The sequence below is a fragment of the Bubalus kerabau genome, chromosome 19 (assembly GCF_029407905.1).
Source record: "Bubalus kerabau isolate K-KA32 ecotype Philippines breed swamp buffalo chromosome 19, PCC_UOA_SB_1v2, whole genome shotgun sequence".
Taxonomy (NCBI): domain Eukaryota; kingdom Metazoa; phylum Chordata; class Mammalia; order Artiodactyla; family Bovidae; genus Bubalus; species Bubalus kerabau.
Genome location: NC_073642.1, coordinates 27,585,706 through 27,868,315, shown reverse-complemented (window position 1 = coordinate 27,868,315; position 282,610 = coordinate 27,585,706). Strand labels below are relative to the sequence as shown.

Genomic DNA, 282,610 nt, shown 5'->3' with positions numbered 1-282,610 from the left:
TGGGTTGAGGATTTTTTTCCAAATCATGTTTGGATAACCATCTGAAGACGTGAATACATCTCTTTGAGATTTTGTTAAAGAAGCAGAAGTTAGGAAAAAAGCTTCCTGAGATTGGATGCTCTCCAAGTACAAGAAGTTGTTTAGTCGCTAAGTCGTATCCAACTTTTTGCGACCCCATGGGCTGTAGCCTGCTAAGCTCCAATGTCCATGGGATTTCCCAAGCAAGAATACTGCACTTGCTACTTCCATCTTCCTGAAGATCCCCTGGAGAAGGAAATGGCAACCCACTCCAGTATTCTTCTCTGGAAATTCCCATAGACAGAGGAGCACGGTGGACTTACAGCCCATAGAATGGCAAAATAGTTGGATACAACTTAGTGACCAAATAACAATGACAACATATGGAATATTACAGGAGCAGAGAGATGAGCACATTTCCTATTTTTGTGGGTGGCGGGGGGAGGTGTGTGTGTGTGAAGCATTAGTGAAGATGATACATGTCACCTGTCCCTGAAGAGGAAGCCTGCTTCTCTAGCAGATTTGTTAAAGCGCCACATGGCCCTGGCCCCTGGATTGGGGCTCCGATCCCAGACCCTGGCGTCTTTTTCCTTCCTAAATGTGAGCCTCAGTTAGGTTGGGGAGTAAAGATTATATTTCACTCTTGGCTCCAAAATCAGAGAAACAGGTTTTTAAAAGGCTTCTGAGGAATTCAGCACTACAGTGGACTGTGTCTGATGCCGGGGTGAGAATCTTAACTCAGTGCAAAAGTTAAAAAAAAAAGTGTGGGCAGACTTTTTTCCTCTGGGAGAAAAAAAAATCCCCCAAAACGTTAAGTCTCCTTCAAATTACTGGGAATCAGGCCCTTGAAGTTCAAAAGACATGATTTATTTTTCCCTTCATTGTTCTGTACATTTAAAGTGATGCCTTTCTTCTCCTCTGGCATTTGGGGAATAGTCTCAGGAAGGCAAATTAGCAGATAAAAGGATTCTCTCAGCCTCTTTCCCTTTAGTCTCAGAGCTGAATTTGCCTGAACTGGATATCAAGTGATATGATTTCACTCCCATCACTTGCAGAATATTAAGCAACTAACTGAAAACATTTAAAGAATGTAAAGCAAGTCATCATTGGAGAACACAAAAATAAATATTAATACCATGAATCAAAACACAAACCAAAGGAAACCATGAAACATATAAGTCATGTGAAGTCATATAAAAGGAAATACAACAGTTATCAGCATATGAACACATTGAAATATAATGATACATGTTATATTTGCCTATGTATAAACAGAAAACTGACTATAATCTAAAGTGTCAACAGTGCCTATATCTGTGGAATAGAAACAGAAACAAAAATGGAAGAGCATTCATTTCTAACTGTATCTAGTATCATATTATCTAGATAGAGCATATTATCTCTGTGGTGACCTAAATGGAGGGAAATCCAAAAATGAGAGGCTATATGTGTACCTATAGCTGATTCATTTTGTTGTACAGCAGAAACTAGCACAACATTGTACAGAAACTATACTCTAATAAAAATTAATTTTAAACACACACAAACAAAATAAGAAGGGAGATTGAGCGAGTGACTGGAAATCATTTTAGAGAGAACAGTCAGGCGTGATCTCTCCAGTGAGGTGACGTATGAACTGAGACATGAGACGGAGCCAGGAGGCAAGCCAGAGATGGAACCTTCCAGGAAGGTCTCCCCTTGCACGCTGGGGTCTGGCTGTGGTGAGTGTCTTGGTGTTACAGAATTCAACCATGAATGTAGGATCAAAGGTACTGATGTTGCCGGGCGGTGGAGGGGAATGTTGACTGTGCCCATTAGTCCCTAGCATGTGACTTCCTTACAGAAGGCTAGATGTGCAGTATAGCAGGGGTGGGCTGCAGGTGGGGATGACTCTTTGGTTTCTTTGGGTAAAACCTGTGTTTGCAAGATCAGCTAATTACAGGGACTTCCCTGGTGATCCAGTGGCTAGAACTCCAAGCTCCCAATGCAGGGGGCCTGGGTTCAATCCTTGGTCAGGGAACTAAATCTTGCATGCCACAACTAAAAAAAAATCCCACATATCACAGTGAAAATCAAAGACCTCATGTGTGGCAACTAAGGCCCGGCATACTCAGTCGATTTGGTTGTGTCTGACTTTTTGCGACCCCTTTGACCACAGCCTGCCAGGCTCCTCTGTCCCTGGGATTCTCCAGGAAAGAATATTGGAGGGGGCTGCCATGCCCTCAATACTGGAGTGGGTTGCCATGTCCTCAATACTGGAGTGGGTTGCCATGTCCTCCTCCAGGGGATCTTCCCAACTAGGGAGTGAACCCATGTCTCCACACTGCAGGCAGATTCTTTACCTTCTGAGCTACCAGGGAAGACCCAAGACCCAGCACAGCCAAATAAATAAAATAAAATATTTAAAATATCAGCTGATAACAGACAGAGGAACGTAAGGTGGGAAGCAACTATTGCTCAGAACTGCAAGTTCTCCTGCCAGCTCAGCCAGGCTTTTTCCTTCGTGGATTTAGGAGACAGTGTGTGCAGGTCTCTGAATGTAGGTTGATGCAAACAAATTCACCCTGTGAATCGTCCACCAGACTTGTCACCACCTTCAGTTTTCAAACTGGTCTTTTGCCATCACGTGATGAACTCCATAGCAGGACTCATTATCTCAAAAGAGAAGAAATCACAGGAAGTCTAAATTCGTGTAGGCTTTTATGTTCCTGCTTTTCTAGCAGATGTTTTTGTACATCTGACACTTTGCAACAAGAATGTTCATAAGTCAGCTCTGCAGTGACAGATCTCTGAGCACTTTCCCAAATGTGATTCAAAGAGAGTTGAGAGAATCTACCTCTAGAGGTTAGGATTAGGGTTTTTTGTTTGTTTGTTTTTGTAACACATCAATCTTTATTGAAATGGCAGTATTATTGGCTTCCCTGGTAGTTCACTGGTAATGAATCCACCAGCCAAGGCAGGAGACATGCACTCAATCCCTGGGTCAGGAAGATCCCCCGGAGGAGGAAATGGCAACCCTCTCCAGTATTCTTGCCTGGGAAATCCCATGGACAGGGGAGCCTAGAGAGCTACAGTCCGCAGGGTCTCAAAGAGTCTACATGACTGAGCGACTGAGCATGCACGCAGAAAATATTAGCATATACATTTCTTGTTGCAATAAACATGCTTTTAAGAATTTCAAATCTGAGTTCATCTACTTGTCAGATGGCATAAAATATTAAAATGGTATGAATTTACACATAATGGAATTGGCTCAGAATGGATGTTCCATCGCTTTGTACTGACTGACACCTTAAGTTTAATGCAGAGTTAAGGCAGGCCTTTAACACTGAAGACAATGCTGACATAAGTATTAAGATAATAGGCTTAAAAATAAAAAAAGTTATTCTAACCCTGTAAGAAGACAAAGCCTGCATCTTTTTTGTTTTTTTTTTTTTTTTTGCATCAGAGATTTCCACCATCACGAATCTACAACAACAGGCATAAGCAAAGAGCCTCTGTGCCTCCTTACATAGGAGGGTGTCACAGATGGTGATAACAAAAGCTCTTTGGAAATATAATTTTTGTTTTCTAGAGTCGGACACGACTGAAGCGACTTAGCAGCATCAGCAGCTCTCTGGTGCCCTCTGGAGGTCTGATGTTACATTCACATCCAATCATTTATTTCAGTGAAACAGGTCCAGATGTGTGTCAAACAGCAGCGGTCCCCAACATTTTTGGCACCAGGAACCAGTTTTGTGGAAGATAATTTTTCCATAGACCCAGGTAACGGGGGTGGTTTGGGATGATTCAAGCGAATTAGATTTATTGTGGACTTTTTTCCTAATATTATTACATCAGCTTCACCTCAGATTCGGAGAAGGCAATGGCAACCCACTCCAGTACTCTTGCTTGGAAAATCCCATGGACGGAGGAGCCTGTTAGGCTGCAATCCATGGGGTCGCTAAGAGTTGGACACGACTGAGCGACTTCACTTTCACTTTTCACTTTCATGCATTGGAGAAGGAAATGGCAACCCACTCCAGTGTTCTTGCCTGGAGAATCCCAGGGACGGGGGAGCCTGGTGGGCTGCCGTCTATGGGGTCGCACAGAGTCGGACACGACTGAAGTGACTTAGCATAGCATAGCATCACCTCAGATTATCAGGCATTAGATCGTGGAGGATGGGGACCCCTGACAAAGAGGAATGAGTATGTAATTCATCAATTAAGACTCTTTGTTGAATCCTTAGAGGTGAAGTGAAGCACTGGACTGAGGAGATTATTTACACACTTTTGACAATATGTCCTTCCAGACATCCTGGAATGTGAAGTCAAGTGGGCCTTAGGAAGCATCACTATGAACAAAGCTAGTGGAGTTGATGGAATTCCAATTGAGCTATTTCAAATCTTAAAAGATGATTAATATTCTCGCTTGGAGAATCTCATGGACAGAGAAGCCTGGCAGGCTATAGTCCATGGGGTTGCAAGAGTCAGACACGATTTAGCGACTAAATCACCACCACCAAAAGATGATGCTGTGAAAATGCTGCACTCAATATGTCAGCAAATGTGGAAAATTTAGCAGTGGCCACAGGACTGAAAAAGGTCAGCTTTCATTCCAATCCCAAAGAAAAGTGATGCCAAAGAAGGCTCAAACTACCACACAACTGCACTCATCTCACACGCTAGTAAAATAATGCTCATAATTCTCCAAGCCAGGCTTCGACAGTACATGAACCGTGAACTTCCAGATGTTCAAGCTGGATTTAGAAAAGGCAGAGGAATCAGAGATCAAATTGCCAACATCCGTTGGATCATTGAAAAAGCAAGAGAGTTCCAGAAAAACATCTATTTCTGCTTTATTGACTATGCCAAAGCCTTTGACTGTGTGGATCACAACAAACTGTGGGAAATTCTTAAAAAGATGGGAATACCAGACCATCTGACCTGCCTCTTGAGAAATCTGTATGCAGGTCAGGAAGCAACAGTGGACATGGAACAACAGACTGGTTCCAAATAGGGAAAGGAGTATGTTAAGGCTATATATTGTCACCCTGCTTATTTAACTTATATGCAGAGTACATCATGAGAAATCCTGGGCTGGATGAAGTACAAGCTGGAAACAAGATTGCCGGGAAAAATATCAATAACCTCAGATATGCATATGACACCACCCTTTTGGCAGAAAGTGAAGAAGAACAAAAGAGCCTCTTGATGAAAGTAAAAGAGGAGAGTGAAAAAGTTGGCTTCAAACTCAACATTCAGAAAACTAAGAACATGGCATCTGGTCCCATTATTTCATAGCAAATAGATGGGGAAACAATGGAAACAGCAAAAGACTTCATTTTTTTTTTTTTTTTTGGCTCCAAAATCACTGCAGATGGTGACTGCAGCCGTGAAATTAAAAGACACTTACCCCTTGGAAGAAAAGTTATGACTAACCTAGACAGCATATTAAAAAGCAGAGACATTACTTTGCCAACAAAGGTCCATCTACTCAAAGCTATGGTTTTTCCAGTGGTCATGTATGGATGTGAGAATTGGACTATAAAGAAAGCCAGGTGCCGAAGAATTGTTGTTTTTGAACTGTGGTGTTGGAGAAGACTCTTGAGAGTCCGTTGGACTACAAGGAGATCAAACCAGTCCATCCTAAAGGAAATCAGTACTGAATATTCATTGCAAGGACTGATGTTGAAGCTGAAACTCCAATACTTTGGCCACTTGATGTGAAGAACTGACTCATTGGAAAAGACCCTGATGCTGGGAAAGATTGAGGGCAGGAGGAGAAGGGGACGACAGAGAATGATATGGTTAGATGGCATCACTGACTCAAAGGACATGAGTTTTGAATAAACTCCAGGAGTTGGTGATAGACAGGGAGGCCTGGTGTGCTGCAGTCCAGGGAGTCGCAAAGAGTGGGACACGGCTGAGTGACTGAACTGAACTAAATGTAAAATCCAATAGCACAGCTTATCGTCTGTTCAAGGAGTGAGAAAGAAAGAGGTATACAGATGGACTGCCTACCCTGAAAGGACTTGCTAGACAATGATTTAGTGCTCAAGTAGACTCAGGCTGAAACTACACTAGCCCAAGTTCAAGTGTTAGGAGAACAACAGGAAAACAGAAAAAGCATTTTTATTTCATAGTGTGAGTTCTGAAGACAGTTTGTATTGGTTCAAATACCACTGCCAGCATTTACAAACTGTGGTAGTAAATGAGCTATATAAATTATCTTTTTTGGACTTCCATGGTGGTCCAGTGGTTAAGAATCCACCTGCCAATGCAGGGGACACAGGTTCAATCCCTGGTCCGGGAAGATCCCACATGCCATGGAGCAACTAAATTCTTGTGCCACAACTACTGAACCCCTCATGTTCTAGAGCCCATGTTTTGCAAGAAGAGAAGCCACGGCAATGAGAAGCCCATGTACCGCAACTACAGAGCAGCCCCCCTGCTCACTGCAACTAGAGGGAAAGTCCACAAGCAGCAACGAAGACTTAGTGCAGCCAAAAATAAATAAAACAAGTAAATAAAATTTTCTAAAAACAGCAATTATTTTTTTCTCTCCAAAAGGAGCTACATAGTCTGTACCCTATAGGGTCTTTGTGAAAATTAAATGACATAAAGTGTGGAAAGTGCTTCCCACGGGCCCTAGAGTGCAGAGCTCAACAAATACCAGGACATACTTGGGTGGCATGAGACCCTTCTGAGCCCTCCACCCAATGGCCCTTAAATAATGAAGCCTTTTAGTCCAGCTGGTGGGAGCAGGTTCTATGCCTGTGAAGACAGCGAGGTCTGGGGAGTGAGCACTTCCTGAAAGAGTTGTGTTCAGCATCAAGGCATGAGGTCAAGTTGAATGTAAGCAGACAACTTTGCTTTGAAAACAAACCCCTGGAATTCCCTCTTGCTATTGGAAATGACACCCATTGCAGTTCTAGTGAAGTCAACCCAGGGGACTTAATGTGATGGATGCTGGGTGGGGAACAAGATCTGATCCTGCCCGAGGAGAAGTATCTTCATGCTTCACAATCCAGCTGGGGCCATTGTACCAACAGGCAGGATTCAGGATTAGTATGGAGAACTCTATCACAGGTGCACAAGAAAGAATGTCTAGACACACACAGAAGGAAGCCGAAATCCCCAGATATGGATGAAATGGAAAGTATGGCCTCCAACAGACTGCTCGTTGAAGAGGCAACAAGATAGGGTGTGAGTAAAAAACATGCTGCACAGAACGTTTGCTTCCTTTTTCTTAAATTCACATTAACATAGCACACAAGTTAACTTCTGAAACAAGACAGCATTCTTATTATAGTAGTGACTGTACTCAGTCATGTCTGACTCTTTGCAACCTCATGGACTGCCCGCCAAGCTCTTCTGTCCATGGAATTCTTCAGGCAAGAATACTGGAGTGGGTTGCCTTTCCCTTCTCCAGGGGATCTTCCCGACCCAGGAATCCAACCCTTGTCTCTTGCGTCTCCTGCATTGGCAGGCAGATTTTTTTACTATTATCGCCACGTAAGAAGCCCACATTAGTGATTGTTAGTCTTATAATGGTCTTCCCCATTAGATGGTAAAGAATCTGCCTGCAACACAGGAGACCTGCAACACAGGTTTGATGCTGGGAAAAACTGAAGGCAGAGAAAGACGGCTGGGAAAGATTGACGGCAGGAGAAGGGGGTGGCAGAGGATGAGATGGTTGGATGGCAGCACCGACTCAATGGACATGAATCTGAGCAAACTAGAGGAGACAGTGAAGGATGGTGGAGCCTGGACAGCTAAGCATTAACAGTTATATTTTGCCAAAGACGTCAACCAAGTAAGAATCAATTTGAAAAATAATTCACTGGTGGTCCAGTAGCTAAGACTCAGCTCCTAATGCATGGGGGCCTGGGTTTGATCCCTGGTCAAGGAACTAGATCCCACATGCCACAACGAAGACCCAGTGTAGTCAAATAAATAAATATAAATATTAAAAAAATAAAAAATATATTAAAAATTGCCCCAATAATAAAACGACATACAAAATGAAGAAATGTAATTGGCTAATGAATATTTAAGAGATTATATGTTTCATTTACCTATTAATAAACAAATACAAACTTAAACCACACCACAATTGCATTTTCACATAACAAATGGTCCAAGATTAAAATAGCTGCCTGATATTTGGGAAATAAATGTTCACTCTTGTAACATGCTTACTGAGAAGTAAATTGGTGCAGACTTTCTAGAGAACAATTTGTAATTCAATACCAAATCTCTTTAAAATATGTGTTCTGAAAAAAATATATATTTAAATAAAAGCTAAAAAAAATAAGTATTCTGTTGAATTAGCTACCCCACCTTTAGGAATTTATCTTTAGGAAATAATCATGAACATGTTTAACGTTTAACTTTAGCCATAAGAATGTACTCAGTAGAATGTTTATAACAGCAAAAAAAAAATAAAAAACATTAAATGGTAGGAGTAATATATGGGTGAAATAACTTATGCTCCATCCATACTGTATATTATTTAACTCCTTTTTGCCAAATTCCAGAAAAGCATCCTTTACCTCACTGTCCTTTCACAAGTCTGTTTTCTATTAGTCTTAATATCTTAGTTCTCCCACTTCCATCTTCCAGGCAATCATCTAGCCACAATTTAATAAAATTTAAAACTTTTATCTCCTAAGAAAGGCAAAAACCAACTGGTTCAGCCCTATTACCAGGCCCGTTACATGTTAACACTTTCTTGAGATTCTTTTTCTTGTCTTCTGTCACCAGCTTCAATGATGGGCTTTCTTTCTAAAACTGTGTATCACAGAGAATAGTAATTTATCCCTTCATGAGAACTGCGCTCCTCACAGCTGAAAGTAAACAGCGCTCTTCCTGAAACAGATGCTGGGACTCCGGCGGCCCCACTGGAGAGGCGTGAAGATTGGTTTCCTGCGTTAATCATGCACACTTCAGAGTTGTAACGTGCCCTTCTCCCTCTCACGGAATGTTTTCTGGTCTTGGAACTGCAACTCCTGTTTGGTTTTGCTTAAATTTGCCTTGTATACCTTTGCCCATCTTTTTCGCTAATTTTATAATGTACTTATTTTATTGTTTATTTATTTTTGGTTGCATTGGATCTTCATTGCCACGCAGAGGCTTTCTCCACTTTTGGCAACTGGGACTACTCTCTACTTGCGGTTTACTGGTTTCTGGTTGAGGTGGTTTCTCTCTTTGGGACGCACAGGCTTAGTAGTTGTGTAACTTTTCCTGAAATTCTGATACCATCATGATATTTTGGAATCTTTAAAGAGTTACAGGGCTTCCCTGGTTGTCCAGTGGTTAAGACACCGAGCTTCCACTGCAGGGGGCGAGCGTTTGATCCCTGGTCAGGGAGCTAGGATCCCACATGCTGCACGGCTCAGTTAAAAAATAAAAGAGCTACGGTTTTCAACCACGGAGCTGAGTTCACATCTCCCAGAGGTAGAGTGGTCATAGTGGTGCAGGCACACCGCTGAGTGAGCTTCTTCACACACAGTGTCAGTCGCTCAGTCATGTCTGACTCTTTGGGACCCCATGGACTGTAGCCCAGCAGTCTCCTCTGTCATGGGATTTCCCAGGCAAGAATACTGGAGTGGGTTGCCACTTCCTCTTCCAGGGGATCTCCCTGACTCCAGGATTGAACCCATATCTCCTGCATTGCAGACAGATTCTTTACTGCTGAGCCATTGGAGAAGTCTTGATTATGCTAGGTCCTACAGCAAAGAAGATGACAACATGATATTACATGAAACTCCATCTTATTAGACAGAAAGGAGGGGTCGCCTCGCAACATTGACCCAGAAGAAATAAGCAGCTCTGATGTGAACAACTTACAGACAGGGCTACAAACCTGGGGACCAGAGGAGTGCAGGGCTTCTTTCCTACAACAGCAGGGAACTAAATTCTACCAACAACCACATGAGCTTTGAAAAGGACCCCAAATGCCAATGAGACCACAACACCAACTGACACTTGATTCCAGTCTTGTGACGCCCTGAACAAGAAACTCAGTTGAACTCAGAATGCCCAGACTTCTGACCTATGGAAATTATGAGATTAAAAAAAAAAAAAAGGTGTTGTTTTAATCCAGTAGATTTGTAGTAGTTTATTACACAGAACAGAAAACTAATGCAACTTTGATACACAGTTTAGCAGCTCAGATGCTGCCACCCCGCACAAGAACCACCCAGCCATCATCCTGACCTTTGAGTTTCTCAAACCATTTCAATTCCCATCACTTTTAAAGTTGTTATCCCACCTCGGCTACCACTATTGTAAGAGCACCGAGGACCTGGTCAGGGCCTAGATCTAATCCGCTTCTGTATCCTTCTCTCCATCCTTCCAGCTGCTCTCTCAGTTGGACCACTGTTAGCTCTTGAGCTTCCCTTGCTCTCCTGATCCATTTCCTAAGACACCAGGTGTTCTTTCTAAATGCATACGATTTAAATGTCGACCCTCAGGAAAAAACCTAAGCTCCTGGTAGTCATTTACATTGTGGCAGAAGATTTTGTTCCTTTTTAAAATTCTACCCAGGGATTTCCCTGAAGGTCCAGTGGTTAAAATTCTGCACTTCTGCCTCAGGGTTTCATCCCCAGTTAGGGAACTAAGATCCTGCATGCAGTAAGGTGTGGCATAAAATAAAATAAAAAGAAATTAAATAAAGTAAATGAAATGAAATAGAATAGAATAAATGAAATAGAATAGAATAAATGAAATAAAGAAATAAAAAATAAATGAAATAGAGAAATAAATAAAATAGAATAAAATAAATGAAATAAAATAAGAAAATAGAATAAAATAAATGAAATAGAATAAATAAAAATAAAATGTGTTAAATAAAATCAATGAAATAAATTAAATTAAATCCTACCCGCTCTTACCTCATGTGTAATGACCGACCACTCTCTCCTGCATCCCAGTGCATTTTCCTGGTTAGCTCCTACACCTCCCTGAGGGGTCAGCTCAGGTTTCTCCTGTTCTAGAATACCCACTGGTGTCCCCAGGTACCCCAGAATCTCCCCAGCACACCCTACCCCCATAGCGTCAAATCCCCTAGACTTTCCTGCCTGTGCGCCTGCCCCACTAGACTGTGATATCGTTGGGGGCAGGGGCTGTGCCGTGTTCACCAGTGTATCTTCACTTCCCCGCATATAGTAGGCCCTCTCGTGAGTAAAAGAATGAACAGTTGCCTTTGCACAGTTTACTGTACAAGTTGAATCCTGTCCCAAATGGCTGAATGAAGCTTTTCCTGTTGGATCGGAGCTGACACACCTTATTTATGTTTCTCATGGAAGGCGTTGACCACCTAGCTGCTCCTCTAAGTTTGCAAGATGTTCAGTACTGAGGGTGATTGCAGAGCTGAATTTAGCCACAAGATGGAGACTCTATCCTAGTCCTGGAATGCATCCCAGCCCCTGGAATTTCTGTACTTACTATTTCAGAATGAAATACCTTAATTAATTTCTAGTCCAGTCTCTGGTCCCATCTATAAAATGGAGAGGTCATGGAGAAGTCACGAGTCAGTTTTCAGCAGACAGGAATGAGAGATTTTCTCGCTGATATCATCTGGCTCAAAGCCTTAATCCACTTAATCACAGTTGGTCTTTCTTCCAGGACCAGCCCCCTTCCTAAGTTGTCTCTTTAGCATGCATGCATGCGTGCGTGCTCAGTTGTTCAGTTGTGTCTGACTCTTTGCGACCCCATGGACTGTAGCCTGCCAGGCTCCTCTGTCCATGGAATTTCCCAGGCAAGAATACCGGAGTGGTTTGCCATTCCCTCCTCCAGGGAATCTTCCCAACCCAGGGATCGAACCTGTGTCTCCTGCTTTAGCAGGCGGACACGGAGATGAGGGAGGTTATAGTAGAAGGTTGGCTGTGGCCTGAAGAGGCAACAGATTATTCATTCACCAGGAAGTCAGAATTCTAATGCAAATTTATAGGTCTATTCCCAAAGGAGCTTTGTTTGTGTTGATCACTTATGTTCATTTGAAATGGTTTTCCCATGAGGTCTCCAGGAGCCAATGATATCTTTGGAACAGGCAGCTCTGAGATTGATAACCAACTTCTTTCTGTTCTGAGTAGCAGACCCTGAGAACTGCCTTGGGAAGACACTTGGCTAGACTTCCTCCTATTTATCTGCATCAGGTCTGGCGGACACTGTAATTGCATTTGCTTCATTTCCTATACAATTTATAGGAAGATTATCAAGCAACAGAAAAGAACAGAGGTCAGAATAAGTGAGAAGGACACTGAAAGGTTTAGGCTGGCTGTTGGGATTAGAAAGAACCAGAAGGGTCCGCTTCAAGGACTTACACAAAGATATGAAACAAGGCTATAGTTCTCTCAGTGATTGTCTTTCCTTGAGCCAATATTCTTCAAGAGATTTTTTATTACAAAACAGATCATCCATCATATCAATAAAGACTACATTGTGATTACATAGTAGATATTATACCTTATCTCGGCTCTGTGAGAGTCATCATTAAGGAGGCTGTGTTCAACACAATCAAAACTAGTATCTGGGGCAATTCCCTTGTGGTCCAGTGGCTAATATTCCAAGCTCCCAATGCAGGGGGCCTGGGTTCAATCCCTAGTCAGGAAACTAGATTCCACATATCACAGCGAAGATCAAAGATCCTGCATGCCGCAACTAAGACCCAGCTTTGTTGTTGCTGTTCAGCTGCTCAGTTGTGTCCAACTCTTTGCGACCCCATGGACTGTAGCCTACCAGGCTCTTCTGTCCATGGCATTTCCCTGGCAAGGAGCAGGTTGCCATTTCCTTCTCCAGGGAATCTTCCTGACCCAGGGATCGAACCCATGTCTTCTGCATTGGCAGGAAGATTCGTTATCTCTGAGCCACTTGGGAAGCCCACATGACCTGGACTAATCACAAAAGTTCTGGGAAATATAGTCTTTCTGTGTGTCCCTGAAGGACAGAAAAACAGATATGGGTGAGTCCTGGTTGACCCTTACTTACTGCCTCATAACTGTCCTTATTATCAGAGTTACATGAGAGATGCTATTATAGTTAATAGATGTGTGTGTAAATAGTACACAGGAGGTACTTAGAGAAAGTTAACTTTATCATTATTTATTATTCCATGTTAGTGAACACGTGGTCTGCACATAAGAAATATCATAAAAATAAAAGGAAGAAATGACATTTGAAAAGGCTGCTTAAGAACTTCCCTGGCTGTCCAGTAGTTAAGAAACTGTGCTTCCACTGCAGAGGACAATTGCTTTACAATACTGGTTTCATTTCTGCCATCCATCAACATGAATCAGCCACAGTTATACACATGTCTTCCTCTCTCTTCAACCTCCCTCCCACCTCCCACCCCATCCCACCCCTCTAGGTTGTCACAGAGTACTGGGTTTGAGCTCCCTGCATCATGCAGCAAATTCCGCTGGCTCATTCCATGAAGCATCAAGTTGCTTTAAGGAGAGACTGGTGTCTTGTTTTCCATTTTGTCCCTAAGGAAGTGTGGAAGAAGCACAAAGCAGGCACAAAGCAGACATTCAGCAAATGCCTGAGGAGCAAACACAAGAACCAAGGGGCTGGTTTACAGCTGACATCCTGGCTCGTCTGCTCCCTGCCCCAGCCGGGTCAGCTCGTCCCAGAACAGGCCAAATTTGAGAATTCTACCTTGGCCTTCACATGAGGTTGGAGTGGAGGGGACAGAACAGAAAAGCTGTGGACAGTTGCAGAGGAACAAAAAAAAAATTTTTTTTAAATGATGATGCCAAGAATTTCTGCCCAAAGGGAAAAAGAATAGAAAAGGATCAACTGAGTTTTCAGAATAAACAAATCTGGATTTAACAAGAAAAACCTTTTTTTTCCCCTCCCTCCTGCATGTCTGTGGACTGCCTTCTCTATTTGATGGCCATTTGGAGATCATTTCAAGTCTATTCCATAATTGTTTTCTTGCTAAGCTTCCTTTATGCAGAAAAATGATAATACAGTTAGGATGCTTTCAAAAGTCCCCAGGGAAATTAATTTGTTTACAGGATCATGTATCATGTGGTTAAACCAACAGGGAGGAACAGAAAGCTCTCTTTCTCAGCTGAGCTAAAACCACTGTCCTGTGAGCTCACAGGTAGGCGATGCTCTCAGGGCCCCAGTGGGCTGTGCTCTCTGTTTTGTTGTTTGTTTGTTTTTATTTTTGTTTTCTTCACACTTTTAAAAATTAAATTTTATTGGAGCACAGTTGCTTTACAATGTTGTGCTAGTTTCTGCTGTATAGCAAAATCAATCCCTTACACCTATACATATGTGAAAGTGAAAGAGTTAGTGGTTCATTCATGTCTGACTCTGCGACCCCATGGACATCAGTCTCCTTCATCCATGGGATTCTCCAGGCAAGAATACTGGAGTGGGTAGCCATCCCCTTCTCCTGGGGATCTTCCCGACAGAGGGACTGAACCTGGGTCTCCTGCATCACAGGCCAACTCTTTACCATCTGAGCTCTTTACCAGGGGAGCCCATGAGGTACCTAGCATTGTGGTCAAATGCACTGAGACAGAAAGCAGAATGATGGCTGCCAGGGGCTGAGGAGAAGAGCGGGTGGGGGCAGTGATTGCTTAATGGGTACAGAGTTTTCGTTTTGCACCCTGAAGAGAATTCTGGAAATGGATGGGAATGATGGTTGCACAGCAGTGTGAATGTGCTTAATACCACTGGACTGCACACTTGAACTGGTAACAGTGACAAATACTATGAATATTCATAATTACATTATAGAGACAGAGGTGATCCAAACAAGAGTGGCCATTCCGAATAGGAAGTCTCCAGCGTCGGTATTTTCCACAAATTAGAACTCTCTCCACAGTGATGAGATCTTCCTGCTGTGGAAAATTTCCTAACAGAGAAGGAAAGGAGACAGACAAAGCCACATAGGTATCTGAGGAAGAGGCCATATGAACAAAGAACGGAAGGAGAGAACTACCCACGGGAGCAAGAAGGGAGGCGTTAACAGAACAAATCCCCAGTTCTTCTTTCCAGGATACTGTCGACTAAAAAAATGCACAATGTGAGAGTTGCAAGTTAAGTTTTATTTTGGGGCAAAATGAGGACTGCAGCCTGGGAGACAGCACCTCAGATAGCTCTGAGAAACTGCTCCAAAGAGGCAGGGGGGAAAGGACAGTAGAGATGTGATTTCGGTGAAGGGGGAATACGCACAAGCAAGCATATATTTTTTTGGTAGAAAGTTTCTGCTGGTCTCGTGAAGCTTCTGCTAATCACTAGAGAAAATCATCACCATGAAAAATTTTAGTGCTTTTTTAGATATGAGGAGATACAAGAATTGGGCTCATAAAATCAGCTCCTGAGAATATCTAACTATCTGAAGACCTGTTCAACCAGTTTTTCCAGACCACAGAGTGCCTCATTTCTGCTCACCATCCTGAACTCCTTTCAGAGGGTGTGGTAAGGTCAGCAGCTGCAGCAGTACCTGATTTAATCCTTGTGAAAGTAGACGGCAAGTGCCCATGGCAAGTGCCAATTTGTGGCTGACAATGCTCCCAGTTTCCCTCCCCGTCCACTGCCTCTTACAAATAGCTGTGAAAAGAAGAGAAGTGAAAAGCAAAGGAGAAAAGAAAAGATATGTCCACTTGAATGCAGAGTTTCAAAGAATAGCAAGGAGAGATAAGAAAGCCTTCCTTACTGATCAGTGCAAAGAAATAGAGGAAAACAATAGAATGGGAAAGATTAGAGATCTCTTCAAGAAAATTAGAGATACCAAGGGAACATTTCATGCAAAGATGGGCTCAATAAAGGACAGAAATGGTATGAACCTAAAAGAAGCAGAAGATAAGAAGAGATGGCAAGAATACACAGAAGGTGAAGGTGAAGTCGCTCAATCGTGTCCGACTCTTTGCGACCCCGTGGACTGTAGCCTACCAGGCTTCTCCATCCATGGGATTTTCCAGGCAAGAATACTGGAGTGGGTTACCATTTCCTTCTCCAGGGGATCTTCCCGACCCAGGGATCAAACCCGGGTCTCCTGCATTGGAGGCAGACACTTTAACCTCTGAGCCACCAGGGAAGCCCAGAATACACAGAAGAACTACACAAAAAAGATCTTTACGACCCAGTTAATCACGATGGTGTGATCACTCACCTAGAGCCAGATATCCTGGAATGCAAAGTCAAGTGGGCCTTAGGAAGCATCACTATGAACAAAGCTAGTGGAGGTGATGGAATTCCAGTTGAGCTATTTCAAATCCTAAAAGATGATGCTGTGAAAGTGCTGCACTCAATATGCCAGCAAATTTGGAAAATTTAGCAGTGGCCACAGGACTGGAAAAGGTCAGTTTTCACTCCAATCTCAAGGAAAGGTGATGCCAAACTACCACACAATTGCACTCATCTCACACACTAGTAGAGTAATGCTCAAAATTCTCCAAGCCCCAGGTTTCAACAGTATGTGAACCGTGAACTTCCAGATGGTCAAACTGGTTTTAGAAAGGCAGAGGAATCAGATATCAAATTGCCAACATCCGTTGGATTATAGAAAAAGTGAGAGAGTTCCAGAAAAACATCTATTTCTGCTGTATTGACTATGCTAAAAACCTTTGACTGTGTGGACACAACACACTGTGGAAAATTCTGAAAGAGATGGAAATACCAGACAACCTGACCTGCCTCCTGAGAAATCTGTATGCAGGTCAGGAAGCAACAGTTAGAACTGGACATGGAACAATAGACTGGTTCCAAATAGGAAAAGGAGTATGTCAAGGCTGTATATTGTCACCCTGCTTATTTAACTTATATGCAAAGTACATCAGGAAAAATGCTGGGCTGGATGAAGTACAAGCTGGAATCAAGATTGCTGGGAGAAATATCGATAACCTCAGATATGCAGATTGGCACAAATTGGCACCCTTATGGCAGAAAGAGAAGAAGAACTAAAGAGCCTCTTGATGAAAGTGAAAGAGGAGAGTGAAAAAGTTGGCTTCAAACTCAACATTAAGAAAACTAAGACCATGGCATTTGGTCCCATCATTTCATGACAAATAGATGGGGAAACAGTGAGAGATTTTTTTTTTGTTAACTCCAAAATCATTGCAGATGGTGACTGCAGCCATGAAATTAAAAGACACTCCTTGGAAGAAAAGTTATGACCAACCTAGACAGCATATTAAAAAGCAGAGACATTACTTTGCCAACAAAAGTCCATCTAGTCAAGGCTATGGTTTTTCCAGTAGTCATGTATGGATGTGAGAGTTGGACTATAAGAAAAGCTGAGTGTTAAAGACTTGATGCTTTTGAACTGTGGTGTTGGAGAAGACTCTTGAGAGTCCCTTGGACTGCAGGGAGATCCAACCAGTCCATCCTAAAGGAATTCAGTCCTGAATATCCATTGGAAGGACTGATGTTGAAGCTGAAACTCCAACATTTTGGCCACCTGATGCAAAGAACTGAATCATTTGAAAAGACCCTGATGCTGGGAAAGATTGAAGGTGGGAGGAAAAGGGGATGACAGAAGATGAGATGGTTAGATGGCATAACTAACTCAATGGCCATGAGTTGGTAAACTCTGAGAGTTGGTGATGGACAGGGAGGCCTGGTGTGCTGCAGTTCATGGGGTTACAAAGAGCTGGGCATGACAGAATGTCCGAACTGAACCGAACTGAACTTGCCTCGCCCCACAAAGTCATTACCCAGCAGTCTCCCCCAGTGACAGGCTGAGAGACTGCATCTAACAGCATCCGTGAAGCAGTGTATAAAATTAAAGAACATTATTGGGGAACAAATACCAAACAACAAGAACACTGGGTATTCAAGGAGCAAGGACAGAGAAAGAATTAACTAAAAATCCCATAACATTAAAAAAGGAAATGAACATGAAGCACGCAAGAGGTAGAGAAAAAGCATAATTCAAGAGATTTACTACAGAAAACAAAATGTAATTCTTAGCCCATACTGACTTTTCTCAATGAAATAAAATCAAAGGGTTCTTTCTGAAACAATAGATGCAAAATTGAGGTAATAAGAAAAGATAGTGAGTTATAAAGGAAGGCTGGAAGGGTTAAAAAAAAAATGTGAGTGGAAATTGACATGGCAAAAATGAAAACCAGATTTGCAGAATGTCAAGCAATAGGATGAGGGTAATCCAAGCCCTTCGGTAGCCTTGAGTGAAAGGTTAAGGTCAAGGATTGTCAAAATAAGAGAAAGCTTTAAACATGGTAGAAGCGAGTATCAGTCACATAACCCATATTTCAATGAGCTTTTTAAGGATATATCATAGATAAACTACTAACCCATAGTGGGTCATCAATAATCTGGGTACAATTTTCACTTGGCTTTTATTTCTTTAATTTAATTTTATTGTTTTTTTAAAATATTTATTTATTTAGGCTGTGCTGGGTCTTGTTTCAGGCTTCTCTAGTTGTGATGCACGAACTTCTCTAGCTGTGACATGCCTACTTATTTGCCCCATGGCACTTGAGATCTTAGTTCGAAGACCAAGGATCGGACCTGCATCCCTGCATTGGGAAGCAGACTCTTTACCACTGAACCACCAGGAAAGTCCCCTTAGGACAGTTTATGTGTTTAGATATAATCATCTATGAAAAAGAATTTCTTTTTTTTGAGGAAGCACAACTGCAGAGCAGGACAGGAGATCTCTATTTTCGTATCCCAGTTGCAACCCCTCCAACAGTCATTGCCTTCTTCCACAGGATTCTGTTGGGGTGGTGACAATCTGTCTTCACTTACCGCAGGGGCAAGTGTAGCAGAGGACAACCCCACCCTCCTGCCCTGTGGTCAGCCTCTCATAACTAAATGAGTAACAAAGTATCGCAATCTCCCTCTTGGAAATCTCAGTTTCATATCTGCTCAGTTTCAACTTCAATCTGCAGGAGATGATTTCAGGAGGAATTCAACAAAGGTAATTTGCTCTCATGTCTCAACAAATTCCCTTGTTAATTAGAAAACTGGAAACAATTCTTGAATGTCTCCCCTAAATAACATTTTCTGGGCCCAAATTGTAATTCTAAACTTCAAACAAAAGCTTTTAGTGTCTCTCAGACAATATAACACGCACGTAAATATATCTCAGAAATGGAAACGTCTCTCTTGTAAAATGCAGGGCTAAACACTTGATAACTTAGAAAAGGGAGCTTGGCATTGCTGATGGGACTCAGATGGTACCTTAGGGGTATTAGCATTCACTTAGCAGCAAGTGGGGAGTGGCGGGGTGGGGAATGCCTTTTGTAGATGATGAAGGGAATGAAGGTTGTTTTGCCTGTAAGCTAAACCGCCTCATGATTTCTGTTAAAACCTCCTGGGATTTATAACAAATTTTTATTTTTTTTTCCAACTGAAAAGGATTTGTATGTTATACAAATAGACCTCCACATGATTTTTCTCTCCTTTTCAATATTGTTTATCTTCCTCCTCACACCACCCAGAACTTGTAAGCAGTCGATCTAGAAAATAATGGTTTTAGTGCATCTTGACATTGGATCCTTTCTGATTTTTTAAAGTGTTTCCACTATTAGCATTGGAGGGATTTTTAGTCATTTATCTACATACACATGCTGGCTTAACTTAAAACCATCCAGCACATCTAAAGCCGCTAATCAGATTGTCAGAGGAAGTCAGATGCAAACCCAGTCATTTATTCCCAGCACTCAGAAATTAACATCTCCTGCCTGCACTTCCTCTTTCTAACCAGCCCTGGTGAGCCCAGAGGAGCTGAGGCCCAGAGAGGAACTAGGCAGGACGAGAGCAGAGTGTGTGTGAATCTGAGTCCCTTGTGCTGGGGCTAAGGAGTGGCAACAACCCCCTCACCTTGTGCTCATTGCCACAATGACTGTCCGGTGGACTCAAAAAGAATTTTAAAAATCAGGAGAAGGAAACCATAAAAAGACCACACACACATCGGAGCACATTAAAGCTCATTCTACCAATATTCAAAAAACACATCATAATTTGTTTTAATAAATCCCTGTAGAATCCTTTAAAATTTGCTATCGTTACCTTTTCCTATCTCTCTAAATGACAGAGGAAGCTGGCGGAATACAATCCACGGGGTCGCAGAGTTGGACACGATTGAGTGACTAACACTTTCAATTTCACCCCTCTAAAAACACAAATATATATATATACATGTATATATATATAGTCGCTAAGTCGTGTTCAACTCTTTGTGACCCCATGGACTGTAGCCAGTGAGGTTCCTCTGTCCATGGATTTCCCAGGCAAGAATAGTGGAATGGATTGCCATTTCCTAAAAACACACACACACACATACCCCCAAACCAACCAATAGAAGCAATTCTATTATATATGCCATTTTGTCCATTTGATAAACACAGATTTTATCTAGTATTACTAGATGGACTATCAGGTCAAATGACCTCAGGGAGATTGACAGACAGGTGACCAGATGTCACAAGGCCCCAAGTCCATCTTGAGTGAGGGCCAGCTCTGGTGCCCAGGCCTCTGTTTCATTCCCAGACCCTGAGCCTGGGGATCTAAACACCTGTCTGGCAGCCCCTGAACCCCAAGATGCCAGGCTAGGGTTCTGGCTTTGCTTGTCAGACCCATGCATGACAGACAGAAAGAGGAATCTAATGACTTGCTAATAAATGAATAAAAGAATGCATGATTGCAGTCCCCCTCCTAAGCCCCAAGCCTGGAGTTGCTAACAGATTTCCTTTCTGCCCGGTTGTCTAGTGCTTGGCCCATTCCATGACTCACCTCTTTGTGGTGTCTCTAGTGTACTGACAAGGCAGAGCCTTCAACAGAAAGGGCCTTTTCTAGTTCAGTTCAACCAACCTTACTGCAAGCAAATAATTTCTTGTGTCAATTTTTTTTTTTTAATGGAGGTTTATGTGGTGAAACTATTGGAAAGTCCTGGACTTATAGATGAATTCAAAAGTTAAAGAATTCATCTTGTTTGAAAGAAACAAATCTAATATGGAGTTAGATTTATTCTTCCCTATTACACGAACAGGGACAAGTTTCTTACCCTCTCTAAGTTAACTTTCTTGATGTGCATTTGTGCTAAGTCACTTCAGTCATGTCTGACTCTGTGCGACAGTATGGACTGTAGCCCACCAGGCCGCTCTGTCCATGGGATTCTCCAGGCAAGAATACTGGAGTGGGTTGCTATTTCCTTCTTCAGGGGATTTTCCCGACCCAAGGATGGAACCTGCATCTCTCATGTCTCCTGCAGTGGTAGGCAGGGTCTCTACCACTAGCACCACCTGGGAAGCCCACTTTTTGGATAGTTTTTTTTGACTGCACCGCATGGCATGTGGGATCTAATTCCCCGACCTGGGATCAAACCTGCATTCCCTGCATTGGAACCATGGAGTCTTAACCACTGGACCACCAGGGAAGTCCCCTCTAGTTACTTTTAAAAGGTGTAGGGGGGAAATGTATAGATAAAAATCAAGCAAATGTGACAAAATGTTAGCAATTGGTGGGTCTAGGTTATGAGTATACAGTACTTGTATGCTTTGTATTGTTCTATCAACATTTCTGTAGGTTTGATTCTTTTCAAAACAGAAAAATTAAGCTGAGAATAGTGGTAGTGGTAAAGAGTGGTAAAATAGAGCTAGTGGTAAAGAAACCGCCTGTCAATGCAGGAGACATAAGAGGCACTTCTCTTATGAGAAGTGTTCTCTGGGGGTTCAATCTCTGGGGGCAAGATCCCCTGGAGGAGGGCATGGCAACCCATTCCAGTATTCTTTCTGGAGAATCCCATAGACAGAGAAGCCTGGCAGGCTACCATCCAAGGGGTCACAAAGACTCGCAGGTGCCTGAAGCGACACTGCACACAAGGGAGGAGGCGTGGTTGATTATTGCAAAGTCTTGGTGTAGGAGTCCTTTGTTCCCAGATAGATCAAGTATTCTATAGATCTCCAACAGGAGAAACTGTTCTCTGTTCTGCAACTTTTCGTCTCTATAGGAATGGAAAAGTGTTACACCCTTAAAGGTCAGAGCCTTGAGAAAGGGCTCTCCTGTGTATTTCAAGCTATAGGCGACATTCTTAACACAATAGAATACAAAGGTTAAAATAAAAGAAATGATGTAATACGGAGTCAGATTTATTCTTCCCTATTACATGGACACAACAAGATTCTTACTGTCTCTAAACTTTTTTCTTGATAATTAAAAAACTAAACAAACAAGCTATGCCTTGCATCCTCCCTAAATATTTTCTGAACACCAGTCATGGTAACAGATATAAAGTGCTTTGCAAACAGCAGAGCCCTTCCTGGCACAAGGGGTCACCCACGTGATTGTTTGGGCAGCACCAAGTGGTCCTAGATCACCTGGTCAAGCCTCTTGCCTTTGGCTGTCTTAACTCCAGCCAATCTCTGCTGCTACAGCCACCTTAACATGCATATGCATGAGTGGCTTCCTGGCTTCTCTGCTCGTAGCATCACTGCAGACGCACAGTCCTGCTCCTGAGAACTGGAGGGCAGAGCAACTCGCACAGCAGACTCCTGCTTGCCTGCTTCTCAGCGCCCTGCCCACCTCTCCTGATCCCTGGCAGCGAGCTGGCTCCCATGAAACCACCGAAGGCATCCCAGCGTTTTAGAAGCATCCGGAGAAACGCCAACCAGCACTACTTCTATCAGGAGTCCCTGCTGCTCAGGTGAGCCGTCCCGCCCATCCACTGTGCAGTGAAGGCAGGTGTGAGGAGGAAAAGCCTGGGTCCCCCTTGCTTGCATCTCTCCAGAGGACCAAGTGCCCATCTTCCTGGGTTCTCCTTCAGAATAAGCTCAGAAACTCCTTTATCCAGGTCTTTATCCGTCAAGGAAGACAGCCTCAACCATGTGCACAGAGGGTAGTGTCTACCTGCTTCTGATCAGCATCAAAAATCTTACACCCCAACCTGCCTTTATTGCTGGCCAAACCCACAGTCGTGCTTTATCTGTTTTCTCTTCTCTTTTATCAAGAGAGAGCTTGATGTATTGAGAGTAACAGACAATACATCTGTCATAATAAATGAGGTTTCTGTTGGAATATAGACTAGTTAGAAGTGGGGGAGTGTTACTTGAATTTGTTAAACATTTACAAAGGTATATTAAAACCTCCATAAATTCAGAGAAGCTGGAGAAAATTCTCCTTGGAGTAAGTAAAAACAATCTGAATTAGAAAAAACAAAGGAATTATTTCCCCTTACCTTTAAGAGCTTCCTTAAAGAAATAACCATAGCACAATACTCTTTATCCCCTCCTGAAAAGTTGCTTTAGGGTACATGTGTCCCTTTGGATTAAGCACAGGAAGCTCAGCTCAGGTGCTCTGTGATGATCTACAAGGATGGGCGGGCTGGGGTGGGGGGCACGGGGCACGGTCCAAGGGGGAGAGGATATATGTTATACTTTAAGCTGATTCACTTCATTGTTGAGCAGAAACTGTTACGGAGTCCAAGCTGACTCTGCTTGCCAAACGCCAGCCCAGTGAATCTGAGAGAGGAGGGGTTGAGGCAAGGAACAGATTTTAACTGAGGAGCCGGCTGTAGGAGAAGATGGCAGGCTAGTGCTTCAAAATAACCATCTAGTTACGACTTGGTTGCCAGGTCCTTTCCTTGATCAGAGATGGGGGGAAGTGAGGAAACAAAAGTAAAAAGACTTCAATCCTTACAAATATCCTCTAGAATGGCAAGCCTCAGGCAGGGGGATGTGTTAGTTTTACTTCCTTGCAGTCTTTCACAGGTGGGCGGCTCAGGCAGGCCATTATGTATGTTTAATAACAAAAAAAGGGTTAAAGTCACAGAAGCAGTTCCAACATAAATTCAAAATTAACCTTTCCCAGTTACAAAACTAACACAACATTGTAAAGCAATTATATTCCAAAAGATAAAAAATATGTAACATTACAGAAAAAAATTTGCATTAGAATTAGTGTATTCGTTTTCACTGGGAATAAATGTTGCTACACTTTGGAAAGTTGTTCTCCTTAGAGAGTAACTAATATCCTGAAATATTTGCCTGTGTAAATTTGTTTAGCTAATTTGTTCGTAGAAACGGCTGCCTGTTTCCCATCCTTATCTCAGATTTCAAATGAATCCAAGCAGGAGTGAGGCCTGGGGGGGCTCTCTAGATGAGATAGTTTGGTTTTTATTTATTTTACATCCAGAATTAGGGGGCAGGAGGAGTCCTTTCTTTAAAATTAAGCTGATTATTTCAGTTAGCCTGTAAAAGAAATTGCTTTGCCACCAAAGATGCTGCTCTTCAGGAATCCTACATAAGTACTTTCTTGGTTCCTTTTACAACAGCTTCTGATAGCATCTTTTGTCCTTCGAAGCTTTTGTTTTTCACTGACCCATCAAAGTCATAGAACCCAGTGAATGTGTTCCAGTGGCTGCTAACACTACTGGATTCTCTCTCCAACACCCCAGATCCCTCTCCTCTTCTTCCACACACACCAGCTTCATACAGATGACCCCCAGAGAGCAAGAGGCTGAACTTACCCAGGGCAAAATCTTGGCGGGAAGTAATTCTACTAATCCGATTTCCTCCTTAATGCCCTGATCCTTTCAGCAACTTGGAGGACAGCTTTACTGCAGATGAAACCGGGGACAGCCACGATCCAGAACAAATCTTTCAGAACATACAGTTCCAGAAAGATCTCATGGCAAACATTCGCTGTCGACCCTGGACCATGGGGCAGAAGTTGAGGGCGCTGAGGTAAGGGCCCCGACAGCACCAGGTGGTTATTGCAAGTGCGTGTGTGCTAATCTGCTTCAGCCCTGTTTGACTCTTTGTGACCTCAAGGACTGTAGCCTGCTAGGCTCCTCTGTCCATGGGATTCTCCAGGCAAGAATACTGGAGAGGGTTGCCAAGGCCTTCTCCAGAAATCAACTCTATTTCAAAAAAACACAGAGTCATGTAGGGACTTGACTGGTGGTCCAGTGGTTGGGACTTAGCCTTCTAATGCAGAGGCTGTGGGTTCCTTCCCTGGTCAAGGAGTGAAGATCCCACTGCCTCGGGGCCAACAAAAACCCCCCAAACAGAAGCAATATTGCAACATATTAATAAAGTTTTTAAAAAATGGTCCACGTCAAAAAAAAAAAAAAATCTTAAGCCATGTATTCTATCAGAATTTTGAAAAGCATACAGAAACTCTGATGATTAATGATTATCTGAACTGTAAGAGGGTAAATCTTTTTTAACCTGCAGGGAGAGCAAAGCAAATGATAACTTTTCGGTCAGGATTCAAGGAATGAACCAGGCCTTCCTCCGTAAGTGTAGCCAGGGCTCTGTTACGCCGATACCAGGGAGGCCCAGGCCAGCCATCAATCTCTCGGAGAACAGCTTGCCCTTCAAGACCTGCATTTGTCATCCCCTGTCACCTGTCTCCTCCTTGTCATCTGTCTCCTCCCAGTCACCTTGAGAAACTACTGGAGCATTGCTCCAGTAATTGGACCTGCGGAGACTCACCAGGTCTGTGGAAGGCAGAGAAAGCAGTAGACCCTGACTGCTCCAGGCTCAAGGGAGTGTTGCTGAGGCAGAGAAAGCAGGGAACTTCAGCCTTGGTTCTGGACCTACAGCCACCTATCTGGGAGGACAGAGCATGTATTTGTTACCTGTAGAGAGGCTGGTCTGTGACAGGGCCTGGGTTAGGAACTGTCCCCACTGCTGTTACTGACCAGGGTTCTTGGCATCCTTCAGTTCAGTTCAGTTGCTCAGTTGTGTCCAACTCTTTGTAACTCCATGGACCATAGCACGCCAGGCCTCCCTGTCCATCACCAACTCCCAGAGTTTACCCAAACTCATGTCCATTGAGTTGGTGATGCCATCCACCAACTCATCCTATGTCATCCCCTTCTCCTCCTGCTTTCAGTATATCCCAGCATCAGGGTCTTTTCAAATGAGTCAGCTCTTCACATCAGGTGGCCAAAATATTGGAGTTTCAGTTTCAACATCAGTCCTTCCAATGAACACTCAGAACTGATCTCCTTTAGGATGGACTGGTTGGATCTCCTTGTAGTCCAAGGGACTCTAAGAGTCTTTTCCAACACCACAGTTCAAAAAGCATCGATTCTTTGGCACTCAGATTTCTTTATAGTCCAACTCTCACATCTATACATGACTACTGGAAAAACCATAGCCTTGACTAGATGGACCTTTGTTGGCAAAGTAATGTCTCTGCTTTTTAATATGCTGTCTAGGTTGGTCATAACTTTCCTTCCAAGGAGCAAGTGTCTTTTAATTTCATGGCTGCAGTCACCATCTGCAGTGATTTTGGAGCCCCCAAAACTAAGTCTGCCACTGTTTCCACTCTTTCCCCATCTATTTACCATGAAGTCATGGGACCGGATGCCATGATCTTAGTTTTCTGAATGTTGAGTTTGAAGCCAACTTTTTCACTCTCCTCTTTCACTTTCATCAAGAGGCTCTTTAGTTCTTCTCTTTCTGCCATCAGGGTGGTGTCATCTGCATATCTGAGGTTATTGATGTTTCTCCTGGCAATCTTGATTCCAACTTGTGCTTCATCCAGCTCAGTGTTTCTCATGATGTACTCTGCATATAAGTTAAATAAGCAGGGTGACAATATACAGCCTTGATGTACTCCTTTTCCTATTTGGAACTAGTCTGTTGTTCCATGTCCAGTTCTAACTGTTGCTTCCTGATCTGCATACAGATATCTCAAGAGGCAGGTCAGGTGGTCTGGTATTCCCATCTCTTTCAGCATTTTCCACAGTTTATTGTGATCCACACTGTCAAAAGCTTTGGCATAGTCAATAAAGCAGAAATTGATGTTTTTCTGGAACTCTCTTGCTTTTTCAATGATCCAGCGGATGTTGGCAATTTGATCTCTGGTTCCTCTGCCTTTTCTAAAACCAGCTTAACATCAGGAAGTTCACGGTTCATGGATTGCTGAAGCCTGGCTTGGAGAATTTTGAGCATTACTTTACTAGCGTGTGAGATGAGTGCAATTGTGGGATAGTTTGAACATTCTTTGGCATTGCCTTTCTTTGGGATTGGAAAGAAAACTGACCTTTTCCAGTCCTGTGGCCACTGCTGAGTTTTCCAAATTTGCTGGCATATTGAGTGCAGCACTTTCACAGCATCATCTTTTAGGATTTGAAATAGCTCAACTGGAATTCCATCACCTCCACTAGCTTTGTTCATAGTGATGCTTTCTAAGGCCCACTTGACTTCACATTCCAGGATGTCTGGCTCTAGGTGAGTGATCATACCATCATGATTATCTGGGTCGTGAAGATCTTTTTTTGTACAGTTGTTCTGTGTATTCTTGCCACCTCTTCTTAATATCTTCTGCTTCTATTAGATCCATACCATTTCTGTCCTTTATTGTGCCTGTCTTTGCATGACATGTTCCCTTGGTATCTCTAATTTTCTTGAAGAGATCTCTAGTCTTTCCCGTTCTATCGTTTCCCTCTATTTCTTTGCACTGATCACTGAGGAAGACTTTATTATCTCTCCTTGCTATTCTTTGGAACTCTGCATTCAGATGCATATATCTTTCCTTTTCTCCTTTGCTTTTCACTTCTCTTCTTTTCAGAGCTATTTGTAAGGCCTCCTCAGACAGCCATTTGCTTTTCTGCATTTCTTTTTCTTGGGGATGGTCTTGATCCCTGTGTCCGGTACAATGTCATGAATGTTCTTCCATAGTTCATCAGACACTCTATCAAATCGAATCCCTTAAATCTATTTCTTACTTCCACTGCCTAATCGCGAAGGATTTGATTTAGGTCATATCTGAATGGTCTAGTGGTTTTCCCTACTTTCTTCAATTTAAGCCTGAATTTGGTAATAAAGAGTTCATGATCTGAGGCACAGTCAGCTCCCGGTCTTGTTTTTGCTGACTGTATAGAGCTTGTTCATGTTTGGCTGCAAAAAATATAATCAATCTGAATTTGGTGTTGGCCATCTGGTGATGTCCATGTGTAGAGTCTTCTCTTGTGTTGTTAGAAGAGGGTGTTTGCTATGACCAGTGTGTTCTCTTGGCAAAACTCTATTAACCTTTGCCCTGCTTCATTCTGTACTCCAAGGCCAAATTTACCTGTTACTCCAGGTGTTTCTTGACTTCCTACATTTGCATTCCAGTCCCCTATAATGAAAAGGACATCTTTTTTTGAGTGTTAGTTCTAAAAGGTCTTATAGGTCTTCATAGAACTGTTCAACTTCAGCTTCTTCAGCATTACTGGTCAGGGCATAGACGTGGATTAACGTGATACTGAATGGTTTGCCTTAGAAACAAACAGAGATCATTCTGTCAGTCTTGAGATTGCATCCAAGTACTGCATTTTGGAGCCTTTTGTTGACTATGATGGCTACTGCATTTCTTCTAATGGATTCTTGCCCACAGTAGTAGATATAATGGTCATCTGAACTAAATTCATCCATTCCAGTCCATTTTAGTTCACTGATTCCTAAAATGTTGACGTTCATTCTTGCCATCTCCTGTTTGATCACTTCCAATTTGCTTCATTCATGGACCTAAGATTCCAGGTTCCTATGTAATACTGCTCTTTACAGCATTGGACCTTGCTTCCATCACCAGTCACATCCACAACTGGCTGTTGGCCTCCTTAATCAATAGAAATTAACCAGAGGCCAGACAAGAAATTCAGACGAGGCTTTATTGGGGTCCCTGCTGCAGCAGGTGGGAACAAGAACAGATAACAAGTTCCCTTTTTTGCCAGCTCAGTGAAGCGGGGGGGGGGGGGGGGGGCGGGTACAAGTTTGTTCCTTACATGCAGTGAAGGTAGGGTGTGTTCAGGGGTTAGGCCGGAGGGGTGGTTTAGGTGGCCTGCCCACCCTGAGGTGTGCAGGGGGCATGCACAGTACCCTGCTTTTGTTCTTGACTCTTCAGAAGTGACAGTTTGGGTTTTGGTCTCTTTGTATCTTATTGTCCATAATTTGCCCCAACTGTGCATGCAGGCAGTTATTTTTAGTGCTTTTTAGTTTCTTTGTATTTTGTTGCCTGGGAGGTGTGTCCAGGTGCACACACTACAGGAAAGGGTCCCAGGTCCCAGCCTGGCTCACTGCTGTTTTGGCCCCCTACTCAGTCCTTACACACCCACCCTCTCCCATGATTGCTTCAGTTCTCTGTCATCCTTATTAGCTAGTGGGCTACTCCCGGGGAACAGCTGTATTTTATGCACCTCTGTGTTCCACTGTACTTGACCCAAACAGGTGTGCAGAAAGTCGCTTGCATGGAAAATGTAATGAATGAATTGGGAAAATAGCATTGACATATATACACTACCCGGAGGAGGCAATGGCACCCCACTTCAGTGTTCTTGCCTGGAGAATCCCAGGGACGGGGGAGTATGGTGGGCTTCTGTCTATGGGGTCGCACAGAGTCGGACACGACTGTAGTGACTTAGCAGCAGCAGCATATACACTAGCATGTGTAAAAAGATATCTAGTGGGAAGCTCCACTGTTGTAACACAGAGCTCAGCTGGGTGCTCTGTGATGACCTAGAGGGGTCGAATGGGGTGGGGAGGGAGGTATAAGAGGGAAGAGATATATGTATGCATACAGCTGATTCACGTCATTGAACAGCAGAAACTAACACAACATCATAAAGCACCTATATCCCAATCAGAAAAGAAAAAAATTGACCTAAAATTTTATGATTAATGAATGAAATGAAATGAATTATTATTTTCACTGATATAGGCCCCGTCTGTTGTTGGTGTTCAGTCGCTAAGTCACGTTTGACGTGACTCATGGACTGCAGCACACCAGGCTCTTCTGTCCTCCACTATCTCCCAGAGTTTGCTCAGATTTATGTCCATTGAATTGGCGATGCCTTCTAACCATCTTATCCTCTGCCACCCTCTTCTCCTTTTGCCTTCCGTCTTCCCCAGCAACAGGGTCTTTTCCAGTGAGTCAGCTCTTCTCACCAGGTGGCCAAAGTATTGGAGCTTCAGCTTCAGCTTCAGTCCTTCCAATGAATATTCAGGTTTATTTCTTTTAGGATTGACTGGTTTGATCTAGGATTAACTGGAAAGATTGAGGGCAGGAGGGAAAGGGGGTGGCAGAGGATGAGATGGTTGGATGGCATCACCGACTCAATGGACCTGAATTTGAGCGAACTCTTGGAGAAGGCAATGGCACCCCACTCCAGTACTCTTGCCTGGAAAATCCCATGGACGGAGGAGCCTGGTAGGCTGCAGTCCGTGGGGTCGCTAGAGTCGGACACGACTGAGCGACTTCACTTTCACTTTTCACTTTCATGCATTGGAGAAGGAAATGGCAACCCACTCCAGTGTTCTTGCCTGGAGAATCCCAGGGACAGGGAAGCCTGGTGGGCTGCCGTCTCTGGGGTCGCACAGAGTCGGACACGACTGAAGTGACTTAGCAGCGGCAGCAGCAGCAGCCGGGAGATAGTGGAGTACAGGGGAGCCTGGCATGCTGCAGGGGTCTGAAGAGTCAGACACGACTTGGAGACTGAACAACAACTGGTTATCAAAAGTTAGAAAATGTAAGATTTGCATAAGCGCATCTCTTCTCCACTGTTTGGCTATCTATTCCTACTGCACATTCACATGTGTTGCCGAGATTACCAGGCAACTTGGGCTCACCACTGTGTTTTTTTTTCCTTTCTCAGGCGAGCAAAGGATATTGTGCTGAAGTTTGAAGGGCGGTTGACCAGGACTCGAGGCTACCAAGCGGCCGGTGCAGAGGTAAAGAGCATACACACTCAGGTGCCCACTCTTCCTCTGGTCCTCTAGCCCAGGCAGTTGTAATTAACCTTGCACTTGCTGTACTACATGGGTTATAAACGTCCCTCATTAATAGTTGTTGAACAATATGGTGAGCTCGAAGGTCCGAGTTTCCCAAAACTTGCATTTGAAGTCCCAATGACGTCACTTAACAAATTATGCTTCCCGGAGGAAGCCCAACTCATCAGAAAAAGGAAATCTTCCCTTGAGAGAATGATCATTCTTTACCATCTGAGCCACCAGGGAAGCCCCAGAGTAATTATAGTATACAAATATTTTTGTCTTGCTTTCTTTTTTTCACTTAACACCGTAACAAGGATTTTTCTCCATGTTGCTATTTTATTTTTTCACCATGTTTTTATGCTTATTGTTTTCTATGACTCTGTAATTCCATCAGGAAGATGTATGTTAATTTAATTAGTTACTTGCCTGCTGGTGATATTTAAATAGCTTCTAATTCTTCATTAGTGTTAACAGACCTGCAAAGATTGTCTTTGTACAGATGGCTTTTCCAGTCTTTTAAAAGTCTTTTTTCTAGGCTACATGTCAAAACTATGACCTCTGTAGAAAAAAGGATGATCCATGTTTTTTAGTTCCTGATATATATTAATCAATTGTTTTCCAAAAGCATTTACCATCCACTATGAAGACAGCAGATTTTTTCATTCTGACACTTTGGTTCTTCCCCTCCTCATTCATAACATCATTTCTCTACCCCCTTTTTTTTCAGGGTTGACTTTATTCATTCTTATATCTCATATGATAGTGATCAATGATTGTGTCTTTTTTATTGGAATATAATTGCTTTACAATGTTGTGTTAATTTCTGCTGTACAACAAAGTGAATCAACTATATATGTATACATATATCCCCTCCCACCCACCCTCATCCCTCCTCTCGGGTCATCACAGAGCACCAGGTTGAACCCCCTGTGCTATACAACGTCTTCTCACTAGCTACCTAGTTTATGCATGGTAATATATATATATATCAATCCCAGTCTCCCAGTTTGTCCCACCCATCTCCCCCTGCCATGTCCACATGTCCCTTCTCTACAAGTATGTCTATATTTCTGCCTGGGAAATAGGTTCATCTGTACCATTTTTCTAGATTCCATACATATGCATTAGTATATGATATTTGCTTTTCTCTTTCTGACTTCAGTTCAGTTGCTTAGTTGTGTCTGACTCTTTGCAACCCCATGGACTGCAGCGCGCCAGGCTTCCCTGTTCATCACCAACTCCCAGAGCTTGCTCAAACTCATGTCCATTAAGTCAGTGATGCCATCCAACCATTTCATCCTCTGTCCTCCCCTTCTCCTCCTGCCTTCAATCTTTCCCAGCATCAGGGTCTTTTCCAATGAATCAGTTCTTCACATCAGGTGACCAAAGTATTGGAGTTTCAGCTTCAACATCAGTCCTTCCAATGAATATTCAGAACTGATTTCCTTTAGGATTGACTGGTTGGATCTCCTTGCAGTCCAAGGGACTCTCAAGAGTCTTCTCCAACACCGCAGTTCAAAAGCATCAATTCTTTGGTACTCAGCTTTCTTTATACTACAACTCTCACATCCATACATGACCACTGGAAAAACCATAGCCTTGAGTAGACAGACATTTGTTGGCAAAGTAACGTCTTTGCTTTTTAATATGCTGTCTAGGTTGGTCATAGCTTTTCTTCCAAGGAGTAAGCGTCTTTTAATTTCATGGCTTTGGTCACCATCTGCAGTGATTTTGGAGCCCCCAAAATAAAGTCTGACACCGTTTCCACTGTTTCCCCATCTATTTGCCATGAAATGATGGGACCAGATGCCATGATCTTCGTTTTCTGAATGTTGAGTTTGAAGCCAACTTTTTCACTCTCCTCTTTCACTTTCATCAAGAGGCTCTTCAGTTCTTTGCTTTCTTCCATAAGGCTGGTGTCATCTGCATAGAGGTTATTGATATTTCTCCCAGTAATCTTGATTGCAGCTTGTGCTTCTTCCAGCCCAGCATTTCTCTTGATGTACTCTGCATATAAGTTAAATAAGCAGGGTGACAAAATACAGCCTTGATGTACTTTCTTCCTGACTTACTTCACTCTATATGACAGACTTTAGGTCCATCCACATCTCTCCAAATGACCCAATTTTGTTCCTTTTAATGGCTGAGTGATATTCCATCTTACATACATTAATGTACATTGTATATACATTGCATTCAGAATTAAATCCAGACTCCTTCTTCTGACCCACCAGATCAGCCATTTCCTACCTTTTTGACCTCATCTCATTCCTTTCTTCTTATTCTTTCCTGTAAAATGCCCAGCTCATGCTAACCCACAGGCTTCTCCTGGCTATTCTCCCTTTCTAGGTAGCTCCTCTAAGGACTAATTATTTTTTGAACTATTGATTAATTTTCATTCACATCTCAGCTCATGTATGACCTCCCCAGATAGACCTTCCTTGACCCTTTGTTTCAGAAAGCTATCCCCCAGTTCTAATAAGTTGAATTCTTTGTTGTTTCCTCCCTTCTACCTGGATGCAAACTCCACACCAGCTGATAACTCACATGTCTTGCTCATGATTTGTATCCGAGGTACTGGAAACACAATGTAGGTGGTCAGTACACACTCTGGATGGACAGATTGTTCATAAGCTATAATACATGTTGTTAGTACACATCTGTTCCTAATGATCTTAGAAGCCTTACCAAATCTCAATAACCCAGGCCTGAAATTAGGACCCATTTCTTCCTTGGTTTTGCTTAATTTTGTGTTCACTTTGCTCTTAAAAGGCTTCCCTGGTGGCTCAGATGGTACAGAGTCTGCCTGCAATGAAAGAGACCTGGGTTTGATTCCTGGGCCGGGATGATCCCCTGGAAAAGGGAATGGCAACCCACTCCAGTATTCTTGCCTAGAGAATCCCTGGTTTGGTTGTCCCAAACCAGGACAGAGGATCCTGGTGGCTACAGATCACCGGCTTGAAAAGTCGGACACGGCTGAGTGACCGAGCATGCCCGCTGGGAGCCTCAGCCCCGTGTAGGACCTGGGCTCCACACAATCACTGCCACCCTCATGAATGTCAAGTCCTCTAATCCTGCTCCCTTCTCTCTAGCTGTGGCGGAAGTTTGCTCGTCTGGCTTGTAACTTCGTGGTCATCTTCATCCCCTGGGAAATGAGGATAAAGAAAATCGAAAGTAAGTGCTGGCTCTTGGAGGAGTGGAGTGGGAGGTGGTGCTGGTGGGCAGCCAGCAGTGAGGTCTGAGATGGGTCTGGGGCGAACTGGTTCCTACACTGGGCAGTCAGGGCCCTTGTACACACAGTGCTGACTGAGGCTGCCCAGGGGTCTATGGAGGTGGGAGACATAGTGTTTGTCTCTGCCACCTCCCAGGATAAAAACAGCCCCACATTCCGCTGGGGCTCTGTCAGTTCTCTGTCAGTTCATGCCTTAGACACAATATAAACCCAGAAACAATAGAGGGGGGAAACTGTGAGATGAATAAAAGGATAACATGGGTGATACATTTTGATACAAAACAAAATGCAAAGATTAGCATTTTGAGAGAGGTGACTGTGCTGCTGCTGCTGCTGCTAAGTCGCTTCAGTCGTGTCCGACTCTAGCGACCCCATGGACTGCAGCCCACCAGGCTCCCCCGTCCATGGGATTTTCCAGGCAAAAGTACTGGAGTGGGGTGCCATTGCCTTCTCCAGAGGTGACCGTACTCATTTAGAAAAATATACCCCCCCAATTAAATCAATCATAGTAACATTTGAAAACACACACACAGGGGGACTTCCCTGGTGGTTCTGTGGTTAAGAATTTAACACTCCCAACACAGGGGTCATGGGTTTGATCCCTGCTTGGGGAACTAAGAACCCAAATGCTACACAGCACAGATGAAATAAATAAATGTTTAAAAGAGTGAAAACACACACAGTACAGACACACAAATGCAACACACAGGAATAAATATAACCTGAAGTCTGAAATAAAGAAACTAAAATTTAATCATGAGATATTTAAAGCGTTTTGTGAAGAGACATATAGTGATTTAATATTTGGGAGGCGTTGATTTTCTCAATATCAATTCATAAGTTTTAATGCAGTTTCAATAAAATTATAATACAGTGTGTTTTTGTGTATTACTCATATGGAAAAAACAACTAATTGAAAACTTTTTTAAAAGGAAAAACTCAAATGAACTTGTATAACCAAAAAGTTAAATAAAATACATTATAAAAACTACAGGAATTGAAACATGTAGCATAGAGCCATATGGATGCTGGAACAGTTGATTCAGCTGTTTTAAAGAATAACCTAGATCTTTTACTTTAAAGCTCAATTAGGTCAGTTCAGATGCTCAGTAGTGTTTGACTCTTTGCCACCCCATGGACTTCAGCATGCCAGGCTTCCCTGTCCATCACCAACTCCTAGAGCTTACTCAAACTCATGTCCATCAAGTTGGTGATGCCATCCAAACATCTCATCCTATGTCATCCCCTTCTCCTCCTGCCTTCAATCTTTCCCAGCATCAGGGTCTTTTCCAATGAGTCAGTTTTTCACATCAGGTGGCCAAAATATTGGAGTTTCAGCATCAGTCCTTCCAATGAACACTCAGGACTGATCTCCTTTAGGATGGACTGGTTGGATCTCCTTGTAGTCCAAGGGACTCTCAAGAGTCTTCTCCAACACCACAGTTCAAAAGCATCAATTCTTTGGCACCTCGCTTTCTTTATAGTCCAACTCTCACATCCATACATGGCCACTGGAAAAACCATAGTTTTGACTAGATGGACCTTTGTCAGTAAAGTAATATTTCTACTTTTTAATATGCTATCTAGGTTGGTCATAGCTTTTCTTCCAAGGAGCAAGTATCTTTTAATTTCATGGCTGCAATCACCATCTGCAGTGATTTTGGAGCCCAGGAAAATAAAATCTCTCACTGTTTATTGTTTCCCCATCTATTTGCCATGAAGTGATGGGACCGATGCCATCATCTTAGTTTTCTGAATGTTGAGTTTGAAGCCAACTTTTTCACTCTCCTCTTTCACTTTCATCAGGAGGCTCTTTAGTTCTTCTCTTTCTGTCATAAGGGTGGTGTCATCTGCATATCTAAGGTTATTGATATTTCTCCTGGTAATCTTGATTGCAGCTTGTGCTTCATCCAGCCCAGCATTTCTCATGATGTACTCATGATGTACATAGCATATAAGTTAAATAAGCAGGGTGACAATATGCAGGCTTGACTTACTCCTTTCCCTATTTGGAACTAGTCTGTTTTTCCATGTCCAGTTCTAACTGTTTCTTCTTGACCTGCATACAGATTTCTCAGGAGTCAGGTCAGGTGATCTGGTATTCCCATCTCTTGAAGAATTTTCCACAGTTTATTGTGATCCACACAGTCAAAGGCTTTGGCATAATCAGTAAAGCAGAAGTAGGTGATTTTCTAGAACTCTCTTGCCTTTTTGCTGATGCAATGAATGTTGGCAATTTGATTTCTGGTTCCTCTACCTTTTCTAAATCCAGCTTGAACATCTGGAAGTTCATGGTTCATGTACTGTTGAAGGGTTGGAGAATTTTGAGCATTACTTTGCTAGCATGTGAGATGAGTGCAGTTCTTCAGTAGTCTGAACATTCTTTGGCATTGCTTTTCCTTGGGATTGGAATGAAAACTGACGTTTTCCAGTCCTGTGGCCACTGCTGAGTTTTCCAAATTTGCTGGCATATTGAGTGCAGCACTTTCACAGCATCATCTTTCAGGATTTGAAATAGCTCAACTGCAATTCCATCACCTCCACTAGCTTTGTTCATAGTAATGTTTCCTAAGGCCCACTTGACTTTGCATTCCAGGATGTCTGGCTCTAGGTGAGTGATCACACCATCATGCTTATCTGGGTCATGAAGATATTTTTTTGTACAGTTCTTCTGTGTATTCTTGCCACCTCTTCTTCCTAATATCTTCTGCTTCTGTTAGGTCCTTACCATTTCTGTCCTTTATTGTGCCTATCTTTGCATGAAATGTTCCCTTGGTATCTCTAATTTTCTTGAAGAGATCTCCAGTCTTTCCCATTCTATTGTTTTCCTCTATTTCTTTGCATTGATCACTGAGGAAGACTTTCTTATATCTTCTTGCTATTCTTTGGAACTCTGCATTCAAATGCATATATTTTTCCTTTTCTCCTTTGCCTTTCACTTCTCTTCTTTTCACAGCTATTTGTAAGGCCTCCTCAGACAATCATTTTGCCTTTTTGCATTTCTTTTTCTTGGGTATGGTCTTCATTACTGCCTCCTGTACAGTGTCACAAACCTCCATCCATAGTTCTTCAGGCACTTTGTCTATCAGATCTAATCCCTTGGATCTATTTGTCACTTCCACTGTATAATCATAAGGGATTTGATTTAAATAGGAAACCATGAGGGAATAAAAAGAAATACAAGTACTGTGATGTGAGAATGGGAGCCTGTCAAATTCTGAAAGTAAAGAAGGAATCACCCAGGAACGTACTGTTATATTTAACTACACATAAAAAATTTTATGTACATAAAAAATAGAGGTAAAAGTTAGATGACAAATTGAGGAGGGGAAAAGCATTTTTAACATTTAAGTGATATTAATCCCTTTCATACCAGTGGTAGAAATGTCAATTGGGATGCTATTTCTAGGGGAAAGTGGTAATTTGAACCAAACATCTTCAAAATGTTTATACTGTTTGATAGAACCCTTCTATTCCCTAACAACCAGAGAAAACAGCAGCCACAACAAAATCAAACACACTTGATTCCCTTCCCAGATCCCTTTACTTGTCTGGTCCACCCTTTTTCAGCTATTCTGAGCACTGGCTGCTATGACTTCTGGCTGCTCCCTTCTCTCGAGGATTAGTCTTGGCCCACATTGTTCCAGATGTTGGGCAGACATCACCTGCTCCCCCAGCCCCACTGGAGAGCCTACAGGTGATGACTAAGGGGTATTCAAGTCTAGCTTCTTGTTCAAAGTGGCACCAACACTATGATGCAACTTGCCCTCCAGAGCTCCCCATGGGATTAGGCTAAGCCAGGTTCAAGTTGAGACCACATTTTTGCTCAGCTCTTTCCCCTGACCTCCTCTGACCCACTTTCTCTTGAGATTGCTTCCTCAATATATTGTGTTCAGTTCAGTTCAGTCGATAGTCATGTCCGACTCTTTGCCACCCCATGGACTGCAGCATGCCATGCTTCCCTGTCCATCACCAACTCCTAGAGCTTGCTCAAACTCAAGTCCATCAAGTCAGTGATGCCATCCCACTATCTCGTCCTCTGTCGTCCCCTTCTCCTTCTGCCTTCAATCTTTCCCAGCATCAGGGTCTTTTCCAGTGAGTCAGTTCTTCCCATCAGGTGGCCAAAGTATTGGAGTTTCAGCTTTAGCATCAGTCTTTACAATGAATATTCAGGACTGCTTTCCTTTAGGATGGACTGGTTGGATCTCTTTGCAGTCTGAGGGACTCTCAAGAGCCTTCTCCAATACCACAGTTCAAAACATCAACACTTCAGCGCTCAGCTTTCTTTATAGTTCAACTCTCACATCCCATACATGACTACTGGAAAAACCATAGCTTTGACTAGATGGACCTTTTTTGGTAAAGTAATATCTCTGCTTTTTAATATGCTGTCTAGGTTGGTCATAGCTTTTCTTCCAAGGAGCAAGCGTCTTTTAATTTAATGGCAGCAGTCACTGCAGTGATTTTGGAGTCAAAAAAAAAAAAAAAAACTCTCACTGCTTCCCCATCTATTTGCCATGAAGTGATGGAACCAGATGCCATATCTTAGTTTTCTGAATGTTGAGGTTTTTTTTTTTTTTTGAATGTTGAGTTTTAAGCTAACTTTTAACCCTCTTTCACTTTCATCAAGAGTCTCTTTAGTTCTTCTCTTTCTGCCATAAAGGTGGTGTCATCTGCATATCTGAGGTTATTGATATTTTTCCGGTTATCTTGACTCCAGCTTGTGCTTCATCCAGTCCAGCACTTCACATGATATACTCTGCATCTAAGTTAAATAAGCAGGGTGAAAATATACAGCCTTGACGTACTCCTTCCCCGATTTGGAGCCAATCTGTTGTTTTATGTCCAATTTTAACTGTTGCTTCCTGACCTGCATACAGGTTTCTCAGGAGTCAGGTCAGGTGGTCTGGTATTTCCTTCTCTTTAAGAATTTTCCACAGTTTGTTGTAATCCACACAGTCAAAGGCTTTGGTATAGTCAATAAAGCAGAAGTAGATGTTTTTCTGGAACTCTCTTGCTTTTTCGATTTTCCAACAGATGTTGGCAATTTGATCTTTGGTTCCTCCGCCTTTTCTAAATCCAGCTTGAACATCTGGAAGTTCACGGTTCATGTACTGTTGAAGCCTGGCTTGGAGAATTTTGAGCATTACTTTGCTAGCATGTGAGATGAGTGAAATTGTGTGTTAGTTTGAACATTCTTTGGCATTCCCTTTCTTTGGGATATAAATCATGTTCAGTTCAGTTCAGTTCAGTCGCTCAGTCATTTCTGACTCTTTGCGACCCCATGAATTGCAGCACGCCAGGCCTCCCTGTCCATCACCAACTCCTGGAGTTCACTCAAACTCACATCCATCGAGTTGGTGATGCCATCCAACCATCTCATCCTCTGTCGTCCTCTTCTCCTCCTGCCCCCAATCCCTCCCAACATCAGAGTCTTTTCCAATGAGTCAGCTCTTTGCATGAGGTGGCCAAAGTACTGGAGTTTCAGCTTTAACATAATTCCTTCCAAATAACACCCAGGACTTCTCAGGCTCTGATTCTAGGAAATCTGACCTTAGAAACTGTCTGCAGAATCATTTATGCTAGCAAATACTCTACCTAGTGAAAAATTAGAAACTTCCAAAGAGTCAGGAAGTGGAGTTTAAGTTAAATAAATTATGGAACAATAAAATTCATTTTATAGGGAAATATTTTGTATGAGAAAATGTTCATAATAGATTGTTAACCCTGGATTTTATACAAAAAATACACATATAGGATGACAATGGATGGTTCCACTAAAAATTTACTAGAAAGTAATTCTAGTAGTGATTTTAATTTAGTAGCCTTGGAGTAGGTGACTTTTTTTGGGCTTTCTTTGTGCTTTACTACTTATTATGAAACATAAGCTATATTTGAAATAAAATTTCAAGGTGCTACTTTTCCAAAGTATGATACAAGTCCACCTGCTCCAGAAAGTCATCAGAAGTGTCACCTATATCCCCATCCAACTTCCTCTAAGGCCCTTTGTTTTCTCAGTAGAAATTTGTTTTTAGTCATTTTTCGGCCACACTGTGGGGCATGCGGGAACCTCAGTTCCAGGACCAGGGAGTGGTCCACCTGCCACCTGCCACCTTCCACTGGTACACCTGCAGTGGAAGCAGGGAGTCTTAACCACTAGACCATCAGGGAAGTCCCAGAAATTTGTTTTTAAATGTCCTTTTTATTTTAGAATAAGTTTAGATGTATGGAAAAGTGGCAAGGAGAATTCTTATAACCCCTTTCACCACTTTCCCCTAATGTTAACATCTAACACACTGTTATTTCTTTTGAAATTAAAACAAAAGAATCCCTACAATATCCTTGGAATTTTCCAAACTATGCAAAATGAAAAAGAAATCTTTTAAATCCTCAAAAGAGGCTGATATTTCTGAACGTAGGTGAAATGTAAATCTGATAAAAAGCATTTTAGATCCATATGACATGAAGGAAAGTGTGACATTAGGGATTAAGGATGTATGTGTGTAACTGGTAGATATAAAGGAATGTGTTAATCCTTCTAAATGATCATCATGGGTCAACACCCTGATAGGGACATTATTGCATTCTTAGTCAATGTCCTGCTGATGTAAGAAAAAAAAATAAGTGTTGCTTTACAGAGAACTTCTGACACTGGGAGGATTTTCTTTAAACTGTGCTCCTTACCTTGTCTTTCTTTAGGTCATTTTGGATCTGGTGTTGCCTCTTATTTCATATTCCTGAGATGGTTATTTGGGATCAATATTGTGCTCACGATTATGACAGGTGCTTTTATTGTTCTTCCAGAGGTAAGAACTGTATCAGGAGAGTTTAAAGTGCTGTTTGTTATAAAGAAGAGATGTTTAGAGCTGTTGCATAAGACAGGCACACTCATTATCCTCGTGGGAAGGATAATCTGTGTGTTCAAAAAGGGCTTGGTGACCTTTTTTCAGTAAAGGGCCAGATAGTAAATATTTCAGTCTTTGTGGGCTTCTTAAATCTGCTACATCATACAAACGTGACTGATAAGCCCTAGGTCACTAGTAACTGTGGCTGCGTTCTGATAAAATTTAATTTATGAGTGCTGAGTCACTCAGTCATGTCTGACTCTTTGCGACCCCATGGACTGTAGCCCCCAGACTCCTCTGTCCATGGGATTCTCCAGGTAAGAATACTGGAGTGGGTAGCCATTCCCTTCTCCAGGAGATCTTACCGACCCAGGGATTGAACCCAGGTCTCCTGCATAGCAGACAGATTCTTTACCATCTGAGCCACCTGGGAAGCAATTTTGGATTCTTTCCAACCATTTAAAAATGTGCAATGGTCTCCCCAGGTGGTTCAGTGGTAAAGAATCCAACTGTCAAGCAGTAGATGTGGGGTTGATCTCTGGGTTGGGAAGATCCTCCAGAGAAGAAAATGGCAACCTACTCCAGCATTCTTGCCTGGGAAATCCCACAGGCAGAGGAGCTTGGGGGGGGGGTCTATAGTCCACGGGGGGTCACAAAGAATTGGATATGACTTAGCCACTAAACCGCCACCACTCAAGCCTTCCTTAGCTCTTGGGCCACACAAAAGGAAGTGTTAGGCTGGATTTGGCTTATGGGCCAGTGTGCAGACATTGTGTTAAAGTAAAATCTATTTCTCAACTAAAATTTATCTTTGCAAAGCAAATGAGACCATTTCCTATGCCATTATAGAAACCCAGTGGCTTCAAATATCCTCCCTTAGAAGCCATGTCCAGACTAGAGAGTACATTCAGACTGGCCCCAATCAGGCAAATGAAAGTCTGGCCACTTGTGATGAATCCACTTCCTAAGAGTCTTGTAGGTGCAGCATCTTCACAGGTGCATGGAGATCAGTGGCCCCTTTTCTTCCAGAGGACTGTGTGATCGCCTTTCCTCTGTCACCAGCTCATTGCAGGCCAACCGTTTGGAAGCACAGCCAGCAAGACCATCCCCAAGGAGCATATTGCATCTGCCCAAGATCTGGACACCGTTTGGTCTCTGGGGGTGAGGATCAGGCCCAGCCACGTCCTTGTCTCAAGGTGGGAGGGAGTTGTGAATGTTCTGGAACCTGGGAGTCAGAAATGACACCGAGTGCTCTCTCTGCAGGGTTACCTCCAGTACTCGGTCCTCTTCTATGGCTACTACGGCAGGGAGAGACGGATCGGGAGAGCTGGCTACCGGCTGCCCTTGGCCTATTTCCTGGTGGGGATGGCAGTGTTTGCTTACAGCTTCATCATCCTCTTAAAAAAGTATGTCCGTTCAGTTCCTCAAAATCCATGCCAAAATGCTGTGGATGATCTCATTTCCTCTTATCACTAACCCTGCAAAGTCAGGGCATACATCTGCCCACATTACAGATTAGGCCTGGCGTCCTTGCTCAGTCCTATCTGACTCTGCAACAACTGTATGACTTGTAGCCCATCAGGTTACTCTGTCCCTGTAATTTTCCAGGCATGAATGGAGGGGATTGCCATTCCCTCCTGCAGGGGATCTTTCAGTCCAAGGATTAAACCTGTGCCTCCTGCATTGGCATGCGGATTCTTTACCACTAGTGCCACCAGGGAAGCTCCGATCTTGTGTACACACCAGCTTGTCTTCATCACACTGCCCCGTGTGTCATCATAGCAAAGTTCAGGTAGAAGGGATTAGGATAAAAAAAGATAAAACAGTCATCATCATCATTATCATCAAGCAGACAAAATCTAGGGAGATGCAGTGACTTGAGAACCTTAAGAGTTCACACAAAAATGGGGACATGAATATGTATGATTGAGTCCCTTCACTCTGCACCTGAAACTATCACAGCATTGTTAATCTGCTATCAGTTCAGTTAATGTCCAACTCTTTTCAACTCCAAGGACTGCACCACACCAGGCTTCCCCGTCCATCACCAACTCCCGGAGCTTGCTCAAACTCATATCCATCGAGTCAGTGATGCCATCCAACCATCTCATCCTCTGTCGTCCCCTTCTCCTCCTGCCCTCAATCTTTCCCAGCATCAGGGTCTTTTCCGATGAGTCAGTTCTTTGCATCAGGTGGCCAAAGTATTGGAGTTTTAGCTTTAGCATCAGTCCTTCCAGTGAATATTCAGGACCAATTTCCTTTAGGATTGACTGGTTTGATCTCCATGCAGTCCAAAACCCCAATAAGAAATAAAAAGTTAAAGAAAAACAGGAACATGATGAAAATCAGCCAATAAGAATATTGTTGAAATATGTTTATTGATGAATATTGTTGAAATATGTTTATTGATATGTAAGGTTATGTTTATAATTATAGTTATAATTAAATTCTTATAAAACAGAAAAAACAGCAGGTGGTGCTAGTGGTAAAGAATCTGCCTGCCAGTGCAAAAGAAGTAGGAGACGTGTGTTCCATCTCTGGGTTGGGAAGATCCGCTGGAGAAGGAAATGGAAGCCCAGTCCAATATTCTTGCCTGGATAAATTCCATGGACAGAGGAACCTAGTGGGCTATAGTCCGTGGGGCTGCAGAGAGTCAGACACAACTGAGTGACTGAGCATGCATACTCACATACAGGGAGATGCAGAGTGACTTGAGGGCCGAAAGTTCACAGGAAGCTTTCCAGCTTAGCCTCTGGGAGGCCTCAAGACCCCACCTACAACATGAACCCTTTTCTGGATGTTAGAGTTTAAGAGACAAATTGTTGTCAACTCTGGAGCAGGAAACATGGATAGACAGAAAGGGAAAAGCTTCTAAGAGGAGAGAAGCTCTAAAGCAGCGGGCTCTTTTGGCCCTGGGGACCATTTTCACAGAAGACCATTTTTCCATGGACAGGGTAGGGGGTGGTTTGGGGATAATTCAAGTGCATTACTTTTATTGTGCATTTTATTTCTATTATTATTACATTGTGATATGAAATAATTATATACCTGGCCATAATGCACACTCTAGGAGCCCTGAGCTTGTTTTCCTGTAACTAGAGGGTCCCATCTGGGGCTAATGAGAGAGAGATGGGGAGCTGCTGAAGTACAGATGAAGTTTCATTTGCTGCCCTGTGCGGCCCGGTTCCTAACAGCCCACGGACCAGTACTGGCGCATGGCCCAGGAGTTGGGGATCGGTGGCCTGAAGAACAGGAGGACATTCTCCTGAGGACAGAATCGCAACTCCTGCCTTATATCTAATGCAAAGTCCTGTATAAGAGGTATCTGACAGGCTCCCACTTGGTGGGGTAGTTGCTTCATCGGGCAGGGGCTCCAAGGAGAACTGATTTAGTTCAAAGTAAAGAATTTTGTTTCACAGTCACAGCTGCACACGTGCAGTGAGTGCACACACTTACAGGGACCTCCTGACCACCAGTGATGAGAGAGCTTATGCAATGGACTCATCCAAGAATGCGCTGTTTTCACACTGTTCAAAGCAGGTGGTTGAGGACACAAGCCACAAGCCGGGCTGAACCCAGCCAGGGCTCTGCCTGTCCAGACATAGATGGGGCTCCTTGCTCTGCATGGACTCGCAGCAGCCCCCAGTGGCTGAGCCTGCTCCCAGCACTATTCTTGCATGACCCTCTCTGGTCTTTTTGTTAAAATTTTAATTAATTAAAATTTTAATTAGTGTTTAGTTGACTTTTCAATATTGTGTAAGTTTAAGGTGTACAGCAAAGTGAATCAGTTACACCTATATATGTGTGCTAATGTGCTCAGTCGCTCAGTCCTGTCCGACTCTCTGTGACCCTATAGACTGTACCCCACCCGGCTCCTCTGTCCATGGAATTCTCCAGGTAAGAATACTGGAGTGGGTTGCCACTTCCTACTCCAAGGGATCTTTCTGACCCAGAGATTGAACCCACATCTCTTGCATTTCCCGCACTGGCAAGTGGATTCTTTACCACTAGCGCCACCTGGGGGAAGCTTACATATACATATGTTCACTCTTAGAACATAGGCCATTACAGAGTATTGAGTAGCATTCCCTGTGGTATGCAGCAGATCTTTTTTAATTATCTGTTTTATATATAGCAATATGCATGTGTCAATCCCAATGTTCCAGTTTATCCCACCACACCCTTATCCCACCTCCAGTAACCATAAGTTTATGTTATACATCTTAACTCTGCTTTGGTTTTGTAGGTAAGTTCATTTGTAGACTTTTGTTTTTTAAGATTCCATACATGAGTGATATCACATGTTATTTGTCTTTATCTGACCTACTTCACTTAGTATGAGGATCTCTAGTTGCATCCATGTTACTGCAAATGGCATTATTATTCTTTTTATAGTTGACTAATACTACATTTTTATACACACCACATATTCATCTATTCCTCTGTTGGTGGACATTTAGGTTGCTTCCATGTGCTGGCTATTGTGAATGGTGCTGCAGTGAACATTTGGGTGCATGTGTCTTTTTTGAATTATGGTTTTCTCTGGTCCTCTTGTACAGGATGGCTAAGAACTCCCGCATGAGCCTCGCCAGCGCTTCCAATGAAAACTACACATTCTGCTGGCGGGTGTTCTGCGCTTGGGATTACCTCATTGGAAACCCAGAGGCAGCCGAGAGCAAAACCGCAGCCATCGTGAACAGCATCAGGGTGAGTTAGGAAGCCAGTCCAGGCTGCCAGGAGTCAGGGCTCTGCAGACCGCAGCCTTTACAGCAAGAGCCGCTGGCCTTCTGCTGGGGGTCAGCATGGTCCTGTTCCCACGGTGCTCAGACCAAGGCAGCCACAGTCTCCAACGTCACGTGACATGATGTGTTTCCACCCCCCACAACATGTCCCAGACAATCCGATGGTGTACAGGAGGAAAACACTGGAACTTTTTTTAAAAATTTCATCCTTCTAAAATTTCCATGTGTGTATCTGTGTTAATTTGCATAATGGATTACTACCATGTTGCATGTATTTAACTTGTAAATGAATAAATACATCTATGTGGGAGATACAAGCTCTTAGTGTTGACTTAGAAGATAACACAGTAAAAAGCATTCAGAGACAGAGCTCCTGAACAACTACATTACAGCTAAATGGTGCCCGCTTCTGAGAAAAAAATGATTTAGATCATTTTGATGATCTCAATAATTTACTTCTCCATTTCTTATTTCCATTCTCCAGTTGCCTTTTTAAATCTATTATTATACAAAGTGCTGATATCAATAGAGTCTTATAGAATGAAGTCTAGGCATTGAATTTATGATTAAAAATACTGGATAAGTCATTTCTCTCATAAACTATTTGTAAAAATTTATGATTAATGATAATACTAAGCTTTCAATACTGTATGTGTCTTTCTTTAAAGGAGGCTATACTGGAAGAACAGGAAAAGAAGAAAAGCAAAAACCTGTATGTATGACAAACTCCCCATACTAGAGTCATTGATAAGCTGTTTTAATTTGGTGCCCAAATCACCAGAGTCTATCTCATTTTCATACAACATCAGGCAGTTCTTTTTTCTTAAAAGCTATCCATCTCATAATGTGGTAGGTGGGAAGCCTATAATTTTTCTCTCTTTAAGAATATTTACTATTTATTTGTTTGGCTGTGACAGGTCTTAGTTGCGGCATGCGGGATGTAGTTCCCTGTTGAGTGTCTAGTTGCTCAGTCATGTCTGACTCTTTGCGACCCAATGGTCTGTAGCACACCAGGCTCCCCTGTCCTTCACTATCTTCTGGAGTTTGTTCAAATTCATGTCCATTGAGTTGGTGATCCCATCTAACCATCTTATCCTCTGTTGTCCTCTTCTCCTTCTGCCCTTGATCTTTCCCAGCATCAGCGTCTCTGCAATGATTTGGCTCTTTGAACCAGGTGTAGAAAGTATTGGAGCTTTAGCTTCAGCATCAGTCCTTCCAATGAATATTCAGGGCTGATTTCCTTTAGGATTGACTGGTATACAGAGCAGTGTTTGTATGTTGATCCCAACCTCCCAATTCATCCTACCCGCTTGGGGTCTATGCATTTGTTCTCTACATCAGTCTCTCTTTCTGCTTTGCAAATAAGTCATCTCTACCATTTTTCTAAATTGCACATATAAGTGCTAATTGTGCTGTGTTTGTTTTTCTCTGACTTACTTCACTTTGAATGGCAGTCTCTAGGTCCATCTTCACTGGTGGTTTAAGCTCATGGTTAGTTCCTGCAATGCAGAAAGCCTGTCCAGGGGATGCTGGAGACCTGGGGAGTTGAGGAAACACCAGCCCCTGAGAGGAAGCAGTTGTTATGGGAGGATGGACTCTCGATAGGGTGTTGGAAAATGGATTCTGGCTCTCTCTCTGTCATTAATTTCTATGACCCTGAAATGCCCTTGACTCTTTGGGGCTGCTGCTTCCTCAGCTATGAAATGAAAGGATGGGACTCCATCTGTGTTCTCAGGGGGCAGAGCGCACCACCCACATGAGGATTACCTGCAAGGTGCTGCAAATGCAGATCCCTCCAATGCCCACCTTGACTGACAGAATTAACATCTCTGAGAGTGAGACCCAAGACTCCACATTCTTAGCATGTCTCGAAGAGTAAACCTCACAGGTGATTTTGATGTTCCCTCAAATGTGAAAGCTGCAGCCATCCTGAACACATTCCCGTTCAAAAATGGCTCATTCAGTGATTCATTATTACAAGCAAACAAATCAGCAGAAAGTCCAGTTCTCATTTCTCTCCCACACACAAATCCTGAATCCTCCTGATTCTGTCAAAATGTGAGGAAGACATGCATCTGGGCGCCCTGTGCGGAGCCCAGCATACTGTCCCCATATCTGCCTCTCCCTGCAGGGCAGTGACTATCTGTCTGCGGGTCGTCGCCAACATCCTGGTGCTTGTCTCACTCGCTGGGAGCATCTATCTCATCTACTTCGTGGTGGACCGGTCCCAGAAGTTGGCACAGTCCAAGAAGGAGCTGACACTCTGGGAAAAGAATGAGGTACCCACACACAGTGGCAGATCCTCCTCTGTTTCCTGGGTGTTGCTTATTTTTTATTTTTAATGAATTAATTAATTTGCACCAGGTCTTAGTTGCGGTATGCAGCATCTTTAGTTGCAGCATGTGGGATCTAGTTCCCCAACCAGGGATGAAACCCACGGCCTCTGTACTGGGAGTGCAGAGTCTTAGCCACTGGACCACAAGGGAAGTCCCCCCTGTGGTGTTTCTTAAGTGGATTCACTGGAAGTATCTCCATGGAAAAACTGTAGTCCTCTTATTCTAGAGCATGGATCACAAGGGCTTGGAACCAGAGTGGCAACACTCAGGCTTGGCTGAATGATATCCCTGGCCTTAATGAGGAAGGTTTTGATTCAAAACCACCCTCAAGATCTGTACATTCTTTCCCTTGGAGTTGCACTGCTGACTGTGCTTTGCTTTCTTGGCTTTGTGTTTCTTTATATGTGTGTTTCCAGAAACCGACTTCACCAGTATTTGCATTAGCAATTGCATTGTCTTCAATTGCATGTGTTGAAGTTGACCACGTGGGGATTGTTGAACATTTAGGCGGTTTCCATATATTTTGCCTGTGCTGGGTCTTTGCTGCAGTGTGCAGGCTTCTCTTGTTGCAGCATGTAGGTTTAATTGCCCCGAGGCATGTGGGATTTTAGTTCCCCGACCAGGGATCGAACCTGCATCCCCTGCATTGGAAGATGGATTCTTAACTATTGGACCATCAGGGAAGTCCCTCTATATTTCTAAGTCACAATAATGCTTCCCAAAATAGCCTCACACCAATGGCTCATTTTTGTAAAAGTCCTTTCCCCTCCATTTATGTGATTATTCCCACAAATAGAATATTACCAAGAGGAAGGTTATAAACAGTTTTATAATTCTTACTAATTATTGTAAGACTCTGGTCCTGAAAGTCTGGTTTGATTTACCTGTAAATATTTGAATGGCAGAAGTAGCACAAATGCCACCTCTCAGACCACTTCTATGAAAATAATTAAAAACAAAGTGTGCAGGCAATACATTCATCCTCAATGTACAATAATTTTTCAGAATCTGAGACTGCATTACAGAGTCTCTTCTCATACCTCTGTATTTTATGTCAATTAAGTGGGTTATAGAAATATGTGCTTGTGTGTGGATAGGTAGATAAATTTTTGAAAGATAAATTCAGAAATTATTTCTTCTTTAGCTCACACCTCTCATGTACCAGCTAAGCCTCTGCTTTCACTTGTCATAAATACAGAGAAACAAGAGTCATTCAAAAGTAATGCTCTAAATCTTGCATGTGCAGAAAGAATATTTATTACCTCTCAGACTTTCCTTGTCTGTTCTTAATGGCTACACTTATTTTCTTCTTCCATCCAAGGTAAAGAAAGTATAAATAGAATAAGATGGTAATTGAAGAAGGTGACCAAAACACCAGTGAATCCCAAATGGCATGTATGAGTGTCTTCAGTTTAAGGAAAGTTCCTAGAAAGAATAGCACTTCCCTGGGGGCTCAGTTGGTAAAGAATCTGTCTGCAATGCAGGAGACGTGGATTGGATCCCTGGCTTAGGAAGATCCCCTGGAGAAGGAAATGGCAACCCACTCCAGTATTCTTGCCTGGAGAATGCCATGGACAGAGGAGCCTGGTGGGCGAGAGTCCCTGGGGTTGCAAAGAGTCGAACATGACTTAGCAACTAAACTACCACTGCCACCGCTGGAAAGAATAAACCCATGGCAAAGTGGCCTTGTCAAGCAGCTAATTAGCTAAGATTTGGGGGAGGTTTTCCATGAAAGAACTGCATGATCCTCTGAATACCCCTCTCCCCTACCAAACATTAGGCAATGAGATCAACTGTCAGGTGATGAAGGCTGAGATTCGGGGGTGGGGGGCCTTCAGAGGAGCTCGGTGGGGCATGCATTCTCTTGGTAGGTGAGTGTGGTGGTCTCCCTTGTCACCATGCTGGCACCATCGGCCTTCGACCTTATTGCCGCCTTGGAGATGTACCACCCACGAACCACACTGCGCTTCCAGCTGGCAAGGTACGGCCACTGTGCTGGGAGGTTTCCTTATGGGTTCACTGTCTGGCCACCCACCGTGGGAACTCAGTCTCTCAGGAGCCAGGGCTTGCTTTGCCCCACGCCGCAAGCCTTAGCACAGGACTAGCCCTATGGAGCATCTTAGGCACAGGGGTTGAAGGATCGGAAGGACGGGGAAGAGGACGTAGGGAGAGAGGAGGGGGCTGGAGAGGAAGACTGGATGGAAGAGACGGATGAAAGGGTGGTGATAAGAACAAGAGGAAAAGAGGAGGAGGGAGGGAGGGATGGAGAGGATGAGAAAAGGGGAAAACAGGCAGAAAAAGCAGATGTGAGAGAAAGAGGACCAGAAGATGAAGGAAAGGCTGCACTGTTTTGCTCACATTTTGAGTCCCTCGGTGGATTGACCACAAGAGGTGAGAGACTCTTGCTGTCTTTCCAGATGTGAGATGAACATGCTTTACTCGTAATTCCCCAAAGCACAGACCCATAGAGGCTATGTCAGGATGGTCAGTGGGTGTTCAGCAGGTGGTAGATGCAGATGTGAGCCACAGCAGACTGGGGACAGGGGAGGTCAGAGGGGCCAGCCTCATGAAACCACATTTCATTGCTAGCATTGGCTTCATCACTGTCTTACTGAAAAATTTCCATCTCCTGCCCAGAGCAGCCTCTTTGTCAGTAGACGTGCAGCTTTAGGGGAGGTTCTGTTAGGGTGATGGTCGCAGAGGGCAGGGATATTAGAACCTGGCTTACTTGTCTCCCATCCCTCTGGGCCCTCCAGTGCTTTGATTGTATTTCCTCTTGTAACACTGGATCATGTTCTACAGAACAAATTTCCCCCAGATCACTTTGGGAAGAATGACTCTCTTTCAGGAGTCAGCAAATATTTTCTGTAAAGGACCAAGTACATCTTTTTGATCATGCTGGTCTATGAAGTCTCTGAAGAGAGACTATGAAGGTCTATGAAGGCTCAATTCTGAGGTCATAGTAGGGAAGTGACCATGGACCGTACAGCATCTAAGGGGCGTGGCCGTGTTTCTTGCAGCTTTATTTCTAGAAATAGAAGAGGGTAGGATTTGGCTAAAAGGCTGTTGTTTGACAGCCTTGAAGTCCAACAGAAGTCCAATTGTCGTTTCAAAGATAGAAACACTTGAAAGATCAGGGGATGGCATGTGGAAACCCCTCATCCAGGGTGGCTCTGTGGGGAGGGGTGTTCCCAGCGCCCGGGCTCAAACCCTTGCCTCTGTGCTGCGCTCAGCACCTCCTCTGTCAACCCAGGAGAGAGAAGAGCATTCCTCAGCAGCTCCCTTACAGGTACACACCAGGGAGAAGCAATACTATGATTGCATTCCTAGTACACAGATTGGCCTCATTGTTCTGTTCAAAACTAGAAAAACAGAGGCATAATAGACTTGCCCCTCATGAGTTCAGGCTACCATTTTTTTTTTTTTTTTACACAATCTGATTCTGAAGGAAACCAAGGGTGAAAACCAACCACTGTCTTAGCCTAAGCACGGTAGTCACTCCAGAATCATGGCAGAAGCATGGATCAGACAGAAGCATGGATTTTGTGTGGTGGTCTGCTCATTCAAGGTGGGTTTGTGGCTTTCAGGGTCCTTGTACTCTATCTGGGGAACCTCTACAGTCTGATCATCGCCCTCCTGGACAAAGTTAACAGCATGAGCATTGAGGTGAGTGCTCTGCCCTGGGAACTTGCCCAGCTGCCCACTGCCTCCCCCATACCACACACAGGCACATGCTCACATATACATATACACACACACAAACATTTACACACATATACGCACATGCACACACACATGCATACACTTACGCATACACACATATGTGCGCGCGCACATATACACACGTGCATACATATATACACATACACATGTGTGCACACACATGCATATATATGCATACACACACACACACACACATTGGGCTTCCTAGGTGGCGCTAGTGGTAAAGAACCTGCCTGCCAATGCAAGAGACGGAAGAGGTGCGGGTGAATCCCTGGGTTGTGAAGATCCCCTGGAGGAGGAAATGGCCACCCACTCCAGTATTCTTGCCTGGAGAATTCCGTGGACAGAGGATCCTGGTCGGCTACAGTCCATGGGGTTGCAAAAGAGTTGTACATGACTGAAGTGACTTAGCATGAAGCATGTATACAAATATACACACATATGCATACATACATGAAAACACATGTACACACATATATATATACAAGTACACACAGAGACATACATATACACATGCACACATATACACATAAACATACATATATATACACACACACACACGCACACTATCACACATATACACACACACTACAGGGCCATCATCAGTATTGTCAGCATTACTGCTTGTACTTGCACTCCATTCTTCATGTTGGAAATTCAGTTCAGTTGTGGTCTTCTCAACATAAAGATGGGAAAATTAGTCCCATTTCCAAGATAGATAAACTGAGGCCAGAATTGATGGCTAGTCACTGATAAGTGCTAGAATGAGAATCTGGGTTTCCTGGCTCTCTTTCCTGGAATTCCACCAGGAAAGGCCATCAACAGCTCTGGTAAATGATCCTGGGAGAACTGCAGGCCATGTGACCCACTCAGAAAATCAGGAGAATATAAACATCTTATGGAGAACAGTTCAGAGCAGCCCCCCTCCCAATACCCACCAGGGTATCCACTCCCAGCCTAGGGTAGGTTTGGAGTTCATGTTAAACCTGATCCACCTATGAGAATATCCCAAAGGGCAGGGGGAGGCAAGGCAGGGAAGAGAAGGTTTCTTAAGGTTGTTTATATAAGCCATACCTGACTAACATCAAATCCTGTGGCTTGTAAGACAGCGGAGGCCATGGGGAGTAATGGTTCTGCATTAGGGCTTTGGTGTTGCAAAGACTGGGTCCCTGCCTGCCACCTACTAGCATCTTACTTCATCTAGCTGAGCTCATCTCATCTATCACAACCATTCCTAGTACGAAGCACTCACCTCATCTATCACATATATCCTATCTATCACATGGAATAATCATTCTTACCTGACCCTCTTGTGAGAATGAGAAATAGAACAGACTAGAACCTAGGACAGCCTCTGACACTTACTAGTGACCAATAAATACTATTCAATTACAATGTCCATTCCTGGACACTTTATAGTCAAGTGGTTATCAACCAAGCTAGAGAGAGTGGGAGAGTGAGAGAGACAGAGAGATGGAGACAGAAACAGAGATACAGAAAGAGATTATTCCCAAGCATTGCAATGATACCCTTGGTGTTCATGATAGATTGTTACTTACAAATACAGTAAGTCCCCTACATATGAACCTTCAAGTTGCATACTTTCAAAGATGTGAACATGCTATTGTGTGCTAGCTAAATTGTAACTGTACTACTGTACTTTTCAAGGTCTTGTACTGTAAGAATAAAAATGTTTTATTTATTTTTGGGGTCTGTTTTTTATGTATTATTTGTGTGAAAAGTATTATAAACCTATGACTGTACAGTACTATACAGCAGATTGTGTTTGTTGGGTACCCAGGCTGACTTTGTTGGACTTATGAACACAATCTCAGAACTGAACTCGTTCACATGTTGGGAACTAACTGTAACTGAGCAACTTCTTTTCTTCCTTCCCTCTGTCTGCAGGAAGCTGCTCCCCAAAATAGCACAAGTCACTGGATAGATTCTACCATCTTCTTTGCCACCAGGGCAGCCCCCGGAGAAGAGAGATGGTCCACACTTGGGCCTGGAATAGGGCTCAGGAGAAACAGCACGTGGGCCTCGGAAGAGGCCAACATTCCAACTTACATCTCACCTCTCTCAGGAGCCAACAAGACCACGGTCTCCACCCGGAGTCCACAAGACCAATGCTGGGAGACCTATGTTGGACAGGTAGGTTGCTGTCCTTTACAAAACCCTTTTGAATCAATTTCATCACTTGACTCTAGCAACTCTCTGACTGCCATTATGCCTCTTTTATAGAAAAGAAACATAAGTTCATTGGGGGTTTAAGATTGCCCAGGTCTCAAAACAAATAATAATAATCAGTGTAAAGACTCTTGCAGTATTAACCATGTGCTTGGCCCTGTTGTAAGTGCTTAGTCTAGAATTTTATTGTTATCATCCTTAGAACCAGAGATGAGGAAATTGAAGCACAGAGGTTAAGTAACTTACCCACATGACAGATAGTTAAGGGGCTTCCTTGATGGCTTAGCGGTCAAGAATCCTCCTGCAATGCAGGAGACTCAGGAGACGTGGGTTTGATCCCTGGATCAGGAAGATCCCCTGTAGGAGGAAATGGCGACTCACTCCAGTATTCTTGCCTGGAAAATCCCATGGACAGAGGAAGGTGATGGGCTATAGCCCATGGGGTCATAAAGAGTCGAACACGACTGAGCATGCACACACATAAAAGCAGAGTGATGCCCCAAATGCAGGCATCTGCTCCAAACTCTGTGCTCTGAACCCATCTGCCTTTCACATTTGTTCTATTGTCTTGTATAGAGACTCTCACTCCCTAGGTATTATCCCATAATCATGCCTCAAGTGGTCTCCTACTAAATGGCTCCGAATCATAGATTTTTTTTTTTCCTGGTTTGGTGTAATGCTGGCCTCAAATATAAAAATTCAAATGAACAAATTTTTTTTAAACATTTTTTTGATGTGGACCATTTTTCAGTCGTCCCACTTTTGGGCTTCCCAGGTGGCCCAGTGGTAAAGAATCAGCCTGTCAAGGCAGGGAAACACAGGTTCCATCCCTGGGTTGAGAAAATCCCCTGGAGAAGGAGATGGCAACCCACTCCAGTATTCCTGCCTGGAAAATTCATGGACAGAGGAGCCTGGCAGGCTACAGTTCATGGAGTCATAAAGAGTCAGACATGACTGAACACACACATGCACAATTATTTAGTCTTTATTGAATTTGTTTTATGTTTTACAATATTGGTTCTGATCTACGTTTTGGTTTTTTGGCCCCGAGGCATGTGGCATCTTAGCTCCCCAACCAAGGATCTAACCTGGCCTCCCTGCATTGGAAGGTGAAGTCTATACCACTGACCACCAGGGAAGTCCCCAAATGAACAAATATGTATTGAGCGCCGATTGTGTGCCAAAAATGAAGTCACCCTGGTCCAGTGGCTCATGTCACGGAAATGAACAGAGACGGGAGGATCCTGACGAGAAAGTGGCCATGGGCAGGGCTGGGCATGGTGGCATGCAAGGATGCCTTGTGTTTCAGGAGATGCTGAAGCTGTCCATCATTGACATGCTCTTCACCGTGGCCAGCATTCTGCTCATAGACTTCTTTCGAGGACTTTTCGTTCGGTACTTAAGTGACTACTGGTGCTGGGACCTGGAGAGCAAGTTTGTAAGTAAGATGCTGCTGGATACACCCTTTCCTGATGGCTGGGCTGGGAAACTGACATGGCCGAGAGAAAACATGTGAGGGACGAGAGAAAGGATGTACAAAACTAAGTTTCCATCTCTTTTTTTTTCCCATTCACTATTTTCTGGGATGGCCACACAGATGGTGGGAGCAAAGAATTCTATACATGTTATTATAATAAACCGGTTTATGCAAAGAACTTTGGAATGTTTTTTAATGCAGAAGTTCTTTTTCCCTTGTAGCCTGAATACGGGGAATTCAAAATTGCAGAGAACGTGTTACATTTAGTCTACAACCAAGGAATGATCTGGTATGTATCAAAGCTTCTTCCTGCCTGTGCTCACATCTAAATGTGGGCTGAGATTTTAATTTACTTCGACTGAATGGGGCGTGACCATAGTAAACATAGTCATAAGAATTAGGAAAGGACATAAACAGTTTATAACTGAAGGATTTCATATGAATAGTCATTTCAGTAATGGTTTTTGAAGCATTTTGTGGAAAGGAATGATGAAGGAAATAGTCCATTTTTAGACCACTATCAGTTCAGTTCAGTCGCTCAGTCATGTCTGACTCTTTGCGACCCCATGAATCGCAGCACGCCAGGCCTCCCTGTCCATCACCAACTCCCGGAGTTCACTCAAACTCACATCCATTGAGTTGGTGATGCCATCCAGCCATCTCATCCTCTGTCGTCCCCTTCTCCTCCTGCCCCCAATTCCTCCCAGCATCAGAGTCTTTTCCAATGAGTCAACCCTTCGCATGAGGTGGCCAAATACTGGAGTTTCAGCTTTAGCATCATTCTTTCCAAAGAACACCCAGGACTGATCTCCTTTAGAATGGACTGGTTGGATCTCCTTGCAGTCCAAGGGACTCTCAGAGTCTTCTCCAACACCACAGTTCAAAAGCACCAATTCTTCGGTGCTCATCTTTCTTCACAGTCCAACTCTCACATCCATACATGACTACTGGAAGAACAATAGCCTTGACTAGACGGACCTTTGTTGGCAAAGTAATGTCTCTGCTTTTCAATATGCTATCTAGGTTGGTCATAACTTTCCTTCCAAGGAGTAAGCGTCTTTTAATTTCATGGCTGCAATCACCATCTGCAGTGATTTTGGAGCCCAAAAAGATAAAGTCTGACACTGTTTCCACTGTTTCTCCATCTATTTGCCATGAAGTGATGGGACCAGATGCTATGATCTTCATTTTCTGAATGTTGAGCTTTAAGCCAACTTTTTCACTCTCCTCTTTCACTTTCATCAAGAGGCTTTTTAGTTCCTCTTCACTTTCTGCCATAAGGGTGGCGTCATCTGCATATCTGAGGTTATTGATATTTCTCCCGGAAATCTTGATTCCAGCTTGTGCTTCTTCCAGCCCAGCGTTTCTCATGATGTACTCTGCATACAAGTTAAATAAGCAGGGTGACAATATACAGCCTTGACGCACTCCTTTTCCCATTTGGAACCAGTTTGTTGTTCCATGTGCAGTTCGACCACTATCAGTCCCTACAAAACAAATAAGCAAACAAAACTGCACAAGAACCAAGAACCAGTAGAATAAACTTTGGGGGAAGGCGGGGCTGGTGGCGGGGGGAGGCTAGGAGGAGAGGCTGCTGAGCCCTCAGGAGGACCTCCTTCAGTAGCTGTGTCACAGAGGGGAGTTTGCCCTCAGCTCCCCACTCTCCTTTCATATTTTTTTGGAGAATATTTATTCATTTATTTATTTATTGGCTGTCCTGGGTCTTAGTTGCTTTGTGCAGCCTTTCTATAGTTGCAGTGAGTGGGGCTACTCTTTATTGAGGTACATGAGCTTCTCATTGTGGTGGCTTCTCTTGTTGTGGAGCATGGGTTTTATAGCACAGAGTCAGTTGCAGTGCATGGGCTTAGTTGTTCCAAAGCTTGTGGGATCTTCCCAGACCAAACAGGGACACAGGATCTTCCCGGACTGAACCTGTGTCCCCTGCATTGACAGGTGGATTCTTACCCACTGTGCCACCAGGGAAGTCCTCTCGTTTCATCTTTTCACTAGGCCCAGGTGCACAACCATCCATCCGCTGGATAGACAGACCCATCCTAGGGGAAAGCTGCTCACCCAGGGCAACTCCCAGCCATGGCAATCATGTTCATAAAGATGCTAAAAGGCTGGAAGGGATCATTTGATCCGCATGGATGGGTGTGTCCCTGGGGGCATGGTGGAGAGCTCCCTAATCATTCCTTCACCTCTGGCTTTCCCTCCTGGACCCCCTAAAGTGCTCTCTGTTAAAATACAAGCAAACAAAGAAAAGGAAGAAGTGCCTGAATGTCCCACACATTCACAAGACACAATCTCTTCTCATCATACAGTAAAATGCAGGAGAAATAGAGAATCAAGTAATACTCCTTTATTCAAATTCTGTGTTCTTGGGACTTCCCCAATGGTCTGGCGGCTATGACTCCAAGCTCCCAATGCAGGGGGCCCCGACTCAATCCCTGGTCAGAGAACTAGATCCCGAGTGTCACAACTAAGACCCAGTGCAGCCAAATAAATATTTTTTTTAAAAGATATCATTGCAAGAAAAAAAATTAATTCTGTGTTCTTATAGTCCACTTATTTTGAAAAATATTTTCATAAATATAGTATTAAAATAATACATAACATTTATTTAACATTTGCAAGATACCGGGAACTTTTTTTTAACCTGTAATAATTGGTTAAATCCTTATAGAGACCCTATGAGGTAATTAGTATTTTCTTCTCCATTTTAATATGAGGAAACTAAAGAAAAGAGAAGCCAAGTGTCTTGCCTCACATCAGATAGACAGTGATCTTTTTGCCTGATGTGAGAAACCAAAAGTTTTTTCTTAGAGTTTTACTTATCAAATGTATCCTTGTATCTATATTTATCTTTCTGCTGCTAAATCCAAATTTGACAAGTATTGTATTGAATGAGCATCTAGTATAAGCAGATTAGCCTTAAGTCAGAAGATCTGGGTTTCATTCCCTATTTGGCACTTATTTGCAGGGTAATTGTATCTCTGTTTCGGGTATTTTATTCCAGGCCTGTCATTCCCAAAAGCACTCAATTTGGTTGATATAGGTCACCCTCTTATTATTAGTCTTTGAGCAAATTACCTAATTTTCCCAGACCCAACTTTGGATACTAACCCCTCCTTTTATTTTATTTTTATTTTAATATGCTTATTTATTTTTATTTTTGACTGTGTTGGGTCTTCATTGCTATGTGTGGTCTTCTCTCTAATTGCAGCATGAGGGCTTAGTTGTTGCTTAGCATGTGGGATCTTAGTTTCCCAACCAGGGATTGAACTCATGTCCCCTACAGTGGAAGGCAGATTCTTAACCACTGGACCACCAGAGAAGTTCCTACTCCCCCTCTATGATGGCAGAAGGTTAAATGGGCCAAAATGTGTGAGGATGCACAGCCCAAGTGCAACAAAAGTAGCTGTGCTGCACATATGTTGATGGAAACTGAAAGTCAATAACTGATTAATGTAGCCCTCACCATGCATGCTTAGATGCTTAGTCGCTTCAGTTGTGTCCAACTCTGCGACTCCATGTAGCCCAACCAGGCTCCTCTGTCCATGGGATTCTCCAGGCAAGAATACTGGAGTGGGTGGCCACGTCCTCCCCCAGGGGATCTTCCTGACCCAGGGATTGAACCCACATATCCTGCATCTCCTGCATTGCAGGCAGGAGACACCAGGGAAGCCCTAGCCCTCACCATAGATAGGCAAAATCTAGAGCCTACTCAGAATCATAGTTATCCACTCTTTGTATCTTGACCAGAAGAGGGTCTTTCCCTTGCTAACTGTGAAAAGACACTTAGCATTCCTGTGTCAAGAGAATTTCTTTTAGGCCATGCTGTGCAGCATGTGAATGGCACCCCACTCCAGTACTCTTGCTTGGAAAATCCCATGGACGGAGGAGCCTGGTAGGCTGTCTATGGGGTCACTAGAGTCGGACACGACTGAGCAACTTCACTTTCACTTTTCACTTTCTTTCATTGGAGAAGGAAATGGCAACCCACTCCAGTGTTCTTGCCTGGAGAATCCCAGGGACGGGGAGCCTGGTGGGCTGCCGTCTATGGGGTCACACAGAGTTGGACACGACTGAAGCGACAGCAGCAGCCACAGCAGTGCAGCATGTGGGATCTTAGTTCCCCAACCAGGGATGGAACCTGTGCCCTCTACATTGGGAGCTTGCAGCCTTAACCACTGGACCACCAGAGAAGTCCTTTCTGGTTTTTTCTTAAGAGGCTATTTTAAAATAGGCTCTCAGCTCATCCACAGAAGTGACTAGTCTTACTCCCAGAAGGTGGAGGTTTTGGATCTCAGATTTCCAGGGGCTTCCTCAGTTATTTAAGCACAGAGTACCCATCTTGAATGTGGAGAACAGAAGCTAACTGGCCTCCCCTTGTGGTTTCAGGATGGGAGCCTTCTTCTCCCCATGTCTCCCTGCCTTCAACGTCCTCAAACTCATTGGGCTCATGTACCTGCGCAGCTGGGCCGTGCTGACCTGCAACGCGCCGCACCAGCAAGTCTTCCGGGCCTCCAGGTCAGTGAGTGGAGAGAACTCACATCAACCACACTTGCCTTATCCAGGGGGGGTCTCCTCAGCTCTCTGCCTGTCGAAATCTTGTTCACCCTCCGTTTGCATTTCCTCCCTGAAGCCATTGCCAGTGCCCACTGCTCCCCTCCACCCCGACCTTGGAAGGAATCATGACTCTTCTTTAAGCTCATGACACTTCCTTTACAACTTTTTCCTGAAGTTTAATCATCATCAGTGTCACTCACTCAGTCAACTCCTCATGGACTATAGCCCGCCAGGCTCCTCTGTCCATGGAATTCTCCAGGCAAGAATACTGGAGCGGGTTGCCATTCCCTTCTCCAGGGCATCTTCCCAACTCAGATTGAACCCAGGTTTTCTGCATTGAAGACAGATTCTTTACCGTCTGAACTTTCTCAGCTCCTATATATATATATATATATGTATATTTATACATACATATTTATATGTGTATATACATTTTATATAAAATGTGTGGGCTTCCTGCATGGCACTAGTGGTAAAGAACCTGCCAGCCAATGCAGGAAACATAAGAGACACAGGTTTGATCCCTGGGTTGGGAAGATTTCCTGGAGTAGGGCACTGTAACCCCACTCCAGTATTCTTGCCTGGGAAATCCCATAGACAGAGGAGCCTGGTGGGCTATGGTCCATAGGGTTTCACAGAGTCTGACACAATTGAAGTGACTTCGCATGCATGTGTAAAGAATGTGTATGCATAAATAGAGAAAGGCTTCACAGATTAATACTCACCTACTTACTACATTCTAAGTGGCTCGATATTTTCTTTATTCTTCTAGTCAGTCTATTTCATTAGAGAGAGCGTGCTGTCTGAGAATCTGTAGGTGGACAGATCATTCATTCTCTTCAGGACTGTTTACAGTCCTGAAAACACCAAACAGACCTGCACTGTCCTCAGGGGAAGCCTGAGTGGCCAAGCTTTCAGATAATAACTTAGGACCCAGGGCCCAGGGCTTAATCAGGCAGGAACTATTTTTCACCCTGAGAAGCTAGGAGCAGAGCAGATGAAAGGCTGAGAGACACATCCAAGTGAGAGAGTTAAGAACCACAATGAAGGAGTCACACCATCCTCAGACATAGGGGACAAGCTCAAGGCTGGGGACTGGAGAGGAAATCACTACTTAAGGACTCAGGTGGGTGGGACAAAGGTTCTAAGATTTTTTCCATGAATTAGGTTTACTGTGTGATGGCCATGGGGTCACCCCTCTCTTGGTTTGAGATGGACAGGTGCTCAGCAAGTGATTAGTAGATGAGCAGGTTGGGCTGGGTGATTACTAATTTTCTTGGAGTATCCATTTCTAGTTTACTAAATTGCCTGTGACCCTGTGACAGACCCTTTCCTTAGCAGTAATGGGAGGAGGATATTTTTCTGTTTCCAGAGAGTTAGGGCTACAGTTTCTGTGTTGATGTTTTGGGGGGCAGGAGAGGTGGGGTGATACATACGCATCAGTGGCAGCTGGCCAGGGAATGAACTCAACACCTGGCACTTGTTTTCTTTGCAGATCCAACAATTTCTACTTGGCAATGCTCCTGTTTATGCTCTTCCTATGCATGCTGCCAACCATTTTTGCTATAGTCCGGTACAAACCATCTTTAAATTGTGGACCATTCAGGTAAGTCAGGGCTTCCCAGGTGGCGCTAGTGGTAAAGAACCTGCCTGCCAATGCAGGATACGTAAGAGACTCGGGTCAGATCCCTGAGTAGGGAAGACTCTCTGGCATAGGAAATGGCATCCGACTACAGTATTCTTGCCATTAATAGAGGAGCATCCCATGGGCAGAGGAGCCTGGAGGGCTACAGTCCCTGGGGTCTCAGAAGAGTTGGACATGACTGAGCATGCACGCACAGGTAAGTTATTTTAGTTTATTCGGCTCTGCCTGGAGCTACTGACAGCAGAAGGGAAAGGACTCTTGTATTGAACTGAATTCTCCTGGCTCACAAAGCAGGTCAACAGCAGAGAGAAACTGCAAATTCATGTCTTTTGAATCCATGACCAGTGTTCTTCACTTGCTAAGCCAGCTGCCCTCAAATATGATCATCTTTGTGCTCATCTTTAAAAGATACAGCCCACTTAAAATCAAAATGGGGAAAGGCATTGCTCCAGTGCTGGAGAGAAATTCTACCTGGTCAGTCTTACCCTTCTAGAACTCAGAAAGCTTTTACTTAAAGATTGTCCATGTCACTTTTAAAAAAAAAGATATTTTTGATGTGGACCATTTTTGAAGTCTTTATTGAATTTGTTACAACATTACTTCTGTTTTTTATGCTTTGGTTTTTTGGCCATGAGGCATGTGGGATCCTAGCTCCTTGACCAGGGATCAAACCTACACTCTCTGCATTTGAAGCATGGAGTCTTAACCACTGGGGGGCCAGGGAAGTCCCTAGTGTCACTTTTGATTCTACACTTATCTAGCTGCATCAAGACAGAAGTCCCTAGAGGTATCTCCACCTAGGATTTGCTTTCAGTTAAGGTTTTTTGATTTTTTTAAATTTTATTTTTTGGCTGTGCAGCTTATGGGATTTTAGTTCCCCTACCAGGGATCAAACCCACGCCCCCTGCATTGGAAACATGGAGTCAACCACTGGACCACTGAGGAAATCCCATTTAAGTCAGTTTTGATACATTTATGTAACATTTAGAGTCTGTCTTTGTAAACCTTATACACACATCAGTTCAGTTCAGTTCAGTCCCTCAGTCGTGTCTGACTCTTTGCGACCCCATGAATTGCAGCACGCCAGGCCTCCTGTCCATCACCATCTCCTGGAGTTCACTCAGACTCACGTCCATCGAGTCGGTGATGCCATCCAGCCATCTCATCCTCTGTCGTCCCCTTCTCCTCCTGCCCCCAATCCCTCCCAGCATCAGAGTCTTTTCCAATGAGTCAACTCTTGGCACGAGGTGGCCAAAGTACTGGAGTTTCAGCTTTAGCATCATTCCTTCCAAGGAACACCCAGGACTGATCTCCTTTAGAATGGACTGGTTGGATGTCCTTGCAGTCCAAGGGACTCTCAACAGTCTTCTCCAACACCACAGTTCAAAAGCATCAATTCTTAGGCGCTCAGCTTTCTTCACAGTCCAACTTTCACATCCATACATGACTACTGGAAAAACCATAGACTTGACTAGACGGACCTTTGTTGGCAAAGTAATGTCTCTGCTTTTGAATATGCTGTCTAGGTTGGTCATAACTTTCCTTCCAAGGAGTAAGTGTCTTTTAATTTCATGGCTGCAATCACCATCTGCAGTGATTTTGGAGCCCAAAAAGATAAAGTCTGATACTGTTTCCACTGTTTCCCCATCTATTTGTCATGAAGTGATGGGACCAGAGGCCATGATCTTCATTTTCTGAATGTTGAGCTTTAAGCCAACTTTTTCACTCTCCACTTTCACTTTCTTCAAGAGGCTTTTTAGTTCCTCTTCACTTTCTGCCATAAGGGTGGTGTCATCTGCATATCTGAGGTTATTGATATTTCTCCCGGCAATCTTGATTCATACCCCCATGTAATTATTGACCTCATCTTCAAGTCTACATGTTAATCAAATGAATACTTCAGATGGTATCATCTTAGGAACCTTACATATCATCCACATTCATCAGATACTTACTTAAGCTGTGAAACTGACTTGGGGATTGGACTCTAGCCAACTAGTTTCCCCGCCTCCTTTTTTTTAATGGCTCACAGGATCCTTCTGCCAAAAGCAATATAATCTGGAATTATGGTTTTCTTTCTCACAGTGGACAAGAGAAAATTTATGACATCGTGTCAGAAACCATTGAGAAGGACTTTCCCACGTGGTTTAGGTCTGTGATTGGGTACATCAGTAGCCCTGTGGTCATCCTGCCAGCCGTACTGCTACTTTTGTGAGTACTTTCCTGCCAGTTTTGGGGGGACTTCTATGTGTTTGGCCAACAAGAAAATCACTGTTTCCCAGTAAGAGTATAAATTCAGTGAGTTCATTCAAAAGTCACTTATGGAGCCTGATGATCTGAGCTGGAACACTGAATCCCATGGGGACCAGGGAGGCAGAGCCTGATGGATTCATCACCAGGATTTGGGCCATCGCTGTGGCCATTATCATGGGGTTTAGTGTCATTATCATTATTTTACTTTCCAGAGGTTTACTCTCAACATGGAATTTTATAGAGCAGCTCAGTAGTGTCTGTTTTGACTTAAAGGGAAAAGAACATCAAATAGTGGATCCAAGATTCCTGGCATGCTGCACTGTGAATGCCTCACCCATCTTCACTCCTTCCTTACTGTTGTCACCTGTGAAGAATTTCAGGTCCACGGAGGCGGCTTTGAAAATCAGGAGAGAGAAAAGGAATGCCGCCCCTTCCTGGTGCTCACCAGTCTGAGAACTCGCTGATACCTTTTGTCCTCAGAGGGTGGGCTGGGGTGGGAGTGGGGGTTGGCTGGTTGCCCACATCTGGCGGGGAACATGGCCAGAAAAGCTGAGAAAGGAGATGAAGTACACTCACCACCCTGTGCTCTTCCACTCTAGCATGCTCATCTATTACCTGCAGAGCATTGCAAGATCCTTAAAACTCAGCAACCACCAGCTCAGAATGCAGATCCAAAATGCAAGTATTGTGTAACCTTTGCTGTTCTGAATGTGTGTCAGCCATCTGACTGATGTCCCTGGCCAGGAAATACAAATGAGGTCATGCTTGGACTCTTGGCCCTCCCTCCCCCGGTCAGGACCTCCCAGGGCTATATCGTTACCAGAATACCCAGGCCCTCTGTTGTCAGAATGAGCCTCCTGTCCCAGAGGCTTTGCTGAAGCCCTCAGCAAAGGGGCTGAGCATCAGCATCCTCTCCTATGGCCACACGGAGCTTACAATGGACTAGGCTCTTCTCCTGGCTCTGCTGACTGGGAGGGGAGAAAGGATTCCTCCCCAGTCCCATGTCAAGTTGGAATCTGAATCCAAAGACACTGTTTAGACTCAAAGACCTACCTTTTCCCTATCTTTTAATTTCTGGTGGTCATTACGGTAAGTCCCCTACATAACGAACAAGTTCTGTTCAGAGAGTGTATTTGTAAGTCCAATTTGTTTGTAAGTCCAAAAAAGTTAGCATAGGTACCCAGCTAGCATAATTGGCTATATATCACTGTTCTGTCATCGGAGAAGGCAATGGCACCCCACTCCAGCACTCTTGCCTGGAAAATGCCATGGACGGAGGAGCCTGGTGGGCTGCAGTCCATGGGGTGGGGTCGCGAAGAGTCAGACACGACTAAGAGACTTCCCTTTCACTTTTCACTTTCCTGCATTGGAGAAGGAAATGGCAACCCACTCCAGTGTTCTTGCCTGGAGAATCGAATCCTAGGGATGGTGGAGCCTGGTGGGCTGCTGTCTATGGGGTCGCACAGAGTCGGACACGACTGAAGCGACTTAGCAGCAGCAGCAGCACTGTTCTGTCATAGGTTTATCATGCTTTTCACATAAAAAGTACATAACAAACAGACATACAAAATAAATAAAACATTTCTAATCCTACAGTACAGTACCCTGAAAAGTACAGTAGCACAGTACAATAGCTGGCACACAGGGGCTCTCATTGAGTGAACAGGCAAGAAGAGTTATTGACTGGAGGAGGGAGTGGAGATGGGAGATGGTGGAGCTGAAGGGTCATCAACAATAGGAGATGGAGGGTGAGCTGAGGTGTCACTCAGGCCAGATGTTGATGGGATGCATGTTCACATCTTTGAAAATATGTAACTTGAAGTTTTGTGTGGAGGGGACTTACTGTACCTTCTCTCCTGTCTGGGGCTCAAACCATAGATCTCAGAACAGTCAGAGAATGACCAATACTCACCAATCTTTCCACAATTTCTCCTCCTCTGCACGCATCCCAGGTGTTACCCTAGGCCTGGGACTAGGAGGAGACAAGCGAGGCACCAGAGTGCCCAATTTAGAGGCACAGACTCAGAGGGTCACATCGACCCTGTGCTCTCCCAGCCCCAAGTGTGAGCTCCTCCTTAAATTTGGCCCCTGGAGATCTCACTTGCTTCACCCCAGCCCCAGAACCCCATGTTGAAAACTCCCACATTTCTTTTTTTTAAACTCTCATAAATATCAATTAATGGGAAGAAACACTAACTCGTTTGGCAGTCACGTGGTTAAGACTGGGTTTCCATTGCAGGGGGTACGGGTTCAATCCCTGATGTGGGAACTAAGATCCTACAGGCGGCATGGCTTGGCCACTAAAAAAAAAAAAAGAAAGAGAGAAAGAAAGAAAGGGAAGAGAGAGAGAGAGAGAGATGCAGCCAGAGTTGCAAAGTACATTTTTATGAAAACACATCTCCCATGTGGTGGATGCGTATTTCTCTTTTGTGTCTCAGGCAAACCATTCTTAGCAGAATCTCAACAAAATCTATCAAACAGCTGCCCCTAAAAATGAAACTTGCCAGGGATTAAAGTTCAGCTTTCAGGTGTCAGCATGTATTCATTCAAGTCACAGGCTTAGGGGCAGCAGATGCTGTCCTCAGGTGATGGTAGTAGCTTGGCCATGGCCCAACTATGAGCAATGATGGCCCAACTACAAGCACCTTCCCCAGTCCCCATAAGAATAGTATTTGTTACTCCTTCCTGCTAAATCCAGAACAAATGTATGATTATCATTTATATTTTAGGCAAGATCTGAAGATAGGAAAAAAGTTGCCCAAATGGTAGAAGGTAAGTACAAACAAGAGTTCCTGATGTCTCAGTTGGTGGGCATTTTAAAAAAAACAGCAGTTTAAGGTTCAACACTAACAACAACAATAACAACAACAAAACTTCCTACTCTAGTTCAGTTTTCACAATTAATTAGACCCAATAAAAATCTAGGGATAGGCAAATACCTGGTGGTCCGGTGGTTAAGATTCTGTGCTCCCAATGCAGGCAGTGTAGGTTCGATCCCTGGTTGGGGAACTAATCCCACATACCTCAAGGTGTGATCAAAAATAAATAAAATAAAAATGAAACAAAAACTATAACCTAAAGCCTTCTTTAAAAAATAATCTTAGGATATAAATGTTGGTCTGTATCTATAATTTTTACATCAGACCTAGGCCTGTGAATAATCCCAAAACGTGTCTGAAATCAGAAGGAAATATTGAAATAGGCAAGAAAAAGCAGCACAAAATTCTGGAGGAAGCCCATAAGAATGTCTTGGCCTTGTTCACATCTGTGTACTTCCTCTCAGTGGCTCATTTCTTCCTTGCAAGATGCCCTCCCCTGTCTCTGCCCCTTGGGTCATTTCCCCCATGACCCTGTGGGGGCCTCTGTGTCTTCCACCTGCAGAACAACATCAGGTGGGCAGGTCCAGCCATGAAAACAGATTTCCCAGTAAGGAATCCAAGCCCAATGGGCTCACCTCTTCCTGTCTTGCCCAGCAGTTCTTGGACACACTTGCTCCCATCTAGGCTTTTCCAGGGAGAAGGAAAGAACATCCCTGTAGAAAGAATGAAAATATAAGGAGGATCGTGGGCTGAAGGGAGGGGAAAGTGGACAGGTACAACTCAAAGGAAACACATCTGCCACTTGGAGCCACTGACAAGTCATGGTATGAGCCAGAAGGATCACCAGACAATGGCAAAATTGCGTGGCTCATGTTCTCCAGCAGAAAATGAATGAGAAAATGACCCCAAAGGCTCTGTTGGCTGGTTCTTATGTCTGCTTTTCCTTTTTTTTTTTTTTTTTAAACTCTATGATTCTTTGATATTTATTTGTTTCTTTATTTGGCTGCCCCAGGTCTTAGTTCTGGCACATGGGATTTTTAGTTGTGGGATGCAATCTCTTAGTTCCCTGAACAGGGATGGAACCTGGGCCCCCTGCACTGAGAACTCAGAGTCTTAGCCACTGGACCACCAGGGAAGTCCCGTTTCATCTGCTTTAATCCAGAACTAATTGGGAGGGATGTGTTTCCTTCCAGGAAAATGCCTAAGAGCCTTGAGGCCTCAGGGTTGTGTTTGCTCCAACCACTTTCTCAGAGAGCAAGCCTACACATAAAAACTGCTGTGGGAAAAGACTGTAGCTTATGTTACAAAATTCCACTGTTTCATTGTTGTTCAGTCACTAAGACGTGTTCCACTCTGCAACCCCCTGGACTGCAGCCCACCAGGCTCCCCTGTTCTTGACTGTTGTCTGGAGCTTGCTTAGATTCATATCCATTGAGTCGGTGATGCTATGTAACCATCTAATCCTCTGCCACCTCCTTCTCCTCTTGCCCTCAATCTTTCCCAACATCAAGATCTTTTCTAATGAGTTGGCTCTTAGCATCAGGTGGCCAAATTCCACTGTCATTGTCAAGTATTATTTGCCAATGGAGCATAATTCAGCTTAGCTCCAGTTGCCTTCAAAAATTAGGATTTCTATAAATTTTCTCGGGATAGCAATATCATCCTCTAATGTTCATTTTCCAGCCCAAGACCACATTTGTTTTTCACAATGTTCGCTGAATTGTTTCTAAAACATCGTAATTATCATCCAAGCTCCACTATATCCATTACATAGATAAACAACCAGAGCCCCAGAGCTAATGGGGCCATTAGATGGTGCAGCTAAAAAGGCTTGGAGTTCGTTTGATTCCTTCTACACTCCTTTCTGGCTTCCTAGGTGGCTCAGTGGTAAAGAATCCGCCTGCCAATGCAGGAGACATGGTTCAGTCTTTGGGTCGGGAAGATCCCCCGGAGGAGGAAATGGCAACACACTCCTGTATTCTTGCCTGGGAAATCCCATGAACAGAGGAGCCTGGCAGGCTACAGTCCACGGGGTCGCAAAGAGTCAGACATGACTGAGCAACTAAATAACAACACTTCCTTCCAACTCCATCTCTCAGTGAAGAAATGATTTGAATGATAAAGTGTCACTCATCTGGCTAGGGGTATCTGCAAGTGCACACAACTCTAGATCCACCTGCAGGAAGTCAGGATACTGGCAGTGACACCAACCTGAGTGTGTCTTCCCCTTGCCCTCCCTCTTCCTGCAGCCCGCATCCAAACCCAGGACGAAACCACCAAGAGGTTTCCCAAGGACAGTGATCTCGGCAGCCAGTTGTCCTCGGCTTACTCGGTGACACCCCAGAACAACGGCACTGTGGTCAATTTTGACTCATCGAGCAGCAGGAGTAGTAGGGTGGAGACTGTTGCCCAGCCCACGACCCCGAGCCCCCAGCCAGGGCCCGGCAGCCCCAGCTCCCCTCTTCCTGGCTTCTCCAGGTCTAGGCACTATTCTACCAGGTAAGTCATCTGCAATTCGGCAGAGAATCTGCCTCCTTGGTGATACCCTCCAGTGATGGCCCAGGACCATAAAAAGCAGCATAAAAAGCCATTAACGCTTCAAAGGCCCTAACAGTTTCCAAGGAAGTGAAAGCCATTACATTCCATTTCTGCTGCATGTCACAAGGCCACTTCTTCCTGTGACAGCTGCTATTGAGAAGAAATGAGAGGACAAAGGTTATCAAGCAGGATGAATTCTTCCTTCTCAGCCTTCTGCCATGTAACCTATAAGCAAACCTTCCTGCCAGCCTAGGGTATTTATTTCTATAGCCTATGAAAAGAAAATGCCTTAAAAAAATTTTTTTTTCCATTGGGGACTTTAATGAAGACCGGGATTTATTTTATTTTATCCTTTAAATCAATATTTTTCTAAGACTTTTTAAAATATGAACCATATTTAAAGTCTTTTATTGAATTTGTTACCATATTGCTTCTGTTTCATGTTTTGGTTCTTTGGCCAGGAGGTATGTGGGATCTTAGTTCCCCAACCAGGGATTGAACCTGTACCCCCTGCATTGAGAGGTGAAATCTTAACCACTGGACCACCGGGGAAATCCCAGAGGGATTAATTTTTAATTAGTGTGTCAATTGTTTGCTTATCAATGGCAGCAACACTCTAACTCATGAATTCCCAAAACAAATTTATTGTAAAGAATTCTCTAGTGTCTAATTCAACAAGCTTTTATTGAGAATCAACTCTAGTCTCTGTGGTTACTGTAGCTGCAGAGATGATCAGACACAGTCTCTGCCTCAAGGAGTTGACAGTATAGTGGGAGAGTGATACAGGTAAATTTTATATAATGTGATAAATGCTATACGTCTGTGATAAACATATACTTTCAGAGGACGGGGTAAGTCTACATGGAGAATGCATAAATATTTAATAGAAACGGACTTTGGCCTTAAAGACTAAGTAAGAGCTCACTAATGGAGAAAAGCCAAGAATGTACCATAGTATTGAGTAATAAACTGTGTGTGTTTTTTAAACTTTTATTTATTTATTTGGGTGCACCAGGTCTTAGTTGCAGCATGTGGGATCTATTTCCCTGAACATGGATCAAACCCATGCCCCCTGCATCGGGAACCAGAGTCTTAACCACTGGAACACAAGGAAAATCCCATAAACTAGTATTGAGGAAAAGCCACTTCTTAAATTGACTTAAAAAGAACAATTCTTGTATTTCTGGGATAAACCGCACCTGGTGACAAAGTACAATTCTTTTTATTTATTAAGAAACAAACTATGTTCCTGAGCATTCTTGGTTATAGACAGTATTGCCTAAGACCTATACCAGTTTAAAAAAAAAAAGTTTGCAGTTCTTAGTCAATTAAATCCCTCCATTAAAAGGAGACAGTGGTATTGAAAAGAATGAAATAATGCTATTTCCAGCAACGTGGATGGACCAAGAGATTGACATACTGAGCAAAGTAAGTTAGAGGGAGAAATACTGTATGACATACTCTATATGTGGAATCTAAAAAGAAATGATACAAATGGACTTACAAACCAGAAAGAAACTCATAGACTTAGAGAACAAACTTATGGTTGCCAGGGGGTTGAGGGGAAAGAATGAGGGCAAGGGATAGTTAGGAACTTTGGGATGGACATGTACACACTGCTATATTTAAAATGGATAACCAACAAGGACCTACTACTGTAGAGCACAGGGAAATCTGCTCAGTTATATGGCAACCTGGATGAGACAGGAGTTTGGGGAAGAATGGATACATGTATATGTAAGAGCTAAAGGTAAAAAAAAAAAAGGAGACACTGCAGTAGCTTAAAAAAAAAAGAAGACAATGGTATTTGCGTAAAAAAAGTGGTTACTGTGTGAGGTGATGAATGTGTTCATTAGCTTGAGTGTGGTAATTATTTCACAATATATACATATATTAAATCAAGTTGTGTACTTGAAGCATATATAATTTTTATATGTCAATTATACCTCAATAAAGATGAGGTATATATTACTATACTAGTAATTGAAAAGGTCCATTACTATTCCACTATACAGACACACTATGATTTATTTAACCCATCTCCATTTATTATATTTTTGGTTTGGGGATATAGAGAGAATGTTATAAAGAAAAAACAAAAAAATTAAAAATAAAAAACAAAAAAATTAAAAAATGTACCATAGCAGAGAATAAACATGAACAAAGGTATGATGTTATAAGGAAGTGAAGCATCCTTGGAAAATGACCATAGAAAAGGGAGCCTGGAAGGGCTTCCCTGGTGGCTCAGGAGTAAAGAATCCACCAGCGATGCAGAAGACGTGGGTTTGATCCCTGGGTGGGGAAGATCCCCTGGAGACAGAAATGGCAACCCACTCCAGTATTCTTGCCTGGAGAATCCCATGGACAGAGTGCACCTGAGAGAGGAGTCTATGGGGTCACAAAGAGTCAGACACGACTAAGCAACTGAACACAAACACGCAGAGAGCCTGGGAGGGAGGCAGGAGATGAGGCTGGAAAGAAGTGCGATGCTGAACCACTAAGGCCTTTGAGTCTCTTTGGAATTAGAACATTGTCTCTTTATTATTATTATAATAAGTATAGTTGATTTACAAAGTCACATTAGTAAGTGATTAGTTATATAAACATAGATATATACATATAACTTCCCTGGTGACTCTGAGGGTAGAGAATCTGCCTGCAATTTGGGAGACTCGGGTTCAGTACTTGGGTCAGGAAGATCCCCTGGAGAAGAGAATGGTTAACCAGTCCAGTATTCTTGCCTAGAAAATCCCATGGACAGAGGAGTCTGGTGAGCTACAGTCCGTGGGGTCACAAAGAGTCAGACAAGTGACTTTCACTTTCTTTTCACCTCATTCTTTTGCAGATTCTTTTTCATGATAGGTCATTACAAGATACTGACTATTGTACTATACAGTAGGTCTTTGTTGTTTAAATTTTTTATCTTTTTTTGTTTGTTTTCACTCCAGACTGACTATATTATGGGCAAGATCTTTTATATTTTAGTTCTAGGCTGGCTAAGTTATTGGCAAGACCATTTCTGCATTATGTGGGTCAATTATTTCAATTGTACCTACACATAAGAAAGCAGAACCCTGCAGTCTTTTCATGGAGACTGGATATCGAAAAGGACGCACTGGCCATAACTTATATGGAGAATTATATTTGATCAGAATGTAACACAGTGAAAACAATATAGATAAAATATAGGAGGGTTATTTGGCAGGGCGGATTGTCTTGTTTTAAAGACAGTAAGTTAACAGGAATTGTCTTTGTGTATATATTGGGTTCTGGCAAGGAGGAGGGATTCCAATAGTCCTCGAGAGGTGTCAGTTGAAGAAAAAAAAAAACAAAACGCACAACCTAAAGTTTGAGAATTATGTTTTATTCAGCAGACTTACTGAGGACTGGGCTTCCCTGGTAGCTCAGATGGTAAAGAATCCACTTGCAATGCAGGAGGCCCAGGCTCAATCCCTGGGTCAGGAAAATCCCCTGGAGAAGGGAATGGCAACCCACTCCAGTATTCTTGCCTGGAGAATCCCATGGGCAGAGGAGCCTGGCGGGCTACAGTCCATGGGGTCTCAGAGTCAGACATGACTGAGTCACACACACACACACACAGTGAGGACTATGGCCTAGGACATGGCATCTCAGATAGTTCTGAGGGACTGTTCCAAAGAGGTAAGGGAAAAGTCAGAATACATAGGAAGTTTTGCTGGAAAATAACCATGCAGTGGCCCACTCCAGTATTCTTGCCTGGAGAATTCCAGGGACAGGGAAGCCTGGTGGGCTGCCGTCTATGGGGTCGCACAGAGTCGGACACGACTGAAGCGACTTAGCAGCAGCAGCAGCAGCAACCATGCAGTGGAACATCAAAGGATAACTGCTAGTAGCAAAATACAGACAACCAACTTAATGATTTTAGTGCTTTAAAAAAAAATTTTATTGGGGTATAATTGCTTTTCAATATTGTGTTTATTTCTGCTGCACAACATGAGTCAGCCATATGTACTCATATATCCCCTCCCTTTTGAGCCTCCCTCCATACCCTCATCTCACTTTTCTAGGTCATCACAGAGCACCGAGCTGAGCTCCCTATTCTTCTATGGAAAGATGCAAGAGTCTGGGCTCATTGAAATCATTCATTTGATTTGAATCTCAGGTACCTAGGGCCAGTATCTTGTTTTTCTCCATTCTGAAATTCCCTCAGGCTGCACTGTTTTGGGTAGCTGCTGTGCCTGATGGCTTTACATTTTTGGTTTAAAGAAATGGCAGGTGACATTCTTTTTTTTTTTTTAGTGTAACAGAAATGTATTGTCTCTTGGTTATGTAGACTGGAAGTCTGAGCCTAAGTTGTTTGCAGGGCCCTGTTCCCACTGAAGGCTCTAGAGAAGGATCTGTTCCAAGCCTGTCCTGGCTTCTGGTAGTTCCTTGACTTGTGGTAGCATAACTGAAGGTGACAATCTTTGTCCATACATTATGGGGAGGAACTGTCCAAGAATCTGGACAGCTACATGGCAGAGATGATCAGGGGCAATGTTCACAGAACGCACTCCACAATTCCTAGACACACTGGTTTAGTCCTGGTTTAGTCACTCAGTCATGTCTGACTCTTTGTGATCCCATGGACTGTAGTGCACCAGGCTCCTCTGTCCCTGGGATTTCCCAGGCAGGAAAACTCTAGTGGGTTTCCATTTCCTCCTCCAGGGAAGCTTCCCAACCCAAGGATCCAACCTGCATCTCGTGTGTCTCCTGCATTGCAGGTGAATTCTTTACCTCCGAGTCACTGGGGAAGCCCCTAGGCCTAAAGAATTCTGGAGATGTTGAATGGGGTGAGTGTATTCTTCACATGAGAAGGACATGAATTTGGGGGGCCAAAAGCCAGAATGTTATGGACAAAACTGTATCCCCTCAAAATTTATATACTGAAGCTCTAACCACCTGTATTTGGAGACAGGGTCTATAAGGAGGTTAGAGGTTAAATGGGGCCAAACCGGGGGTGGGGGGGAGGGGTGGCTTAATCCAATAGGAATCATCCTTATAAGAAGTGGAAGAGACACCCAGAACTCTCTCTCCTTCTGTGAGGATGGAGACAGAGGAGCCTGGCAGGCTCAGTCCGGTCCATGGGGTTGCAAAAGAGTAGGATACGACTTAGCAACTAAACAAGAACTACAATGTTAGAAGAGGACTGTCAACAAGCCAGTAAAAGAAGTCTGACCAAAACTAACCCTAAGAACACCTTGATTTTGGACTTCTAGCCGCTAGAGCTGTGAAAAAATAAATTTCTGCTGTTTAAGGCATCCAGTGTGTGCTTTTCTTTTATGGTGCCCTGCAGACTATTGGGGATCCCCAGGTGGCAAAATTGATAAAGACCTGCCTGCCAATGCAGGAGACATAAGAGACGCAAGAGACACAGGTTCGATCCCTGGGTTGGTAAGATCCCTTGGCAGAGGGCATTTCAACCAGCTCCAGTATTCTTGCCTGGAGAATCCTGTGGACAGTGGAGCACAGCCCATGGGATCGCAAGAGTCAGACACTGCTGAATGACTAACACTACACAGGCTATTACTAATACAGGGTCCTACACAGTTCTTACACATTTTTCCTAGATGTTTTTTTTATTATAATGTTATTCACGGTGGCATTTGGAGTAGGGGTTCTAAGACTTTTGTGTACCCGTTAATAGTGGTCCTTGGTTCCTTTTCTTGAAGCCTGCTCTTATTGCTATTGCCTCACATCAGTCTATCTTGTAGCTTCTGTTACTGAGCTGCTGCATTCAAAGGGACCTGACCCTGATTTACCTTCATATTGGAGGACAAAGACACTGCGATTTCCAAATGCTATCCTTGAGGTTACGACTGGGAAGTTGAGGATAGGATAGTAAGTCCCCTGAACCAGCCCGTGTGTGGTGTGGTCAGCTTCCTGTGCAGATGAGTTTCCTGAATGTCTTGCAGGAGTTGGGCGCTCTCCTCCTCTCCCCTATGGGGGAGGGGGGGGCCCTGATGTGTCAGGTTTGATTTGTTACAATATTGCTTCTGTTTTACCTTTTGGTGTTTTGGCCTCATGGCATGTGGGATCTTCGCTCTTCAACCAGTGATGGAACCTGCACCCCCTGCAGTGGAAACGTGGAGTCTTAACCACTGGACCACCAGGGAGGTCCCCACTGGACACTCACTGATACTTCAGAGCAGGTTTTGGTGAAAATGTAGAGGCAGCCGTCACCTGTCCTGCAATGCTTGGATGGCTTGGGGCTCTGAGAACACCAAAGCCACAGGTGTCTAACTGCCTCTGTCTTTCAGGTATCCATGTGGCCCACGTATGAGCACAAGTGACCTTCACAGGAGCAGATCCTGCACACCTGGGATGTTTACAAAGCACATTGAAGACGTTCACTCAGAACCTCTTTTCCGAAAAGATCTTCAGCCAATCAACCATGGGTCAGGGGTCTCAGCTTTGGTGCCACATAGTCCTCGGTCCCACACCCCCAGATACTATCTCATTAATGAACGTGACTCTCAGCAAAAGAAACATTCAACTTTCTGGCCAGAAAGACATTTCAAGGTAGACACCTCCGGGGACACTGCGGATATGTACCCCAGGAACATGAGACCGTGTGCACCCCTGGCCTCTCCACAGCTCAGTGAAGAAGAGGAGGAGGTTCCAAGGAGACAGGTGAGCAGACGGGCCTTCCACCCATGCTCCTTGACTGACCTCCATGGGGTGCATCATTTTTATGTTGGCGAAAGTTCAGAAAGTCAGGCCCTGACTCCTGAGCTCCAGAGACCAACACATTACACATCTTGGAATGATGGCTTTGGGGGTCAACTTGACAGGCCTATGTACATGCACAAAAAAGCACGCTCCCAGAATTTCCAATACCCCCAGCACCCTCTGAAGCCCAGGGTTAAGGCCAAGTTTGAGCCATCTGTCACAGAATCTGACTTCATGTCAGCAGCATCCAGCAGGGACCAGAAGAACAGTGGCACCAACCAGTACTTCCAGGCCACCCACAGCCAGCCCAAGTTCCCGAGGTCTGCGGGCCAGTTTGGCCGAAGGAAGGCCATATCGAGGCAGGAGTTGACTGCAGGTCTGAATGACCTGATTTGTTCAAACGTCTAGGGCTTTCTTTTGGCATCCTGTTCCTAGAAATCACTCCTACTGGTGGAATGTGGTGTGGTTGACAATGCACGGTCCCTCCCCTTCTGGGAAGACAGACAAACACACCCAGTGGATGTGATCAGTGGGGCATATCCAGACACGTCATCTGCTGGTTGTGGCCCAGAGACCCATTCAGTGTGACTCCAAATCATAAGCAAGCCAGGCAGCTCGTCTAATTGCAAAACCCTCACCTGACATGCCTACTCTTGTCCTGAATCCTAGGAGTGACCTGTTTGTGTTATAATGTTCTCTTGCAGCACACAGTTCCCAAAATGAGTTGGCTGCCCTTAAAGATTTCACAGTGCTTAATTACTTCATATTAATAATCAGTTTGATAGTGACCAGAGTAAAATTTATTAAGAATTTTAGATGTTGAGGCTGAAACTCTAATACTTTGGCCACCTGATGTGAAGAGCTGACTCATTTGAAAAGACCCTGATGCTGGGAAAGATTGAAGGCGGGAGGAGAAGGGGACGACAGAGGATGAGATGGTTGGATGGCATCACTGACTCAATGGACATGAGTTTGAGTCAACTGTGGGAGTTGGTGATGGACAGGGAGGCCTGGCGTGCTGCAGTCCATGGGGTCGCAAAGAGTCGGACATGACTGAGCGACTGAACTGAACTGAACTGAAGAATGTACCATACTGTTTACCCAACTATGTATCTGTATTAGGGCTTCCCCCATGGCTCAGTGGGTAAAGAATTGGCCTGCAATGCTGGAGACAAGGAGACACAGGTTTGATCCCTGGGTCCGGCAAGATCCCCTGGAGGAGGAAATGGCAACCCTCTCCAGTATTCTTGCCCGAAAAATCCCATAGACAAAGGAGCCTGGTGGGCTACAGTCCTTGGGGTCACAAAAAGTCAGACATAACTGAGCAACTAAGCACACACATATATCTGTATTAATTAGTCAGGACACTTGGGTTGGAGGTAACAAAATCTCCCCAAGGTTTATTGGTTCCTTTAACTGGGAGGGATGAGAATCAAGCTAGCTTCAGGCTCAGGTGGACCTGGCTATCAAACATCTTCTGGATTTTGTCTTCTCAACTCTACTTCTGTTTGTTGACCTTGTTTTCTCTTAACTGCCAACAGGCTTTCTCCATGTAGTAGGTGGAGGAGGAATGCACAGACACAGAAAATCCCAGGTTGATGGCACCCAGCCAATGAGCCCCAAGGAAAGAACAGAGCTATACTCACTTGCACTCCTCTCCTATTTCTATGATAACTCTTTCACTTTAAATTTATCTTTTAAGATTTCTGTCTCCTCCATTGGACTGTTGAGTTCCTCTGGAAGAGGGATGGTGTTTATTCATTTCTGCAGCCCTGGTAACTGATATATAACAGATTTTGTACTTGTTTTCTCCTTCTCACTACATAACAAACTTAGTAACTTAAAACAGCACTCATTTATCATCTCAGTTTCCATGGTTTACCTGGATGCTCAGCTAGGGTCTCAAGCAAGGTGTCATCCAAGAGCCAGCATCTCATCTGGGGCTAGGGGGTCACCTTCCAATGTTGTGTGACTGAGGTGTTCTGCTCCCAGAGGCGGCCTGCATTTCCTTACCACATGATCCTATCCATAGTGTGGCTGTTTGTATCTTCAAGGCTGGCAAGAGAAGGCCTTCCCACATTTGAATCTCTCTCTTGGCAAGACGTGGACTATCTTTTAAAGGACTCACCTGATTAGGTCAGGCCCATTCAGGATAATGTCCTTTTGATTCATTCAAAGTTAATTAGTCAGAGACCTTAATTATATCTAAATAAATTCACCTTTACCATATAATAGAACCTCATCATGAGTGTGAAATCTTATCAGATTCACAGGTGCCAACATACTCAATAAATTTTCAGGAAATGTACAACAGGGGCAGGAGTCCTGGGGGCATCTCAGAAGGCTGCCTATCCTAGGTATTTCATGAAACATCTGTTGAGTGTAAATGGATGGATGAATAAATGACTGGACTGGAGTAATGAATGAATCATAAATTACATGGTAACAAGATTATCTTCCACGATCTACAGCTAATTCTAACCTCAGAGAAAAATCTAATGTAAATAATGCCGTTTTAAAAGTAGACAGAGGCCTTCCCCGGTGACTCAGTGGTAAAGGACCCACCTGCCAATGCAGGAACCACAGCAGGAAGAGAAGCCACTGCAGTGAGAAGCCTGAGTACTGCAACTAGCGAGTGCCACAACTAGAGAAACGCCTGTGCAGCAGTGAAGACTGAGCACAGCCAAAAATAATTAAATAAAACTTTTAAAAACAAAAAGTAGACCCAGGTTAACACTCCTCCCAAAAACCATGAAACAAATGTGCAGTATTTTCACATTTCTTGACAGTGCTTAATTACTTCATATCATGCCCTCCAATACTTTGGCTACCTGTTGTGAAAAGCCAACTCGTTGGAAAAGACCCTGATGGTGGAAAAGACTGAGGGCAGGAAGAGAAGGGGAGGACAGAGGATAAGATGGTTGGATGGCATCACCAACTCAATGAACATGAGTTTGAGCAAGCTCCGGGAGATGGTGAAGGACATGGAAGCCTGATGTGCAGCAGTCCATGGGGTTGCAAAGAGGCAGACACTACCGAATGACTCAACAACAACAAAATGCCCTCCCGACCATGACAGACCCAGGAGCTTGTGGCGTGTTCCAGATGAAAAGCTTACCCTGCCATGGGAACATCCCTTTGTGATACAGGTGCCTGCAGGAATTCGTCCATGCAGGTATTCTAGTTCACATGCTTGGTCTTGGGGCTGTAGCCTAGAGTTCCCTGGGACATTGAAAAAGCCTAGCTCTGCCCCAGGCAGCAGTACCTGTGTCTCTGTGCAGGTAGGGGAGCATTCCATCCGCAGGCCTTGCAGCATTCCTAAGAAAACACGAGTTTAGCCAGTATTTATCCAGGGTTGCAGATGTGTTCATCAGCTTTCAGTGAGCAACACAGCTCACATGCACTCCAGCACTTAGTATCAGGTATGACTTTAATTTAGAGCAATTTAAAAGATGCAGAATAGTACAGAAACTAGTGTGACAAGCACTCATACTTCTATTATGTCAACAGCTGTTGACATTGTATTTCCATCTAGTCATTTTGTTATTAAAATATTACAGATACCAAAATTTACTCTAATCCCCACACTTGGTTGCATTCCCCCCATGCTACTAAGAGTTCAGCGTGTGTCCATTCACCACGTGTTTACAGTTATATATGTTGTATGCATGTAAATATATATGTATAAACATCCACAAACAACATGTAAGTATGTCTTAAGTAAGTACTATAATACTGCATGTATTATACATACTTGCCTTTTTAATGTCCGTTGAAGAAATAAACAGATCAAGCTCACTAACTGTAACTGCTATGTAGTGTTTCATCATGAATAAACTACACAATATTTATCCATTTCTTACTGATGGACATTGAAATCATTCCCACTTCTTTGCGGCTAAAAATAATGTTACACTATTTTATACAGTGTCTACTGCACATGTGCCCATGTTAGAATTGAGTTAGAATTGGATACTGGTACTTTTAAAAAATTGTTTTTAAAAAGATTTTTATTGAAATATAGTTTATTTACAATGTATTAGTTTCAGGCATACAGCAAAGTGATTCAGTTACATACACAAATATATACATATATACACAAATATATATTATATAATAATAATTACATATGTAAATGCATATTCTCTTTTAGATTCTTTTTCATTAGAGGTTACTACAAGATACTAAGTATAGTTTTTGCGCTATACTACAAGATACTGAGTACAGTTCCTGTTTCAGTAAATCCTTTTTGATTATCTATTTTACATGTAGCAGTGTAAGCAGCAGCAGCAGCATTTTGGAGCTTCCCAGCTGGCTTAGTGGGTAAAGAATCCACCTGCAATGCAGGAGATGCAAACAGATGGGAGTGCCATCCCTGGGTCAGGAAGATCCCCTGGAGGAAGGCATGGCAACCCACTGCAGTATTGCCTGGAGAATCCCATGGACAGAGGAGCCCAGTGGGTTACAGTCCATGGGGTCGCAAAGAGTCGGACATAACTGAGAGATTAAGCGCACACACATTACTATATATAAAATAGATAAACAACAAGGACCTACTGTATAGCACAGGAACTACAGTCAATATCTTGTAATAACCTATAATGGAAAAGAATCTGAATCACTTTGCTGTAAAAATGTTAGCGACATAAGGATGATTCTCTTGGTCACTCCCCCGCCCCACCTTTTTTTTTCCTGCAACATTGTGAGGCATGCGGGATCTTAGTTCCCTAACAATGGGTCGAACCCATGCCCCATGATTTGGGAACACAGAATATTAACCATTGGGCCACCAAAGGAAGTCCATCTTGGTTACTTCTTACATTTCTGGATTCATGAATGTCATGAAATTCAAGGAAAAGTTTTCTACACACCTCTAAAAGACTAACTTCGCTAATCTGTGGTGAAGTGAAAGTGAAGTCGCTCAGTCGTGTCTGACTCTTTGCGACCCCAGGCTCCTCTGTCCATGGGATTTTCCAGGCAAGAGTACTAGAGTGGGTTGCCATTTCCTTCTCCAGGAGATCTTCCAGACCCAGGGATTGAACCCTGGGTTCACTGTAGGCAGACGCTTTACCATCTGAGCCACCAGGGAAGCCCATATTTCTTTGAGCCCCTTTTTTGGGGCAGGGCAGGAATACTGGAGTGGGTTGCCGTTTCCTTCTCCAGGAGATCTTCCTGACCCAGGGATTGAACCCGGGTCTCCCACATTGTAGGCAGATGCTTTACCGTCTGAGCCACCAGGGTTTTCCTGATACTCTGTAGTTGTGTGTTTTTCCTCCTTTTAAGGGTTCATATGTTATTGTACGTATGTTTTAACCTTTGCCCATTCCATAGTAAACACTGTATATCCTCAAGGGAAATGGAAATCAGTAAAGCATGAGTCAACATGTGACCTTCAGAAATATAAACAGGTGTGGTGTGTACCATAGTTCTGCCACTTATTAGCTGTGTTGCCTTGGTCACCCTCACCTGTGTGATACTCTGTTTTTAAAATAATTTTTTTATTTATATTTTTGGCTGTGCTGGGTCTTCATTGCTGCACGGGCCACTCTCTAGCTGTCATGCGTGGGCTTCTTATTTCAGTGGTTTCTCTTGGTGTGGAGCGTGGGCTCAGTAGTTGCGGCTCCTGGACTCTAGAGCACAGGCTAAATAGTTGTGGTGCACAGGCTTAGTTGCTCAGCAGCATGTGGGATCTTCCCTGATAAGGGATCAAACCCATGTTCCCTGCATCGGCAGGTGATTTCTTAACCACTGAATCACAGGGAAATACCCATCCTCAGTTTCTTAACCCAGGTTGTTCAGTCACTCAGTCATGTCCGACTTTTTTCGACCCCATGGACTGTGAGGGTTAAATGGCACAACACAGGTAAGGTGGTTGGGACAGTGGGTTGCCAGTGAATAAAGAAGTACCTGTATGTCGACAGAGTAGATCACCTAGAATCTGCCTGACTAAGTAAACATGCATACAATTCTTCATCAGTGTCTACGTAGAAAGCAAATACTCCATTCAGGAGCTTTTAGGATCAGAGCACTTGGACACTTGGCCCATTCCCTTGGTGGTCTGGTGGTGGTTTGAGTTAGGAATCTCTGGACCCCCTGCCCCATAGGCACTTAGTTAAAATTCATCTTGGACTTGGGTGAAGTGTGCCCTGGACAAGTGAGTGACTTGGAGGCCTGACAACCTCCCGGGTGGGGTCTGATCAATGGGATCGACAGATGTCTGTCATTCCTTCTGCCCTGTTGGCTCTGAACAAGCCTCTAGCAGACTGCCAAACAGGCCAGCCGAGCAGCTCTGGTGGGCGGGTGGCGCTCACCCTCTGGCTCTTGCCAGCTGCTCATCCTGCCCTGTCCTGGCCTCTGGAGACAAAACAGACGAGAGCCTGCCCTCAGCTGGCCCTACTTCACCTGGCCCCTGCTGCCAGTGTGTGAAGACCTCAGGGATGAACAATTTGCCTCTCTGAATATTTCACATAAACCCAGGACTGGCATTTTCTGGCAGCAAAGATTAAAGTGTCCTACAGTGCTAGAAAAAATTTAAAGCCATGCTCCATTTTCTAAGTATAAAAATCTCTTAAATGTTCGATGTCTAAAAGTCACTTTCTAGAGCAAAACTTATTTTCCCTCAGCTTCGTTTTCACAGTGTTTTATCCCCAAAGATATGAGAGTTCAAAGCTGCAACTTTAAGAATTATTCTACATTGAATTTTTTAATGATGCTTTTTAAATTTAAGAAAACCTACATGTCAGTAATTAATATACTAAGCAGTAGATGATGCTATAAAGTGAAAAAATGTCTTTTGGCATTACCACCTCCTGTTAACAGTTTATTCTATGCCTTTTTAGAAGTGAATATTCCAAACTAAAGTACATATATCAACATATATAACATATATGTAAACATAGAAATATAAGTATATACAAACACAACTTGAGTTATTTATCTTTCTCACTCAAGATATATATACATGATCTATGATATATATATTACATACATTTACTTACTGTATGCCATGCACCATTCTCATTGCTTTTCATTTATTAAATTTTTTAACCCATACGTCAACGCAATGAGTTAGCATTACTATTGTTTTCGTTTTCCAAATGAGGATGAAAAATTCTGGAATGGTCCAAATTATGTACCAAAGTCACAGTTAATAAATGGGGACACTGGGATTTGAAACAGAGGACTCTGATTTGAGCCCTGACTCTTATCTGTGGTGCTGTTGTCCATATATATATATATATATATATATACATATATATATATATGCTCCTGCTGCTGCTAACTCGCTTCAGTCGTGTCTGACTCTGTGCGACCCCAGAGACGGCAGCCCACCAGCTTCCCCATCCCTGGGATTCTCCAGGCAAGAGCACTGGAGTGGGTTGCCATTTCCTTCTCCAATGCATGAAAGTGAAAAGTGAAAGTGAAGTCGCTCAGTCATGTCCAACTCTAGTGACCCCATGGACTGCAGACCACCAGGCTCCTCTGTCCATGGGATTTTCCAGGCAAAAGTACTGGAGTGGGGTGCCATTGCCTCCTCCGATGTCATATATATATATATATATATATATATATATATATATATGACATTTTTCCTGTTCAGTTCAGTTCAGTTCAGTCACTCAGTCGTGTCCGACTCTTTGCGATCCCATGAATTACAACACACCAGGCCTCCCTGTCTATCACCATCTCCCGGAGTTCATTCAAACTCACATCCATCGAGTCGGTGATGCCATCCAGCCATCTCATCCTCTGTCGTCCCCTTTTCCTCCTGCCCCCAATCCCTCCCAGCATCAGAGTCTTTTCCAATGAGTCAACTCTTGGCATGAGGTGGCCAAAGTACTGGAGTTTCAGCTTTAGCATCATTCCTTCCAAGGAACACCCAGGACTGATCTCCTTTAGAATGGACTGGTTGGATCTCCTTGCAGTCCAAGGGACTCTCAACAGTCTTCTCCAACACCACAGTTCAAAAGCATAAATTCTTCGGCGCTCAGCCTTCTTCACAGTCCAACTCTCACATCCATACATGACTACTGGAAAAACCATAGCCTGGACTAGATGGACCTTTGTTGGCAAAGTAATGTCTCTGCTTTTCAATATGCTATCTAGGTTGGTCATAACTTTCCTTCCAAGGAGTAAGCGTCTTTTAATTTCATGGCTGCAGTCACCATCTGCAGTGATTTTGGAGCCCAGAAAAATAAAGTCTGACACTGTTTCCACTGTTTCCCCATCTATTTCCCATGAAGTGATGGGACCGGATGCCATGATCTTCGTTTTCTGAATGTTGAGCTTTAAGCCAACTTTTTCACTCTCCACTTTCACCTTCATCAAGAGGCTTTTTAGTTCCTCTTCACTTTCTGCCATAAGGGTGGTGTCATCTGCATATCTGAGGTTATTGATATTTCTCCCGGCAATCTTGATTCCAGCTTGTGTTTCTTCCAGCCCAGCATTTCTCATGATGTACTCTGCATATAAGTTAAATAAACAGAGTGACAATATACAGCCTTGACGAACTCCTTTTCCTATTTGGAACCAGTCTATTGTTCCATGTCCAGTTCTAACTGTTGCTTCCTGACCTGCATACAAATTTCTCAAGAGGCAGGTCAGGTGGTCTGGTATTCCCATCTCTTTCAGAATTTTCCACAGTTTATTGTGATCCACACAGTCAAAGGCTTTGGCATAGTCAATAAAGCAGAAATAGATGCTTTTCTGGAACTCTCTTGCTTTTTCCATGATCCAGCGGATGTTGGCAATTTGATCTCCGGTTCCTCTGCCTTTTCTAAAACCAGCTTGAACATCAGGAAGTTCACGGTTCATATATTGCTGAAGCCTGGCTTGGAGAATTTTAAGCATTACTTTACTAGCGTGTGAGATGAGTGCAATTGTGTGGTAGTTTGAGCATTCTTTGGCATATATATATGGATGTATGTATTTGATGTGGACCATTTTAAAAAGTCTTCATTGAATGTTACAATATTGTTTCTGCTTTATGTTTTGGGGTTTTTTGACCCAAGACGTGGGATTTTAACTCCCTGAACAGGGATCAAACTGGCACCCTCTGCATTGGAAGGCGAAGTCCTAATCACTGGACTGCCAAGGAAGTCTTTTTTTTTTTTTTTAATGGCTTCAAGGAACATTCACATGCATTACTTCACCCGCCCATCACACTGGCATGGGACGACATCTATCATGGTCTCACTTCACCTATAAGAAAACAGGCTAAGTGACTTGCTCAAAAGCACACAGTGAATTGTGCATGAAGCCAGGTTTGCTGCTGCTGCTGCTAGGTCGCTTCAGTCGTGTCCGACTCTGTGCGACCCCAGAGATGGCAGCCCACCAGGCTTCCCCGTCCCTGGGATTCTCCAGGCAAGAACACTGGAGTGGGTTGCCATTTCCTTCTCCAATGCATGAAAATGAAAAGTGAAAGTGAAGTTGCTCAGTCGTGTCCGACTCTAGTGACCCCATAGACAGCCTACCAGGCTCCTCCGTCCATGGGATTTTCCAAGCAAGAGTACTGGAGTGGGGTGCCATTGCCTTCTCTGGAAGCCAGGTTTAGAACTCTCTAATTCTGCATCCAGCCTGTCAACACCTGGCAGTCCATCACATCTTCCATGAAATGGTTTCAAGTAGGCATTTTCTTTGGAGAAAGCAATGGCACCCCACTCCAGTACTCTTGCCTGGAAAATCCCATGGACGGAGGAGCCTGGTGGGCTGCCGGGTCACACAGAGTCAGACACGACTGAAGCGACTTCACTTTCACTTTTCATTTTCATGCATTGGAGAAGGAAATGGCAACCCACTCCAGTGTTCTTGCCTGGAGAATCCCAGGGACAGGGGAGCCTAGTGGGCTGCCGTCTATGGGGTCGCACAGAGTAGGACACAACTGAAGCTACTTAGCAGCAGCAGCAGTCATTTTCTTACACCATTTTTTAAAAAACTTGAGATGAAACAATATGCACCCAAAACAGAAAATAAAAACTGATCTCAGTGTTGATCTTTTCAAATATTTAGTTGGTTATAGCTCTGAAAAGGGGGTCCCGGGGGTGGCTCAGTGGCTTCCCTCATAGCTCAGTCAGTAAAGAGTCTGCCTGCAATGCAGGAGACCCAGGTTCCATTCCTGGGTCAGGAAGATCCCCTTGAGAAGGAAATGGCAACCCACTCCAGTATTCTTGCCTGGAGAATCCCATAGACAGAGGGGCCTGGCAGGCAGTCTACGGGATTTGATAGTCTATGGGGTTGCAAGAATCGGACATAACTAAGCACATGCAGCAGCAGCAGCTGCACTTGGGTTCCATCCCTGGGTGGGGAAGATTCCCTGGAGAAGGGGACGGCAACCTACTCCAGTGTTCTTGCCTGGGAAATCCGATGGACAGAGGAGCCTGGCAGGCCACAGTCCATAGGGTTGCAGAAGAGTTGGACATGACTTAGAGATTAAATGACAACAACCCCGCTGTGAAGGAGGAACGGAGCTGAGGGGATGTGATCCCACTCACTCCTTCAAGGTGGAGGCCACCAGAGCCACAGAACTCTGCGATCTCTTAGCTGGGCCCAGCTCTGTCCCAGATGCCAGCGCATCCCAGTGTCTCCCAGACATCCCTCAGAGGTCTTTCAGGCACCTCCTACTGAATAAGACCAGAACTGAACGCACCATGTCTCCCCTCAACCCTGTCTCTGGTCTCCCTCTCAGGTAAACTACCAGCAGCTCAAGCCAGGAGGTGGGAGTCATGCGCTTCCTACTCCTCCAGTCTCCACTATCTGTCACAGAGATCTGTATGTTCTAGCTTTCTAAACACTTTCCGAGGGTCCTCTTCTCTCCACCTGCACCACCACCTCCTGCTCCAGGCTACCACCATCTCTCCCAGGACCGCCGCAGCTTCCTAACTGCCCCCACCCCCACCCCGTCTCTGCGCACACTGCCTCTCCCACCCCTACAACAGCCGCCCTAGAAAGGAATACCTGATGGAAATTTCACCATCATCCACCCTGGCAGAAAGCCTCTGGCGCACTCAAGACTAAAGTCCACTATGCTTACACAAGCCTACGACGTCATCCAAGACCTGTTCCCGCCCTCTTGGCTCTCCACCACTGGCCCTCCCAAGTTCCGGCGCCCCCAAGCCCCTCCCTGAGCTGGGACGGGCGAAAGGCGGATCCCGGGGGACCTTGCGACGGGTGCCCTGGACCAGCCCAGGCTGAGCGCGTAGTGTGCGCTGCCGGACCAGTCTATCTCCGGCCCTGCTAATCTCAGAGTAGGGCGGGACCTATCAGACTGTCTAAACCAATCCTAGATTGGGGGCGGGGCTGGGGCGGGACTCTGGGCTCCAAGCCATGCCCTGGTTTTCCGGCTTCCCAAACCCAACTGCGGGGCCGCAACCGCACACTTTGCCTGCGACCCCTAGGCCTCGCGCATCTTTCGGCGCAATGGACCTGGCGACGGCCGCGCAGGTGAGCGAGGCGGTGGCGGAGAAGATGCTCCAGTACCGGCGAGACAAGTCAGGCTGGAAGATTTGCCGGGAAGGCGTGAGTGAGGAACGGGGGCAGAAAGGGGTCGTGGGGTCTTTGCTCCCTGGGGCTGGGGTCTCAGAAGCCCCTAGGCTCCTCCTCTCCCGTGAGTTTTTCTGCATTTTATCCCCTGGAGCTAGATTGAAGAGGAGATTCCACTGGGGGTTGTTTCCTTAAAAAAAAATATAGGGCCAGTTGTGCACACAATGACCCCTAGGAGATGAGTATGTGTCCCTTTCACTAAATGACTTAGTCAAGGTCACCTGCTGGCAAATGGTTAGGGTGGAGCGGGAAGCACCAAACAGATCTAAATTGTCCGAGGAAACAAGATGCATGGTGGTTTTTAAAGAGATTTGAAAATCTCCAGTGCTCTAAAGCTCTTCGAGTAGCCACACGAGATCCCTTTGTCCATCGCATCATCCTGGAGGCAGCTTTGTTCAGGACTAGTCCCCACTCTGTCACAAATCAGTTGGGTCTCACCTTGGACACTTGCATCTCTTGAGGCTCTTGACTTTTCTTCCATAAAATAGGGGATCGGGCTCTATCTCCCAAGAGCCCTTTTAGTTCTAAAATTGTGCGATTCTGTGCCTTTTGACAGAACGGAGTTTCAGTTTCCTGGAGGCCATCTGTGGAGTTTCCAGGGAACCTGTAAGTGCATGCCTTGCTCAGAGCTCCTCAGGGTGTCACACCTCTCCTGATGTTTCTGTGGGTTTGCTTCCTTTGAGACGGCAGTCCATCCTAGCACCTGGAATCAACTTGCCAGTCATCCTCCGGAAAAGCTTCTGCATCTAACTAAATCATTTCCTCAAACTGTATTCTTATGAAAGCTTAGCGTCTGTCCGTTTCTGCAGGCCCATGGGGAGGTGGGCCGGTAGATGTCAGCCCCTTCTCTGCAAGGCTGTCTTAAAGAAGAGTGGCACACATGGCTTCTAGTCCTTCTGTGTAATCCCAGAATAAACAAGTTTGGTTGGTGCCTTGGGGTCACATTGCTCTTTGTGCTACAGGTACAAAGGAGAAGGCATTGTGAACGGGACACCACAGCAGGTGTGGGACTGCGTGAAGCCACTTGCTGGGACTTTACGAGCTCAGTGGGATGAGAATGTGAACAGTTTTGAAATTATTGAAAGCCTCACTGATGTAAGTCTTTCCAAGCACTGTTATCCAGAGACAGTAAGCTGACTCTGTCCCCTCTGTGAAGGGTCAGTGACACCTTTAGGCAAGGAGTTGTTGTTGTTTTGTTGCTAAGTTGTGACTGACTCTTTGCAACTGTAGCCAGCCAGGCTCCTCAGTCCATTGGATTTCCCAGGCAAGAATACTGGTGTGGGTTGCCATTTCCTTCTCAAGAAATTTTTCCCGACTCAGGGATCAAACCTGCCTCTCTTGCGTCTCCTGCATTGGTAGGTGGATGCTTTACCACTGTGGCACCTGGAAAGCCCTTAGGCAAGGGGAGTGCCCAGCAAATAGGTTGCGCACTGCTCAACACTTAAACCCAGCCTCAGCTCAGTATAGGTATGTACCAGTGAGACCCAGAGAGGTAGAGCTGCCCTAAACAGAGCTGAGAGAACCCTGCAGTGGCTAATGAAGGCAGGAGTTCAAAGTGAATGTGAGCTCTGAGAATGGTGAAGCAGCCTGGATTGGACGCATCAGCTCTAGTTGGAAATATTGCCCCTTGATGGGACCATGATAATGAGTCCTGGCCACAGACTCAGGATCCTCCGCCAGCTGTGAGACTGTGCTGGGGGCAAACTCTGGATGCCACTTTCTCTGCCGATAAAACATGTGGTATCTAGCCTAGTGCTGCCCAGTAGAACTTTCTGCTGTGATGAAAATATTCGACAACAGCGCTGTTCAATACAGGAGCCACTGGCCCCAAGTGGCCACAGACATTTGAAAGGTGTCTAGTTTGAAGAGATTGTTAATTTTATATAATTTTCATGATTCAGTGTAAATTTAAATAGCCATGTGGAACTTGTGGCTGCCATATTGGACAGCAGAGATCTAGTTGGTCCTGCCCTGGGATCCTCTGTAGTGTTAAGCATGTGTGTGTATGCTAAGTTGCTTTGGTTGTATCTCTTTATGACCCCATGAACTGTAGCCGCCAGGCTCCTCTGTCCATGAAATTTCCTAGGCAAGAATACTGGAGTGGGTTTCTATTTCCTCTTCCAGGGGATCTTCCCAACCCAGGAATCTAACTGGGTCTCTTGCGTTGGCAGGCAGATTCTTTACCACTGAGCCACTTGGAAAGCCCCGTAGTATTAAGAATCCACCTCATTTTGATTATATAAGTTAAGGAGGAAAAAAAAAAGACATAGCCAAAAGAAATGAAAAAGTTGCCTTGAGGAAATGTTGCTAGTTTTTTTTTTTTTTGAATGGTGCCTTGATTTTGACATCTGTGGACCTAGTACCCTCTTGGGTGCTTCTATAGCAGGTGTTATGAAACCTGAAGCCGTAATTCTTTACTATTTGATCAGCAGAAACCAAGTATTCTTAACCTTCACCAGGAATTCACATTTCAATTCATTATCACAGGAGTTTACGTCAGTGTTTCGTGAAGGGTGGGGCACAAGGTGATAGGTCTTTAACAGTCGAAGCTGAACTTCAATCACCCCAGTGAAGTCACTCCATTTCAAGCCTTCAATCTCTCTGATAACTTGAAGCAGAAAGTCTCAGGGGCTGATGTGCCTTTGACACCTTGCTAATCTCCATTATGACAGACAGCTGGCCTCAGGCTCAGAATCAGAACGCAAGAATTCCGTGTGTGTGTGTGTGTGTGTGTGTGTGTAGCAGTTGTCTTTTATTTATGCCAAATGATACCTTCTTTTTCATTTCCAGCAGTTAAATAGCTTCCTTTTAAAATAAGTTTAAGTTTTAAAAAATGAGCACATTTAGATAACAAATATTAAGTGAATGGGCTTCCCTGATGACTTAGATGGAAAAGAATCTGTCTACAATATAGGAGACCTGGCTTCAATCCCTGGGTTGGGAAAATCCTCTGGAGAAGGGAGTGGCTACGCACTCCAGTATTCTGGAGAATCCCATGGACAGAGGAGCCTGGCAGGCTACAGTCCATGGGGTAACAAAGAGTCAGACACAACTGAGTGATTAACACGTTAAGTGAATAATGGGATAGGCTGTCCCTGGGACTGTCCCATCCTGGGGCCTGATCATGTGACCCTGAAAGGGCCAAGGTCCTGCTGGAGTAGGGAAACCATGGGATAAAGCATGGGCTTGAGGGGTCCTTGACTTGTAAAGTGGGGGAATGAACTTGGTGGAATATTCTGAGACTGGGTGAAGTTCTAGGGGTACTCCCTCCCAGGGCTGGGACTGGGGGAAACCAGAAAGCTGTGTAGGACACATATTTAAGGAGGCACTGTTCTCAAGGTTGAGCAAGAAGAGCAGAGTCAGCTTAAGAAAGGAATGGCCTCTCTTGCCTCAGGCTAGACCCGGCCCCGTTCAAGTCTCTCTTCACCCTGAGCTTTGTGGTCAATTCCTTCATCTCTGCAAGCCTCAGTTTTCTTATTTGGCCAAATGGGTAAATGAAACCAGTTTCTCAGTTGTGAGGGACCACTGAGAGCATTGTACATAAACTCAGTGGACATGAGTTTGAACAAACTCCAGGAGATAGTGAAGGACAGGGAGGCCTGGCATGTGGCAGTCCATGGGGTTGCAGAGAGTCGGACAAGACTTAGTGACTGAACAACAAAGAACTTTGTCCAGACAGACTCTTGTTATGTGCTCCACCAGTGACAACTCTCATGGTCCTTTTAAAAATTATTTTTAAAAATATTTATTTGTTTTTATTTTTGCCTGAGTCAAGTCTTAGTTGCCGCAGGCCAGTTCTTTGTTGCATCGTTTGTGCTGCCCTTGTTGCCGAGGTCACAACCCAAGATTTTGCAAACTGGGTATATTCTCGTGACCCCGGCACCACCTCCTGGGGAAGTTCATTCCAGACCCTCTAGGTCACAATGCCACCTTGCTGTCAGTGCTGTTCCCATCTTCCAGAGCCTGGCTTATTGGGACCGGATGTGGGGGTGGGTGAGCTCCGAGTGGAGTCAGGGCAGGGAGCAGATGCCAGGCCATCGGATGCAGCTGGACCCCTCTTTCCTCTGACAGACCCTGCTCTTCAGCAGAACCACTACCCCCTCGGCCGTCATGAAGCTTATTTCCCCCAGAGACTTCGTGGACCTGGTGCTGGTCAGGACGTACGAGGACGGCACCATCAGTTCCAATGGTGAGCGATGGTGGCCCTGCTTTGAGGTGTTAGTGGGATGCTGGTCTCTGTCTCCCCCACACCCACCCAGTTCCCCAAAGAAAGCCCACCAGCTAGAAATCCCTGAGGCATGCACAGCCTGGGCCTGTTTTTCTTTGTTCCCTTCCCCTTGTCAGGTTTGGGGGGATTCTGTGCCAGGGAGGTCTGAGATGAGAGCATCCATACATGTCATTTTACTTTGAAGACACAGATTCCATCAGCACCCTGTTTTCATTCCTGCTGAGGTGAATAGTTTGTACCCCAGACACACGGGCTGTGATTTAGCTCGAGGGAACCCCAGGGTGTGGTGATCCCCTGCACCCATGGTGTACCTTCCCAAGAGGGCTGTGGCGCTGTCGGCTCCCCGACTTCCAGCCAGGAGCAGAGTTCCTGCCTCTGCACTTTTTACAGTCCCTCCTGCAGAAAGCGCCAGCCTGGCTGCTTTCCTGAATATCCCATGTGGGGACAGGTGGTGGCACGTCCACACCTCTGTCAGCCGGGAATTGAGAAGGAGACCTTCTTCCTTCTACACTCGAGCCTGACATCTGAAATGTTCTTTAAAAAAAAAAAAAAATTGTATTTATTTGGCTGTGCTAGGTCTTAGTTACAGCATTTGGAATCTAGTTCCCTGCATGCATGTATGCTCAGTAATGTCCAACTCTTTGTGACCCCCTGGACTGTAGCCCTCCAGGATCCTCTGTCCATGGGATTCTCCAGGCAAGAACACGGGAGAGGGTTGCCATGCCCTCCTCCATGGGATCTTCCTGACCCAGGGATTGAACCCACCTCTCCTGCATTGGCAGGTGGGCTCTTTACCACTGGGCCACCAGGGAAGACCCTGAATTATTCTTTCCTCTAATACTCTGGCAGGTTGGAGAGGGTGTGTGTGTATATGTGAGTGCAGAAGTGTGTGAGCACACATAGGGTGAACGCATGTGTGTGAGGGACAGTGGGGTGGCAGTAGGGAGAGCTCAGGCTCCAGGTGACTGGTCTGCATACACTCTGGGTGCCTGGTAAGGCCCTTCAGCCACTGTGGCCCGATTGCCGGAAGTTGTAGCTCCCTTACCCTTTACTCTCTCTTCCAGCTGCCAATGTGGAGCATCCATCTTGTCCCCCAAAGCCGGGTTACGTGAGAGGATTTAACCATCCCTGTGGTTGTTTCTGTGAACCTCTGCCAGGGTAAGGACAACCTCCTAGAATGAATGACGTGCCCAGACCTCACTGGCTTCACTGAAGATGTCCTGTTGTTGTTGCTGAGTCGATCAGTCATGTCCGACTCTTTGCAACCCTGGGGACTGCAGCATGCCAGGGCACTCTGTGCCTCACCATCTCCCAGAGTTTGTTCAAACTCATGTCCATTGAATCGGTGATACCATCCAACCATCTCATCCTCTGCCTTCCCCTTCTCCTTTTGCCTTCAGTTTCAGCATCAGATCTTTTCTAGTAAGTCAGCTCTTTGCATCAGATGGCCAAAGTATTGGAGCCTCATCTTCAGCATCAGTCCTTCCAGTGAATATTCAGGGTTGATTTCCTTTAGAATTGACTGGTTTGATCTCCTTTCTATCCAAGGCAGAGGATGTTCTACTCAATGGCAACATTAACAATGATTCCCAATAATTAAAATGCCTTACACCTCTCCTAGGCCTTGCTGTTACAGAGCCCCACATACACATATCAGTGATGTAATACGCCAAAGTTCTATTGGTGTGTGAGAAAGAATTGTGGTGGTATTGTTCAGTCACTCGGTCGTGTCCAACTCTTTGAAACCCCATGGACTGCAGCACACCAGGCTTCCATATCCTTCACCACCTTCCAGAGTTTGCTCAAACTCACGTGCACTGAGTTGGTCATGCTATCTAACCATCTCATCCTCTGCTGCCCCCTTCTTCTCCTGCCTTCAAAATTGTGGGGAAGTGTCCTTATTTCTGATGTGGGGAACCCTCCCTCTAGTCCTAGGCAAGCTGGGCAAATGTCTTGGTCCCATTTAGCAAATGAAGAAACTGAGGCTCAGGGAGGCTGGGGAGTCTGTGCAGGGTCACAGGCTGGCCATGTAGGGTCTAGGCACCCAGTCTTCTTAGAGTTCCCTCAACAAGGAATGAGGTTGAGATGCTCTGGCCTTACGGGTAATTCTGAGAGCACAGCATGAGTCAGCCCCAGAACTGAGCTCAGAAATGGCTCTGTCCCCGTGTTCTCACAGGTCATGGCCAGGTTTTTGGTTTTGTTTTGTTTTGTTTTGCCATACTGAGCAGCATGCAGGATCTTAGTTCTCATATTTTTGGTCTAAGTCTCCATTGTTGCTGTTCAGCCACTCAGTTGTGTCCAGCTCTTTTGTGATCCCATGGACTGTAGCCTGCCATGCTTCTCTGTCCATGGGATTTCCCAGGCAAGAATACTGGAGTGGGTTGCCAGTTCCTTCTCCAGGACATCTTCCCGACCCAGGGATCAAACCCACATCTCCTGAATTGGCAGGTGGATTCTTTACCGCTAACTACCAGGGAAGCCCTCATTTACACTCTTCAGTATTATTCAGGGCATCAAAGTGTTTTGTTCATGTGGATTATATCCATCAATATTTACTATATTTGACATTAAACCTGGGACATTTTAAAATAATGATACATTCATTAGAAGTGACTCATTGGAAAAGACGCTGATGCTGGGAAAGATGGAAAGCAAAAGGAGAAGGGGACGGTGGAGGATGAAATGGTTAGATAGCATCACCAACTCAACACGAATTTGAGCAAACTCCAGGAGACAGTGAAGGACAGGGAAGCCTGGCATGCTGCAGTCCAAGGGGTTGCAAAAAGTCAGACATGATTTATCGACTGAACAACAACAACAGCAATTACATGATAACATAAATATTGTGAAAAATAACTATTTTTCAAAAGAGAAAATAGTAGAGAGTGGTCTTGCTTTACATTTGAGGAAATATTAATATCAGGCTTAATAGAAGCTCACATCTGCTTCTACATTCAGTCTGTTGTGATACACACATCAAAGAGCCTTTGGAAACTGGGCCCCCCACCACAGCAGCAAAGCTGTTAACAACTCCATTCAAATAAAATGCTCAGGGACCTCCCTGGTGGTCCAGTGGCTAAGACTCCATACTTCCAATACAGGGGATGCAGGTTTGATCCCAGGCTGGGAAAGTAAGATCCCACATGCTGTGAGTCATGGCCTCCAAAAATTAAAAATAAATAAATAAACAAAACTGCTTGGTCTCCACAAAGCCCATGCCTTTGTTGTGCTGCCCATGGGAAAAATTTGTGAGAATAAAATACAGGCTGAGAGAATGGGAGAGAAAAGGCAAATCACATCTTAGTGCTGTGAGGAAAATAGCCTTGACCTTAAAAAGCCCTTGAAAGGGTGTCAGGAACCCCCAGGAGTTGCCAGACCTCTCGCAGAATCACTGCCCTCAATGGTCGGAGGGCAGCATCATGTCTCTTTCTCCCAGGACCTGGCACCAGAGTAAGTTCTCTGGAAGACTTTCCTGAGTGAATCAGGCACAGGGAATGAATGACCTTGCTGTGATGGAAATGGGGGCACGTCCTCACTTGCCATCGATGTGGGGCCAGGGAAGCATGCTTGAGAGAACACACTTCCATCCTGAAAAGAAGCAGGTCCAGAGGGGACCCCTGGGCAGTAAACCCAGCGAAATCCCTGGGTTTGGACCACTTCCTTGGGTGGGCCCTCAGTTCTGGATACCTAACAGCCCTGTTTTTGTTTTCACAGGGAGCCAAACAAAACCAGCCTGGTCACGTTCTTCCAGACTGACCTCAGTGGTTACCTCCCACAGAGCGTCGTGGACTCCTTCTTCCCCCGCAGCATGGCTGGGTTCTATGCCAACCTTGGGAAAGCAGTGAAGAAATTCTTTGGTTGACAGCCTGGCTGGTTGGCCAAGAACTGCAGTGGCTCGTGCAGAAGGGCAGTTGTTGAGACACCCCTGGAGAGCCTGGGAGCCCATGGGCTCCTTTGGAAGACACCAATGGAAAGTGCGTCTCCAGGGGCAGCCCTGGGTCCCCTGCTCCTCCATCTACTCGGGTGGGGCTGTTGTCATCCAAGCACACCTTCTCTGGCAGGTGCATAAGAGCCCCCGACCACCAGATGGGGACTCTGCCTGGGCACCATGCGACACACTAGGGTCCAAAGCCTTCCTCTGCCAGTCACTCTCAGAGATCCCCCAAAACCCAGCTCAGCCCCTTTGTTGCATCCGAGCTCTCCGTCCTGTACCACAGACCCCCGGATGTATGGTGCTGTGCCAGCCTTCCCCTTAAAGACATCAACTTGATGTTTAAAAAATGAGATGAGCCTTCAGGAAAAACACTTTCAGTATTCCTTTTGTTGTCTCTTTTATTGAAATCAGTTTTCTTTCTTTTTCCCCTGCATGAATTAAATTTCATGTGCCCCAGGGAAACCAGGCAGTTTGAATATGGCCCTGGAAGCACTCTGGAATTGATTCTGGATGGAGCAAGCCTACAAATGGGATTTGAGGAGAACCTTCCCTCCCTTGGGCATTTGCCTTTTCTTGTCCTTGGTTATGGAAGGTGGAGCAGGAGTCTTCTGGCCTCCAAGCCCTGGTAGGGCCATAGTGCTGTTACCAAATCCATGGGATTTCCCAGGCAAGAATACTGGAGTGGGTTGCCATTTCCTTCTCCAGGGGAGCTTCCCGACCCAGAGATCAAACCCATGTCTCTTGCATTGGCAGGCAGATTCATTACTGCTGAGCCACCAGAGAAGCCCCAGTCAGGGGATACTGCTGCTGCTGCTAAGTCACGTCAGTCGTGTCCGACTCTGTGTGACCCCATAGATGGCAGCCCACCAGGCTCCCCCGTCCCTGGATTCTCCAGGCAAGAACACTGGAGTGGGTTGCCATTTCCTTCTCCAATGCATTAAAGTGAAAAGTAAAAGGGAAGTCGTTCAGTCGTGTCCGACTCTTCGCGACCCCATGGACTGCAGCCCACCAGGCTCCTCCATCCATGGGATTCTCCAGGCAAGAATACTGGAGTGCGGTGCCAGTGCCTTCTCCAAGGGGATACTAGGTGTTGCTAATCAATTTCCGTGCCCCAAGCTTAACAATCAGGCACTAAGTAATGACCAAACCAAATATCCCTTTGATCAGGCACACAGGTAGTTTCCCTACAATGTTCTGTCTGCATTTAAAAACATCTTGGCCTGTTGTGCATGTGCTTGGTTGCTCAGTTGTGCCCGACTCTTTGTGAACCTATGGACTGTGGCCCGCCAGGCTCCTCTGTCCATGGCATTCCCCAGGCAAGAATAGTAGAGTGGGTTGCCATGCCCTCCTGCAGGGAATCGAACTAGGAATCGAACCCAAGTCTCTTATGTCTCCTGTATTGCAGGCAGATTCTTTACCTGCTGAACCATCGGGGAAGCCCCATCTTGGCCTATTGGTCTCTACCAAATCACAGAAGAAAGGACTCACTCTTTGTATCATTTACCAGCTGGACAAGTTTCTTACTGTCTTTGGGTCTCAGTGTTCTCATCTATATAACAGGATAATGTCACGCTCTGTAGACACTACTGTGATTACTGAAGACAGTGTCCACTTAACACCAACATGGTGCTTGGCACATGGGAGGTAAATGGCAGCCATGTATATTTCACCCTCTCAAACTCTGGCCGGTCTATTCTGTTGGCACAGCTGAGCACACATGGAGTTGCACGTGTCTGTTTATTGCTCTGTCACTGGGTACCACCCCGGCTAGGAGCACTTCTCCAACCCCAACCAAAAAGTTTTGCAAATGCGCTATGTGATAGACCATATTTTCCAAAAATAGCCCAAGCTGCCTTTTCCCTCCCCTTAAACCTGAGCAGATCTGGGCCAGCTCTGACTGATGGAGCACAAGAGAAGTGATGCTCTTCAACTTTGGAGATGAGGTCATATCAAGGATGCAGCTCCTACCTGGCTCTCACACTCTCGGAGGACATCCAGTCATGTATTTGAGGAAGCCCTGGCCATAGGGAGAGGCCACCTGCAAGTGTCCAGGTCAATGGCTCCAGCTGAGTTTCTAGCCAGCAGCCAACCTCAGGGACCCGTGTGTGAGTGAGTGACCCTTCCAGTGGTTCTAGCCTCCAGCCTTTGAGTTGGTGCCAGCTGATGTCAAGTGGAGCAGGATGAAGGGAACTTCCTCCAAGCAGGCCAGCATTGCAGACTGATGAGAAAAACAAGGTTGGGGTGGATCGTCACCCAGAGACAGGCCTTAGAAAACCTGCAGAGCAAGCCACGGATTTCATATCCAATCATATATCCATTTTATTTACAGCACCACAGTATTATCACTAAGCTCTCTAGATGCAGTCTGTCGTTTGTATCAGCCACCCCACTGTGACTGTGCCCTAACTTCTGGGACCACCCTCTTACTGGGTGGGGTCCCAGAAGGTCCAGACCTGGGCAAGCAGCCACCGGGAAGCACACCTGTGCATTCCGCCATTGGGTGGGGTTAGCCGTGACCCTGAGAATTAGCAGTTTGGGGACCTGCATGTGGTAGGCTCTGGCGTCCACACTGGTGCTGGGCCTAAGGATCTCCAGCAGGTGGGGTCCCCTTGGACTGCAGGCTTTTCCTCCTGAGGACGATCGTCACAGGTCCATCAGGCAACGCCTTGATGATGTTCCAGGCTTCAAACCGCGTGAGGCCCTGCATGGCGGTGCCGGCCAGGTGTAAGATTTCATCTCCCGGCTGGACTGTGTCACTCTGTTCTGAGGCCACCCCTGGGATGAGAGAGGAGAGAGTGGGTGCCTTGGGTGTCAAGGGAACAAGTAGTCACCACCTACCCTTGGTCTCTGAGGAGCCAGGACAGCTCAGAAGGGAACTGGAGCCCATCCCTCTGGAGCTCAGTGGTCGATCTAAAGTGAGGCATCCCAGGACTTCCCTGGTGGTCCAGTGGTTAAGACGTCACCTTCCAGTGCAGGGGGCACAGGTTCAGTCCTTGGTCAGGGAACTAAGATCTTTGTTGTGCAGTGTGGCCAATAAATAAAAAAAACAGACCAAGCATCTAAACAGACATTTCTCAAAAAAAAAAAAAAAGCTAAAATATACTGGGCAGTTATATATCACAGGCTTTGTGTTAACACTCAGCGTTTATGGCAAGAGTCCTAGGACTCTAGTAGCTCTGTTACTGTTCCCTTTTCATGTGGGAGGAAACCAAGGACTCAGGTAACTCACCTGAGCTTCGAAGCTGCTGTGTGGTGGGTCTAGGTTTGAACCAGACTTTGTGGCTCTAGAGTCCACGTCCCTTGGCCGCACATCACCCTGCAGCTGGCAGACTCATCCCCGTGTAAGCAAATGGGACCAAGATGGTGTCGTGACTCGCCTAAGGTCGTGCTCCTATTGGTGGCAGAACTAACACTAGAATCCAGGTCCAGTGACTTGGAGACCTATGCTCATCTCAAATTGACTTTCAAAAGTTAGAAATCTTGGGAATTCCCTGGTGGTCCAGCGGTTAAGACTTCAAGCTTCCACTGCAAGGGGTGTGGGTTCAATCCCTGATTGGTAATTAAGATTCTGCAAGGAAATAGCAACCCACTCCAGTGTTCTTACCTGGGAAATCCCATAGACAGAGGAACCTGGCAGGCTACAGTCCATGGGGTCGCCAAGAGTCAGACATGACTGAGCACACACACACACAGGCTGTGCAGTGTGGTCAAAAATTAAAATAAAAAGTTAAAAATATCTTTCTCAGAATTGAGGACTTCTTGCGTGGTCCAGAGATTAAGAATTCACCTTGCAATGCAGGGAATGAGGTTGGGGACCTAAGATCCCCACAGGCCTTGGGGCAACTAAGCCTGTATGACAACTAAGCCCTGCATGACACAACTAGAGAGAAGCCCATGTGCCATAACTAAGACCTGATGCAGCCATAAATAAATAAGGTGAAGTTTTGGTTAAGGATAAAAAAAAAGCAATTCTATTTATATATATATTATGTATATATAGCTTTTCCAGAGTTGGAGTAAACACAGAATCCTTCAGAAGCTCCCATGTGAGCCTCAGTCCTTCCCCCTGGTTCAGCAGTTGTAGCAGACCTCCCAGAAACAAAACCAGTCTGCAGTGGGGGTTCCCTGGGGCACAGGGAGCAGAGCTAGGAGGGCCTTTGAGTCTCAACACTAAGAGCCCAAAGACATACACCCACAGCTCTTCTTATAGATCAGGAGCCTCAGGTCCAGAAGACAATAGTCACTTGGCAGTTAGAAGCAGAGCTGGAGGGCTTCCCTGGTGGCTCAGTGGTAAAGAATCTGCCTATCAATGCAGGAGATATGGGTTTGATCCCTGATCCAGGAAGATCCCACATACTGTGGAGCAACTAAGCCCACACACCACAACTTCTGAGCCTGTGCTTTAGAGCTTGGGAGCCTCACGTGCTGCTACTATTGAAGCCTTCGTGTTCTGGAGCTTGTGCTCTGCAACGAGACACCACTGTAATGAGAAGCCTATGCACTTGCAACTAGAGAAAAGTGTGCATATAGCAAAACAGCAATGAAGACCCAGCATAGCCAAAAATTTTAAAAAAGAAGCCGAACTGGACCAGATCCAGACCACGTGACCCCTTGTCTACAACTCCTGGCTCTGGGACTCAGGGGGTCCAGCTTGAGAAGCAGTGAAGAATCAGGGGTGATTGTATATGACAGCTGCAGGCCATTCGTTATCTTCCCAGGAAAACCCAAGTAACCTCCAACTAGGGTTGGCTTGCTCCCCATCCATGATGAACAAAATATCAACATTTTGAATAACAGTAGGAGCTGACGGGTCCAGGATTAGAATGAGGTGAGTGAGGCTGGCAAGTCGGACTCTGTGTTTTGTTCATTGTGGGCTTTTTAAATTAATTTCGATTTAAAAAAATATTGCATTGAAATAGTCTGTATCTTGATTACTGAATATTTCAGCACCCCCTTCAATATTGCACCCAGGACTTCCGTGGTGGACCAGTGGATAAGAATCTGCCTGCTAACGCAGGAGACGTGGGTTCGATCTCTGGTCCAGGAAGATTCCATATGCCAAGGGGCAATTAAGCCTGTGCACCACAACTACTAAGCCCGGCTGCTCTAGGGCCCCAGCTCTGCAATGAGAGAAGCCACCACAATGAGATGCCTGGCCATCGCAACTAGAGAGTAGCCCCCTCTCTCTGCAACTAGAGAAAGCCCACGAGGAGCAATAAACACTCAGCATAGCCAACATAAATAAATAAATAATAAATAATTTTTAAAAATTAAAAAAATGGCACTCAGGGCCTCACGTACTTCACCTTGGTCCCATCCCTGCCAGGCTGAAGCCAGAGCAGGCTGAGTCATTTACAAGGACCCAGCAAAATAGAAGGATTATGGGGATGTCTGAGCCAAGGAGAACAGGGAGAAAAAGCAAAGTCAAGTTCGTAAGAGGTCTGCCTGCCTCTCAAGAGGGCCTGGGGTTGTGGGAAACCGGTAAGTCCTGTAGGGCCCTCAGAAGCCTGGAGCTGAAGCCAAAAGGGGTCCCACATCACACCTTTGAAGATCCTGTTAACTGTCAGAGGCTTGTCCCCATGTAGGGAGCCCTTCCCTCCTTCCAGGCTGAAGCCCAGTCCCGCAGAGGTCTTTTCCAGGGTCACCGTGCAGACTGTGGCCTCTGCTGCTGAGAAAACACAGAAGTTTGTTAGGGATGCTCTCCTTCTGGGTATCAGGTGAGCCTGGCTGATGCTGCCAGGGAACTTGTGCACATGTGCAAATTCACCCATGTGTGCATCGCCCGGCTGGCTAAGTGTTCTGAGGACCAGGAATGACTTAATGGCCCTGCCAGCACTGGCCTCATGCATCCAAAAGTGATGTGGCCCACAAGGCTTCTACCAGGCAAGCAGAACTTACCGGATTCCATGGAGACGTCACTGGTCACAGAGGCTGAACCTGAGGAATCAGTGGAGGAGTTGAGGTCGGTCGTGGCCTCCAGAGTCGGCCTCCTGGTGACAATCACAGCTTGCCTGGGCTCCCGAGCTTGGCGGAGGATAGCCAGGGCATCATTGTGCGTGGCTCCTTTGAGAGATTTGCCGTTGATGGAGAGAACCTCATTGCCCTTCTGAATGGTCCCTTCCTGGGAGGCCAGCCCATTAGGGAACACCCTGTGAACCTGAGCAAACCAGAGGAGGTCAGGACCCAGGACTTACCATATTGGATCTGGATTCTTGCTGGAGGAGGATCACGACCAGTTAAACCTAGGTTCTTGTTGTTTAGTTGCTAAGCGACCACCTCTTTTGTGACCCCATGAACTGTAGCCTGTCAGGCTCCTATGTCCATGGGATTTTCCAGGCAAGAATACTAGAATGGGTTGCCACTTCCTTCTCCTGTGCATCTTCCCCACCCGGGAATCGAACCTATGTATCCTGCATTGGCAGGCAGGTTCTTTACCACTGAGCCACCAGGAAGCCCAGAAGATTCTTTCAAAGAAAATAAAATGAAAGGTGTCCTAGTTCAGGGCTGCTAGCCAGCTTCACTCCCTTCTCTACCCAGAGCAGAGATCATTAGCCAAAATGGCCAGACTGGCCCTCAAAATTCTTCCCAACACAACATCCTAGACTGTATTGCTACAATCCTAGTTAACATTTGGTTGCACTCTTTTGCCCTTTGTGCTCTGCATCAGCATTCTCCCAGGGAAACTTTCTTCAAGCACTGATTTTGTGACATATTAATAGATACTGTGTTAGAAAAGTTTCCAAGGTCTAAGAAAATTAAAAACGTTGGATAAAATACAAGCTCTGAAAACGTCTACTGTTTAAAAAAATATTAGAGACTCTACAGTGCAGGCTGGCATGATAATTCTCTAAGAACAGGCCATATAATATAGTGATCCCCAAAAGATTCAGCAAAGCATTCTTTTTTTCATAGAGAAATTCTCAGGCCACATATTTCACAGAATGCAGAATTCCTATCCTAGGAAGTCTGAATATTTTTAAAGCTCTTCCCCTAGAAATTCTGATCCTTAATTCCAGTTAAAAGAGACCATCCCCACCTAGGTTCCTTTTCTGAAAAAGTGTAGGATTAAAAAAAAAAAAATCTCATGTCTTTGCCGCAGTCATCTTCTTTTTTTTTCCTGTAATACATTTTTTTTTACGTGTATAGGGCTTTTTATTTTTTGGCCCCACGGTATGTGGGATCTTAGTTCCCTGACTCAGGATCAAACCCACCCCCTCTGCAATGGAGGCACAGAGTCTTAACCACTGGACTCCCAGGCAAGACCTGCCTCAACCTTTTTAATGATGTAAATTCTAACGTGCTTAATTAGGAGGACTGAATGACAGCATGAGTGGCCAATCGCTGAACTGTGCTATGTGTTGTTTTGCTGTTATCCTCTGATCAAGGTTCTTTGTTTCTCTAAACAGTTTCAGTGTTGGAAAAATTCTGTTATGGGGTCAGACGTGGTCAAGATCCTCTGATTACAAGACCCGAGTAGGAGGAGAATCTGTTCTGCATCTCCATCCATCCTCCACAAATGAAGCATACATGCCAACGATCCCCCGTCCTGAGGCATGGGGAAGAAAACCTGCACATGTCAGTGGGAGCCCAGCTTGTTCTTGATAATGGACGGTACTCAACGTTAGTTCTCTTTGAATGAATCTGGAAAGGAACAGAAACGCTCAAACATGGAAGGAGAAAGGGGAAGCTTGGTGCATAGGATCAGCCGATGTGTACCGCTCCTGGCTTTTGAGGCAGTGTCAGCGGTGGCGGCCGACATGGGTGCAGAAAACTGCCCCCTCCAGGGCAGACCCGCAGATCCAAAGTGTTGTTCCCACAGGCAAGCTATCTTTTCTGCTCTTCAATTAGGAAGCAGCCTGTGCCGTCCGGAACGTCTTTATGGTGATCTGCCAGTGCTCAGTGTCAGAAATAGGTCCTCATTGGTTTTATGCGCTTTTTTGTGGTGGAGAGCTTGCTTGCAAAGAAGGAAGTTGCTGCTCACGCATAACTGAAAGCAGTGTGCCAAGTTACTCTGGGTACCAGCTGGTCCTGAGAGAACAGGGGGCTGGACCTCGAGATCTGAAGCCTCGGGCACATCCTGAGCTGTGCTCTGTGAATAGCAACAGAAACAGCTTCCTGACCTTTCCAGCTGGGCCCCACCGCCCGCTGCCGATCGTCAGATCTGCTTCACCACCGTCCGTGTTAACACACCTATCTCCCAGTGGGCAAACCCAGGAAAACAGCCTCCTGTACCACACCTGCCTGCCCAAGGCCTCTTTCTGTCCAGGTGGGACCTCTTTCCATCTAGATGTGCTGTGCTATGTATCACAGCCAGACCTTGAATCCTTCCTGTAAAGCCTTCGGCAAAGGCTCCTGTGGTCATAAATCATTCTTGTCTAAACGTTGGTGGCATATGTATGTCAAGCACAGGGAGCTCAGGTCAGTGCTCTGTGATGACCTAGATGGGTGGGATGGGGTGGGGAGTTGGGAGGGAAATCCAAGAAGGATGTTTATATATATACATGTACATACATATATGTATATGCATATATATGTATATATACATATATGTATACCTAGAGCTGATTCACTTTGTTGTACAGCAGAAACTAACACAACATCATAAAGCAACTGTACTCCAATAATAAGATAAAATATTGGTTGCTCAGTCATATCTGATTCTTTGTGACCCTATGGACTGTAGATTTCCAGGCTTCTCTGCCTATGGGATTCTCCAGGCAAGAATGCTGGAGTGGGTTGCCATTTCCTACTCCAGGGGATCTTCCTGACCCAGGGATCAAAGCTGGGCAGGTCTCCTGCATTGCAGGCATATTCTTTACTGTCTGAGCCACCAGGGAAGCCCAGTGGCTTATAAAGTTAAAAACATTTTTAAATGTTGGTGGCTAACTGGTTACTTATCTCTATTTCCAAAAGAGACATGACGCTGAAAAAAATTTGTTTTGAATTTTCTTCCTGTTTTATTGTTGTTGAGATGAAATTCCCATAACATTCATTTAACCTGATAGCTCAGTTGGTCAAGAATCCACCTGCAATGTAGGAGACCCCGGTTCAATTCCTGGGTTGGGAAGATCCTCTGGAGAAGGGAAAGGCTACCCACTCTGGTATTTTGGCCTAGAGAATTCCATGGACTGTGTAGTCCATAGGGTTGCAAAGAGTTGGACATGATTGATCAACTTTCACTTCACTTCACTTCAACACAGTGACAGTCACTGTGTTGGAATTTTTTAAACGTCTCTCCAGGATCTTCAAAAATGGAGGCATTAAGGCTTTGACTTCAAGAAATTCTGATAAAATAGCTCTGGGGTGAGGCTGAGATGCCTGTAATATTTTTTAAAGTTCCATAAGTGATTCAGATTTCTTTGGGTAAATTAAAGTTGTTTTGTGTACACAGAGACCTTTTTAAAGTTAAGGATCATGGGACTTCCCTCATGGTCCAGTGGTTAAGTATCTATGCTTCTCAAGTATCTTAAACTCCTGCAGTAACCTCCTGCCCAGGGCCTGGGGTTATGCATTCCTCTGATTCCCCCCCTGATAAGTGCTCCCCCCTCCAAGGGTCATTGCCTCTGGCTCTGATGAACCCCATGACTGGGCCACTCACCGTGATCACCTTGTTTTCTAGATCTGCTCCTCCTGCCAAGCTGAACCCAAGGCCAGCCCCTTCCTCCTTGTGCAAGATGGTGACATGGATGCTGTCTAATTGCTGTAGAAGGAAAATATATGTATTAAAAAACATTGTATTGCAACAGCATGAACAATTTAGCAAGTATTCTTCTTCCCCTCTGTTCAAGTTTTATAAAACTACAGAAGATCAAGATTTAACAAGTGTTCTAACATCAGGCTGTGTGTGTGCTTAATCATGTCTGACTCTTTGCAACCTCATGGACTGTAGCCCACCAGGCTCCTCTGTCCATGGGATTCTCCAGGCAAGAATACTGAAGTGGGTAGCCACTTCTTACTCCAGGGAATCTTCCTGACCCAGAGTTCGAACCCACGTCTCTTGTATCTCTGGCATTGGCAAGCCGATGCTTTACCACTAGCGCCACCTGGGAAGCATAACATCAGGCTGATTTGCTCTCAAATCACAGCTTGTCCATGTACCCAGTTATGTCAAACCCATCTCATTATTTAGAAAAAGAAAACTTTCTGGGAAGTCATGGGAAGCGCAAAAGAAAAAAGAAAATGCATATAAGGCAACCTGTAGAGTTCTTTGCCTCTCCTGTGTACCCATCCACACCCACATCTGTACAGATGGGGCTGGGTGCTACTGAGTCAGCTGGAAATCGAAGCTGGGACAACACAGCTCTGCCATCTGGTGTGGAATGGGGTCAGCCTGGAGAACTCTGGGTCAGCAAAGCTGGAGTGGTGCAGTTTTGCAAGAGTTGGCTGCTCTGTTTTTACACCTGCTGCTCCGTGGGGCACAGCAACAGCATTAAGGAACCAGCTGGCTTCTCACCCTAGAACACACATGCGTACACACACACACACACACACAGTACTTCCCAGCCTGGACCTGGGCTCACCTGAAGTCAGAACAATCCCTCTGCAGTGTCTAAAGTCAGAGACCCTCGTCTGGTCTCAAGGGTGGTGGGGGGTCTCAAACTCAAGTGCATCCAGGGCTCAGGCAGACCAGTTAAAAGAGCAAAAGGGGCAGATGTGAGAGAGAGAGAGGGGGGAACTACAGAGAACTAAGAGCACATTGGCTCAAGAGGACCCTCTGCTCCTAGGAATGCAGACTAGTGCTCCAGGACCATTCGTGCTCTTTATAAAAAAGAGAAGCCAGGGGACTTCCCTAATGGTTCAGTGGTTAAGGATCTGTCTTGCAATGCAGGGAACGTGGGTTCCATCCCTGGTCAGGGAACTAAGATCCCACAGGGCAACTAAGTTAGCCACAGGGCAACTAAGCCTGCAAGTTACAACTAGAGAGTCTGTGAGCCACAGCTAAGACCTGACACAGCCAAAAAAATAAATATTTTAAAAGAGAGAGAGAGAGAGAGAGGGAAGCCAGAATCCAGGTTTTGATTCGGGTTTGATGATATTTAAAATATTAATATAATACTGGGCTTCCCTGGTGACTCAGAAGATAAAGAATCTGCCTGCAATGTAGGAGACTTGGGTTGGATCCCTGGGTCAGGAAGATCCCCTGGAGAAGGGAATGGCTGCCCACTCCAGTATTCTTGCCTGGAGAATTCCATGGACAGAGGAGCCTGGCAGGCTACAGACCATGGGGTTGCAAAGAGTCAGACATGACTTAGCAACTACACATACACACACAATATAATACTTTTTAGACAATCATCAAGCAGACCAAATACAATACACCTGCAGGTTCTCAGGCCACCAGTTTGTGCCCTGGCATAAAGAAATACCTTACATCAAAAATTCACTTGCTCTGACACCACCAGAGCTTCTGTCGCGCCTCTAGCTTCACAAGCCTTTGATCTGGAGTCCCCAAGACCCGGGGTGGGGTGGGGATGAAGGGATGAATGGACTTCACTGTCCCCACCTCTACTGCAGGACTGGCCCAAATCTCCCAAGTAAGCTGATGCCTGATCCCCAGGCATCAGCTTACTTGCCTTAGAAGAGCCCTTTGTCAAGTTTAAAAGCAAATACTCTCCCAGGGAGGCCCCAGGCAGGACAGCTATGTATTTTACACAGCACTTTGTTGCTGTTGTTCAGTTGCCAAGTCATGTCGACTCTTTGCGACCCCACGGACTGCAGCACGCCAGGCTTCCCTGACCTTCACTATCTCCCGGAATTTGTTCAAAATAATATTCACTGAATCCTTGATGCTATCCAACCATCTCATCCGCTGTCGCCTCCTGCCCTCAATCTTTCCCAGTATCAGGGTCTTTTCCAGTGAGTTGGCTCTTCACATCAGGTGGCCAAAGTATTGGAACTTCAGTTTCAGCATTAGTTTCAGACTTGCCAGTGAATATTCAAGGATTGATTTCCTTTAGGGTTGACTGGTTTGATCTCCTTGCAGTCCAAGGGACTCTCAAGAGTCTTCTCCAGCACCACAATTCGAAAGCATCAATTCTTCAGTGCTCAGCCTTCTTTATGGTTCAACTCTCACATCTGTACATGACTACTGGAAAAACCATAGTTTAGCCTCTGTTATTTTGTTGAAATCAGGCTCTGGGTAAGATGGTGCCAGTGCACAGGTGATGAGCAAGAGCCCCAGAGCCCCAGGACATCTTCTCAGGCTCACCCATGGCCTTGATCTAGGGCAGCAGTCCCCAACCTTTTTGGCACCAGGAACCAGTTTCATAAAAGACAATTTCCCCATAGACTGGGGGAGGGTGATGGTTTCAGGGTGATCCAAGTGCACTACATTTACTGTGTACTTTATTTCTATTACCATTGCATCAGCTCCACCTCCGATCATCAGGCATTAGAACCTGGAGGCTGGGGACCCCTGCTGTGATGCCCCCTTACCCTCTCCTCCCAGTCTGGATAATTCCAGTGTAAACAGCCTTCGTGGACTGGGGCCTCCCAGGTGGATGCAAGGCCCGTGAGGCTGTGCTCATCTGAGCTGAATGAGCCTCAGCTCTGCCTGACCACTTCCTCTCTACACACTTTTGGGTCATGCTCAGAAGGCATAGGGGAAGTGGGACTTTCAGAATGACTTGACTGAGTGTGGGAGCCTTTGCAAGTCCTGGGGTCAGCCACCTCTTGGTGAGCAGGGCAAATCTTCAGGCAAGAACTCAGAATTTATGATGGACAGCTCACTCGCAAGCAGCATCACCCTGGAGATGCAGGCCAGGCAGGCAGTCAGGGAAACGTGGAGATAGAAACCTTGACTCCGCAAACTTGAACCTCACCTTTCTCCTTTATTAAATGATCAAAAAGATACAACTCTGATTGAAATCACTTCATGAGCTACAAAGCTCCCTACACTGAAAGGTCTGATTTTGGTCCAGTGCTACAGCGCCCCTCTGCCCTGGGAAGGGCACAATCTGACTCTGGTATCTGCCCCTGGGAACAACTCTCTCGACTTCAGGGATCCCAGGGCTACATGGGTTGCTTTTCCTCCTACCTAACTGAGGTGACCACACTGCTCTGAGCAAGGCCTTCATCCCTGTAAGTGCTAAGTCACTCAGTCATGTCCAACTCTGAGACCAATGGACCGTAGCCCACCAGGCTCCTCTGTCCATAGGGTTCTGCAGGTAAGAGTACTGGAGTGGGTTCCCATTCCCTTTTCCAGGGGCTCTCCCCAACCGAGGGATCAAACCCGTGTCTCTTAATGTCTCCTGCATTGGCAGGTGGGTTCTTTACCACTCGTGCCACCTGGGAAGCCCTTCATCTCTGTAAATGCCCATAAAAAAGAAACCTACCTTTAATGTAGCTTCATCCAGAACCTTCACTTCCTCTATGAGCTTCTTTAGTTCCTCTGTGCTCAGCAAGGAGATAACCGATTGACCAGGCTGAGAGGTGCAGTGCTCACAGTCGTTGGCTTCTGTGGACTCACTGAGACCTTCCGTGTATTCTCTCAGCTCTGAGAGGCTTGGCAGGGAGGAGAAGCACACAGTATGAGTTGTGATGTTAACAAGAGCTAACAGTCTTTGCATACCTACTGTATTCCCGGAAGGTGCTAATGTTCATTCCACAAGTACATGCAACAAGTCTATGAATAGAAACTAGCATCCCTTCACCATAGAGATACAGACATTGAGGTTCAGGGAGGTGGGGAAACTTGTCTATGGTCACATGGTTATGAAATGCCAAGATCTGGAATTTGAAATCACAGATTGTGGTGTGTCTGACTCTGAAGTCTGTGTTCAAAACTTCACCCTGAAGTATAACTGATGCTTTGGGCAAATCTGTGTCTATATGACCACCAAGAGTGATGTCCCCTCTCTCACACACACCCACATAATCACCCACACACTCACCCACACACTCACAAGACCCATACACTCTCACACCCACACACCCTCTCTCTCTCACACACACATGTATGCTCATAAGAACAGGTGGCGACTTGCTTGGTGGTCCAGTGGTTAAGAATCCACCTTGCATTGCTAGGCACATGGACTCAATCCCTGGTCTGGGAAGATCCCACATGCCACAGAGCAACTAAGTCTGTTTGCCACAACTGCTGAGCCTATGCTCTAGAGCCTTCGAGCCACAACTACTGAAGCTCATGTGCCTAGAGCCCATGCTCTGCAACAAGAGAAGTCACTACATTGAGAAGGCCGCGCACCACAACTAGAGAAAAGCCTTTGAAAGCGATGAAGACCCAGTGCAGTCAAAAAATAAAATAAACATTTTAAAAAGAGAGAGAAAGAACAGGTGGAACAATCCTTTAGCAAACCTGAGAAACTTTTTAAAGACACAGGATTGTAAGAGGATGAAAGATGAGAGAGGTGAACACTGGATGGAGACACTCACTTGAGAGAGAAGCTGGTGTCCGAGGCAGAAGCTTCGGCAGAACTATTCGCTGGGTCTTCACTGAATGCTGTGGGAGGCAACACCCCTTCTTTGGGGCTGCAGGGGGTCTGGCCAAAAGAGAGGGAAGACGGGAGGCACAGCAGGGACTTCATGACGGCCGAGGACACTTGGCTGCTGATGGAGTAGAGTTTACTGGTCTTTTCATCCAGTGGCTTCATCTCGCAGGACTGGGTCCGGCTCAGGGGGAAGCTCCGAGCCCGCTGACTTGGCATCTTGACCACTGGGCCTCGGGGTCCCTCCATCTGTGTTGCCAGCAGCCTTGAGAGAGGGTCCGGGTCGGAGGAGAGGGTTTTCTGACCGGGCTGCTGTTCCAGGGGAGGGCGCCCTGACACGCCGGGGTCGCTGGCCTCTGACGTGGCCGGGGAGGTGGGGGGCAGCTGCTCTGGCTCTGGCCGCTGCTGTTCCATGGTCGGGGGAGCCCCTTGCCCCAAGGGACCAGAAGCCCGCTCTCCCTCTTGCTTCCCGGGAAGTTCTGCTGCTTCGCCCGAGGAGCTGGAGGCCTGGAGGCTCAGTCTCTGGGCTCCTCTGTCAGGCGGGTGAGCGGAGCTGAACGTTTCGAAGGAGCTGATCCTCTGCTTGATGGAGGACGAAGCCCGCAGGGGTGGCCCAGGGCGCTCCCTGGAGGTGGGGGTCGGCTGGCAGGAGGCGGCCATCTCTCGCCTGGAGTCCGGAACACGATTCCTCAAACCTTTCAAGCTTTGGCGAAACCAGGCTGGCTTGGGGGCTACTGGAGGACCCTTCTTCACGGTGCTGCCGCCCACCTGCTTGTAAGCTTTGGGACCGCCGTCGGTGGTGTCCAGCTTCGCGGCAGCCCCATCTGGGTGGCCCCGCATCCCTTCTTCCTCACCCAGCGGGGCGTCGGGCTGCAGCGGCACGTGGTTGTGGTTCTCACTCATGATGGGGCTAAAGAGATTTTTGATGCAGTCAGAAATTCTAACCCAAGGGTCTTCGGCTGTGGTCTCAAGGCTATAGTCCATCCGAGCCTGTCTCCTAAGCAATGGGTGTTTTACTGGGGACGTTTGCGTCCCTAGGGGGCAGAAAGAAGGCCAGAGCTGTGTGTTACACCTCGTTGTAGGTTTTCCTCCTAAATTCTACTTTCAAAGATGAACAGCAAGGATTCTAGGGGAGGAGATGAGCAGAGTGGGGGATCCCTCGCTGGGTAAGCTGCTACCCCAGGTGCTATCACCTGGCTGAAGTGCACACAGAACCAGGGGACCAGAGGCATGAGTTAACGCCACAGCATCCTAGCGTTTTACAGCTGGAAGGGTTCCCACAGAATACCTAGTCTGATCTCTGACACTGTGTAACTGAGGAATCCAACATTCACAAGGATAAGGGGTCACTTGTTGGCAGAGCCAAGACCCCCATCTCCTGACTCCCCACTTTTGTGTCCTTTTGTAAGTCCCCTCCATACGAACCTTCAAGTTGTGAACTTTCAGAGATACAAACGTGTGTTCTCATGTCCGATCACGTGAGTTAGTTCATATGTCTGGTGTACATTGTCACATGTGTGCATCCTCTACAAGTGTTTGTGCTTGTGTGCACTTTACTGTATAGGACTGTATAGAGGACGGTAGTGCAGTGTCTTTATTTCAAGCCCAGAATGTCTGGAAGCACGTGTAAAAGCAGTGGTGATGTAGCTGGCACTACTGTACTTTTCAAGGTACTCTACTGCCAGATTTAAAATGTTTTATTTTTTGTGTTTATTTTTTATGCATTATTTTTGTGAAAAATATTATAAATCCATTACAGTACAGTACTATGTAGCAGATTGTGTTAGCTAGGTACCTAGGCTAACTTTGTTGGACTTAGGAACAAATTGGATTCACGAACGTGCTCTCAGAACGGAACTCATTCGTATGTGGCAGACTTACTGTAATAAGTAGCCTCTTGGATAACTCATTAAAACTTTAAAGGTCAAAGCAACACTCAATTCTCTTACCATTTAAACTTTTAAGCCATGGGTCACACATTGACAGCCTTAATTGGTTTGGTCCACCCACATCATTGAAAAGCAATGCAGGCATGAAAGACTTCAGACAGGTTGCACCCCAGCTCAATGGGGTTACAGCCTCTCTCTCACCCAGTCAGCGTTTCACACATTAAAGTATCACCTGGTCCCTGAAGTCACGTCGGTTTGCTACTCTCCCTACTTGAAGACTTAACCAGCTTGCTCAGCAAAGGCGCGTTCCCAGCCCAGAGAGTCAATGAAAGATGAGAAGGCTCCAGGGAGAAAGAAGCTCTGTACCAGTGACTTCCCAAACTGGGCTGCACACTGGAAACTGGAGGATCTAAAATATACTGAGTCTGATTTAATACACCTGGGTTGGCACTGGGGCAGCCCCACAGGTCCTTCCAGCCTGCTCTATCAGGCATGCCCGGTCAAGTTCAGCCCCTCACCACTGGGGTCAGAAGAAGGGGAGCATTTGTTGGTCTTTCTTGGAAGCCATCTTGAACAAGCCAGACCAGGGGAAGCTCTACCACCCGCCACTCTTTCCCAGGGACAAAGGGAGGCTGACCCCCAAGTCCTGCACAGCTGAGAAGCCAAGTGCATGTGTGGCCCTTCGGTCACCCCAGGTCTCATTGTTCTGGTATCATGCTCTGGGAGGTGCCTGGTATCAGAATTCAGCCCATTGTAAGGAAGACATTGATTCCTCCTGCCTCTTGTTCCAATGCCAGCCTTCAAGCCACACAACCATGCAGGGCATTAAGCCTGGAAGATCCCACGGAGACCTTCTGCACTATCCCAGAGGCCAGGGTGGTTAGTACTGACTCTGGGACTTTACCAAGTGTGTCTGGACTTCTCAGCCTGGTCCTGCATTTATCCATTGCTCTGCTATAAGGCCTGTTGTAAGACTCAGCTGTCAGACACTCTACGTGAGAGCCCTATACAAACTGGGGCGAGGAGCTCTTGCTGGTAGACGTTCCCTGGTGTGTTCCTCAGTTGGGGTGACTAAGGGGTGAAGAGGAGCCTCCAGTAGTAGGGCCCCTGCTCCGGGTGAGGTGTGCCAGGTATTTCCATTCACAGCATTCCTGGACCTCCAAGAGCCTTCTGTGTGCTTTGCACGTGGTTATTGTTATTTAGTTGCTGAGTCGCACTGGACTCTTTTGCAAACGCCATGGACTGTAGCCCTCCAAGCTCCTATGTCCATGGAGTTCCCCAGTCAAGAATACTGGAGTGGGTGGCCATTTGCATGTAGTGCTACTCAAACAGGTTGAGCAATAAATATGTAAGTGTGTAGCCAGTTCTGCCACTACCACTATTGGGAGCTCCTTGATGGACTGGTCTGTCTTCTTTCTCTCATTCTCCTTCACATTCATTCTCATCTCTCTCTCTTTCTCTGTGTGTGTCTCTCTCCCAGTGTCTGTCTCTTCCCCTGCCTCGCTTCTTCCCCAGAAGCCAGTACAGGGACTCTTGAAGGCAGCATTCAATACTCGCTTACTGAATTGAATCACCCTTTGGGGTTCTATGTGATTTCCCACTTGCTGATGAGAGAACTGAGGCTCACACACAAAAAAGTTGAGTTGCCCCAAATCACACTGGTGAAGGACAGAGCCAGGTTTTCCACCCTGGTCTCCCTGGCCCAAAATCCCATCTTCTCTGTCATCAAAGCTTTAATATTCAGCTCACATCTCAGCACTTTCAGGGGCACCATGGGGGCGCACCCCAGCCATCCCCCGCATGGGGGCAGTGACCACCAGCAACCTGCTATTCACTCATGCCTCTCTGACCCGCATCCCCAGACTTGGAAATGCTGGAAGAAGGCTGTCACCCCGGAGGCAGTGGCCGCTCGCTGTGGTTGGGTAGGTGTGTCTGGGACCTTTCCCAAGGGCTCCCTTCTCCAGCTGACTTTCTGGATTGGCCCGCATTCCTCCCATCACCACTGTGCATCCCCCCCACCCCCCACATCACAGCATCACTATTCCAGCCAAGAGGTTCCCACCCTGACTGCTTACCAGCCCAGGTCCAGCTGTCCAGCCATGCAGGATGCTCTAACGCTCCAGTCTTCCCCTAGTGTTGGACCTTGACCCAGAAGGTCCCTCCTCCTGGCAGATGAAGACCTACCTGGGCTGGCTGCCCTCCTCCCTGGCTGGCCCTCTGAGAGGGATGTCGTGTGTGGCCTGACTACAGGTCCTGGGTGGCCAGCAGCGGTGTGAGGGGTTCTCCCCGCTGTGTCTTCCTGTGGAGGCGGCGGTGGCAGCAGGTCTCTGGCTTCCTGTGGTGTAAACAGGAAGTGAGACTGTGTCAAAACGGTAGCCTCCAGCTGTGAGAAAGCAAGGAGCCCTCTGATTGGGACTGGGGGGCAGACATCAAGCGGCTTTAATGAGAAGTCCAATAGCAGCCCTTGTGGTCAAGAGGGTCCTTTCCTCCATGGCGCTGTCTGCATGGGTGACCAGGGAGCTGGCACCTCCTGGAGGCCCAGAGCATCCCTCTGCTTCCTGGACACATGAGCTGGCATCCAGGACAAGGGCTCATCCACTTGACACATGTGAAGATCCTGGGGCCCCTGTGACAGGGAGAAGAGGTCTGGGGGTGGGAAATAGGGCTGGCACTGCTTCGTGTACCACTACATCTGGCCAAACTCCTCCTCCTCCCAGGGGGGAAGACAATGAGGCAAAGATCTGCCTCCTGAGTCTTCACTAAGTTAAAGTTAGACCTCTTAAAGGAAAACTTGGATCTGTTGCTTTCTACATTGTGATTCATTATTCAGTTACTTATGGTCTTCCTTTGATGGCAAGTGGTAAAAAAAAAAAAAAAAAAAAAAAATCCATCTTCCAATGCAGGAGACCTGGGTTTGATCCCTGGGTCAGGAATATCCTCTGGAGAAGGAAATGGCTACCCACTCTAGTACTCTTGCCTGGAGAATCCCATGGACAGAGGAGCCTAGCAGGATACAGTCCATGAGGTCACAGAGACCTGGACATGACTGAGTGACTAGACAACAGCATTCAGCTATTTAGAAAGGATATTGTGAAGGACGACGGAAACTCTGGAACTGTGCCATTGCTCCCCTCTGCTGCCCCCAGGGTGACCTGATCAGTCTAGGGCAGGATGGTTTTCCCATTAAGCATGGATGTGGCCTCAGGCTGCTTCACAAACCAGTTCAGGGAAGAGCTGGACCAAGCACCAAGTCACTCTCTAATGCTTGAGTAGAGTTTGGGTTTTCATACAGCATGAAAGATATGTTGCCAGGGCCCAGAGTCAGGGACCAGCACCAGTTCTGTCCCAGAGTAGGGCAGAAAGCTTCCCAGGAGAAGTGCTTCTTGTCTGGCTCTTGAACAAAGGGTAAGAACTTTCCAGGCAGAGAAGCCAAGGAAAAGTGTTCCAGAGAGATAAACATCCATGGTAGAAGGAAAAAGCAGACCAGCAACCCAGAAAGAAAAGAAGGCCAATATAAAAATGATGCTGTATAGGGCTTCTCTGGTGGTCCAGTGGTTAAGAATCCACCTGCCAATGCAGGGGACATGAGTTTGATCCCTGGTCTGAAAAAATCCCCTATGCCTCAGGGCAACTAAGCCCATGTGCCCCAACTACTGAAGCCAGAGTGCCCTAGAGCCCATGCTCTGCAACAAGAGAAGCCGCTGCAATGAGAAGCCCACTCGCTGCAACTAGATAGACCCAAAACAGCCACAAAATAAAATAAATATATAATTTAAAGAAAGATGCTGCCAAAATTTTTCTGCAGGGGAAATACTCTGCCATACTGCAGTTGATGATATGTCTTTTCTGCTATTTCCAGGGTCAGGTGGAATAATGGGCTGGCTATTAGACAAGGCTGTGAGCTCCCTTCCAAAGGGAAGGAAAGAAGGAGGAATAAATGCACCATGTGGGACTAAAAGAGAAACTGAAAACATTTGTGGCCTGAGATTTATATCTACTTTGTCAATAAACATTCTTTAGGAAGTATAATTCTATACAAGTTAGAAATGTGTTCACCAAGCATTGTCCCAGCCCAGAGTTCCCTATTTAGAACCAAGTTCTATGGTAGCACTTTGGAAACACCGAGAGACCAACAAACCCAAAGGAATCATTGTGTCTCTTGAACTAGTCCTTCATGAAAGCAAGGCTTGGTTATGAAATTAGAAGCTTAAAATATCAGACTGATGGTATCTAAGCCACTCATCAGCAGGGAAAAAAAAATGACGTGTCTGAAATTTAACTGCACCCAGGGAACTCGGCACCCTGTCTATATCCGTGAATGGTTGACACTTTCATAGGCTGATGCTCTGGGTACCAACCACAGTGGTGAAAGCAACTTTGCATGTTGGAACAGACTCAGATGTGTTTTGTCTTTTCATCAACACACCTGATACTGCACCCTCTTCATGGGAGATTTTTTTTTTTCAATTAGCTCCAGAAGTAAGATTGATTTCATTTGACTTTTGCTGTAAATAGTTTTTCCTGGCATAGTGCTTGGTAGTGAATGATGGAGAGAGAAGGGAAAGAAGACAGGAGGAGATGACTTAGGGGAGAAAGTGATTTTTAACCAAAAGTGATCATTGAAGCTGATTTTCTAGAAGGGAGAGAACTGGTCCTCTGTTGAAAGAAATATCCTGAAGGTCATTTTGGTTGTGGAAGTCCCCTTGAGTTACAGTAGGTGAAAAAGACTTTGGGGTTATCATAAAAGCTTGAGAAAGGTCATGGGACCCTGGAGAGGAAAGACTGGAGGAGGTGGAGGGTGGAGGACAGAGAGACAGACAGAGAAAAAGGAGAAGGAGGAGGGGCTGGATGGAGGAAGGGAGGAAAGAATGGAGAGATATTACACACTGGGGCCAAAGAGAAAAACACCCAGTGAGAAATCCCCAGACATGGTGGAGGATATTTTAATAAGAATGACATGCAGCAAACAGCTCCTGTTTTTATGGTGCTGTCGTCCCTTCTCTGCACCCCCAACACCCAGGAAAATTATATGGTCCTGGCTGTGCTTCTGTAAAAGGCTGTGGAAGGGTCTGTGGGCCACGTGGGACAAAGCAGAAGGACAGAGAATTGCAGCTGTGGAAGCGGGGAGGGTGCAGGCAGGAGCGACAAATGCTGAAGAGCAGCCAGGGTGGCAAAGACAGGGGACTTCTGCCTGCAGCAGAGTCCCTGTCTGCCTTCTTCTCCTGCAGCAGCCTCACTTGGGGAGACTCCCTCCCCATATCTGGTCCAACCTGGCCAGAGGGCACAAGAGCATCACCAGGACAGCCCCTGTGACCCCCACAGACCCCCTCTGGGTCTCCAGGAACAAAGTAGATAGCCTGGCTTCCCAGCTTCTCTGTTCCTAATTTGCCCTCTGGGACTCACAGGTCTTAGGCTCAAAGGAAAATGAAATGTTTGCTTAAAATGGGGGTGCACAAGGTAAGGGTGTCTGTTCTGAACCCTTAACTGGACAGAGACTAGGTATCTTCAAGATTCATAAGCTGTCTAGCTGTAAGTTCATTTCAGTAGCAGACCTCACAAGTATTTGAGGTCAAAACCCTATCATGTGTTTAAAATTCTTTTATACCATGTTAATAAAATATTCATTTGTTTGGAAAGAAAAAAAATAGGAGCAGGGGAACAGAGCCCCCTCGGCAACTCCACCACGAATTGCTAATGAGCCCACATCCTGCCAGCTCTCTGCAAGATGGTACTTCCTCTTCAGTAACCTGGCTTCCTCTCCCTCCTCTGCTCTCTCACTCCTCCTACTCAACACCTTCCTCTCTGGGGTTTCTTGCTCCTCCTGAAGCTTCCCAACCCTTATCGCGGACTATTCAAGGGGATTACCAGAGGCCCCAGTTCTACCTACCCTGTGAACTCTGCTGAAGAAGAAGTGAAAGACAGCGAAGCCTAATGTTATCATTATAGTGACCCACAGGCGATGTGAACTTGAGCAAGTCCCTCGGCTTTCTCTTTGCATGAAAGGGACGCTTATCCCCAGATGGTTGTCTGGCTTAACTGAGACAGAGCACAGCACCTGGGCCTAAAAATGGCTCAAGATACAGCAACTGCCTGGCCATGAGCCTGCCGTCCTGTGAGGGAGGGGGATGGAGCTGCAGAGAAAGGAAACGGAGGTCTGCAGGGGTGTGAGGGACAAACTGCTGTAGCATGAACACCATACGCCTGAGAGCCTGTTAGGCATCCGCTCGGCGGGTTCCTTTGAATCCTCACCTTAGCCCATGGAGGGAGCCTCTAGATTCAGCCCCAGGGACTTCCCTGGCAGTGCAATGGTTAGGACTTTGCCTTCCAATGCAGGGTGTATGGGTTCGATTCCTGGTCAGGGGGCTAAGATCCCGCATGCCTTATGGCTTAAAAAGCAATATTGTAACAAATTCAATAAAGACTTTTTTAATGGTCCACATAAATAAATAATGCTGGGGTTTCCCCGGTGGCTCAGTGGTAAAGAATCCGCCTGCTAATGCAGGAGATTTGGGTTCGATCCTTGATCTGGGAAGATTTCACATGCCGCAGAGCAACTAAGCCCACATACCACAATTCCTGACCCTGTGCTCTAGAGCCCAGGAGGCTCAACTGCTGAGCCCACACGCCCTAGAGCCCATGCCGCTATTGCAATGAGAAGCTCACGCACCACAATTAGAGAGTAGCCCCTGCTCACTCGCAACTAGAAAAAAGCCTGTGCAGCAATGAAGACCTAGTGCTACCACAAATAAATAAATAACTTTAAAAAATCCTAATGCTTGTAAAGATAAAATAAAATAAAATTTAAAATAAACTTAGACCCAATTAACAGATAAGGAAACTGAGGCTTAGAGACCTGTGAGAGCAGCCTTGCATTCCAGTGTGTCATGGATGGCAACGCAGAAGTCATTCAGCGAGATTGGGGCTTCAACTGAGGTCTGCCAAGCTGCAAAGCTCTCTCTCTGAAGTTAGCCTTAAGCTTGAGCCCAGCCCCTTCTCTCTGATGGAGGAGAAACCCTTCCTTGCCCTCGGCTAACACTCTACTAATGCCCCAGTTCAACACTGCTTGGCACAAGAGAATGCTCAACCCTCTCTTACCTGGCCACAGGTGGGCAAGGTGTGTCCAGAAGGGCACAGGGAGTCCTTTGTCTCTTCCATACTCTTCTGAGGGTCACTGTCACTTTTAAAGTATTTTCTGGGTGGAGGCTTGGGCTTGGAGGATGTAGGCTTTCTCACCAAAATCTCAAAGGATTTCTTGAGTCTCAGTGGTGGGTGGCTGCCCTGGCTTGCAGGGAGGGGCAGGTTCTCCTGGGGGTGCCTGGATGAGGCCCCAGGAGGCACCCCTGGTTCCCGCCCCAGGGGCAGGCTGGGGTTGTGCACACTGACTTCCAGATCAGAGGGTGGCTGCTCTCCACTGCTGCTGGGACTGCCCCCGGGAGATCCTGACATGTAGCTGCTGTCGCTGCTGGAACGGATCATGACCTTCTGCGCCCGGCGATGCGGGGGTGCAGAGTTCTTGTCCCGCTCCTTTTCCAAGGTGGGCCGCCCGTGCCAGCTGCTCTCCAGCCTTTTGACACCTGCATTGGAAGCACAAATGAAACTCCATCCCTGGTCTGGCTCAGGACTACTGCCAGGGGTACACTGCTTGCCCAGGCTGTCTGCTTCTCCCCAGAAGTCACTTTGGAGTGAAGCTCAGAAATCTTGGGTCTGGTGTCCAGCACCAGTGACATCAGGCTGGGAAAATCATTCAAATTTTCTGAGTCTCTAGGGGTCTAGGCGTAGAGACGGAGATGCATCCCCAAGGTTGCCCTTCAAGGAAGGGCTTGATGTCCTGGCTTCAGGGACCACCTCGCCCGAAAGGCAGCCCACCTCCAATGCCTGATGGAGACGGGGCTAGAAAGACCCAGCCAATTCTGCACACAGGACACCTCCAGTGGGCCATGTGAGCTCCATGGCTGGGTGGAAGTGGTCTGGTAGGGGCAGTCCGGTATCATCTCTGCTCAACTGGCCCCTCTGCTCAGCCCTGAGAACCCCCCCTTGCTCCTATAGGTGTGGAGCCTCCAGATGCTTCTGAATCAACATTCTTACCATGCCCCATTTCAAAGCCTGCTGGCCTTTGGGGGAACCCAAACTTCCACCCTCTGTTTCCTATCTGTAAAACGGAGATACTCATTTCAGGGTCATGGGACATTTTGGGGTTCAAAATCAAAGAGAGAAAATGTCTGTGAAGGCGCTTTGAGAATTGTACCAAGAGGTCAGGGCTTTCATAGTGGCTCAGTGGTAAAAAACCCGCCTGCCAATGCAGGAGACTCAGGTTCAACCCCTGGTTTGGGAAGATTCCCCTGGAGGAGGAAATGGCAATACACTCCACTATTCCTGCCTGGGAAATCCCATGGGCAGAGGAGCTTCGTGGGTTATAGTCCTTGGGGTGGCAAAGAGTTGGACATGACTTAGTGACTGAACAACAATAACCAAGAGGTTACCTTTCTTTCCAAAAATGAGGATGAAGCAAGGCCAGAAAACCACTGTGCCTTAACCAGACTCTCCTCTTCCTTTTCTCTTCCTATGCAGCCCTTCCTCCTGGTTCTGAGCTCCCTTCCAAAACCCCGTCATGTTCTGAGCATAGGGCCAACCACACACCCTCCACTGACCCTTCTTTGTCTCTAGTAGTAGAAGATGCCCCTTCCCTAGCACCACAGATCAGAAGAGTGGGAGCAGACCGAGGCCCAGGCTCTCGCTCAAATGTGAGCACATTCTGCAAGTCCAGGAGCAACAGGCGAGCCCCACAGGTGAGCATCCCAGACTTCAGTACAGAATCAAGGCCAATCAAGCTCATAATTCAAATCATCTTTAGAGAAAAAGCTTTTCTTTAGCTTTTTACTGATTTTAAAATAAAAATGCATCTTTGTTTAAAGTCAGCTGCAAAAAGGGAGAAATGAAAGCAAAAATTCACCCTCAGCCTATCAGAGATAACCGCTGTCAAACTTTTTTTCTCTGTCCTCCTCCCTTGAACATAGATGAATGTTGAGTGGGTGGAAATGGAAGAACACCACTGAAATAAAATTCTGGGTCCTGTTCTTTTGTCTGGACACTTTCCAGACTGTGTAACATCCTTGTGAATATCAGTACTAAAGCCTGCACATTATTCTATAATATGGACATTCCACAAAGACTTGGCCAATGCCCACCAGCTGTACGTTGGAGTTGGCCAGCCTGGTTCCCATCCCAGATCATCTGTGTACTCCATGGCTGATCTGGGGTAAGGGAGCCTCTCAGGACCCCACATTTTCCCAAAAATATGCATAAAAATTATATGGGAAGATTCAGGGAAATAGTGTATTAAATAGCATGTCTAACACGATTAGAACTCAATACATGTCAGAAACTTTATTAATAGATATTATTCTTTATAAGGAACCTATTATCATGGACTAGAGGGACAGAGGTGAGACAGGCAACCTGGTAAAATAAGGTAACAGGGAATGGTGAGAACTGTAAAGAACTAGAGAAAGTTTGTGGATTTAAAACAATTCAAATTCAGACGATTTTAAACTCTCGTGCCTCTGAAACAAAGCAAAATGTGACCCCAATTTAGCTGGTGGACTGCTAGCTTTCAATCCTTGTCTATGAACCAGGCTCATCTGGGATGACTACTATGTTCCTGGGGTAGAGAGTGAGGTGGTGGCTAGACTCAAAGCTTTCTAAGAAGACAAAGATGCTGCAAATGCAAGTTCACTGTCTCCTTACCTTCTAGACTCCACTGGTGCCGCTCCTTTCCAAACTTGACGTTCTCCACAGCCTGGGCCACAGCTTCTTTGAGCTGCTGTTCAGAGACCTGGAAAATTTACATCACCTCCTCAAGCAAATAGTGGGAACTTCTGCATCAGGTTCTGAGTCCTGTACCAGTTCCCTAGCTGGGCCCCTGGATTTTGCTGTCTTTCATTCACACCCACTCTACAAACAGTTGACATTCCTAGAAACACCCTGGGCATCACTGGTTCCCTAGTATCTTATGGACAAAGTCCAAACTCTATCAATAAAGGGATTCTCAAGGTGGCCCCTCTGAACTCCCTAACCTTCTCCACTACTTGCTGCCAAACTGGGCAGAGTTACCATTTTAGAGTTTACCTCTGGGCAGTTCTTCCACACTTAACACTGCCATGACATCATCATTGCCTTTATTACCAACAACAATGATGTCATAACTGGAACCCTAGCCATCTTATTGCCACAGGTAATTAATCACATTTGAGTAATAGTTAAAAATATGAGTTCTGGAGCAAACAGACTCATGTGCATGTCCCAGTCCCCTCATTTTCTAACCACACACTCACACAAGGAACTTAAGCTTCTAACCCTCAATTTTTTTTTCCTGCAAAACAGTGACAACAAGAACCTACTTCACAGTAAAATCAGAGGGTTTTTAAAAAGAACTTCTTGGACACCAAAAGCACAAGCAACAAAAGGAGATAAATTGGACAATCTCAAAATGAAAATATTCTGCATATCAAAGAACTATGAAATATATGGGACAGAAAATATAGATACAAGCGGATGACGAAAAAGAAAAAAGATAAGAAGAAAAAGAGACAAATCAGATAACATCAAAATGAAAATATTCCCTGTATCAATCAACAAAGGGCAAAATCAGTAGAGTGAAATGGGACTCACAGAATGGGAGAAGACTTAGGCAAATCAGATCCCTACAACTCAACAGCAAGAACAATCAAAGCATCCAAGTAAAAATGGGCATAGGATTTGAATAGATGTTTTCCAAAAAAGACAGACAAATGGCCATGAAGCATGTGAAAAGATGTTCAACGTTAGTAATCTTTAAGGAAATGCAGATCAAAACCAAGAGATAACTTCCCTGGTGGTCCAGTGGTTAGGACTTAAAAGCAGGGGTAGAGGTGCTATCCCTGGTCCGGGAGCTAAGATCCCACATGCCTCGAGGCCAAAAACCAAAACAAAAAATGGAAGCAGTAGTGTAACAAATTCAATAAAGATTTAAAAAATGGTCCATATTAAAAAAAATCTTAAAAAAAAAACCCCCAAAACACAATGAGATATCACTTCACACCCATGACGATGGGTAGGTGGTCCAGTGGTTAGGAATCAGCCTGCCAATTCAGGGGACACAGGTTCACTCCCTGGTCTGGGATGGTCCCAACTGCCTCAGGGCAACTAAGCCCATGGGCCACAACTGCTGAAGCCCGCACACCTTAGAGCCCATCCTCTGCAATAAGAGAAGCCTGTGCACTACAACTAGAGAGTAGCTGTTGAACAGCAACAAAGACCCAGTGCAGCCAAAACTAAAAATTAGGTCATTAAAATAAATAAATAAACAGAAAAGTGCTGCTGCTGCTAAGTTGCTTCAGTCGTGTCTGACTCTGTGCGAGCCCACCAGGCTCCCCCATCCCGAAAAGTGACAAGTGTTAATAAGGATATGGAGAAATTGAAACACTTGTGCATTGCTGGTGTGAATGTAAAATGAGACAGCCAAGATGGAAAACAGTATAGCGGTTCCTCAAAAAATTAAAAATAGAATTACCATATGGTCCAGCAATTCTACTCCTGTATATTACCCACATAGAATGGAAAGCAGGGACTCAAACAGATATTTGCACACCCAGGTTCATAGCAACAGGATTCACAATAGCCAAAAGGTGGAAGCCACTCAAGTGTCCATCAACAAATGAAGGGGCATGCAAAATATGGCCTCTACATAAACAATGGAATCTTATTCAGCCTTCAAAAGGAAGGAAATGCTGACATAGTCCATAGCACAGGTGAGCCTAATGGACACCATGCTCAGTGAAAGAGCCCAGTCACATATGACACCACTTAGATGAGGTATGCAGAGCTGTCAAAATCAGAGAGCAAACAGTGGGAACTCTGGGACACAGTGGGAGACAGAAAGTAAGTAGAAGAGTCATCTCCAGAGGGGAGAATGAGGGCTGTTTAAGAGGTAGAGAGTGTCACTTTGGCAAGATGAAGAGTCCTGGGAATGGCTGATGGTCATGGCTGCAAAACAATGTGAATATCCATCACGCCACTGAACTCCATGCTTCAAAATGGCTAAGACTGGGGACTTCCCTGATGGTCCAGGGGCTAAGACTCTGTGTTCCCACTGCAAGGTTCCATCCCTCATTGGAGAACTAGATTCCACTCACAACTAAGAGTCTGCCTGCCGAAACAAAGATAGAAGATCCTGCGTGCAGCAATTAAGACCGGGTGCAGCCATGGGGTTGCTAAGGGTTGGAGACGACTGAGCGACTTCACTTTCAGTTTTCACTTTCATGCATTGGAGAAGGAAACAGCAACCCACTCCAGTATTCTTGCCTGGAGAATCACAGGGACGGGGGAGCCTGGTGGACTACCGTCCATGGGGTTGCACAGAGTAGGACATGACTGAAGCGACTTAGCAGCAGCAGCAGCCAAATAATACATAAATATTTCCTCCAGAATGCTTACTGTCAGTGCTCACTAACTAAGCAGGGCTGTGTTTGAACCCTGCCACACAGGCCTGTGTGGATCTTACCCACCATCCCCTTCTCTATCCTATTTCTGCTGGGAGTCAGTCATGTCATCCTCTGTCATCCCCTTCTCCTCCTGCCTTCAATCGTTTCCAGCATAGGGGTCTTTTCCAGTGAGTCAGTTCTTTCCATCATATGGACAAAGTATTGGAGCTTCAGCTTCAACATCAGTCCTTCTAATGAATATTCAGGACTGATTTCCTTTAGGATTGACTGGTTTTATCTCTTTGCAGTCCAAGGGACTCTCAAGAGTCTTCTCCAGCACCACAATTCAAAAGCATGAATTCTTCAGCACTCAGCTTTCTTTATAGTCCAACTCTCACATCCATACATGACCACTGGAAAAACCATAGCCTTGACTAGATAGAACTTTGTTGGCAAAGTAATGTCTCTGCTTTTTAACATGCTATTTAGGTTGGTCATAGCTTTTCTTCCAAGGAGCAAGCATCTTTTAATTTCATGGCTGGAGTCACCAACTGCAGTGATTTTGGAGCCCAAGAAAATAAAGTTTCTCACTGTTTCCACTGTCTCTCCATCTATTTGCCATGAAGTGATGAGACTGGATGCCATGATCTTCGTTTTTTGAATGTTGAGTTTTAAGCCAACTTTTTCACTCTCCCCTTTCACTTTCATCAAGAATCTCTTTAGTTCCTCTTTGCTTTCTGCGAAAAGGGCAGTGTGATCTGCATATCTGAGGTTATTGATATTTCTCCCAGCAATCTTGATTCTAGCTTGTGCTTCATCCAGCCCAGCATTTCAAATGATATACTCTGCATAGAAGTTAAGTAGGCAGGGTGACAATACTGCTTGACATACTCCTTCCCAATTTGGAACCAGTGCATTGCTCCATATCTGGTTCTAACTGTTGCGTCTTGACCTGCATACAGATTTCTCAGGAGGCGGGTAAGGTGGTCTGGTATTCCCACCTCTTTAAGAATTTTCCACAGTGTGCTGTTATCCACACAGTTAAAGACTTTGTCATAGTCAATAAAGCAGAAGTAGAAGTTCTTCTGGAATTATCTTGCTTTTTTGATGATCCAATGGATGTTGGCAATTTGATCTCTAGATCCTCTGCCTTCTAAAGCCAGCCATTATCAGCCTTAAAGGTAACTGCCTGCTGGCCTGTCTAACTAAACACCCGCCAGTGCCTCCATCTCACCAGTCCCCAACTGAGATCATTCTTGTTGAGTTCTGCCCCAAGGTCACAGGTGTTAGGCCTCCTCAGAAGTGGAGCCCAGAACCAAGGTCACCTCTGAAGCTGACTGAGCCCCTTTGGCTTTGCCAAGAGCCTCCTGATCATCACTAACAAGCTTCCTGACTCCCAATTAGGCAAAGATGCCAACTCCAGTAAATATCCAATAGCACCCCAACCAATCACCTAATACCAACCATCCAGTGGGAATTTTCTTTGTCTTGAGGCTGTAAAAATTAGCTATTAACCCATGGAAACTGTAGGCTCTCCCTGGTCTGCCAGGTCTGCCTGGAGGTTGGCCTGCTGTGCTCGAATTGCCCACATTATCTCTGCTCTTTGTTCTTAATAAACTCACTCCCTTCTGAAATGCTCTGTGTCTGGAAATTGTTTTACAACTCGAGCTTGGACTGCCTCAACGATTCTCCTTCCTCCCAAGTCCACTCCCTTCTCCAGTTTTCTGTTCTGGCTGTGGTGTTCCCTTCGCTCCATCTTCCAATCTAAAAATACTCCAGTCCTCCTAGGCTCCCCTTTCTTTTATCCCAAACCTAATCAGCCAATACATCTCTCTCTCTCTCTTTTTTTATTTTCTAACATCTTAGAATTGAAGACGATTTTTAAAATCCTTGTTGCTTGTCTATTTCATTTATTTGTTTATTTTTTGGCCATGCCGTAAGGCATGTGGGATCTTAGTTCCCCTACCAGGGATTGAAACTGCACCCCCTGCATTGAAAGTGTGGTCTTAACCATTGGACTGCCAGGGAAGTCCCCAACCAACAGATTTTGTTGATTCTTCCCAAGTTGCCTCCTGCTGCCCCTTCTGCTCTATTCTTCTCCCACAACTGCTGTTTAATTCAGGCCTCATCATCTGTTTCCTTCCTACAAAAAACTCCAACTCCACCTACTCCATCCTGTCCTCTGCAGAGCAATCAAAGGGTAAAAAGAAAATTCTAAACATGTTACAGCTAGAGCTTCAGACTCCCCTAGCTCGTCACCACCCACAGAATGCAAACACTTAGCATCCTGTGGAAAGCCCTTGGCATGTGACCCCAGTGCCTCACCAAACTCCATTCTCAACCCTCTGCTCTCATCTCTGCACCCCAGTCCCGAGAACCTACCCCTCCCTCCTTCCACGGCAGGTGCCTTCATGACTCTGCAACCTAACTCTGTGTCCCTGCTGCCTGGAATGACCTTCCACAAAGTCTTTGCCTGGAGAAAACTAACTTGCTTTTATCTAACCTTCCCTTCTGTATGCCTGTGTTCTCATAGTACCGACTATGCTGTATTGCAATGATTTCTCTGCCAGTCTCGTGGGAATGTAAGGATCTGGGGGGCAGGACTGCGTGCTATGAGCTCACTCACTTCTCCCTGTGTGCCCAGTGTCCAGCTCCAGAGAGTCACATAGTGGGGACCCGCTGGATGCATGGATGAGTGAATCTCTTCTATCTGTTAACAGAAACTCTGGGTCTATGTTTTCCTGCCCTAGGGCCTGTAACTCAGCGATGAGAACCTCCTGAGCTAATGCCAAGTGCCTCAGTGTCTAGGAGCTTGTCATAGGACTTCTGCTGCAGAAACCTGTTACTACAGACACTTGGTTCGAACTCAGTTAACAACGTCTACATGTTCAGTCACTTCTTGTTCCCATGGGAGTCCTGCGAGAGTGGGCCTGGGAGGGAGAGGATGTCCAGGGGGAGTCACCTGTGGGTCTGGATGGCGGCTAACCATGATGGGGATGGGACCTGGGTTACAGTGACTCAGGATGGTGTAGACTTCGTTGAGCGTCATGCAGTGAACGGGGGAGTCGTTGATCTCCACCAGCTCATCGCCACATCTGCAAGAGGCAGCAACAGGGAGCCGTCAGGCAGCTCACTCACAGGGCGTGTGCACGGCTGAGTCCCCAAGGTCCCACTTCTGCCTAGGCTGCATAATGAGACCCCAAATTCACCATGCTGACCAAAGCAGCTCATCACACACCCACTTCATGCATGACCACAAAATGGGAGACAGTGCATCCCAAAGTGGGGCAACATTCACCACAGTTTGTAACTTTTTTCTGCCCTTCTCTATCTAACTTAAGCTCAAATGAGATGGAGGGTGTAGTTTAACCAGTGTAGTGGATTAACCAATTAACCACAGGTAAACTGATCACGTCCTCTCTTGGGGCTTCTGTGTTCTCATATGCAGAATGTTTAAGGGAATGAACGAATGGGATGTGCTAAAAGATAGAGAAGAAATCACTGGTTGAGGTACCTGCATGGCATTCATTCTTATAAGGCAGGAAATGGGCGGGAGACGAGGTAGAAAAAATAAGGCTGCTTCGATAAACGGGATTTGTAAAAGCCAATTCCCTTGCTTCACACATGGGGAAAATCAGACAGAGTGAAATTATCTCAATAAGATCTCACTTAAGGACTAAAAACTTTTTCTGTTAAGTGCCACATAGTAAATATTTACCCCACTCCAGTACTCTTGCATGGAAAATCCCATGGACAGAGGAGCCTGGTAGGCTGCAGTCCATGGGGTCGCTAAGAGTGGGACACGACTGAGCAACTTCACTTTCACTTTTCACTTTCATGCACTGGAGAAGGAAATGGCAACCCACTCCAGTGTTCTTGCCTGGAGAATCCCAGGGACGGGGGAGCCTGGTGGGCTGCCGTCTACGGGGTCGCACAGAGTTGGACACGACTGAAGCGACTTAGCAGTAGTAGCAGTAAATATTTTAGGCTTTGCAGACCATACCATCTTTATGGCAACTCTGCAACTCTGATGTCATAGCATAAAAATAACAGCCTTAGAGAATATGTAAATGAGTGAGTACGGCTTCGTTCCAATAAAACGCTATTGAAAAAAAAAAAACAAAACAGATGGTGAGCCCTCATTTGCCATCCTCTGCCCTAGCTGGTTATCAGCAGAGCTGGGACTGAAATTTAGGTCTCCTGACACTGATTTCATGGTTCCTGCTGCTGTGGTTGGCTGCTTCTTTCTTCTACATTGCTATTGCAGAGTTGGTTCCCCTTTCTCCTTCTCCTTGCTAAGAAAGCACACATATTCATTGCTGTAAAAGAAGACCGTCGCCAGACAGCACCTGATGCCAAGGAAAGTGAAAGTTTCCAAAACAATCCCTACTCAGCTCAAGTCTAAGAGGGAAGACGATCTCAAAAGATTTGGACTAAAGCCATCACTCTGAGCCACTCCGTCCTAGGTGGCAGCACAGCAGCTCAGCCAATCAGCTGTCACCCTCCTGCCTAGGATAGCAGCAAACCCCTCAGTAATTCAAGCTTGTACATACTACAGTGATAGGAAAACCTTTAAAATATGGCCAAACCCTGCTAATGTAGCAAAACCCAAACTCAGTAGAGAAGGTATACATGAAGATATATTATCTGGGATACATATAAATATATAGCATATGTTGCTGTAAACAGTAGCTAAGTCATGTCCAACTCTTTGCGACCCCATGGACTATAGCCCACCAGGCTCCTCTGTCCATGGGATTCCCCAGGTAAGAATACTGGAGTGGATTGCCATTTCCTTGCCCCGAGGATCTTCCTGACCCAGGAACTGAACTTGACCCAGGAATCTCCTGCTTGGCAGGCAGATTCTTTACTGCTGAGCTACCAGCATATATCATATGCTCGATGACAGAAGATAAACCATATATGAATGTGGAACTGAGTATTCTAACAAGCTAAACTGGAATAAAATATTATTACTAGACTCAGATAACTTGTTAAAAATAAAATTTAGATTTTTACTTCTCTTAGAAGTTATTTGTAAAAAGACATACGTGAAATGCCGAAAAATCTTTTGTTTGTGCTACCAAGAAACGGAGTTAATACTATTGATTTGCTTAGTAAGCTTTTTTTTCCATATAGACTACACAGGCAAACCTCCTTGAACCTCCTGTTTATGTCACTATACAATTTACATCAGTTACATCTGAATTAAAGTGTGTTCACTTCATGTTTTCTGTTTCTGGCCATTATTCTCCGAGACAATATCTCTTACATGATGACGTGCATACAAATTCCCCGGGATCTCCTTAAAATGCTGGTTCCGATTCAGTGAGTCGGGGGAGGGCCCTGGAATTCTGCATGTCCAAGGGATTCCCAAGGGATGTCAATGCCGCTGGTCCAGGAACCACACTTTGAGGAGCAATTCTAAAGATCTCATCTTCCGATCAATCTCCTGACACACTAAGGAATTCCTGCCTTAAGATCTTTTCCAAAACATAATCGGGACATACCGCAGTCGACCGTCCAGATGTGCCACGGATCCTGGAGACAGCGTGTGCACGAAGATGCCAGAAATGCACTGGAAATAGGGAACGCTGCACAGTCCGATGCCCAGCCCGACACCAGCCTCTGGAAGGCAGAACAGAGTGGAGGCTGGGGCTTGTGACTGCACTAGACCAGGTGTGCGCTGGTCTGTCAGGGGCCCAAACTTGTCCTGGGTTAGTTGGCGTCTCCTATTGATCAATGCAGTCACTCCATGCATAGTCGCAGAGCATCACTGTGAACAGGCACTGCTCGAGGGTCAGAAACTAGTGACCAAGGCAGATGAAGATGCTGAGATCGAGCAGGGAAAGAGAAAGAAGGAAGACAGGGGGGGAGAAAGAAAAAAGGGAAAAGGAAAGGAGGAAGGGACGGAAGGAGGGAGGAAAGAGAGAAGATGCGAGGGAAGGAAGAAGGAAGGAGAGCAGGCCAGGTTGCAGAGCCAACAAGGAGGCCAGCCAGGATGGCTGGAACATAGCTTGTCATGGAGAGAGTGCTCAGAAGTCCCTCAAGGATTTCCAACTGCAATTAGCAGAGCATCAGCCAAAGAGATCAAACCAGTCAATTCTAAAGGAAATCAATCCTGAATATTCAGTGAAGGACTGATGCTGAAGCTCCAAATATTCTGGCCACCTGATGCAAAGAGCCAACTCACTGGAAAAGACCCTGATGCTGGGAAACACTGAGGACAGGAGGGGAAGAGAGTGACAGAGGATGAGATGGTTGGATGGCATCACCGACTCAATGGACATGAATTTGAGCAAACTCCAGGAGATAGTGAAGGACAGGAAAACCTGGTGTGCTGCAGTTCACGGGGTCACAAAGAGTCAGACATGACTGAGCAACTGAACAACAACAACAAAACTACAAAGGCCTGCAGGTTCTTTCTCTCTGTCCCCATGAAGAGCTCCAAAACCACTTCTCACCCTGCCCACCTTGCTGAAGCCACACTGGCCTTCCCTCTCTCCCAACAATCTGAGCCGGCTGCCTCCTCTTCACCCTCCAGGTCTCAGCCTGGCTGCACTCTGGCGGGGAGGGCCTGATGAGCCCATCGCTGTCAGCATCCACCCCGAGTGGTGAAGGGACTGGATGTTGATCTTCAAATGTCTGCATGTGAGAGCATCTCAATTCTCTGCCGCAAGTAAGAAAAAGATCCCAGAGAGGGCAAGTGACCTATCCAAGGTCCCAGCAGATTTGCCGTAGAGCTGCAACTCCTGGTTGTGTGTGTGTGTGTGTGTGTGTGTGTGTGTGTGTGTGTGTATGCATGAGAGAGAGAGACCTGTGTTTGCTTCATTCTGTTTTATTTTAACCACTGCACCAGAGCACACTGACTGAATTGACTGAATTTGGATGCTGTGTCCTGGGTTTCTGTTAACAAACAGAGCTCTAGACCCTGGGGCTAAACAATAATCATAAAACATTGTAAAATCATAAACAGAGACACAGACATAGAGAACAATCATATGGGTACCAAGGGGGAAAGGGAGGTGGGATGAACTGGGAGACTGGGACTGCCATATATACACTACTATGTATAAAATATAACTAATTTAAATATAAAATAGCTAACTGATGAGAACCTAACGTACAGCACAGAAACTCTACTCATTGCTCTCTGGTGATTTAAATGGGAAGGAAATCCAAACAAGAGGGCATATATGTATATGTATAGCTTCCCTTGTGGCTCAGAGGTTAAAGCGCCTGCCTGCAATGCGGGAGACCTGGGTTTGATCCCTGGGTCGGGAAGATACCCTGGAGAAGGAAATGGCAACCCACTCCAGTACTCTTGCCTGGAAAATCCCATGGACAGAGAAGCCTTGTAGGCTACAGTCCATGGGGTCGCAAAGAGTCAGACACGACTGAGTGACTTCACTTCACTATAGTGATTCACTTTCCTGTGCAGCAGAAACTAACACAGTGCTGTAAAGCAACCATATGAGTGCTCGGTCACTTGGTCATGTCCGACTCTTTGCAACCCCATGGACTGTAGATAGGATTTCCCAGGCAAGAATACTGAAGTGGGTTGATATTGCTTTTTCCAGGGGATCTTCCTGACCCAGGGACCAAATCCATGTCTACTGCATTGGCAAGTGGATTCTTTACCATCTGAGCCACCTGGGAAGCCATAAGGCAACTATACTCCAACAACAAAAATCTGCTTAAGGACAACAGCCTGGCCTGATTACCCCTAGAAAAGTCTGGGAGACAGCTCAGAAGTGGGGGGTCCAGTCAGAGGGTGGAGGAGGACAGTGAGGCCCCTGGGAGGCAACGCCTGCCTACCTTTCTTCAGGGACACCTCCACCAGGATCCTGTCGTTGGGCTTGGTGCTGCTGGCGGGCGCCTCGGGGCTGTCCAGGACGAAGGAGCCGCAGTCCTTGGTGACACAGGTGCTAGAGCTCAGGGAACGGCACAGTGGGGGGGACAGGTGGCTGCCCAGGGAGTGGGGGGCCGTCAGGCGGGTCCTGACTGTGAGGGTGAGCAGCCCCTTTTTGGCTTGCTGAAATAGAGAGGGTCACAGCTTCCAGCAGCAGCTCAGGGCAAGGCCGACCTTTTATTTATTACTATTTTTTTGTGAATAACAGTAGCGGAAGAACATGTTTTTGAAGAACATGTAGCAGGATGTGTGTGTGTGTGTGTGTGTGTGTGTTTGAGATATGGAAACCTGTATATACATATGCTGTTGATTAGTTGTTCAGACACGTCTGACTCCTGTTGTTCAGTCACATCTGACTCTTTGGGGCCCCATGGACTTTAGCCCGTCAGGCTCCTCTATCCATGGGATTCTCCAGGCAAGAATACTGGAGTGTTGCCATTCCCTTCTCTAGGGTATCTTCCTGACTCAGGGATCAAACCTGTTTTTCCTGCATTGACAGGTGGATTCTTTTTTTTTTTTTTTTACCATTGAACCACCAGGGAAGCCCATGTATACATTTACATGATATATATTTATATGTCTGAATATGAATACAACATCTTATATACCACATATATTCCCAGGTGAAAGTGAAAGTTGCTTAGTATTGTCTGACTCTCTGCGACCCCATGGACTATACAGGCCATGGAATTCTTCAGGCTGGAATACTGGAGTGGGTAGCCGTTCCTTTCTCCAGTGGATCTTCCTGACTCAGGAATCAAACTGGGGTCTCCTGCATTGTAGGTGGATTCTTTACCAGATGAGCTATATGGAAGCCCATCCCCAGGTGGCTCAGTAGTAAAGAATCCTCCTGCCAATGCAGAAGGTGCAAGAGACATGGGTTCAATCCCTCGGTCGGAACAATCCCCTGAAGAAGGAATTGGCAACTTACTCCAATATTCTTGCCTGGGAAATGCCATGGACAGAGGAGCCTGGCAGGCTGCAGTCCACGGGGTCGCAAAGAGCTAGACACAACTGAACACGTGTATGAGCACATACCACATATATACATCAGTTCAGTTCAGTTCAGTCGCTCAGTTGTGTCTGACTCTTTGCGACCCCATGAATCACAGCAGTCCAGGCCTCCCTGTCCATCACCAACTCCCGGAGTTTACTCAAACTCACGTCCATCGAGTCGGTGATGCCATTCAGCCATCTCATCCTCTGTCGTCCCCTTTTCCTCCTGCCCCTAATCCCTCCCAGCATCAGAGTCTTTTCCAATGAGTCAACTCTTATATATGCCAAAAAGACAGTCTTGAACTAACTAGTTGGAGACTCAAAAAATACCTTTCAGTGACTGTCTTCAAAACTTAAAGCAGATTGTAACAGAAATACGTGGAACATTTTGAAACAGTGCTATAAACCTTAGATGGTTGACGTGGCCTCAGGCAACAGTCCTGACCACACTGTGATTTCCTGAGTGAGGCCTCTTTTGGGCACTGTGCCAAGATTGGTGTCAGCGGGGTGCCCCACGCAAAGGAGCCCACCATTAGAATGTGTAGGTTTAAAGGAAGTAGGGTGACGTTGGGAGCTTGGCTCCTTTGTCTGGAGGCCTGAGCATTTGGCCATAGAGGGATAACAAATGGTCACCTTGAACTTCTGTAAAGCGTCCTGATGTGTCAGTCCAGCCATCGACTCTCCATTGAGTTCCAGAATTTCATCACCTGTTGGGAGAGGGAGGAGGGAGGAATCGTAGCTGAAAAGAGTGTGGCCCCAAGAGGGGGCGTTACCCCCACCTTAAACTCTAGTGTGCTCCCTCAACCCCCTGTCCAGCTTTCTGTGTGATGCACAAACCACCACAGAGAACATTACTCACCCAGGTCTCTCCCACTGAGAGGCAGGCAGGGCAGCAGGGCTGGGCCTTCTCTGGCCCTTCTTACAGTCCAGGGTGGGATCCAGGGTCCTTACCCAAGGCCTGGCTCGGTCGGCTCCCTGTCCACCTCCTGGCTTCACCTCTTCCCCTCCCGCCTCAGCCCCTCATGCCGCCCTCTCTCCTGGACCACTTGCTGAAACATCGTACACCGGCCTTTCTACTGTCATCTGTGAAGCTCCGTGCTTGTTTCCATGGATCTTCTCAACTACAATGTGTGTCTCCTACCTTTTTCAGCTACCATCTCTTTATTTTTTCTTGCACTGGGTCTTTGTTGTGATCCACAAGCTTTCTTTAGTTGCCATGAGTGGGCTTAGTGGCCCTGTGGCATGTGGGATCTTAGTTCCCTGATCAGGGATCGAACCTGTGTCCCCTGCATTAGAAGGAGGATTCTTAACCACTGGACCACCAGGGAAGTCTCAGCTACTGCCTCAACCTCTCAGTCTCTTCTGATTTTGTGCTTTTGGGGCATCTGGCACCTCCCACTCTCAGAGCTCTCATCACCCCAGTGGTCACTGAGAGCCCGAGAGAGTCCCTCCCTGAAGATGGGGCTTTGTAACAGCAGATGCTGTACCCCCAGGGCCAGTTCTGGGTGAGGCCTCCCTAGTACTCAGTAAATGTGGGTTGGATGTGATGTTTCCAGAATGCCATGAAGATCTTGTCTTACAGAAGAGGAAAGTGAGCTCAGGGAAGTCTGAAGTTCAAATGGTAGTAAGAATTAGGACTGGGGGCTTTTTACTCCAAGTCCTGTCTCCACAACACTAACACACCTAAGAGAAAAAATTTTTCTGTATCCAGAAATCCATTTTTATGTGCACAGAAAATCACTTTCTCCCATTCACTCAATCTATTCAATACACCAACAGAGAGCACTGTCTCTGTTTTTTTGTTTTGTTTTGTTTGACCACACTGTGAGGCATGTGGGATTTTAGTTCCCCAACCAGGGATTGAACCTGTGCCCTCTGCAGTGGAAGCAAAGTCTTAACCACCGGAACACCAGGGAAGTCCTCTGCCTCTGTATTTTTTACATGACTTTCTGGCCTGATTGCTCTTGCTGAATCTGCAGTCACTTAATTATGGTTCCATTATAGACAATCCATCTTTTTTTCTCTGGTTGTTTTAAATATACTTTTTCATTTGTCTTCAATAGCCTGAATTTTAACTAGGATGTATTGGGGTGCTTCCTTGTATTGAAGTTCTGGGCTTTGAAATAATTCTAGAATATTCTTAACCATGCTCTTATCACCTATCACTCCCCTGCTTTCACGATGCTCTTTCTTTCTAGAATTCCCATTAGATATTCTGGACCTTCTCAACCTATTCTCCATGTTTCTCTAGTGCTCATCTTTTTTTCCTCCATTGCTCTGTGTGGCCTCCCTGGATAATTTCCAGCTCACATATTCTCTTGACAGTTGCATTTATCTGCTGTCTAACCCACCCACTGAGGTTTGTTTGTTTTTAAATTTCAATGACTTTCAGTTCAGTTCAGTCGCTCAGTCGTGTCCAACTCTTTGCCACCCCATGAATCACAGCACACCAGGCCTCCATCACCAACTCCCGGAGTTCACTCAAACTCATGTCCATCGAGTCGGTGATGCCATCCAGCCATCTCATCCTCTGTCATCCCCTTTTCCTCCTGCCCCCAATCCCTCCCAGCATCAGAGTCTTAATGAGTCAACTCTTCGCATGAGGTGGCCAAAGTACTGGAGTTTCAGCTTTACCATCATTCCTTCCAAAGAAATCCCAGGGCTGATCTCCTTCAGAATGGACTGATTGGATCTCCTTGCAGTCCAAGGGACTCTCAAGAGTCTTCTCTAACACCACAGTTCAAAAGCATCAATTCTTTGGCACTCAGCTTTCTTCACAGTCCAACTCTCGCATCCATGCATGGCCACTGGAAAAACTATAGCCTTGACTAGATGGACCTTTGTTGGCAAAGTAATGTCTCTGCTTTTCAATATGCTATCTAGGTTGGTCATAACTTTCCTTCCAAGGAGTAAGCGTCTTTTAATTTCATGGCTGCAGTCACCAACTGCAGGGATTTTGGAGCCCAAAAAGATAAAGTCTGACACGGTTTCCACTGTTTCCCCATCTATTTCCCATGAAGTGATGGGACCAGATGCCATGATCTTCGTTTTCTGAATGTTGAGTTTGAAGCCAACTTTTTCACTCTCCACTTTCACTTTCATCAAGAGGCTTTTTAGTTCCTCTTCACTTTCTGCCATAAGGGTGGTGTCATCTGCATATCTGAGGTTGATATTTTTCCTGGCAATGACTTAACTTTTTTTAATTTCTAAGTTATTTTTTCACATTTATCTTTTCATTGTGTTCTATTCTTTCCTTATTGTTTTTCAGTTACTTCTTTTATTTTTTTTCAGCATATTATACACTGAGAAATAATTACCACAATATTGTTGTTGTTCAGTCACTAAGTCATGTCTGATTCTTTTTGACCCAATGGACTGCAACACGCCAGGCTTTCCTGTCCTTCACCACCTCCAGGAGTTTTCTCAAACTCATAACCTAGTTAATATTAGTCACCACACGTGGTTACAAGTTGATTTTGTTGTTGTTGTTGTTGTTGTGATGAGAAAACTTTCAAGATCTACTATCTAAAGAGGGGTGTGGTTGTCAAAGCAGTGGAGGGCTGGAAGAGGGAAGGAGTGGAGTTTGGGATTGGCAGATGCCAACTAGTATATACAGGATGGATAGACAGGAAGGTTCTACTGTGCAGCACAGGGAACTACATTCAATATCCAGTGATAAACCATAATGGAGAAGAACATGAAAAAAAACATGTGTATCACTGAGTCGCTTTGCTATACAATAAAAATTAGCACAACACTATAAATCATCTATACTTCAATAAAATTTTTTTAAAAAGCTCTACTCTCTTAGCAACTTTCAAACACACAATATAATATTATTAACTAAAGTCACCATGATTGATTCATTTTATAACTGGAAGTTAATGGCTTTTGACCACCTTCATCAATTTTGCCCACCTCCAGCAACCACCCATTTATTCTCTGAATCTGTGAGTTCAGGTTTTTTGTTTTGTTTTTAGTCCACATGTAAGTAAGATCATGTACTGTCTTTCTCTGTCTGCTTATCTCACACAGCATAATGTCTTCAAGGTCCATCCATGTTGTCCTAAGTGGCAGGATTTAATTCTTTTTATGGCTGAAAAGTTATAGTCTTTATTTTCAACTCATTTTCAAGGGGAGCTTGTTTTCTAGTGGAACTCTCATAGCCCTCAGACTGCTAACTTTTATTTTTTCCCTTTTTTTCCCAGTAGGCACACAGGGGTCTCAGGGCTGGTTTAGGACTAGTTGTAACATTAGCTCTGTGGCATGGAAGTGCTGAGACCCAGGTTCTGATGGGAAAGCTGAAGACTCACCCAGACACAGACTGACTCTTTGTTTTCTTGAGGGAGATGTCTTTCTTCCACCCAAGAGCCAAGGGCAAAGTTATGTTTCCTCCTTGCTTCCCTTGGCTTGCTGGCTCATGAGCATGAAGGCTTTCTGCAGGTTCTCAGAGGGTCCCAGGGCCCATGGCCACCTCCCCTGTCCCTGTATGGGCATCAAAGCCCAGTCCTTGGGCCTTATGCCCCATAAGCAGCTTCCTGTGCTACTGCCAGGGACAGAGAGAAGAGACAAAGTAGGTGATTAAATAGTTAATTCCACTAGCGGACTGTGAGTAGAAAAAATATGGGAGACCCTGTCAGCTAATGATTACTCAGGAAAGCAGGTTTGCTTAACCAAGCAGTCTTGTTTAGCAACAAAACCATGCGACAGAGGCAGGAGACATGCCCCAAAACAGTGAAACAACAGTGGCGTGAGCCCACATGCTGCCCAGTGAGCTCAGTAAGTTAATGATCCCTAGGACACGCTCTCTGCACACATGAAAAACAGCAATTTGTGGACCTAACTTGACCTGCAGGGACAAGAAAACTTGCCTGCCCAACCTGGAAGAGGAACTGATGATGGACACATGACGTCTACTCAAGAAAGAGAAAGAAGGTCTTCTCCTCCTCCCCACATTTCCTTATTATTATAAAACTGTAGCCCAGTAAGTCTCAGGGGGTGGCATTTCTCACCTACCCATCTATAGAATTCACAAGTGTACTATTCTAATAAATCACTTATCTACTACTTTGTCTCTCACTGAATTCTTTCTGTGCTGAGACATAAAGAACAATGGTACCAGAGCTGTTTGGAGCCCTGGAAATGACACCAGTCAGTTTCACTATCACATCATCAATTCCTGGGAAGGTCATACTTAAGATCAAGTGGTTTCTTTGTGTCTGAGAAGCTGGGTGTTTCCATTTCTTTCTCTAAAGTTTGAATGTGCTATTTTATCCAACGTGTCTGTGACAATAAAAGGGGTGGGGAGAATATTCAAATCAGCTTAATATGTTCAGTTGCTAAAACTAGAGGAGAAAAACAAAAGGCTCAGTCCTCTTCCTTAGAAGATGCCAAGTTGAGGAATGAAAACTGACAAATTAAAAAAATAATCACAATATAACTAAGTGCATGCTGAAGGAAGGATTTATAAAGGCCATACTTCATACCTCACTACCCATTCTTCATTACACAAAATCCTGAACTTGTCTTCAAATTATGAGAAGGTCCATCTCAAGGGAGCCACAGAGCCCAACTCTGGAACCTCCAGAGTCTTTATTCCTTATTTGGTCATTTTTGGTGGAAGGTGTTTAGTCTTGGTTTTGCCATATAAATCTTACACAATCATTTTCTTGCAAGGGGAATACAGATGAAACATTATTAGCCTTGATCTGGACACAATAGTTTTGTTGCACCTGTCAACTACAAAGTGGCACCTGCCAAGGGCATCTGCCATCTGCCTCTGAGGAGACTGAACCCTGTGCTGCTGCAGCTGTTGACCTTTGACACGCCCTGAAGGGAGTCCAGGGTAGAGAGTGAGGCTCTTTGAGCTCCCGGGAAACTGGTGGAACAGATCTTTATAGCTTGATATTTTCAGGAACTGATTTTATGACCCCAATCCTCACATTTCCTCATATCTAGAAAAGCACTAAGTCCTTTCATGGTGACATTAGCTCCTCGTGACTAGCAGAAAACCTCTTGTAAAATAAGTGCTTGATTGCATGGAACACCGCCTTCACCAAATCTTATATACTGACCTGCCCCCACTGCCTCCTTGGAGCAGTCTCTCAGAACTATGTGAGGTGCTGTTTCCTGGGCTGCAGTCCTCATTTTGCCCCAAATGAAACTTAACTCCACCTCTCACATTGTGCATCTTCTTGTTTTCAGTCGACACAACAGATATATCCCCTGTGAATTCTTTTCTTTAAAAAAAATTATTCATTCATCCATTTATTTATTTGTGCCTGTGGGTCTTTGTCTAGTTGCGGTGCGCGGGTTTCTTATTGTGGTGGTTTCTCTAGTTGCAGAGTGTGAACTCTGCGGTGAGAGGGCTTCCATAGTTGTGTCACACGGGATTAGTTGCTCCTCAGTATGTGGGATCTTCCCCGACCAGGGATCGAACCTGTGTCTCCTGCATTGGCAGACAGATTCTTTACTGCTGAGCCACCAGGGAAGCCCCTCGAGGCCCTATTCTTAAGCTTCACTTTTGAAAGAAGTTACAAAAGGGGATTCAGTCAATTATCTGAGGCTGGAATCAAGGACTGCAAACTAGCTGAGTGCCTTTTTCACCGAACTCTTATGATTACTATGAACTAAGGGAGACAAATACCTGGAAAGAAAATCCATGAAGCTAGTTTCTCCTGGCCACTTCAGTTCCTCCTCCACCTTTTATTCAAACACAGAAAAGTTCAGCGGATATAAATCAGAGTCTTAAGATCCTGATCTACTTTCTTCTTTTTCTTTTAGGGACTCATCTGCAGGCCTCTGGATTCAGTTATTCCCCTAAAGCTGTGCCTCAGCCCTCTTCACTCTCCACTCTTCCCTGCCTCCTTTATCCACTCTATAACTTCAGCTAGTTTCCACATGACCCTAAAAACAATTCAACAAGCTTAAGTCCCTTGAACTGGGACCCAAATTTTCATTCGCCTGTTGGACTGCGCCACCTAGTGGTCACCTGGAGACCTGACTCCACTCTGCTGTTTAAACCTGAATATCTTCATTTGGTCCTCTTCCTTCACCTTCTTGTTGTGGTTGTTGTTCAGTCACTAAGTCGTGTTCCACTCTTTGCAACACCATGGAATGCAGCACACCAGGCTTCTGTGTCCTTCTCCTGGAGTTTGCTCAAACTCATGTCCATTGAGTTGGTGATGCTACCCAACCATCTCACCTCCTGTCACCCCCGATCCTCCTGCCCTCAATCTTTCCCAGCATCAGGGTCTTTTCCAATGAGTTGGCTGTTTGCATCAGGTGGCCAAATGAATATTCAGTCTTTCCAATGAATATTCAGGATTGATTTCCTTTAGGATTGACTGGTTTGATCTCCTTTCAGTCCAAGGGACTCTCAAGAGTCTTCTTCAGCACCGCAGTTTGAAAGCCTAAATTCTTTGGCACTCAGCCTTCTTTATGGTACAACTCTCATATCCATACATGACTACTGGAAAAACCATAGCTTTGACTAGATGGACCATTGTGGGTAAAATGATGTCTCCGCTTTTTAATATGCTGTCTAAGTTTGTCATAACTTTTCTTTTAAGGAGCAAGCATCTTTTAGTTTTGTGGCTGCAGTCATTGTCTGCAGTGATTTTGGAGCCCAAGAAAATAAAATCTGTCATTGTTTCCACTTTTTCCACATCTATTTGCATGAAGTGATGGCACTGGATGCCATGATCTTCGTTGTTTGTTTGTTTGTTTGTTTTTTCATTTTTTGAATGTTGAATTTTAAGCCAGTTTTTTTCACTCTCCTCCTTCACCCTCATCAAGAGGCTCTTTAGTTCCTCTTCACTTTCTGGCATTAGAGCTGTACCATCTGCATATCTGAGGTTGTTGATATTTTTCTGGGCAATCTTGATTCCAGCTTGTGATTCATCCAGTCCTCCGCCTCCTATTCTATGTAACTCATCATTGTTCTCTGGTTTACTAAGATCAGACAACTTCAGGGGTTCTCTGGCCTCATCTGCCACCGCCACAGAAGCCACTGCTTCACCCTTCAGTATCTTTCTCTTCCCAAGTTTACAGCCTCAGGGAAGACCCTGAAGAGCTAGGAGCCTGGCTCTTGAAATAGCTTCTAAACTGGTTTTATTGTTTCTGGTGTCTGGCCAGTCCACTTCATCTTACACTCAGCTTCCTGAATCATCTTAAAAAAAAAAAACAAATAAAAAAAACCCTGGTCCTGGCCAGTCCTTCCCAAATTAGAAAAAGCTTCCAACACTCCCCACTGTCCATATAATAAAATCCATATGCATAACCCTGTATAATGTTACAGTTGGCAAACTTTTTCTATAAAGAGCCAGACAGAAAATGTTTTAAACTTTGCAAGCACAAGCTGTCTGTAGAAACTACTCAATGCTGCCTAAGAGCAGCTGTAGACCAGAGGTCAATGAGTGAGTACGGCTGTGTCCCAGTAAAGCTCTTCTATGGAGACTGAAATTTGAATTTAATTTGTCACAAAAGCATCAAAACATCTTTTGACTTTTTTTCAGCCATTGAAGAAATAGGGAAACTGTCCTTCATTCATGAGCCTTATAAACATAGGCAGTGGCCCAGACATGGCCTGCAAGGCTCTAGTTGGTCAACCCTACCCTGAAAACAAATTAGATTATTAAAGGTGGTAAGGCTTCCAGCAAAGTGTGCAGAAACTGGCCTGATAGGGAAGAGAAGGAAGGTTGTGAGGTCTCTTATCTTTAAAGATCCATTTGTAGCCCAGTGTCAGGCCTGCAGGGTTTTCAGTCTGCTCTGTGACCATCTGCTCCCAAATTCTGCCTTCCAGTTAGAACATGGGGTCAAGCATCTTATCCAATAACTGGTGGGTGACTGTGGGGTGGGACTGGGTGGGGAGAAAACCCTCCCCTCCAAGACAAGGAGACAGAGAGGGGCACTCGGGGAGCATCTCAGGCCCTTCAACTCCTTCCTCTCAGGGGCTTCCCTCCCCAGAAGAGATGAATAAGCTGAAGGGAGGTAGTTGATAGCACAGGGTGGGCAGAAGGGGAAGGAGGGCAGTGGGGTGGACCATTAGCTTCTCAGTAGAAGGACCCCATCTGATAATCTTCTGCATTCCTAGAGTCCAGAACAGGACAGGCTCGCAGAGAACATTCACCCAACTCATTAGAGCACTGGGCCTGGCTCCCCATGGTTGTGGGCTGGGGTGGGCAGACAACAGAAAAGAAACAGGATGTCAATAGGAGGGGGGTGCCAGCAACTGAGAGGAGCCTTGAAAAGCAAAGGCAGCAATAGGAATGCAAGGGGCAGAGCAGATGCCTTGGTTCTCTGTCCCAGGCCAATGACAGACTGAGGGTGCAAACACACCCAGCCAATGGGCCAGGCATGATAGAGCCATCACGGCCGTGTATCCCACTGCCTGCAGACTCTCTGCAGAATCCATGCAAGCTGGATTCTGAAGGCTTGAGACACATATTACGTTCCCAAGAGCTTCTACCAGGGCTTCCCTAGTGGTCCAGTGGTTAAGATTTTGCCTTCCAATGCAGGGGATCTGGGTTCGATTCCTGGTTGGGGAATTAAGATCCCACATGCTTCACAGCCAAGAAAACAAAACATAAAACAGAAGCAATTTTGTAATAAATTCAATAAAGACTTTAAAATGGCCCACACAAACAGTGTCTACTGGAAGCCTGGGGAGCCTGGGGATTCTCTTTTGATTCCTCAAACGTCACCTAGTAAAGCCTCGGAGATCTACCTTCTTGTAGCCTTCCATCAGCTGCTGCTGCTCCCCCTGCAAAGATGGTTTTAACGTAAATTCCAATGGGGCCATAAATGCTGTCCTTGCCTCCAACAATGCTGAAGCCCAGGCCCTGGGAAAGAAGAAAAGAAGGTCAGACTGAGGCATGTTCCATGCCATTCATTGGGGTTTCCCAGTGGCTCAGTGATAAAGGAACCCACCTGCTAATGCAGGAAATCCACATTCAATCCCTGGGTGGGGAAGATCCCCTGAGAAACGAAATGGCAACCCACTGCAGTATACTTGCCTGGGAAATCCCATGAACAGAGATGCCTGGTGGGCTATAGTCCATGGGGTTGCAAAGAGTCAGACATGACTAAACAACAACAACAACAACTTCCCAAGGAGGCTTAGCCTGGGTCGCTCCTCTTGAGACTGTGAGCTCAGGGAGGCAGTGGGTGCATCTTATTTGTCAGGGTCTGGTCTCCGGAGGCAGATGCTCAGGAAATATATGTTGTAGAGTGAAGGCATGAACACTGGCTGGAGGCTGGGCCTCTGGATTCAGCTCACAAGCATGCCAGGGCATGGTCAGCATCACGGCTTCCAGGAAGATCCCTCCAAGTGATGGCTGCCGGGTATCAGCATCACTGCGGCTGTTTCTCCTAGGCAGTTTTTCCTAGGCTCCTCGGAGAAGTTCATGCATCACCCATCATCAGAGAGGTGGCAGGCCTGAGAGCCACCTTCAGATCCTAAGAGAACCCAGTGAGCAGGGGCCAGACAGGAAAGTAGTGTGGACACAGTGCTGGTGTGAGCTTCTGGTGAAGGTGGTGGGTGTTGCAGGATGGGGAGACCAGTGGGGTCCAGGAGAAGCACAGTGGTAGGAAAATGAGAAAGTGGATTGGGCTTCTGTTTGGGCTCCCAGCTTCTTCCTGGCTGAAATAATTGCTCTAGACCCAAACTTTCAGCTGCCCTAGTGAGGCAGGATGGTGCAGTGGGCAAGAATAAGAGCCCGGGGTCAGAAGGTCTTCAGTCACTGTCATGGTTCAGTTGCTCACTAACCAAGTGATCTTGGCAAGTCCTGTGAGTCCCAGATTCTCAGCTCCTTGTCTACGTTGTTATTTAGGCATCGATCGTGTTTGACTCTTTCCGACCCATGGACTGTAGCCCGCCAGGCTCCTCTGTCCATGGAATTCTCCAGCAAGAATACTGGAGTGGATTGCCATTTCCTTCTCCAGGGGATCTTCCCAACCCAGGGATCAAACTCAGGTCCCCTGCATAGGCAGGTGGATTCTTGATTGCTGAACCACCAGGTAAGCCCTCCTCATCTATTAGCAGAAAATAACAGGGTTTTGTGACAATTAATGGAAGGATCCCTGCAAATCCCCTGGTGCTGTGCCTGGGTTTTGGCAGCTGCTTTTGTGGTTTGACTTTAGGTTAAAGTGTCTGCCTGCAATGCGGGAGACCCAGGTTCAATCCCTGGATGGGGAAGATCCCCTGGAGAAGGAAATGGCAACCCACTCCAGTATTCTTGTCTGGAGAATCCCATGGAGGGAGGAGCCTGGTAGGCTACAGTACATGGGGTTGCAAAGAGTTGGACACGACTGAGCTACTTCACTTCTTCTACCTCAAGCGCTGGTGGATCCTTCCAGCTCTGCTTCCTCCTCCTCAACTCAGTTCTGGCCTCACTCCTACTCATGCCTGTTAATGATGAGGTCTTGGATGTGGAGGTTGTATGAGGGAGACAGTGGGAGGCCTGCCCTATTTCTGAAGCCACCACTCCTGCTCTGCACTCCAGGCTTCCTATGCCAAATACCTTCCTGCTTCCCATCAAGGCCAATTCAATCTGCTCAGTGATGCATACGCCCATGAAGTCTACTCACTGACTGTACAATCTACGCACACTGAGATAACTGACACCATTTTTAATCATCTTTGCTAGAGGGTTGGTGCCCTTTTCCATTCTGCCTTCCTTTTTATATGTATACAACTTTTATTTTTTAGGCCGTGCCATGCACACATAGAATCTTAGTTCCCCAACCAGGAATCGAACCCTTGCTCCTTGCATTGAAAGTACAGATTCTTAACTGCTGGACAGCAGGGAAGTCCTTGCCTTCACTTGAGCACTGCAAAAGACAATCTCAAAACAATCTCAAAGTCGATGGTATTAAAATGCATCTGCCCAAATGCAAGAGATGATGAAGGGCAGGGAAGCCTGGCATGCTACAGTCCATGGGGTCACAAAGAGTCGGACGCGACTGAGCAACTGAACAACAAAAAATGCAAGAAGGTAAAAGCATTGTGATTTACAAATCAGGAAGAGAAGCTGTTTGGAGAAAATTGGGCACTGGAGAGAGTGACTCCCTTGTGACTAGAGGGACAGTTATCTTAGCTCTTCCCACTGGTTTCTCCTCGTTTCTCTGCTGAGCTCCCAGGAGATAGAAGTGATGAGGGGTGGAGAGGAGGACTTTAGACATGTGGAGCCTTCCTCTAGGAAGACCATTTTGGTGAATAGCTTCTCACACCACATGCCAAAATCATGAGGTGGGTAGAAACCTACCCTTCCATTAAGCATCTTGGTCACTTGGGCTGGCCTGAGAACTCTGCAGCAGCAGCCGTGTCTACCCCAGAAGTTCTTTGGTGCCCATGTCATCTCCTTGCTCAGGGCAGCATGCTCTGTGGGGCGTGCCCAGAGCACTGGGGCTGTCCCACCACCTCCACTGCTTTTCTCCTTATCTTTCAGTATTTCTCGACTGTGAGGCAAAAATCAGTCTGCATATCTGAATTCGGGGAGACACATGGACTGAATGTGTGTTCCCCCCCATCAAATCAATACATTAGGGGAAACTTTCAGAGGTGACTAGGCCATAAAGGTGGAGCCCTCATGAAGGGGGCAGGGGCAAGACAGGGGGAGGAGATAAAGAAGCACAACCACTGTATATGAAATATGTTGGCTATAAGGAGACATTGCACAGCACAGGGAACAGAGCCAATATTTTACAGTAATTGTGAATAGAATATAATCTTTAAAAATTGTGAGTCACTATGTTGTATACCTGAAACATATAATATTGTACATCAACTATGTGTGTGCTCAGTTGCTCAGTCGTGTCCGACTCAGCGACCCAAGGACTGTAGCCTGTCTTGGGTTACAGTCCTCTGTCTGTAGGCTCCTCTGTCCATGGGATTCTCCAGGCAAGAATATGAGAGCAGGTTGCCATGCCCTCCTCTAGGGGATCTTCCTGACCCAGGGATCAAACCTGGGTCTCTTGCATTACAGGCAGCTTCTTTACCAACTTAGCCACTGTAAAATCAGGGAAGAAGTCCTCAACATACATGGCAACTGCCAGCACCTTCAACTTGGACTCCCAGCCTCCAGAGCCATGAGAAATAAACATAAGCTGTTTAAGCTGCCCAGTCTAAGGTATTTTTGTTATAGCACCTGAACTGACCCTGACGATGATTTGAACTGACCCTGACGATGATTTGAACTGAATCATCGGGTAAAACTATTTTCAAAAACAGCAAACCAGGGACAAACTGGGGAACATTCATCTTCCTATGACCTGCTCTGTGCAGAGCTAGGCTGCCTGCCCCTCCCTGAGCCTGCTCGCATGAGAGCATCTGACACTCCTGTTCCAAGCCCGGATCCCCAGCCCCTGTCCCCATCCCCACCAGCTCCTTGGGAACACGTGTCCATCCAGGAGCCTCCCCTGGCCATGGTCCTTGCTCACCTTGGCCTGGCCCTTCATCAGCACGATGTTGGAGATGACAGACGCCTGGAGGCCCCCTGAGGGCTGCACGAGCTGAGCTGTGCTGAGCGACCGTGTCGGTCTTGACAAGCCCTGGAAAAAGGGTGAGGTGGAGAGAGGATGAGTCCAAGGATGTCGGCTCACTACCCCAGGAAGGGGGAAAGCCCATGGAGGAGAAAACCCTGATGCCTGCTCTTCTGAGTGTCTGCCACATGGCGGCTGCAGTGAGGTGAATGCAGGGCGGATGGTTGGGAGTCCAGTGCAAGGGTCTGTTTTGGTGGCCCCAGGAGACATCTTTGCTGAGCCCAGGCTCCTTTTCGACCAGCAGCCAGATGCTCACTAAGATTTGTTACAGGAGTGAGTCCCGAGTCACAGATCACACATCACAGACCACAGACAGTGAGTCCTATACTCAGAGTCCCCAGCAGAGGCTGGTAGGTCAATGGCCAAGAATGTCCTCAACAGAATCCAAGGCACATTTACTGAGACCCTCATCTGGGCCAGGCACAGGGTGGTGGGCAGAGGGTCAGGAACCCCAAGATGTGGGACTTCCCTGGTAATCTGGTGGTTAAGAATCTGCCTTCTGATGCCAGGGACTCAGGTTCGATCCCTGGTCAGTGAAATAAGATCCCACATGCTTGCAGTGCAGTCGAATAAATAAATAGAACTCTTTTAAAGAATTGTTTTTAAAATTATGAACTCCCATGCCTTCCTTAACTTGCCCCCACTTCCCTCGACGACCTCTTAGGGTCACTGTGCAGATGAAATTAAGGGATCCACATAAAGCCCCACTTCAGGGTCTGCACAGGTGAAGTGTTCTCTGCCCATATGAGATCCTAACAACATGGAAGCAGCTGCGGGCAGCGGTCACAGGTGACCATTCCTCATGTTGTTCTCTGCCCCCAAGCCAGCTCCTCACCACTGTAGCCCTGTGGACATCAAACCACCAGGAAGGCTCTTCAAGCAGTCTTCCCCTCGCTCCCTCTTCTCGGGCCTCCCTGCCCTTCGTTCTTACCACAGCCTTTGCTGCAGGAAAATCCAGTTGTTGAGAGAGAGACTTCCTGCCACTGCAGAGGGAATAAGGCTGCCTATCCGCTGAAACCGCTGACTTCTTGGTTGTTGGAAAATCCGTCTCTCCTGTGCAATAGGGATTGACACCTAACCCAGGAGAGGAAAGAAAGGGAGAAATCATTTGTGTTCTCAGACAGCGAAGCTCAAGATAGAATGTCGTCCTCGCCTATGGCCAGCCCTCACAAGCTGGGGGCCAGAGTGAACTTGAAGCATGGAGCGCCCAGCACCGGGTACGTGATAGGGAGGGCAGAGGAAGAAGTAGGCGGTATTCTGGCTACCTTTGTCCATGCTGTGTGCTCCATGGGGTGAGGGTGGGACTGTCGCTTCCATTTCAACTCAGCTCAACTTAGTGAGGGTTGATGTGGCCTCTCCTACGTGTCAAGTAGGATGCTGGGTCCTCAGGAAACCACAATGATCTGTCAGCTCCAGTCCCTGCTGCCGGGGGTGAGGAGGGGGGCATTTCAAGAGAGAGGAGGAAAGCAGAAATGATGCCCCATACAGGCAGGGCCAGAGGAGAGATGGGGCAGAAGCCTGGGTGATCTGCCTCTTACACACACATTTGCACACAGGTACATAAAGAGTCATGTCTGACTCTTTGCGACCCCATAGACTGTAGTCCACCAGGCTCCTCTGTCCGTGGGATTCTCCAGACAAGAATACTGCAGTGGGTTGCCATGCCCTCCTCCAGGGGATCTTCCCAACCCAGGAATCAAACCAGGGTCTCCTGCATTGGCAGGTGGATTCTTTACCACTGCAGGACCAGGGAAGGCCACACACCCCTAACACAGGCAGGCAAAGAGTCAACTCTTGAGTCCTTGGGGATCTAAGAATATGCATGGCAATCATCTTCTCTTCCTTTAGGGGGAAACTCAGACTTCCTTTTACCCAACTAGGAAATCTACCCTACTGCTTTCAGCTGGAAAAATCTTCAGAGATTATCTGCCATGGCTCCTCGCTGTCTAAGACCAGTGCTTCCCAACTGAAATACAATGCAAGTCATATATGTAATCTGAAATTTTCTAGTAGCCACATTTTTAAAAGTAAAAGAAAAAGAGTTTAATGTTAATTTTTTTTTTTTTTTTTGGTCATGCTTCACAGCTTGAGGGATGCTAGTTCCCTGACCAGGGATCAAACTCGTGTCTCCTGCAGTGGAACTGGAGAGTCTTAACCACTAGACTTCCAGGGAAGTCCCTAATATTTTATTTAGTTCAATACACCTAAACTCTGTCATTTCAACATATAAATAATCTGCAAAGTTATTAATGAGGTATTTTGCATCTTTTCTTTAGTTTTGTGCTTAGTCTTTTAAATGGGCACATCTTTTACCCTTCTGAGCATCTCCATTTGGATAAGCCACATTACAAGTGAGAAGGATGTGGACACTGGCCACCATACTGGACGTCAGGCACCCAAAGAAGGGCGGGGCTTTCCTAGTACCCAAGTGGCTTTGGTGGGAAATTCCCCAAGATAAAGATGTGAAATTGGTGGTGGTTCAGAGGGAAGAAGGTAGGTTGGCAGAGAGCTTTGGTTTGCATTTATTCTTGGGGTAGGAAAGACTTAAGTTGCTTTATAGGCTGGAGAAAGGAAGCCATTACCCAGAGTGGGCTGAGAAAATGGAACACAGTGGGCTTTCATGGAGATGTGAGATCCCTAAGGGAGGAGGAGGAAAGGGACGAAGGCCTGGGGGAGAAAGGAGGTGTCGTGGTTCACTGGTGGTCCAAGTGCCCCTGCGAGGGCAGCTGCTCCCAGCATCTCTCCACACTAGGAGGTGGTTCTCCCCAACTCACAGGGACCAAGTGCCCCCAGAGGGGCCAGGAGAGAGAGGAAGCCGAGAGCTTCGGAAAACCACACTCCAGAAAGAGGGGACACAGAATCATGGGGCGGAGTTGGGAAGTGGAGCTATAGATGATCCTAAATCTGCCTGGGCATCATGTTTTTTTTTAATATATACTTTTGTTTATTTATTTATGGCCATGCTGGGTCTTTGTGGCTGTGCAGGCTTTTCTCTAGCTGCAGCAAGCAGTGGCTACTCTCTGGTTGTGGCGCATGGACTTCTCATTGTGGTGGCTTCTCTTGTTGCGGAACCCAGGCTGTAGGGTGCATGGGCTCAGTAGTTGTGGCTCCCGGGCTCTAGAGCACAGGCTCAGCAGCTGTGGTGCACAGGCTTAGTTGCTCCCAGGTATGTGGGATCTTCCCAGACCAGGGATCAAACCCACATCTCCTGCATTGGCAGGTGGACTGTTAACCAGTGAGCCAACAAGGAAGCCCAGGCAACATATTTATTGAATGTTTTATCATAAGTGGCTCAAATTTCAATGCCCCACCCAGACCTGCTGAATCCACGCCTGTACAGATGGCGTCTGGGGGAGTCTGTGTGCTTATCAGGCTCCCCTGGTGGTGTGTCCAGTCCTTCAGTGGTCTTTTGGGGAAACACAAAAGTCCAATCCTTACTTTATCATGAGGAAATGGATCCCAGTTTCCCGTTCTCCTGCCCTCAGCAGGGCAAGGGGACTACCATATGAAGAAGGGCAGCAGTGCATGGCTTGGGTTCAGGGAATATGGACAAGCAAACACGTGGCCAACTTGGATCAGCCTATAGGACAGAAGCACCTAGAGCCACAGGCCAGCACCATGGGAGCAAGACTGGCCACACCAACTCCGTTTCTGTCTTCACTGAGCTAGGCAGAAAAAGAAAAAAAGTCAACTCAGGCTTTCTGAGCAGGGAGTTCCTGCTCCCACTGTGAGTTCGGATCAGCAAGGACACAGGCCTGGAGTCAGGACAGAACAGTCTCTCCAAAGCACTAACTGGTGGTCTGAGCCCTTTCCTGCCCCTTCTGAAAATGACTGGATATGTTTCAACATCAAGGAAATACATCAAAATTATCACCTTGGCTGGGGTGGGAGGGAGTTGAAACCAGTTAGCACTGAGTTCACTGAAAATGGGGTTATAAAATCCAAATGCAAAAGCCAAAACAATTTTTGACAGGGAAACTATGTATTTTTATGGTTATATAATAACATGCTTTTGAATTGTGGTGCTGGAGAACACTCTTGAGTCCCTTGGACAGAAGGAGATCAAACCAGTCACTTCTAAAGGGAATCAATCCTGAATATTCATTAGAAGGGCTGATGCTGAAGCTCCAAAATTTGACCACCTGATGCGAAGAACTGACTCATTGGAAAAGACCCTGATGCTGGGAAAGATTGAAGGCAGGAGGAGAAGAGGATGACAGAGGATGAAATTGTTGGATGGCATTACTGACTCAATGGACAAAAGTTTGAGCAAACTCCAGGAGATAGTGAAGGACAGGGAAGCCTGGTGCGCTGCAGTCCAGGGAGTTGCAAAGAGTCAGACATAACTGAATGACTGAACAACAATAATAACATGAGTTTTTATTTAAGTTTACATGGTATTATGAAATGGGGAAATAAATGGGAATGGGTCTAGAGACAAATAACCCCATCTCCCATAAGGCTGACAATTTGGAAAAATACAGTCTCAAGTATTATTATTAATAATTGATTAAACCTAATTGATTAAACTTAATCAATGAAGAAGTGGTGATAAAAAACTAAATAAACCTGCCAAATCACTGCAAAAACTAAACACAGAAAACAAATAAAAAGTGACCATAAAAATAGAAAGACTCTGTGAAACCCCATGGACCATAGCCTGCCAGGCTCCTCTGTCCATGGGATTTCCCGGGCAAGAACACTGGAGCGAGTTGTCCTGCTCTCCTCCAGAGGATCTTCCCAACCCAGGGACTGAACTCTTATGTCTCTTGCATTGGCAGGCAGTTTCTTTACCACTAGCACCACCTGGGAAGCCCTAAAAAGAATATGAATAAAAGCAAATATTAATTATAATACTAAAGTCAATGGCTTAAGCTTCTCTCTTAGAAAGACTGCCACATTTACTTTCAAGATCTAAGTGCATATCATTTGCAAGAGATAAACAAAGTAAGCAAAAAGAATGAAATAAAAGGATGGGCAAAAACTACCAATGACTGATGCTGGAATCAGGCACTTAGGAAAAAAAAATCTATCTAGATTTTTGTTTCATATCAAACATCAAAAATAAACTACAAAGAGAGTAAATTTATGGGGAAGGCAAATAATTTAAAAACTAGAATAAAATACTAGGTAGAAATAATTTAATCAATATGGTTCTACACAAAATAATCTTCATATTATATAACTTCTGTGGTTCTCTCATAAATCTGTAATCAAATATGATCCAAGAAACATGTGCAAGCATATATCTATAATTACCTTGTAAATCTTGATAAATTGGAGGCAATTTAAAGGTGTCATAGTGTAATAATTAAATAAGTGTACATGAGAAGTAATAGCTCTCTACATGTAGAAGAAACTTTTAGGATTAGACAGGAAAAATTTGATGGATTTGATTAGATCAGATGAGAACATCTTCATGTTAAAAAATTAAAAGAGAAAGAATAAACTGAAAAAACTATGTTCAGCAAATACGGCAGCCAAATATTAATTTAACCAAGACACTTTTTAGAAATAACTGACAAAATGAAGATCATCTGAATAGAAGAACAGGAGCACTCCGAAGAAGAGAAGTAAATAATGAAGGGGTGTTGAATTGCACCTGTGCAGAAAAGTATTCTTTCCACTGAGTTTATAGACACATGGACCAGTGAGGGTTTGACAGAAGCAAAAAGCACATTGAGCTAGGACTTTGAGAAATTGAATGAAGGGGCCATTTACAAACAGTAGACGGGGCTTAAGAAAACAACAAAGCCCAGTGAGATACTCCGGAGTTGGCATAAGCTGGAAGCTGGAAGCTTTACCACTGGTGGTTCAGTGGTAAAGAATCTGCCTTCCAAGTAGGAGATGCAGATGGTCTCTAATATTCAGATCTGGCATGCTTTTAACGTCTTCATGTTTTTCTGCATTCTTCACATTTTTCTGACTTTTGAATTAGTGTTATCCTATTTGCAACAACCAAGAATCATGACATCTTTCAGTCCCAACTCCCATCCTGCAACAGGTGAGGTGACAAAAACTCTGGGAGAGACCACGGACTTCCTAAGACCAAAGAGCCTGTCAGATGACAGAGCAAGAGTAAAGTCCTTGTCTTCTATCCTCAGTGTCAGCTCTTCCCAACTTGGCACTTGAGATCCACCTAGAACAGGAGTGACCAACCCACAGAGAGCTCTATGGACAAGAGCAGAGGTGCTCCAGCTGGCCAGAGCATGCACATGCAATGAAGGATGCTCCAGAGAAGCTGCGGACACCATTTTGGAGCAGTCTGGCTGGACAAACAGAGATCCACCCTCCCCCAAATCTCCCACATCACTGACATTCCCAATGCAGCAAGTTGACTACATACAAATGAGTTCTGTTCTGAGAGTGCATTCATAAGTCCAACAAAGTTGGCCTAGGTACCCAACTAACACAATTGGCTATATATTAATAGTAATGTACTGTATAGGTTTATAACACTTTTCACACAAATAATAGGTACATAAAAAACAAACACCCAAAATAAAGAAAACACTTTAAATCTTATAGTGCAGTGCCTTGAAAAGTACAGTAGGCCAGCTACATCGCCACTGCTTTTACACTTGCTTCCAGACATCCTGGGCTTGAAATAAAGATACTACTGTCCTCTATATAGTCCTATACACTAAAGGACACACAAGCACAACCATTTGTAGAGGATGCACATGACAATATATGCCAGACACGTGAACTAACTTCCAGGATTGGACTTGAGAATACACATTTGCATCTTTGGAAGTTCACAACTTAAAGGTTAATATGTAGGAGACTTACTGCATTCACCACAATCTAAGCCCTGCTCCTGAGGATGGTTCAGTGACACTTACTGGTTGAGTTGCTGCGTGTTCTTTGATGACAGGCTTTGGGAAACAGGAAGTTATTACTTTGTGGGTCCAGTTTTCCGGACTTTTCTCGAGAGGAAGTTGTAGAAGTTTCCTGCAAAACAATTTCCATTTTTTATTCAGAAATTAGAATAGAAAAAAAAAAATGAGATCTCAACACTGACCATGGAAATACTTGTCAGATGGTCTGTTTCTTCCTGTATATTACAGGCTCTATGAAGGCAGGAATTTAGAATTACTACCATCCATTAACTCATTGGAGAAGGCAATGGCACCCCACTCCAGTGCTCTTGCCTGGAAAATCCCATGGACGGAGGAGCCTGGAAGGCTGCAGTCCATGGGGTCGCTAAGAGTCAGACACGACTGAGCGACTTCACTTTCACTTTTCACTTTCATGCATTGGAGAAGGAAATGGCAACCCACTCCAGTGTTCTTGCCAGGAGAATCCCAGGGACAGGGGAGCTTTGTGGGCTGCTGTCTATGGGGTCGCACGGAGTCGGACACGACTGATGCGACTTAGCAGCAGCAGCAGTAGCATTAACTCATTGATATAGTAATTCATTTTGTCATCTACTAACTCATAGATATATAATTCATTTAATAAAGAATATGAAATGAGTATATTTTTATATTATGAAGAATAAAAATTATAATAATGAATAGAAATTGCATAAATTTTGAACTAATGCAATAAATGTTGAATGACAGAGACTTCCCTGGTGGTCCAGTGGTTAAGAATCTACCTTTCAATTCAGGGCACACAGGTTTGATCCCTAGATGGGGAACTAAGATCCCACATGCTGCAAGGCAACTAAGCCCATGTGCTGCAACTTCTGAGTCCGGGGACTCTGGAGTCAGGCATCACACCTAGGGAGACGTCTGTGTGCCTCAATGAAAGATCTTCCAAGCTGAAACTAAGACTAGACACAGCCAGAAATAAATAATTAAGTGTTGAATGGTTATGTCAGCTATTACATGTCAGGTTATCTGTTAGGCAATAGGAATACAGCTGTGAACAAGACAAAGGAGGACACTGATTTTGGAGAAAAGGCATTTTAGTGATGGAAGAACAACAGCAAACAAACAAAAAGTTGAAAGATAATAACAGAATAACACGTGCTGTGAAGAAAAGAACTAAAGAGCGACACGAATGAGAGGCCGGGAGGTATGATTTAGGGGAGATAACCAAGTAAGTTCTATTGTTCTGGCTCATCATAGGCACTTAGAAACAGTCACTAAATGAATGTTATATAAAGAGATTTCTCGATATTGAACCTCCTTGCATTCTCGAGTGTATCACATTTTTCTTATACTGCTGATTTCTGCCTGTGAAGATTTCATTTAGGACTTGAAAAAATCAATATTCTTAAGTTAAATTTGGTTATTATTCTGTTATTGTTTTTCTACTTTGCCATATTGATCAAATTTTACCTGCTTCTTTTTTATACTAATAATTCGGAAACTCTGTACTGAATCTAGAAGCAGTACTTACTAAACCACACACTTGAACTTGTCTGTCTATCAGGCCAGTGAGAAAAGAGAAAATGAATGACCCTTTCTCAGATAAGATGAGAACTTGAAACAACTTTCACTCACTCCCATCTCCTCACCCTGGTATTTTAGAAACAGAGGATGGGGAACAGAAGACTAGAGGTTGATGATGAGCATAATGGTATTAATTATTTTACTTCCCTTCCCAGAACTATTTTTATATTGTTTTCCTATTGCATAACTTTATTAGCCACAATGATTGTGACTTAGTTCTTGAGTTATGTTGGCTTTATTAGTCACGACCATAATCCTTAGGAGAGAAAGACAGAGAGTGTGTGTATGTTCTCTGAAAAACTGTGCAGATGGAAAGCTCTCTGAATATTTGCATGTCTGAGAATGTCTTTCTGTGGTCATCACACTTGAGTGATTTGCTGAGTATAGGATTTGGGAATATTGGTTAGTCTATCTAGAAACTCCAGTTGGCTCAAATGCTACCTGGGATTTAATGTTCTAGCATACAGGTTTACTAAGGGTATCTGCCACCCTTTTCTGACAGATCTATCTCGTTGGCAGTGCTGATTCATTTCATGTGCCAAATGCCTGCCGGCTTTCGGCACCTGATGCACTTCCCAGAGAGGAAGGAGGACCTACTGCTGCTTCTCCCTATGTCCCATGTAACCTATCTTCCCCTCCAGCCCCAGGCACTGGAGAAGGCAGTTCAGTTGGCCTCTGTCACACTCATTCCCCAGGCCTGTCCTTCCTCTGTGGTCAACAGCAGGTTAATGAGCCCTTCCCTCAATCCAATCTCACCTGCACTATGTCCTGCAGAAAGTCCTCATGGCTTCCAGAATATGGTTGGCCCCTTTCCATGGCTTCCTGCTCTGACCTGCATTTCTCCCTATTGGTACTTTTTTTTTTTTTTTTTTTTGATAGAAGTTTCTAAGAGGTGGGAGAGTTAATAAAGTGTACTCAGTAACCATATAACCATCTGGAGCCAGAAGTCTACTCACAACCTTTTTTTCTTATTAAAACTGTATCTAGTTCTGACACAAGAGGATCCTGCAAGAAATTCCACATATCAATTCCTTTTTACTTGTACACATCAATGTCCAAAACCAGAGAACTCATCTTCCTAGACATTCATTTTCCTTTTTCCAGCAGTAGATGGCACTATATTAACTTGAACAAAATTATCTTCTCTAACAAAGATAGCCCAGGAAATATGCTAAAGGAGAGAGATTATATGAGAGGGGGCTTATATATATTTAAAGAGATTATTGGTCTTCCTCAGTGGCTCAGATGGTAGTCTCTGCACTTCCAGTGCAGGGGTCCTGGGTTCAATCCCTGGTCAGGGAAATAGATCCCACATGCCTCAACTAAGAGTTCTCATGCCACAACTAAACATCCGGCATGTGGCAACTAAGACCCGGTGCAGCCAAATAAATAAATAAGTTTTCCAAAAAGTATATTTTCTTGTTAAATTTCTTTATTTTAATCCTCTTGATAAAGCCTGGTGTTCAAAACATGATTTAGAAACTACTTGACATAAAAAGCCAATTGATAGCAGAAAAATCATAGAAATGCAGCATTTTTTTTTTTTTTTTTGGTCCACATTATCTGCAAATGGCCAACGTCACATCCAGAAGTGTGTGCTAAGTTTCTTCAATTGTGTCCAACTCTCTGCAACCCCATGGACTGTAACCCACCAGGCTCCTTTGTCCGTGGGATTCTCCAGGCAAAATACTGGAGCGGGTTGCCATGCCCTCCATCAGGGAATCTTCCTGACCCAGGGAATGAACCCACGTTTCTTGCGTCTCCTGCCTTGTCTGGCAGGTTCTTTACCACTAGTGCCACTGGGGCAGCCCAACCAGAAGACGGAATCTTACAAGACTTTGGACCTTTAAAGAAATAGAGCCAGTTAGATCAACTGTCCTGGCTTCAGGAGCAGTAGTCTCACTGTGCACAGACCAGCTGTGGAGCCTCTTCTGTGGGCCAAGGCTTTCTGGGCCGGTCCTTCTCATTCACAACTCCATGGCCTGTGGCCAAAGCTGTCTCAGACATGAGACATGCGGCCTCTGCCACGAAGCCATCATCTGAACACCCAGAGGCTTTGATAAGTTGCCTCCAACCAGGCTGCTGTCAAGCTCTTGGACAGTCATGAAGACTGAGGTGCTTCACTTTGACACCATCTGCTATGAATCTGCTCTCTGGATGACTGCTACGGGGAAGAATGGAAATGTACTACCGTAAACAGAAGATGAGATCCACATAGCAATTTTCTATCAGACGTGTATATAAGAAGCTACATAGTGGGACTTCCCTGGTGGTCTAGTGGTTAAGACTTCACCTTCCAACGCAGGGGATGCGGGTTTGATCCCTGGTGGGGGAGCTCAGATCCCACGTGCCTCATGGCCAAAAAACAAAAAAGTAAAACACAAACAATGTGGTAACAAATTTAATGAACACTGTAAAAATGGTCCACACCAAACTTCTAAAATGTGACACAAATGAACCCAACTATGAAACAGAAACAGAATCAGGGACATAAAGAATAGACTGGTGGTTGCCAAGGGGATGGGGCACAGGAGAGGGTTGGGTTGGGAGTTTGAGATTAGCAGATGCAAACTAGTATATATAGGATGGACAGACAAAAAGATCCTACTATATAGCACAGGGCACTATATTCAATATCCTGTGATAAACTTTAATGGAAAAGATTATGAAAAAGAATGTGTATCTATCTAATTATCTATCTATATAATTGAGTCATTTTGCTGAACAGCAATAATTAACACAACACTGTAATTCAATTATACAAAACCAATACAAGTAAAATTTAAAACAATGGTCCACATTAAAAAATCTTGTCTTGCTGTTCAGTCTCTAAGGTTGTGTCCAACTCTACGATTCCATGTACTGTAGCACACCAGGCTTCCCTGTCCTTCACTATCTCCTGGAGTTTGTTCCAGTTCATGTCCATTGAGTCAGTGATGCAATCCAACCATCTCATCCTCTGCCACCCTCTTCTCCTTCTGCCTTCAATCTTTTCCAGCATCAGGGTCTTTTCCAATGAGCCAACTCTGCATCAGGTGGCCAGAGTACTGGAGCTTCAACTTCAGTATCAGTCCTTTCAATGAATATTCAGTGCTGAATCTTAACAAACAAAACATCTATATGGCCCCTAAAAGCTCCAAAATAGAGGCAGCGCACAAGTTCAATGGGAAGGGAAGCATGATAGCCCACTCCAGTATTCTTGCCTGGAGAATCCCATGGACAGAGGAGCCTGGCAGGCTACAGTCCATGGAGTTGCATAGAGCTGGACATGACTAAAGTGACTTAGCACGCATGCAGGAGGGCACAAGTTCTATGGACTTTCTATTTCCCGGACACTGACAAGGAACCAGTGCTCATCCAGACTCTGGGATCATCTCAAGGTATATATTCACTCTTTTTAATTCATAAAACCCTGAGCATAATGTTTCCCCCACCAGAAAAGCACAGTGGGCCTAGAGCAGAAAAAAAGGGTCATGAGATGAGCAGCATTAAGCCTCTTATGACCCTGGGCTGGTCAGTTAATTGTTTGGTCTCAGTGTCCTCTTTTGTAGGCCGAAGGGGTGAACTTAACAGCTTCTATAATCACTTTCAGCTCTATAATTTTTTAATGTAATGGATGATTATGTTTAAAGAGTCAAATGGCCATTGTCCTCTCTGAAGTGATCACATGGCAGAAGGTCACTCACGAGGAGAAAATCTTCCCTTGGTTCTTGGGGGAAGCCTGGCTAGTCTCCAGCAAGGATGTCCTGGGTGGAGTAGTGTCTCATCAAAGGAATCTCTGTAGGAGCCCCTGTGAATGCTTGCATAGTACAGCTCCCCCATCAGCCCACAGAACAGAACTCTTCTGTTCTTGCTTCCAAGGTGGGACTGCTCTTGAGGCCGAGGGTTTGTCACTGAGGTCGTAGGCTGGCAAAGTCATTTCCAGACACATTGCTCCTTGTTCTCATCAGAGGCTGCGACCCAGAGCCACAGTTCTATGGGTGGCGTGCCCCATCATTACCTGGGTGGCAGTCTCTAGAGGTATCTGTCCCCTTGGTGCCTGAGTAGGAAACAGGGTAGACTGACCAGGGAGCTCTCCTCAAGTAAGAACCAGTAATGTAACTTGTAAGGACTGAACAGCCAACCTCAAGAAATGGGGGGAAAAAAAAACAAAAAACCATGATCCACATGTAGCCAAGGAATAAACCTAGAATGAAGATGCAGAATTCTGCAGCATTTTGTACTACAAGCAACATTATTCTGGAATCTAAACTCCTCCCCAAAAGTTAGAAGGCTCTATTACTCTCTAAGAAGGGTTCATTTTGCATACAGACCCCCAACATTGCTGACACAGCTTGATGCTTCTGGAGTTTGGTGACTGTACTCCCCTTAAATACAAGCCTTCCCATTTTCTTTTTGAACTGAGATGCTATAGCTGTTCTAGTCTAAAGGAGCCACAAAATAGAATTCACTGCCCTCCTGGTCAAGGCTTGTCTCCTGTGGTTGGGTTGATCACCCAGCAGTAGACTTGAACTTTAAGCCATAAAGATAAATAACTGTCCCCAGCAGATTGGTTCTGGGGTGGTCACGTCGTCATGTGGGATGCTGAGGCCACATGCATCCTGATATGGAGAGGAAGGGTGGAAACCAGAAACCAAGGAGTCTCCAAAAGTCCTCCTTCTCCTGTGGTCCCTCCATGACCACAGCCACCAAGTCCTTATAATTCTACCTTCTCAAATTTCCCCATTCTTGCTGCTTATGTTCTAGTTCATAGTATTTCTTTTAGATTAGACTATTATAATGGCCTATGAGGTCTAGGAAAAGTATTCTTATGAATATTTTTAACACATGGCCTGGTACAGATGGATAGCCACATGTAAATGATTGAAGTTGAACCCCTTCCTCACACCATATACAACAATTAACTCAAAATAAATCACAGACCTACAAGTAAGAGCTACAACTATAAAACTCTTAGAAAAAAATATAGGAGTAAATATTCATGAGACTATTTTTCTAGAATCTTGGGCTAGAGAAAGACTTGGTAGATATGATATCAAAAGCACACGTGACAAAAGAAAATATAGATAAATGGACTTATTTGAAATTAAAAAACCTTTGTGCTTTAACAGATACCATCCAGAAAGTGAAAAGACAACCCACGGAATTGAAGAAAATTTTACAGTTGAAGAATTGAAGGACACTTTACAATTGAAGAATATTTTACAATTCATATATATGATAAGAGACTTGCATCAAGAATATATAAAGAGTTTTACAATTCCATTATGGAAAGACAGATAATCCAATTTTTAAATGGACAAAGAATCTGATTTTGTATCTTCTCAAAGAAGATATACAAGACGTCAAGAGACACATGAAAACATAGTGAACATCATTAGCCATCAAGGAAATGCAAATCAAAACTACAATGAAATACCATTTCACACTAGGATGGCTACCATCACACTTGCTTGACATCCACTAATATATGAAGGATTTAGAAAAATTAGAACCCTCATACATTGCTGGTAGAAATGTAAAATGATGCAGATGCTTCAGAAACAGCTTGGCAGTCCTTCAAAAAGTTAAGTATAGAGCTATCAGGTGATACAGCAATTCCAATTTTAGGTATATACTCAAGAGAAAGGAAAATACACATCGGTACAAAAACTTGTGCACAAATGTTTAAAGTAGCATCATACATTATAGCCTCAAAGTAGAAAAAACCCAAGCGCTCATAAGCAAATGAAAAGGTGGATAAAATGTGGTATATCTATACAATGGAATATTTACTTGGCAATAAAAAGGAATGGCGTACTAATATATTCTGCAAGCATAGATTCCTGAAAACATTAAGTGCAAAAAGTCAGTGACAAAAGACCACATATTATATGATTCCATGTATAGTAAATGTCCAAAATGGGCAAATCTAAGGCAGAAAATAGATTAGCAGAGGGTTATGGATGGATCAGCAGTGTGGTGGGGAGGTGGGAATGAGGAATGACTGCTAATGGGTATTAGGTGATTTTAGGGGTGATGAAAACATTCTAAAATCAAATAGTGGTGGGACCTCACTGGTAGTCCAGTGGTTAAGAATCTGCCTTGCAATGCAAGGGACATGGCTCAATCCCTGATCAGGGAACTAAGATCCCACACACTGCAGAGCAACTAAGCCCACACACCACAACTAGAGTCCTTTTGCTTTAACCAAAGATTCCACATGATGCAGTGAAGAGCCCTGGTGCTGCAACAAAGATCCCTTAGTGCTGCAACTAAGACCAGACACAGTCTGATAAATAATAAAATCAGATAGGGTGAAGGTTACACCACTCTGAAAATACACTAAAACCCACTTGACGCCCCCACCATGTGTGTGCTCAGTCCTGTCTGACTCTTTGTGACCCCAGACTGTAACCCATCAGGCTTTTCTGTCTGTGGGATTTCCCATGCAAGAATACTGAAGTGGGTTGCCATTTCCTTCTCCAGGGGCTCTTCCCACCCCAGGGATCTAACTTGAGTCTCCTCTGTCTCCTGCATTGGCAGGCAGATTCTTTCCCACTGGACTACCTGGGAAGCAAAAACCACTTAATAGTATACTTTAAGTAAGTGAAACATATAGTGTGTGAATTATATCTTACCAAAACCATTTAAAATGGAATATTCACCTATTCATTCATTGATTCACAAGTTCCCTGTCCCCAGTCTGCACTTTGATGCTTCTGTACTCAGCTGACATGATTTTACAAAAATGCAGATGGTACTCATGCAACTTCCTGATTAAACCTATAATGATTCAAGATCAAATTCAAACTCCTTGGCATATCATTGTCGGTTCTTCCTTCTCTAATGCTATCCAAGCTGACTCAAGCCTCCATTGCACCCAGTTATACTTCCTATCAGTGGACCCTCATGTGTCTTGTCCTATTTATGCTGTTACCCATCTTGACTATTCTTCATTCTTCAAGAATCAATATAGATGTCACTATCTTTGTAGTGATGTTTCAATGCAAAATAGCTGCCCCTGAGACAATAATGGGCTTTCTTTCCCAATAAGAGTCAAGGAAGGCTTAAATGTAGAGAGGCATTGAGATGGTTGTCTACTTTTTTTTTTTTCAATTGGAATATTGTTGATTTACAATATTGTTGTGTTAATTTCTGCTGTACAGTAAAGACAATCAGCCATACATATACATATATCTCCTCTATGGCACCACAGGGCATTGCATACATGCTATGCAGTATGTTCTCATTCAGTTCAGTTCAGTTCAGTCACTCAGTCATGTCCGACTCTTTGAGACCCCATGAATTGCAGCACACCAGGCCTTCCTGTCCATCACCATCTCCCAGAGTTCATTCAAACTCATGTCCATTGAGTCGGTGATGCCATCCAGCCATCTCATCCTCTGTCGTCCCCTTCTCCTCCTGCCCCCAATCCCTCCCAGCATCAGAGTCTTTTCCAATGAGTCAACTCATCGCATGAGGTGGCCAAAGTACTGGAGTTTCAGCTTTAGCATCATTCCTTCCAAAGAACACCCAGGGCTGATCTCCTTTAGAATGGACTGGCTGGATCTCCTTGCAGTCCAAGGGACTCTCAAGAGTCTTCTCCAACACCACAGTTCAAAAGCATCAATTCTTCAACGCTCAGCTTTCTTCACAGTCCAACTCTCACATCCATACATGACTACTGGAAAAACCATAGCCTTGACTAGACAGACCTTTTTTGGCAATGTAATGTCTCTGCTTTTCAATATGCTATCTAGGTTGGTCATAACTTTTCTTCCAAGAAGTAAGAGTCTTTTAATTTCATGGCTGCAATCACCATCTGCAGTGATTTTGGAGCCCCCCCAAATAAAGTCTGACACTGTTTCCACTGTTTCCCCATCTATTTCCCATGAAGTGATGGGACCAGAGGCCATGATCTTCGTTTTCTGAAAGTTGAGCTTTAAGCCAACTTTTTCACTCTCCTCTTTCACTCACATCAAGAGGCTTTTTAGTTCCTCTTCACTTTCTGCCATAAGGGTGGTGTCATCTGCATATCTTAGGTGATTGATATTTCTCCCGGCAGTCTTGATTCCAGTTTGTGCGTCTTCCAGCCCAGCGTTTCTCATGATGTACTTAGTTATCTATTTTATACCCAGTAGTGTATATATGTCAGTCTAAGTCTACAAAGTCATCCTGCTAAGACCATACCTTCATTACTCTTCTTCTCAACTATTCTTACATGTTTGTTTTTCCAAACACATCATCAAATTATATTGTGTGGTTAAAAAAATATTGTTCTTACTAATTTTGGGAGAGCAACCCTAAATCTAAAAACAACTCCAGGGAATACCACTTTTCTAAAAAGTGGCTATTTTTCTCCAAAAACAGAGTCTGTATTTCTAATTGTCTAATAGAAATGCCCCTTGATGGAACTTTTATCATATTACATCACAACGTGATCTTTGGAAAGATGAAATAATATATGCAAAGTACCTGGTTCATTGACCAGCCAGAACCCTGAGAAACCAATTAGTTACAAGAGTGTCAATCTATCTCCCAAATATTTTTCAATTCTATTGTTTCCTTTTAATAGTCTAGAAATGTATTACAGTAAACAATACGGCAAAATACACAAAGGTGTGTGTACAAAGATCTTAATCACCACATTATTTGTAATAGAAAACATGAGGGGAAATGTTCCATGATGGGAAAGTGATTGGAGATGTTACAGCAGGTTCATCAGTACCATTTTTCTAGATTCCATATATGAGTTAATATAAGATACCTATTTTTCTCCTTCAAGTGAACATTTCAACTGAACATTTGTGCACTTACTTCATTCTGTATGACAGGCTATAAGTTCATCCACCTCCCCAGAACTGATTCAAATTCATTCTTTTTTATGGCTGAGCAATATTCGATTGCTTGGAGAATCTCACGGACAGAAGAGCCTGGTGGGCTGCAATCCATGGGGTCGCAAAGAGTCAGACATGACTGGGTGACTAACACTTACTTACTAATATTCCATTGCATATATGTACCACATCTTCTTTATCCATTCATCTGTCAATGGACATCTAGGTTGCTTTCAAATGGAGACATGGATGTACAGAATGGATTTGTGGAAACAGTCGGGGAGGGAGAGAGTGGGATGAATGGAGAAAGTAGCATCAACATATATACACTATCATGTGTAAATGGCTAGCTGGTGAGACGTTGCCGTATAGCACAGGGAACCCAGTCTGGCACATTGTGATGACTTAGAGGAATAGGATGGTGTAGGGAAAGGGAAGGGAGGCTCAATAGGGAGGGAATATATGTATAATTATGGCTGATACATGTTGTTGTATGGCAGAAACCAACACAATATTGTAAAAATTTTTAAAAATAAAGGTAAATAAAAAGGTGTTATAACAGGAGGTTTTTGTTTCTGGAAGTAGGATGGATTTGTTACTTTGATCCCTCTGCTTACAACAAATAAAAAGTTGGATGGAAATGTAAAAGTATCAGTGAAATAGCAAATGAGTAAGAAATTCTAGAAGGCTAAAAAGTAAATAAATGCTGCACCAAAACTTTTGCAAGAAGTAAGCAGATCCCTGAAGCTGGCTGTTGCCCTGAATCATTTTATGAACTGACTGAATGTAAACTGCATCTTCTATAGCTTTATGGGTATTGGGAGCAGACAGGAAGTCCTAGTTCCTTTTCAAGATGAGAAGTTTAATAGGATTCTCCTCTTACATATAGGGAGCCCCAAAGGATTTTAACCTCATTTTAAATGTGAACTGGAAGTAAATCCATCCCACTCTCAGGAACTGCATGAAAACTGTCAGTCTGGAAATGGCCCTAAATGGAAGGGGGGAAAGCCTTTCCGATTTGCTGGGGAATAATAATTACCAGATGGCCCTCACAAGAGTTGGCAACCCTAATTCATACCACATGGATGTCTTTAAAAACCTCTAGATGAGAATTTAGTTTAAAATGGTTCCAGGCTAGTAGTGTCCCAACCACCTGGTGGAAGCAAATTTGAATCTTCTCTGGGGAAAGGAACCAGCTTTGACTTAAGTCACTGAGAGTCCAGCAGAAAAAGAGACAGGTCTTATGAGATTTCAGAGAAAAAAGTAAAAATAAATTTTTGTTTAATGTAAAACACACATTGGAACAAGGCACCATGAGAGAGAACCAGAAGTAGCAATACACATCAAAATCAGACCTGCAAAGACTTCAAATGGTGGAAATATCATGCAAAATTAAAAATAAATATATTTAATATTGTGAAGAAATAAAAGAAGTGACTGAAAATTTTAAGGAGAGAGAAACTATGAAAATTTCTGAGCAGATCTGAAAAAGAACTAAGATAGTTAAAAATAAAATTAATAATATTAAAAAAATAAGTAAAACGTTTAAACAGTAGGTTGGATGACACTGATGGGAAGATCAAAGAAATGAAATATGGATCAGAAAAAATACTACCCAGATGGCAACAAAAAGAGGTGAAAAATATGAAAAAGAGATTAAGAAATATTAAGACAGAGTGAGAAAGCATAACATCTAATCCAAGTTCCAGAAAGAGGGAATAGAAATCACTTGAACAGACACACTGCATGTGATAATGTTTGAAATTTCCAGTCCTGATGAAAGATATCAACCCACAGATCAATGAAACCCAATGAATCTCAAATAAGATGAACAAAGAGAAATGCATACTTAGTTCCTAGTGAAACTACTGAACATCAACATATACTAAAGGTTTCTCTGGAGAGAAAAGACAATCTTTGAGCAAGCAACAATTAAAACTCACTTAAAACTCAAAACTCACATTTCAACTGCAATTATCTATGTCCAATGACAGTGAAATAATTAATTCACTGTGTCAAGAGAAAATAGCCATCAACATAAAATTGTACACCATCTAAAATACCTTTAAAGAATGAGTAAAATAAAGGTCTTCTCATATAGAAAATCTGAGGAAATTTGCCACCAGGGTATTCTCACTAAAGAAAATCCCCCCAAAAAATGTTTTAGGGGGAAGCAAAGTGATCCCAGATTGAAAGCCTGCAGTACAAAGAATGGTGATAATAGGAAAGAGTAAATATTTGGGTAAATCTAAACAGAAACATGACTTTGAAATAATAATAATACCTGTGGCTTTATAAATTAAAATAGAGCAAATCACCTGAAAACAATATAAGCCAGGAAAGAGTGCTTTTGGAATGAAAATGTTCAATGACTTTTGTATTGCTCAGAAAGGAGGGCAATTAGCCAATAAGATGAAATATAAAACATAAAGATCAGAAAAGAGGAAAAAACCATCCTCATTTGTAGACAACACGATTGTCTATGCTGAAAATCCCTAGTCATCTATAAAAATAATTCCCAGAAATATAATGAGTTTAGCACTTCACAGGATACAAAATAAACATACAAAAATCAATAGCATTTCTTTCTACTAGCAATGAACATATGGACACCAAAATTAAAATGTGTACCCATTGTAATCACTCAAAAATAAATACTTTAAGTATAAGTGCAACAAAATATGTATAGGACTTGTATGCTGCAAACCTCAAAACACTAATGAAATAAGTCAAAGTGAAAAAGTGAAAGTGAAAGTGTTAGTCACTCAGTCATATCCAACTCTTTGCAATCCCATGGACTGGGGCCCACCAGGCTCCTCTATCCATAGGATTTCCCAGGCAAGAATACAGGAGTGGGTTGCCATTTCCTTCTCCAGGGGATCTTCCCAACCCAGGGATCGAACCCATGACTCCTGCCTCGTCTCCTGTATTGTAGGCAGATTCTTTACCACTGAGCTACTCTACTCAAGGCACTGTGATGACCTAAATGGGAAGGAATCCAAAAGAGAATAAATATATGTATATACATAACTGATTCACTTTGCTGTATAGCAGGAAACTAACACAACATTGTAAAGCAACTATACTCCAATAAAATTTTTTTAAAAAAGTAGAACTGAGATTTCTGGTTCTAAGACACAATGGGGTCAACTCACTTTCCTCCTCCCTTAGAAATACAACTAAATGCCCTGAAAACTATTCAACAGACAATAAAAAGATTCTGAATGCCAGCAAAAAGAAGCTAACTGGCAAGAGACCCCGGGACTTATTGAATGATAATATCATGAATTCTTTGTGCCATCTCATTAAGTACTATATACCCAGTGGAGAAGAATATTCCAATATTCTTGCCTGGAGAAACCCATGGACAGAGGAGCCTGGCCGGCTGCAGTCCCTGGGGTCGCAAAGAGGCAGACATGACTGAGTGACTGAACAACATCTATACACCCAGACCAAGCGCTGGAGACCTGCAACCCAGAATGGCCAGTAGGCAGACAAGAACAAGGAAACAAACAACAGTGCTCTCTCTGGTCTTTCAAAAGACCAGGAAATGGGAAACACCAATACCAGCGCCTAGCAAAATCCCCAGCCCCTGCCCTACAACCAGGGAACTGACAGGAGGTGTGACCTGCCTGCTGGGGCAGGTGTCCCAGTCCCGGTCCTACAGCTCGGGCATCACTGGCAGGTGGTCCGATCTACCTGCAGCAGTGGCAGCAGCCAAGCCCCAGGCCGACCCAGCCCCCACTCTATTATTGGGCACAAACAGGAGTCGACCTATCTACTGGGGCAGGATCAGCTGCGTGTTTCATTTTCCTGCCCTGCACCTGGTGGCCAAAGAGACCCAGGCCCAGCAGCTTCTGCACATCCCCACCCTCAGTGGCAGATGGTCACCAGTGACACCAGGCAGGCCAGAGAGGCAGAGCTGCAGGGAGTAAATGGGAAATCTAGCTGTGCCAGAAAAATGAAGCAGACCAGAATAACATTGCAAGGGCTCTGAAAACTAAAATGTCATTACTACAAAAGCCCACAAGAGCAGTACAGAACTATATGCTAAAACAGCAGATTTAACCAGATCAAGAGACCCCCCCTCCCAACATAATCATGAAAATGTCCAAGATACAATCAAAAGTCATTTCTAACATCAAGAACCAGGAAAGACATGATTTGAAGAAGAAAAGACAATCACCAATGCCAGTACCAAGATGAATCAAATGTCAGAATTACTTGATGAGGATTATAAAGCAGTCATTGTAAAAACGCTTCAAAAATCATTGACAAATTCTCTTGATACCAACGAAAAACTGAGAGACATCAACCAAGAACTAGAATTTTTTTTAAAGAAACAAATAGAGGTTAGAGAACTGAAAATAAGAAACTCAAAAAAATTAGCACAAAGATGCTTCACAATTAAACTTCTGCAAACCTGAAGACAAAGAAAGAAGTTCTTTAAAAAAAGAGAGAGAAATGATACACTACTTCCTCCCCCCAAAAATACCAAGTCAAAAGACAGGTTTCACATCTGAAAACATGGAAAGTAACAGGAAAGGAAACAATATTTTTTAAGAGCAGAAAAATTCATGCCAACTATAAATCCCATATTCATCGAGATGAAAGACTCTTCAGAAACAAAGGGGGAATAAAGATATTCTCAGAAGTAGGAAAAACTAAAAGAATGTGTGACTAGAAGATGTACCCTTAAAAAATGGTTCAGAGAAGCTATCCAAATAAAAAGAAAATAATAAAACAGCTGAAAACTTCATAAAGGAAAGAACAGCAGAAGGGTGAAAGGGTTAGTCGCTCAGTCATGTTCAACTCTTTGTGACCCCATGGACTCTTGCAGGAGCTCACCAGGCTCCTCTGTCCATGGAATTCTCCAAGCAAGAATACTAGAGTGGGTTGCCATTCCCTTCTCCAGGGGATCTACCCAACCCTGGGATGGAACCTGGGTCTCCTGCATTGCAGGCAGATTCTTTACTGTTTGAGCCACCAGGGAAGCCAAGGAGTAAACATAATAGATTAGTTTTTCCCTTCATGAGCCTCTTTAACCATATTTTATGGTTGAAGCAAAAGTTATAATGTCACCTGATGAGGTACTCAATGGATGTAGAGGAAATATTTAAGATAAGGGAGAGTAAAGGGGTATAAATGAAGTCAGTTTTCTACACTTCACTCAAAATAGGAAAATGTTTGTACCTATATGGTAATATCCAATACATATACAATATGATAATATAGCAACCACATGAAGAATTTTATAAATAAATCAAAATGGAACCCTGAAAAATGAGCAAGTAATCCACAGGAGGGCAAAAGAAAAGCAACGAAGGAACAAGAAATAGAGTGAACAAACAGAAAACAAATACAGTAAGCCCTTTACATAGAAATGAGTTCCATTCTGAGAGCGTGTTCATAGGTACAATTTGCTCATGAGTTCAACAAAGTTAGCCTAGGTTCCCAACTAACACAGTCGGCTATATAGTACTGTACTGTCATAGGTTTATAATACTTTTCACCCAAATAATACATTCAAAAACAAAACAAAAAATAAACCATTTAAAATCTTACAGTATAGTACCTCGAGAAATACAGGAATACAGTACAACAGCAGGCACACAGGGGCTGGCATCGAGTGAACAGGCAAGAAGAGTTACTGACTGGAGGAGGGAGAGGAGGTAGGAGATGGTAGAGCTGAAGGGTCGTCAGCAGTAGGAGAAAGAGGGCAAGCTGAGATGTCCTTCACACCTGACGTTGATGACACAGGTTCTGGTAACTTGTTGGATTAAATTCTATTACCCTCTTGCTTCCAGACATCCTGGGCTTGAAATAAAGATCCTGCACTACTGTTCTCTATATAGTCAGTCAGTCAGTTGCTCGGTAGTGTCCGACTCTTTGCGACCCCATGGACTGCAGCACGCCAGGCTTCCCGTCCATCATCAACTCCCAGAGTTTACTCAAACACATGTCCATTGAGTCAGTGACGCCATTCACACAGTACTGTACCGTAAAATTGCACACAAGCACAACCACTTGTAGAGGATGCACGCACGTGACAGTGTACGCCAGACGCGTGAACTAACTTATGCAATGGGACATGAGCATGTACGTTTGCATCTTCGAAAGTTCACAAGTTGAAGGTTCGTATGTGAAGGGGGACAGTAAGGTGACTTACTGTCATAAAGTGGCAGACTTAAGGCCTAACATCTTTACCACTGAGCCACCTGGGAATCCCAGTAACCAGGGGGCTGGATACAAAGAATAAGAAGAAGCTTTAGGTGGTTTGAAATGTACATATGAAGAGCCATAGTGAAAACAGAGTAGGAGGGCTTCCCTGGTGGTCCAGTAGCTAAGACTTCGCCTTCCAAGGCAGGGCATGTGGGTTTGATCCCTGGTTAGGTTTGATCCCTGGTTGGGGAGAAGAAGGGGAGGACAGAGGATGAGGTGGTTGGATGGCATCACTGACTTAATGGACATGAGTTTGAGCAAGCTCCAGGAGTTGGTGATGGACAGGGAAGCCTGGCTTGCTGCAGTCCATGGTGTTGCAAAGAGTCGGACATGATTGAGTGACTGAACTGACTGGTGAGCTATGATCCTACCTGGCCCATGGCCAAAACAAAACAAAACATAAAACAGAAGCAATGTTGTAACAAATTCAATAAAGATTTTTAAAAAATGGTCCACATTAAAAAAAAAAAAAAAAGAAAGAACACAGAGTAGGAAAGGTAGATGCTTTGTTTATTGCTACTTCACAATACCCCTTCTTCTCTCGCTTTTCTTTCCACCAACCCCCTTTTCCCTAAACAAATGCTGTCCTGTCAGAACTAATGAAACTCAAAAGACCAGCTTCCAGGCAAATAGCTCCAGATGTCTTTGACAACAGAAACAGCGACCAGAAATCACGTGAAGTTTTGGAAGTGGCAAGTGCCCCAAACTGTACCTGTGGGCCGCCCCTCCCGCTTCCTGCACGTGGACCACCTAGGCTCCCTCCCCATTCTCCCCCCACACTGGGGATGCGGCTGGCTCCGTGGGAGTCCTGGAGCCCCGAGCATCCCTCCCAGGGGCTGCTCTCAGTCTCCACAAGCTGCTCTTCTGTGGCAGGAAGGGGCAGGCGGCCAAAGGATTGGGTTTCCCACTTGCCAAGGAAGCCTGGGCCTCAAAGCCACAGGCTGAGCGGGCTCACAGGCAGCTAAATGAAGGGACCCGTCTGCTCCCGGAGGGCCCTGACCGCCCTCTCTCCACCCGACAGCACATGCCAGAGACTGAGACGGCTGCTCCGACCTCAGTGCCTCCTGAGTCACTCTGCGCAAGTGATGACTTGCCCTAACTAGTAATTTGAATTCATAAAGAGAAGAAGGGTCTTCCACAAAACGAAGGCTGTTTCCATGTGGATCAAAGCATCCTGAGTCCTCTTAGGAAGGCGGCCCCAAAGGGAGGACCTGCCCCAGGTCTGGTCTCATCTGCTGCTGCCCTATTCCCAGAAGGAGTGTCTAGCGACTCCAGACCCCAACCAGTGGGAATGCCAAAAGCAATGTCCAGTGTAAACCCATGGGTTGGCCCCCCCAAAAAAAAACACAATGCAAGCTCAGGCTATGTCAATAGAAGCTCGACGTCAAGGGTGGCCTCATTATGTTCATTTATGCAACCATTCTTTCCACAATATTTATAGAGTCACTAGCATGTGCCAGTACCCAATCTCATCCAGTGCCATGAAGAGCGCCAGCTCTCAGATGGATAAACACTGCTTCAGGCCTCTTTGGTGATCTGCTAATACTTAGCTAGAGAGAAACTGAGAAACAAATGAGATGGGAGGGGTCAGACTGCATCCAGAGACCTTTGTGTCCCCAACTCCATAGTCTCTCTCCCCTGGACCTATCCGATCAAGAGCAAATAATACCACTCTGTGTACAGTCTGAGGCTGGAGAGATGCCAGGGTGGTTACTTCCTAGATTAGAGAATTGCAGGTCTCCATGTGCTTGCAGGTAAGACCTCTTGTGGTACTGGGCAGTGCAGGGGGTACAAGGAGAGAGAGGACATGGCTGGTGGCCAAGAGCCAGGGCCCCCCCATCCTAGTGCAGAACACTGAGAAATCCAATAGCAGGGACTGCTCTGGTGGTCCAGTAGCTCTGTGCTCTTAATGCAGGGGGCCCGGGTTTGATCCCTGGTCAGGGAACTACATCCCCACATGCCATAACTATAAGACCCTGTGTGCCCCAACTAAGACCTGGAGCAGCCAAATAAAACAAAATTTTAAAAAAGAAAGAGAAAGAAATCCAAGAACTTATTTGACCTTGGTTGTCCAAGTACTTGTGTTTGTCAAGGGAGAAGGATGGAACATATATCTTAAAAAATATTTTACCTTGATTTATAACTTTAATGTTTTTAATTTCAAAAAAATTTTTACTGGAATATAGCTGTTTTACAATGTTGTGTCATTTTCTGCTGTACAACAAAGTGAATCAGCTATACATTCACATTTTGTTGTTCAGTTGCTAAGTCATGTCCGAATCTTTTCGATTCCATGGACTACAACGTGTTAGGCTCCTCCTCCTTCAATATCTCCAGGACTTTGCTCAAATTCATGTCCATATGGATTTCCTTTTTGGATTTCTTATTTTGGATTTCCTTTCCATTTAGGTCACCACAGAGCACTGAATAGTGCTTCCCGTGTTATACAGTAGGTTCTCATTAGTTAGTTACCTATTTTATACATAGTATCAGTAGTGTATACATATCAATCCCAATCTCTCAATGCATTCCATATTCTACTTAAAGGGCATTTAAAAATACTCTTTCCATTTGGAAAAAGACAATGGGTCTGGAGTAGCCGAGGAGTCTGTGCATTCCTTCCTTTGAAAAGTCTAGGTTTATGAAATGTTTGCACCTTGTTTTATGTCCTTGGATATGTTCGAGTGTGTTCTAGTTTATAGTCCATGGGAACTTGAATAGAATTTGTATGCTACTGTTGTGTGAAAATTATATAAATCTTAATTATGTTGAACTGGTTCAGGGTGATTTTCAGGTCTACCATATCCTTCTACTTTTCTGTATATTCATTCTATTAATTTTTCAGAGTTTGATACTGAAACCCCAACTGCTGCTGCTGCTAAGTTGCTTCAGTTGTGTTTGACTCTGTGACCCCATAGACGGTAGCCCACCAGGCTCCCACGTCCCTGGGATTCTCCAGCAAGAACACTGGAGTGGGTTGCCATTTCCTTCCCCAATGCATGAAAGTGAAAAGTGAAAGTGAAGTCGCTCAGTCTGACCCTTAGTGACCCCATGGACTGCAGCCTACCAGGCTCCTCCGTCCATGGGATTTTCCAGGCAAGAGTACTGGAGTGGGTTGCCATTTCCTTCTCTGGAAACCCCAACTAAAAATCTTAATTTATCTACTTAAAAAAATAATTGCAATATATAGTAGGACTATGTGTAACTTTGTTCTGTATTTTCCAAGTCTCTTTTAAATGTGTTACCATACTTCATAATTTAAAAAATAAGAAAGAGAGAAAAAAAAGAAATGTTCTTAGTCCAAACTGAGATGTTATGTAAGTAATATGCCTAGTTTCAAAAGACTTAGTATGAAAAAAGAGATGTAAAATACTTTGATAATTATTTGATATCATTTGATAATAATTTTGTATTAATGAAATAATGTTTTGGATATATTGGATTAAATAAAATATGTATTAAAGATTTTTTTAAGAAAAGTCCATTAAAAAATCATAAAAGATAAAGTCTAGGTCTGATACATTGAGTTTCTATTTACTAGGTTGGGGAATCTGACTTTGAACACTCTTCCCCAGGGCTCTGGACGCTACCCTGAAGAAGCCCCTTTGGACCCTCAATGCACAGCACAGATCCAAATGTCTGCTTCAGATTCTACACGTCCCTGCCCAGCTCTGGCACATCCCTGGGCGGTGACTGACTTAGTCCTGGTCGTGCCAAACACAACACATCCAATAAGGCTTTTATTCCTTTTTTCAGTTGGCTGTTTATCTAACTTCCTCTTTTTTAATTTTCATATTAGGCGTTTCTAGAGACAGGCATGATGTCATAGGGCCTCTTTCCAGACGTTGTTTTGAAATCAGTGTAACCATGGCATTGCTGGAGGCTGAGGAGTCCCCCTGGGCCAATGGAGTCACGCCTGGGTGCAGGGCAGGGTAGGAGCCAGGGCAGGGAGTAGTGAGTCCCTGTGAGGAGGGACAGGGCGGGGGTGTTCCTGAGGACACAGAGGCTCCTCTAGGTAAGGACACTGGGGCCAGCTGTCAACTTGGATCTTTCTGTCCTGGCACTTTTGACACAGGACGGTGGCTCAGATGTTAAAGAATCTGCCTGCAATGCAGGAGACGTGCGTTTGATCCCTGGATCTGGAAGATCCCCTGGAGGAGGAAATGGCAACTCACTCCAGTATCCTTTCCTGGAGAATCCCACGGACAGAGGAGTCTACGGTTCATCTGGTTGCAAAAAAGTCTGACACAGCTTAGCGACTAAACAACAACAACAATGTGCATTGCATGGTGGATTTTCTTGTGTAAATACTTATAACTGTATCCTCATAAAACTCATCTGAAGTATGTATCATTACTAAAAGTCTCCATCTCATAGATGAGCAAACGGACACACAAAAAGTTAAAGCAATCAGTAAGGACCTACTGTGTAGCACAGGAAACTCTTTTTCAATATTATGTAACAACCTAGATGGGAAAAGAATTTGGAAAAGAATAGATACATGTATGGGGGCTTCCCAGGTGGCACTTGTGGTAAAAGAATCCACCTGCCAACGCAGGTGACATAAGAGACACAGGTTTGATCCTTGAGTCTCGAAGATCCCCTGGAAAAGGAAATGGCAACCCACTCCAGTATTCTTGCCTAGAGAATCCTATGGACATAGGACCTCGGCAGGCTCCAGTCCACAAGATTGCAAAGAGTAGGACACGAGTGAAGAGACTTAGCATGCAGATACATCTGCATGTGTAATCACTTTGCCGTAAACCTGACACTATCAATATCATAAAACTGTTTATCAGTTATGTGCTTAGTCGTTCAGTCATGTCCGACTCTTTGCAACCCCAAGGACTGAAGTCTGCCAGTCTGCTCTGTCCATGGTGATTCTCCAGGCGTGAATACTGGAGTGGATTGCCATGTCCTCCTCGTTTATCAGCTATACTTCAATATAAATTTTAAAAAAATTAAAAAAGGTAAAGTGAATTTTCCAGGAACACACAGTTTACTAATTGGGAAATTTGGACTTGAACCCAAGCAATCAGACTAATGAGCCCACACCTCCAGCCCCTAGGCCATACTTCATCCCCCTACCCCTGAAATACAAATGCTGCTGTGATCTCCTTCTTCCCTGGAAAGGCTCAATGAGATAGAACTGTGAAAACACTGTCTAAACCAAAGTATTTAGTGCACATGTGACTCACAGAGAGACGAGAAGGTGAGGCTTGCCCCAGACCCCTTGCCAGTCTCCTGCCCTCTGCCCATTCATCTGGCCTCCCCGGGTCTCCAGCATCCTGCCGCTAGACAGGCTCCCAGAACATAGCTCCAGACACACCATTCTGTGCACAGAGCCCATGCATCAGCACTGGGGCCTCCTCATTGCTGCATCTCTGCTCATGCAGTTCCCTCCACCTGGGAGTCTCTCCCACCCACCCCCGCATTGCCAAATCCTATGTCCTTCTGGTGGCATCTCACCTTTTACTGGTCATTTCTGCAGCTCTGAATATTTCCCATCTTAGAACACACCATCTTCCTCCTCTGGGGTTGTTCAGGGCAGAACTTGCAGTTAAACTTGCCACCTTTCATCCTCCCACGGACAAGTGGTGCTAGCTGTGCCTTGAAAGTAAATACCTACCCTGACCATCCACAGTACCACTGCCATGACCCGCTCAGTAAAACCACATCACTTCTGGCTTGGGTTATGGTCGTAGTTCTGCTCACTGGCCTCCCTAGGCTCCACTCTGCTCGGGAGCCAGAGGGCTTGTTAAAATTATTAAGGTGGCTCAGTTGGTAAAGAATCCGCCTGCGAGAGACCACCTGCAATGCAGGAGATGCGGGTTCGATCCCAGGATTGGGAAGATCCCCTGGAGAAGGAAATAGCAACCCACTCCAGTATTCTTGCCTGGGAAATTCCATGGATAAAGGAGCCTGGTGGGGTACAGTCCCTGGGGTTGCAAAGAGTTGGATATGACTTAGCAATTAAACCACCAGCACCCCTGCTCCGTCTTCCTATGTTTTCCCATCCTTCTGAGAGTAAAGCTCCATGTCTGGTGGACACTGGTTCCCGTCCCGACTCCATCCTCCCCACTCCCCTCTTCCCTGCATACCCTGTGCACACTCTCCTCTTCCTGTCTTTGCACATGCTGTTCCCTCTGCCTGGATGCTCTTCCTCTAGATGTTCATATGACTCACTTCTCTGCTCTCTTCATTTAGGTCCTTAATGTCCCTTCTTTAGAGAAGCCTTCATGATCACCTTTTCAAAAAGGGCAGGGACCCCTCCTCATGTCCCTCTCTATCCCTTTATTCTGCTTAATATTTCTTCACTATTGAATATTTTCTCACATGCTGAATTGTTAACATCAGTATTCCCCCCACTAGAATAAAAGTTGCCCACAGGCAGGGACTGAGTCTGCCTACTCTTTAGAACAGTGCCGAATCTGGGTTGGTACTCTGTAAACATTGACTAAGTGTACCCATGGGCTTCGCTGGTGGCTCAGAGGGTAAAGAAACCATCTGCCAGTGCAGGAGACCAAGGTTTGATCCCTGGGCCGGGAAGGTCCCCTGGAGGAGGGCATGGCAACCCACTCCAATATTCTTGCCTGGAGAATCCCATGTGCAGAGGGGCCTGGCGGGCTACAGTCCATGGAGTCGCAAAGAGCTGGACATGACTTAGTGACTAAGCATAGCAAACCCCACTTAGTTTCCCTTCTCCTGCTTCCCTGTGGCTCTGCTGACCATCCCTCATTCACACAGGTGTTGGAACTGGCAGGGGGCACCTGGAGAACACTCAAGGTCGGCATTCCAGTGCAGACTCACTCAGCCTGTAGGTCTTGCCCTGCTCGACATACGGGCTCCTGCTGGGTCTGGGCCCTGTAGTCAGCTTCTATTAATATCAGGCTCTCGACTGGTGTGAATCGAGCTGCCTGTCTGAAGCCATGACCTCCCCGGTGTATAGCACCTGGCATTTTCCAGCAGGGATCTAGACTCAGTTTACCTGGATGGGGGGCGCTTACACAGTATCTCCATGAATCTTTCAGGCAGGAAAGTCAACTGAGCCTGACTCATTGTTATTGTTCCAGTGGGTGCTGCCCCAACCTCTTCTCTGCTCTTGTTCAGAATGCGAACTTGGTGCCTCCCTGACTTTGAACTAGGACGATGTGTTGACTTTCATTCACGGCCCCAGGAGCCATCGGGGATTCCTCCCGCCCCACACACACCCTGGCGCACCTTCATGAAGAACATCCTCCTGCAGGCCTTGCCTCGATCGTTCCCAGCTGCCTGGAGTTGTGTGGCCTCGGAGGACAGTGTGAGGTCAGGAATGCTGCGGGGCGCGGCCTCTGACGTGTCTGCCAGCTGCACAGATGAGTGGAAAATTCCCTCCTTGCCCTGGCCCAGGGAAATCTCAAAGGGGTCAGGGTATCTCTCGTCAGGGCTTGAGCTGTCATCGCTGGTCTGGGCGTTACAGAGGATCAGGGAGCGGGAGATGGACCGCAACTTGGTGGATTTTCTGCTCTTTCCGGAACGGCTGTGAGGCTCCATCCTCAGGGAGGAGGTAAAGCTGCCCTTCTTCCTTTCCTGATCTCTGGCCCTCGGCTGACGAGTGGCGACTGGACTGGGTTTAGCCACCACTTCGTGGGTCCCTGGAAGAGAAAGGAAATGGGAAGAGGCAATGGGACTTGCTGCAGACAAGTGGAGCAAGACACAAGTCCTGGAACTGAGCCACGATGTCTGTGAAGCAGGACAGATGGAGAGATCATCATTCGATGTGACTTGCCCTTCCAGGGTGCCGGCCACATGGAGGGATCAAATGTTTACCACACCCTCCTGAAGCTCCAATACTTTGGCCACCCGATGTGAAGAGCAGAGTCATTTGAAAAGACCCTGATCTGGGAAAGATTGGAGGCAGGAGGAGAAGGGGACAACAGAGGATGAGATGGTTGGATGGCATCACTGACTCAACCAACATGAGTTTGAGCAAACTCTGGGAGACGGTGAGGGACAGGGAAGCCTAGCATGCTGCAGTCCATGAGGGTTGCAAAGAGTCAGATGCAACTTAGCAACTGAACAACAACAATCACCCTCAGGCTCACAGAGCCCAGAGCTTCTCTTATCCAAACCCTCCTTCTACACACGGGGACACTGAGACAGAGAGAAAGAGGTTCAAATGCAAAGCCACAAAGAGCATTCGCAGGACAGATCATGGGTAGGAGTTTAGAGATCACAGAGACCTGTGAGACTTTTAAATGTAAAAGTCATTCTTCAGACAAGAGTGTATGGGGTACTCCAGTCTATAGAGCGGGTCAGAGTGAAGAAAAGGACTGGGCTGAACCTGCCAGTCCCCTTCTGCTACCCCTGGTCACTCCTGTAGCATCTCCAAGTAAACCTGGGGATTCAGAGCCCAGGCTGAAGATTGCTGATGTCTATGCCCTCAATTTCCAGATGCTGCTGCTGTTTAGTTACTCAGTCATGTCTGACTCTTTGGACCCCATGAACTGTAGCCCATGAACTGGCTCCTCTGTCCATGGGATTCTCCAGACAAGAATACTGGAGTGGGTTGCCATTTCCTTCTCCAGGGGATATTCCTGACCCAGGGGTCAAACCTGTGTCTCCTGCTTGGCAGGTGGATTCTTCACCACTGAGCTACCTGGGAAGCCCAATTCCCAGATAAAGAGCCTAAAAGGAGGTTGGGAGGCTCACCTAACGTTGACCCACCAGGATTGTTTTGAGTATAAAAGAAGGTGAATCCTAGATGGTTCATGCCAAAGGGCTGAGCACACAACAGGTACCTGGAAAACCTGTGTGCCCTTCCCCAGGACCAAGGTCACACCTGGTCGGTATCTCAGCCAGGCTGAGGGTCTCCTCTGTCATCTTTCCCCATGGGATCAAGATGGGGATCCCCACGGGATCAAGATCAAGATCTTTCCCCATGGGATGGTCAAAAACTGGCTTTACTCATCAGGTCAACAGCATCACTCTCAGCACAGCTCAGCTCCGCTTCACTGAGAAGCGCCTGTCGTGGATTCAGGCATGAATCCTGTCCATGAGGCAGGTGGTTAAAGGGGCTCTGATGCTGCAGAGTTCTGACTCAGGCCCAAGCCACAAAATAAAGCCTGTTGCCAGAATAACAGACTGTGGGATGCTCTTGGCCCACGAGTACTGCTGTTGGTGCACAGCTAGTACTGAATAAGGAAAAGCAGAGGTCTTCCAACATTTCATCATGCAGAAACTCTTTCATATTATATAATCTCCCCAAGAGAACACCTTCTTGAATGAAGACAGTGTTTTTCAATACCCAGGTGCATTGTATTGTTTTCTCTATTAGCATTTTAATTTTATCAGTGTATCTACCAACCTCCATGGCTCAGTGATAAGGAATCTGCCTGCAGTGTAGGAAACACAGTAGTCACAGGTTCAATCCCTGGTTCAGGAAGATCCCATGGAGGAGAAAACGGCAATGCCCTCCAGTATTCTTGCCTGGCAAATCCCATGGACAGAAGAGCCTGGGGGTGGGGTGGAGGCTACAGTCTATGGGGTCACAAAGAGTCGGACATGACTGAACACACATGTACATGTCTATAGCAACCAATAACAATGAATCGAAATGAATGAATGAATAACTATTTGAGAGTGTACCCTATATATCGGGCATTCTTCTTGATGCTTTAGTATAAATTAACTCAGTGGGCTTCCCTGGTGACTCAGACAGTAAACAAAGTGAAAGTGAAAGTCACTCAGTCGTGTCCGACTCTTTGTGACCCCATGGATTATACAGTCCATGGAATTCTCCTGGCCAAAATACTGGAGTGGGTAGCCTTTCCCTCCTCCAGGGGACCTTCCCAACTCAGGGATCGAACCTAGGTCTCTGGCACTGCAGGCAGATTCTTTACCAGTTGAGCCACAAGGGAAGCCCAGTAAAGAAACTGCCTGCAATGCGGGAGACTCGGGTTTAATCCCTGGATCTGGAAGATTCCCTGGAGAACAGAATGGCTACCCATTCTAGTATTCTTGCCTGGAGAATCCCATGGACCGAGGAACCTGGCGGGCTACAGTCCACAGGGTTGAAAAGAGTCAGATATGACTGAGCAATTAACACAACTAAATATTGGTCTATTGGTCCATTTTATCAAACACCCTCTTGCCAATATCCCAAAGTCCTGTACTCTGTTTCCTTCCATCTAGAAAACAGTGAGTCCCCTATATACAACTCAGTTCTGTTCTGAGAATGTGTCCATAAGTCCAATTTGTTCATAAGTCCAAGTTAGCTGAGGTACCCAGCTAACACGATAGGCTATAGAGTACTGTACTGTGTTGAAAGTGTTAGTCTCTAGGTCGTGTTTGACTCTTTGTGACCCCATGAACTGCATCCCGCCGTTTGATCCTGGGGTCGGGAAGATTCGCTGGAGTAGGGATAGGCTATCCACTCCAGTATTCTTGGGCTTCCCTGGTGGCTTAGATGGTAAAGAATCCTCCTGCAATGTGAGATACCTGGGTTCAATCCCTGGATTGGGAATATCCCCTGGAAAAGGGAAAGGCTACTCACTCCAGTATTCTGGGCTGGAGAATTCCATGGACTGTATAGTCTCCATGGGGTCTCAAAGAGTTGGGCACAACTGAGTGACTTTCACTCACTCACGGTCATAGCAAACACTTTCCTCCAACAACACAAGAGACACTACACATGGATATTACCAGATAGTCAATATTGAAATCAGACTGATTATATTCTTTACAGCTGAAGATGGAGAAGCTCTACACAGTCAGCAAAAACAAGACCAGGAGCTGACTGTGGCTCAAATCATGAACTCCTTACTGCAAAATTTCAGACTTAAATTGAAGAAAGTAGGGAAAACCACTAGGCCATTCAGGTATGATCTAAATCAAATCCCTTATGATTATACAGTAGAAGTGACAAATAGATTCAAAGGATTAGATCTGATAGAGTGTCTGAAGAACTATGGACAGAGGTTCCTCATTGTACAGGAGGCAGTGATCAAAACCATGCCCAAGAAAAAGAAATGCAAAAAGGCAAAATGGTTGCCTGAGGAGGCCTTACAAATAGCTGAGAAAAGAAGAGAAGCTAAAGGCAAAGGAGAAAAGATATACCCCATTTGAATGCAGAGCTCCAAAGAATAGCAAGGAGAGATAAGAAAGCCTTCCTAAGTGATCAGTGCAAAGAAATAGAGGAAAACAATAGAATGGGAAAGACTAGAGATCTCTTCAAGAAAATTAGAGATACCAAGGGAACATTTCATGCTAAGATGGGCACAATAAAGGACAGAAATGGTATGGACCTAACAGAAGCAGGATATATTAAGAAGAGGTGGCAAGAATACACAGAAGAACTATACAAAAAAGATCATAATGACCTAGATAACCACAATGGTGGGATCACTCACCTAGAGCCAGACATCCTGGAATGCGAAGTCAAGTGGGCCTTAGGAAGCATCACTATGAACACAGCAGTGGAGGTGATAGAATTCCAGAAAGTGTTGCACTCATTATGCCAGCAAATTTGGAAAACTCAGCAGTGGCCACAGGACTGGAAAAGGCCAACCAAAGAAAGGCAATACCAAACAATGCTCTAACTACCGCACAATTACACTCATTTCACATGCTAGAAAAGTAATGCTGAAAATTCTCCAAGCTAGGCTTTAATAGTATGTGAACCGAGAACTTCCAGATGTTCAAGTTGGATTTAGAAAAGGCAGAGGAAACAGAGATCAAATTGCCAACATCCGCTGGATCATCGAAAAAGCAACAGAATTCAAGAAAAACATCTACTTCTGCTTCATTGACTATACTAAAATCTTAGACTGTGTGGATCACCACAAACTGTGGAAAATTCTTAAAGAGATGGGAATACCAGACCATCTTACCTGCTTCCTGAGAAACTTGTATGCAGGTCAAGAAGCAACAATTAGAATCAGACATGGAACAATGGACTGGTTCCAAATTGGGAAAGAAGTATGTCAAGGCTGTATATTGTCACCCTAATTATTTAACTTATATGCCGAGTACACCATGTGACAGCATATTAATAAGCAGAGTCATTACTTTGCCAACAAGTGTCCATATAGTCAAAGCTATGGTTTTTCCAGTAGTCATGTATGGATGTGAGAGGTGGATGATGAAGGCTGAATGCCAAAGAATTGATGCTTTTGAACTGTGGTGTTGGAGAAGACTCTTGAGAGTCCCTTGGACAGCAAAGAGATCAAACCAGTCAATCCTAAAGGAAACCAACCCTGAATATTCATTGGAAGGACTGATGCTGAAGCTGAAACTCCAATACTTTGGCCACCTGATTTGAAGTGCTGATTCATTAGAAAAGACCCTGCTGCTGGGAAAGATTGAAGGCAGAAGGAGAAGGGGATTTTTAGAAAGATAACTGAGGCACAGAGAGGTTAGGTCAGTTTCCCAAGACTGCACAGACAGAACTCAGTGAAAGCAGGAATTTAAGCAGGCAGTCTGACTCTGGGGCCTGCATCTTTGCCATGGTTCTGCACAGCCATTGATTAGTGTCTCTCTTTAACCTCAATCTCTCCCTCTCTTCTGGGTTTTATCCTCAGCATGTAAATATACTCAAATTGTCCATCTTGGAAAAATTACATGTTGTATCTACATCCTATTCTTGTTTCCTGCCTCTCTTTATCCCCTTCATATCTTCCCCTCACCTTTTTAAAATTAGGTAAGAACATTTAACATGAGATCTGCCAGGCTTCCCTGGTAGCTCAGTTGCTAAAGAATCCACCTGCAATGTAGGAGACCTCAGTTTGATTCCTGGGTCAGGAAGATCCCTTAGAGAAGGGATAGGCTACCCACTCCAGTCTTCTTGGGCTTCTCTGCTGGCTCAGATGGTAAAGAATTCACCTGCAATGCAGGAGACCTGGGTTTGATCCCTGGGTTGGGAAGATCTCCCTGGAGAAGAGAATGGCTACCACCTCCAGTAGGAGAATTCTTTCCTGGAGAATTCCATGGACAGAGGACCCTGGTGTGTCCATAGGGTCACAAAAGAGTCAGACACAACTGAGCGACTCATTTTTCACTTTCACTGCTACCTTAACAGATTTTTAAAAATATTTACTTATTTATTTGGCTGCAGTAGGTCTTAGTTGTGACATGCGGGATCTTTAGTTGCGACATGTGAACTCTTGGTTGTAGCATTTGGGATCTAGTTCCTGATCAGGGCTCAAACTCGGGCTCCCTGTTGTACTGGGAGCACAGAGTCTTAGCCACTGGACCACCAGGGAAGTTCCTTAACAGATTTTAAAGCATACAAACCAACACTGCTAACAACAAGCATGGTTTTGACAATGGACCATTCTTCGGCCCTTCCTCTTCCTGAACAAAATGTTTTACACTCAGTACTTTCTGCCCTCAGGCTCACCTCCTCTTTGAGCTACAGCCCACAGAGTCAGCTTCCTCCCCCAAAACCACTGAAACTTTTTTTAATCACTTCTGCCTTTTACCAAAGTCATGAACCCAAGTCCAGAGGGCGTGGTCTGCTTGCTCAAAACCTGCCTTATTTCTAGAGGATTCATTAATCTGAATATCATTGCTTGTATCTATTGGTTGAAGAATACATAGAAATCAAGCTTTTAGAGTAGCTCTTTTTTCCCCCCATCTTCTCATTACTAGCCTTTACTTCTGGGTGTCATCTTTCAAATCCAAATTGTAAATGCTCTCCTCCCTGCCACTGTAATCCAACACAGGCATTCCTTTGCATTCTGCCAATTCAACATCCCAGAACTATAAGCTCTCAACACCAGCACCACTGTAACGATTAATGTATCCAGACCTTGTTGCATTTTGTTCAACTTCATGAGGATTCCCAGCAGTTCACCTGGGACTCATGGAGAAGGAAGTGTGTGTGTGTGTGTGTGTGTGTGTGTGTGTCACAGCCAACACTGGTCCATTAGGCATTTGAAATAATGAAAGACAATCGAAGTTTAAAATCCTTCTGGACTTCTGTTGGTGCTGTATGGAGAACCTATAAGTACGGAGTTGCCCACACCACCTCGTGGAAAGGGCTGCCTGAAAGTGAAGCCAACACAGAAGGTCCAGAACTCACAGAGGAAGATGAAGATAGAAAGGAAGACAGAAAGAGAAGGATGAGCCTAGCAGGCAAGAACACTGGAGTGGGTTGCCATTTTCTTCTCCAATGCCTGAAAGTGAAAAGTGAAAGTGAAGTCGCTCAGCCGTGTCTGACTCTTAGCGACCCCATGGACTGCAGCCTACTAGGCTCCTCCATCCATGGGATTTTCCAGGCAAGAGTACTGGAGTGGGGTGCCATTGCCTTCTCCAAGAGGATATAATACCAACACCTAGATACAGCCATGCCTGAAGCCATGCTATACCTGAAGCCATACTATCTATTCACTTAGAGAAATGAATAAAACTTCCTCTTTTTTTGCTTAAAAAAATCCTCCTGACATAGTTGTTCTTTCTGATGCCACTGGCATAAGTTATGGAAAATAGTGACATTCAAAGGCCGAGAGGCTTTTTGAAACTGCCTTTTATCCCATCCAAGTCTAGTAGAGGAGCCAGTCACCCCCAGTCAAGGCCCAAATTCTTCTCCCCTTCAGTGCTTGGCTCTGGAATAAAGGCCTCTTGCCTTCTTTTTCACCAAGCATTACCACCATCTGTGTGTATTCTTAGACTGCAAAGCCAGTTCCCTTCCCCCCTCTATCTCCCCACCCTCTGCAGCCCACAAGAGCTGTCCCAGCAAAGGTGAGCTCACTCAGTGAGCATTTTCCAGGACACAAACATGTGGAGACCTTCGGGACCCCGTAAAACGCATGTCCTGCCCCCAGTGGTGGAAACGTTAGCTGCGTGTAGGGTTTAGGAGACCAGAAGGATCGAATTCCTCAGTGGAAACTGGGCTAATCCCAGAGGACCGTTGCAGGAGTGTCTGATGAGTACAGGCAGTTTTTAAAAATAAGCTTTTCCAGAGAGAACCACGACTTCTGCAGCCGTGGCTGTCACGTGGGATGTCCAGTGGAGCCCCAGGATGGGAGGCTGGTGATACACTGGGGACCAGGGATTAACCCTTCAGTCTAGAGCAAAGAGGGTTTGCAAAATGAGCCCTGTTACTGTGGAAAATGTAAAAAAGAAAGGGAACAATTGCAAAAGGACTGTAGAGGAGAAGCCAGGATCAGACTTCTGTGGGAGCCTGTGTTCCCTCTAGGCCTGGCATAGTAAGAGAGGAGAGAGAGAGAATAATTGAAAACACAGCACCGTGGTCACACGGTTCAACTTAGCTTTGGTAATTGTGCTCAGGACATTGGAACCAGCTTCTGCTCCCTAATGGAACCAAATGTGAGTGGAGCTGGTGGGCAAGCCCATGCCATTGCCCAATTCCAGTCTTCAAAAGGTCAGAAGTAATGAGCTTTCTCTGATTTTACCCCAGGGCTGTAGGAGCATTTGCCAAGCTCTTGTCAGCCTTGCTCTACCCCCATGGGTCCTCCACCAGGCTGTCTTTCAGGTCTCTTCCAAGGCTGCCCAAGGATGCACAGCTAAGGCTTCCAATGTGGCTGTGCTAAAAAGGACCAGCTGCTCCCCTTACCCAACAGAAAACTCCGAAGGATCCACTTCACCCCGGGAATCAGCTCTCCTTCTCCTTGGAGGCCTTTCCTCCCAAACCATGATTGTATTTACTTTAGTTAGAGCTTCCATAGAATGCTCGGGCTGGAAGGGTCTCCATATGACCCACACAAGGAGATCCTGTGGCCAAAAGAGACACGAACTGACTCACCATCATAGTTTCAGTGTACTTTAGACCCACCTTGGCTAAGCTGTCATCTGTATAGAAAATGCAGAACTGGGACTTCCCTGGTGGTCCAGTGGTTAAGAATCTGCTGCGCATTATCATGGGTTTGATTCCTGGTTGGGGAACTACATGCCACAGAGCAACTAAGCCCGAGAGCCACAACTACTGAGTCCCGGTGCTCCAACTAGAGAATCCATACACAATGAAAGATCTCATATGCCACAACTAAGACCCAGACAGCCAAATAAATAATTTTTTTTTTTAAGAAAGAAAATGCAGTGTCAAAAGCATATAGCTGAAGGGCAAAAAAACAGATGGTTCTTCCTTTAAAGGGACTTGAAGAATTTCCAGACTGGGGGCCAGGGAGCTGCATCAGTTAAGTCCTCAAGGAGGACTCTCTTCTTTCCTTTCTTTCTTCTTTCCTTCCTTCCTTTTCACTTGTTGACTTTGCAAGCACTTGCTGAGAAAAACTCTTACGTGCTTGCCTCTCTGCTGGGCACAGCTAACCCACTAGAGAAGAAACCATGGTATTTCCATCTGGTTAAAATACACTTAATTCACTGGAGAACTTTGCAAGGGTGCATAACCATATGGAGAGAGGGGAACTAGCTGATAAAATGTGTTTCAAATTTCTGAGTTCTCCGACAGTGTTCTATATCAAAGGCAATTTTTCAAGTTTGGTCACTCCAGCCCGGGGGTAATTTTTTTGTTTTCAGCTGAGGAGTGACTCAGAGATAAGAAATGAAGGGAGGAAACTGATGGCTCCTTTTCTTTCTAAAAGAGTGCCTTTAATAGGACTCCAGGGACCTGCGGCTGGAATCAGTGGGGTGTATGTCTGTATACATCGGTCACGGGACAAGACGAACGGCACAGCGCCTCTCAGCCTCTTTCCCAACTGGTAAAGTGAGCAGGCTGTGTTGACGTGAGTTTTATACACCTGATCTTTCTTCCTCTGTGCTGTTACTTCCCAGAGGGAAGAGACCATATCTCATCATTTTATGTCCCCAGAGCTCTGTCAAGGCTTGCCACACACCGAGTAGGGGCATCTGCATGTCCAGTGATTGAATGAATAGTGGGTAAGCATCTCAAAGGTTCCTTTGCCCTCAATGGACCTTTCCCACATCAATATAAGGTGAAATGATCCTAGGTGTGATGGTTAATTTTATGTGTCAACTCCACTGGGCTAAGGGGTGCCCATATAGTTGCTGGGCTTCCCAGGTGGCTCAAGTGGTAAAGAATCCGCCTGCCACTGCTGGAGATGTGGGCTCGATCCCTGGGTCGGGAAGATCCCCTGGAGGAGAAAATGGCAACTCACTCCAGTATTCTTACCTGGAGAATTCCACGGACAGAGGAGCCTGGCGGGCTACAGTCCATGGGGGTCACAAAGAGTCAGACACGACTGAACCACCGAGCATGCAAACACACACGCACAGTCACTGGAAAGCCATTTGAAGTCTGCTCTCAGGAAAATTCTCAAGGCATGTGTGAGATCTCAAGAGGAGGCCCTCACAGGGGACGCTGTGCTTTCAAGCACCCTGGCAGGTGATCGAATCCATTAACAAGCAGGCACAAGTGGGGTCACCAGGATGCCCTCCAAAAAGCACAGGCCTCTGAGACAAAAGATGAAGACGGACAGGACTATTACCTCATTGGCATGTATTCCCTCCAAGAGAGAAAAGGGTGAAAATATAATTAACCTCAAGAAGAATCTAGATAAATTCAAGAAAGGCATCTCCACCCACCACTGTTCTGAAGGGATTGGCTAAGATGGATTCCTCATTAAATCCCAGTGCTTGGGGACTTCCCTGGCTGTCTGGTGGTTAAGAATCCAACTTGCAATGACAGGGACATGGGTTCGATCCCTAGTTGAGGAACTAAGATCCCACATGATGCAGAGCAACTAAGCCCCCACTCTGCAACTAGAGAGAAGCCACAGTCACATCCACTGGACACACGGGCCACAACTAGGCAGTCTGTGGCTGCAACTAAAGATTTGTGTGGTGCAACGAAGACCCCACATGCTGCAACGAAGACCCAACGCAGCCAAATATACAATAAATGATAAATAGTTTTAGAGATCCCAGTGCTTGGAAGAAGGCTTCACAGGTAGGAGACACTGAATAAAGACTGTTGCCATGCAAACAGCAGTCAGCTGCCTAGCACTGGCCACAAGAATGCTTGTAGCTGGGAGAAATGACAAGCAGGTGCAGAAATGACCTGGCCGAGAGCTTAGACTCTGGAGGTGGCCTTAGTTTGCATGCCAGGTTCCCCCTTCTCTGTGCAACCTCAAACCAAGTATTGAACTCCTTTATGACTTAGCTGATCACCCATAAAATGGAGATGACAATGCTAACCATGTGGGAATGAGAGCATATAGTCCTGAGAAAGTCTTGGCTGAGTACCTGACACATACATGGACTAAAACAGAAAGAGAAAATAGTAGAATAGTGGGAATAACCTAAATGTAGATCAAGGAGAGGTTTTTATTAAAAATACTATGATACACTCACACACGGAACATTATGTGACCAATCTCAAGAATAAAATATATGGATATGGAAAGAAGTTCACAGTATGTTGTAAAGCTAAGAAACACCATAAAATAGTCATATTGGCTAGTTTGGGTTATAAAAATGTACTTGCCGAATAGACATCAAGCTGTGAACAGTGTTTTTTGGCAGGTGAAGATGTTGGGGGGTGAAATTTTCAAGGAGTTTTTCCTTTTTACTTATTAATTTCTTATTTCTGATTTCTTATGACAGTTACAAGAAATTTTAGTTTTAAATTAAATTTTAATTATAGTTTCCATCACAATTATAACCAGAAAAATAAAAAGTTTTTATTTTGAAAAATAAAATAGAAATTTATGGCTAATTTCTATTAGCTAGTAGTTCTGATTAACTTGAATAATAATTTTCTCAGATTTGAAAATATCTGATTGACATTTTTACTGAGATTTATAGATGAATCTGGGGAGAAAATCTTCCCATCCAGGAACATTTTTTTAAACTTTTGCTTTGTTTATATAGTTGCTCAGCTTTTTTTCTCAGACCTTCAGTCAAATTTTATGTTCTTCATCATATAGAGTTTAAATATCTCTAATAACATTTATCCATCTGCACTTTCCTTTCTATTTTGAATAGACCATTATTAAAATATTTTTCCAGTTGTTCATAACTTATCTATAAGTTATGACTTTTGCACATTTATTTCATAACCAGCAATCTTACAGATCTCTCCTATCCAGAAGCTATTCAACAGTTCCCCTTGTGTTTCCAATCGTCTGATATCTATTAACAAATCTGCTTCATCTTATAATATTTTTACCACTTATTTCATTTTATTTTCTAAGTCTACTGACTAAAGTTTCCAGGACTTTAATAAATAATGCTAACAATAGAGGAGTTCCATGTCTTTTTCTAGATGTTAACGGAAATTCTCTAGCCTTTCACAGTTGAGTAGAATATTGATAGCTATACTGAGATAAAATTATTTTTATTATATTAAAGAAATCGTCCAAATTACTAATTGCAATTTGGGAAGTATTTTCTCCAAGAATGGTGTTGCCTGTTAAATGCTTTTTCAGCTCCTCAGCCTGTTGTGTATCATTCTTTTGAGTTCTCAGTGTGAAGAAACATATCATTGGCTTTTTTAAGATTGAGCCCCTAATATTGTGATCTTTCTGGACCCCAATTCTTCTCATAGAAAACTGAATTTAGTTTGCTAATATTTTGTTTAGGATCGTTTTATCTATGCTCACAAAAAGAAATGGTGGACTTCCCTAGTGGCACAGCGAAGAAGAATTTGCCTGCCAATGCAGGGAACACAGGTTTGATCGCTGGTCTGGAAGATCCCACATGCCTCAGAGCAACTAAGCCCATGTGCCACAACTACTGAGCCCCAGTGTTGCAACTACTGAGGCCTGAGTGCCTAGAGTCCGTGCTCTGAAACGAGAGGCCGCAGCAGCGAGAAGCTGGTGCGCAGCCATGAAGAGCAGTCCCTGCTCACCGCGACTTGAGAAAGCCTTCGAGCAGCAATGAAGACCCAGCACAGCCAAAAATTAATTAATTAAAAACTCTTCTTAAAAAAAGCAAACAAAGCAAAAAGAAATGACCCTTCATCTCACTTTATGCTATCTTAGGTTATTATTAAAAAAGGAATTGGGGGAATTCCCTGGAGGTCCAAGTGGTTAGGACTCTGCGCTTTCACTGCTGAAGGCCCGGGTCTGAAATAGTTCAGTAATTTAAAATAGGGCTTCTCTCGTAGCTCGGAGGGTGAAGAAACCGCCTGCCAAGCAGGAGACCCAGGCTTGATCTCTGGGTCAGGAAGATCCCCTGCAGAAGGGACTGGTAACCCACTCTAGTATTCGTGCTTGGAGAATCCCATGGACAGAGGAGCCTGGTGGGCTACAGTTCATGGAGTTGCAAAGAGATGGATGTGACTGACTAACACACACACACAACACAAATTAAAATATACTCAGTGAAAGTTTGAAGTAGTTTTCCAGAAAATCTCTTGGTCCTGTCATCATGTTTGAGGTGGTTCTTTGAAACTTTCCATTGTTTCCTTGGTTGTTGTCTATTTACTTTTTTTTAAAGAAACTTATTTTTATTTTATGTTTTAGGCCAGACCATGTGCAGCATGTGAGATCTTTGTTCCCTGACAAGGGATGGAACCTGTGTCCCCTGCATCATTAGCGCAGAGTCTTCATCACCGAACCAACCTGGAAGTCTCCTGATCTATTCAGTTTTTAAAAAAATATTTTCCTTTGACAGTTTTGTTCACTTACATTGTTGATAAGATGGACGACTTTTCATCAAGATTTTCAAATTTATTAGTATAGAGATGTCTTTTACAATTTCACAATTTAAATTTTTTCTCTGAACTATATAGAGACCACTGATGTGCATTTCGGTTGGTCCTCTGGTCCTTCTTCCTATTTTACTCACCTGATTGAAGTGAGCTCTCAAAGGACTCAGAATTAGTAAAAAAAAAAAAACTACTCTTTTCAGTTTACTTTCTAATGTATTTACTTCTGCTTTGGTTTTATTCCTTCTTCCTTCTTGATTTTCTGATATTTATTTTGTGTTTGTGTCCATCTTCTAGAGTGTAATATTTAGTTCCCTCAAATCCATTCTTTCTATTTTAGAAATAACAGCATATCATGCCGTGGTTACCTGCTTAGCTTTGAGCCAGACTAGATCTGAGTTTAAACCTCTGTCCGATTATTTACTAAATGTCTGACTTGGAAAATCTACCGAACTTTTCTGTGACTCCAGTCTCATTATCTGGAAGATGGGGATGACTGTAGGAGTCACCTTGTAGCGTTTTGGGGACAGACAATAAACTGAAACACCAGATGTGAATCCCTTAGCACAGTTGGTTGGTAGTACAGTTACTTATATAGCCTCACTGTCAGCGCACCATTATTATAAAAAGCTAGAAATTTTCCTCTGAATGACCCTTTGGCCACAGCCCATGGATTTTAAAACATGATGATCTAATTGTTGTTATTTTAGAAATGGCCTGTAACTGCAGCTTTGATTTCCAATTTAAACCCAGATTTTTAGAAGACTGCTGTTGTTATTGTTAGTTTCTTGTGGTTAAACTTCCAAGATTTAACCTTGTTGTTCTTATAATTTTTTTATTAGAAAATTCCAGTTTCATTGCATCGTGGCCACAGGATGTGTCCTGGACCCTTTTTATTTGTTGGAATTTATTGAGGCTTATTTTGTGAGCCAGAATGTGATGTAGCTAAATGTTTTAAATGTTTAGTGCCCATTTGAAAGGAATGATTATTCTGTTTGGAGTTTCAGATATGGATATACTCAAATGTGATATTAAAATATGTATATATTCCATCTTATAAGTCATCAACTAATTATATTTTGGTCTAATCTGTAAAAGCTTAGATTGGTGTTCATTGAAATCTGGTACCATGTCTGTAAGACATTTCCAAAAATTTTGCTTTACATATTTCAATGTCTTTATTAGAATAAATTTTTACAAAATGATAGAAGAGAACACCATAAAGTTCTCAATTTAATGGACAACTTTGTATCTTATATCTTAATTGAGACATCTTCCTTCCCATCTGTTTTGGTTTGGTTTTTCTGTAGCTTCTTATTGTCTCCTTTTCTTGCTTTTCAGGCAACCCATTCACTCTTTCCTGTCCTTAATGAATCAGAGGCTTTACGTTTTATTTTTGTATTATTGACAGCTCCGTAAAGAATTTTTGAAAGTGATGCTTGAGCACAGATGTTCCTTCTTCATCCATTCCAAGAAAGACACTATCTGATGCCTCTTCCTACACGTTCAGGGAAACCTCTCACTTCCTCCTGATACCAACCTCTCCATTTAGAGGTTTAGAGGACATTATGTATTATCTCTTTCAAAATTATTTTTTATCACTTGTATTGATATTCTTTCAAAATCCTGTTGAGAACAATCAATGATTGAGATTAACTTAGCCTCCTTTTGTGGCCCAAATATGTATGTATACAGCGATTGGTTGGGGTTTGGGTTTTGCTAAGAGATTATGTATCATCTCTTTAATATTATTCTCTATTTCTCTCAACCCACACACATGCCTTTACTGTTTGCTTTTTTTTAACTTTTATTTTATATTGGAGTATAGCTGATTAACAATGATGTGATACACTGCTATAGTTAAATGGATAACTAACAAGGACCTACTGTAATACACTGTTATAGCAGTGTATCACATCATTGTTAATCAGCTATACTCCAATATAAAATAAAAGTTAAAAAAAAGCAAACAGTAAAGGCATGTGTATGTGTTGAGAGAAATAGAGAATAATATTAAAGAGATGATACAATCGCTGTATACATACATATTTGGGCCACAAAAGGAGGCTAAGTTAATCTCAATCATTGACTGTTCTCAACAGGATTTTGAAAGAATATCAATACAAGTGATAAAAATAATTTTGAAAGAGATAATACATAAAGTTTGATAATAAAGGTTTGAATCAAGTGCCACAGTCTGAAGTAACTTTATGTGTGGTATCACCAAGGAATCAGCCCATGAGTTGAGGCTTGAAAGCTGAATGAGGGTTTTCCACGTGTGGAAAGAAAGGAGATTTGGGAGTGAGCATCTCCAGCAGATGGAGCAACATGCAGACTCACAGAGCTGTAAAAGACCCTCCTTATTCAGATCAGAGCAGATTTCTGGGCGACATCTGAGTCTGGGGTTGTGAGCAGTGGGGAAGGGCCAGATGGTCAGTTCAGAGAGGTGTGCAGCCATGGTCAAGGAATGAAGATCTGATCCTGCTGGTGAGAGGATTTCATTTCAAAGTGCACCTGCTCCTCTTCACCTCCAAACCCTGGGGGCCCCCCAGTGGGGCCCAGAAAGAGGAATGGAGAGTTCGGCAAGAAGGCAGGTCTCAAACTTCTGGCCTGCCTTCAGTCTGAATGATTCTGCTTCTGCTACTGCTAAGTTGCTTCAGTCGTGTCTGACTCTGTGCGACCCCATAGACGGCAGCCCACCAGGCTCCCCTGTCCCTGGGATGCTCCAGGCAAGAACACTGGAGTGGGTTGCCATTTCCTTCTCCAATGCATGAAAGTGAAAAGTGAAAGTGAGGTCGCTCAGTCGTGTCTGACTCTTAGCGACCCCATGGACTGCAGCCCATCAGGCTCCTCCGTCCATGGGATTTTCCAGGCAAGAGTACTGGAGTGGGGTGCCATTGCCTTCTCCGATTCTGCTTCTAATTGCTTACAAATGAATTTTTATGGTGGTGATTTAGTTGCTAAGTCATGTTCGACTCTTTGCAATCCCATGGACTGTAGCCTGCCAGGCTCCTCTGTCCATGGGATTCTCCAGGAAAGAATACTGGAGTAGGTTGCCATTTCCTTCCCCAGGGAATCTTCCCAATCCAGGGATCGAAGTAGTGTCTCCTGCATTGGCAGCCAGATTCTTTACCTGCCGAGCCACCTGGGAAGCCATTGGCAGTGTGTGAAGGCTCCCTAAGCTTCCTCAGCCTGGACTATGATGCAGGCCCCAGGGACAGGGAGGGGGCCTCAGCCAGACTCACTTGTCAGGGATGGTCACCATGTAATTGAAGAGCTGCCAAGGGATGCCCTGCAGGATGGTGTTCCTGAAGCTGGTGTGGTTCAGCATCTGCCTGGGCCTTCCGTCAATCACCACCACCTGGATGCCATTTTCCGAGCCCGGGTACTTCTTTCCACCCACTGGAAACCATAATAAACACCAGTGGGCTTCGAAGAGGGGGCTGGCCCACCCTGATAGCTCATGCCCTCATCATGTTTGGAATACAGGAGGTGCCCTCAACTGTGGTCATACAAGTTGACTGCCACTTAACTTGGGGACATAAAAGAGAACAGAAGGGACTTCCCTGGTGGTCAAATGGTTAAGCATCTGCCTGCCAATGCAGGGGACAAGGGTTCATTCCCTAGTCCCAGAAGATTCCACATGCCATGGGGCGACTAAACCAGTGCACCACAACTACTGAGCCTGAGCCCTAGAGCCCGTGCTCCGCAACAAGAGAAGTCATCGCAAGGAGAAGCCTGTGCATCACTACTAAAGAGTAACCCCCACTTGCCCCAACTAGAGAAAGCCTGCACACAGCAACAAAGACCCAGTCCAACCAAAAATAAATAAATCACTTTTAAAAGGAGAGTGAATGGAAGAGAGGAAAGGAATGGAGCCATCCTGTCCTCCTCAGCAACCTGGACCAAGGGCTGCTTGGGGAAATGGGGAAGGCTTGGCACTGGGCTCTTGAGACAAAGGTGCAGCCTTCAAGGGGCTCAGCCAGAAATGGGAGGATTGCACCTGGCATGAGAAGGAAGTGGATGTTTCCTTGCGTTCATAGGGAGCAAGAAATCTGCTGAGTCCTCTGACAACAGAGAGCAAGCACATTTATCAACCAACAAGCACCAACCCAACTGTGTGAGTGAAACCACACAGAATTAGTCCAAAGCAAGTGGACCCTCATCTAGAGCAAGTGCAGTGACTGACAGCCTTCCCAAGGCCAGTGTCAGAGCTGTCCATGCACCGTGCCCACCTGGGGGAGAGGAAGCTTGGCAGGCAGCAGGGGAAGTCTCCTTTGGGCTGCCTCCACCCACTCCTCTCCACCCTTCCTCCTGCTTCCTTGCACATCTCCAGCCCCAAGATGAGGTCTTGGCTGTTAAGGTAGAAATCCCCAAACCAGTAGCTCCCGGGGCTGTAAAGTGAGGACAAATGACTGCCCGCAGCACATCTGACCTCCCAGATGGCTTCCTCCTCCCCTCACTCTGCAAAGGTGGCCCACGAGTCCCACCCCAGTGACCGGCTTCTGCTCCTGCCCAACCCCAGCACAGCTGCCGAATAGGAAACCAAGATCCAGCAACCATGCTCTGCCCCCATGCAGGTCAGAGAAGCCAGCCTCCTGACTCTGTGAACCACCTCCTGGTCAGAACTGCTGCTCAAGGGACATTTTCTCTCCCGGGCCCACCTACCTCTCTGCTCACAGCCCCTGGGGCTGCGCCCTCCTTGGCTTCCCTCTCCAACTGCCCAGCCGGGACCACAGCATCATTTATCCTGGGAAAGCCAGGGCCCAGGCTGGGGTCAGAGGCAGCAAGAAATGAGAAATGGATGCTCCTTTTCACCCAGAGGCTGCTCTCTGAATCAGATCCTGAGATCTGACACCGTTCTCAGCACCTGCTCTGGACAGGTGACTCTGGGCAAATGTGGCCAACCTGTCATTGGCCAGCTCGGAGACTCCCGACCTGAGCCATCTGACTTCTCCGTGGGAAGTGGCTTGGTCCAAAAGGGCCGGGCTGCCAGCGCTGGGAAGCTCGGACTCAGAACAAAGTCCACCATCTGCTGGGCTGGCAGAGAATACGCAGGAGGCCAGTGCCGCCCAGAAGCCCAGAACCCGGCAAGGCTCCTCCTTGTGGTCCCAGGCAACCCCTGCCTTCCCTGGATAACCCAGAAGTGGCTGGGAGGTCAGGAAGGTCATGACCCAGTGTCTCAGAGAGCCTGGCATAAGGTCAGCTCACACCATCCTGCCATGGATCTTTTAATATCACTACATTCATTTTACAGGTGAAAAGTCACTGCATAGAAATTCATTGAGCACCTACTAAGTGCCAGACCTGGACACCCAGGGTCATAGCCCATTACTGGTTCAGCAAAAATCTAGTGACTTTCCAGAGGCCACGTAGGTAGCAAGATGTCAAGCCAGGTGTCTAATCAAGATCCACCCAACCCCAAAGCCCTGGCTCTCTTCATGGCATCGTATTGGGACTTCCCTGGTGGTCCATGCTCCCACTGCAGGGGGCCTAGATTCAATCCCTGGTTGGGGAACTAGATCCCACATGCCACACCTAAGAGTTTGCACGGCACAACGTGGTGCATGCATGCATGCTAAGTCACTTCAGTTGTGTCTGTTTGCGATTCCATGGACTGTAGACGGCCAGGTTCCTCTGTCCATGGAATTCTTCCTGACCCAGGGATCAAACCCATGTCTCTTGTGTCTCCTGCATTAGCAGACAGGTTCTTTACCACTAGCACTGCCTGGGAAGCCCTAAGATGTGGTAGAGCCAAATACATGTTTTTAAAAAAGAGAGAGAGAGAAAGAAACTGGCTTTTGGGAGCCTGTCTGTCCCAAGCCTGATGTCCCCGAGCCAGTTGTCAGCATCAATAGGGATGCCCCAGGGAAAACAATGGAAAAAATAAGTTATGTAACAAGTTTGAACTCATGGAAGATTCTTCCAGAAATACCAATTCTTAAGCTGCACCTAGTCCTCCAGAATCAGAATCTCTGAGGATGGGGCCTGGCCTGGCACTCCATTTTATAAGCCCTCCAGGATCATCTGGTGCTTGCTCAAGTTCAAGGGAGTTTCCCAGATGGCTCAGTGGTAAAGAATCCATCTGCCAATGCAGGAGACACAAGCTGAATCCCTGGATTGGGAAGATCCCCTGGAGAAGGAAGTGGCAAACCACTCCAGTATTCTTGCCTGGAGAATCCCATAGACAGAGGAGCCTGGCAGGCTGAAGTCCATGGGGTTGCATACAGTCGGACATGACTGAGCACACAGGCACAAGTTCAAGAACCAAGGACTTCACTTATGTAGAGCAAGTTGAGAACCACAGCATCAGGGGACAAGGCACTTCTGTGTGTCCTACTGGGACTCTCATCACGTGGGCAGAGTGCTTTTCCCCCGCATGTCCCCCTGGAGAGCCTGATCTAAGGGTGACATTTAACCCGTCTGCCCCTTAAAGACCATCCCACACTTTTGGCCTAAGCACGGCCTCTGTGAGCTGTTTGTATGGACCAGGCTGGGACTTTTGTGTGACCCTCTCTTCTAACAAACGGAATGCTTTCTGACGCTCACCACCAAATGTTTCAGGGCTGGCTGGGGGCTTTAATGAGGGTGTAGGTGCAATCCGTGGGAAGCCATGCAAGGCTTTGGAAATCTGGCCATCGTTGGGATGGGGCCCATGGTCACAAGGGAGGAGCTTTGGGGATAAAGCTGCCTTTGTCAACGGGTGTGGGGGGCAGTTCCACATGGCAGGGCTGAGTCTGGGGTGCAGTGGAGTAACTTCTCAAGTGCAGGGCTTCCCTGGTGGTTCAGTGGTAAAGAATCTGCCTGCAATGCAGGAGATGCTGGTTTTATCCCTGGGTTGGGAAGATCTCCTATGCCATGGAGCAGCTAAGCACTACAACTGCTGAGCCTGTGCTCTAGAGTCTGGGAGCCGCAACTACTGAAGCCTGTGTGCCCTAGAGCCCGTGCTCCACAACAAGAGAAGCCGCCGCGATAAGAAGACTGTGCACCACAACTAGAGAGGAGCCCCTGCTCGTCACAACTGGAGAAAGCCTGTGCAGCAATGAAGACCCAGCACAGCCAAAAATAAATAAAACTGTATAAAGTGCAGGGAACCTTGGTCAGTGTCGCCTGCTCTGCTCACACCTGCGATGCAGTCAGGGCTTAAGCCCAGGGGTAGACCACAAAGGCTGCTTCACTGGCAGAGAAAGGCTGGGGGCGATCTGGCAGCCCAGGAGGCCAGCCTGGCCCTTCCAGATCCCACAGCCTCTGCGGGCCCTACAGCCTTCCTCCCACACTTTGTCCTTGTGTCTGAATCCAGGTCCTGCTTTCCATCTTCAGATGACACCCACCTGCTCACTCCCAGCAGGTGAATTCATTCCGGCCCAGACCTTCACTGAGTGCGGTTTCTCTCCTAGTGGAGACATCCGTGCCACCTGGGACTCTTCCAGGAAAAGGAGAACCTCCCCTCTGCTTCCGACACTCCCCAAAGGTGAGCTCGTGCCTGAAGAAAGCTGGGAGGATGCATCTGGAGAGCCCCACGTGGGTGAGAAGTGGGGGCCCCCAAACCACACACCAAGCTTGGCCAGCTCCTACTGTGGGATGTCGGTCATGTCTCAGCCTTGGTTCACTCAGCTGCCAAATGGAATTAAAAACTCCCACCGTGAGGGCCAAAAAACACATGAAGAGATGCTCAACATTACTAATTATTACGGAAACACAATCAAAACTGCAATGAGCTATCACCTCACTCCCATCAGAATAGCCATCATTAAAAAAAAAATCTACAAACAATAAATGCTGGAGAGGGTGTGGAGAAAAGGGAACTCTCCTACATTGTTGGTGAGAATGTAAGATGGTACAGCCACTATGGAGAACAGAGCAGAGATTTCTTAAAAAACTAAAAACAGAGCTACCATATGACCTAGCAATCCCACTTGTGGGCATAAGCCCAGAGAAAACCATAATTCAGAAAAGACACTTGTACCTCAATGTTCATTGCTGCACTGTTTACAATAGCCAGGACATGGAAGCAACCTAGATGTCCATCGACAGAGGAATGGATAAAAAAGATGTGGTATATCTCCTTTACTTTCTTCATAGAACTCGTCACCATCTGAAGGTGTCCTGCAGTCTATTTGGTCTGTGGTTTGTATTTCTCCGTCCCATTTAGAGTGCAAACACCCCAGACAGGAGGAATTCATCAGATTTGTTCACTGCGGGGTCTGCAGCCCTAGGGCATGGCTGGTCCAGAAGAACTCAGTAAACACTTGGTGAATGAATCAACCCCAAACTGAATGAATAAATAAATGACTAATGCCAGGTAATGAGCATCTACATTTGTTTGTATTTTAGAGTCTACAGGGAGTTCTGGAAGACATTTTCTTAATCTAATATAGGTGATTATGCTCAGGTTTAGATGGAACTTAACCTATTTGACCCTCTCTCCTAGTTTCTCAAAGCCACAGATAAGAAAAGAGGGAGCAAGTTCTCTCTGAGAGAAGAGAGTTTACTTCTGAGAGCATCAGTGGCCCTTTGGATTGGACAAGCAGAATCACTTGGTTTAATTCACAGCTACAGGATGGAACCCCTGGAGGTACAGAAGCTTGACTGGTTAATAACAGTAACAACTGGGACTTCCCTAGCAGTCCAGTGGTTATGATTCTGAGCTTCCACTGCAGGGGCACAAGTTCGATCCCTGTTCAGGGAACTAAGATCCTACATGCTGTGTGATGCGGCCAAAAATAACAGCAACAACTGTCATTCGCGAAGCACTTGCTCTGAGCCACCCTACTAAGTACTGTCGACACAGCATCCATCTCCACAGTTAACTTATAGGGTTGGTGCTATTCATTATTCCTATTTTCTGGATGGGGAAGGGAGAAAGAGGAGGCACCAGCTGGTAACAGGCTTTCCCAAGGCACGGAGCCAGCATTTGAGCCCAAGGTTATCTAACAACAAAGTCTAGGCCATTCTGGCCCTTGGAATAAACACTGAATAAACAAACCAGGCGGAGTTGAGCAATCTGGAAATTCCTACCCCACCCCCAGCCCAGGCACAGGGGCTGGAGGTTGAGAAAGGGTTAAGCACCAAAGAGAGAGGGAAAGGTTGGTGTTTGGGTGGTGCTTTTTCCAGGCCCTGATCAGGAAGGTTTGCACACGGTGTGCTTGCTTGCCCTCCACCCGGCCACAAGAAAAGGCCAGGTTTTCATGCATGACTGACACACCCAGGACAGGATGGAGGTGGGGGCTGTTTCCATTCCACAAGGTTTAGGCAGGAACCATGTGTTCAGTCTGGGGTCTTGCCTCTTATAAGGGTGTAGACATAGTTGAGTCCCTCATCTTTTCTGGCTCTTACAGGATGCTGGAGCTCTCTGAGCCAGGGGCCCAGCTCTGTTCAGTATGTGTTCAGACAGGACGAGGGGTGAGCCAGGGTTGGGAGGGAACAGCCAGGCCCTCTCCTGCAGTCCTCCTGCCCACACAGTTATCGCAGGAAAGTCGCTTCCTGACTTGCTTCAGAAAGCAACGTTTTTAAAGATGAAGAAATCCCTGCTTTCTTTTCTTAATTTGTTATTGTCATGATATGACTGACTCAATAAGTAAAAATGTTCAATTCCCGCCCGAGGTCACAGGCTCATCTCCCCCAGGCTGGAAACTCCTCCGGAGGCTTCGTGCCTTCTCCCACTTCCGCACCTCAGCACATGCATATGCTGCCCTTTTCTAACTCACAGAGCCCCTGCTTCTCAGCCGGCTCTCATGTTTGGCTCAGAGCCACCTCCTCCAGGAAGTCTTCCATGATACCTCCATCCCAATTCACCAATGGAATTAGGGGCTGCTCTGCTGTCATCTCAAAGCTCTCTCATCAGGGTCTTATCCATTTACTGTGAGATCCCTGATGCCAGGGACTGTGTCTTCTCTCTCTCTGTAGCCCTGCACAGTCCCTGGATGTTAAATAGCTATTGGAGGAAGGAATGAGAAGAGAAAAAAAAAAAAAAAAAAACAGGAAAAAAAGGCAAGAGGAAGGAGGGAGAGAGGTCAGATGTCTCTGTGGTCAGATGCATAGAGAGATATATGCACAGGTCAGATATAATAGGGACAGAGACAGGCAAATATAACTAACTGCATGCCCAGGTATGCGTATGCACCCTCCAGTCACAGGAAGGGTATGGCGGGAAAAGCCCACCATGGTCCAGGAGTTCAGAGGCCTGAACTCTTACTCTCAGGTTGTTGCTGACTGGCTGTGCGGCCTGGGATAAGCCATGCCCCCTTCTGAGCTTCAGCTATCTCCTTTGTAACATGTGTTATTATCAGCCTTTTAAAGGCTTCCCTGGTGGCTCAGTGGTAAAGAATCCACGTGCTGGCAGCAGTGGAGACACAGACATAGAGAACAGACTTAGGGACACGAGGTGGGGCAGGAGGGGGTGGGAGGGGAGAGTGGGATGTACGGAGAGTAAAATGGAAACACACACTCAGTTCAATCCAGTTCAGCCCCTCAGCCGTGTCCGACTCTTTGCAACCCCACGGACTGCAGCACGCCATGCTTCCCTGTCCATCACCAACTCCTGGAGCCTACTCAAACTCATGTTCATTGAGTCGGTGATGCCATCCAACCATCTCATCCTCAATTGTCCCCTTCTCCTCCTGCCTTCAATCTTTCCCAGCATCAGGGTCTTTTCAGATGAGTCAGTTCTTCGCATCAGGTGGCCAAAGTATTGGAGTTTCAGCTTCAGCATCAGTCCTTCCAATGAATACTCAGGAAGATCTCCTTTAGGATGGACTGGTTGGATCTCCTTGGAACTTGGAGTTTCTCCAAGGGACTCTCGTGGAAACATACATTGCCATATGTAAAATAGAGAGCCAGTGTGAATTTGCTGTATGACTCAAAGAACTCAAATGGGGGTTCTGTAACAACCTAGAGGGGTGGGATGGGGAGGGAGGTGGGAGGGTGGTTCAAGAGGGACGGGACATACGAATACCTGTGGCTGATTCATGTTGATGTTTGGCAGAAACCAACATAATACTGTAAAGCAATTATCCTTCCATTAAAAATAAATAATTTTTTTAAAAAAACTAAAAAAATATAAATACAAAACCCACCTCCAATGCAGGAGACACGGGTTCAATCCTTGGTCCAAGAGGATCCCACATGCCATGGAGCAACTAAGCCCATGTACCACAACTACTGAGCCCAGACACTGCAACTATTGAAACTGTGTGTCTAGAGCCTATGAATCTAGAGCCTGTGCGTCTAGAGCCCATGCTCCACAAGAGAAGCCACCACAATGAGAAGCCCTCGCACTGCGATGACTAGAGGCCGCTGCTCACTGCAACTAGAGGAAAGCCTACATAGCAATGAATACCCAGCACAGCTTTAATAAATAAAAATCAATTTTCAAAAAAGATTTCAATAGGAAGGTTCTCACTGCCTGATGCATGGTGCTGTTTCAAGAAGCATCAGTGTTGCCTTCGTCCAGCAGCACTCCACCTATGGTACCCTAGATGCCATCCTCGACCAGGACAGAAGGCAGGGTGCAGGAGCCAGAAGCCCGTTTTCATCTCATACCATCTCAGCCATTCAGACATTAAAATGCATACACCCTACCCTGTGTGATACCCATTCTGGCTGCTCCCATGTTCATCTTCCCAGGGACAGATGCTTGCACGGGCTCCAATTCCTGGACCAGCCTGGTCTGCAGCAGGACATACAGGGCATCTCCTGTGAAAAAGGCCTGGGGAGGGGACCCTCCAAGGGGACCCCACGTGAGGCCCTGGGACACGTGAGTATATACAGAGCCTTGACATGGTTCTCTTTGCCACCCAAGCGTCCAGTTCCCATGAAGGGCACCTGCTCTGTCTCCTCTGTCCTGGCCTATTCCTAACCTTGCTGTCAGAGCCTGGAGCCCCACTCCAACCCTACACCCAGCCTGCACCATTATCTGTACCTGCTTCTCCTCTGCCCCCCAAAACCATCTGCTTGATGCTGCTCCCTTCTCCCCAAACCCCAGCCAAAATCTGCACTTGAACTCACTGTGAGGTCTACCCAGCAGAGCTGGGCACTTTTGCCACCAAGGGCTCTGCCCATGAGACCAGCATAGGATGAAGCAGTGCTGTACTTGGTTGCTGTTGTTTAGTCTCTCAGTCGTGTCTGACTCTGCCACTCCATGGACAGCAGCGCACCAGGCTTCCCTGCCCTTCACTATCTCCCGGAGCTTGCTCAAACTCATGTCCATTGAGTCGGTGATGCCATCCAACCATCTCATCCTCTGTCGTCCCCTTCTCCTCCTACCCCCAATCTTTCCCAGCATCAGGATCTTTTCTAATGAGTCAGCTCATCGCATCAGGTGGCCAAAGTATTGGAGATTCAGCTTCAGCATCAGTCCTTCCAAGGAATATTTAGGGTTGATTTCTTTTAGGATGGACTGGTCTGCTCTCTTTGAAGTCCAAGGGACTCTCGAGAGTCTTCTCAGCAACACAATATGAAAGCATCAGTTCTTCAGCTCTCAGCTTTCTTTATGGTCCAACTCTCACTGTATTTTATTAAATTAGGTCTTTACATCTAGTGGCACATAATATGTTATTAATATTAGTAAAAACTGAAAGCAACTGAGGAAGAACATGGGAGAGCCTTCTGGGTTGAGAGTAATGTTCCTAACAAGGTAAGTTTCTCAGGTGTATCTGTTTTTCAAGATTAATCGAATGGTACATACATTTCACTGTGTGTAAACTTTACCTGAAAGAAGAACAGCCAGAAAATACTGAGCTTGTTTTCATTATAGACATGCTGAAGTGTTTAGAAGTGAAGTGTAGGGGTGCCTGAAACTTATTTGGAAATGTATTAAAAATATAAGATGGGAACTTCCCTGCTGGTCCAGTGGTTAAGAATCCACCTTGCAAGACAGGGGACATGAGTTCCATCCCTGGTCTGGAAGATCCCACGTACTGAGGGGCAACTAAGCCCTTGCACCGCAACTACTGAGCCCATGTGCCCCAGAGTCCGTGCTCTGCAACAAGAGAAGCCACTGCAAGAAGAAGCCTGCGCACAGCTAGAGAGTAGCCTCCACTCACCACAACTACAGAAGGCCTGTGCACAGCAACAGTGACCCAGTGCAGTCAAAATAAATGAATATATTTTTAAAAATTAAAAAAAATAAGATGGATGCATGGGTGGTGGATAGAGGGTTGGTGGGATGGATAGTCACGTAACAAGGCAAAGAAACATTGCTTGTAGAATCAAATAGTAGGTATATGCTTGTTGACTACAATTCTTTCCACTTCCCTATATGTTTGAACATTTTTGATAATAATATTTTGGAAAGAACACAATTGAAAGCAAGCTAAGTTGATAACTGGGGGAGGTATGAAATCAATTGTGTCCCTGATGTGGTTTTCTGACGCCATAATGGTGATGGTTCCAATAACTTCACAGGAACTGAGAAGCCTAACGCCAAGTAGAAACATCAGCATGGCAATTGGTCTGTTATGTGTCTAAGGATCGCTGTCATTATTTTTCAGCCACATGCTAAGAATTCACACTTTAGCATGAAACAGAGCTGCCTGGGTTCAAACCTCAGTCCTGCTGCTCACCATTTGGATAAGCTCCCCAGGTCCCATTTCTGCTCACCTTATAATAAAGACAAGGCTTTCCCCATTGTCTCGCTCAGACTGTAAAGAATCGGCCTGCAATATGGGAGACCTGGGTTCAATCCCTGGGTTGGCAAGATCCTCTGGAGAAGGGCATGGAAACCCATTCCAGTATTCTTGCCTGGAGAATTCCATGGACAGAGTAATCTGGTGGGCTACAGTCCATGGGGTCACAGAGAGTCAGACACGATTGAGTGACTAGTGCACACATTGCCTCATAGGGATGCAGGGGAAGATCCAGTGAGTCCATGCCCATCAGGGTCCTAAATCAGCACCTGTGCTGAAAGCCCCCAGGTGGAGGGAGGTGCTGGTATTTACAGAGAGATTTCTAAGAGGCACCCTCCAGGGTTGGCCAGCAGATGTGGGGAAGAGAGATAACGGGCTGACACACAGAGAGAAGGGCTCTTGAGGCCTGGCTCCACCAGCAAAACCTCTTTTTTCCCTGCACTGACAAGTCACCAGGATGCTTTAAAAAATTTTTTTAAATTTTATTTGACTGCCTCGGTCTTAGTTGCAGCATGCAGGATCTTTTGTTGTGGCTCGAGGGCTTAGCTGCCCCAAGGAATGTGGGATCTTCCCAGACCAGGCATTGAACCCGTTTCCCCCGCACTGCAAGGTGGGTACTCAGGCACTGGACCACCAGCGAAGTCCCACCAGGATGATATTTTGAAAGATGCTGTGAGGAAAACAGACTGATGGACAGATGTTTACAAAGCACACAGAGGTGATGTTAAGCTCATAAGATCTGAGACAGTTCATTTCTTATTGCTTCTCTACCTCTGCACCCAACCTAACTCCCGAAGCTCCACACACAACTCAACTGGCGCCTTCTTAGGGAGGCCCACCCTGACCACCAGACTAGGCCAGTTCCCCAGTGAGAGCCTCTCATAGTGACGAATCCTCTTGTCATCATATTGATGTGTATGTGTGCTTTTTATCTCCAGTTTCCCAGTATATCCTCAGAGCCCAGCACAGTGCCTGAAGCAGAGACTGCGCTAAATAATCTGTTGAGAATGAATTCCAAGTGTCTGAGAAAGCAGCTGCACTCTCTGTAGATTGACAAATAGAAAATTGGTGGTGGGGTGAAGTGTTATTCACTCAGTCATGTCCGACTCTTTGCAACCCTATGGACTGTAGCCCACCAGGCTCCTCTGTCCATGGGATTCTCCAGTCAAGAATACTGGAGTGGGTAGTCATAACCTCCTTCAGGGGATCTTCCCAAACCAGGGAGATCGAACCCATGTCTCCTGTACTGGCAAGCAGATTCTTTACCACTGAGCCAACAGGAAAGCCCCGAGAGGTTAATTACCTTTCCCCAAACCAACTAGCCCATTCATCTTAGAGCTAAGGTTCCATCTCAATAGCCAGACCATGCAGCCCTGGGGTCTTGGTCCCTATGCTCCACTGCCTTTCTTCTGAAGTCAGAGACACTTTAATGGAACCTAACCAAATGGATCTCAGGGTTCCAGCCTCTCGGCCGTATCTTCCTCCTGGAGCTAGAAAAGTCAGAAATGTGCCTTTGACTTGCTTCTCTTTCTTTTTTAAAAGAAAACCACGTGTTTATTCTCTTCTGCCAAAGTTACAACAGAGCTGAAGCTTTGCCAGTGTTGACTTTAAAAGCTGGGCTGAGGGGTTAAAATCCTTTCCCCTGATGCCTGTTTGTTTATGTTTCCGGAGTGAAAGAAGGAGGTTGTTATAAGAAACCATCTGATCCATTGCAGAGGCTGTACCTGCGGCAAGGCAGGGAGTCTGGCCCGAGTACCTGGCGCCCCTCTCAGCACTTAGATCCGAGAAGGCTCTGAGGGGGTCCCTGCTCCAGAGACATGCTCTCCTGTCTCCCCCAGACGCTGAGCAGCATCCCCTCCTGTTCTGCATCCTGTTAGAAGCCGGAGCACAGCCGTGGGGACTCTGACAACTTTGGACATTTGACATCGATGCCCTTGCCCCTGAAAGTTGCCAAGACCCCTCACAGAGGAAGGAAGAGCAGGTACAAACCGGCTGCCCTAGCCAGGGCTTTCTCTCATCCCCTTTGGGTGGTCCTGCAATAAAGCCCACCCTTCACCCTTCTGACAAGCAGCCTAGTGAGCACTCAGCCAGCCTCCGCGAGGACAACGCAGACAGACAGGGAGGGACTGCACCACACACGCACACACACACACACGCACACACAAACACAACACAGTATAACCCCAACAATGCTTTTCTATGCTTCCACTCCTCTGGGAGAATGTCAAAAAGAAAAAGTCAAACCCTCCATCTCCACCTCCCCGTGATTCAGCCCCACTCACCATTCTCCTTTCGTGGGAAGACCCTCTTCTGCAAACTCATGTCGGGGGGCTCTGAGGATGTGGGAGAGCAGTGACTGGTCCCTCTGGGTTCGGATCAAGAAGTCTTGGGGGATCAACAGCAGCTTCTAGGGCTGGGAGTATTTGAATGGGAGTTAAAATTACAAAGTAACTCCTCGTTAGAACTGTTTCTCCCCCCCGCCGGCAGGGAGGGAAGAAAAAAAAAATCCCTTTCCCTCTGCCAGCAAATCTTTAACGTCTCAAAACAGTTGCTTCCAACTCCTGCCCTCCTTGAGAAGCGAATGTGTAGAAGGCGATGTAATTTCACTGAATCAAGCCCTCAGATCACAAGCCTTTTCCTGTACCACAAACAGAAATGTAAAACCTCAAACTTTCCCTTGGACTGGGAGTCCGTTGCGAGCGGGCAGAACACGATGCTCTCTGAGGTCTAATGTATGGAAAACGTGCTGAACTTTTCAGATCATCCCAAGGGCTGGAGTCCGTTCCCCCACAACTTCCCACCCTCAATCTTTTTTTTTTCTTCTTAATGAGTTCTGGTGTGTTTATGTCATTGCAAGGGACAAACACGACACCTCCAGTCCTTGCCCAAAGTCGAAGTGATTCATTTTCTCCTTCACACACGCCACACACACACAGCGCCTGTTGAATCCCAGTGAAAACGGCTTTCATAAAATTCGCGCGAGGCTGGGGTGGAGTGAGGCGGGGTGAATGCAGTCTGTGTCCTGCGAAGGGCAGTTGGGCTCGGGGGAAGGTGGAGGCTGACTTGAATCAAGACAAACAGAAGGCGCCCTGACTCCCGCCCTTGTCAAGAGGAGGAGGGATGAAAGAAAAGTGGACACAGCCCTGGGGAACTGGGCTCCAAAACTTGCGCAGTGTTCTCTGCCCAACTTCCCCTTGTTAGCCTTCCCATACCCTGAAGGATCTATTTTTAGACTTGGACAAGGCATACTATTATTTTAAATGACCGATTTGATTGCTGGGTTAAAGAAATCCTTGGATTCCCCCCACCAGAAAGACCAAAAGAATATACAGTAAGTGGGCAAAGAGTCGGGGCCGAAAGCTGGGGAGACATGTGATGGTTTTCAGGACATGGCAATGTGACAGCAGACGCAAGTAAAAGCCTGCTATGTTTGATAGAGAAAAAACCACCAGGGAAGCAGGACTGACAGACCCTGAGCAGGAGCGTCAGCTCCTGGGTTACCTGTCACCTGCCAAGTGGCCCAGGTCTTCTAGGGGTGAGCTCCTGCCATGGATGCCTCTGGCCTCCTGACTGATGTCACTCCCCCCATTCATAGCTTTTTAAAAAATATTTATTTGGCTGCACCAGATCTTAGTTGCATGAGGGATCTAGTTCCCTGACCAGGGATCAAATCTGGGTCCCCTGCCTTGGGAGCGCAGAGTCTTAGCCACTGGACCACCAGGGAAGTCCCCGTTCATAGTCTTTTTTAAATAAAACTTTTTAAATTTTTTATTGGGGTGTAACCGATTAACAATGCTGTGATAGTTTCAGGTGAACAGCAAAGGGACTCACTGAGCCATACATATACATGTATCCATTCTCCGCCAAACTCGCCTCCCATCCAGGCTGCTGTATAACATTGAGCAGAGTTCCCTATGCTGTACAGTAGATCCTTGTTGGTGACCCATTTTAAATATAGCAGTATGCACAGGTCCATCCCAAACTCCATAACTATCCCTCCCCCATATCCTTCCCTCTGGCAACCATAAGATCCTTCTCTAAGTCTGTGAGTCTGTTTTGTAAATAAGTTCATTCTTATCACCTCTTTTTAAAGATTCTTCCCATAAGGGATGTCAAATAATGTCCCTCCTTCTCTGTCTAACTTCACTCAGCACCACTGTTCAGAGTCTTGAATCACCATCACTCAATTAAACCACCTCCAGGTCACTGTGACCACTCTGCCTCCCCACCTCCCACCTCCCTCAAATAATCATTTCTCTGGGCAGTGCTCCAGGGTGCCAGGGGGAAAAAAAAAGAAAAAAAAACCTCTGCTGTCAGCACCTGGAGTCAGAACAGTTCCCCGAAGGTCATCCTTCTTCCAGGATGAGGGTTTGGATCCAGAGCTGGTGCTTCCTGCTGCCTGCTCTACCTTGCTCGTAGTAACCAACTGACTGCCCAGGCCATGGACCTGCAGCATGCTGCAGGTACTCTATGCACAAGGAACCACGAGGGCCAGACACTGGCCTTGCATTCTAGTGGTTCCCAGGTGCGTCAGCAATGGGAAGCCAGCTAGACAGGGGAATAGTCTGCAGAAATTAAAATGATGTAATAAAGATTTATTGTCATAGAAGGGCTTTCCTGATGGCTCAGGGGTAATGAACCCACTTGCTAGTGGCAGGAGAGTTGGGTTTGATCCCTGGGTTAGGAAGATCCCCTGGAGAAGAAAATGGCATCCCGCTCCAGTATTCTTGCCTGAAGAATTTCATGGACAGAGGAGCCTGGGGCTACAGTCCATGGGCTCGCAAAAGAGTCAGACACAACTGAGCAACTGAACAACAACAACATTGTCAGAAATGTATTACATCACTAAGCGAATTAAATCAGGTAACAAACACAGAGTGTGTAGTGTGATCCATATTCATGAAGCAAAATTAAATTTGGAGAACTAAAATTGAGGGATGTGGGGGGTGGGGAAGTACTTCCCTGGTGGTTCAGTGGTTAAGACTCTCCACTCCCACTGCAGGGGCCACAGAGTCCATCCTGGTTGAAGAACTAAGATCACACATGTCAAAGCATGGCCAGAAAAAAAAAAAAAAGAGGGATTTTTCTTTTTCTTCATGGGCTTCCCAGTATCCATTAAGTTTTCCAATATCCATTAGGTTATTCTCAAAGTCAGAGAATAGCAATAGCTTTCAATTCATAACACTTATAGGATGGTAGAAACATTTTTAAATTAAAAAAAATTTTTTTAAGTTAAATCACTGGCTTTGGGACTCCAAAGTAAACTTTGTTAAATCAATAACAAAGACTATACTTCTGAAGGTCATAGCTTTTGATCATATGAATTAAGCCTTTGACAAAGGAATTATTACTTGATTAGTAGGCAGAAGAGTGGCCCCTCCAAAGATGTCCACATGCTATTTTCAGGGACCTGTGAACATGCTATGTTACATGCAAGAGGGGATTAAGGTTGCTAATCAGAGAGGGACAAACTGAGAGAGTAGCATTGACCTTTACACACCACCATGTGTAAAATAGATAGCTAGGGGGAAGTTGCTGTATAGCTCAGGGAGCTCAGCTCAGTGCTCTGTGATGACCTAGAGGGGTGGGATGGACAGTGTGGGAGGCAGGCTTAAGAGAGACGATATATATATACATATATATATATATATATATATATATATATAGCTGATTCACTTTGTGGTACAGCAGAAACTAACACAACAATGTAAAGCAACTATATTCCAATTAAAATAAAATAAAGGGATTATCCTAGATGGCCCAGGTGGGCCCAATAAAGTCAGAAGTGTCCTTAAAAGTGGGATAGGGAGGCAGAAGAGGAGGTCAGAGTTAGACAGAGTCTTGAAGAAGCGACACTGCTGTCTTTGATGATGCGGATGGGGGCCATAAGCCAAGGATGGAGACGGCCTCCAGAAGCCAGCAAAAGCAAGGGAAAGGATTCTTCCCTCCAGCGCCCAGATAAGAATGCTAACTCCGCCAACACTTTTCATTCTACCCCATGGAGACCCAATTTGGACTTTTGACTTCCAGCACTTTAAGATAGTTTGTGTTGGTGTCTTTTAATCAATTTATTTATTTATGGCTGTGCTGGGTCTTCACTGCTGTGCTGAGCTTTCTCTAGTTGCAATGAGCAAGGGCTACTCTCTAGTTGCGGTGCTCAGGCTTTTCACTGCAGTGGCTTCTCTCATTGTACAGCATGGACTCTAGGGCATGCAGGCTTCAGTAGTTACAGCTCACAGATTCTAGAGCAAGTGCTCAGTAGCTGTGGCACTCGGGCTTAGTTACCCTGTGGCACATGGGATCTTTCTGGAGCAGGGATCGAACCCATGTCCCCTGCATTGGCAGGCAGAGTCCCACCTACTGGACCACCAGGGAAGTCCCTCTATGTATTGTTTTAAGCTACTCATTTTGTGGCAATTTGTTACCGCAGCAATAGGACACTGACACATTTGAATTTGTGTGTGTTTTGTTTGTTTCTTCAATGATGAAAGCTTGGCCTGGACTACAAAGAGCAAAGTCTGGAGGATACAGAGCACAAAATTTATACCATAAACCCACAGATTTGGGAAAAACACTTGATGATATAAGAGAGGCTATTTTCTTATTTGAAAGAAGATAAAAGTCTTCCCAAGTGAAGGGAAGATGAGTTTCAAAGAACACATGGCTGCAGAGGAACTCCTCACTTCTGCCCCTTTGTGGTTGGCACCAAGACACACAGATAGTACATATTAGGGATAAGACATAACACGGAGACCTGGGTCCCACTTTCTGCCTGAAATACTGGGAGGAAAGAGCCTCATTTGAGTGTCCTGAGCCAACTCAGATTGGAAATGTTCACTTGGGATGGTTAGACCAAGATCCTGGAACAGTCCCTTGGGTTCCCATGGGAGGATGGAGGTAGGGTGGGAGAGAGGAGCTGAAAGTTCCCTGAAGAGGTGAACTTGGAAGAGATGCCCAGAATACCTGAAGGCCCCAGCTGACCCAAGAGCCCCAGACGGCTGGATGTGGACAAAGCAGGGTGACCTTTGTGGTGAGAGAATAAGATCCCTGGATGGCTAACACGGAGGGGATGGAACCTCTCGGACAAAGGAGAAGCTGGCAGCTCCCTCTACAGAGAATGCCTCAAAGAGGGGACCACAGGCTCTGTACACATTCCCCAGTGCCATCATCTCACATAACAACCAGGCAGGGAGACCCTCAACTGGCTGAGCAGGAACCCAGAGGAGACCTGACTAAAATCGGGAGTAAACCAGGAATGACTAAATTTACTTTGGATTAGCAAAATCCATTTTCCATCTTCAGGATTTGCCTGGTGGTCCAGAGTCGAAGAATCCATACTCCCAATGCCAGGGGCCTGGGTTCAATCCCTGGTTGGGGAACTAGATCCCACATGCCACAGCTAAAAGTCCCAAGTGCTGCAACTAAGACCCAGTGCAGCCAGGTAAATAAATATTTTTAAAAACCCACTGTCCAGAAAAATGGGGGTTAAAGAGTTAAGTTCAATAACAGAGAAATATGGAAAATCGCATTTTTTTCTGAAAATAGATTATCATTGATAGTATATGCCACAACATAAACAGATTATCTCTGGCTAGTGAGAGGGATTATAAGTGCTTTTCATTTCTTTTTCTCTGCATTTCCTACTTTTCCAAAAGGAACACATTTATATATGTACGGATGTTAGAGCTGAACAATAAAGAAGGTAGAGTGCTGAAGAAGTGATGCTTTCAAACTATGGTATTGGAGAAGACTCTTGAGAGTCCCCTGGAAGGCAAGGAGATCAAAACAGTCAATCCTAAAGGAAACCAACCCTGAATATTCATTGGAAGGACTGATGCTGAAGCTGAAGCTCCAATGCTTTGGCCACCTGATGTGAACAGCCGACTCATTGGAAAAGACCCTGATGCTGGGAAAGATTGAAGGCAAGAGGAGAAGGGGACGACAGAGGAGGAGATGGTTGGATGGCATCATCGATTCATTGGACATGAACTTGGGCATACTCTGGGAGATGGTGATGGACAGGGAGGCCTGGTGTGCTGCAGTCCATGGGGTCACAAAGAGTCAGACGTGACTCAGCGACTGAACAACGACAGTCCTCTCTGAAGACACCCCTAACCCAAGTGAATGGAGATGGGGTCAAATGACACAGTCTCAATTATAAACACAGAATATAAGAGAATATGAGTTTTCCCAGGTGTCTCAGTGGTAAAGAACACTCCTGCCAATGCAGGAGACACACTCAGTCCTTAACTCAGCAAGATCCCCTGGAGGAGGAAAGAGCAGCCCATTCCAGCATTCCTGCCTGGGAATTCCCATGGACAGAGGAGACTGGTGGGCTACAGTCCATGGGGTCACAAAGAGTCGGGCACGACTTAGTAACTAAACTACCACATAGCTGATTCACTTTGCAGTATAGCAGAAACTAATACAACACTGTGAAGCAACTACACTCCAATAAAATTAAAAAAAAAAAAAAAAGCCTGGTTACCTCCTCCAAACTAGACAAGAAGGTAGGGAAGGAACTAACAAGTTGTCCACAGATTCTAGAGGCCACCCTCTGGCTGGCTGACCATGAGCTCCAGCCAGGCTGAGTGCTGTAGCTCAGGGAGCAAGAAGGACAGAAATAGCAGCACCAGCCCAGGCAGGGATGCAGGAAGCATTGGGGACCCAGTGGGGCACAGAGATGATTTGGGAACCAGAACAAACATGAAAATCTCATGGTAATCCCTGGGGTGTCCTGTCTTTGCTCTCCCTGGAGGTGATGGATAGGTAATAACCCCACTATTTGGAAGGTCGTGTGAGTTCAGTCTTGCAGTGGAGAGATTACTCAGTGGTCCAGCTGAGGAGACCTTGGAGAGGCTCAGCAGGGATGCTGAAATGGACACTGACCGAGTCCTAAGCCAGGGAGACAAAGGACCACTGTCTGAATCCCACCTCTCCAGGGGGAACTAGATGTGCCTAGATATATGCCAACTCAACAGAGGCCCAGGATCCACCCAAGGCCAGGCATCCTCTCCAAGGCAGTCTGAAGTACAGGAAGGCAGCACCAAAGGCCAGAGCTTATTCTCAAGGGAAGTCCAAGAGCCAAGTTGTGAAGCCTAGATCCAGTCCAGTGTCCAAAAGGCAGAGTGGGAGGACACTGGGGAGCTGAGGACGCAGAGTGGGGGAGGACTGGACTGGCTTAAGGGTCTGGAGCGTGCTCAAAGAGGGACAGGAACCCCAGTGATGAGAACACACAGCGGTCCCCAACCTTTTGGGCACTAGGGATGGATTTCATGGAAGATAGTTCTTCCACAGACTGAAAATGCCAGGGATGGTTTGGGGTTGATTCAAGCACATTATATATTTTTAATTAATTTATTTTTTATTGGAGGATAACTGCTTTACAATACTGAGTTTGTTTCTGCCATCCATCAGCATGAATCAGCCGTAGGTATATATAGGTCCCCTCCTTCCTGAACCTCCTTCCCACCTCCCTCCCCATCCCACCCCTCTAAGTTGTCACAGAGCACTGGTTTGAGTGCCCTGTGTCATATAGCAGCTTCCCACTGGCTGTCTATTTTATATGTGGTAGTGTACAGGTTTCTCTGCTGCTCCCTCCATCCATCCCTCCCTCTCCTTCCCCCTCTCAACCTGTGTCCACAAATCTGTTCTCTATGTCTGTGTCTTCACTGCTATGAAGACAGCAGTCTTCAGTACCATCTTTCTGGATTCCATATATATGCATTAACAAACAAGATTTGTATTTCTGGCTTACTTCACTCTGGATAATAGGCTCTAGCTTCATCCACCTTATTCGAACTGAGTCAAATGCATTCCTTTTTATGGCTGAGTAATATTCCATTGCATGTATGTACCACAGATTACTTATTCAGTCATCTGTCAATGGACATCTAGGTTGCTTCCACGTCCTGGCTGTTGTAAATAGTGCTACATGAACGTTGGGGTACATGGAGCACATTACATTTGTTGTGCACTTTATTTCTAATATAATGCCGCCGCTGATCTGACAGGAGATACCCACCGGTCCATGACCTGGAGGCTGAGGACCCCTGCTGTAGACTAGACTTCATGGAGGAGATGGCATTAAGTTTGATCTTGAAGGCAGTCTCACTCCCAGGCCACTTCACACCTCCTTCCCCTGACACTGGCCCCAGAGTCCGGAGAAACATCAGGGAGCCGTCAGCCTCCCTGCCGGCCTGGAGCTCTCTTGGTGGTTGTCTCTGAGTCTGTGCTGTCTGTGGGGGACACAGCAGCTGTTCCTCTAGGGCCATGGGTCCCCTTTCCTCTTCCTTCTGCTGTTCTAGTCTCTGATCCTCCCTAACCCCTGTCCTCCACACCTTAATCAGCTGCTGTCCTTGTTCTCTGCAGGATTCCATTTGCAGCTAAGCAACTGGGGCTTCCCAGGTGGCACTAGTGGTAAGGAACATACCTGCCAATGCAGGAGACACACGAGATGTGGGTTCAATCTCTGGGTCAGGAAGATCCTCTGGAAGGGGGCATGGCAACCCACTCCAGCATTCTTGCAGGGAAAATCCCATGGACAGAGGAGCCTGGTGTGCTACAATCCTTGAGACTGCACAGAGTTGGACACGTCTGAGCACGCACAAAATACAATAAGGACAATGGGCTCAGGAGGGAGCCTCAGGAAATTCCAACATTTAAGGGATCAGCACTGGAAGAGACATGCAACATTAAGGCAGAGAAGAAACTAAAGAGAGAAATAAAAATTAAGAAAGTTCCAATACAGAAGCCAAGGGGAAGGGAGGGTCCGTTTTGTATTTTGTTTAGTCGTCGTTGGCTTTGGGACAAAAGAAATAAACTTCAGGAACCTCTGGCAAATCAAGTTGGCCTCCCGTCTTTCTTGGAGAAGAGACTAGCTTTTAGCATCCCCTGGAACGAAACAGCTGTCATTTCTAGGGTGCTAAGGAGGGGGATTGGGGCGGGAGGAGGGGTGGGGAGAGCAGATGGATATAACTAAACTGAGGATCTGGTCAGGGTTTCAACCAATTTCCCAAACCTAGTGCTAATTCGTGCAGCCCACAGTCCATTTCCCATAAATTGAAATCCCTGTGTATTTGAACGGAAATATAATCCACGTGTTCATGATTCATTTGCACTTTATGTAACCAAATGTTGGGCTGTCGCTGTTTGATGTCCAAGACACCATCTGAAGAATCTTTGCAGCCAGAAGTCATGAGTTGCCAGAGAATTGAAAAGGAGACAAGCCTTGGCCAGCCGCATCCCTAATCGTAAAGCAGTCAGCAGGGAATGAAGAGGTACAGTGTGAAGGGGGCGCATCCCATATGTACTTATAGATCAGATATATGTTCCATGCCTCAAGCTGCAAGCATCTGATGCTAAACAAGCCACATCAACAAACAGGCAGCGCCCGCAGAGATGCTGTAGGTGATGTAACTGTTTGCTTCCTGTTGAACATTTTAGATGATTTCCAACTCTGATATTATAAAGCTAAAACAAAAATCTTTTGTGTATCCGTTTTTGTCCACATCTCTTATTATTGCCTGATGATAAGTTTCCAGATATAGAATTACTGGATCACAGGAAAGACACACAGTGTTAAATTGTATTTCAGGAAAATTGCAAAGTTACTCTTTTATACCGGGCTTCCCAGGTGGCGCTAGTGGTAAAGAACCCACCTGCCAATGCAGGAGACATAAGAGACGCGGGTTTGATCCCTAGGTTGGGAAGATCCACTGGAGGAGGGCATGGCAACACATTCCATTATTCTTAACCTGGAGAATCCCAGGGACAGGGAAGCCTGGAAGGCTATGGTCCAGAGGGTCATAAAGAGTTGGACACCACTGAAGCAACTTAGCACATATGTATGCACCCTTTTACACACAATGGATGAACTTGTCTTTCTCACCATGCTTTTTTAAGCTCTGTGCATTATCAAAGAAATAATGATGTATTAGAAAGTTATTAAAAGTTGTGTTTCAAAGACTATTTTACATGGCATGCAAAGCTATTAATTCTCTAAGTACAAAACTGCATAACTGAATAATAACTATATACAAGTATAAACTCGATTTATTTTAAATTATTCCATAGTGTGATGTATATTCTATCACATAGAACAGCAGTTTCAGTATATGAAAAGGTGCTCAACACCATTAATCATGAGAGAAATGCAAATCAAAACCACAATAGTATGTCACCTCACACCTGTTAGAATGGCTGGTACCAAAAAGATGAGAAGCGGCAGGTGCTGGTGAGGATGTGGAGAGAAGGGAACCCTTGTGCACTCTGTGTGGGAATGTAAGGTGGTGCGGCCAGCGTGGAAAACAGTATGGAGGTTCCTCAAGAAATCAGAAATAGAACTAGCACATGATCCAACAATTCCACTTCTGATATTTACCCAAAGAAAACAGAAACACTAGTTTGAAAAGATATATACACCCCTATGTTCACTGCAGTATTTTTCACAACAGTCAAGACATGGCAACCAGTTAGGTGTCCATCAATGGATGAATGAATAAAGACAAATAACTTTATATATATATACATACATACATATATAACACATATATATTTTGTTTATTTAGGGGCTTCCCTGGTGGCTCAGATGGTAAAGAATCTGCCTGCAGTGCAGGAGACCTTGGTTCCATCCCTCGGTTGGAAAGATTCCCTGGTGAACTGCTACCCACTCCAGTATTCTTGCCTGGAAAATTCCATGGATAGAGGAGCCCAACAGGCTCCTCTTCACACACACACAGTGGAATATTATTTACCCATAAAAAGAATGAAATCTTGCTATTTGTAACAACATGGATGGTCCTTGAGAGCAGGATGCTAAGTGAAAGAAGTCAGACAGAGAAAAATAGAGTATGATTTCTCTTATGTGTGAAACCTGAAAAAACAAAACAAAAGAAACCCCAAGCTCATAGATACAGACAACAGATTAGTGGTTGCTGGAGGTGGGCAGCCAGGGTGGGGTGGTAGAAGGGGCGTAAGCAAAATGAGTGAAGGGAGTTAAGAGATATAAACTTCCAGTTATAAATAAGTTATGTGTGTGAGCGTGCTTAGTCGTGTCTGACGCCTTGTGACTTCATGAATAGTAGCCTGCCAGGTTCCTCTATCCATGGAATTTCCCAGGCAAAAATACTGGGGTGGGTTGCCATTTCCTTCTCCAGGGGATTTTCCCAACCGAGGGATCAAACTCGTGTCTCCTGCATTGGCAGGCAGATTCTTTACCTCTGAGCCACCAGGGAAGCCCAAGGTTAATAATATTGCCTTGCATATTTGAAAGTTACTAAGAATAGATTTTAAAAGTTCTCAACACAAGAAAAACAATTCTGTAACTATGCCTGATGATGAATGTTAACTAGACTTAGTGTGGTGATCATATCACAATATATCCAAATATTGAATCACTGTGTTGTACACCTGAAATTAATGTCGTATGTCAGCTGTAATTCAATAAAAATATTATTTTTCTTGAAGAATATCAGCTTCAGCTGCAATAACAAAATCAATCCTCAACTCTCAGCACTTTAATCCCAACAGAAGTTTATTTCTCATCAGTACAAAATCTGATGCAACCCAGGCCACTCTCCAAGGCAGCCCTTTCCAGGTGGTGACTCAGGGACCCAGGCTGTCTCCTTCCTGCGTCTCCACCATCGCAACACTAGTTGAATTCAGAGTTACAGAACAGAGGACAAGACAGCACAGAGACTTATACATGGGCTTTTCAAGGCCTCAGGCCAGACTTGACACATGTCATTTTCATTCATGATCAACTGTCTAGAACTTATCCTCTGACCATGCCCAACCGGTGGGCAGTTAGAAAGAGCACATGGATGTTCAGTGAGCACTCAATGTCTCAGCTACAGTCTGGTCACCAAATATTCCTTTTCTCCCTTCTTGCAGAAAGAAAACACTTCCAGCCCATGAGCGATGACCCCTCGCCCCATCAATTTATAGCCCCCGGCTCAAAAGATCAGAATCTCCAGCAGACACATGGGTCCTTGTATCAAGTCAGAAGCGGCTGCTCTCGGTTCTGAGAAGCATCTTTCTAGAGCAGGCGTCGGCAAACTTCTTCAGGGCCAGAAAGTAAATATGTTAGGCTTGTGGGCCATGAGGTCTCTGCTACAGCTATTCAACCCTGCCATTGTAATGCAAAAACAGTCACTGACACTCTGTAAATGAACGGGCATGGCAGAGAATGAGACGGTTGGAATGGCATCACCGACTCAATGGACATGAGTTTGAGAAACTTCGGGAGATAGTGAAGGACAGGAAAGGCTGGTGTGCTGCAGTCCATGGGGACACAATTGAGTGACTGAACAACAACAACTGCTCTCAGAGGGCACTGCAATTATTTACTGCTCGTCAAGGACACCTTTTGGAAAGTTCTCCATTTTCCATTGCCTCCTTGGCCACCTGTGCAGTAGATGTTGGAAAGCCTATGTCCCTTGGGGGCTGCTTTCCTCAGCCTTTTTGATGCCTGTGCATGGTTGGAGTTTCAGGGTGCTTAGAGGGTTAAAAGTCTCAAATAATCACAGGCTTTCTAAGGCCAGGGTTCTTTTTTTTTTTTTGGCAGTCTGACTCTCAGACGACTCAGTAGTCACTTTCCAGTTCCATCTTCCAGGAGCCACACCCACTGTTCTTTCAAGACTTGGTTCCTAGAGCTGTGTATTTGTTTATTTCATGTTCCCAAGCCTCTCTCACGCATTACAACAGCGGCTGCCTTCAGGCCACCTAGAGCCACAAGCATGAAGCTCCTACCCTTCCTCTGTTTGCTCTGAGGCATAAAAATCAGAGGGAAATTTTAATTATAGGTGTCAGACCCACACCTTTCATTTGATTTTTGCCCTGCTTCCAACTGGACACGGCACTGGGTACCACACCCTGAATCTGAATTTGCCTTTGGCCACTCTGAAGTCTTTCTCAATCCCATTTCTGACGCTATCATCTCAAGGCGGTACATTTTTCCAACCTTCATTTCTGGCCTTTCTCCATTCCCTGTTATTACTCTTGGAAATGAGTCGATTCTCTTCTCTGTGCATCTTTTCCTTGTAACACCTTGTTAAACATAGCCAGCAACAACTAATGCAATTACCACCATTCTGATTTTCCAACCACTTTCTCCAGAGCTACAAGTTCATTAAGAACCAAATGTGCCTTCCAGGTGATCACAGGAGACTAATCATAAATATTTCACCACTGCATAAAAGGGGCTGAGTGTTCCTCCAGTCCCATTTCCTTACTGCCATTTACCTAACCGATATATCAATACACACTGCAGGTTTTTGTTACAGCAGCATCTTACTTTTACTGTCAACTTCTAAATTAGCCCGAATAAACTAGGGTGTATTATGGGCATCCCCTAATTCAGTGGTTTAACACTTGCTTGCTCACATAAAGTCACAGATAAATCTGGCTGCATTCTGTGGTATATACAATATACATTAAGGTTTCCACCCAAGTGGGTGATGGAAGCCCCATTGGACCCTGCTCTGGAGGGGTCCAGCGAGATGCTAAGGCCACAGTCACCAGCCGGCCCAGAGATTTTCAGTGGAAGCTGGGGATGGCTGTGAGCTCAGACAGTTACAGATTACTTAAGTGTCCTTATGTTTCAAAGTGGCAGATCATTGAGGTCAAGTAAAGAACAAGTTTTTCTGAAATGACAATTCCACATTTTCCGAATTTCTACAGACTGTTCAAGGAAGTTGCTGTAATTATTGAAACTATGTGAAAACTGATTATTTGGTTGGTGAATTGCTACCATCGTTCTAAAATCATGGACTTCATGGGACTTCCCTGGTGGTTCAGTTAGGACTTCTCCTTTCAATGCAGGAGGTGTGGGTTTGATTCCTGGTCAGGGAGCTAGGATCCTACATGCCTTGTGGCCAAAAAAGAAACAAAGCATAAAACAGAAGCAATATTGTAAAAAAATCAATAAAGACTTTAAAAATGGTTCACATCCAAAAAAAAATTTTTTTTTAATTAAAACAACTACCACTAACTAAAAAAAAAAAAAAAAAAAAAAATGGACTTCACTTTCTGCAACAAAACTGGCCTAAGGATCAAATGATAAGTACTGAATGAAAACTACGCCTTGGGTTTTCCATTTTTTTAAATAATAATAAAAAAGAATCAAGCAGGAAAAAATATAAAAATAAGATATATGTTAAGGAAACACACCAAAAATTAGGGAAACATTTTCTTTTCCTCAGTCATCCACATTGAGTATTTATTACTTTGTAATCAGAATACGGACTTCCCACGTGACTCAGAGTTAAAGGATCTGCCTCCCAATGCAGAAGACACAGGTTTGATCCCTGGATTGGGAAGACCCTTGGAGAAGGAAATGGCAACCTATTCCAATATCCTTGCCTGGCAAATCCCATGGACAGAGGAGCCTGGCGGGGTATAGTCCATGGGGTCATAGAGAGTCAGACACGACTGAGCAACTAAACAACAACAATCAGAAGAAGATTACGAATACTTAAATCATCAGGTTATTCAGCTACTTGGGAGATACACTTCTTAACAGTTCAGCTGACTTGATCCTTCGAAAACTGCATTCTCTATATGGGCCTTTCAAGAATCTCTTTCAAGATGATACACTATCCCTGAAATTATCACAACATTGTTAATCAGCTATATTCCAAAACAAAATAAAAAGTAAAAAAAAAAAGATTATAGAAAGAAACAACCCACCAGTTAAAAGATCAAAATATATTCTTAAGTTTACCTTTACTCTTCATGGCACAAGGGATGAAGAACTGTGTCTTGGTGTTGAATGGTGGGCCTTTTATGCCTGTATATGTTTGTTCAGTGTAAAACACTCCATGAACCAAGTTCAAGGACATTAGCAGCAAAAGGGCTATTTGTGGCAGCATGTTTTCAGATGGATTCTGAAAAACAGGAAAGAATAATTTCATACAGCTTCGTCATTGACCTGTTTTATTTTTCTAATGTTGTATAGACAAATTCTTTAGTTATCTACTTTGTTAGCCTTATCCTATATGTTCTGGATATATTCCATAAATTAATGAGCATTATAATTTTGTTAATCATACAAATATCTGTCTTATTTGGTTTTGAAAACCACATTCAGGTAACCAAGTAAAAATAAAGTGATATAAATAAAAGGAAAAAAAAATTGATGCTCTGGTGTATAGGCCCTTCCTTCTCCTGGGATGGCCTTTCCTATGAGAAGTCTTTCTGTTTTTATTATTATTCTTTTTATTGGAGATAATTGCTTTACAATGTTGTGTTAGCTCCTGCTGTATAACAATGAATTAGCTATATGAATACATATATCCCCTCCCTCCTAAGCCTCCCTCCCAACCCCCAATCCCACCCCTCTAGGTCATCACAGAGCACCGAGCTGAGCTCCCTGTATTACACAGCAGCTTCCCTGTATTATATTATACTAGCTATCTATTTTACACATGGCCCTGCATATATGTCAGTGTGACTCTCTCAGTTCGTCCCACCCTCACCTTTCCCTGGTTCATCTGTACCTATTTTTCTAGATTCCATATAGATGGGTTAATATATAATACTTATTTTATGAGAAGTGTTTCTAATCTCCAAAGCATCCTGGAGCCTGTTCTCCCAATAGTCCTATATATTTAATGGTCACATTGGGATATGGTAGTAATACTTTAAATTTGCCTGCATGCTAAGTCACGTCAGTCATGTCCAACTCTTTGCAACCCCATGGACTATAGTCCACCAGGCTCCTCTGTCCATGGGATTCTCCAGGCAAGGATACTGGAGTGGGTTTTTGGGCCCTCCTTCAGGGGCTCTTCCTAACCCTGGGATCAAATCCACATCTCTTACATCTACCTGCATTGGCAGACAGGTTCTTTACCACGAGCACCTCCAGGGAAGACCATCTGCTGTGCTAGGGGGAGAGCAAAGGGACTACCTCTGCCTAGAAGGCCAAGGGAAGCTGTCATGACCACTAAACACAGGTGGCTGCACTGGGACAGGGCTGTGTGCCTAGAATTTGCTGGGACTCGAAGAATCCATGACTGATCCTATGAACTAGAAGCCAATCACATCAGAGAAAGAACGTGGGCATCTTAGTCCTGTCCAGAAGATGTCTTGGAAGAGTAAACAGACCTCAGCAGGATAGACTCAGAAACATGGGGGATTCCCAGGGACTGAGAGCATTTGTCTTCCATGGAAAACTCTAGAAAGGATCCCAAGAGTGGGAGATATGCCCGGAGATAACATCCTCAAGATAGATGCTCACTGGGACTTCCCTAGCAGTCCAAGGTTAAAACTCCACCTTTTCACCACAGTGGGCATGGGTTCCATCCCTGGAACTAAGATTCCAGGTGCTTCTTGGTGTGGTCAGAAAAAAAAAAAAAAAGAAGAAGAAAGAAAAGAAAAACACTCATCATGGCCACTGGCCAAGATGGGAGAACAAAGAAGCTGGGTCTCTTAGCACTTACTATCAGGAAAGAAGTTTTCTCATGTCCTGATCTCTTTTTCTCCCCCCAAGCTCTTACTCCAAAAGGGTCAGAAAGTGCAGCGGGTAAGATGGGAGAGAAGACCTAGCGAGGGACCTCCTGCCAGCAAGAGGCCAAGCTGGGAGAAGAAGGGGGGCTCGATTTTCCATCAAGTCCAGAATTTGATTATTATCTGGGAAAAATGACTTTTTAACTGCTAACTGGAGTCCATATTTAAGTGTTGAGCAACACAAAGTAGCTAAAGGACACTTGAGAACTGAAGAGACTCGAGTATTCATCCAGGTGACAGGGAGGAAATACTTAGTCCCCTAGAACAGGAGGAAGGGCCCACCCTTGAGAGACAGGATGAAGTCCCTTTATGATCCCATCCCTTCTCTGTTCAGGATTCAGTTCAGTTCAGTCGCTCAGTCGTGTCCGACTCTTTGCGACCCCATGAATCGCAGCACGCCAGGCCTCCCTGTCCATCACCAACTCCTAGAGTTCACTCAGAATCTTGTCTATCAAGTTGGTGATGCCATCCAGCCATCTCATCCTCTGTTGTCCCCTTCTCCTCCTGTCCCTAATCCCTCCCAGCATCAGAGTCTTTTCCAATGAGTCAACTTTTCGCATGAGGTGGCCAAAGTACTGAAGTTTCAGCTTTAGCATCATTCCTTCCAAAGAACACCCAGGACTGATCTCCTTTAGAATGGACTGGTTGGATCTCCTTGCAGTCCAAGGGACTCTCAAGAGTCTTCTCCAACACCACAGTTCAAAAGCATCAATTCTTCAGCGCTCAGCTTTCTTCACAGTCCAACTCTCACATCCATACATGACTACTGGAAAAACCATAGCCTTGACTAGATGGACCTTTGTTGGCAAAGTAATGTCTCTGCTTTTCAATATGCTATCTAGGTTGGTCATAACTTTCCTTCCAAGGAGTAAGTGTCTTTTAATTTCATGGCTGCAATCACCATCTGCAGTGATTTTGGAGCCCCAAAAATGAAGTCTGACACTGTTTCCACTGTTTCCCCATCTATTTCCCATGAAGTGATGGGACCAGAGGCCATGATCTTCATTTTCTGAATGTTGAGCTTTAAGCCAACTTTTTCACCCTCCTCTTTTACTTTCATCAAGAGGCTTTTTAGTTCCTCTTCACTTTTTGCCATAAGGGTGGTGTCATCTGCATATCTGAGGTGATTGATATTTCTCCCGGCAATCTTGATTCCAGCTTGTGCTTCTTCCAGCCCAGCGTTTCTCATGATGTGCTCTGCATATAAGTTAAATAAGCAGGGTGACAATATACAGCCTTGACGTACTTCTTTTCCTATTTGGAACCAGTCTGTTGTTCCATGTCCAGTTCTAACTGTAGCTTCCTGATCTGCATACAATCAACACACTGGCAAAGACTTTGATGCTGGGAAAGATTGAAGGCAGAAGGAGAAGAGGGCGGCAGAGGATGACATGGTTAGATAGCATCACCAAGTCAATGGATATGAACTTGGGCCGACTTTGGGAGATAGTGAGGGACAAGGGAGGCCTGCTGTGCCGCAGTCCATGGGGTAGCAAAGAAGTGGACATGACTTAGCGACTGAATAATAAACAACAAGTAAAACCGAGGATAGGTGGATACAAACAGAAAGGTGAGAGTCAGGGAGATGACAGAGAGAGGAAGAGGGGAGAGGATGACAAGAGAGAGAGGGGAGAAGCAGGGAGGGAGGAGATGGGCAGCTCACAGTGACAGCAGCAGAGAGAATGAGAAAGAAAAAGAGGTGGGGGACTCTTCCTTGGTGGTCCGGTGGTTAAGACTTGTCCTTTCAACTCAGGGAGTGTGGGTTCGAACCCTGGTCGGGGAGCTGAGATCCCACATGCCTCACGACCAAAAAAACCAAAACATAAAACAGAAGCAATACTGTAACAAATTCTATAAAGACTTTTAAAATGGTCCACTAACGCATATATATGGAATTTAGAAAGATGGTAACAATAACCCTGTGTACGAGACAGCAAAAGAGACACTGATGTATAGATCAGTCTTATGGACTCTGTTGGAGAGGGAGAGGGTGGGAATATTTGGGAGAATGGCATTGAAACATGTATAATATCATGTATGAAATGAGTTGCCAGTCCAGGTTCGATGCACGATACTGGATGCTTGGGGCTGGTGCACTGGGACGACCCAGAGGGATGGTATGGGGAGGGAGAAGGGAGGATGGTTCAGGATGGGGAACACATGTATACCTGTGGCGGATTCATTTCGATATTTGGCAAAACTAATACAATATTGTAAAGTTTAAAAATAAAATGAAATTAAAAAAATAAAAAAATAAAAGTAATGTGGGCTAGATAAAAAACAAAACAAAACAACTTAGAAAAAGAGAGGAGAGGGAAGAGGAACCACGGCTACGTCAATGCCCAGCTAGCCTCATCCTTGACCTTCATTCTGCCCTAGTGGCAGGGACCATCTGCGTCCTGCCCACCCCCTTGGTGGCTTCCCATTGACAGCACTGAAGGCTTGCTCCCAGCCCACTCCCTGCTGCAGGCAGAAAAGTCAGGAAGCTGATGGCCTCGGGGCAGCCCTCAACAATGGCTGAGGGCAGGTGAAGAAGAAATCTCCCCCTGTGCTCACCTCCCACAAAGGAGATGAGGCTGCCTTTCTGGCTCCTCTGTGGAAGGTGTTTTAGGTGCCCCAAGGACACCTGCTTAATAAAGCACTTTCTATTGACTTCTTTGTTTCCCATCATATCAAAGAGGTTCCCATCAAATAAACTACCAGCACTCACATCTTTCTCTCAAGGTCTATTTCCTGGGGCACTGAGAAAGCCATTCTTCTTCCCACACCCATCCCAGGAGTAGAAGCCTGTTCGTCTTGTCTTTGCCTCCCCAGGATGGCGGAGACAGTTTCTAACATATCTGCCCTCTCCTCACCTCTCTTATACTGACTGACCAGAGTACTGTTCCTTCTGGGGAAAAGGGGAAGAACGCAGATCCCCGAGTTCTCCCATCATCTGGCCAGCCCCCCAGAGACCCCAGGGGTCCCACCAGCCCCAGGCAGGCCAGGCAGCGTCCCAGAGAGGCTCACACGTCGCCCCTGGCACCTTGGTCTAGGGCAGCGCCGCTTCCTGCCCGTCTGTTGGGAGCACTCACAGGAGACATGAGCAGATGTCTGGCAGATGTTCAGCCTTGTTCACACCAGCCAACAATAACAGAGCTGAGAGACGACGCTGCAGGGGGAGGAAGGGAGGCAGCTCTGGCCCCACAGCTGGGGACACGGCCGTGGAGAGACACTGTCTCCCCTTCCTCTGGGGGAGGAGATGGGGTGGAGGGTGGGGGTCTGTGTGTGACCTGGCTGCAGTGAATTAAGAGTTTGGAGCCCTTGGTATCAGTGTTCGGGGCAGAATCCTGGGTAGATCAGCCTATTGCACTCAGTGCCCCCGACAGAACCCCCAAACCAATGACAGGCAGCCTGGCTGCTCTGGGAGACCTGGAGAAGATGCAGGAATTCTGATCTATCAGACGGCATGTTTGCCCAGCATGGCCCACGGTCCCCTCCTATACAGACTGGGATATCTGTAGGGCTCTCTCTACTGAGACTGGACACATCCCCCATCCTGCTCAGCACAGGGCTCCAGAGAGACTTGACGCATCCCCAGAGCTGGTACTCAAGATGAAGCCCACATACCACCCCTCCAGGCTTGCAAAATGCAGCTGGGGGCTGAACCCCAGGTATGCCAAGGCAGACTGAGGTGCCCAGGAAACTGAGCACTGCCCTCTGCTGAGAAAAGTCCCCTGTAGTCCCATCACGCCTCATGGCAGCTCCCAGTCTTTTCCACACCCCGCCACTGCTTCCTGCTGCCAGGACTGAACAACTCTGGAGCGGCGAGCTCCGCCTTACGCTCACCCTCTTACTCATTCAATCGTGCCCTGCAGCCTTGGTCCTCCTGGCCCCCTTCAGAGGACACCTTTAAAGCAGCTCTGAATGCAGAACTGGAAGGCAGAGGGAATGCCAATTTGTGTGCAATACTGGGCAGCTCTAGAGGAGGAAATGGCAACCCACTCCAGTATTCTTGCCTGGGAAATACCACGGGCAGAGGAGCCTGATGGGCTACAGTTCATGGGGATCACAAAGAGTCAGACATAACCTAGTGACTGATGACTGAGCACTCACACTGGGCAACTCAGTTTATCTCTCCAAGTTTTCACCCATTTACCTGTAAATTGGGGAGAAGTGAGGGGGGAAGATCTTAGTAGCATGAACACTGAGGATACAGAGATGAAAATTACGTATGCATACGTGCAGTTTCTGTATTTGAAGAGTTCACAGTCACGTGGAGGAGATAAATATTTAAAAATGAGGATGCAGCAATGACAGGCAGCACACAAAGAGCACAGAGATGCAGGAGAGCACAAGTCACCATGATAATTGATATGATGACTGACATGGTGCTGGATGGGACACTGGATGCTCAGGATATACAATCACACAGCAAGCCTATGAGACGGGGGACATTTTAGTCATTCTTTCACCTATGAGTGAATGGAGCCTCAAAGAAGTACAGAGACTTCCAAGGTCACACACCTAGGAAGTGACCAATGCAGGCGTGTGTGCTCAGTCGTGGCTGACTCTTTGTGACCGCATGGACTGTAGCCCGCCAAGCTCCTCTGTCCATGGGATTCCCCAAGCAAGAACACTGGAGTGGACTGCCATTTCCTTTTCCAGAGGATCTTTCTTGCCCAGTTGTTGACCCTGTGTCTCCTGCACCGGCAGGCAGATTCTTCATCACTGAGCCACCTGGGAAGCCTGAAGTGACCGATCTCCTCACAGCGTTGTCTGACCCCAGCGCGAGTCTTATAACTTATTATCCTCCTGCCATTCGTAAGAATACATTATGTCAATTCAGTTAATCTTATAAACAAGTCTGAGAGGAAGTCAGTAGTCCAGCAGAGAACACTAAGGCTTGGCAAGGAGGAGGACCAGAGAGAAGCAGAAAGGGCTTTGAATGACTGGACATCACACTGCTGTCACTCAGGGAAGCTTCAGACCCCAGGGTCCCAGGCCTGGGTGCTTAGCACAGTTTCCTGGGGAGAAGTCCAGACTTCAGACGGAATGTCTATATACAGTCCCAGAGGGGCCATATTCAAACCTGAATGTCCCCTGGCACAACCCCTTGGAATGCTGTTTTTTAAAAGAAGCCTTTACATTCACCTAGTATACTGTTTCTTTTACAAGGGAAAAAAATGAACTGATACCCTAACTGCAGTGCTTTTATGGTTTTTCCCCTCTTTAAATCTACATTTTTGAAAACTGGAAACTCCCTTATATTTTGAAATTAAGCTCAACTGCTGAGCCAGGGCAGCCGACTTGTTAGCGTTTTTCACACTGACATCTTGTGGCTGCTTTGGAAAACTGCAAGACTAAATATGCAGGTGAGACCAATCCCTTTCTCTGTCCCTCTTTCTCTGTCTGTCTTTTCTTCCTTCCTTCCTTCCTTTCTCTTCCTTCCTTTTAATTGAAATATAGTTGATGTGCAATATTATGTTAGTTTCAGGTGTACTATATCACAATTTAACATTTGCAGGCATTATGTAATGATCACCACCTGTCCCTATATAAAGTTATTACAATATTCTTGACCTTTATGCTGTACGTGACATCCTTGTGGCTTGTTTGTTTCATAACAGGAGGTTTGTACCTTTTACTCCCCAAAACCTATTTCACCCAGTTCCTTATTCCCCTCCCATTCTGGCAACCACCCATTTTTCTCTGTATCTATGAATCTGTTTTCATTTTGTTTTTTAGATTCTACATGTAAGTGGATCTGAGGTTATTGATATTTCTCCCAGCAACCTTGATTCCAACTTGTGTTTCTTCCAGTCCAGCGTTTATCATGATGTACTCTGCATATAAGTTAAATAAAGAGGGTGACAATATACAGCCTCGACGAACTCCTTTTCCTATTTGGAACCAGTCTATTGTTCCATGTCCAGTTCTAACTGTTGCTTCCTGACCTGCATACAAATTTCTCAAGAGGCAGATCAAGTGGTCTGGTATTCCCATCTCTTTCAGAATTTTCCACAGTTTATTGTGATCCACACAGTCAAAGGCTTTGGCATAGTCAATAAAGCAGAAATAGATGTTTTTCTGGAACTCTCTTGCTTTTTCCATGATCCAGCGGATGTTGGCAATTTGATCTCTGGTTTCTCTGCCTTTTCTAAAACAGCTTGAACATCAGGAAGTTCACAGTTCACGTATTTCTGAAGCCTGGCTTGGAGAACTTTGAGCATTACTTTACTAGCGTGTGAGATGAGTGCAATTGTGTGGTAGTTTGAGCATTCTTTGGCATTGCCTTTCTTTGGGATTGGAATGAAAACTGACCTTTTCCAGTCCTGTGGCCACTGCTGAGTTTTCCAAATTTTCTGGCATATTGAGTGCAGCACTTTCACAGCATCATCTTTCAGGATTTGGAATAGCTCAACTGGTATTTCATCACCTCCACTGGCTTTGTTCGTAGTGATGCTTTCTAAGGCCCACTTAACTTCACATTCCAGGATGTCTGGCTCTAGGTCAGTGATCACACCATCATGATTATCTGGGTCGTGAAGATCTTTTTTTGTACAGTTCTTCTGTGTACTCTTGCCATCTCTTCTTAATATCTTCTGCTTCTGTTAGGTCCATACCATTTCTGTCTTTTATCGAGCTCATCTTTGCATGAAATGTTCCTTTGGTATCTCTGATTTTCTTGAAGAGATCCCTAGTCTTTCCCAGTCTGTTGTTTTAGAAGGCTGAGCGCCGAAGAATTGATGCTTTTGAACTGTGGTGTTGGAGAAGACTCTTGAGAGTCCCTTGGACTGCAAGGAGATCCAACCAGTCCATTCTGAAAGAGATCAGCCCTGGGATTTCTTTGGAAGGAATGATGCTAATGCTGAAACTCCAGTACTTTGGCCACCTCATGTGAAGAGTTGACTCATTGGAAAAGACTCCGATGCTGGGAAGGATTGGGGGCAGGAGGAGAAGGGGATGACAGAGGACGAGATGGCTGGATGGCATCACTGACTCGATGGACGTGAGTCTGAGTGAACTCCGGGAGTTGGTGATGGACAGGGAGGCCTGGCGTGCTGCGATACATGGGGTCGCAAAGAGTCGGACACGACTGAGCGACTGATCTGATCTGATCTGATCTGTAAGTGGATCATACTGCATTTGTCTTTGTCTGACTGATTTCACTTAGCATAATGCCATCTAGATCCATCCAGGAGATTTCAGCATCTGTATGAATCTTACCCCGGTTACTTCCATTCTCCAAAGGACTTAACTGATTGTGAGACTAATCAGCTTTGGTCCCTGTAGGCTCTGACACTCTGGTTCTGTCACTGCTTTTCTTCAGGAGAAGAAAAAAAAAAAAGGCGTCTCATTATCTTCATTGGAACTTACTTTGAAATGTTTATTGAAGGCTTAAATTATTTCTCATATAATTTCCAGTTAACGCCTTTTGCCTTGTTTTTCTAATGGCATGATTGTGGTTTCCTCTTTCACTTATAGGAGATCTTTACATATTTTAATTTTTTTTTTTTGCCATGCGGCGGGTGGGGATCTTAGTTCCCCAACCAGGGATTGAACCCACAATCTCTGCAGTGGAAGCACAGTCTTCTACTGCACTCAAGCAATTATTGTGCACTTTATTTCTATTGCTATTACATCAGCTCCACCTCAGATCCTCGGGCATTAGATCCTGGAAGTTGGGGATCCCTGCTCCAACCCATCCCCTTCTCTCCACCTTCCCTGACACCGCCTCAGCTCAGAGCCTCATCTCTCCCCAGGGACCCCTGCACTCCCTGCTGCTTCCTTAATAATCTTTCTAAAGCAAAACGCTGGCCATTACCTTCCAAATAAAATTCAAATAACTTGATACATGCAGCCACGAATTATATACAAATGATTAAACAACCTGCACAGTTTTTTCTGCACATCACTGGGCACCAACCAAACAAAACACACTCCAGCCACTCTGGGGTCGGTGCTCCAGGCTCCCTGCTGGGTCGGACATTCACTCTGAATTTCTGGGCGAGGGCCAGGCATCATTCATTACTAAAGTTCTACAGGTGAATCCAGTGCACAGCCAAGGGCAGAAACACCTCCTGCTGCTGCTGCTAAGTCGCTTCAGTCGTGTCCGATTCTATGCGACCCCATAGACGGCAGCCCACCAGGCTCTGCCATCCCTGGGATTCTCCAGGCAAGAACACTGGAGTGGGTTGCCATTTCCTTCTCCAGTGCATGAAAGTGAAAAGTGAAAGTGAAGTCGCTCAGTCATGTCCGACTCTTCGAGACCCCATGGACTGCAGCCACCAGGCTCCTCCGTCCATGGGATTTTCCAGGCAAGAGTACTGGAGTGGGGTGCCATCGCCACACCTCCTATTGTATTGCAATAGACAGGGTAATGCCTGACTCCTGGAAAACAATCAAGCCCTTTGGCTTGAAGCTGCATTTATTTAAAATGCATTTATATAACCTGTGACTTACTTTCTGCCTCTGGGCACACAGTCGTCACTCGGTATCCTCGAGGACTGGTTCCAGAGCCCCCATGGACACCAAAATTCTAGGACACTCAAGTTCCTTAAGCCAGCTTCCCTATGCAGGTTCTGCATCCACAGATTCAACCACCCGCATATCATAAACATAGTATCAATGCTACACGTTGGGCGGTTGGTTGAATTTGCGGATGCGAAATTACAGATAGGGAGGGCTGATGGGATTTTTAGGCTAACCAGCCATAACCCTCATCTTAACCTCCTGTGTTGGGAATCTCTTCAACCCATTATAATACCTTACACATCATAGGTACTTGGTACTCCACAAAGAATGAATAGTAGATGGACAAACACATAGAAAGATATATATTTATTTTGTCTGATGACGTGAATGCCACAACTAATGTGCTGGTTTCAAAGGCAACGCAGAAGTAAGGAGATTCTGCAATATGAAAATCACTAACTGGTCAAACAGAGGTCTTGATTCCCCTACGCCAAAAGAAGACACAGAAATACAAGAGGGAAATGTTTAATGTAATGCCACAGCAGTCCACAGCTACCCACTTTTTATTTCTTACTACACTGTGCAGGGTGGGGATAAAGAGTGGAGCCAGAAATTCAGTAAGTAAAGTTCTGATAACTTTATTGCAAAGACATCGCTTTAAAAAGTAACACAGCCCTCGTAGAAGCTGCTGCTACAGAGGATCTAAATATAGGAAGCTAAGTCTTCAGAATTTGCTCATCAACAAAGGAATGTCATCCGGTAACCTTCAAATGCAATTTCTGAGCTATTGCCCACGGCAATTTTTTTCCTGTGTCCTAGACCTCCACTGTTAATTCAATAGTCTGAATAGAGCCTTTGTTTAATACAATGTTCGGAGAGCTCTACGCCTTTCTTAAGAATAGCCTGAGGCATACAAGGTTGATTTCCCATATAGCTACATTGGAAGCGCGCACTGAGGCACGCAGCCAGGCGTGTCAGGTGTGTTTCCGGCCCCTGGGTCCGAAACCTGCTCTCTCACTTGCTCCAGGGCTCGGGTGTCCTCTGCTGGAGGCTTGGGCAGGTCCAACATGGTGGACAAGTCCTTCCTGGGAGCCCCAGTCACCAACATCCAGTGGTTCTTTGGCTTTTCAACTCTGTGTGAATCCAGATAGGTGTGAGCAGCGACCTCCGCTTCCTTTCCAAAATAGGTTCTGGGGCAGGAAAGAATTAACACCGGTTGGAAATGGAATTACAACCCTCAGTAAGTTGTTAAATTCATCTCAAAACACCCAGTTCAGCAGAGTGCTACATAAAGCCCTTGCAGGAAAGAAGTTTCTCTAAAACAGGATGTGTTTGCCAGCAAGACTCACCAGATATGGGCAAGGACAAGGTGTATAGGACCCCATGATAGCTAAAAATCCTCTGTGGGGAAGGACTTGCATAATAGAAGGGGTTCTAAGGGAAGTTTTCACACCATCAAAGTTCTAGGTGGTAATATTTTTTCATCATCAAAGGACTTGTGTGCATGGCCATCTTCTTTAAATTGACTTCCTTGCCTATATTCACAGCCTCCTCCCTCCAGCATGGCATTTTGCTGTACTCTGCTATACTGTACCTTAGGAAAAGATGCCGGTGGGCCGCCAGCCCACGATTCGTGTGGCAGTGAGTGATAAGAATCTTTGTGTTTGCCTTTAAAGATAAAGAAAGTGTGTTATTTGAATTATGAATCAAGGCTTTCAGTTTCCTAAAGGCAAGACTTTGGAAATATTGTGTATATATATGTAATATATATATATAATATATTTATATAAAGTATCTATATATGCTAATGCTAAGTTGCTTCAGTCGTGTCCGACTCTGTGCGACCCCATAGATGGCAGCCCACCAGGCTCCCCCGTCCCTGGGACTCTCCAAGCAAGAACACTGGAGTGGGTTGCCATTTCCTTCTCCAATGCGTGAAAGTGAAAAGTGAAAGTGAAGTCGCTCAGTCGTGTCCGACTCTTAGCGATTCCATGGACTACAGCCCACCAGGCTCCTCCATCCATGGGATTTTCCAGGCAAGAGTACTGGAGTGAGGTGCCATTGCCTTCTCCGATCTATATATAGTGTATATGAAAATCACTACCAAATAATGGAATAAATAATATAAATAATGGAATAAGTAAAATAACATGAAGATTATAAGTAGTTATTTATATATTATATACATATATAATACCGTACACTATAAATAGTATATATGCTATATATATATAGCAATGGCAGCCCACTCCAGTACTCTTGCCTGGAAAATCCTATGGACGGAGGAGCCTGGTGGGCTCCAGTCCATGGGGTCGCTAAGAGTCGGCATGACTGAGTGACTTCATTTTCACTTTTCACTTTCATGCATTGGAGAAGGAAATGGCAACCCACTCCAGTGTTCTTGCCTGGAGAATCCCGGGGACAGAGGAGCCTGGTGGGCTGCTGTCTATGGGGTCGCACAGAGTCGGACATGACTGAAGCGAGTTAGCAGCAGCAGCAGCATATAGTAGTTATATGCCAGTGCACATGCTCAGTCCCTTCAGTCATATCCGACTCTTTGTGACACTATGGACTGTAGCCCTCTGTCCATGCGATTCTCCAGGCAAGAATACTGGAGTGGGTTGCCCTCCTTTCCAAGGGGTCTTCCTGGCCCAGGGATCAAACCTGCGTTTCCTGTGTGTCCTGCATTTAAGGCGGATACATTACCACTGAGCCATCAAGGAAGCCCAGTAGTCCTATAGATATATATATCAACTGATAATCTTCATATTCTTTCTGTACTTTTCTTACTTTTCATAAATGAACATATATTGTTTATAATATATAAACAATAAACAAAAAGACATATTATTTCAATAAAAGACATATAATTTCAAAATCATATCTATATATATGTTAGGTAGGTAGAATAGGAAAAAGGAGTCCAGAATGGCAGTGGCTAAAAGACAGAGGGAAAAGCCCACAAAAATAGAACAAAGGAAGGTCTGAGGACCGGAGTGAGGACCTCAGGTAAAACAAACAGCCCTCCTGGCTAGCTCAATTTACACAGGGCAGGCCTGGTGGAGGAGAAAAAAACATATAAAAAGAGGAGCCAAACATGACAGGGGGACTTTTCTCTTCAAGTCTTTTGGGTCAACCCACCCTCACACCTCAAGGATGTACTTCCCTTTGCTTTCTAAATAAAACTGAGCTGTAACACGGAGCTGTAACACTGGTCTATCTGTCGCTTCAAATTTTTGCTGCAGCGAGACAGAACCAAGGGAATTACACACTCCCCTGACATAGATGGTGCCGTGACTTGGATTTAACCTGGCTCAAACAATTTCAGCTTGACCCCCATGAGGCAGAAGCTAAGCACAGCAGAAGCCCAACTCGGCAAAAGCTCCTGCGTTGGAAGCTGAACGTGAAGAAACCCCAGTGCAGGGGAAGTGACAAGAAGCCCAACATGCTGGAAACCAGGACAGCAAAAACAAACTCAGCAGAAAGCTCAAGCGGCTCAGTCTCAGATTCCAGGAGACCTTTGGTTGGGGTAGGAGTCCTCGCCCCTATGGCTGGAAGGACATTTGGCTAACAAAATCTTAATTCCTTTACAATCTCTCATTTCTTGTTTCCTCAACCTCCGCCCCACCCCCCATGAACAGGTGAGTGGCAGTGGGTGTCCCAAAGGCTCTACTATATGCTGTGCCTTAGTAGCTGTTGCCCAAGGGGGTGTGGGTTCTTCTGTCCTTAATCTTCTTTGTGCCAAGGATCAGGCCAATGAAAATTGTGAGCACAGGTCAGGTATTTAGCAGATTTTCCGGCAGGTTATGAAGGGGATTCCTCGGCACCTTTTTCCCACTGCTTTTCCCTCCCATCCTTCAGCTTCTCTCTCCATCTATGCCACTGCTTACAAAGTATTAGGCAGGTCATCATCTTTCCATTTCTGAAAGTTGTGTTTGAAACCATTTACCTAAGATTGGGACTCAAACCCATGTGGCAGGGACTCTGTGCTATGCTTAGTCACTCTGTTATATCCGACTGGGACTTGAGTCTGACCAAAATCCATGGTGCCTGGTTTTATGACCTAATGAAGCTCAGGCTCTTGATGTCTCATTGCAAAAAATTCAGTGAGAGACCCAGTGATAGATAAGAGGTGGATTTGTGTGGATTTAGAGAGAAGCACACTCCACAGGGTGTGCCCATTGCAGAGTGCAAGTGCAGAGGCCATGGAATGTGGCCTGGTTAGTTTTCTCAAGCTGGGTGATTTCATATGCTAATGAGTGGGGCGATCATTCCAACAGTTGTGGAAACACCCACTCCTCGGTCTTTTGACACTGCCTTAGAACTGTCCTGGCACCTCTGGGTGTGTCATTTAGCTTACAGACTGAGGATCAAGGTTTAGTTGAATTTGACTTCTCATCTTTGATCCATTTTATTTTAATCGGTTTATGTTATGCCCTTGGCTATGTCATTTTTTCAAAAGTTGTACCCTACCCCCTTCCTTCCTGTTTCATGTTCTTTTCCTGAGTCCCATCCAGGCCCACAATGTTGCCTCTACAATCTTCTGGAGGGACAACCATAAAACAGCTGGCCTTTGGGAGAGAAATGCTGTATAATATCCAATCTCTCTAGATATTCAGGCCTTCATCTTCCATGTTTCCTACAACATGCCCAACAACATGCAATTCAGGTTCTAAACTTTTTTGCAGAGAGGGGCTATAATGTCTCCCATGCTAAGGCACAGATGGTCAAGACAAAGGTCACTTACCTGGGAGTTCAGATTACATACAGGTCCAGGAGGCCGTCCTCTGATCGAATACAAGGAATCCTCCAGTTGCCCTCCCCTACGACTCGAAAACAACTGCAAGTTTTCCTGGGGCTAATTGGGTATTATAGAATCTGGATACCCAACTATGGTCTAATTGCCCAGCCCTTATATGAAATCTTGAAGGGACGGGATGATTCAATCCTACTGATGTGGGGAACTTCTTAAAAGAAGGCAGAGGCTACACTAAAACAAGCCTTAACTCAAGCACCTGCCTTGAGGTTGCCAGATCCAGAAAAAGCATTCCAACTTTATGTCCACAAAAATGAAAGAATAGCCTTGGGAGTGTTAACTCAAAGGTTGGGACCTGAGCCCTAGCCTATAGCTTACTCATCCAAGAGGCTCAACCCAACCACCTGAGGCTGGCCTCCCTGCCTTTGGAAAGTTTGCGGCTATTGCAATCCTGATAGAAGATACTTTAAAACTCTCTTATGGGGGCAAATTAACTATTTTTACCAGTCACCAAGTGAAACAACTCTTAAATGGGAGAGGCCATTTATGGATGCCTGATCAAAGAATCCTCAGATATCAAGTAATACTGATGGAAAATCCAGGCCTGACTATATCCCCGTGAGGTTCTTAACCCTGCCACCCTCCTGCCTGCCCCCGAGGGCTCTCTCCCCTTTCAGTCTTGCCTAGAAACCTTGGACCACTGGACAAAACCCCAAGAGGGATTGTCAGAAGATCCACTGACCAATCCTGAGGAAATCTGGTACACTGATGGAAGCAGCTTTGTCTTGGATGGAAAAAGAAGAGCTGGATATGGAGTAGTCTCCATTTTTGAGACCATAGAGGCTAAACCTTGGCCACCAGGTACTTCAGCCCAATTAGCTGAGCTCATAGCCCTGACTCGAGCTTTAGAACTGGGAAAAGGGAAAAGAGTAGCCATTTACACTGACTCCAAGTATGTCTTTCTGGTGTTACATGCACCTGCTGCTATTTGGAAAGAAAGGGGCCATTTGACCACCCGAGGGTCCCCAATCAAATATGGTGATCAAATTCTTAGACTCTTAGAGGCAGTTCATCTGCCCACTGAAGTTTCAGTCTCCCATTGTAAAGGACACCAAAAAAAGGAGGACAGAAGTGGCACGAGGGAACCAAGCAGCCAATCAGGCAGCTAAGAGAGCAGCATTACAGAACCATGACCTAATAGGGGTTGCCACCTTAGTTCCTCAGACTAATTTGCCAGAAACTCCTTCATATACTGAAGGTGAGACTCTTAAAGCTAAGAGTGAGGGCTTTCAAGATCATATGGGGTGGTGGTTCCAAAAGGAGGGACTCCTTTTTCTCCCTGGGAACCACGAATGGAAGTTGGTTAACTCCTTACATGCCATCACTCATTTAGGGGAGAAGACCCTCCAAAGATTACTAGAAAGGTTCTTCAGAGGAACAGGCCTCCAAACGAACATAAGGCAAGTAGTTTCCTCTTGTCCCACTTGCCAATTAAACAACTCCCAAGGAGCTCAAAGACCCCAGCTGGCCCAGTCCGTCCAATGACACGGGACCTACCCAGGAGAGGGCTGACTGATGGACTTCACCCAGATGCCAGTTTCTCAAAGGTATAAATACCTATTAGTCATGATAGATACATTCATAGGATGGATTAAAGGCTTTCCCACCTGGACTGAGAAGGCTGATGAGGTGGTAAAAAAACTGCTCCATGAAATCATTCTGAGATTTGGTCTGCCCTGGTCATTACAAAGTGACAATGAGACATCATTTACTTCTAAGGTCACCCAAGGGGTCTTTAAAGCATTGGGCATTACTTATTATCTCCATTGTGCCTGGAGGCCTCAGTCTTCAGGAAAAGCAGAAAGAGCCAACCAATTCTTAAAATCAGCGATAAAAAAGATAACCCAGGAGACCTCCCTGGGATGGAAGGAGGTTTTACCAATAGCTCTCCTCTGCACCCATATTGCCCATAAGGAAGAGGTTGGTCTTAGTCCTTATGGGATGCTATATGGGAGACCTGTGCTTATGTCAATGACTTCTTCCTCAATCCAGAGGCTCAATCCCTCCAGTTTTATACCATGGCCATTAGGAAATTCCAACAGGATATACGCTTGTGGGGTGTCAGATCAGATCAGATCAGATCAGTCGCTCAGTCGTGTCCACCTCTTTTCGACCCCATGAATTGCAGCACACCAGGCCTCCCTGTCCATCACCAACTCCCGGAGTTCACTCAGACTCACATCCATCAAGTCAGTGATGCCATCCAGCCATCTCATCCTCTGTCGTCCCCTTCTCCTCCTGCCCCCAATCCCTCCCAGCATCAGAGCCTTTTCCAATGAGTCAACTCTTTGCATGAGGTGGCCAAAGTGCTGGAGTTTCAGCTTTAGCATCATTCCTTCCAAAGAAATCCCAGGGCTGATCTCCTTCAGAATGGACTGGTTGGATCTCCTTGCAGTCCAAGGGACTCTCAAGAGTCTTCTCCAACACCACAGTTCAAAAGCATCAATTCTTCAGCACTCAGCCTTCTTCACAGTCCAACTCTCACATCCATACATGACAACAGGAAAAACCACAGCCTTGACTAGACAAAGCTTTGTTGGCAAAGTAATGTCTCTGCTTTTGAATATGCTATCTAAGGAGTCACCACTATATGCTCCAGGGACTCAAGTCCTAATTAAAGTCTGGCAGATGGGTCCCCAAAGGCTCAACTCCAGCCCACATGGAAGGGCCCCCACCCTGTAATACTTTCTATCCCCACAGCAGTCAAGGTACCATGACTCTTGGATTCACTACTCACGAGTCAAGCCGTGGAAGAAAACAGAAGAGGACACTCGATACACCTGTGAGTTCCTGGGAGATCTCAGATACCTATTCAGAAATGCAAACGAGTGCCATTCTAATGAACACCCCCAAAGCTCTGGGGATAAGATTTCTCAGGATAGTGCTAAAGAGCCAATACAGCTTGGCAGGGGTTGTATTCCAAAGCAGACAGGAGATAGATCACCTGATCCCTGAACAAGGAGGGACTTGAGCCATCTTGAATGAGACATGTTGTTTCTGGGTAAATACCTCCAGCTAAGTTAAAAGAAAGCCTCACAGTCCTCAAGAAAAACATTCAGATCCTACAGGATCTCAAAGAACGAGCTAGAGAGTTAGGGTGACTACAATCTCTCTTTGGGGGATCCTTCTGGCAATGGGGAATTTGGAGTTGGCTAATGCCTTTACTAATCCCTGTCATCACCATATTGATGCTGCTTATGATTGCTCCATGTATTATCAATTGTCTAACTCGTTTTGTCTCTGCCCAAGTCAACAAGCTATAACATGCAGTGCCAGTTCAACAAGGATATATAAAACTACAGCTGACCATAGAAAAATCACTCACCCTTAGATGGACACTACTATAAGGACTCTGAGGCTTGAAACTAGAAAGAGGGGGAGGCCCAATGCCCCTTGCAATCCCAATTCAGCAGGAAGTAGCCAGAGAGACCTTAACGCCCCTATTCCCAAAGAATTGGGCCTCCCATCTCTTGAGGGGGCAATGTTAGGTAGTTAGAATAGGAAAAAAGAGTCCAGAATGGCAGTGGCTGAAAGACAAACAAGGGAAAAGCCCGCAAAAATAGAATAAAGGAAGGTCCAGGACTTGAGTGAGGACCTCAGGTAAAACAAACAGCCCTCCTGGCTAGCTCAATTTACATAGGGCAGGCCCAGGGGGATGGAGAAAGAAACATACAAAAAGAGGAGCCAAACTTGACCAGGGGACTTCTCTTCTCTTTGAGTCTTTTGGGTCAATCCGCCCTCATGCCTCAAGGATGTATTTTCCTTTGCTTTCTAAAGAAAACTGAGCTGTAACACTGGTCTGTCCATCACTTCAAATTTTTGCTACAGCAAGGCAGAACTAAGTAAATTACACACTCCCCCGAGATATAGATACAGATATAGAGAGAGAGAGCAAGCAAGAGAGAGAGATGGAATAACCTAGAAGTCAAACCTTTACAGATTAGTAAATACATTATTAGAAATACATATATGATGGAACATTATATAATCATTTAAAGTCAATTTGGAGAAGATCCCTGACAATTGGAAATAGGATCAGTGGTGTTTTTAAGTGGAAAAAATAAGAATATTCCTGATGTCCTAATTTTTTAAAAACATTAAAATTAAATTTTCAGAAAACATAGATATGGAAAAAGAAAAGATAACAGTGGCTTTCTCTGGAAGGTGGAACTACTGGTAATTTTCTTATTATTTTTTGTCCTTTTCTGACTTCCCATAAGTGAGCATACCTTGTTTATAATTAGAAAATAAAAGACATATTATTTCAAAATCCTGACTCATGTAAGCTTAAGGCAGTGTGAGATGTGAGAAAGCAGCTCTGACACCCAGGAGCTGGGCTGGCACCCCCAGCTATGTCTTAGTGTTCCCTTGTGGAATATAATCAATTTCACACAATGCCCACATCAGACAAGGCCATACTGTGACCACGATGGGTCAAGACAGAAAGAAGACCACTGTGTAACTGTGTCTGAACACAGCAAAACCATGAGCACTGTCCAAACCACAAAATACCAAATGTCCTCCTCTCCCAGAGAACAGGAGTGACTGCAACTTCCTTACTCAGGACAGCTTTGGCCATGCGCTGGCCTGCCCTCTATAGATAAGATGCATTGAGACACACCTGCTTCCTGACGGCACCCAACCCCACTTCCTGAGACCCTCCCTAAACTCTCCCACCACAGCCCCAGTTCTGTAGCTTGTCCTTCCTGACAGTCTTTTACTGAGACGCCCCACCGTTTCCTGTGGTGCATGTTCTCCATCACTGAGACAAGAAATAAAGCTGACTCATTCAACCCCAGGTGCTCCTGACTTAAGGGCATTGACATGTGGGTGGAAGTTGGACAGGTATGAAGTGTTCCATTTTGCAGAGGTGTCTGAGTGAGGCTCGAAGACCTGCCTCGGGCTGTGGCTTGAGTTAGCGATGGAGAAACAAACTCCTGGTGCCTGACAACCTGTCTAACCTAACAACAGCAACAGAACCACCACCACCATTAAATTAACAACAATGAACGCTTGGGAGTGCCCTCTGAGCCAGGCACTTTTCTTTTTTAAAATTTTTATTGGAGTATAAACTCCAGGAGGTAGTGAAGGACAAGAAAGCCTGGCATGCTGCAATCCATGGGCTGGCAAAGAGTCAGATGTGACTTAGAGACTGAACAACAACATAGTTGATTTACATACAATATCATGCTAGTTTCAGGTGCAAGCAAAGCGAATCAGTTTTATAGTTATATATATATATATATATATATATATATATATATATAATATATAACATATAACTCCACTCTTCTTTTCTTGCACTTTAAAAAAAAATTTGTCCATGCTACACAACATGTGGGATCTTAGTTTGTCGACCAGGGAAGTCTCTTTCTTTCTACTTTTCTAATAAGCATGGTAAATGTACTAACTGTTTAATCCTCATAAAACCTCATAAGTTGGACATATGTCCTCATTTTATAGATATTGAAGCTGAGATACTGACAGTTTAAACTGTGGAGATGAGAGGCAATTTCAAGGAGAACAAAGCTTGGCAAAGACCAGCAGAAATCTGTCAAGCATGCATCATTGTGGACCACGTGTATATTCTCCATGCTGGGAGAAACACTCTTGCAGGGACTTCTCTGGTGGCCCACTGGCTAAGACTCTGCACTCTCAAGAGTCCAGGGGGTTCCAGTTTGATCCCTGGTTGGGGAACTAGATCCCACATTTCACAGCTAAGATCTGGTGCAGGGAAATAAATATTTAAAAAAATTAAAAAAGACCCTTGCAAATGTGGGTCCGGCTGTGGAGCTGAGAGAGAAGCCCACTGCATTGGGTAGATCCAGAGTGGCTGGTAACTGGAAATCCCTGGATGGCCAGCTCTTTAAGTCCTTCCTGGCTATAAGTCTGCATTCTCCCAATAACCTCTAATGACCCCTCGGTCTTCATCTGCCTGATGTCTCATAAGCAAAAAGCACAGCCTCTGGTACTTGAAAAGCTCTGCACCTCTGCAGCTGCCTCCCCATCCAGAACTCTGCTGCCATCCACAGGGCCCAGACTCCTGAGAAAACAGCCAGCCTTGTGCTCACCTGGCGGCTGCCCTGCCCTGTCCTTCACTCCTCCAGATTACCCAGGCTCTTTAGAAGTGAGGACTTAGGGAGCTCCCTGGTTGCCTAGTGGTTAGGACTCCAGGCTTTCACTGCCATGACCCAAGTTCAGTCCCTGTTCAGGGAACTATGATCCTATAAGCCATGCACCCAAGAAAAAAAAAAAAAAAAGATTTTTTTATCTACAACACCAAATGCATAATCCATTAAGAATAAAATGGATGAATCTATCTGACTTAGTAGAAATGAGGACTTAACAGAGGCCTGAAAGAAAGCAGCAGCAGCATCTTTACAGTGTCAGGGGAGTGGTTCTCAGCCTCATCTCAGGGGCAGGGCCTGGGCCTCCGTATTTTTATGAAGCTGTGTGGGTGACTGTATGTGCGGTCAGCATGGAGAAGCACTGAGGCAGGATGCTGCCACCTGGGGAAAACAGTACTTCCCAAACTTGAGTTAGGAATGAAAACAAGGGACTGCCCTGGTGGTCCAGTGGCTAAGACTCTGTGCTTCCCATTTGAGTCAGCTCTAATGAGGTGGATGAACCTAGAGCCTGTTGTACAGTGTGAAGTAAGTCAGAAAGAGAAAGACAAATATCAGATATTAACACACATATATGGAATCTAGAAAGATGACACTGGTGATCCTACTTGTAGGGCAGCAAAGGACACACAGACAAAGAGAACAGACTTGTGGACACAGTGGGGGAAGGAGAAGGTGGGATGATGTGAGAGAGTAGTATTGAAACATATACATTACCATATGTAAAATAGAGCGCTAATGGAAAGTTGCTGTATGACACAGGGAGCTCAAACCCAGCGCTCTGTGACAACCTAGAGGGGTGGGATAGGGTGGGAGGTGGGAGGGAGGTTTAAGAGGGAGGGGACATATGTATACCTATGGCTGATTCATGCTGATGTATGGCAGAAATCATCACAATATTATAAAGAAATTATACTCTAAATTAAAAAAAAAAAAGACCGTGCTTCCACTGAAGGGGGCGCAGGTTCAATCTCTGGTCAGGGAACTATTTATAAGATCCCACATGCCATGCAGTGCAGCAAAAAAAAAATTTTTTTAATAAAAATAAATAAATATTTTTTAAAAGAAATGAAAAAGAGACAGAGTGAAAGTCCATAAACACAGGAGCCCTCAGAGCCCTGACAAGCCTCCATCTTACACGCAGGAATGCTTCGCAGCCACTTCACGGCATCGGCACATACAGCTGTGCTCACCGGGACGGGGGAGCCCTCGTACTCCAGGCGAAGCTGGGGATGAGGGAAGGCAGCCTGCCAGCAGTTCAGGTAGGAATCCTCATGCGTCAGGAACACCTCCTGGAGCCAGGACCTCTTGGATGACTTCAGAAGGGTCCTGTGGTCACTTGATAAATATAACTGAAAAGGACAGCAAGCAGATGTTTTCTATCACATCTATGCGAGCAGCAGTTCACTAGCTGCATAGCCAGTGTGTTCAAAAAATGAAAGTGTTAGTCGCTCAGTCATGTCGGACTCTGTGCTATTCCATGGGCTGTAGCCTGCCAGGCTCCTCTGCCCGTGGGATTCTCCAGGCAAAAATACTGGAATGGGTTGCCATTCCCTTCTCCAGGGATCTTCCCAACCCAGGGATTGAACCTGGGTCTCTTATACTGGCAGGCAGATTCTTTACCGTCTGAGCCACCAGGGAAGCCCGGTGTGTTCAAAAGCAGTTTTCAAAAGCCCTGCTCCTACTGATCATATGAGGACACTCAACTTTATCTCAAAAAGGCTGTATCAGAGGCTGAGACCACTCACCCTCGCATCACCTCCAACTGCTTTCCCTTTCTTTGAATACCAAACCCAGCCTCCTTCTTCTTCTGCACTCCTCCTTTTGCTCAGGACATCGGGTTTGGATCAGTATTTTATTCATTATGAATAATGCTGCATGAAATGTACTGTGTGAAGTGAATGCTCTTAAAACCAGCACCAGCACAGCTGATATTCATATGTAAGCCTCCAAGGGGGCCTCAGCCCCTCTGGAATTGATGTCCACACTTGAGACTTCTGTCAGCTCTCTGGCTGACTTTTTAACGTTGCAGCACCCCATTTTGCTAAAAAGTCCATAACGTTAGTTCCTGGTCAGCTGTTTACCAATACACCTTCCACCCTGCCCTTGGCAGTTATTTCTGCATATTTTGAGTACTGTTCATTAAACATCTTTTCTATGCAAAGCTGTGGCATGAAGCGCTCTGGGGAAGGTGGAAATGAGTTACTGCCCTCTAGAAGTTTCCTGACTAACAGGAGAGAGGATTGAAATGGAAGCATCTGTAAGGTATGGTGTCCAGCAGGGATGCCAAGAGCTACAGGAGGGGACAGGTGGAAACACTTGCTCTCCCAGGGGCTCAGGAAAGACCCCAAATAGGAGGTGATGTTTTGCCAGGGAGCCAGAGGGGATGAGCATGGGCCAGGACGGAGGGGATATATTGTTGTTGTTCAGTTGCTCAGTTGTGTCTGACTCTTTTATGACCCCATAGGCTGCAGCAAGCCAGGCTTCTCTGTCCATGGGATTTCCCAGACAAGAATACTGGAGTGGGTGGCCATTTCCTTCTCCAAGGGATTTTCCCAACCCAGGGATGGAACCCTCATCCCCTACATTGGCAGACGGGTTCTTTACCACTGAGCCACCAAGCCCCAGGGACATATTACAGAGGGCTTTATTTTTTTTTTAATTTTATTTTTAAACTTTACATAATTGTATTAGTTTTGCCAAATATCAAAATGAATCCGCCACAGGTATACATGTGTTCCCCATTAAATGCCAGTCACCAGCAGCACTTAATGCGGAGGGCAGTTAGGAGGTGGGAAGAGGGAGCACTACCGACTTTTCATTGGAGATGGGAGGTGAGAAGAGCTGACCTTTTAAAGGATCAACCTGAGAGCATCCTGCCAGTATGGGATAAAGTCAGGATAGACTGAAGGGATCAAGCTATGGGGAAGTGGCATCGGGAATGCAAAGATGGACCAGACTGCATTATGAAGGAAGAGCCATAGGACCTAACAACTGGAGCTGTATGTGGGTGGGAAAGAAAGATAAGTCCAAGATGTACTGTGGCTTCAGCCTGGCTGATGAGAATGGCCATGCCATTCTGAGATAATCGAAAATAATATACATCTCAAGCCACAAATGTTGCTTTTTTCATATAAAGAAAAATATTAATACAATCAGGAACAAATCTAGATGGCCACCATCACCAGATTTTTCATAAATATCTTGAAAGGGCTTGCTAATTAAAAGATGAGAAATAGAAATAAGAGGTCTGACAACTTGGGATGAGATAAAATTGTCATAATTTGACCATGAGATGACTGTATACCTAGAAGTCACAAGGGAAGCAACTAGAATTCATGAGTAAGTGATTTCATCAAAGATGAGAAGAAAAAAATCAATGATTTTCTTCTATTTTTTACTGCAACTGTCAAAAGGACCTGCCTTAATAGCTTCCAAAATAGAAGATATCAAATAATAACCTTGATGAGATCAGTGTCAGATCTATGGGAAGGAGAGCACAAAACTTTACTGAGATGTAGAAAGGAATAATTGGATAGGGACTTCCCTGTTGGTCCAGTGGTTAAGAGTCTCTGCTCACACTGCAGGGGGTGCAGGTTCAATTCCAGTTTGGGGAAGATTCCCACATGCCTCACAATGTGGCCAACACACAAAAAAACAAAGAAACAAAGAAAGAAAAGAATAATCGAAGAAACAGACATCTCAGAAGACAAATACTGTAAAGCTACTAAATAGGTGAATGTACTTAATTTTACAATGTCAGTCAAAACACCAAGTGATTTTCCCCCCTACAGGGGCAGAGGGACTTGAAAAAATTATTACTACATTTAACTGAAAGATTAATTCCTAACATAATTCAAAGAAGGAATTAGACCTACAAGTCCTCAAATTTGTATTATAAAGCTACAATCGGGGAATAAAAAAATAGACAACTTCAGTTCAACAGTCCCAAATAAGAAGCTCAGAAACAGCCATATGTAATAATGTACAGAGCACATTTCAGTGAAGAAAGGGATAATTACTCAAGAAATAACACAGATACAACCAACAAGTCATTTGGGGGAAATTTAGATGTTCATATTAAGCCCTTGATCAAAATAAATCCCAAGTGGATGAAAGAATAAACTTAAGCAATACTTTAAGTTCAGACATCTAAAAATTAATACAAGTTACTCTTTTTATCACATCTTTGGAGCAGACTTCAAAGGCTCTGAGCCATGGAAGGAATTACAAAGAAAAGCACTGATAGGTTTGACTCAAACAGAGATTAGAACAGATACAATTTAAAAGCCAAGCAACAAAAGAGAGGAAATACTAGCAACACACATGGCACATTTTTATCATCTGTGAAAGAGCAGATATTAAAGCCTAAGGCAATGAACAGGCAAAGAATAGATGATTTACAGGAAAGAGAGAGAGCGATGAGATAGAAGGGGGAGGTAGGAAAAGAAGGAGCAGGAAAAGAAAGAGAAAGGGAAAAGAAAAGAAAAAAATAATATCCAAATGTTGTAGTGCTTGTGATCTTCCCTACATTTTAAGATTTTCCCTTTATAAAGTAAGCCAAAATGTTAGTAGGGTTCCTCTCTCGATAAAACGGTGATGATTTACTGTCCTCTCTCTGATGAGATATTTCCTCTAATTTTCACATTTAAAATCAGGCTGCACACGGGGAAGTTTATGAAAAAGGAAGCTTGAGAAAAGAATTTTATGTGTGGTCAGGATTGATTAAGATTAGATTGAATTTAATTACATCAATGAATTTTATTATTAAAAGTAAATTAATACCAAAAAAATTCAGCTGCACATTGTGGGTAGACTTATATATTGTCATACTGAGTAAAGTCAGACAGAGAAGGAGAAATATCATATGATATCACTCATAGGCAGAATCTAAAAAGAAACGGTACAAATGAACTTATTTACAAAACAGACTCACAGACTTAGACAATGAACTTCTGGTTGCTGGGGGAGGTAAGGTGGGGGAAAGGATGGGGGAAAGGGATAATTAAGAGAGTTTGGGATGGACATGTACACGCTGCCATATTTAAAATGGATAACCAATAAGGATCTACTGTATAGCACAGGGAGCTCCACTCAATGTTGTGTGGCAACCTGGATGGGAGGGGAGTTTAGGGGAGAGAGGATACATACTTATGTATGTCTGAGTCCCTCTGACCATCACCTGATGCTATCACAGCATTGTTAATCGGCTATACTCCAATATGAAACAAAAAGTTAAAATAAAATCAGGCTGCAGCTTACCATCTATGATGCTTCAGAGTGTAACTGCCAGCATTAATTTCTTAGTGGTACAAAAATAAAAATGATGATGATGCCACATCAAACAATAAAGGAATCTTTGATTCAATGAAAAATGTTACATTAACACCAGCTCTGCCATTTAGTAGACATGTGACTTGGAACAAAATCAATTAATTTGCCGTGCCTCAGTTTTCCCATCAGTAAAACTGTGGTAAAATAGTCCTTATTTTTAAAGACTTGTTGGGAGGAATAAATGAGTTAATGTATGTGAAGCACTACACATATAGTAAGGTATAATTGGAAAAGACTTTGATGCTGGGAAAGATTGAAGGCCAGGAGGAGAAGGGAGCGGTGGAGGATGAGATGGTTGGATGGCATCACGAACTCAACAGAAATGAACTTGAGCAAACTCTGGGAGATAGTGAAAGACAGGTAAGGTTGGCGTGCTGCAGTTCATGAGGTCACAAAGAGTCGGACATGACTTAGTGACTAAACAACAACAACATGGTATAATAACCTCCATTTTTATAGACAAGATGCAAAAAGGTTAAATAACTTAACCCAAAGTCCCATCCCATAGGTATGCATCGAAGCTGCATTTCATATTTGTCTGAATCCCCAGGGTGGAGGTAAAGATCAAAGACTTATGCTCCCTGATTTATGCAAATACATTAGCATGGGTGACATTAAACAGCTGTCAGGGCCTCTCACCTTCTGAGATGGCCTACATTCTGCCTATGGAGTGTGTATCTCCCTGAATAAACCTTTTTTCACTTAAAAAAGAAGCTGTCAGATTATTATTATATAACCTGATCATTTAACTTACAAGTGGAGGTGGTATGAATTTTTGCTTTTTACCAGATGTATTGCAAAAAGGGTTTTTTCCCTCTTACTCTTTAGCTTTTAAGGATGTATTTTTGTAATCCATGAGGTTGGAAGCAAAGAATTGGCCCAAAACTGCCTTGGAAAAGCTGCAGTCTGATAACTATAATGAGACCAGAGATGGAGCCCATACCTGTAGAGTTCTCTGTCCACTTCAGTAAGTAGCCAGTAGCCCACCCGGAAACAAAAGTGACTGGTCCCAGTAGACATGCAACATGATGACTCACCATTCTGTCATCAAATCCTCCTGTTATCCCGAGGCGGAAGTTCTGCCCGTATCTAAGGACTTGACCGATGACCTCTCCAGCTGCACTGTCGGTGGAGAATGAATATAATGTCAATTCTCTGTATTAGGATCATTATACAGCTTTATTTTTGTGTGTATGCAGTTTCGTTTATAATTTTCCTGGTGGTTTAGTCCTAAGTCATGTCCAACTCTTACAACCCCATGGACTCTATATACCATGTTGTTGTTCAGTCGCTAAGTCGTGCGATCCCATAGACAGCAGAGACCAGGCTCTGCTATCTGTGCAATTTTCCAGGCATACAGAATACTGAGTGGGTTGCCATTTCCTTTTCCAGGGGATCTTCCCAACCCAGAGACCGAACCAGGTGGTGCTAGTGGTAAAGAATCTGCCTGCAGTGCAGGAGATGCAAGAGACTTGGGTTCAATCCCTAGACCACGTAAGAGTCCCTGGAATAGGAAAATGGCAACCTGCTCCAGTATTCTTGCCTGAGAAATTCCATGGACCAAGAAGCCTGGCAGGCTACAGCCTATGGGGTCCCAAAGAGTTGAACAGGACTGAGATGATGTCTACTTGTATACAGTAACTGAAATAAGTCACTAACTAAAAGATCTTTTCTTTTGACCTTCAAATCTTGCTGGCACCTTATTCACCACCTTCCAACACAGTCAGGACACAGAACGTTCCCACTCTGTGAGCCTAGGATGGACTGAGCACATCATATTGTCCTACACTAATCAATTGGCCCAAGTTCACTGACATCTTTTTTTAACTGAAGTAGAATTGATACGTTACATTTAGTTTTAAGTATATACAACATAATTCAACATTTATATACGTCATGAGATGATCACCACAATAAATCTAGTTACCACCTGATGACATTTAAAATTATTACGATATTACTGACTGTATTCCCTAGTCTATACATGACATTTCCAAACACTGACATCTTTAGAGAGAAGCAAGGTAACAAATTTGCAGACATTTGGTATACTCTTCCCTCTTAATCGTCCAAGAAACAGAAATTGTGATCAATTTTTAGTTGTTTTAACATAAACAGTCTGCATTAAAAAAAAAAATCTAAAGACGTAAAGGACTGACTATATGCCTATCATATAAACTTGCTATCATTAGTAACAAACTGTAAGCAATAACTTTTAATTGTTATTACATATCTATTCTCCAAGGACTTAAATGCTCATCTACAAAAACTCAAGCACATTTTAAGTGGATAATTAATTTTAAAAGAGCAAATCTCAAAAAAAAAAAAAAAAAGAGCAAATCTCCGTGTACTATCTTACATTCAACTATATATTTCTGATGCAGAAATAGCATAGCAACATTAAAAATAATGAAAGCACTTGGATGAGCTCAAAGCATTAGGAAATGATATTAGGAAAACCCCACTTGGCTTCTCAGGCAGAATCTGAATTTTATTCCCTGGATCAATACTTTCAAATGATGCGTCTGGAATTGAACTCAAGTTACCCACTATCCTGATGTTTATGGAAAAGGGATTGTAAAGACCCCTTGACAATCATTCTCAAGATAAGAAAATAGGATGAGAATCACAGAGGATGTTCATATAACGTCTGACTCCAACCAGCAGTGCTCTCATTCCAGGGGATCCTTAAGATGCAAGTGAAAAGAGATTTGTGATGCAAAGGAGCCTATTATACAATTCAAGTTTCCTTACCACAAAATAGTAAAAGTGTTTCTGCCAACTGGGATCTTGGTTTGAGCTGCACTCAGGCCACAGGGCACCTCTAATTCATTGCTCAGATGGGCTTTAATCTCATCTGGAGTCATACACAGGCTGAGGTCCCCGCGCAGAAACAGATCAGCCTCTGTCTCAGGATGGTCGGGACTCACAAGCATCACTTTGTCGCCATAGTGAATGTATCCGTCTTCAGATACAGAAAGCTGCATCTGCAATTGAAATAGGAGTTTTTCAAATAAACCGTGCAATTCCTTCTGCCACCGCAGATGTACCCCATTTTATTTTATCTTAACTTTCGGCTGCACCCCGTGGCATGTGGGATATAGGTCCCAGACCACGGATGGAACCCACGCCCTCTGCATTGGAAGGCAGAGTCTTAACCATTGGACCACTGAGGATGTCCCTACCCTATTTTAATAAGGAATGGACTTGAATTTCCTCGGATCCTTATTCTTTCTTTTCGTGCCACCAATCTGCTCCCAATTTGCCAAACTGAAATACCTGATAATCCCAAATGAAGTAAAATAAAGCTTATGAGAAATCACGTGGATTGATTCCATTACTATTCCAGGAAAATTACTATTCCATTACATTCCTTGAAAATTTCCTGAGCACCAACAAATGGGAATTTTACTTATGAATGCATCAACCTATTCATTTCTTAATTTGGAGAGGCTTCCCTGGTAGCACAGTTGGTAAAGAATCTGCCTGCAATGCAGGAGACCCAGGTTTGATCCCTGGGTTGAAAAGACCCCCTGGAGAAGGAAATGACCACCCATTCCAGTATTCTTACCTGGAAAATCCTATGGACAGAGGAGCCTGGCAAGCCACAGTCCATGGGGTCAAAAGAGTCTGACATGACTGATTTGGAAAATATAAATAAACATAATTAATAGTAAACCTCTCACATTTCTAAAATTTTGCTTCTGTTGTTTAATCGCTCAGTCATATCTGCCTCTTTTGCCACCGCGTGGACTGTAGCGCTCCAGGCTCCTCTGTTCATGGGATTTCTCAAGCAAGAATACTGAAGTGGGTTGCCATTTCCTTCTCCAGGAGATTTTCCTGACCAAGGGATCAAACCCAAGTCTCCTGCACTGGCAGGTGAATTCTTTACTGCTGAGCCACCAAGGAAGCTCTTCTAAAATCTTAGGGAATTTTAAACATTGTGATTATTTAAAGAGAAAAATAGGAATTTACCAAATGACCACCCACTTATGGAATATTTGCTTGCTTAACATATTCTCACACTTAATTTGATAAAGTTTTGAAAACATTGTTTGAATTTACAATTACCGGTCTCAAAAGATTCTCTTTTAGTCTTCTGTTTCTCTGTATGAGAAGTTGTCCCTTATCCCTCTTTGCTAAGAAGTCTTTCATGATCTCCTGGTTAAAGAAAAAAATGAATGAAATCCAAACAGTCAACAAGAGTCCTGACTAATACACACACTTAGAGCTTTTAGGTCAAAAGAACATCAAGTTGAAAAAGCAAAATTTTAGAATGAAAAAAGAAATGTGAGGATAAAGGAAGTGGTAGACCTTTCAGCATTACATTTTAGCATTACTTTTAAAATTTCATTTGGAATGTTTAGAAAGACATGAAAAAGAATAATCACCTGTAATTACTTCAACCAGTGACAAACATGAGTAACATCTGAAGGTCATATGCTCCCCCTCCTGAGGTCTCTGCTAGTTCTATGATGATGAACACTAGAAGTCCTCCCTGATGACCCAGGGTCTAGTTAAGACCACCATAGGAGAAATTCAGGGCAATGGGTATAAGATCAGTAAAAGGGATGCTACTGGGACCCTTAGGAGGTGATATGTGACGGGGATGGGGGCAGTAATTTTGCTTAGGGCCTGCCTTCTCACCTGGACTGAAGCTTCGAGTCTGTAAGTCTCTAAGGAACAGAAGGAATTTAGTGGGGCTCTGGACTAACGGAGAGACACAGACAGGGATGTTGAGAGTTTGGGAGGCCTAGAGATGCAGTGAACCTAGAGTCTGTCATACAGAGTGAAGTAAATCAGAAAGAGAAAGAAAAATATCATATATTAACACACACATATGGAATCTAGAAATATGGTACTGATAGACCTATTTGCAGGACAGGAATAGAGATGCAGACATAGAAAGTGGACTTGTGAACACAGTGGGGGTGTGGAAGGGAACGGTGGGACGAATCGAGAAAGTAGCATTGACGTATATACACTCTCACGTATAAAATAGCTAGTGGGAAGTTGCTGTATAGCACAGGGAGCTCAGCTGGTGCTCTGTGATGACCTGGAGGCGGGGCAGAATGGGGAGATGGGAGGGAAATCCAAGAAGGAGGGGACATATATGTACATACATATAGCTGATTCACTTTGTTGTACAGCAGAAACTGTACCTGGACCTCATAGTCTGTAGCAGGAGGCTGCAGAGTCTGACACGACAGTGACTGACCACCACCAACAACACAATTGCCTTACAATGTTGTGTTAGTTTCTGCTGTACAACAATGTGAATCAGCTATAAGTACATATATGTCCCCCCCCTCTTGGACCTCCCTTCCTCCCTCCCTCCCCACTCCCATCTCACCCCTCTAGGTCATCATAGAGCACCCAGCTGAGCTCCCTGTGCTATACAGAAGCTTCCCACTAGCTTTCTGTTTTACACATGGAAGTTAGACTCCAATAAAAACAAATAAATGTTAAAAACTAAAAAGACAGAGAGTAGAAGGGCGTGAACTTGTGGGACAGCCTGTGAGATACTCAGGGAGTTCATAGGGAGATGGGGTTTTAGGGACATTGGATGTGAGCTGGGTGAGAAAGGAGGCTTGGGATCCTCAAAGAAGGGGCCGGAACTTGGGCCAGGGGGTGGGAGTCCCCGGGCCATGGGTGGGCTGTGCCGGGCCTCACCCTTCGTACCTCCTCCAGGTAGACGTCCTCATTCCAGTTGCCAATCCGGACTCCTGGACCGTACAGGTTCTGCGCCATCGTCCCCAGCTCTCCCACCACCAAGCTTGGGGCACAGCGCCCGTGTTAGATTCCTCGTCGCCATGACGACCCAGCGCCCAGCGATTGGCCAAGGGCCGGGATCCGGCTAGCCAATAAGTGACCACACGCGAGTCGCGCTGGGCTGAGCGCTGCCGCACCCTAGGGGCTGTCACCCACCCCCACCTCCAACCTCATTCCACCTCACTTCCATCCTTAGGTTTTTTTTGAGTTTAATGGCTAAGCAGGAGAGAGATAAAACTCGAGCTTACAGACCCCGTTTTGTCCTAAATGCTCGCAAACTTTTTTTTTCTTTTAGAATCTAAAAGAAACTGCTTTTAAGGAGGGTTTCGCTTGCTTCGGGGTGGGGGACAGCAAAGAGGGGCTTTGAAATGGAAGCCGAGCTTGCTTGCAGTCTGTTTTTATAATCAGCAAGCAACCATTTCATCATAATCATAAAACAATACAGACGATGTAGAAATTTGGAAACCAAAATAACATAGAAAAAAGGAGGAAGGGAAAATTACTCACAATTTACACCTCCTCCAGAGTAAGAAATATATCATGTTAGTCTATTTGTGGATTTGTTTCCGAGGTGGTTCTTATTTTCACGGGCTTTACAGCATTCCTCCTTCCCCCAGATACCAAGTGCAAGAAGAAGCCGATGATTTGCAATAACTCTTGATAAAACCGAAATATACTAGAGCCAGTATTTTTACACAAAATATCATTTTTGTAAGTAGTAGGGGGAAACAATTGCTGCGGACTTCTTGGGACCTGATGCTGATCGAATGCATTCAGTAATTCACCTTTATTTACTGTCTACTAAGACAGAGGACAAAAGACACAGGAATCTTTCTTCTCTTCAGTAACTCCAGACTAAAAAAGAAAAGAATTCATGGGGAAAAAAAATGACTTCTGAGGAACGGAATGAATGCAGTTAAAGATGTGCCAATGGTCAGAAAGAGAAAAACAAATATTGTGTATTAATGCATATATGTGGAATCTAGAAAAATTATATAGATGAACCTATTTGCAGGGCAGGAATAGAGATGCAGACATAAAGAACAGACATGTGGACAAGGTGGGATGGGGGGAGGAGTGGGTGGGACGAATTGGGAGATTAGCTTTGACATATATACACACTGCTGCTGCTGCTGCTGCTAAGTTGCTTCAGTTGTGTCCGACTCTGTGCGACCCCAGAGACGGCAGTCCACCAGGCTCCTCCATCCCTGGGATTCTCCAGGCAAGAACACTGGAGTGGGTCGCCATTTCCTTCTCCAATGCATGAAAGTGAAAAGTGAAAGTGAAGTTGCTCAGTCAGTACGGTATATAAAATAGATAGCTAGTGGAAAGCTGCTGTATTGCACAGAGAGTTCAGTTCAGTACTCTGTGAAGGCCTAGAGGGGTTGGATGGGGATGGAAGGGAGGTCCAAGAGGGAGGGGATATATGTATACATATAGCTGATTCTCTTCGTTGTACAGCAGAAACAAATACAACATTGTGAAGCAATTATACTCCAATATTTTTTTTTTAAGATATAACATGAAGGGCCATAGTAGCCTAAAGAAAGATTTATTTCTGCCTTGGGAGATGGTGAGAATGAGAGTCAGGCTCTATGGGTGGTGACTGAAGGAAGGGGGACTTTGGAGATGAACTTGGATTTGAGCTGGCAGGTTGCAGCCTGGGATACAAATGGGAATCCATGAGCTTTGTGAATACAGCCTCACATGCTAGGATCCTTTCAAAGGACAAATGGGACAAAGAAGGTAGGTCAGACATCATACCACTAACTGCACTTGATAAATCAAGGAACTGAGACTCGAAAATGCTATGGCTCATCCAAGTTTAAACTGCTAACAGTTGCTCAAAGCAAGGACTTAACTCAGATTTTCTGAATCCAAAGTCCATGTTTTCTCTTTGTCTACAAACTTCTTCTAAAACTGGGAGTATGATAAGGCTAGTTAATAAATCCATATGACTTAAGTTTCTAATGTTTCAGTTATTTGCTTAACTCAAGACAGCTTTCACCTGTTTTCTTTGTGCTATTATGATCAAATACAGTATACTTCTCTATTTTACAGGCTCAGCAGTACAGTTACATGCATGTTGCTTTATGCAATTGCTTAAATCAGTCAGGATTTAAAATGTTCAATTATACTCTTTTGTAAATTACATGCATAATTATCTTTGTGTGTCTGACTCTTTGAGAACCCATGGATTGTAGCCCACCAAGTTCCTCTGTCCATGGACTTTTCCAGGCTAGAATACTGGAGCAGGTTGCCATTTCCTCCTCCAGGGGATCTTCCTGACCCAGGGATTGAACCCGTGTCTCTTGCATCTCCTCCTGTATTGACAGGCAGATTCTTTACCACTGTGCCATCTGGGAAGCCCATGATTATCTTTACTGGTGCTCTTTATTTTTTAGGGTGTATACCAATTACAGCCTGGTATTACCCAATTTCAACCTGAAGAATTTCTGTTGGGATTTTTTTTATAAAGCAGAATTTCTTTTTTCTAAGGCTGTATTCACTTCTCTTCCTTCTTTTTTCTCTCTGTTCTTCAAACTGCATAAAATTTCTATTGATTTATCTTCAAGTTTATTCTTGCCTGGAGAATTCCATGGACAGAGCCTGGCAGGCTACAGTCCATGGGGTCGCAAAGAGTGGACATCACTGAGCAACTAACACTTTCACTTTGGGCTTCCCTGGTGGCTCAGACAGTAAATAAAGGAGACCCAAGTTTGATCCCCGGGTTGGGAAGATCCCCTGGAGAAGGGAATGGCAACCCATGCCAGTAATCTTGCATGGAGAATTCCATGGACAGAGGAGCCTGGTGGGCTAGGGTCCATGGGGTCATAGAAAGTCAGACACAACTGAGCGACTAACACACACACACTTGCTTATTTCTCTTCTGCCAGCTCAAATCTACTTTTCCATCTGGTGAGTTTTTCATTTTGGTTATGATACTTAGCTCCAGAATTTCCTTGGGCTTCCCTAGTGGCTCAGTTGGTAAAGAATCTGTCTGCAATGCAGGAGACCTGGGTTTGATCCCTGGGTCAGGAAGATCCCCTGGAGAAGGAAAACAGCAACCCACTCCAATACTCTTGCCTGGAGAATTCCAAGGACAGAGGAGCCAGGCAAGCTATAGTCCATAGGATCACAGAGTCGGACACGACTGTGTGACTTTCACTTTCACTTTCATGATACTTAGCTCCAGAATCTCCACTTGGCTCTTTTTTTAATCATTTCTTTTTTGATATTCTATATCTGAGGAGGCATTGTCATCAGACTCTCCTTAAATTCTTTAACTTTGGTTTCTCTTAGTTCTTTGTGCATATATATAACTGCTTTGAAGTCTTTGTTTATTAAGTCCAACGTTTGGGCCCTCTCAAAACCTGTTATTTTCCCTGTATCTGGGTCACATGTTCCTGCTTATTTGCAGGTCTCACAATTTGTTGTGAAATCTGAACATTTTAGGTAACATATTGTAGGAACTCTGTATTCTGGTTCCCCACCCCCAGTGCCTGTGGTTGCTGTTTGCTTATCCACTTGTGTATCTATTTGGTGACTCTGGCTAGACTAGTTAGTGAGGTCCACTCCCCGACTGTGTGGCGCCCTCTGATGTCACTCTTTAGGGTACAGTCCTGAACATACGCAAGTTCCCCTGATCCCCTAAATAAATCTTAAAATGATAAAGTAACATAAAGAAGCATCTCATAACTGAGGATTTAACAGGTGGATTTAAAAGTCAGGTGATGGGACTTCCCTAGCCCCAGTGGTAAAGAATCCGCCTTACAATCCAGGGGGTGCAGGTTCAATCCCCCATCGGGGAACTAGGATCCCACCGGACTCGGGCAACTAAGCCCCAACCCCACAACTAGAGAGTCTGTGTGCTGCATTAAAAAGATCCCACGCGGAGGCTTCCCTGGTGGTCCAGTGATAAAGAATCCACCTTTCAATGCAGGGGACACTAGTTTGATCCCTGTTCCAGGAAGATCCCATATGCCATGGAGCAACTAAGCCTATGTGCCACAACAGAAGCCCCCGCAATGAGAAGCCCACGCACCACAACAAAGAGCAGCCCCCGCTCACCGTAACTCCGCAACTGGAGAAAGCCTGGCTGCAGCAACGAAGACCCACCACAGCCAAAAAATAAAATAAATAAATAAATCTTAAAAAAAAAAAAAAAAAAAGAGCTCACCTGACACAACGCAGATCCCTTGTGCTGCAACTAAGACCCAATGTAGTCAAATAAATAAATAACATTTTCAAAAGAAATAAAAGCCAGGTGACAGTAACAGAACTATTAACAAACATACAAGGAGTTTTTGGAAAGAGCTTTTGACTAATTTTTACTTTTAATTTGGAAAATTTATAAAATCTTTATTTTATGGCAATTACAAAGCACTTTAAATTTACATTCTTCAAAACCCCTCAAAGCTACAATGAGAACAGGATTGTGTACATACATTGCTAGTCTCTGAGTCATTTACTCAGTTCATTATGTAGCCATAAGTATTTGTTTAAATTAGGCCACCATTCCCTCCCTTTTAGAAGTATTATAATTTTGACATAAACCAGGTATATATTGGAAAACTCATTTGCTATTTTTTTTTCATGATTTGATGAGGCTCTTGGAAAAATTTAATTGGAGCCTTTTGTTACTTGCTTGTGAGACATCTGGCAGGATGAGAAAAGCCAAAGAAATCCTTGGACAGGATCATTTTTAGAAAGGAAAAGTAGGATAAAGTTCAGATACTGAGAAAGAGAAATGAGAGTTATCGTCTTAGAAACAAGTAACTTCCAGGCCGCTGAAAATAAGTTTTCAAGTCCTCATTGGACAAGACACATTGTAAGCCATCATAGTGTCCTAAATTTTAAAATGGAGTTGACACTTCTTTCACTTAGTTTATGCAACTATTTTCGTCTCTGGGCCTTAGCATCTTCATCAATAAAAACGAGTTAAGGATAATTTTACAGATAATTCTTTAAGAAGCATTTCCAAAACATGCTATGTGTGTTAACAGATATGGAGAGGGAAAGAGCTCTCTTGTAGATCAATTTGAGAAATGGTGGGTTAAACAGGCACCTCATTGCAGTCCTTGTCAGAGCCTTGAATGTAATGATGCTCATTATAAACCCACATTCCACAAGCTAAGCTCAACGTGGAATACATTTTTTAAAGAATCATTGTACTTCCCTGGTGGTCCAGTGGTTAAACATCCTCCTGTGAATGTAGGGGACACAGGTTTCATCCCTGATCCAGGAAGATCCCATATGCTTCAGAGAAACTAAGCCTGGGCACCACAACTACCGAGCTTGAGTGCCCTAGAGCCCGTGCTCTGAAACAAAAGAAGCTACCACAATGAGAAACCCACACGCCGCAACTGGAGTATAGCCCTCACTGGCCACAAGTAGAGAAAGTCCGGGTTTAGCAACAAAGACCCAGTGCAGCCAAAGATAAATAAACAACAGTTTTAAAAATAAATAATAAAATAAAAAGAATCATCTTGCAAGAATACTTTTTACGAGATTTTGTGTGGCTCAAATGACATAATACTGTGTAAAATGAGCAGGACTTGGACATGTAGATAAAAGAATCAAGATAAGCACTTGCCAGAGGAAGAAAACAGGATGCAGTAGGGCAAAGAAGCTGGAGTCTCTCCGGCCAGGAAGGAGCAACAAGGTAACGAATGTGAGTGGGGAGAAGACAGAGGGGCAGGGGAGACCTGGGGTACCAAGGCAAGGGCTGTGAATTTCCTTCTTTAAGTCATAGAGAGCCATGCAAGTTTCCAATGTGAGGATGTCGACAGACAGCAGAGTGGAACTCTGGAAGTTTGCTGGGGCTATAGGTTGTGAACCGCAGGCAGCCGGGCCAAGTAGAGGGCAGGGAGCCCAGTTAGGAGATGCCCTGATGAGAGGGGATGGGTGCGCTTAAGTAGAGAGGGAGAGGAATGATAATAACAGCTCAGGTCAGGAGCTCTTTGAAAACGACTGTGCAGTGGGGGAACCTTCACCCATGCAAGAGCCACCGAGTGCCAAGCACTGTGGAAATCGTGGGCCCTGCCTTCATGCAGTCAAAAGGGAGACACAGTGCTGAACAAGTACGTATACACGTGAAGCCTCGTGCCAGAGGGTCAAGGTGGGAAAGTCTTCTCTGAAAGGATGTTGGCTAATAACCGTCCTTTGACAAGTAGGCAGGCTTCCGGGCTTCCCTAGTGGCTCAGATGGTAAAGAATTCACCTGCAATGCAGAAGACCTGGGAAGATCCCCTGGAGAAGGGAATGGCAACCTACTCCAGTATTCTTGCCTGGGAAATCCCATGGATAGAGGAATCTGGAAGGCTACAGTTCATGGGGTCGCAAAGAGTCAGATATGACTGAGCGACTAACACTTTCACTTTGATGAGTAGGCAAGCTAATGAAAGTCCTGATCCATCTACATCATCATTTTGGGCTCCAAAATCACTGCGGGTGGTGACTGCAGCAACAAAATTAAAAGATGCTTTCCCCTTGGAAGGAAAGCTATGACAAACCTAGACAGCGTATTAAAAAGCAGAGACATCAATTTGCTGACAAAGATCCATATAGTCAAAGCTATGGTTTTTCCAGTAGTCATGTAGAGATGTGACAGTTGAACCATAAAGAAGGCTGAGCACCAAAGAATTGATGCTTTCGAACAGTGGTGCTGAAAAAGACTCTTGAGAGTCCCTTGGACAGCAAGGAGATCAAACTAGTCAATTCTAAAGGAAATCAACCCTGAATATTCATTGGAAGGACTTTTCTGAAGCTGAAGCTCCAACACTTTGGCCACCTGATGTGAAGAGCTGACTCACTGGAAAAGACCTTGATACCGGGAAAGATTAAAGGTGAAAGGAGAAGGGGGCGGCAGAGGATGAGATGGTTGGATGGCATCACTGACTCAGTGGACATGAGTGTGAGCAAACTCCAGGAGATAGTGAAGGACACGGTAGCCTGGCATGCTGCAGTCCATGGGGTCACAAAGAGTGGGACACGACTGAGCAACTGAACAACAACAAGGACCTACTGTGTGGCACAGGGAACTCTGCTCAATGTTACCTGGCAGCCTGGATGAGAGGGGAGTTTGGGGAAGAATGGATCCATGTATGTGTATGGCTGAGTCACTGTGCTGTTCACCTGAAACTATCACAACATTGTTAATCTGCTAAACTCCAATATAAAATAAAAATTTTTTTAAACAAAGAAAAGAAAGTGCTGGCCTTCATTGCCCCAGAAAGATATAAATAGAAGCATTTTACACATTGAGGGCAAGATTTAGAATGTAACAAGAATAAATCCATTTGGGTCCATCTCTCCTATTCTTTTGCAATATGAAAGTTGGTAATTACAAACGTGCTCTGAAAGCAAAGCAACCACACGAACACTTACAGTGCACTAGAATGTGATGGAGAAATCGACCAGTTCCAGGAACTCCTGGAGAGTGTCACTGCAAAGACACATTTCCCCAAAACGTCAGCATTTCCAGTTCCTTTAATCTGATGGGAAAAGAGAGAATGTCCCTTCAATTCACAAATGAGGAAACGGAAGCACAGAAAGGTTACGGGAAATAGTCAAGTTAGCATAGGAGCCAGAACTGAAAGCCACCACGAGAATGCAGGAAGAGAGGAGGAAGAAAGAAAGGAGAGAAAAATAGGGCCTTGTATTGTATTTTTATAGCATCCCCAAGTGTCACATCACTTTACACACATCATTTCACTTGAAAATTACCATTACAGGAGGTTGGAAAATAAATCTGTGCTCTGTAGCCAGCTCTGTGAATTAAAACACAAGCTCTGGAGCCGAACATTCCTAGTGCAGATCCCCAGAACTAACCACAGGCAGCCTGTGGGACCCTTAAGCAAGGTCATGACCTCTTTGTGACTCAGTTTCTCCATCGGTAAAATGAGGAAATAATAATACCCACTTCCTATGGTTATTGAGAGGCATAAATGGGAGCCCACATGCAACACCCTTGGCACAGTGCACAGGAGAGGTAAGCACTCACTAGATGTTGCTGCTCATTGAATTGCAAATATTGGCATCAGGCATGGCTTGATCAAGGAGTTCTCTGTTTGCAAGATTCACAAGTTTGAAGTTCAAGGGATATTTCATTTAATAAAAGGGAAAACAAAGGCCCAGCCAGGGGAAGAGAAGTGGCTAAAGACAGAGAGCTAGTGATCCCAGGATTTCTACTAATTCCTTCTCTTCAACTCTAAGGTTCTGAGTATGAGTCTGGGAGATGAAGCATTTTTTCTGTACATAATCCCAACGTAGACAGCAACAGTGGTAATGTTTAATATTAGGGCTCTGTGTGGTAGAAAAATTCCATATAGGGAGTTAATTACCTCTGAAGGTATCATTCTGCCTTCTCTTGGGGCGAACTCTGTGGGCCAATAGGTGGCCTGAACTGCCCAAAAGCACAGAGCCAATGCCCATGCATGGCCTGGGTAGAGCCCTGGACCCACTGACTCAAAATTCAGCACTCCCTGAATCATACAGCTCTCACACCCTCCAAGAAATGGGGAGAGAAATTACACGCACCACAGTCCTTGAGTGGTTGAATTTCTCCTTCAGTATCTTTAAGGAACTTCTGTGAGCTACACTAAACTATGGCTTCAACTAGGGTAGGGATATTGTTTATTCAAATTTGATAAATACCCTGAGAATATCCGAGAAGGTATTTGGGAGATGTTCATAGTATAGTAAATTAAAATGAGACTATAAAAGAGCTTATAATGTAAGATGTCCATTTTATGATTCAAATGTATATTTTTTTAACATATATTTTTACTTTTTTTTTTTTTTAGCCATGCTGCAAGGCATGCAGGGATCTCAGTTCTCCAATCAGGGACTGAACCTGTGTCCCTTACCTTGGAAGCAAGGAATCCTAACCACTAGACTTCCAGGGAATTCCCTAAAATGTGTATTTTTAAATGGACATTTTAAAATGTGTATTCATAGGAAAAATGATATAATTTATAAACATGTGTGATGATCTATTCATAAATGTATATGTAACATGCATATATGCTAAATATAATACAATATCTAGTACTGTATATAATCATCCATGTGTATTTGCTAAGGCACTTCAGTCGTGTCTGACTCTGCGACCCTATGGACCATAGCCCACCAGTCTCCTCAGTCCATGGGATTCTCCAGGCAAGAATACAGGAGTGGATTGCCATGCCCCTCTCTATGGGATCTTTCCGACCCGCATCTCTTGTGTCTCCTGCATTTGCAGGTGGGTTCTTTACCACTAGCACCACCTGGGAGCCCATCATATATAATCATACACATGTCTAGCCTACATAATCTATACATACATCAACTATACACATATTTAACCCACATATACACAGCTGATACAGAGGGGGTATCAGGCTTTCCATAGGAAAATGCTTTTTTTTTCTATAATGAGCATGCAATTTTTTATAATAGCAAAAAAAGAGAAAATCTTCTGAAGGCATTCTGGCTCAGTGATATTCCATACCTAAACGAAAACTCTGAATTGTGTCCCAACAGCAGGACTAGTGATAAAATATCTCAGTGGTTCGAGAAGTTAGGATCAAGAATGGGAGTCAACTCTCTGCTCGCACTGCCCCAAGCACCTCACTCAGCAGATGTCTGCAGCTTTTATATAATCACTTTGGACCGTTTCTCATCATCTGTCAACCAGAAAAGTTTGTGAGGACAAGGTCTTTTCTGACCTTTCTCTAGAGGCGAGTTCAATTCCATAACTAGGCAACTGCGCCCTCGTGTGGCACCTCCCGGGTACAGTTCTTTGTCCGTAAGGAGGAAATCACACAGGGACAAGATGGTCTATGGGCTCAGACAGGAGACCCCAATTTACAAGTGGGTCTCTGTTCCCAAAGGGATTTGGTGAGCTGGGTTTCTAGGCATTACAATGTATCTTCTTAGAAGTGATACACATGGAAGTTAAGAACCAGAAAATGTCAAAAGCCTATTAAATCATTGTCTACTTTTAATAGTATCACCTCCTGTAAATGACACTGTTTTACATTATGTTCTAAGAATATCAAAATAGTTGAGGTTTCCCAGAAGGATGCTTGTATTGCCCTTGATGTTTCCTCTATTTGAATCTCCTTACTCAAGACACTTACTTCCCCAAGTCATCTACTCATTCATCAAGACAATCCCAAAGTCATCTCCCTCAACAACATCCCGAGACTGGAGCCATTTGCCTCTCCCTTGGCTCTCAACTCACTTTGTGTATTTTCTCTGCAAATTGCTGTGATTAGAAGTTTTTATTGGACCTGAGCAATTTGAACCAGTGTAAGCTCCTTGAGGTCAAGGACTTTGTGTTTCATTAGTACATCCTTAGTGCTTAGCACACAGCCTCATATATAGGTGCTCAAAAGAACATGTTGACTGTATCTTCCCTGGTGGTCCAGAGGTTAAGACTTTGCCTTCCAATGCAGGAGGTTAGGGTTCGATCCCTGTTTGTAGAACTAATATCTAGCATGCCAGGTGGCCAAAAAATAAAAGAGATTGTAAAATAAAAATGTAAAAAAAAAAAAAGGCGAGAGAGATAGCAAGATAAAAATGTAAGAAAGAGAGAGAGATGGCAAAATAATAAAAACACATGCCCTTTGGATTACCAACCCGATTTATGGTACTTCTCTAAGAAAAATAATGACACAAGTATAAAATCTATGTACAAGAGTGTATATCAAACAGATGCTGAAAACAGCCAAAACGAAAAATAAAATTACCTAGATGTCAATCCTTAGGAGATAGGTTTAAGTAAGTAGCGATACATATCTCTGGTAAAATATTATGCTGTCCTCAAAAATAATAATGAGTATCTGTTGTTGTTCAGTCACTAAGTCATGTGTGACTCTGCGACCTCATGGATTGCAGCTCCTCTGTCCTCCAATATCCTCCTGAGTTTGCTCAAATTCATGTCCATTGAGTTGGTGATGCCATCTGATCATCTCATCCTCTGCTGTCCCCTTCTACTTTTGCCTTCAATCTTTCCTAGCCTCAGGGTCTGAGTATCTATATTTATTTGTTTACATGAAGAGATGCCCATGTGTACCAGGTTGAATGACATCTCCCTGCTATTTGGGTTTACCTGGTAGCTATGAGCATGACATTATTTAGATATAGGGTCTACACAGATGTAAGCAAGTTTAAAAGAGGTCACAGTAGATTATGGAGGGTCCTAATCTAATGACTTCTGTTTTTTTGTTTGTGGGGTTTTTTTGAGGTCAAAAAGTGAGTTTACTGGGGTCCAGATGCAGGGGGTACCAGTTCAACCCCTGGTCAGGGAACTAAGATCCCACATGCCATGCTGCATGGCGACAAAAAAATTTCTTTAGTAAATAAATAAATAATAATTTTTTAAAAACTGACTTGTCACTAGCCCATGATGTGGGGGGTGGTGGGGGAAGTATTTTTATGAGAGAGAACTCTTTTAACTTTTCCACTTCCAGACTGGAAAAATATAAGACTTTGATATAGGGCATTTAGACAGAATCCTTTTATATGATTCTGAAGAATTTCAGTGTGTGAACTCTAAAAATAATAATTCTAGAACAGTCCATATACGGTCAGAAGTGTGCCTTGTAACTCATGGGAGCTGTATTCCTGTGGTCCAGAGTAAGGCCCCCCTGGGGGAGGAAACCCCTTCTCTGGAGCTCCCAGTCCCCCTGTGTGTGTCTCCTTCCAGCCCTTGAGACTTTCCACGGCTCAGGCTGGGGCTATCTCAACCCATTTCCTCACCTACTCCCAGGGCACAGAAGGAACCAGTTCCCATTGTCCTCAGCTCCTATCTGACCTCACACTCCAGCTGGCACACAAGCAGAGCTGGCAACAGGGCTGAACCCAACTCCACAGCCTGTTGGCAACGATAGCGAGTCTGGCTTTCCCAGAGAAGTATGCTCAGCTGCACCCACCAAGCCTGTATACAACCTGCCCACTGTTTCTCTCACTCTCACAACTTGTCCAGAAATTCTAGATTCACCAACATGCCCCTTTCCTGTAAGTTCGTCTCGGGGAACACAGACCAATGACCTCCTACAGAACGAAGTGGTAATGATCTACAGTCCAGCTCTACCTGGCAAGTGTCTCCAGTTCTTTTGTTCTTGGGTCATTGCCCATGACTTTGCCAATCCTGGTGGGAAAGGCTTGGGTTTCCAGGGCGGCTGCCTTGTGGGAAGAATCTGGAGCAGCTGGGCAGAGCTGGACCTACTGGGCTAGGACTCCAGCTGGCCAGAGTCCATGATCTGAAACTCTTTCCCAAAAGGCACAACTCGTCAACACCAAGGAGAGACTCTCTGAGAGCTTTCAGTCTGCCACCCCATGTCCATTGCTGCCACGCTGGTAACAAAATATGGGTCTACCTCATGTGGGTGACCTTGAACTTCATTTCAATCCTAGCTCCTCCACTAAAGGAGTTCCGAATGCCCTGTCTTGAAAGTAGCTGTTGGACTTCCCTGGTGGTCCAGTGGTTAAGAATCCATCTGCCAATGCAGGGGGCATGGGTTAGATCCCTGGTCTGGGAAGATCCCACATGCCTTGAGGCAACTAAGCTCATGTGCCACATCTACTGAGCCCAGGCTCTAGAGCCTGTGTTCTGCAACAGGAGTGGCCACCACAATGAGAAGCCCACACACCACAACTAAAGAATAGCCCCCACTCATCACAATTTGAGAAAGCCTGAGCACAGCAACGAAGACCCAGTGCAGCTAAAAATTTTAAAAAGTAAAAATAAAAAGAAAAGAAAAAAAGTAGCTGCCAGCACTCCAGCTTGCCTCTGGTGAGTTGTCAACAAGACTGGATTAAAGTCTTTGAAGCCATGTCCACTGCCCTGTGCCCCCGTCACAGCTTTCTAGCCACTCAGATGTGTTGTGTTCTTGAGAGAACAAAAAATTGAGAGAGGAAGTTGGCTAAAACTCCTGTTTCTGGATGTCCCCTGGCAGTATTTGGTTGAGCCAACCCCTGGTTTTTCATGCTGATTTCTACTGCTATTTTCTCTGCTGTACAGAAAAATTCCTGATTTTTAGTACTTGACAAGGAGTCAGCTTACCCATTCTTCACCAGGAGAAAAAAACTTGACAACCAACTTCATTACATATTCAATCAGTGACTTTGAGCAAGTTTTTGCCCCTCTCTGTGCCTCTATTTTCTCACCTGTAAAATGGGGATAGTACACCACCGTCTGGGCTTCCCAAGTGGCACTAGTGGTAAAGAACCCACCTGCCAATGCAGGAAACATAAGAGACATGGGTTTTATCCCTGAGTCAGGAAGATCCCCTGGAGGAGGGCATGGCAACCCAGTCCAGTATTCTTGCCTGGAGAATCCCATGGACAGAGGAACCTAGTGAGCTACAGTCCATAGGGTCACAAAGAGTCAGATGCAACTTAGCGACTAAACAACAACAAAATTAATACCCAATTTAAGAACCCCAAACCAACGGCATCCCTTGCTCCATCACCTCTCCTAGCCTATCAGCCCTGGGTGTTGGGGTGTCCAGCGTCCTTTGGGTTCGCCTGTCAAAGACAGCAGTCCTCACTCTCCAGGAGCAATCCAGATGTCTACAGAATTTCTGGCAGTCAATTCCATATTAGGTTTATGTAATGGCAACCCACTCCAGTGTTCTTGCCGGGGAACTCCATGGACAGAGGAGCCTGGCAGGCTGCAGTCCATGGGGTAGCAAAGAGTCAGACATGACTGAGCGAGTGAGGATAATATTATTCAGAGACCATATCCTCCCATGTTTCCCACACGAGATCTTGTGCAGCACCTGACCTAGATAACTTGGCCATGGCCCAAGTCCCTACACCTTCTCAGACCCAGAGCTCAGGTGCTAAGACCTCAGCCACTATTTTCTGCTCCTCTCTCTGGATGAGGATGTATTTTTGCCAAATAAATCTGTAAATCCTGGCACCATTCTCCTAACAGTTTGGCTGCAAAGATAGAGTCTGTCTCTGGCTCAGCTCTAGGGGAGGGCGAGATTCAACAGAGATAAATGCCTATCTCTGTTCAAAATCCAGATGGTAGGACTTCCCTAGTGGTCCAAGTGGTTAAGAATCCACCTACCAATGCAGGGGACACGAGTTCTATCCCTGGTGCAGGAAGATTCCACATGTCACGGAGCAACTAAGTCTCAGGGCTGCAACTACTGAAGCCCATATGCCATAGAGCCTGTGCTCCACAATAAGAGAAGCCACCGAAAGGAGAAGCCCATACATTGCAACTGGAGAGTAGTCCCCGCTCGCCACAACTAGAGAAAGCCTGAGTGCAGCAACAAAGACCCAGTGCAGCAAAAAGAAAAAAGACTCAAAAAAATACAGATGGTACTTGCCATCCCCCAAATATCCTCAGAGCAATATCTTCTACTACAGAAGAGAGCAGGAGTACAGCTTGCAATGTGAGGTGGTCAGTTCAGGCACATGCTTAGATTCCTGGAGAATGTCCAGTCATTGTCTGTCCTTACTCTGAGCTTTGGAGGATGTCACTGGTATTCAAGCAGAGTTGCAAAACATCTCTGCCAGAAGGACCCCAAGCAAGCAGCAGATAGAGAACCTGGAGGGACAGGCCAAAGGAGTTATCCTTGACACTCAGGGTCACGCATGCACTGGCATCACTACTCCAGTTTTAACACTGACTGGCTTCTGTTTGGCAAATAGCTGTTAACGCCAAACTGCTTACCTGTCCCTCTGCTGCAGTAGCTTTCCCAGACTGAGGCCCCAGGCCACCCAAACATCACCTCCACCACCATTATTCAACAATTAAGGATAAATATTTAACACAAGAGGAAGTCCCTACACCTCTGTCCCTATACTACCTGTTTCTTTCTGATTGGTCAGGGCAGGCTGTGAAATATATTGCCTAGGACGTCGCTGGTGGTCCAGTGGTTAAGAATCTGCCTGCCAATGCAGAGAACAAGGGTTCAATCTCTGGTCCGGGAAGATTCCAGATGGTGCAGGGCATCTAAGCCCATGCACCACAACTACTGAGCCCCTGCTCTGGAGTCTGGGCTGCAACAAGAGAAGCCACTGCAATGAGAAGCCCTCGCACCACAGCTAGGGTAGCCCCCGCTCACTGTACTTAGAGAAAGCACAAGTGCAGCTATGAAGACCCGCACAGCCAAAAATAAATAAATACAAAATAGAAGTAGCTGTCTCCAACCTTTAGGGGGGAAAAGAAAAAAAAAAAAAAAAAATATATATATATATATGCATAGGCTACCAGCCCAGGCTGGACCCAATCACAAAAGGAAAATTGAACTGATCAGAAATTTGATATGGAAACTTTGCTCCAGTAAAGTAGCATTATGAAAAATGAAACGTACCGATCTAAGGATTTCCTAAACTCTGACCTTGAGCCAACCAAGCTGGTGGCCAAATCCTTGAATTGTAACACAGACTTGATCAGCCAGTCCTCCACCACTCCTCCACCACAGAAAACAAGAGTCATCCCCATTCAGGACAGATCAACTGGGGGCCTGCTGGGAGGTGGTGGGGGAGGGTGTCACAAAAGCATATTTGGGGAGAAATTACCTGGCTAACTTAAACCTCTTTTTGGTAAGAATGAGAACTCCTAAGAGAGAAAAAGACTTTTTTTTTTTTTTTTTGTAATCCAAGGATAAAGGAAGATGCCTGTAATGATCTAGGCATATAAAACTTTTTGGCAAAGGAATAAAAATGGAGCTGATCCCAAACTCCTTGCCGACTGGATCAAAAAACCTCTGAGTGGAGGAAAGTGTGGAAAGCAAGATTTCAAAACCCAGCAAGTTGTTGTTCGTGATTTAAAGCAATAAAAAGACATTCCAAGGTATGTATCAGTTCAGAATACGCCTGTTAGGTACCTTTCCTGAAAAATATTATGCAATTGAGCTATAAATCAAGTTAAAGAACTCAATAATAAGGAGGCTGTTTTATAAAAGGACTCATTATATAAACACTGAAAAGTGTGTATTAATATAAGCATAAAATAATTTAAGCATAGAACTAAGGTGAAATAATTATAGTGAATAGAGTGACATATGTCATTCTCAAAGAAAAAGTACTTAATAATAATGAACATTCAATTTGAATTTTTTTCCATAGTCAAAAATCCCAGACTATACCAAAAACCTAAAAGGCAGGCAGAAGTGGAAGAAAATAAAAATTGAAAATTTCTCCCTACAATAACTTCTATGGCATGTTCAGAAACCATTTTTAACACTTTATTTATGTGTATTGTCTTATTTGGGACTTCCCAGCAGGCGAAGTGATAAAGAATCCACCCGCCAATGCAGGAGACCCCATTTTGATCCCTGGGTCAGGAAGATCCCCTGGAGCAGGAAATGGCAACCCACTCCTGTATTCTTGCCTGGGAAATCCCAAGACAGAGGAGCCTAGAGGGCTACAGTCCATGGTGTTGAAAAGAGTCAGACATGACTGAGCACGCACATCATTGTCTTATTTAGTTTAATCTCACAGATCTATGAGATAAAGGTCACCCCCATTTCATAGATGACAATATGGGTGCAGAGAAGTAATTCCTTGTATAAATAAAAGGAAAAAAAAAAAGAAATATGACAAACATGAAGAAGACCTTCATGTCTACTAAAATAGTTTTAAAAACAAGTATTTGGAAGGACTTCCCTGGTGGCCCAGTGGCTAAGACTTCGTGCTCCCAATTCAGGGGGCCAGGGTTCAATCCCTGGTCAGAGAATTAGATCCCACATGCTGCAACTAAAGATCCTCCATGCTATAACTAAAGGTTTGCATGGTACAACTAAGACCAGGAGCAGTCAAATAAATAAATTTTAAAAAATAAGGATTTCTGAAATGGCATTGTTAATAAGTTTGACTTAACATACTTTTTGCCCCTCTGTCTTTTGGTTTCCTTCTTTGTCATGAGGGGGATGGGACTTCCTTCCCATTGATATGTTCTATGTGTGCAGAGTGGACACTTCATCTCAGCAACCAGGCAGGTCAGGCTATTTGCGGAGTTTTCAGAATCAACAGGGCTTCCCTGGTGGCTCAAAATGTAAAGAATCCACCTGCAATGTGGGAAACATGGGTTTGATCCCTGGGTCGGGAAGATCCCCTGGAGGAGGAAATGGCAAACCACTCCAGTGTTTTTGCCTGGAGAATCCCATGGACAGAGGAGCCTGGGGGGCTATATAGTCCATGGGGTCGCAAAGAGTCAACACGACTGAGTGACTAACACTTTCAGAATCTCTGGCCCATGATTTCTAAGGCCTGAGATGATCATCCCAGAATTCTGGACTCAATGGGAAGAAAGGACCAGCATTCCCCTTTGTTCTCAACTTCAGAAGCAACCTTCACTTCTCCAGTTCCAATGTCATCAAGGGTCCTGAGAGGGGCTGCTGAGATCCTGCTGAGGGTCCTGGAAGGGTCCGGCAGGAAGAATTCCTCTTGAACACACCAATGACAGTGGAGGTCTCCGTGTCACTGGTCCTCAGCTGATGACCCTCGCCCTGCCTCCTCTGGCTAACTCATTCCCTCTGGGATAAACAGTTGGGCAGGGCTCCTCTCTGGTCATCTGCTTCTGGTGATAAGTCCTTGATGACTCTCTGCAGCCTCCCATTGGGGAGATAAATATCCTATTTGGGAGGAAATCACACCCCCTCTTCCCCACCCAAGTGGCCGCATCTCCTCCGCCTTCAGCAATGGTGGGAAGTGACCACACCCACTCTTCCCAACCCTGGGGGATTCCAGCATTTGAAATTGCAGAGCTGGAAAGATAAACATCACCACCAATCCCTCACTCCCTCTTTGTTCCTCTTCAGCAGCAGAAAAGGAACTGAGAACCACGAGGCACGGAAACTCTCCCCATCTGCCGGCGTTGTTAAGGGAACCAGTGCTTTAATCTACACTCGCAGCCTCCTCCCTTTCTTCCTCATCAACACCCCCAACCATCCCTTAAGGAAAAAAAAACTTCGATTCTTCTGTCCAAGGTAAGCCTCATGAGCCTGGCCCTTCAAATCCCTCTTGCTGTAATTCCAGAAATGAAACTTAAAAAAAAAAAAAAAAAAAAGGATATATTGATATATTGGAGCCAAATTGTGTTTATCAATTGCAAAGTGAAAGTGAAAGTTGCTCAGTTGTGTCTGACTCTTTGTGACCCAATGGACTATACAGTCCATGGAATTCTCCAGGCCAGAATACTGGGGTGGGTAGAGCCGTTTCCTTCTCCAGGGAATCTTCCCAACTCAGGGATCGAACCCCCTTTGCAGGAGGATTCTTTACCAGCTGAGCCACCAAGGAAGCCCAAGAATACAGGAGGGGTAGCCTATCCCTTCTCCAGTGAATCTTCCCGACCCAGGAATTGAACTAGGGTCTCCTGCATTGTAGGCAGATTCTTTACCAGCTGAGCTACCAGGGAAGCCATCAATTGCAAAGTACATGCTAAGTTGCTTCAGTTGTGCCCGACTCTTTGTCATCCTTTGGACTATAGCCTGCCAGGCTCCTCTGTCCATTCTCCAGGCAAGAATACTGGAGTGGGATGCCATGCCCTTCTCCAGGGGATCTTCCCAACCAGGGATCAAATCTGGGTCTCTTCAGTTTCCTGCTTTGGCAGGCGGGTTCTTTACCACTGCTGCTGCTGCTGCTAAGTCACTTCAGTCGTGTCTGACTCTGTGTGACCCCATAGATGGCAGCCCACCAGGCTCCCCTGTCTCTGGGGTTCTCCAAGCAAGAACACTGGAGTGGGTTGCCATTTCCTACTCCACTGCATGAAAGTGAAAAGTGAAAGTGAAGTCCCTCAGTCGTGTCCGACTCTTAGCAACCCCATGGACTGCAGCCTACCAGGACCCTCCGTCCACGGGATTTTCCAGGCAAGAGTACTGGCGTGAGGTGCCATTTCCTTCTCCAGAGGATTTTCCTGACCCAGGGATCGCACCTGGGTCTCCCACATTGTAGGAAGACGCTTTACCGTCTGAGCCACCTAGGGCCACCTGGGAAACCCCATATTGAAAAGTACACATCCCCGTATGATGATCCCTCCCTCTTCGTGGGTCTTACCTACCAATTGAACTAGATTCCTCATGTTTTTGCCAAATATGGGGGGAGAGGACAGTCTATCTTTTTGCGATACCAGTCTTTATTCAAACTGTTCCTTTGATCAGAAATGTCCTTCCTTCTCCATCTCTTTCTTTGAAATCCTTTTCATCATTCCCAGCTCAGTTGCTATGTCCTGCCTCCAAAAGCCTTCCCCCATCTTGCTGTCTTTTTCCAGAGTCACGTGGCATACTCTCTCTTTCAGAACTCCCCCAACCTTTTCTTTGTCCCTTAATGTCCGTGCTGACCCTGCGCTGCCTTGAATGTACTTCTTTGTCCATATGCTTATCTTCCCAACAGACCAACTGTAAGCAATCCACAGGCAGAGCCATGTCATCATTGCACTCCCAGGGCCTGGCATGGAGCCTGGACAGGGGCCATGGCAGTGGTGATGCTGAAAAAGGGGCAGGGGTGAGAAGGGGGGGTAACTGGGTCGTGTATATATGTGTGCATGCATGGTGTTTATCTAGGGGACATTTACTCCTCACTCTTTCCTGAAAGACTCTAAGAAACTTCAGAAACTGAACACAACTCCAAGAAAAAGCCAGAGTAAAAGAGAACAATGTGCTTCAAGGCACCTGGGAAGAGTTGTTTACTACAGTAGATGGCTGGATTTATCTCTCAGTTTCCTGGATGAAAGGGGGAAACGCGCTGGCTTGTGTATTTTGCATTGTACAAAAAAAACCTCTGGAATCAGATGGGAAAGAGAAATTTTTCCTGGCACCGAGTTCAAGGAGAAATTTATCAAGCGAGTGCTTATATAACAGACATGAGGTAACCCAAGGAGCAGCATCTCCAACTGGCTTTCTACAAAAGGACACAGATGTCCTCAGAAGAGCAATTCTCCTGCTCCGTGCAGCTCGGAGACAGAAGGGATTTCTGCGAGAAAACGAGACAGCGTGGCCCACATCCAGGGCCTTCCCTATGTCTGTAGAAGTTCTGAGAACCCAGAAAGAAAGAAAAGTCGGTATGCGTCCATTTAATATAAGATCTCAAAGACCCCATCTAGATTGATCTTAAAGATCTTGGTGGCTTGGGCTTCCCTGGTGGTCCTGTGGTTGGGAATCTGCCTGCTAATGCACGAGACATGGGTTTGATTCCTGATCCGGGAAGATTCCATGTGCCGAAGGCAACTAAGCCCGTGCGCCACAACAAATGAAGGCCACACTCCCTGGAGCGAGTGCTGCACAGCAAAAGAAGCCACGGCAATGAGAAGTCCAAGTAATGCAACCAGAGAGTAGCCCCCACTCGCTGCAACTATGCAGCCATGAAGGCCTAGAGCAGCTAAAAAAAAACAAAACCTGGTGGCAGATTGCACAAAGTGCCATCTAGCTCAAAGTGGGCAGAAGCAGAGAGTGAGCCAGAAGTTTAGGTAAGAAACTGCCCCCTCTCAAGGGGCAAACTCCAGAAGGGCTGGTGTACACTGAGTGGGCAGGACTCTGTGCTCAAGGACATAGTGTGTGTCCCTCCACAGATGAAGTCAAGGGTCCCATCATTCACCGGGAGGGCATGCCTCAAAGGAGATTTGAGAGAAATATGAGAGCCACACAGATGTCCTGAAAGGCAACAAGACACTTGGGCAAAGATGCCGTTCAGGACAGTAACACCAGACCCCAGGCAAGACCACCAACACGGCAGACAAGGATGCCTATATCCTGTGTCAGGTGGGGCCAGGAGCATTGGGGTGCCCATCTGTAAGTGTCACAGGCCGGAAAGAGAGGTGACAGTTGGTCATTTTAATCAACCTCCTTATTTGTATGGGAGGAACTGTTGTTCAGCCATTAAGTTGTGTCCAACTCTTGGCAACCCTATGACTGTAGCACACTAGGATCCTCTGTCCTTCACCATCTTCAGGAGTTTGCTCAACTCATGTCCATTGAGTCAGTGATGCCATCCAATCATCCCATCCTCTATCTCCCCCTTCTCTTCCTGGCCTCAGTCTTTCCCAGCATCATGGTCTTTTCCAATAAGTCGGCTCTTCACGTCAGGTGGCTACAGTATTGGAGCTTCAGCTTCAGCATCTGTCCTTCAAATGAATATTCAGGGTTGGTTTCCTTTAGGATTGACTGGTTTGGTCTCCTTCCTGCCCAAGGGACCCTCAAGAGTCTTCTCCAGTGCCACAATTTGAAAGTATCAATTCTTCAGCTCTCAGCCTTCTCTAGGGTCCAATTCTCACATCTGTACATGACTACTGGAAAAACCATAGCTTTGACAGAGAAACGAAAACCTAAGTGCTCCCATCTCTGGCCACCACGAGAAAACTCTGACCATCTTCAATCCTAAGCTGGTTGCTTTGTCTCCACATGAAAATGGGAGGGTTTGCTTTCTGGGGCCTCTCATGTACCTAAGGAACATTGGCTTCTCAGCACAAGCCCATGGCTGAGATGTCTCTGGGGTTTTCAGCTTGAGATCTGTGTGTCTGGAAGGAACTCATTCTACAGCTAGAGCACCTCCTGAAAGGTTTATTCCCTCTTACTCATGTGACTCTAAAAGCCTGAACCCTTCTCTCTGAAGGCATTTCTGGATGAGAAGAAGGGCTGATCTCTCAGTATATCTGCCTCCAATGAAACCTCAGAATTGAGATCCCATCATCACCTCAGGCCACCACTGACATCATGGGAAAGATAGGCTTCCTCTTGTCCTTATTAGTAGGTGCCATGGAAGAGGAGAGTTCAGAGTTGGAACCTCAAAAAGCCCGAGGAGGGGACCACCAGGATACCCAGAAGGAAAAGTACTCCTGTATTCCCTTTCCTGGGAGGTGCTTTGGCTTTTTCCTGGGCAGCCCCAATGTGGGCATTTTGTAGCTACGCCAGGGCAGTTCTTCCTCTGCATTTACTCAACAGTGTCCAGTTGATAGGGGCTTCCCAGGTGGCACTAGTGGTTAAGAACCTGCCTGCCAATGCAGATGACAAAAGAGACTCAAGTTCGATCCCTGGGTCAGGAAGATCCCCTGGAGGAGACCATGGCAACCCACTCCAGTGTTCTTGCCTGAAAAATCCTATGGACAGAGGAGCCTGTGGGGCTGAAGTCAATGGGGTCACATAGAATGGGACACGACTGAAGCAACTTAGCATGCATGAGTGTCCAGTTGATAAGACTGAAGATGGACTTCCACTTAAGCCTGAAGTTAGGGCATCAAAACCAGTGTGCCGGTGAGGGTCACCAGGTGGCTGGCACAGTAAGGATGCAAGTCCTGTCCTGCTCCAGGGGAAGCTGACACTAGAACCCAGTGCAGACCTCAACCTCTCACTCTTCTCACTGCCATTGTCATTACCACTCCTAATGGCAACAATGGTAAGAGTGGTGTTATAGGTCAGAACAGCTAGGCAGTCAAGTACAAAACTGCAACATGGACATCCCTGACAATCCAGTGGTTACAACTCCTCTGCAGGGGATGTGGGTTCGATCCCTGGTCGGGGAATTTCTACCTGCATTGTGGTATGGACAAAAAAAAAAAGTGAAACGTCGGACTTACCTGGTGGTTCAGTGGCTAAGACTCTGCACTCCCCATGTAGGGGGCCCAGGTTCAATCCCTGGTGGGGGAACAAGATTTCACATGGCAACTGAAAGTTCACATGTTGCCACTAAAAGATCCCACTTGATGCAACTAAGACCTGATACAGCCAAGTAAATAAATACATAAAATATTTTTTAAGATGGCAACACATGTTTTCCCAAAAGAAATTATATTATGCTTTCATTCCACTGAACAGCTCAGAGCATCAAATTAATGAACCGATTAAATGTTTCCTTTAAAAAAATCCTTAATAACTCATCCTATTAAATGACTATCGTCTTAAGCATCCTTTCTGTGTCCATCACTCTTTTAGGCACTTTTTATGGAGACCGCATCTGATCTCCATGACAACTCTGCAGGCAGATCTACCCACTCTCATTGTAGAGGAAATGGCACTGAGATCTTGTGTACCATGGGGCCAAGGGAAGTTAGGCAGCTCTTAAGAAGCTACTTAGGGGCTTCCCCAGTGGCTCAGCAGTAAAGAATCTGCCTGTGATGCAGGAGACTTGCAGGAGATGCAGATTCAACCCCTGGGTCAGGAAGATCCCCTGGAGAAGGAAACTGCAACCCATTCCAGTATTCTTGCCTGGGAAGTCCCATGAACAGAGAAGCCTGGTGGGCTGCACTCCATGGGGTCAAAAGAGTCGGACACAACCGAGAGACTGAACAACAACAACAAAGAAACTACTTATCAGGACTGCTCTGGTGGTCCAGTGGTTAAGACTCCGAACTTCCATGCAGGGGGCGCTGGTTTGATCCCTGGTCTGGGAATTAAGATCCCACATGACACTTGGCCAAAAACCAAAATTCAAAAAGAAGCTACTTGTTACCACTCATGGTCAGAGTTCCCTCAGAACTGTTCTCTTCATGCAAACCTAGAAGGGGACTGGGAAAATATGGAATAAAGAAATAACCCTCAGAGCAGCTTCCAATGTAGTAAGATCTCCTGAGGCTGAATCCAAGACCAGCCAGACCAGAAAATCACCCACAAATGTTTCCAACTAGACCTGGGTTCAGTCAGTCTACCCGAGCACCTCCTGGGTACCCTCATATACTTCACTGCATTCCCTATCCCCGAATAACCTTTGAGTTGAATTTCTCTGTGTTGCTTGTAATGAAACAGAGGTCCAGCCAATTAGGGAAGTTGCTCAAGATCCTGGTTCATCTGCAACGAAGCTGAGACTCAGATCTAGTCTGCTCACAGATAGAGGCCAGCTACTAAAATCCCTGATCAGGAAAGATCATAAATGCATTTTTTTTGAGATTTTTTTTTTCTCAAGTGTTTTCTTTATCTTTGGGGAAGCCCATGGGTACACACTGCACAGCAGCAAAGAGTTAAGCATGGTTTTTGTCTTCTTTCCCTCTTTTTTTGTTCTCTTTCTACCTACTCCTCACCTTGTCTAAAAGGGACAGGGTTGGGACTTCCCTGGCAGTTCAGTGGTTAAGATTCCCCACTTTCAATGCAGGGGGCATGGGTTCAATCCCTGGTGGGGGAACTTAGAACATGTATGCCTTGAGTGTGTGGCGAAAAAAAAAAAAAAAAAAAGGTTAAATAAGAAACTAAAAATAACAAGGAGAGGGGCTCTGTCTCTTTGCAGGGCTAGAGCTCCCTTGCTGTTTGCTGTCTCCCGGGCACAAGGTCATCTGGCACCCACGTGACGGCTGCTATAATTATGAGCGCATTTGTGTGGCTCAGGGTGGAGAGAGAAGCCTGAGCTCACCGAGGGGCTGGGAAAGGAATGGCCTTGATCTGAGCTACAGCCTGGTTCTAATTTTAGCAACGACGGAGCCCAGGACTTACTTCCTGGACAGATCGCATTGCCCCGTGCTCTCGGCTCCCTGCGCTGGGCTGACACCAGACATGTGGAAAAGATTCGAATCACAAGAACCACCAAATCGGGTCACACCCATGGCTCATCCGGCCCAGCCGCTGTCTCAGAAAGTGGGGACCGGACGTCTCAGATGGTCAGAGCTTAGCCACCTCCTTGTAAAATCCCCTTACTTTATCAAGAAGGACAGAGGTAAACAGCTATCCACAATGAACAGCCAGCAGAGCCGGATCTCCAATCCCCAGTCTCCAGCATCCGGGCTTATATGTTACCTGTCTTGTCACCCTCTCAAGGTTGGGGTTGCAGTCTGAGGTTTGTCTTTCCCTTTTGAAGTATGAGCCATGAGGCATATTTTAAAATAATTTCCCCTTCTAATGCTACGTATCTTTAATAAGGTAAAGTTTACATACAGTGAAATGCCCATCTCATGTGTATATGATGGGATGAATTTGAAAAACATGTATGTCTCCCTGGAGACAAAGAACACAACCAGGGGACTTCCCTGGTGGTCCAGTGGCTAAAACTCTGCTCCCAATGCAGGGAGCCCAGGTTTGATCCCTGTTCAGAGAACTAGACCCTACAGGACGCAACTAAGACCCAGCACAGCCAAATAAATAAAAACAAATATAAGTTAAAAAAAAAATAGTCTATCAGCCCCCCAGAATTCCATCATGCCCCCTTTCCAATCAATTCTAAAGTCCAGGGACTTCCCTGATGTCCCAGTGGTTAAGACTTCACCTTCCAATGCTGAGGGTACAGGTTCAATCCGTGGTCAGGGAGCTAAGAGCCCACATGTGTCATGGCCAAAAAAAAAAAAAAACAAAACATAAAACAGAAACAATATTGTGACAAATTCAATAAAGATTTCAAAAATTGTCCATGTAGGAAAAAAAAAAATCTTCGAAAAAATATTCCCTGAGTCCTCAACAAAGGCAAGCTTCCCTGGTGGCTCAGATGGTAAAGAATCTGCCTGCAATGCAGGAGACCTGGGTTCGATCCCTGGATTGGGAAGATCCCCTGGAGAAGGAAATGGCAATCCACTCCAGTATTCTTCCCTGGAGAATTCCATGGACAGAGGAGCCTGGCAGGCTACAGTCCATGGGGTCACAAAGAGTGGGACACAACTGAGCAACTAACACTTTCACTTTCAACAAAGGCAATTGCAGTTCTGATTTCCACTGTCATACTTAGCTTTCTGGTTCTTCACTTTAAACAGAGGGCATCTTGGTGTCTGGGAGACAGAGAAGATTCTAACCAACCCTCAGCTTCTTGCAGGTCCTTCACTGGGTGGTTTCCATTGCATGGCTCTTATCCAAGCCTCTTCTTCTGGGGCTCAGTGGAAAAGACCCTTAACTCTTGAGTCCCTACTCTCTGAGCCCCCAGTGAGAAAAGGAACTCAAACAAGGCCCTGTGATCTCTGTTACATAGCCAAGTGAGAAGTCATTCGTCTCGTTTCCAGCCACAAGAGAGACTGGTGCCTCCTCTTTGCTCCCTCCTTCCAGACCTCCTGGAACAAAGTCTGCAAACCTTCTCGTTACTTAAGAATGAGTGTTCATCCCACAATTAACCTGAATGTTTTTCTCATTAGAACACAAGCCATTTCTTCATGCTCTCTCTCCCCAGCAAAGCTGTTGAACATTTGGTCAATAGAGCAAGTAACTCAATGTGAAAGCTCCTTATATTTAATTTCATGATGTCATTGGGCAGAGATTTTCTACATCTCTGAAAATAATTTAGCATTGAAATTCTGTGTGTCTTAGCTGCTCCATCCTCACTTGGGTTTGAACTTTCATTCTACCAGTGACTGGTCCTGTTCTTGAGTCGTCATGTGTGTGTCCCCGGCAAGTCTGTTGTTGTCAGGGGAAAGCATGTGTGCATCAGCAAGTGCTACCTCCCTGGGGACATTACTCACTTGGGCTAACCTATGCTGTCTCTCCTCTCAGTAACAATGAGTCTTGCCTTGTCTTCTTGTATGTATATTACCTCAAAGAACTCTCAAAGCGTTCTCAAGAGCTTCTGAAAGGACACTTCATTTCTATATTCCCAGCATTCAGAATAAGGAAGACCTGGCTCAATAAAAGCTAATCAATCAATCAATTAATCAATGAATTACATTTTGAGAGTTGGACCATAAAGAAGGCTGATCACTGAAGAACTGATGCTTTTGAACTGTGATGTTGGAGAAGTCTCTTTAGAGTCCCCTGGACTGCAAGGAGATCAAACCAATCAATCCTAAAGGAAATCAACCCTGAATATTCATTTGAAGGGCGGATGCTGAAGCTCCCTGTGGCCACCTGATGTGAAGAGCTGACTCATTGGAAAAGATCCTGATGCTGGGAAAGATTGTGGGCAGGAGAAGAAGGGGGCGACAGAGGAGGTGATGGTTGGATGGCATCACCGACTCAATGGACATGAATTTGAGCAAGCTCCGGGAGATAGTGGAGGACAGAGGAGCCTGGTGTGCTGCAGTCCATGGGGTCACAAAGAGTAGGACATGACTGAGTGACTGAACAACAAATAAACTACATTGACTCCATCTGGGGAAGAAGGAGAGAGAGGTTCTCCTAAGCATTGTCTCCTCCCTTCCCATGAACTGGAGTACTGAGGTTGTCTAATGTCACTGAACGGTTGGCCATCCCAGACTCCCCCTCAACTCTCCCCATCACCTGAGTGCCCATCTTTCAGGAAATCACAAATGTGCCCCTCTCATCACCTTTTCCTTTGTCTCTGTCAAAGGCTTATCTTGGGTACCCAGTTCAATGGACTGTACCAATCACAAAATAAGGAGTAACCAGTTCCTTAAAGCAAGTCTTCCAGGGGCTTCCCTGGTGGTCCAGTAGTTGAGCATCTGCCTTGCAATGCAGGGGATACAGGTTTGATCCCTAATCAGGGAACTAAGATCTCATATGTCTCAGAACAAGTGAGCCCTTGAGCCACAACTACTGAGTTATCGCACTACAACTAGAGTCCATGCACCGCAATGAAAGATCCTGCATGATGCAACTAAGACTGGGCACAGCCAAATTAATTAGTCTTTTTTAAAGACTTCTGTTTTCTTAATGTCATTTCCAGAACCATAATCCCATCAGCAAAGGGTACCATTTCATCAATGGTGAGTTCCACCGAGCCCTCATCTTTCCCAGTATCCCTAACAGTGTCCCCTTAGGCTCCTTGAATTCGTGCTTATGGTTCCATTCAATGCTCCTATAAGAGAAAGAGGAGTCTCCTTTCCTCGTCTCACCAGCCTTACCTCCATCCTGAAGTCTGGCCCTACATCACAAGAGTCCTGAGTTGTTCCATGAAGCATGTGATCTTTAGCCAGAAGCAGAACTCTAGCTCTGTTGGGTCTGTTCTGCACTGCAGAGACAAAATGAATAATAACTCCTTGTGCAGAAAATGGCTAACCTTGAGCCATGCACTTTATGAGGCAGGAACGCACAGTCCCCCTGCTCTGCCCTGAACTGCTGTCCCAACAGCATCTGAAACCTTCCCCAGGGTCATCCGTCATCACATGGCACAGTGTGTCAGCCAAGCCCTGATGGGGGAGCTAAGAGCCCACATGCCTTGGGGCCAAAAATCCAAAACATAAAACAAAAGCAATGTTGTCATAGATTCAATAAAGACTTTAAAAAATGGTTCACATAAAAAAAATCTTAAAAAAAAAAGAATGGGGTGTGGGTATGGGTGGGTGTGTGCACGCGGGCATGTGCATGTGTTCCTGTAGGAACACACATAGGTTGGGGAGATCAGACTGTGCAGAGGAAAGAAAAAAGTCAAATGGGAAGAGCCCAGACAGCAGCACCAAGGCATCTGGATGCCCCTCCTTTGGAAACAAACATAAAAGCAGCATGGCTGCACTGAAGAAAACACAAAGAGAAGACAAAACCCCCCACAGTCCTACACTGCTGTAACAACCACTCCCCATCCGCTTCCAATCACCATCCGAACAGACATTTTCACACACTGCTGTCAGTGCGCAGGTCATTTTGTAACGTCTGTTAATTCAATATGGTATACAGTCAGTCCTCTGTATCCACGGGTTCCGAATCTACAGATTCAACCAACTCAGGATCAAAAACATTTGAAATGAGGGGCTTCCCTGGTGTCTCAGTGGTAAAGAATCTACCTGCCAATTCAGGAGACACAGGTTCGATCCCTGGTCCAGGAAGATGCCATATGCTACGGAGCAACTAAACCCATGCGCCACAACTCCTGAGCCTGTGCCCTAGAGCCTGTGCTCTGCAACAAGAGAAGCCATTACACTCAGAGGCCCATGCACAGCAATGAAGGCTAACCCCCACTGACTGCAACCAGGGAAAAGCCTGCGTGCAGCCCACCATAGCCAAAAAAATAAATAAATAAATAAAAATACACTTGAAAAACGCCACAAAGTTCCAAAAAGCAAAACTTGATTTTTGCCCTGCACTGGCAACTATTCACATAGCATTTGCATTGCTGTTTACTATTATCTACCTAGCATTTATATTGTATTAACTATTATAAGGAATGCAGAGTTTATTTAATGTATGTGGGAGAATGTGCTCTAGGACATCTTATATAAGGGATTTGGGCATTGCTGGATTTTGGTATCCATAGGGGTCTTGGAGCCAACCCCTTGAGGATATATTATGGGACAAGTGTATACATATTTTTCCCAAGTTGATGGCCCAGTTGGGAAGAGAAGATGTGTGTGAAGGCACCATTATTTTCTAAATAATTCCCTGGGGGTTGGATATTTAAGATGCCTTACAGATTTTACATAGTAAAATTGAAAAGGTGAAGAACCCTATGGTCCTTGTGCCCCATGTCCTCTGCCTGCCTTTTGTCTATGGTTAAACTTTAGCCAAAGAATAAGTTTAATCAGAGAAGTGAG

The 282,610-nt window shown here is 45.0% G+C and overlaps 4 protein-coding genes and 1 pseudogene across 7 annotated transcripts; 3 read left to right on the top strand and 2 right to left on the bottom strand.

Annotated features, from left to right (window-relative positions):
• The first annotated feature begins 22,546 nt into the window (after window positions 1–22,546).
• Window positions 22,547–76,438, top strand: TMC3 (transmembrane channel like 3). The gene is made up of 22 exons (XM_055555982.1): window positions 22,547–22,635; window positions 24,527–24,673; window positions 30,577–30,652; window positions 33,787–33,868; window positions 40,626–40,732; window positions 41,834–41,932; window positions 42,035–42,177; window positions 45,331–45,478; window positions 46,182–46,225; window positions 47,645–47,792; window positions 49,721–49,830; window positions 51,437–51,515; window positions 53,481–53,726; window positions 55,072–55,200; window positions 55,461–55,528; window positions 59,644–59,772; window positions 61,307–61,417; window positions 63,542–63,667; window positions 64,309–64,387; window positions 66,439–66,481; window positions 68,778–69,027; window positions 75,345–76,438. Exons 1-22 carry the CDS (start codon window positions 22,547–22,549, stop codon window positions 76,162–76,164), a joined length of 3,273 nt encoding a protein of 1,090 aa, XP_055411957.1. The 3' UTR covers window positions 76,165–76,438.
• A 10,658-nt stretch (window positions 76,439–87,096) lies between these two features.
• STARD5 (StAR related lipid transfer domain containing 5) lies at window positions 87,097–95,825 on the top strand. The gene is made up of 6 exons (XM_055555759.1): window positions 87,097–87,270; window positions 87,851–87,900; window positions 88,257–88,389; window positions 91,366–91,483; window positions 92,587–92,680; window positions 95,237–95,825. Exons 1-6 carry the CDS (start codon window positions 87,172–87,174, stop codon window positions 95,382–95,384), a joined length of 642 nt encoding a protein of 213 aa, XP_055411734.1. The 5' UTR covers window positions 87,097–87,171; the 3' UTR covers window positions 95,385–95,825.
• Window positions 95,826–97,021: 1,196 nt separating this feature from the next.
• IL16 (interleukin 16) lies at window positions 97,022–207,280 on the bottom strand. Of its 4 annotated transcripts, none has more exons than XM_055555755.1 (19): window positions 206,620–207,280; window positions 177,365–177,777; window positions 153,543–153,651; window positions 147,629–147,771; window positions 146,596–146,706; window positions 142,883–142,997; window positions 133,789–133,862; window positions 132,066–132,282; window positions 129,758–129,875; window positions 127,210–127,342; window positions 121,534–121,621; window positions 118,885–119,363; window positions 113,974–114,124; window positions 109,848–110,934; window positions 108,791–108,959; window positions 105,055–105,156; window positions 101,355–101,613; window positions 100,999–101,124; window positions 97,022–98,231 (listed from the first exon to the last, which is right to left on the bottom strand). In XM_055555755.1, exons 1-19 carry the CDS (start codon window positions 206,657–206,659, stop codon window positions 98,038–98,040), a joined length of 4,128 nt encoding a protein of 1,375 aa, XP_055411730.1. In that variant the 5' UTR covers window positions 206,660–207,280; the 3' UTR covers window positions 97,022–98,037. The 4 variants fall into 4 exon arrangements, with proteins under 4 accessions (XP_055411730.1, XP_055411731.1, XP_055411732.1 ...); XM_055555756.1 differs by having other exon boundaries at window positions 100,999–101,121; XM_055555757.1 differs by having other exon boundaries at window positions 119,269–119,363.
• Window positions 207,281–219,890: 12,610 nt separating this feature from the next.
• LOC129634566 (COMM domain-containing protein 6-like) lies at window positions 219,891–220,058 on the top strand (annotated as a pseudogene).
• Window positions 220,059–231,876: 11,818 nt separating this feature from the next.
• Window positions 231,877–253,327, bottom strand: CFAP161 (cilia and flagella associated protein 161). Its single transcript, XM_055556007.1, has 7 exons — window positions 253,259–253,327; window positions 251,648–251,737; window positions 250,331–250,563; window positions 248,614–248,698; window positions 243,436–243,594; window positions 232,896–232,969; window positions 231,877–232,491 (listed from the first exon to the last, which is right to left on the bottom strand). Exons 1-7 carry the CDS (start codon window positions 253,325–253,327, stop codon window positions 232,236–232,238), a joined length of 966 nt encoding a protein of 321 aa, XP_055411982.1. The 3' UTR covers window positions 231,877–232,235.
• Between the last annotated feature and the right edge of the window lie 29,283 nt (window positions 253,328–282,610).

Bases quoted from the DNA above. Each gene is read 5' to 3' on its own strand.
- IL16 (XM_055555755.1), bottom strand. From the start codon at position 206,659: ATGAGTTTGCAGAAGAGGGTCTTCCCACGAAAGGAGAATG. The intron at 147,772-153,542 runs GTAAGTGTCACT...CTCCTGGGTTAG, and splicing joins AACACGCAGCAACTCAACCA to GTGTCAATCCCTATTGCACA. The intron at 121,622-127,209 runs GTGACTCCCCCT...TAAATTTTCCAG, and splicing joins GCCGCCATCCAGACCCACAG to GTCTCTGAACAGCAGCTCAA.
- CFAP161 (XM_055556007.1), bottom strand. From the start codon at position 253,327: ATGGCGCAGAACCTGTACGGTCCAGGAGTCCGGATTGGCAACTGGAAT. The intron at 250,564-251,647 runs GTAATTGTAAAT...TTTCAATTGCAG, and splicing joins AAGAGAATCTTTTGAGACCG to ATGCAGCTTTCTGTATCTGA. The intron at 248,699-250,330 runs GTAAGGAAACTT...CTCCACCGACAG, and splicing joins AACACTTTTACTATTTTGTG to TGCAGCTGGAGAGGTCATCG.
- TMC3 (XM_055555982.1), top strand. From the start codon at position 22,547: ATGAAACCACCGAAGGCATCCCAGCGTTTTAGAAGCATCCGGAGAAAC. The intron at 24,674-30,576 runs GTAAGGGCCCCG...TTCCTTTCTCAG, and splicing joins CAGAAGTTGAGGGCGCTGAG to GCGAGCAAAGGATATTGTGC. The intron at 47,793-49,720 runs GTACCCACACAC...TTCTCTTGGTAG, and splicing joins CACTCTGGGAAAAGAATGAG to GTGAGTGTGGTGGTCTCCCT.
- STARD5 (XM_055555759.1), top strand. From the start codon at position 87,172: ATGGACCTGGCGACGGCCGCGCAGGTGAGCGAGGCGGTGGCGGAGAAG. The intron at 88,390-91,365 runs GTAAGTCTTTCC...TTCCTCTGACAG, and splicing joins TTATTGAAAGCCTCACTGAT to ACCCTGCTCTTCAGCAGAAC. The intron at 91,484-92,586 runs GTGAGCGATGGT...TCTCTCTTCCAG, and splicing joins CGGCACCATCAGTTCCAATG to CTGCCAATGTGGAGCATCCA.